We start from the raw sequence: 288,358 nt of genomic DNA on the forward strand, positions 1-288,358 counted from the left end.
TCCAATTGTATTCCTGCTCTCTGAGTTATTATGTGTCTTTAGAAACTGCATGAATTTCAACAGGCAAATTAAAAGTGTCTTGTAACACCTTTAAAATCAGTTGCAAGTCTAGTTTTTTTTGCATAAACACCTGATCACCCTCTAAAATGTACGGTGGCATAAGATTTCGTCTTCAAGGTGCCACAAGACTCTGCTGTTCTATCTGCGGCAGAGTAGGACAGCTATTCCGTCTGAAAATCATACGTCAAGCCTCACCTGTTGCATCCTTAACTGTGTCACGGGGCTTCAGATCGAGGCTCGGAAGAAATAAAGGGCGGAGAGGGGGCAGAGCCCCGTTTAGCGCCCCTCCCCGGCAGCCAGCTCCCCAACTCCATGCCTTGACCATCAAAGCAGCACATGTGTTGTCATTAAAGTCACAGTCACACCCTGTGGATGCCATACATAGTATAACGCTTGGCTCGACCGCAAGGAGTACTGTACTCAAATCTGTCAATAGAGCCCCATTCAAAAGCTTTGGACTATGCCAGTCCGAGTTATTTCGCGGCTTGCGCGCGGCAAGAATGGGCACTGCATTTGCCTTGGCTGCATTCGCCCTCGCCTTTCTCGGGAAATGGTCTTCTTGCCCGCCGCGCGCTAGGCTGGTTTCGCACGGCTTCTCCGCCGGCGCCCGCCCGCCCTCCCTCCCTCTCCTTCTTCCCCGCTGCTTTCTCCAGGCGAGGGAGAATGGGCTTGCCCAGCCGTCGCACCCCGCCCACGCCTCCGATTCTTGACGGTGCGTCGCCTGCCTGCCTCCCGCCCTCGCCGTGACTCTCCCCTCTCGCCAGGCGCTCTTCGGCACTGCAGCAAGAGGCAGCGCGCGCTGCGCCGGGGAGCCCGCGCGCACAGCCACTTTCCCGCCTCCTTCCTCCTCCTCCTCGGGCTCTTGTCACGCCTCGCGCTCCTGCCTCAGGAGAGAGGAGCAGAGGGCGGGCGCGGTGCGTCGGGACTGAGCGGGGGGAAACACCACCATACGCCGCCACCTCCGTGGAGCCGCAGCAGCGCTTACCACGCCGCGCTCGGAGCGGCAGCGTGAGGCGAGGGAGGCGGCTGCGGGCTGCAGTTCCAGCCGGTAAGTGAGCGAAGCTTCCCTTCTTCAGGAACTGCTCGCAGTCCCGAGGAACTTTTTTCACCTCACGGTTGGGGCTGCAGCCGCCTCTGAGGCGTCGAACTTTCCCCTTGTGGCGGGAACGGGGCCGCTTTGGCGGCGGGACAAGATGGCGGGAAGCGGCGACCCCTCCGGGAAGCAGAAGTTCTGCCGAGTTCCGCGGGACCTTTTTGCCTCGGAGGAGCGGGCGGCGGCTTCGCAGCCTCAGCTTAGGCGCGCTTACTCGGAAGGAAGCGTGCGCAGTAGGATCGCAGCCCTTTGGGGGACCACGTCAAGGGGGCCCCGAGGGGGGGAAAGCCCCCCAGCTTGGCGCGCGACCATGCCATGATCACCGTGCAGGACCCTCCCTGCCATCCTGCAGTCGTTGTCTCTCCAGTCTCCCCCCTAGTCAGGCTCCCTTTCCCCTTCTTTTCTGACGGACTTCGCGGGGAGGGGAGGGGAGGCGCGCAAAGGAGGCTCCGAGGTGGGAGAAAGTGTTTGCAGAAGGCAGATGCGGGAGGTAGTGGCGGGGAAGCCTCGAACGCGGGGAAATGCGTGCATGCCGGCTGCAAAAAAAACCACCCCAGCCAGACTTTTTGCAGTGCGATGCGTCGAGAAAAGCCACGAGGCGTTGCAAAGTGCATTAGGGGGGAAACAACAACCTGGGCACTTGCTTCCCGTAGGATGAATCTGCAAGATTCTTTCCCCCTCCCTCCGAAGCTTGCAAAGTTCTTGGGGGGTTGGTTAGGCGCCAGGATCCGAAAAGACTTAAAGGAAAGGGCATTGTTGTTGTTTAAATCGCCGCATACTTGGGCGAAATGGAACGAGCAGCTAGCAGTTGAGGGAATCCCGTCCCGGAACCTTGCTCTGTCTTTTCCCATCTCTTTGCTTACACCCTCCCCAATTCATCCTCCCTTTCCTCTCCGCTGCGGGTCTGCAGCCCCCGGGGCAAAGAAGGACCGTCGTCAGGTGGGGGCCGGCGAAGCTGACTCAGCATACCCGGGGACTTCGAGGGGGCTGGAGGCGCGTGTGTGCTCCAGCTCGGCGCGTGCGTCTCCCCGGAGTCGCTGCTGGGAATCCCCCCCTCGCGCGCGCCTGGGGAGCGCGAAACGAATGGCTGGATGCTGACGGTGGTCGGGGTGGGTGGGCTTACTAGGGGTTCCTCTTGGACATGTGAACAGAAAACGGGGTGTGTAGGGTGGACTGGGGGGGGGGGAGGCATGCAGAATAAAGAGCTCGCCGCCTTGTTTCTGCCAAGCCACGTTGAAATACTTTGGCCTTTGGTGACCAATAGCACCCAGGACTCTTTCCCGCATCAGGGTATGATTCCGGTAATGATGGCTTCCTGTGGCTTCATATTCCTGTGGAATCCAATGTTCTATAGAGTTGTATGGAGCTGTGGGGTGCATTCCCCTTCTCAGCCTGCAAGCCCTCGCTCCCCCCCTCCAAATAAGCTATGAGTGATGGTCCTAGAAGGGGCAGAATGCGGAGAGAAGTCTCCATCTAGCTCCTAGTGCCCTACCTGTATTGGGCTGCATTGTACTGCAGTGCAGGGAGCTGACAACAACTAGATGTGTGCATATGATCCTCTCTCTCTGTGTGTGTTTTGAGAAAGAGAGAGAGATGGTACCCAGATGTGATTTAGAAGCAGTACAGAGCTGTAAATGGAATTTAGAAAAGAATCAACATGCTTCATTATTATTTTTTAAGAAGCTGCTGAAGAAAGCCTGTATTTCTCCACCCTCCAAGAATTATTGAAAATTATTTGAGTATTTGTTGGGAAGCCCTATCTACCAGAAAAAAAGATAATACATATAACAGGTCCACTATTTGTGTGTTTTGATTTTAATTGATTTTGTGTTGGGTGATATGAATGACTGCTTCCATAAAAGAACCACTCAGATTCTACTATAGCAAACGCAACGCCGAAAATAAGAATGCAAGTAAACTTGGAAAATAAGATTTATGACATTTTTTTTTTTTAAAAAGCTTTCATTCTCATTTAAATATGTCATAAAATCTTGCTTATCTCAAAATTTTGGCCCACGAAATTCTGAAGCCTTTCTAAATATTTAAAGTGCTTTTTATTATGTATGATAATATAATAAAGCTACATTTTGTTAAATAACTTTGCAAGTAGTTCTCATGAGTACTGGTGTGTCTGAAATAACATTATGTGGAAAAAGAAGCATAAGGTTGGACGCTCCTACAGTTACTTTTCATGTATATTAATTTAATAAAGCTAATCTATAGCATCAGTAAGCACGTACAAAGCAATTCTATTCTCTAGCATGATGAGTAGCTCTAAGTTAGGTTTACACCAAGTGCTTTCTTTTTATATATTTCAAAACCCATTTTAAAAGACAGCATTCTAGAATGAACATGTGATGCATTCCCCTTGATTTTGAACAAATAGATTAGGAAAGAGAAAGAAAGGACAAAAGCATCTTGGGCAGCCTTTGGCTGCATTATGGACCGGACATTGATTGCAGATGTAATAAATGGCATGTGATAAGAGCGATCGGAAGGTTGATAAATGCGTCATATTTAAAACGTAGGCATGTAGGATATATTAAAATGTTTTTTTAAAATATGAGCTGAAAACCAGCTTATCGTTCAAAATGTAATAAGGGAACCTGCTCATGAAATGTCTACTAGTCGTGAAAAATTGACCTTACTAGAAGCAGGGTGGAGCTTCTGTCCAATATAAATATCAGTAGAATTGTACCACTTTAAAACGAAATAAAAAGATGTGTTAATTTTTTTTATTGAACTTATCAAATCTTAACTGGAAGAAAGCCTGACTGATTCAATAGAGTTTAGTTCCAAGGAAGTGTGAGAACCTTGCAAAACAGCCTGATCCTAACCATTGTTTACTTTAACAGAGAACCTCATTGAATACGCTTAGGATTGCTCCTTTCCTGCCCAGCAAGCCGCTTACACTGACGAAATCTTGCAGGAGAACTCTACGATCATGCCTATAAAAAACCGAATATCAATGCATGCTTAATCGAAAACACATCCATTAGGTTAAATTAATTTGCAAACATGAAAGGGAGCTCGTACCAGCTGCTCTCTTGGTGTTATGTAGCACAAAGTGTTTAATGTACTAGAACAGATCAAGAATAAGTTTAAAATGTCACAGCAGTTGTGTTTGTATTTTAATTTTATTGAGTGTTTATCTGTAACGTGCTAAGTCAAAATACATTTTTATTGTCAAAGTGCATTGGATATTTTGAGCTTATGTGCTGGAGGGCACCAAGAACAATGCAAAATTGTGTGCTAGGATTTCCTTTTAAGATGAAAGATGCATTTTTCTGAAAACAAAATCCTACTTTAGGACTAAAGTTGAAATATGGAGGCAGGATTTCAAATCGTTTTTCATAAAAACTATGCATGGCGAATAATTAATTAAAATTAAGTTTTGCCCATTTCTGCATTTAACTTTACATTTTGTGCACAATCTAGCTTTTTCAAATGTCAAAATATCAAATGCATAGAATCTTGTGGTAGTTAACATTTTGACAGCCTATTTGAAATTACTGTAGTGTAAACTCTTAAAGAAAACATTCAATTTGTTCTTCACCAAAAAATAGCTGCAAATGTATAGGTGAAGCTATATGTAAGAGAACAACATTATATGCAAAGGTGGGGGGGGTCATCAGAGGGTTTTTTTTGTCAGTCTACAGGAATGATTTCATACGCAGCATAAGCAAGAACACTCAATATTAAGGAGGTATATTGTGTACTCTGTGATAAAACGTCATCATCTTGAGATCCTAATAAGCATCTCTAGCAGGTCTAAGATTGTGATCATACAATTCCAGCCTTAGGTTTGCATTCATAGGGCCTAGAAACACATTCTTTAGAATCAGAAAGTGATAGGATATTGGATTTTTATGACTTATAAATGGCTTTTTGGGAAGGGGGATTGAAATTATCGAAAAGCAATGCCATATGGATTTGGAAGGTCCTTTCTGATTTCTGAAGTGGAGTCCACAGAAATAAAAAAAAACTGTTTTACTCTGATACAATTTTTTAAATTTTGTTTAATTTTTTCCTTTCCTACCTTTTTCCATTGAGTATCCAAGATGGCTGGGTGAAAGTATAAAATGCAATAAACCAGACTAAAATATCAAATAAAATTAAGTAGCAGCAAGGAAATGGTAATCAAAGGGCATTTTGATTTTCCATCCCCAAAGGTGACAGACACATTGATTTAATGTTTCATTGGCAGTAAAGTCAGTACTTTGCTCTGGGGAAGCAGTTTCAAAGCCTGGGTGCCACCACTGACAAAGTCATGTCACTGAGCATCAGTTGCCATTCACCTAACCTGGGAGGGTAGGGAACCTGCAGCAAATGGGTAGATGGGAGAAAGCAGCCATAAGATTATTGCATTATTTCTTGCTAGTGGAAAAACAAAAAAACAAAAACAAAAAACAGCTGAAGTGTAAGAACTTCTTGAATCTATTGTGTTGCTTTTTAAGGCCTATTGGAAAACAGTTAATTAAAGGACTTCAGAACTGCTAATCTTGAATCTGAGGGATTTTTTTTTTGCAGGGAGGAGTCTATTCTATCAACAAAACTCCCCCTTTCGTCATCTTTTTACTGAGATACTGTTCATTTATGTAATAGGTACAACAAAAGAGAACCAATAAAATATTTTGATCTTAACATTAAAAAAAAAAGCTTGCAATTGGTTTGGCAAACCATATGAAAAAGCTGTGGTGGTCCTGTGCTCATAATTCAATGTACTGGTGTAGGAAATTATTTCAGGAAGAAAAAGAAACACTTTAATTTATTCAGTAGAAACAATAATAACTATTGATTAATCTAGATACTCAAACTGCTTACAAAGTAAGGTCAGGAAATCAGCTATAATTCGAGAAATATGATTGACCTGGTGGCTGTAAACACCACTTTGTTATGGTTCATGGAAACCTTGCAAATAGGTCCATGAAAGTTACTCCATTGTAGAACTTATCATCTCACTTGTTTGAACTTACACTATAAATTACTAATATAGGTTAGCAGCAGTGCTGTGGAACTTCCGCTCCAACACTGGTGTTGCTGCCACTTTTACTGGATGGACGAGGGGTGAGGCAGGGGACCAACAGTGAGATTGAGGACTGTATGCAAGTACCCAAGTGGCTCTGCCAGTAATTCAATGCAGTCTCAACTTCCTGACTCCCTCCACGCTGTCCAGATAAGCTGCAGTGACCCCAGTGTCAGGAGGGCAGCTGTGCAGCTGGAAGCTACTAGATGTTCCCATTTTGGAAAGTGTATTGTGTGTCCACAACCAAAATAGTATTCTTTCCTCTATGGCTTAATAATAAATATTATTGCTTAATAAATACATTGGTCTAAATGTATCAAATAGTGACACAGGACTCTTTTGTTGTTTTTGCTGCAACATTTTAACATGGCTACCCCTCTGGAAAGTGCTCCTAAATAACAATTCACTGTGCTCTCAATTAGCATTAAAACATGTTAATTGTTTAATACCATTAAAACCCATGCTTTGCGGCTCTGCTTCACTGCTCCCTGGCTGCTGGTCTCATTGTCCTGAAAGGCTACAACCAGTGAGAGAGAGACCACAACCCTGAGTTCAGATGACATGACAAGCCAAGACTTGTAGTTCGTTGCTTCCAGTATAGTGAGGCCGGAAAGGAGTGAATTGGGGACTTTGTCATGAAACCATAGTTGAACATTAACTATGGTTTAATATGAAGTGTGAACCTGACCAACATTCGTTTCAGGTTTCTGTTTTGTTTTGTTTTTAAAAACACCATCTGCTTCTTTTCTAGTTAGCTGATTTTTACATGTTACTTCCTTTCTCGTTGGAACTTTGAGCCTGCTGCCATAGACAGTTTTAAAACGTTTTTCAAGCCCAAACAATCAGCTTTGCTGATGAGTAGTTTAAAGCTGCAACCATAAACATATATTGCAAAAGCAAACACTACAGAAAAATCAATGGGATTTATTTCCAAGTCAGTATTTTTAAGATCAAAGTGTGGACTCAGCTAAACTGGTAAAAAGAGAGAAGTGATTCATATGTGTTGTATATGCAATATAACATTGTGCCACCAGATGGTAACATGGAGTCCCATTTTTCTCTACCTGTTTTCCGTTTAAATTTACAACACTTTAAACTGAAACACTTCTTTGATGTGTCTAGATCTAGCCTGTAATAATATATGATTAATATATTCATAAGGGACGTGGGTGGCACTGTGGTCTAAACTACTGAGCCTAGGGCTTGCCGATCAGAAGGTCGGCGGTTCGAATCTCTGCGACGGGGTGAGCTCCCCATTGCTTGGTCCCAGCTCCTGCCAACCTAGCAGCTCAAAATCATGTCAAAGTGCAAGTTGATCAATAAGTACGGCTCCGGCAGGAAGGTAAACAGCGTTTCCGTGCACTGCTCTGGTTTCGCCAGAAGCGGCTTAGTCATGCTGGCCACATGTCCCGGAAAAACTGTCTGCAGACAAACGCCAGCTCCCTCGGCCAGTAAAGCGAGATGAGCGCCGCAACCCCAGAGTTGTCTGTGACTGGACTTATCTGTCAGGGGTCCTTTACCTTTACTTTAAAAAAAATATATTCATACATCATTAGGTTTCTGGGAACATCAAGGGGTCAGGCCTATGTTTTTAACCCAATTTTATTACATTAGCCCTACCTAGAGAATATTAGTTGTGCCTCAGCTGCAATCTTACCATGTTTACACAAGAGTAAGTCCCCTTGAACTCATTGGTATTAATGGATAGGACTTCCAAAGAAGATAGTTCAGAATTAGAGTTTTGTCTAAAATGATTAATGCTACTTATTTTCTCTTTCTGCAGTAAATTCAGTTTGTCCAGTCTGGCTCATTCACTAGCTAATAAAATGAAGCATATATTCATATACAATGCATTGTTACATAGTGGAAAGGGTGGTTATCACAGCACTCCCTTGAAGTCACTAGTGCCATAGGCATCAGCTCTCAGCTGTGCCCGTAATATAAATATGACCAGAATTATAATACTTTGAAGAGCCTGAAGAAATGTCTTCATGCTCAGAGTTTAGGTACATTATTGAGTATTACAGTTTTGTAGCTTTACCGTAATACATTTTTCAGTAATTTGAAAGCCATATCCTATTTTATTAAAATAACCTGTGACATATTATTTTGCTTCATAGTCCCTGCATTTGTTTTAAGTAGAAATATGAGAAACCTCAATTTCTAACTCATTCTGCAATTATTTTATTTATTGAACCCCTATTCTAAATTGTTAAAATTTCAAAAAGATAGATGCCTTTCATCTCTACATTTACTTTTATGTAAGTGCCTACTCTAAAAGAAATCTAATGGGATTTAAGAAATAACAAAGATGTAATTCAAATGCAAATATTACTTTGCAATGGGCATGTTGGTAAGTGCAGGCTTCTTTTAATAGAGGTAGTATTTCTTAAAAGCATGGTTATTGAAACAATATTTTCCCGTGTAATTGCAAAACATGAGACAAAGGCACAAACTAGATTTAATAACTAAGTGCACTGTGTAATATTTTCAGATTTTAGCTTTGCTGGTCCTAGTCAAAATAACTCAACAAGACTAAGTAATGCTATCAGAAGATGGCACAGGCAGAGTCTTAGTAGATGAACCTCAGTTTCCAGAAGAACTTGTGCATTTGTTCGTTCTTAGGAATAGAAAAAATAAATAAATCTGTTTCTGTTAAGTAGTTGGTGGCCCATCAGGAGAATATGAAAATGATGTTGGAGTGTGACATGTCTTTCCCCCGTTATTGACTATAAGCTCAGTCTCCTGGCTCTAAATGTAGTAGTTCCCACACCAAATTGTGCCAGTTATAGATATGTTAATAGCTTCACTTAGCTTTATATTCTGAACTTTTTCCAGATCTGGCTACTTTGGAATGAGATTCTTCTCTGTAGCTGGAATGAGTGTTCTGATTTCCCATTAGCAAATCTGCTGGGCTACATTCAATGCGTATTTCTAATTACTTCTTAAATCCTGGATCTGATAACAAAATTTTGGAACTCCTCTAACTTGTATGCATTTGTGCAGTTTCTTGACAAGGTGTCTGCTATTAACAGTTTCCATCCCATGAAACAATTTTTCCTATCATGTTGAATCTCCTCAGTCTTATTAGAAGACTAATAATGAAGTAATGTACTTCATTCATTTCCCCCCTTTTACCAAGCATTTATGGGTCTATGAGGAGTCATAAAAAAGGTTGACCACATAACTCTGTTAAAGGTTTCGAAAATATCTTTTTTTAAAAAACCAGTGTGCTTTTGTTTCATTGCTTCATTAAGAGTTATTGGACAGAATGTGGCTGGCATCCATTCTGAGACATGTTGTGGGAGCATTTGTAGTAGCTGTAGGAGCACTTCAAGTAGTGCAACTAGCTGCTTGCATCTTCATGAACCATTGTAGGTTTGTTGACATCACAAATATGCAAAATTGGGACATTGGAGATCACGTTCTTTATCTTTGTGAAGAAAGCTTCCTGATTCCTCCCTGGACCTTAGTAACAGGTTTAGTGGTCATGAGATGTCTTGCAAATACATACATAAATAATTCAGTATTCTCCAAGAGCATCTTAGTTATATAATGTTACTGGGATTCTCTCTAATGGCAGTTACCTTTTCAAAGCATGGCTTTGCCCCATGAATTCCATTTCACTTTGATAACATACACTTTGTTTAGTTTGAGTCCGGATTAAAAGATCCAATTCAAGGCAATGACCAGTGTTTTGTCATGGGCTTCCATTCATGTGTCATGTATTAGGACACCATCAACTAATACAATTACTCCTTTCATGTTTGAGGGGTTCTTTTTATTTCGGAGGAGCGCTTGCGATTCCAAATGGGAAGTGTTAAAAACTGAATCTCCCAAAAGGGGTGATCAGTATAGTCAGTTTAATGCTCTGGTTTGTCAAAGGTATTTGCCAGGCTTTCAAGAAATGTAAGGTGACAGACAAAAAGCCTTCTTTCAAGCTTCTCTTTCCATTTGTCAGCAGTACGGGTCTGTAAAAGATAGCTTATTTTCACTGTTGCCTTGAGATTGAAGTACTGTATATCTTCCTTCTGACTCATCCCCCAGTGCAGTTGGTACTGAAGTTTGTCTGATATAAGGATGCACAAAGAAGTTTGTTTCTATAAACAAAAATTTCATGTGTGGGACAGTTAATAGGCAAAGTAATATGGCAGCAATGACATCAAATGAGAAATTGTATCAAGAGCTTAGTGAATAGTAGACACGTGTGTGTTTTCTGAGCTTGTATAATTAAGGTGTTGATAAGAGTACAATGCACCTTATCTATGGCATGCAGGGGACATTATTGATGAGAAAGTGTTTCTTTGATTTACAGATAATCATGTTGTCTGCAGTTAGATTTTTTTTAAAGCTGCATTTGAGGTGAGCATGAATTATGACTGCACACCATTTGTGTGTGTGTGTGTGTGTCCAAGGGATTGCTAAGGAGCAGAACTGGTTTTATTCCACAGCAATATCTAGAATTTGCCATTGTTCAAATATTAATTTGCCAAAGCAAAGAAATGAAAACTCAAAGGCAGAGCTTTGTGGACTTTTCTATTGTTTTGGAGTGGGTGTTCTCCACTGGTCAACACTGGTCAAAGGCTAGAAGAGGTTTTTGAAGCACAAAGTGACCACCAAATAGTTTCATCTCTAGGTGCTACACAGTTACTGACCATGTGTGTTCATGCACAATGTTATATACAAATATGCACCCTTAAATTTAAAATTCAAAGGACAGGTGTATAAATTCAGTCATCCTTAGAACATCCTTATTTCTTGTAACTTGAAAACATTTATTTACAATTATAAATGGTCAATTAAAAATTTTTTTTTTTTTGCATTGTTTCAAATTTGGTAGGGATTCCAGGGACAGATAAAATTGCTTTGGGAATTGTATCCTGCCTACAGACTATTGGTTGTTCCTGAGATAGAAAGAAGTTTCAAATAGCCAGACAGCCTCATTGTAGCACAATCATCAAATTGTTTCCTAGCAAGTATGTTTAGGATTGCAACTTATGTTTCCCTGGAAATTGCAATAACAACTTATGCATTCAGAATTAGAATACCGCAATTCACCCATGAAATTATATCTGGTACAGACATCCAGACAGATTTCACTTTAGATGTCTCTGAGCACCACAACATTTCTCTTTTGTTTTCATATGCAGCATAGCAGCGTACCCCATTCTGAGGGGACGTTGAATGTTCCATCTAATAAAATTAATGAAAGTAAGAGGGGAAAGTAATTAAATCTGTCTTGGTACTTATCTGTTGGTTTCAGCTTTGATTGCTGAAATGAAAGCTTGGAGACAGCTGTTGGCAGACGTGTCAGCCCTTTTGAGTTTAATAGTAGAGAGCTTTGTACAGGTAATTAATTACTGTACGGTTATAGAATAGTTGCCCAGGAGCCTCATGTCCTTTTGACATGTTTCTTTTTTTGTGTCACTTTGTTTTGTTTTGTTTTTGCATGTATGTGTATGCTTGTTTATATAATACACTTCCCCCCACCACCCTGAGAGAATAAGTTTATCTGATGTTTGGTCAAAGCTATCTATTTTAATTCCCAATTTTATCAGTCAAACAGCATATGCTGTCAGGTAACTCCTTAATTTTCAAAGTAAAAGAAATAAGAGTTCTGTGGCTGATATCTAGTGAATACAGATTCAGATTAAGCATGGCAGACCTTTTGTGTTAAACCTTGATTAATCCTGGTAATTTACCACACCTCAAGTTTACCATCAAGGATGAATCACTTAATTTAAATGTCATAGTTGAACTCCAGCTGCACACCTCTGGATTGTTGTTTGCTTCAACCTAAATATCTGGAGCCGTCACAAGCACCTTGTGTATTGACTATACCTTCTGAATTCCTGGATGTTAATTCCTGCTGACATCCAACTACCCATCATGTTCCCAGAAAGCTTGAGAGGCAGATACTGCATGGCTCAAGGGGATCAGTTACCTTTGGTGCTACTTGTGAAGTAAAAAAAAGCAAAACAGAAAACTGACCCGAGTGATTTAGCAAGGTAGAGGTCACTAAGAAAAGCAGATTCAGTGCAATGGGAGGAACAGAAATTGTGTTGATGGGTATCTAACAACGAATTAGCAAAATAGGAAATACTGAGTAATAACCCAGCATTCAAGAGAAATAGGACAAAAATTATTTTATTATTGATTTATTAAAGGATTCATATAATCACTTTTCATATAATATGCAAATGGGCATACAACGTAATTAACATAATATAATAAGATTCATTAAAACAAACCCAAATTCACAATAAGAAATAAAAAAACAGGCACTGTACAGAGTTAATGGGTCATGAGAAGGTTTCTTCAGTATGGGAGAATCAGGGTTATAGCAAAATATAGGGCAGGTACTAGAAGATAAGAGGTTAAAATATGCAAAAGAAAAGTGAGTACAGTAGTACGATTTTTTAATTGTAGGAGGTTGTGGATTTTGTTTTTATCTTGTTTTTAAAGTGATCCCTCACTTTCTGGCTGAAGTGGTCCAGTTTAAGGAAAAGTTCTTCTTCATGTTTGCCCAAAAGAATAAAATACATGTAATTTTTTGTTTCTTGATAACATAGATAAGTTGTTTGTCTTACTTGCCTTTAGAAGAACAGTTGATCACAAAAAATGTTTGCTTTCATAACATCTAAATGAGAAGAAGAAGAAGAAGAGTTTGGATTTGATATCCCGCCTTTCACTCCCCTTCAGGAGTCTCAAAGCGGCTAACATTCTCCTTTCCCTTCCTCCCCCACAACAAACACTCTGTGAGGTGAGTGGGGCTGAGAGACTTCAAGGAAGTGTGACTGGCCCAAGGTCACCCAGCAGCTGCATGTGGAGGAGCGGAGACACGAACCCGGTTCCCCAGATTACGTGACTACTGCTCTTAACCACTACACCATACTGGCTCTCAATGAGCTAACAGGATGCAAAGTACAGTGGTACCTCAGGTTACATACGCTTCAGGTTACATACACTTCAGGTTACAGACTCCGCTAACCCAGAAATAGTGCTTCAGGTTAAGAACTTTGCTTCAGGATGAGAACAGAAATTGTACTCTGGCGGCGCGGCAGCAGCAGGAGGCCCCATTAGCTAAAGTGGTGCTTCAGGTTAAGAACAGTTTCAGGTTCAGAGCAGACCTCTGGAACAAATTAAGTACTTAACCCGAGATACCACTGTACTGTAGTCTAATTCCCCCCCCCCCCAAGTATTAGGGGGTTGACGTGTAAGCCACTAAGAACATAATACATTAAAATAACTCTTGGTGAAGGAATCGGTGGCGTTTGCTTCCACATGTGAACAAGACTACTAAGCCAAACCAAGGTTACACATGCATGAGCAAGTGTGCTGGTACAGTTAGAAAATTGCAGCTTCTTCGCTTCTCCCCTGTTTGTGCTGCTGTCATGATATTGGTAGCTAAACCTAGGTTTGACTAAGCGTTGCATGAGAACCTGGGCTTCTGATTTGTCTTCCCAAGAAAAAAACACGAGTGATACGCCAAGAACAATACAACTTGTGTTTTGTCCATCCCACCCCTGTGCTGGAGAGGCTGTAATAGTATAGCTACAACATTTCACATGTGGTGGAAGTGTGTGTAAACATATAAAGCCCTTCTGGCAGAGGGTATTTACAGAAAGAAGGTATATTACCACTCAACATGTGGAATGTACCTCAAGTTTTGGATTGTTAACTATTTTTAAAGAAGGCCAATTTGACATCTGTTATTAAGAACAAATTACTTTTATTTTAGCAGCAGTACACCTATTACTGGCACAGAATTGGAAAGCCTTGGAACATATGTATATCTCTCATTGGAAACAGAATGTAGGGTCTATTGCTGTATCAAAAAAAAATAAAAATAGCAAAGAGATTGCATCCATTGAATAATATAGATGATGTAGACGATTTTGTTGAAATATGGTAAAATATAAAATTATAAACGATTTTACTGATAACCTGAAAAATGGCAATCATCAAAATCATATACAGTGGTACCTCGGGTTAAGAACTTAATTTGTTCTGGAGGTCTGTTCTTAACCTGAAACTGTTCTTAACCTGAGGTACTGCTTTAGCTAATGGGGCCTCCTGCTGCTGATGCGCCGCCGGAGCACAATTTCTGTTCTCATCCTGAAGCAAAGTTCTTAATCTGAGGTACTTTTTCTGGATTAGCGGAGTCTGTAACCTGAGGTGCCTGTAACCTGAAGCGTATGTAACCTGAGGTACCACTGTATTGGAATTTGGCAAACTTAACTATGTAGATTGATATGCCCTGGATGGGGGAAGGGGTGGGATTTTGTTTTTGTATCTTTTTATATATTTTTTAAAATAATTGTTAATATATTGGAAATCAATTAAACTATATTAAAATAAAAAAAGAAAACTAATGACAGCAACAGCAACTTGTTGTTTGTTTTGAGTGAGACAATCCATGAGCCCAGCTTTGCACACAATGCTAAACCAAACCATGGCTTAGCTCTGGGTAGTATGCCAGGAGTAGGGAGGAATGAAGCTGTCAGAATTTTCTAAGTCTAAACCAGCATGCTTGCTCATTCACACTAAGCCATAGTTTGGCTTAGCATTAAGTGCGAACCAGACTGGTTTGTGTTGCCCCAAGATGATGAGGTGTTTTTGTGCCATAGTTAGCATTTGACCAAAAATGTATAGGAAGTTATAGAAGTGAGAGCCCCTTTTACAGAGCTGCTGACTGAAAATATGATTTCAAGCTCCTACACTGTAAGAGTTGAATTGGAAAGTATTAGTATACAGATGGGTCATTTAATTATAGTTGAACCAAATTTACACACACTGAATAATTTAGAAAGCTGAACTCCCTGGGCTCAGCAATTAAGAATAGCAGAAGAAAGCCAAGAAGATTAAGAAGCCAAATTAGCTTGTTCACAACAGGGAAAAGGCTATCTTGTTTGTACTTGTTACACAGATGCTGAAGGAGAATATCGTATATTGTTAGATACTAAAATAAAATGAACTCACTTGAGTACTTTCCCATAAGCCCTGCAACTATTATATGCCATTTAACGGGCAAGCTAAATAATCTCATTGGATGAGCTTATGGTGTAAAACATGGGATATGTGTTGCAGCCTGCTTGAGTATGTGGTCTCCACTATTGAATAATTCTTAGTATGCAACATTAGTATTAATAAAATCAGGTACTGTACTCTTCTTTGAACCAAATGCTACTCATCTGAAAAAAGGGCAAATATCTATCAATAAAAGTATATGAGAAAGATCTAGGACCTAGGCTATGTTCATTTACACATAACACTAAGCTGTGGTTTGTTTTTACCATCATTGACATCTGTAGCTAGTGTTACAGGATAGATATCTATAAGTATAGAAGAGAAATGCTGAATGGTGTACCATTTCAGTTAGAATTGCAGCTGCCTTTTGAACCTTATGCTGTCTAAACCTTCAGAAAACATGTAAGATACTTGTTTGCCAGGTTTCTGATGCATCCCCTTATCAAGCTATTTTCATTTTCTATTCCATTGGAAAGATTGCTCCTTTTGCTATATATTTGGCATAGCGTGTTCTTATCTGTGAAATCTCCCCATTCTGCCAGAATCATATTCCACAGGGAAGAATCTGCTGTTATTAACAAGGTTTTTATTTCCACACCATTTCTAATGAATTATGGATATATTATTTGAAAGGTTTCAGTTCTGTAGGTAACTTACCATGATGATATGTCCACAGGTAGACTGTGATAACACAGTTACTATCTTTAGATGTCATGATAAACCATGACAGGAACAAACCCAGGCATATTCAGACAAGTGCTTTTCTCCAACGCAGCCTTGAGAAGTTTGGAAGTGTTCATTTGATTAGTCACATGCTGTCATGTTGTCCGAACCTGGCAAACTTGGGTTAAACTTAACTATGGTTTGTTTGAAACAAGCTCATTTTAAACTATGAGTTATTAAGTCGGCTTTCATTAAAGTGGCCTTGTGACCTTGCTTATTGAGGACATCCCTCTATTTTGAAAGGATGTTAGAAGGTGCCTTCTATTAGGACAATATTAGAAGGATATTATTATTATTCCCTGCCCATTTGGTTCGGTTTCCCCAGCCACTCTGGGCAGCTTCCAGAAAAATATAAAAACATAATGTCAAACTTTAAAAACTTCCCGATCCAAGGCTGCCTTCAGGTATCTTCTAAAAATTGTGTATTTCTTTATCTCCTTGACATATTATGGGAGGGTGTTCCACAGGGAGTGTGTCACTGCCGAGAAGGCCCTCTGCAATCTGGTCCGAGTCTCATTTATAGATAAAGCACCACAAGGAGAGAGAACAGTGATTTTTCAGCTGCCCGTCAAAAGCTCAGAATCGGAGAATGTGCAGGCAAAGAAGCCAGCTGTTTCCAGCTATGATGAGATGTGATGTATTTCTAAGGTGGCTCACCAGGCCTCCCCGGTTGACTTGCAAGCTTGCTGTGGGTGAGCCACGGCCACTTGTCCTATGTATATTATGTCAGGCGTGCAGCTGGTGGGGCTTGACTGAAAGGGGTTTTGCAGGTGTAGCAATTTCCAGTTGGTTGGTTGGTTTTGGGGAAACACTGTGCAGAGAATGTTGCCAGCCTTACATTTGGCTCTTGGGAAGCAATCCACTGCCTGCCAGGCATTTGGGAAGTGCTGTCAATCACCTGATGTCATTACTATATCACATGATTGACAAGTGAGTTGTCCTGGTCATCCAACACCCCCAAACATTCAGGACATGTTTATTTATATCTCCCACTTGGAGTTTGAAGTGGTGTAGTCTACCGTACCACATTAAGATTCTGTTGTCTTCTACTGTATGTGTCCTGCCAAGATATTGGTGAAGAAGACTTTTTCTGGCTTCAGCAGCAGTTGCTCCTAGTGTGGCTACTATTGAAAGTCAACCCAAACATGATTGTGAAGGTAGACATAGCTCCTAAATAGCAGCTTCTCCTTATCCCAGCCAGGGCACAAGTACAGCTGCAACCCTATGCAAATTACAGGGAAATAAGACCCACTGAATCCAATGGGATAAGCTTCTGATGTTTATAGGATCAGGTTGCAAGGCCATGTAAATTTATTAGCCTCTCATTTGTTTTCAAATACAACTGGGATTTTAAAGGCCGAAGTGACGACCGGGGGGTGGGGGGTAGGGTGGGATTTTCGGAAGGCAGCGGTTTGTCCTGGATCTTTGTCAAGTAAACCAAGAACTTTGCAACCCAGCAACTTTGGGGGTGTCTGAACTTTTACTTCTTGAAATATGGCGACCCTAACATTAACCCTGACATGTTTAGGGAAGCTTTTAATATTTGATTAATTATTATATTTTAATATTTCATTGGAAGCCACCCAGAGTGGCTGGGGAAACCCAGCCAGATGAGTGGAGTATAAATAAATTATTATTATTATTATTATTAGTAGTAGTAGTAGTAGTAGTAGTAATACACCCAGAGGCATGAAATCCACTTCCCTGTGTTGTATTCCCCTATGGAGAGACTGTTGTATCAATCATATAGCTCTTTCCTACTCAGCTGTCATCTTCTCAGAATTGTGTGTACCTGTTTTAATTTGCATTTCTAGATGTAAAGGATTAATGTATCAGGTGGCGTTCAGGTCCCCAGCACTTCAAAGCCTCTCCCCTTATGGTGCAACCTCTGCTTAAACATAATTATATAGATGTCCAGGTATAGATATATTTAAAACTAGATGATTTCAGCAAAAACAGTGGATCACTTTTCTAAAACATTTAGATCTGACACATCTACTGTATGTCAGCTTCTATTTTATAAAGGTATGTACGGCATTAGTAATGTAATATTTCCCATTTTAGTACTCTAGTTTCAGCCTATGCATACTTTTGGATGTGATTTCTTAACTTATTTGTTGCTCTTTTCCTAATAAACAGCACAACTTATATGTGCATAGACACCAGGAAAGATAGGTTAAGAATTAAAAATAACAATTGGTATCTGTGAGAAAGTCCTCACTAATAGCATTTCCTCTTTTCTCATATTTACTTTAGCAACTGTTTTAAAATTGCAGTTACAATTCTCTCTATGACTAAGCAAAAAAGAAAGATGATGCTCATTCTTTGCACACTGACGGCATGCAGTTACTGTAAGGAAACCCCTGTTACAGTAGGAATGTAGGAAGGGTGGTTGTACAAATGAGCTCAGTTATCTAACAGCAGCAGACCTAGCTGGACATGATTCTTGCTGCCTTGTGATAACATGCTGCATAATGCAGATCGGAATGGGGAGGCACAAAAACTCAAAGATTGATCTGCAGTTCCTAATAGTCATAGCAAAATGAAAGAAAGAAATCCAATTTCAGCTATAGCAACATGCAGAGCGTATATATTTCACGGGTGATACGGATAACATGAATAGAGCTCAAAGTGAAGACCTATTAATTACAAAGCTGTTCGGGGAGAATGCTCTCTAGTTTGTTCCTTACTCAACAATCAATTAGAAATTAATTTTGACACAATCAGAATAAATCACATTATTTGCGCAGCCAGCAAAATGTTGGAAGCAGCTTTGTCGCATTGGTTGTTATTTTTTAAAGCTACCCATTACTTGGCTCTATGTTTACCCGTTTGTTATGTAACTTCATTGTTAGTACTGATGCCATTCTTTCCTCCAAGCAAAAGGAAGCTCTTCTGTTCTTTTCAAATGTAGCCTTCCTTTCCATGCTCAGACCCACTGATCCATTCTCTGATGTGCTTGCTTTGCTGTTTCTTTCCTAGTTCACTATCATTTGATCCTTCCAGTGAGCATTACGTATTTGCCAGTCACTTCCTTCCTTCGAAATTCTAAGTCACTTAACAGACAGACCCCAGACAAATCTGTCAATTGTTTTTTTTTAAATGATGAAATAATTTTTTAAAGCTTGTTTTAAAAGTGTAGGGCATGGGTAGGCAAACTAAGGCCCAGGGGCCAAATCCGGCCCAATCGCCTTCTAAATCCGGCCTGGGGACAGTCCTGGAATCAGTGTGTTTTTACATGAGTAGAACGTGTAATTTTATTTAAGATTCATCTCTGGGTTATTTGTGAGGCTGCCTGGTGTTTTTACATGAGTAGAATGTGTCCTTTTATTTAAAATGCATCTCTGGGTTATTTGTGGGGCATAGGAACTCGTTCTTTTTTCAAAATATAGTCCGGCCCCCCACAAGTTCTGAGGGACAGTGGACTGGCCCCCTGCTTAAAAAGTTTGCTGACCCCTGGTGTAGGGGAAAGATTACGATGAGGAAACATACCGCTATGAGTTTGTGGGCTGTGTGTTTGTGGGTAGGCTGTATGCCTCCTAATTCTTGGATCCATCATGGATTCAATTCCTGGAATAGCCAGGTGAGCTTCCTGGTGAGGTAATAGCCCTCTAAGTATGGGTCATTAAGGTAGCAAAAGAAGTGGCTCTGTGCCAGACAACAAAATGGGCAGGCCTCTCTCCCTCAACTGTCTGTCAGTTACAGTGACAAAGAGTTTGGAGTTTGAGTTGAGGTGTGAGCTAGAAGTTCGTTTCATTGCTTTAAAGAAGTTGAAAATTAGGGGTTTTTCATCCAAATGAAGGAACATTCATTGGGGAGCACTGCTGTATTCTAACAACCCACATTTCTTGGTGTGAATAGGCAGATGTGTAAACCAGCTGCTCTTTTGCTTCACTACCTCTTCAACATAAATTATGAAATGCGTTTAAAAGTGGGAAGATGAAATGTGGGAAATGTTCAGGAAGAAAATACATATATATTTGGAAATACTGCATCCATGTCAGAAATGCTTAGTGTAATTTCTGTAAAGACAGAAAACTTATCCCAGATAAACAGATTCATGGCAGGTAACATAGCAGAGATGCAGAGACAATAATATAGCACTGAAAAGATTTTTTTCTTCTTCTTCATGCCATCAAAGCATAGAACTTGCCCCATTGCTGTTTTCCAGGCTCGCTCTGTTCAGCTTAGAAATGCTGTGGAATTATTTCACTTTGATGCTGACAACTGATGTTAACAACACACAAATATAGATAAAATGAATCTAAGGAGAAATAGCATGGTGGATAGGCTATGGTTCTGTTTTAGTAGCAGGTAGAAAATAATGGTACTGCAATGTTTAGTCAATTCAACATGCCCTCAGTCAACCAGGAAGGTTGTTGTTGTTTTTTTTTTTAAAAAAAGTTAATTACTTTTTAATACAAGTACATACAAACACAAGGGACGTGGGTAGTGCTGTAGGTTAAACCACAGAGCCTAGGGCTTGCTGATCAGAAAGTCAGTGGTTCGAATCCCTGCGATGGGGTGAGCTCCCGTTGCTTGGTCCCAGCTCCTGCCAACCTAGCAGTTCGAAAGCACGTCAAAGTGCAAGTAGATCAATAGGTACCGCTCCGGTGGGAAGGTAAACCGTGTTTCCATGCGCTGCTCTGGTTCGCCAGAAGTGGCTTAGTCATGCTGGCCACATGACCCAGAAGCTGAATGCCGGCTCCCTTGGTCAATAAAGCCAGATGAGTGCCACAACCCCAGAGTCGGCCACGACTGGACCTAATGGTCAGGGGTCCCTTTACCTTTACATACAAACACTGCTGGTGGGCGCTATCATAGAACAGGTATACAAAAGGTGATAAAGCTGATCTGGGATTTTTGTAAGTACTTGCATTAAAAAATAATGCCTTGTTTGTTGCAGAAATATAATTATTGTAATTGTTTGAATAGTTTTAGTAATTGGTTTAATTATTTTATTATTGTTCTTATCTTTTGTTATATTGCTGTTCTAATATGAATCTTGTAACATGCCCAGTGATCCTGGTACATGAAGGGTAGTTTAGAAATATAATAAACAAGTAATACTAAAAGTAAAAAGTAATGTGCATAATCTCAAAATTGAGTGTTGTTTCCCTTCAGGATGATTGATGTTTTATTAATATGCAAATACGTTACATTATTACCCAGACAGTTATTTGGCTACAGGTTTTTGTGTGTGTGACAACCCTATTTTAGACAGTATACTAACAATAATTTCTAAGAGCAAGAGACTAGACTGCCAGGAAGTTCTTATTAGTTCTTTGTAGAAAACTGGGTATATTAATAAAATATATTAATTTCTCAAAAAGTAATAATTAAGCATAATCTAAATTGAATTATTGCACTGTTCAAAGCCAGATGTTACATTTCTATAAAGGCAGAAGATTTGCTGCTGTCTGTTTTGCCATGCCAAGACACACTGTTCCTCCTTTTCCACCCCTATTACTGCACCTGCTTGATGGGCAAATTTGGGGTCTGAGGCAAAAATAACTTGTTAAAAGATCCAGGTCCCCATGATGGTTGGCCTTGTCCTTACCTCTTAGTGACAGTATTCCTCACTTGTAAAATATGAGGTGTTTGTGCATCTATGCTAGCCACTTCAAGAGTTTTGTGTTAGAATCTCTTATCTATGCAGATGCTGATTGACTTGTTTTGCACCTGGCTCTGATTAGTGGATCTCAGAATTCTAGTGAAAAACAAAGTGGATCCCACAAATCCAAAGACTGCCCATTCTTGATTTAAATGATGTTTTAAATGTGATCAGGGGGAATTAGGCTGGTTCACAGGACACAGTGAGCCAAATTTGAAAGCCAAGAACAAGCCAAGAGCAAATATATCCTGCCCATCTGGCTGGGTTTCCCCACTCTGTGCAGCTTACAACATATATAAAAACACAACAAAACATCAAACATTAAAAAACAAAATACCCTATACAAGCAGCAAACCAACCAATAAATCAATAGAAACCAATAACAATAATAATAACGATAATAATAATAATACAGTGGTACCTCGGGTTACATACGCTTCAGGTTACATACAGACAGGTTACATACGCTTCAGGTTACAAGTACGTACCTCTGGAATGAATTAAATACTTAACCTGAGGTACCACTGTAAACAGTTTACAATTATACCCAAATTAAAGTAATCGCCAGCCCCAACTAAACAATTTAACCAACCCCAACCTGACAAAATGAAGCAGAGGAACCAAAATTAGAACCTTTTAAAACATTTCAACCAGTTGCCCCAACCCAAGAGTTATTCCAGCAATGTCCCTCTGGTCTCCCAGGAGCCTTTTAGCTGTTTAGGGTGAGTGTGGCCAGGTGGAAATGGGCCTTGCAGCCTTCCATCTAGCACTCACGACAGCAGCTCATAGTTTGTGCTGAGAGAGCTTAGCCATGAGTCCTGGATTGGATAGCCTGCTAAGCCAAACCTTGGCTCAGTGTAGTCTGCTATGGCAGTGAAAAAGACCAGGGTGGAGCAAAGTAGCTGCAAACTCTTCTCTGTAAGCAAACATGTTTCTCCTCTCAGTAAGCCACTGTTTGGCTTACGATTGTGTAATGAAAACAGAGTTAAGTTCCTTTTTATTAGAGCATTTTCAAGAAAGACAAAATGACACAAATCTCATAAGCAATAAGCAATAAGAACTCATTCACTCACTCATTCATTCATTCCTTTCATACCTACCAGATGGTTGGACCCACTAAAAGAGATGGCCAGTCTCTTTTAAGAGTCTATGGACAGCATCCTCCTGCAGGTAGGACAGCACACAAAGTTCACCAGGCCTTCCCAAGGCTCAGGTCCCCTTTTGGTTACATTGTCTTGTATTGAAGGTGGTTGATAGCTGTCATCATGCTGGTTCCTCAAATAGATAAGAATAGGTATTAGTTGAAAACAGTCTGGTTTCCGTTATGTTGTCATACTGTCTTTATGAATAGCATGTTTCTTTCAACATGTTTTTTTTTAAGAACAGTCATTTATCTCAATCATCTTCTCACTTTGTCCCCTGATTCACCCAGACATGTTGTCATACTGCTCAACCTGTCTTGCACAGTCCAGTAACTGGTTCACTGTTCATCCATCCTGTTTAGCTGGCTCAATATTCAATAGTTTGATAATGGTTGTTTATCTCAGTCCAGCCAGTGTGGTGTAGTGGTTAAGAGCGGTAGACTCATAATCAGGTGAACCAGTTCGCATCTCCGCTCCTTCACATGCAGCTGCTGGGTGACCTTGGGCTAGTCACACTTCTTTGAAGTCTCTCAGCCCCACTCACCTCACAGAGTGTTTGTTGTGGGGGAGGAAGGGAAAGGAGAATGTTAGCCACTTCGGGCTCGACTCCTTCGGGTAGTGATAAAGCAGGATATCAAGGTCCAGTCGTGGCCGACTCTGGGGTTGCGGTGCTCATCTCGCTTTATTGGCCAAGGGAGTCGGCATACAGCTTCCGGGTCATGTGACCAGCATGACTAAGCCACTTCTGGCGAACCAGAGCAGCACACGGAAATACCGTTTACTTTCCCGCCTGAGCAGTACCTATTTATCTACTTGCATTTTGATGTGCTTTCGAACTGCTAGGTTGGCAGGAGCAGGGACCGAGCAACGGGAGCTCACCCCATCACGGGGATTCGAACCGCCGACCTTCTGATCGGCAAGTCCTAGGCTCTGTGGTTTAACCCACAGCGCCACCCGCATCCCTTTCAATGCAATAGTCCTTTGTAAATTAATTTAAGCAGTTCTTTATCTTTGATTCAATAACTTTATTTATTCATTTATTCTTCAGACCCACTAATCATCCGGTTCTCATTCATACTTCAGACATTCATACCAGCAGACATACTAAATATAACATCAATTCTAAAATGAGATCATCTTTACATCTGGTTCTCAGACTGTTCCTGTGACTTAAAAACATCTTAGTAAATCACATATATTCTGTAAGAGATTCAGCATATACCTGAACATTAATAATGTTACATTAATTACTTGAACATTACTATTGTTACATTAATATTGTCATTTGTTACATATAAGTGCCATCCTTATGAGGATTCCTTCCTATCCATCCATCCTATCAGAATATAAGATAAAGCGTCAAAGGGTCTGTTTTGTAACTGAAGGAACACACAATTAACATAGAGTGTGCATACTGTTGCTTGATACCTTGGGGAACTCAAAACCAACTATATTGAAAGCACACCCTTAATACTAACATAACACCTTTATTCATACACAATTTATGAAAAACACCTTTTCATCCTAAGAACTGTATACTAGGGCAGTGCAATATACGGTTTTCAATATCAATATTCAATATTATACTTTTAGTGGAGGCAGTTCACATATCTGGCCAAGTCATACTAAATTATCAGGTGTGGTACAAGCAGGCAAGACTAACCTATAACTTTGCATCCATGAGTACTGAGGCACTTTGGGCCTAAAGATGACCCTTCCCCTCAGGGAGCCATTAAGTATTCACCACCTGAATTTTGCAAAGATTATCCAAACAAAATGTATTAAGAAATAAGTTCAAGTTCTTGATAAACCAAAGCTGCAGTGTGAAGTCTGGGGGTTATGGGTTAAGCACTGATTGAAAATGAAGCAGTGTGACAAGTTTTGCAGGCACAAGCAAGATTGAAAGAGGGATCATGTGGAATGCCCTGATAATACCATGAGCACAGATAATTATGAATATGCAATAAAAAGGATGTCTGGAAGGGCCCTGAGTTGAGGTCTGTCCATCTCTACTGCATTGCTCCTTCCTCAAAGAGTCCTAGAAATTAAGGCAGCCTGCACATGACAGCTCATTTTTGAGGCACTGTAGAGCAGATTACAGGCTGTTGCCACTCACAGACCCAGAAAAACAGGTCCAAAAAGGGTGTGGGGTGGAGGACAGGAAGCTGCCTCTGTTGCTTCTCTGTTAAGCACTATTTCACCCTCCCCAAACATCTACTTTTCCCAGGACCTGGCTGCCCATAAGGTGGGCTGAGGCAGCTGCCTTTGGCAACAGAAATCCAAGAGGCAGCACCCCCATGGGTGCAGAGAAGCAGCAACAGCAGCAGTGGTGGCTTCTTGAGAAATGTTGCTGAGAACTTGAGAAATTTCTCACAGTGCATGAGATTTCGTGAGAACTAGCTGGAATCCGTTGTTGCTGCTTTGCAGGCGCTGCCATGCAACCCAACTAAAGGAAGCTTCGGTAGGGTGAAAGGCACTTTCCCATTTTGCCTCAGGTGTGGGAAATGAGGTGCACTGTCCCTGCCAGTTCCTGAAAAATTTCAGCCCTCCCTCCCCCCAACAACAGAGAAGAACGGGAAGAAAGAACTGCTTGTAATGAAACGCTGAAGGATCACAAAGTGATTTAGCTTTGTGAGGGAATATGAGGCAAAATTAATAATCAGTATTGTATGTAGGCTTTGGATAGAATCAGTTCTCTTGTTCCCTATCCTGACTTCCAGCATTTTCTTGTCAGGCTAAGCTTTCAGTTACGAATTACACAAAATCACATTACCTTTACATGATATATTGCACAACGCAAACTCTGCATGCTGAGGTCACCTTCTTTACAGTGTCGTTTTCATGAGATGTTTTGGGAAATGTCAGGCAGATTTTAAATCAAAGCTGTTCCAGTCATGAGCTGCTCTCAGAACATAATTCACTATCACTTAATCATTGGAAAATGTTATTGTGTGGCTGCAATTCCTCCCTTTTCCTGTCTTAGCAGAATTCTTAATCATTGTGATAAGAGTGTTTGGGAGGAAGGTCTCAGTCCCTGCAAAGAAGTGTGGCTTTCTTTCTAATTGGATTGCCTTCACTATGTGCTGGCCTTCAAGTGTCATTAATTTCTTATACAGTCGTACCTCACAAGTCGAACGGAATCCATTCTGGAAGTCTATTTGACTTCCAAAACATTCGGAAACCAAGGCGAGGCTTCCGATTGGCTGCAGGAAGCTCCTGCAGCCAATCAGAAGCTGTGTCAGACATTTGGGTTCCAAAGAACGCTCGCAAACCAGAACACTCACTTCTGGGTTTGCGGCGTTCAGGAGTGAAAACATTTGACTCACAATGCATTCGGGATCCAAGGTATGACTGTAGATGAAACATATAATAACACAAGTTGGAATCCTTAAGCATTGTGAAGACTTCACAGCAGGTGTGGGGTAGTTTTTTCAACCTGAGTGCTGCATTCCCTCATGGCTAACTGCTTGGGAGCCATAGGCCAACAGTGTTCATAGCCAAGACAAACTGGAATGTGAACACTTTCCTGCATCTCTCTCTCTCTCTCTCTCTCTCTCTCTCTCACACACACACACACACACACCAGTGGCATAGCGTGGGGGGTGCAGGGGGGGCCGGCCGCATCGGGCGCAACATCTGGGGGTTAGGGTTAAGGGGCGCAAATCCACGGGTTAGGGGGCGCAAATCCACGGGTTAGGGGGCGCAAATTACTTGCCTTGCCCCGGGTGCTGACAAACTACGCTACACCACTGACACACACACACACACACACACAAACACACACACACACACACACACACACACACAGAGAATCCTGCCACACTCACAAATACTGCATACAAACATGCATAAAATTTGGCTTGAAAAAAGCATTTCAACCTTTTTCTAACAGCCAGAATAGGAGTGATCTTCTGGCAGATTGTCCCTGAGGGGCGGGGGGGGGGAAGGGTTCACCTGGCCATCCCCAAATGGACTCTTTGGGAAGATTGGCCCACCTCACTGGAACAATTATGCTTTAAATCCTCCCCTTCCCAGCTGCATACCCCCTTCTGTTAATTCCCTTCTGCTGTTTGAAGCCGGACTTTGATAGGAGCGAATAAATGCTTTTTTGCAAGCCTGATTGTAGCAGGGGAAGGGTAAGCAGGAGAGCCCCAGGGAATGAATCCGACATGCAAGCTTGCAGTTCCCCACTCTTCCTTCACAGAGGGAAAACCAAATCCCCACAGTGTGCCATGTTATTTGAGGAGGATGAACAGTTTTATGCAACAATATTGCTTTAAATGAATGCACAGAAGGGCATTCGGTGAATGCAATCTTCTTGTACCCTAAAATTAAGGATCTGAAAGCTTGAAAAGACACAAAAGGTGCACAATTTTATATCTACGAGTGTTCTACATGTTTGGATGAACACCTGGTCAAGAGCAGTAGGGTCAGCATGTATGCTTTTGCTATCCCTCTGATGTATTCATTGAACATGTGATTATGTTTACATTCCTAAATACACTTTGGAAAATGGACTACTCCCCCAATACTTGGAAAACAGAAGCCCTGGGAACTAGTAAAGGGGAAACTACATTTTCCAGCACCCCTGGTGGCTACCTTGCAGTCATAGCTACATGCTGGGTAGGTGGAAGGAAAGAGAGATCAGGGAGCTGGGGTGGGGGCGTAGAGCTTTCCCCCTCTCAAGAGAGTGGGAGGGTATTTGAAATAAGACAGGAAGGGAAGGAAGAAGAAGCTGACTTCTCCCATTTGGACTGAAATCCAAGCCTAAGAATGAAATGTGGCTGTAATCCTCACCTTGTATTTTGAGGTAAACATTACCAGTTGCTGTTATTAGGTCTTCCAAACGGCGAATTTCAAAATTCAGCAGCGCTCTTCATTATAAACAGCAGGACTGATACGAATAAGGAACAGCAATAGTACTATATATCAAGCTACTGTTTTCTTTTTGGAAATGCTTCAGTTACCTTTCATAATACATATTTGTATCTGCAATGTGTTCGTGACACACAAACCCATGTGTTTTAAGCTGTATGTTGGAAAGTGACGCTATTGCATGTAAATGAGGGAAGCCAGCAAAAATACCTGAACGTTTTTTGCTTTCCCCTTTCGGGTTCCTTCCTTGTGTCATCAGGAGCTATTTACTCTGCAGGAGCCTTTCTGCAGTGCACCAGTTCTCTGCTTTTGGTGCACTCTTGGTTAGCAATAGTGTGGATTAATCCATGGGGAATTGGTGGGTAGATAGTCTTGCCTCTTGAGCAACGGTGACTGTAGGTCCTGTGTTCTTTTTTAGTTTTGTGATTCTATGCAGAACAAACAAAACTTAAAATATTTTCTTGTGTTTGTTTTTCTTCTCCTAGATCTTGTTTTGGAACCGAATGTGTCTTGGGAGTCTCTTGCTGCTGCTCTCCAGCACACAATAGTTCCCTTGCACACGGAATCAGTTCAGTCACACATTGATTAACACAAGATGGATGGAGCTTACAAGATGGAAGATAATACTTCATTAGTGAGGGGGGCTCAGGACATTGCCAAGGTAGTCAAGAAACAGACAGGGAGGAGAGGGAATGCAGTTGTAGAGAAGGCTCAAGACGAATATAGGGAAAGATCTTACAATAGATTCCAAGGCAGAGAAGATGATGAATACTATACCCAAGAAGGAAATTACGGTGGGGAGGCGAATGAAGATGAAGGATCAAGTGACGCGACTGAAGGGCATGATGAAGATGATGAGATTTATGAGGGGGAATATCAGGGAATCCCAAATGCGACTCAGAACAAGGATGGGATTGGAGCCTTAGGTCAGCCTGTACGAGACGACTACAAAGATCGTCTTGAACTGGAAACGGAGAGAAAAGCTGATGAAGAAGAATTGGCACAGCAGTATGAGCTCATCATTCAGGAATGTGGGCATGGACGTTTTCAGTGGGCCCTCTTCTTTGTTCTTGGGATGGCGCTGATGGCTGACGGGGTGGAAGTTTTTGTGGTTGGATTTGTATTGCCCAGTGCTGAGACAGACATGTGTATCCCTAATTCTGGATCAGGATGGCTTGGTGAGTATTATTTACATCCTCGCCTGGCTTGTGTCATAAATTAGACAGATATTGTCTAGTATGTATTTGACAGTGCTCCCTCTGATGAAAACAAATAACTAAATTTGCTTTGTTAGCGCTGCATGTGAGGCTCATAAAATGTATTTTAAGATACCACCATGGCTCTCTTTTGTTTTGTTGTATGTGTAAAAAGAAAAGATTTTCCTCTGCCCTTCGTCATGACCAATAAAAATAAGTAGCTGTTCCTAAATCATAGGACAAAAAAACCGCAGGTTTATGAATCCAGAATAAATATAATATGTTGATAACATGCTGCATAGCTTAGTATCAAGAATACATGTCGATACTGTGTAACAAAGAGATGGAAGAAAGAGCCTCATCATTAGGAGTGTTTGAATAGAACTGGGTGCAAGTGGCCTCTCAAAATTATCTGTTGTAGTTGTAGGCAAAGAAATTGGTGGTGGTGGTGGACCTGGAGGAGGAGAAATTATTGAACACTTTCTCTGGGAGTGGGGCTTTCCATTAGTAGTGGCAGTAGCTCGACTTAGTCACTCTCCCCCTCTGACACTACAAGTGGCAGCTGCAGCCAAGTGTCTTGGCAACCTGGCTGCCATTTTGCATCCTCCTGGCCCCATTGTCATTCTGGAAGAATAATGGTGGCAGTAACAAAAAATATTATTGGAGAATATCATTTGCTTTTTTTCAAGGGGTGGGGTGTGTGAAAAAGAAAAAGGAAATCCTATAAATTTTCTCAGAAAAATCTGTTTTGAGAAATCTCAGCTCGGTTTGTTTCAATGGGACTTGTGCAGGAATAGTTCAGAGATGTGTTACAAAAGTACTTGAAATGGTGTGCAATTACAAAATGACTGTTCATGGGGGGGGGGGGAATTCACTAGTGAGTGAGTGTTTCTAATTCTATCCAGAACAACCAATCCCTAGAATTGTAGAGTTGGAAGGGACCACAAGGCTTATCTAGTCCAACTCCCTGCAATACAGGAATCTTTTTGCCCAATGTGGGGCTCAAACCCATGACCCTGAAATTATACTCTACCAACTGAGCTATCCCTTAGTTGTCTCTTATTCAGGGTCAAACGGAGCACGGTTCTGTAAAATAATAATAGTCCAAAAGATAATTGGCAAGCTGCTGTCCATAGCTGGTTATCACCCGCTATTTCATACAGCAGGAAAACACTCAATAGGCATAGTAGCAATTTTTAAAGATATACTTTAACTGAGTTCAGTTTGCTCTTGTCTTAATTGTTGGCCACCTGGATTCTGTATGAAAAGCTGCTGATATTCCTGATGGTAGACAGTATATTTCCCCAAAACAATTATTCTGCACAGTTTTCAAGACTTTAATGGAGTTTGAATCAGAGAGCATTTGAGTAAGCGCTTTGCTACCAAATATCTTTAGGGCAGGTTCAGCGTTGCATTGAGCCATTCTGTCCAGAAGTTGGGCTGGAGAAACGGAACACATGTTTGTGCTGCTCAGTGCATAAATCACAACCATAGCTACTAAGGCTGGAGATGGTTTTTCTTGAGAGATGCTTTGTTTCTCATAGTGAGTTTGGCCCCAAAGCTAACATTTGTAAAACATGTCTTTAAATCAAGGGCGAGGAACCTGTGGCCCTCAAAATATTGTTGGACTCCAGCTCCCATCAGCCTTAGTCAGCATGGCCAGTGCTCAGGGATAATGGGAGAAGTAGTCCAACAACATATGGGAAGACAAGGTTTCACGTCAGTGTTTTAAATCAATACCAAACTCTGTGAAATAACAGAGAGGTGCATATACACATCATGAGCAGTCCCCCCCCAAAAAACCCCTGCCTTTGCTTTTCTGAAAAAAAGGATAATCTGTCCCTTTCTCACCAGAGTATAACATTTTCATTGGATGTTGTTATATTCCCATTTAGCTGTTTTTATGGAATTATTCTCCTTTTCTCTGGTATTTGATTATACTAATTTTATATTGCAGTTTTTAGACAATGTTATGCCTTTTTCATGAGCAGCTTGGACATTTCCCTTGGGGAGACAAGTGCAGTGCTTTTTTTCTTAAAAAAGCATATAGGGGTACTCTCATTTTCCTACTCATATTGAAAACTGCCCCTCAATGAGGTCAAACTTAGATTCACAAAATGTTTAGGGGTATGTGTACCCTGCATCCCTCCAGAAAAAAGCACTGGACAAGTGGATTATAAGTAAATACAAATCTGTGTAGTAAGGTGTTACCAGGAGAAACACCCCAACTCTGCAATTGAGTAAGAGCGAACTACTTGCTTTCCCACTCCAGTGATATGTAACTTGCTCAAAAATTCATTTGCTCTATGCCAGTATCAAACTTCCATCTTCAAGTACCACTTTAATTATAATACCATTAACCAATGGTCATGTTTCATAGCAATGCAAATATGTTGAAAATAGAAAAAAGCCTTGTTGACTTCACACACTTAATTAGGTCTCTGTCTTCATTTTTGTGTATGTGGGCACCTCAGCAGTCTGGGTTTCTTTGGCTGAAAATACATCACAGTTTAAATCATTAGGTGTCACATCTACTTTTGAAACAAAGCTGAAGATCTTTAACACATCATTGAGCTCTCCACAGGCATCATGTTTCGATAATCTTGCACAATAGATAAATCATGGTTTACAAGACCTCATCTATCAAGATGCTGAACTTGTTTATTTGATTTTTGCAGCTCCTGGGAATTCCAAATTCTGAGACTCAAAGCCCCTTTTGGAAGAAAATGTGTCACACATATAAAAACATTTATTAATAAAATATGCTAGAGGGCAAATGTTCATACTTTCTATACTCTTACGGGACACCTAGTTGCCTCTCACCAAAGAGATATTTCAGGTCCCTGCCCACTTTGCTTCAGCTTCTAGTTGCTTCTAGACTAGGGGTAGCCAATATGGTTCCCTCCAGAAATTGTTGGACTCCAATTCCCATCACCCCTAAGCGTAGGCCATGCTTGCTGTGGCTGATGGGAATTGGAGTCCAACAACATCTATAGCAATTGTTAACGTGTATTCCATTCCTTTTGTCATATTAATTCACTCTCATGCTATATGCATATTACCGTTTGCTCCAGTGCACTCCCACAGCTTTCTTTTTGAAGCTGAGTTGCCCACAATCTACCTGTGTCTTGCATTTTTTCGAGAAATACTCCTTTGATGTGTTTCTCCTCAAATGAGCTTCCATCTAATTTGATAATGCAAGCTGTGAATAAACTGAGGTGTGTACATTTCAGGCAGCCTTTGTGCATGTACCGATAACAACTTTCAGTTCAGGGGTTGCAGGTACAGAAAAACAAATCAGGTAATGTGCATTAGGCCTGGAAGATATCTGATTTTCAACATCACGATATATCACCAGCTAAATATCACAATATCTTGATATATCACGATATATGCATATATCTATGTTGGCAGCAGAGGTCCCACCATACTGCCCCACAGCGGTGGAGCGTGCACTGGGCTTCCCCGCAGCAGAGAGCCTTGCCACACGTCTGCAGTGGCAGAGGGTCCTGCCATGCCTCCCCACAATGGCGGAGGGTGCGCTACACTTCCTCACAGCAGCTGAGGGCCTTAACGAGGCTTCCTGCGGCAGAGGAGGGCCTTAAATGGTAAAGAAGTAGTAGATTTAATACAAATATTAAATAAACTTCCATATATTATATTTAATATATTTCCAACCAATTTAAGAGTAGTTTAAGTGATTTACTAGTCAAGTTGCATCTGCTTCCCCACTCAGAGGTCTAAGTACAACCTGTGCATGCATAAGTCCCACTGAGTTCAACTAAACTTCTACTTTCCTGGGAATAAGCCTCATTGAATTCAGTAGGGCATGCTTGTGAGCAGACACTCATTTGCTTGCACTGCTTACCGAAAAACACCCTCCCCATCATTCTCACAACCTCCCATTTCAGCATTAGGCAGCCAGCTAAATCTTCTCCCCTCCATTCCTCCCCCCTAGAAGGGACCCCCCAAAAGCCCTCATTCCACTTCCCAGTTCTTTGTTTACTTTGCCTCTTTGATTGTCTAGCTGTGGGGGGTCCCTCCTGGATTATTAGCAGGTTCTGCATACTTAGCTGAGCTCTAAGTGGAAAGATACCCAGTGAAGATGCTGGTTTGTGTGAGGGCTTAGGGGTTAGGAGGGAGAGAGCAAACAGAGATGGAGACACTGTGCCTGCAAATTATCTGTAAAGTACCTGTTCAGCTGAGCTACCCCCCCCCCAAGCTGTTATGTGTCCACCTTTTGTTCACAAGTATATTGCCTTGTTGAACTACTTATCACAATGTTATTTCAATACTGGTACTCAAGGGTATAGCGATTTATTGCACAGCCCTAATGTGCATCTGGTGAACCCCAGCCCTCTCTCTGATGTCTACAGCAGCTTGCAAATATGACTTCAAACACAGCTTAGGGAAACAACATTGCCACATTTTAAGTCATTAATGCGTATATATTCCCATTTCAAAATGGAGAGACTGAAATGTTTGAGGCTTCAACCCTCTTTTTCATGGGGAATTGAAAGGCTCACTGAGGACTGGATGATGTTTTTAGCATTGGAAGTTGCCTTATACTAGGTCAATCTGTTTATCCATCTAACTCATCTGCTCTGACAGGCTGTGGTATTCTAAGATCCCAGGTCAGGGTCTTTCCCATGCCTTCTATCTGATGAGAGTGGCAGTAACTTGAATACAGGACCTCTAGCATCTGTTCTTACCACTGAGCTATGGATCTTCCATTTCTCACTGCTCCACAATATAAATAGGCAGTGCTTCAAAATGCCATGCTTGAAATCTTCAGGTAGGCACTTTTTGGTCTAGAACAGATATTTTAAGTGAAAGGAATTGATTAAAAAAAAGAAAGTTCTGTTAAGGGATGAGGTGATTTTTTTTTTCCAGAAAAGGATAAGATGTAAGACAGCAATGTGGCATTATATTCATTTAGATGAGCTACCTCAATATATACATGCTAAGAAACATACTGGGATTCAACTAATGTATCCCAGTAGCACAACGGGACTCCCCCGCCTCTGCCTACACCTTCCCAAAATTGGGGTGGGGTCAGAGGAAATCCTAAAGCAGCAGGGGCAGAGAGGTGAATAATTCCATCTGGCAAGCTGAAAAGCTTGCATTGGCAGGATGATTGCCACAGTGCTACGTTTAATTTCTCCTGCTTTATGTGCTCTGCCCTGAAATGTGAATGATCCCCAGTGCATTTTGCTTCTTTGGATTATACAGCTTGCTTGTCTTACTGAGGCCAAGGATTACGACCTCAGATCCAGTGAATATTTTTTATTTTCCCTAGAGGAGCGCATTTTGATAGCTAAGGAAGTCCCATGTTTGCTTGTGCTGGCATGATTTTTTTTTCTTTGATGAAAATGAATGTGTCAGCGTTTACTAGACCCAACTTCTGTTGGCATAAGAGAACACAAAGATCTCTCCCCCACCCCGCAAAATCAGGCAACATTTTTAAAAGCTCATTTTTTTTGCATCAGAGACAGCCAAGTTGGCTGCTTATGCAAAGATGCTTCTTTATATCACACAGCTAGTCACCTAATAAAAGTTTTCCTATTACTTTTGACACATTTAATACACTGAATATCATGCTATTGCCAGCTTTGGCAGCGCACACACCTACCTCCCCCCTCAAATCTCGGGAACTGTAGTTTATGCTTCACAGAGCTACAACTCCCAGCACCATTAACAAACTACATTTCACAGGATTTTTTGCAGTGGGGGGAGCTTTTAATTATTGGTGTCTATGCTGCCTTTGTTGGGATTCAAGCCACTATTACTTTTCCGCAACTCACAGGTGGGAAAGCATTGTAGGAAGAGACAATTGTCAGCAGAAAGTTGTCGTCATGCCAGCCCCTGAACATGCTGGTCCTTCATCCAAAATTTTCCCTGTTTGCCAAACAGGGGCTTCTGATATGATGTAGAGACATGACTGTAGAGTGATCCTATGGCCAATTACCGGCTGTAGGGTTTTTGTTGGTGAGAAGAATTAATCCCAGAACATTGCATGGGAAACACATTGTGTTGTTCAGTCACATGCACCATTCATAATCACTCTGAGCTTGGAAAAGTGCATTTCAAATTGCAGAGTCACACCAATTTGTTACCATGACAGGGTCGATTGAGAACTATGTGAATGCTGTTGCTGCATTTCGCATCAAAAGTCTGAGAGGGAGAAAACGTATCAGAGGCACCTCAGTTTCAGAGAAAAGTGAAACCAGGCATTAGAGGCATTACAAAGACTTAACAAAGTAGGCTTTATCTCAGGCTTGTCAGTTAGGATTTTCGCTCTAATGCCAGAGGGAACTATCGGATAAGAGAAGATACCTTCAAAATAATACGTTCAGCGCTAGTACTAAAGCAATCCATCAGTGACTTCATATCATTACCTGGGATTAACTAGGTTTTCGATAACCCTGTTCTGTAGTTGCTGCATCATAGTATCTCATTTTTATAGTAGTAGGGGGTGGTTTTTCTTTTACACTCAGGGTGAGAATAGAGACAGCAATACTATTTTTACTGTTCTGCAGTTGTCTTAATTGTAAAAAGTTGGACATAAATCAATATTTGTGTCCATCCAATTAAATGTTATAGTCTCTTAACTACCTGTTAATTTGAGCAGTAGGGAAGAGACTGAAGTGTGGCATTGTGTGTGTTAAAATCAATAAACTGTTCATTCAGATATGGCTTTATCTGTGCCAAATTTATTCACAGTGTGGGATTAGAATAGCTCTCACCCACCTCATTTTAAGGCCACTTTGGATTCTGATTTGTAAGTCATTTTGGAGTGGAACACAATGCATAGAAGGGATCAGGGCAACCCCCTATTAATAATTAGATATATTGGTCTTGTATGCATTGTATTCTGTGTGCCACCATTTCAGTTTCCAAATATCAGGCAATGTGGAGCTGGTGGATAACAAGGCAGGTAAAAATTATTTTAAAATGCCATAAAGAGTATGTGCACACGCATGTATGAACATGCATATTTATCACATAAACACATATGCATATGTGTGTGTTTATATACATATATATACATATACATATACATATATATATATATATATATATATATATATATATATATATAGTTGTGTGTATACCTAGTGACCTCCTGAGCCTTTATATTCCAATTCAGTCTCTGAGATTATGTGGACAAGCACTGTTAGTTCCCATTCTTCTGTGTTTCAGAAGCCCAGCTAGCTTCAACTTGAAGCCAGCCATGTACTTATACCAGTTCCATGCTGTGCAATAGTTTTGCTACTATATGTTTCAGATGCCTCTAGAAGATCTTTTTATGCCAGCAGCCTGTTCAATGTTTTATAGTACTCATCAATTTTCTTGTACACTACCCTGATAATTTATATAAAGGGACAGTCTATAAATATTTTTATAAATAAACAAAATACATTTATATATACACAAACATACTTTTATATGTTTGGTTTGGCTGCATCCTTGGACTTTTGGAGCCCCCCTCTTTAAAGGCATGTTTATTGAAATTAAAATATTCTTGAAGCACAAGCGATAAAGCTGCAGAGTCATTACTATAATGTGCACTGTTATCAGAGAAAACAGCTGTAAGCAAGCATGATCTGTAGTGAGTTTTGTACACTGACCTATCAAGTTTCCCAGCATATAGAAATCTGATCCTCTCTTGTTCATTTCCTGCCTTTTGTTATTAAAGCAATTTAAATAATCCTAGTTTCTGAAACCATTTATAAAGGGTCACATTCTGAGAGCGCACACATGATTTGGAAAATAATCCTGTTGATAACAAAGTTTTCCTGCAACGTAGTTGCATTAGTTAATTGCATGGTATTGATTTATCCACATAACTAATTTTAGCCCACTGTTTATGGAAAAATTCTGGGTAGGAGATGCTATGTAGCAGGGATAGGGAACGTCAGGCTCTGGGACCAAATATGGCCCCCCTGGCCACTCTGTCTGGCTCTTTGGACTTTCCTCAGCTCACATCCCTCACTGGCTCTGCTTCAGCTTACAACCCCCCCCCCCCCCAGCTTAATGTCCCCCTGAACTGTAATAATGTCTCTACCTAGCATGGATGTTGCAGTGGAAAGATGGATAGGGCCAGTGTGGTGGCAAGTGTTGAACTAGGATCTGGGAGACCAGGGTTCACACCTCTGCTCAGCTATGAAGCTCACTGAGTGACAGTGAGCCAGGCACAGTCCCTCAGTCAATTTCACAGGGTTGTGACAAAATGGGTAGGGGGAGGACCATTTACACCATATTGAGCTCCTTGCAAGAAAAGGTAGGATATAAACCTCTCAACCCCCAGATTTGCTTGCCTTTTCTTTTACTTTCTTGCAGCTGTGTGCCTATAACTAAAAAAGTACCAAATTTTCAGTAAGTCAGAAACAAAGGATGCATATGAGAGGAGTGGCTTTTTTCCTTTGCAAATCTGTATTCAAATTACTCACCTACAATAAATGTACATAGTTGTTTTGCAAGTAAATTGTGCCATGTGTGGGAGTTGAGGCGGAACAGTGACTTAGGAGTTGATATTGAGAACTATGCAATCCTTCCTAATGTAACATATTCTCTTTTGTGTGTTGCAGGTAGCATAGTATACCTTGGGATGATGGTGGGGGCATTCTTCTGGGGAGGCTTGGCAGACAAGGTGGGAAGGAGACAGTCTCTTCTCATATGTATGTCTGTCAATGGATTCTTTGCCTTCCTTTCATCATTTGTCCAGGGCTATGGCTTCTTTCTCTTCTGTCGTTTACTTTCTGGATTTGGGTAAGCTCTTCCTTTATTCCTTTCATTTTCTAATTTAACTTTACCTTTCCCTGTTCTGGGGAAAAGCTTGTTCATTGTTGTTACCATCCTGCTGTCAAGAGCCCAAAGAACGACTGAGGGTACAGTCATACCTTGGTTCTCGAACACCTTGGTACTCACATGTTTTGGCTCCCAGACGCTGCAAACCCGGAAGTGTTCTGGTTTGTGAACATTTTTCAGAACCAAACATCTGACATGGTTTCTGCTTGACTGCAGGAAGCTCCCAAAACAGATTAAGTTTGAGAACCAAGGTACCACTATATTGTGGTTGGGCTTTGTGTTTACTCAGACTTTCTCAATCTGCATTTGCTCTTGTGTCTCGCTGTCCAGACTCTAGCCTACTGCGCTGTGAGGGCGCCCTGTATGGATAAAGTCCATGCAAAGAAGGGGTCAGTGGTTAAAAAAAGTGAATATTGTTATCCTTTGATCCACATTGGGGTACTTAAAGTGGCATGGCTTGGCTGAAAATCACACTTGCACATCTGTCACTGTATGCCTGAAAGAAAAATTCACACACTGCATAGCTTAGGATTTAACCACCTTGCATTATTATCAGTGGTGATAGATGCAGAGAGCTGAGTATACTTTTAATATTTTACACTAAATTTAACATATTTTATGACACAATATAAATAAATAAAACAGAAAAGTAGTAAGTTACAGTCCCCAAATAATATATATAATAAGGGAGACAGGTGCACTTCACCAGGGAGGGCATTCCACAAATGGGGAACCACCACTGAAAAGGCCCTGTCAGAGATCATCATCAACTGCATGTCCCCAGTGGCAGCACCACCAATGAAATCTCACTTGCTGAGTGTAAGATCCAAGATGGTTGATGTTGAGGGAGGTGCTCTTTTAAGGACTTGAGTCCCAAAATATTTAGAAGTTGCTGCTTTCTTTCCATCCAGTGTGATACCTCGATTTGTTCAACTGCTTAAAGATTTGTGTGGAATACTGACATATCTGAAAATATTATAACATTGTAAAGTAATTTCTCAAGGGTGGTAACAGCGAGATTTAAGTAGTTGTTAAAATTGCAGCAGGGGAGGACATTTGATTTCAAACATTATAGCTTGCCTCTAGTAATGTACAAATAGAATAGACAGCTGTGCCTTGGAGCAGGATTTTGAATTGGGAAAATATAATTTATGTGAAGAAAATATTCCACTATTATAAGTTTAGACTGCTTAGCAAATCAGTTTCAACTATTAATAAGATATACTTTTGTGTTAGATAAACAGGGGTGACTGGAATATGAAAAAGTATTGGAGAATGTCTTCTTAAATAAGGTAACAGAAACACCATACATTTAAGGCACCCTTATACCACTTTAACTTTCATGGCTTCCCCCAAAAGGTCCTGGGAATTGTAGTTTGCTAAGGGTGCTGACCTCTCAGACCTACAATTCCCAAATTCTCAATGTCTGTTAAAATTGTATAAAGGTGCTTTCAATGTCTGATGTGGATTTGACTGAGTAATGTTATCTGTAACTGCTGTTTTGGCTGCATATTGCTGATGCCTGCAGAAAATGGAAAGGGGATGAATGATAAATCGTGTACATATGCATTGGGTTTTCTGAATAACAAACCAAAGCTGAACCAGGAAGGAAGGAGGGAAATAGAAAAGATAATTTTGGCACTAGGTTGGAGGGAACTGCTGAGAGGTAGTTTGGAGGTTATCAGATTTTGCAAAATGTGACCATCATTGCGTTCACTAATTCTTGGTAGAAATTCTGTGGCACACGAAATCATAGGGGTTCTAGCAGGGATTGCCAAACACACTGATGGAAAAATTTTCATGAAATGTTATGAATGAGAAGAACCTTATTGGATCAGATCAAAGCATTAGTCCAGGGATGGGGAACCTGTAACCCCATCTGGGAAGACTTCAGTCCTGATCGTGGCCATACTAGCTGGGGCTCATGGGAGCTAGAGTCCAACAGCCTCTTGGGACCCTAGTTCCCTTATCCAGTCCAACAATCTGTTACCACACTTGTCAGTCAAATGCCATCTGACAAGCTTACAAGTAAGGCACGAGAGCAGCTTTTCTCTCCCATTTGATTCTCCCCAATATTTTGTATGCAAAGATACATTGTTTATGAACATCAGGGTTCTATCTAATTATCATAGCTTGTCAGATGCTGATGTGGTTGCTCAAGAGCAAACAGGCAAGACTCTGACCTGTCTTTTCCAGGCTTTATTCTTAGTGCAAGCTATTTACAATGAAGAGTGTCATAAGTTGATGTCTGGCTGAATCGCTAGCAGAATCTGGAAGTGGTGGGTTTTTGTACCTCCCCCAGCATAACAGTTGTGTGACCCTCAAACTTCTCCGCCCCTCCCTGCGCCGAAACCTACTGTGCAGAATGGGCGCTGGCAAAGGGGTACTTCCCTCCTCTCCTGTTTGCTCAGGCTCGGTGTTGAAGCTCTCTCTAGCATCCCCTGGTCTCCGCACCTCCTCTCCACTGTAGGTGGGGGTTTCGCAAGATTTTTGGAGGTTCCCTGTAACACAACTGCCCTTCCACCTCTCGTCTCTGAGCTGATGGTAGTCCCCTGACATGGCTGATATAAGTTGCTTCCAAAGTCTTTTCATTATACTAACCTTCACTACAGAGAGTGAGTAGCAGGGATATGGGTTACAACTTAAAGAAGTGTATATGCCTATTTCGTAGTAGTGATTGTTTAAGATGCCTACCCCACAAAGAGCATTGAGAAATGTCCCTTTTTGTCCCTTGTGATCTGTCTTTACAAGCATACACACACCAGGATCCATTCTTTTTCTGGCCATTTTCTTTTCAGGAATTATTCTGTTTCTCTAATGTCAATTTCCAGAGTTTGGAAAGAATGGGGTGCTTTATTTCTGGGAGAAACACACATCGTTTTGGTCTTCGATTATGCAATGCTTTTGCTTAAAACCACAGAGTGATGTGGTATGTGTGTGTGTTTTGTGTTTATGAACTGCAACAGAGTACAAAATCTTGCAAAAAGGGACATCCATGCATACTTTTCCAAGTGCATGAACCAATCTTGTATAAAATAATGCAGGAGTACTTTCTCAAACGTTGGGTCAGCCAGGGTCTCGATAACAGTGCAAAGGAACTTGTCCCTTTTGCACAATACAGGGACCCAACGTTAGTCCCAGAGAGCCAAGACACATTTTGAAGTATTCAGTAATCAGTACCAAATGTACCAAAAGGAATCATTGTGAAAAATAGAAATCCTTAGGTGGGGGTGTAAAAATTTGTCCATTCTCAGGGCGCCATATTGCCAAAGTCCTCCCCTGTCTACTGAAAGCTGCTTGCTTTAACTTGCTAATTGCCCCCAAAAGGTGCTGCAAATGCTTGCTTGGAGAGTTGATTTTCAATAGGAAAACCATGGGAAAACTCCATTACCTAATACTATGCTACTCTACAGATGTTACTGGACTCCAACTCCCCTAAACCCTAGCAAACATTGCCATTTTTTATTATTTATTTATGAATTGCCTTCTACGTGTGTGTCGAGGCAATTTACAAATGTCAGCCACATCCACACCATACATTTAAAGCATGTAGCTGTCCCCCAAAGAATCCTGGGAACTGTGGTTTGTTAAGTGTGCTGAGATTTGTGGCTCAGTAAAGGGTAAAATACAATTCCCATGCTTCTTTGGGGAAGACATGTGCTCTGAATGTATGGTATGGATGTGACCAATTGAAAACCTCAAAAAACAGCAATGTCAGGGATGTCCAGACATAGTAACCCAACATATTACATCAGATACCCCTACATTATCGTTTTTAAAGTGGCTCTGGAGTAATAATTTGATCAACTGAATGGTACATGAAATATACTAAATATTAAAACAGAAAATAGCAAAAGCTCCTCAGATATACAGCGGTAAATGTTTAATGCAGTCCCAGTCCTGATTCTGTTGTCCCACATGTCTTTTTAAGTATTATGGTCACTACTGACATCAGAAATCAGAAGCTTATGGTAATCAAAGGCTTAATTTTAGATGTGAAGAACAGCTTATGTAGAGTGGGAGCTGCTTATCAGTTCCTGTATAGTGATGACAGAAACTCAGAAGTAACATAGTAGTAATGAATAAAAGTGCTTAGGTGCCAACTGCACTGCACTTGCCCACTGAATTTAAAAAATAAACTGGAGGAAATTTCACCCAAACGATGTGAGAAATAGTACAATATATTATAACCTTTCAACATTTCTACAGTTTTGAATGATAGAGTTCATTAAGAGATAATGATTTAACCATTGAGATTGTGTTGCCTTCTGCATTTAAATTCAACATATGAGGTCTAAGAACACCCTGATGCAACAGAGGACCATGCAATAACAACTAAACTGTATAGTTTCTTTCTTAACCAGAGTTTAGTCCAATAATTCTTAGACATTATTTGAATTTTTTTGCCTATATCCTGAGTCATAACTGCACCAAAAGATTTAGTGGCTGTGTTCTCCCAAGCTGCAAAGGCATCATTTGTTTTAAGCCTGTTTCTCGTGCTTCTCTTCTTTGCTAAGTTAATTTCAACAAGCCTCAAATCTTCAAACAGAGGAAAAAGCAAACCATGTCTCATTTCTCCAGCAAGCTGGGTCCCCCACAATGCTCTTACCTCATGTCACTGTAGCTTGGTGAGCGTCTGGGGTGGGATTGTCAAATAAACCATGGTCAAGCAAGGTTATTGCATTCAGTCAAAACGCCAAACTGTAGACAAGTTATTGCATTCAGTCAAAACGCCAAACTAGACAAAACAAACCATGGTTTGTAAGCCAAAACAAACACTTCACCTTATTGTTGGTTGCTAGAAAATAAACAATGGTTAATGTGCTGGGCTGAGTTCGAACACTGAAGCAAACCACACTTTGACTAGACAAACCATAACTTTGTGTTACATACACACAAGGCTGGTGTAGTGAAATAGTTGTTTTGCATGCCACCCATTAAAGACACAAATAAAGACAGTGCTTGTTCATAGTTTCTATTATGGTTGTATTCAATTTATACTCTGTGTCTTCAATTAGGATTGGAGGAGCTGTTCCAGTTGTATTCTCCTATTTTGCTGAAGTTCTTGCTCGAGAAAAACGTGGAGAACACTTAAGTTGGCTTTGCATGTTTTGGATGATTGGGGGCATCTATGCTTCCGCCATGGCCTGGGCAATCATCCCTCACTATGGTAAGAAGCATATTTTTTGTTGCATAAAGCTACTGCTATCAATGTACATAATTGCTAAGCCATAATCAATTACAAGGCATTTCAGAGTTAGAATTGATTGTTTTAAAGAAGCAGAATGTGGGGGCAAACACTTTGCAGAAGGTAGTAGTACTATTGTGATTCGGCTTGTCCACACGTTTTATGTTCCTAACATATGATTAACTTATCTCTAAACAGACATTGGGGTGTGTTTTTGAGGGATATTTTGAAGAGTTCCTTTGTTTTGGCCTCTTATATGTTGATAATTGCTCAGTGAGTTCCAGCTGGAAAAAAGGCCTGGTTGTACCCAATTACTTGCTGTAGAGGACCATGCAAATATAGATTTTCAAATCTGGTTTCTACTAGTGTCATTTGACAGAGAAAGGGGTTTATAAATGCATGAGGTCATATAAATATGCATACTCATAAGTTTAATTTAATTTATTATACATTTTTAATAGTCTAAGGTGTGATGGCAAGTTTTATATATTTTATAATTGCAATAATACTTTTCTTTAGCAAAACTGGGCATAAAAGTAAAATTAAAAGTCATTTTTAAATTGTCAAGAGTGAACAACAGTTGTTAACTTTTACAAAATATGCATTTTTAAAACTTACCTTAAGGCAAGGTATTTATATACATGATTACAATAAATTGCTTTCAAAGGTTACTTTGCTTTATTTTAGTGTAAATAACTTAGCATTTTTATTGCAATGGTGTCCTCTAACTTTTAAATGTCAGTACTTTGTAGCCTTGAAGTATTTAAAATACCTTTCTGCAATGCATTGAACTAATTTTCTCATTGGACGAATCTCAAGCTTATCCTACAGCTCTACGTGAGCCTAATTTAACCTTTCATCGCTGATCTTCAGTATCATATCTAGGAGCCCATCTGTGTTTTTTTGTTTGGTAGTTCCAAATGTTGTGGCAGATTCATTGGTCAAACTGGCCACCCCAGATCATGGATAATAAAGGATGTAGCTTCCTTATCATAAAAAATGCAGGCTGGGATACAGAAAACTTGCCACAAGAGCCAGTGTAGTGTAGTGATTAAGAGCGGTAGTCACGTAATCTGGGGAACCGGGTTCGTGTCTCCGCTCCTCCATGTGCAGCTGCTGGGTGACCTTGGGCTAGTCATACTTCTTTGAAGTCTCTCAGCCCCACTCACCTCACAGAGTGTTTGTTGTGGGGGAGGAAGGGAAAGGAGATTGTTAGCCGCTTTGAGACTCCTGAAGGGGAGTGAAAGGCGGGATATCAAATCCAAACTCCTCTTCTTCTTCTTCTTCTTCTTCTTCTTCTTCTTCTTCTTCTTCTTCTTCTTCACAATAATGATTCATTCAATTGACTCCCTCTTCAGGAGTGAACATACGTAACTGGTATAACATAGACATAGGCTGTTGGACCAACAGACATAGCTTTAAAGACCTTGGTGATGCAGTAAATGATGGGCTGTGTTCGGACAGGAGATACAGGCAATACTGCTTTTGCAGTTTAGGGGAGAATCATATATATTGGAAAGGACAACCCATCCATGAGGCAAGGAATGCATTGCCTGCTGCCGCTACTGCTGTGTGTTCCTTGGAGGCTGGATCTGTCGCCTCTTCATCAGCTGCTTCCATGCTGTCTCCTCCCATCCCTAGGGATTGAAACGGCAGGAGTTGCCCTCTGGGGTCTCCTGGACTCTTCACCTGCCTGGTGTGATTCAAAGCAGGCCCCTTTACCACCCATGATTACCTTTGATTCCCACTTCAAGGAACTGAAGTTGAGAACGTTGATTTGATTTTTCCATTTCCCAATGTAGATCTTCACCCGCCCCCCTTATTCCAGATGTAGACTTTGTTCCCTCCTTGTTCCCGATGTAGATTTTTATTCCCCACTTCTTCCTGATTTAGATTTTCGCTCATCTCTTCTTCTCTGATGGGAGGGGGCACCACTTTAGGGTTTGCCCCAGGTGCCAAGATGTCTGGGGCAGGTCCTGATTGGAAATCATGTTCCACACACGAAAAGAGTTGGGGGAGCAACACAGTATCACAAGATCATATGCCTCTGTCCCTTGGACTATGGCATTCATGCTAATGCCTGGTCTGCTGCACAGCCTCGCAAGAATCACCACTGGAATCTGCACAATTCTCATGTGGCTTTATGGCATCAGGTGTAGTGAATCCATGTGTTTGCCTCTTGAGGAATATTCCACCTGGAAGTTCCCTTGGGGAAAATAAGGCACTCAATTGTTTTCAGCATTAGCTGTATCAGCTAATTATAAGGTCCTTGTTCTAGCTAAATGCCAATGAAAAGATTTACGCAATACATAATAACACAAATGCTTATCTCTCACTTAGCATGAATTAAGGTACATATTGAGATGAAGCCTATTTATACTAGAGTTTGAATTTTTTAATGGAGATATGTTATCATTCCTTGTAGCTCTTTGAGCTAAAGAGATTCCAGTACCAAGTCACACTGGATGCAATGTTGGGCTAGATGGGTGCTAGTAAATTGAAATTGAATCCTTGTCAGATGGAAATCCTGTGGGTGAGTGGCTTCTGAGTGTGGGAATTCGGCACTTTACCTGTTCAGAATGTGGTTGCACTATCTTTGAATGAACATGTGCACAGTCTTGGAGTGTTCCTGGGTTTGTCATTGTTGCTAGAGGCCCAAGTCACCTTAGGATTTATCTTTAAGTACAGAAGAAATGTGTAGCGTATCTTACTGTACCACTTCATTAGGCAGTTGTATATTTATGTCATAAAATTTACACCTCAAAAGTGGTTTACACAATATAAAACAGTAAAATAAATTTTAAAAATTGCAACCTTATTTTAAAACATACAAAACTTAAAAAACTAAAACAGATTAAAGTTACCTCAGTTTTCTAAGCATTTGGGTAGGCTTGTCTAAACAGGAATGTTTTTAACAGACAGTGAAAAGAGTACAGTGAAGGGGCCTGCTTGATCTCAGTAGGCAGTGGGTTCCAAAGAACAGTATTGTGGTATTGTTTTATATTACATTATGTTATGTTTTAAATAAATAATACATTTGTTAGAAGTTTAGAATTTAACACTCCTGGTCTGTTTATCTGTTTGTTCTATACTGAACCCCAGCTACCCTGTGTGTGTTGATATGTGAATAAAGGAAAATTAATGGTAGCGGTGGAAAGTAGGGGGATGGAATTAGCAACTACAATCCTTGTATGTGGTGCAGGTGGTAGGGATTTTACCTGTGATAATATTACGATGGGATAGTCAAACTGAGTGAGCCACCACAGCCTGTGGAAGAGAACTGGCGTTATCCGGGATAGGCTGCAGTTTACTGGTGAAAAATTTGCGTGATTTTTAGCTGGGAACTGTAAGTTAAATTATTTGTACTTTTTCTGTCCTCCTGCTGCAGTCCCTAGAGGGAGATTAGAATCTCTCTGATATGGTAGATCTTGTCGTTCATAAGGCAGGGATGTGCCTACAATGGTCCGTAATAAAAGAATAGGAAATGATTTCACACCCTGCTGTCACAACAGCAGACTGCTCCTGAGAGATAGAAGCCAAAACTACTTCACACCTTGGAGAAGTGTTCCAAAATTATTTACTGCAGTTGTTGCTGCTGCACCAACACCAGATTGGATATCTGTAAAATGAAGAATAGAAAAAAAATAATCAGTCTTGGTTTTGTCTAATACTGAAGGTCTGTGTTCTTACTGGCATTTGACATGTGTTTAGCAGACTGAAACCAGTCATCTTTTGTGTGTCGTAAACACACGGACAAGCGCATATCCAATGTGGGGTGGGCAGTTTTTATTTTATTTTGTTTATTTTATTTTATTTTATTTTATTTTATTTTATTTTATTTATTTTATGATACCTCATCAGCCCTTTACTGTGACGTCCCAGGGCAGGTTACAGTAATTAAACATTCAATGATAGAACAAATTAAAGAGATGCAACCATAGAAGAAGGAAGGTGTAAAAAACAATTGCCGATATAAAAGTAGTGTTTTTTTTAACAGTTCCAATAGAGATGCTGACTGGGATATGGACAACAGAGTTCTGAAACATTATTGCAGAAAATGTGTCCCACGGAATTGCTTAGGCCACAATAGGTTTTTTAAAAAATGAAGTCAGGGAAAAGAGAGTACTTTATTGGAAGATATAAAGGAAAGAATAATAATACCACTAGTTTGTGAGTGTCTAGAAGAGAAGGATGCGGGTGGCGCTGTGGGCTAAACCACAGAGCCTAGCACTTGCCGATCAGAAGGTCGGCGGTTCGAATCCCCGCCACGGGATGAACTCCCATTGCTCATTCCCAGCTCCTGCCAACCTAGCAGTTTGAAAATACGTCAAAGTGCAAGTAGATAAATAGGTACCGCTCCGGCAGGAAGGTAAACACGTTTCCGTGCGCTGCTCTGGTTTGCCAGAAGCGGCTTAGTCATGACCCAGAAGCTGTACGCCAGCTCCCTCGGCCAATAAAGCGAGATGAGCCCTGCAACCCCAGAGTCGGCCACGACTGGACCTGATGGTCAGGGGTCCCTTTACCTTTAGAAGAGAATGAAGGAATAACTACTCCCTCTCTTTCCCCGATGGCCAATTCCAGATATGCTGTCACACACTGTAGAGCAAGGGTGGGCAACTTGAGGCCCTTCGTATATACCGTATATATCAAAAACCCTCTGCAAGCTGTCAGCCCAGACTTCAGCCAGAAGCCTCTACATATGTACCGTAAATTGCATTGGTCATTATTACTTCTAAAGGCTGTTTGCTAGGAATCATGTACACTCTGATGGACAATCTATGGAATTTTCTAGGGAAATAATCTCCAATGCAGATAGAAATGCAGGAAACAGGGGTGGGGGATACAGCACGAGAAGGGATCTACCCCACTCTCTCTAGAACAGGGATCCCAGGACACATTGAGTTCTGCTGGGGAATCCATCATATTTCACATCTTACTGGTGCAGTGGGCATGGACATAGCCAGGATTTTTGTTAGGGGGGGCAGAACATTTTTTGGGGGGGTCAGGGCATTTCTTAGTGCAGGCAGAGCCGATGTGATTGGTCAGTTAGTTATTTCTATTGTTTTACTTGATCTGGGGGGGGGAGCTGCCCCTCCCTGCCCCTCCCCCGGGCTACACCCATGGTAGTGCTGCATCTGCCAAACCTTAGAGCACCTTATCCATTGGATTTTCAGTGCAGGATTACACCATTAGAGCGTATACTTAAAGTACTGAAAGCAACAAGAATGACAAAGTTTTATAGAATTTTGAACAGATGCTTGTGCAAATTAGGATAAGCAAACCAAATTAAATCCCCTGGTTATCTGTTTGTGGTGTTTTCTCTGCCATGATGCAAAAGGGTTTTTTTGTGTGTGCCCCCCACCCCAATCATTTAAATGTTTGCCTTCTCAGTGGTTAGTAGCTTAAGTAGCATTTTAGCACATCTGCTTAATGAACGCTGAAAACATTTCATTTGTAAGTGCAGTAATTACCCTTTCCTGTGTTTCTATAGGCTGGCTAGGAAATAAAAGAGGGGAATTGCTTGCCCAGAGATGGTAAACGAGGAGTGGAAATCCTCCAAAAATAAAAGCCAAAGTATATATGGCAGTGCCAAAGTCAAACTAGAGGGGGCAGTGGAATATCATTGATTACCCCTCTCTCTCTCACACCCGCACACACATTTGAAAGGAGAAATCAGCCACAAGAGCTGTTGATATAAACATGTCCCCACCCCCACCCTAAAAAACCCCTGCTGCTTTCCCTTTGGAGGAGGTTATCCTTATGGTTTTTACGTGCTTTGCCTGTGGGCCAAACAACAACTTGTATGTGTTTTTGCTTGCATGTGTGTGTTGTGACAACAGTGGAAGTCTGTTGTTGCTGCAGCTCTGAGCGGATTCTTCCTCTCAACTCCAGGTTGCACCAGGAAGTTTTGGCCCCTTTTAGAAAGCTGTTCTTTGGCAGCTGCCTGACGATGCCTAGGCTTGTATGACAGGAGTGTTCTTAGCTAGTCATGCATGCCATAAATTCTACATATGTATCCCTTCCAAATACTATTCATCGAGTTTTAAATGTATATGTCAACCAAACAGGTGTTTCGTTCTTGATTTGGAAGTAAGTGATTTATGGGCATCCAAACACAGGATGTCTTGAAGGGCATAAATGTTGAGATCAAGAAAAGAGAAGTGATTAATCAAAGATGTTAACAATGTGTTAAAGGTATCTGTGATAAGGAAAGAATCTGAGGTACGGCTGAGACACATTTCTTATTATTGGGTTGTTGTTGTTTTGCAAAATCAGTGATATTTAAGGTCTTTCCACAGCCTCTTTTCTTTTGTTTTGCAGACATGTTTGAAACTAGGTGCAACACAAAATCCTCCCTTTTGTGTCAGTTCTGCTGTCTAGCTTCTTAAAGTTCTTCACTTCTCCAAAGCTATTAAACATCCCTACAATTTGTATATTCTGCTGGAGGACAGTGCTGAAACTATGTGGGTGAATGAGTAGCAGATGTCCCTCCACCATACTGATGTTCTCTGGTGTGAGTTCCACATGCTCACCTAAGTTTCAGGGAAGACAGTTCATGTGATTCTTTTCTCACCCTTAGTTTCAGGCAGTGTTAGAAACTCAGATATATAAGCTGGGCGCCAAATGGCTCCTTAAACCAGGGTTACATTCACCAAGACAGAATGCCTAGATGCCATTATGGGGCCAGACAACTTGAAAATTGCATTGGTTTCCTTTTGATTGTACTTGCTTTGTCCTAACCATATGAATCTCTTTGCTTGGAGCATGTGAAATCAAGGCAAAGTTACTACTGGAAAAAATTGTTACCTTTGAAATGGTATTTGCTTAAGAGTAAAAGCAAAGCAAGACAACAAAGCAATCATGTCGTGTAATTGTGCAGACGAGAAAGGTATGTTTAATGAGCATGTCTATAAAAATAAATTACATTAACTCCACCCCCCACACCACTCTAAAAGAATAGCCAAACAAAGGAATTAGAAAGTAACCTTTTGAAAACAAAGTGCAGCTTTCCATTCCAGTCGCTGTTTCCTTGTTACAGATTGTTGTTGGTTGTATACCATGTTTCCCCAACAGCCTGTGTTTTCTAGTGGGGTGAGAGGAGCAGGAGAGGGACACTGTCAGATAGTTTCGATTTGCTGCTGATTCCTACATCTCTATTTTTATGCATTTTAAAATGCTGTGGCTGAAGAACAGCACTGAGCCAGACCCAATCACGTACTCTCCATAGATGTTGTGGGTATATAAATCTCGGGGGCTGCTAACTCACTCAGCCATAGAGTCAGCTCAATTACGTGCTGCAATCCTTGTAATGAGATTTTCAATGGTATCAGCTTAGCATTAACCCTCAGTGGCCTGTTCAGCCTTTTTGTTGTATAATTAGAGCATTACCTTTCCAAGTTCATGTTGTCTCTGATCTGCCTTGAACTGTTGTTATCGAAAGTTCAGTGTAAATATTTAATAATGACAGCCCAGTTGCTTCTTTAGAACTAGCCTGTGTGGTGCAGTGTCTAGACTGATACCTAACACAGTGTGATTGAATTTCCACTGATACACCCAGACAAATCTTGTTCACCACTGGGGTTAGGGATCCTACCTTTGTTTGACAAGATTGCTCCATATCTACCTATATAATCCTCACCAATGTGGAGCTTTTTCCCTTGCAAGATTTAGTGTTATGCCTTCTGCCATTCTGCAGGGAAGGTTTTTGAAGGTTCCATGTTCAGAGAGGTATTGTCCTTGTGGTCTTGGACAGTTCAAGACCATTGTACATGCCTTGTTTACTGTCCATTTTATGCAGTAATTTGTACATCTTTCTAAACCCCATCTCAAGAGTGGGACATCGCAGACTTTGTGACTTTAACACTGCCATTTCCCCTGCCCTCCCCCTTCCTGTCCCATTATTTTGGTTAACATCAAACCTAGGTAACAGTTCCAAACCTTGCTCATTATTGTGTAACATTTTGGTTAGCCTCCTAAAAAGTATTGGCCAATTATGGATTTTGCTTCATTAGGATTTTTTTGTGTTGATTATGCTTTTACCACATTCTCTGTACTGTTGAGGCTAAATGAAAACAGGCAGCCCCACAGGGGGGTGATATGAAATTATCTCTTAATTCTTCCATACTAGTTTTCATGAGCAACTCTTATTTGCTTCATCTTTGGAAAAATCTGCATATGAAAGAATTGCTTTGGTTAAAGACTTGCTATAGAGGTGGAAAACTAGAGTGGTGTCTGAGTTGTAGCTCAACTCTCCAATTACATGCGCCCCTGTGTTAATTTTCCTCTAGTAAGGGAAGCAGGACCTTGTGTTTTCTAGTCATTAATAGCCTCCTGATGAACCAACCATTTCACCTTTTACACCTGCCAGAGTGGCACAGATGGCAGCCTTTTTCTCCAGAGGTTCTTGTAGTACACTTGGCTTTCTCTAAGGGATCAGTTTCCCTCTAGTAAATGAACATGTTTACACCAAAACCAACTCACTCCAGTGCTAAAATATAAAAAAGGAAAATGACTCAATCCATCAATTAGATTTCTAGCCAACTTTTAAAGGTAAAAGCCTTCACAAAGCAGATTGCAACTTACTTGTTGTATGTTGTACATCCAACACATGGATAATTAAAATAGCAAACAAGAAAGTAGCAATGAAAAATTCAGTCAAAAGCATGCTGCTCTAAGTTTAACCAAATGTAGAGTAGAATAAATAAGCCTTTAAAATCCTACTAAAAGCCAGCAAAGTGGTGGTCGTGGGAAGAGGGCAATCACACTTCACAGGAAATGACATTCCAAAGCAGGATGGCAACCCATAAGGAGGTTGTTTGGGCAATTTTTTTACCCCCCCCCCCAAATATATTGTTGTGAGTTTGTGCCAGACCCATTCTAACCCATCGACCCAGCCAGAGTTAAAATGTAAGCCAGGCTGGCTAATTGCCTGGGTGAAAGGCCATTAAGAAAACAAAGGAAAAGTGATCTGCTATTAAGAGAGCAGAAGAGTCGGGGCTCTGTGCCAGATGGCAAATATATGGGGCATCTCTTCCAGCTCTTAGGTAGTTAGAAGGACAAAGCTAGAGTCGAGAATTTAGGAGTTGGCTGTGATGTGACTGAGGAGTAAAGCTGCAGGCTAGGAAGCCAGAGAGGGCAGAACATGAAGATTGATTTCTGCTTGAATCCAAGGCTGTGGCTGTGAATGAAACAAGACCCTCTTGGGGTGCTGATGCTGTGAACCCCAGGTTGCATATATATGTGTAAATAAACCATAGATACCCAAAGACACCACAGTCTCTGCAGTATCTCATATCTCCAAAGGAAAAATGAACCCTGGGTAAGCACCTAGACACCCTGGAAACATGTACCGCTTGGAGATTGGGGTGGCGTGCAATACCATTTTGGTTACTGGTGATGATTCCATTTAATGAGAATGAGTCTATAAGCAGGGTTGGGGAACCTTTAGCCCTCCAGGTGTTGTCTGAACACAATTCCCATGACTATTTGTTATGCTTGTTGGGGCTGATGGAAGTTGTGTTTGACAACATCTGTGGAGGGCACAGGTACCCTATCCCTGCTCTAAAGCAAGTTGGGGGGGACGCATTGTGACATTGCTTTCTTGGCTGAAGTTCTAGGATAAAATACATTTTACATATGTGCAGCTACTGAGTGAGCAATTTCTTTTAAATTAAATTCTGTGAGGAGGAACAGATGCCATAATCAAGTGAAGCTACTGAAATGGACTGAAAGTATATCTGCATTGAGCCCTAATAGTGCAATTGACTCCACTTGCACTAATTTGTTTCTTCCATGTTCCGTTCACATTTCTGAGCACAAATGCAAAGACCAGCAGAAAAGCAGTGAGGGATAATTCTGAACAAGTTACGTGTGCTTAGGTGTGTTAACTTGCACATTATTAGTTGTCTAGGTGATTTAGGGGAAGGGCTATAGCTTAGAGGTAAGGCAGGGATGGGGAATTGGATCCAGGCAGTGGATCCTTATATCCACCCCCTGTCAACATTGATGGATGGGCAGGAACACGTATCTGTCAATCACCTGATGTGATAATGATGACAGGTGACTAACACCTGTCAACATTCAAAGGAGGCTGCAGCAACTGCTGGTCAATGGTTACAGCCACCTTCTTTAAAGATGTGCTTTCTGTGCTCATTGGAGCTGGCAGCATGCCTTCAAAAGATGCTTTCTATATCTGCCAGTCAGCTGATTTGTCCTTATGAGGATATCTGCAGAGGAGGAAATGCTTCTAAAAGTGGAGCATCTTCCCGTCTTCAGATAAAGCAATTTGGGTTCAATGCACTTCTCAGTGACAGCAGTAAGACTGCATGGTCATAACCCCTTTTGTTATGGAGTGCAAATCTCAAATATAATGCATCCTCTTGAAGGCATCTTAATGAATGTGAGATGTTTATTAAGTTCAATAAATTTGTACAGTAGTAGTCCTGCGATGACCCGCCTTAGGTCAGGCTGTGACCCACCAGCTGAAGACTAATGTACTACTATGAGTTGAATTGTTGTGGAATTTAACAACAATAACAAATAAACCCCAAAACTACAGCCCTGGGTAGTTGAACTGGGATATGCCTTTTTAGAATTAAGAGAGCAAAAGATACAATTTGAAGAAAAGGTGAGCACAGCAGGGAATAGATGGTGCAGAATTTTGCATGTTGAAGGTGATGAAAAAGAATTGTAACGACAAAGCCAAGTAGTTTCACAAGCTGGTTAGTAAATTGCTGTTCTTTTGCCTCTGTTCCCATATAATCATTTTATACTGTGGGAGTGCTTGCCTGCAGTGATTTCCTGGCATGGAAATCACGCAGTTGTGCTTTATATGCATGTCTGCTCAGCAAACCAGGAACTCAGTCATGGCTCATTATATCCACACCTGACTCAAGCAAAGATACATCAGATCAGCAGCAGTGTTGTAGACAGGGCACTGGAGTTGGATTGAGAGACATGGGTTCATGTTTTGTTCAAGTATTCCCGGCGACTGTAGTCCTGTTGTTCTAGGCCCCAGTTCTCCATGTGTAGATTGTGGAACCCTGAGGCATTGGACACCATCACGGTGGGGATAAATAACATCAAACACACTTTTAAGGGTTAGTCACATAGTTACCCTCATTACCTTTGCGATGAGAGCAGCATGGCCTCTATGGGAGTCCTCATGGGCTTCTCATAGTCCTGAATGCAAAGTACTAAATGAATACCTGATTTAAATCTAAGTGGCTCCAGCTTCTCTCCTGTATATCAACAATAGCTCTGGCACTCAATTTTTAATAATAGCTGAGGCATCCAATTTAGATTTCTGGGGAAATGTTTCCAAAAGTCGTAATTGCTTTTAAATGTCAGCAAACTGATCCTGAAGTAGAAATTCAATATGTTTTTATAAATAATCCCAGATGAGGGCAAACGTTTAAAAGCATCACTGCCTTCTTTTATTGCATTGCCATTGCTTGTTAACGTTAGAAACTAATAGTAACAAGAGAGCCAGACATAACCCTAGTTTTCACAAACATCTGAGGAGGAGGTAAACCTGTTTCTTGACTGTGCCATTGCAGACAGCAGGTGTGTGCTCAAATGAGAAAATGATCCACAATACAATAAAACCTGTACGTATATAGAAAGTTATGTCAGAGAAATAGATTCCAGCCTTGCCTTCTTCCTGCTATGCTAGTTTTGTGTAGCCAAGGAACAAACCTCAATTATACTATAACTGATATGTCAGAATATTAGTATTGTTCCAGTTGTTTATTCAGCTGACAACACTCTTGTTGTAATTCAGTATTATTTAAGATACTGAACGAAACCTCTAATTCCATCAGCAGTGTCTCTCAGCTTCTGTCTATGCCAGAGTATATCAGTCTTAACCAAAAAAAAGTTTAGTTATTTAGTATACTCAGGATGTAGGCTGACTTACTATAATACACCAGTTGTTTTCCCAAAAAGGTATCTTAAGCTGTGTACATATTAATGACTTAAAATGCAGCTTAGATCATTCTTTTTCTCAGTTCTGGTTGAGGTGGTTTGGCAGCAAATGCTTTAAAACGTATTTCATAAGAAATGGCAGGATGGATACGGATTGTGACTGGGTTTGTTTACACAGCTTCCCAAACCAGTGGTGGAAGCACACTGGATGCAGAGTGAACTGGAGTGTGTACACAGCCCTTTCAAAAGAGTCAGAATCAGTACTGATCTGAATGCTTTAAGGGTGCCACCCAGTGGCTGTTCAGCAAACTTACCTGACTATATTTTTTTTAAAAAAAACACACACACATTAATCCTGTAATTCTGCTCTTTCTAATAACTCTCTTCAATCTGTCCCTCATAGTGATAACAATATGAATAAAAATATTTCAGGTCAGTTTTCCTAAATGAAGAGTGGGTGGATGAAGGAATAATTAAAACATGCAGCTCTGTTGAGATTTATTGATTAAATATTTTTTATCTCCTCTTAGCTCCTCTCCTTAGCTTTCAACGCAACTTACAAATTCTACTTCATAAATCATACTGTAAATCATAAATAAGAAACTACTCATAAACAAATTAAACCGCGCAAGTACATAGCAGTAAAAATAGCAGTACTGACAGCTTCGACCAGTTGATGTCGACCAGTTTTCCAAGCCTGGGCACACAGGGTGGATTTAGCCTTGTATCTGAAGTATAGTAAAATCTATGAAGCTAGTGCAAAAAGGTTCAGAAAAGCCTAACCTTCCCAAATCAAGAGAAGTATTGCTATTATTGATTTTCCTATCCCTTTGGTGTTCTTTCACAAAATGTTTTGAGAGCCCACAAAGGTCCTTTCTCAACCCTGAAAATGTTCACAGGAGAACCTCCGGCACAGTCCTAACAGATCATTCAATAGCTTTGTTTGCAGGTCATGTTAAACCATAATTAATGTTTTGTTTTGTTTTTACTGTGAAGGTAGCTCCTTCTTGCTAGCGTACTGGAGGAACATGTCACAATCCCTGGTTTAGCATTATATCTGAACCGGGTATCACTCCAAACAAACCACAATTTGCTGCCACGTTTTGTTATTGGTTTCCAAATCTTGGTTTGTTTGCACAAACATTTAAATTGGATCAGTTATGACATGACAATTTCACATATATTCATCTGCAGAAATCATGTAACAGCAATTTCTTTGTTGCAAAATACTGGTACATTCTGCAGAAATTTCCCTTACTCTGTTTTAACAAATATGTTGAAAATGGGGGGGGGGGGCATATTAAAGAGAAAGCCACTTTCACAGCCTTTGGCTTAATGTTTTAAGTAAGTGATTCTATGTAAATTAGAATCTTCGTACATTTTTCCATTGCCATTGATCTGTCCTACGCTAATACCATTCTGTAATCTGTCACTGCAGGTTAGGTGATTCATTTGGTCATTTCTTGTAATCAGTAGAGTGAGAAGGTGATATTCAATGTGAAGCTGCTGCAGAGGCTGAAAAATGCAGTTACTGTAGGTTTTATTTTACAGCACAGCCTGAGAAAGCTGTTCCCAGGATGCACTTGGGCTATTGTTTTAACAACCCGTCGCCCCTTGGAACTTGCTGCTGTTTTCAAGATTAATGACTTTGGAATTCAGCATTTGCAGAGAGCAAGGGTGAAGTTTAAGTCTGCAGAGCTGCACTGCCTTCTAAATGAATCAGACAAAGAACACATATATCTTCCTGTTGTGTCATAGCGAAAGGGTGGTGGATGCAAACTGGTCAGAAGCCAATAACATATCTACATTTGGCACCAGAGTTTATCTTCAGATAACTACTTTTGGCATACATTTTTAGAATCAGTTCTAAAATGTCTGCCTCAAGAAGGGCAGTCGTGTTAGTCTGTTGCTGCAAGAATTAACAAAGAATCTTATGGCACCTTAATGACTCACACATTTATTGTGACACATTTATTGTTATTACTCTTCATGGACTAGAGTCACAACCCTGTAGAAATGTATGTTTGGTTCTTCTTTGTATTAAAAATACTTTTTAAAGAACACTTTTAAAAAAGGACACTGGCTCGCTACCCTATGGTAATATGGAAACATGAAGGAGGGTGGACTTGTCAGGATTGAATAAGTGGCAAATGTTATTCCCTGTTGGGATTTTGTTTGTTTGTAATTATACTATTTCAAAACTGCAAGTGAAACATTTCAGACTTGGGAGCATAGCAAAAGCTTAATTACTGAGAGAAGGAAACATCTGACACAATCATTAGGAATCCTCTGAATCAAGTCCTTGGAATTATAGGTGTCTAGGTCTGTAAGTATTGAATGGTTGGTTTTTATATTTGTTTGGATCGTGGAGTTATAGAGGAAGTCAGAGGATATTGTTGGTTTCATCTGTAGTCACTTTTTATATCAGTATAACTTGCTTGACATAAAAGAATCAGCTTGCAAAGTGGAATTGCTTTTGGGAATCAGGTTTATCCCAGGTTGCTGCCAACTTCCGTAGTACAAAAATGACACCTCAATTTTTACAGATTAACCACACTCTAGCTTGTAGTCCGGCATCCTGCCCCACCCTTCCACATATTCACGACCATGCTACTTTCTCTTAAATCATACTGTCTAGTAACAGCGAAGCCTTTTTGGAATAGCAGGTATTCTTGAGGAAGTGGTAAAAATATGCAACTGCTTCATGTTCTCTATATCTGTCGTCAGGTGGAATGTTAGCTGCATTTTGTGACTTTGTGTTAGCTTTAGAATGAATTACGATGCTTGCATCAGAATGTATGACCAGCTATACTGAAGCAGCAGGGGGTTCTTTCCTGCAGTTACTCTTAAAAGTAGAAATAGAAATAAGGCTTGATAGAGGAATGTTACCAGTGTGGCAGCCCCATGGAAATTCTCCCATAGTGTTTATTTACAATCCCTGGCTGTGTTCACACGTAATGATAAGCCAAAGCATGATGATGAGTGAATGCTTGAACTCCTAAGGTTTGGCTACAGCTTGTGGTTGAGGAGGGAGCTTAACCATGAGACCAGGTTCAACATGCTAAGCCAAACCGTGGTTTAGCTGCCACATTGTACTGAGCTAAAAAGACCAAGGAGGAGCAAAGCAGGGTTCAAGCTGCTCTTCGGGAGCAAGCAAGTTTGCATGAATCCAGTAAGTCATAGTTTGGCTTACCACGTCACAGAAGCCAGACCATTATGTAACCCAGTAATGTGGCCCAGTTTTCCTATCAGTGGCAGTAAAGGCATAAACAATGATGGTGCTACAACTTTTAGTGAACATATTTAAATGCTACAGAGAACAAAAACTTGCCACAGGGATGCAATGTCTCACAGCAAGTCTATGACAGGTATAATGCCTCCCACTAGAAGCAGTTAGCATGAACAAAGGTAGCAAATTCCTGACAATGAAGATTGGTCTGGAAATCACTCAGATATAATCCTAATTTACCTACTTCAGTGTGGCTAATTCCTGTGATAGTGCCAGTGAATTTGTGGATTCTGTGGGTCTGAAAACCATGGGCCTAGAATAGACATTTTATGCATGTCTTCTGTTTTACTGACTGTATCTTCCCTGTGCAACCAAGATAAGTGCTGTAAATGTGTAGCAGTTTCAGTTTTAGAGTTTTCCCATAGGATTTTGTTTGCAGGACAAACAGCCTTGCTGGCTTGTACATATTGGCTGTGTGATACAGAAGTACATGCAATGTGATTTGTTAAAGCTAAAGAATTGACTGGATTTAGATCTTATCCTTTATTAAATAATTACAAAGAGTTGAGCACAGGAAAGAGATATTGCAGTTCAGAATTTACTTAACCTTTATGTTTATTTCTATGAAGATTAATTTTATTGATAATTAGGGCTAGTGTGTAAACCAGTGTGATTCCCTTTATTTTTAATATGATGTTTGGCACGAGAAAGACAGCTTCAATATCTGTGCTAATTATCACTTTTGAAGATAGCTTGTTAGATCAGACTTTCTGTGAGAATGTGTGCATGGCAAATGTTCAGAGAAATAATGGATTCACTTTTCAAAGACAACTAACCAGCAACTGTATGTCAATTTAATCTTTAGCCTGACTTTGAATTTCTTAAAGGATGATGGTAAAAAACCAGAACATGCAGAGCTCCCAGACAGCTTTCAATCTCCATTTGCAGGAAGACAAAAGGGGGGGGAAAAGTGAAATCAATCTTTTCTATGAGAAAAACCATATGCAGCATGAAACCTGCTGCTTTTAGTTGAGTGATGACATGCTGATGCCAAGAAAAAAATGAATGTGAAGTTGTGAATGAGCTAAACAGCATATATATTACCAAATACAGTGGTACTTTGGGTTAAGTACTTAATTCGTTCCGGAGGTCCGTACTTAACCTGAAACTGTTCTTAACCTGAAGCACCACTTTAGCTAATGGGGCCTCCTGCTGCTGCCGTGCCGCCGGAGCATGATTTCTGTTCTCATCCTGAAGCACTATTTCTGGGTTAGCGGAGTCTGTAACCTGAAGCGTATGTAACCCGAGGTACCACTGTACGATCTTGTAAAAGACTACAAGCCTGGAATGTGGTCTAAGAACACATGATACATCCAATTTGCTGAAGCTAAGCAGGTCCACGTTTGGTCAGTGCCTGGATGAGAGACCCATATGTGCAACCTTGGGTTCCATGATGGAAGGCAGGCAGGCAGGCTTTACATATGCTTGGAAGAGTGCTCTTCCTTCCTTTTTCCTGCTGAAGCTATGAAGGGAACAACGAGAGATGCTGTTGTGGTGTAATGTTTTGCACTCCCTCCACCTAAATTCATGTGTAAATATGTGTCAATAAACCATATTTCTTAAAGACACTACAGTCTCTGCTGTACCTCCTTCCAAAGGAACACAAGCCCTGGTAAAGTGCCAAGACCCCTGTAATCTTACTACCACTCGGCTGAGATTGGGGTGGCCTGTAACAATATGTTGAATTTGTTGAATAATAACTATTGACCCTGTGGATGTTTAACATCCTAACAAAGTAGTTATGAATACAGAGGACTGGAATCAATGAAACAGTTCTGCTAGTGGGAGCCAGTGCAATGAGTCCCACTAGTGCAACAGAATGTTCCCTCCCCTGTCCTCCCCCTGCACCCCGCAAATCTGCCTGGGGTGGATCAGGAGAACCCCCAGAGCAGTGCATGGGGTGGAGGGGGGGATGGAGAGGAGATAAGAGATTATCTGTCTGGCAAGCAGAAATGCTTGCACTGACAGAACAACCATAATAGCGTGACAATGTAGATTGTAGCATTTGCATTTTAAAAGGGCATTCTTAGAAGCATTGGATGATGCTAAACAATGTATTTTGTAAACAAATACTGCATGCCTTTTGCTATATTTGTAATATTTAAAAGCCCACTAGAATAGCATTTCATTTGTTTTAATTCTTTCCTTTTTCGCATTCATACACTTCAGATTTGTCATTCTCCTATGTAGTTCTTAGCTTCCCTTCCTTTTCTTTACACACAGTTTGTCTCAGTCACACACAAACACCCCCATCTTTTAAACAAAACCAGCATCTAGCAAATAATTGTCTGGGTGTGTTTTAATTTCTGATTATTTCTAGCATTGGTATTCAGTGCATTACTAGTATAACACCTACAGGGAAAGTATTTGATAGACTATTATTGTCTTATTTATCTGTTGCTCACTCTCCTTGAAGATTCATTAGCTATTCTGGTGGAAAGTTGTAGGGAAAACATGGAACTTTTGCAGTTGAGGAACACTGCTTACTGTTCATTTCTGGTTCAGGATATTAAATGAGAAATCTCTTGAGAAAATACTGCAATCAATTCAAGAAAAGTGAAACAAAATGGCCATGGTGATCTAGTGTGGCTATTATAAATATATATCCCAATCATTTCAGCTTGCTGTGCTTGTCTTCTTAGTACATGGAAGAAAAAGGGCAAGTGATGGCATAGAGATAACACTAGACAGGAGAAACAAACATAACTCAACATAATGCTTAATGGCAATTATGAACCACAACTAAGCAGCAACTTTCATGGTTGTTTGATGCTTCTAGGGGAACATGCTGATGTTAGGATATTTCCGTTCCACCTTAAAAGGGAGCAGGCTTTGTGAGTCACAGAGTCTGTGTATTTCCTGTTCACAGGATGTTTCTGTTGTGTCTTTGCTTTCGTTTCTCTCTCTGTGCCTGAGACACCGAAGCAGGCAGTCATGTTTTCTTTGTTCTGACCAATGCTGAATAAAATTGTAAATAATGCACTTCTGCGTGCATCTTTCGCTGTGCATTATCTGCTGATAGAGCGTGCAAGAGCTCTGGAATGTGGGAAGCTATTTCTGGGGCTCGTGTCGCTAATTGAATGATACTGCGTGTCTATGGGAGATCGATGGATCGTCCGGAATCGACGTGGGGCCTTGATGGATGATGTCTCCCTGGCAGTATCCCAACAGCTGATATTTTGGGATAAACCACTGTAGCCTTTAATTTTCAATTTTATTTCCTGATATAGTGTAATATTTGATTCAAAAAGTTTCAAAAATGTGGGCTCACTGGAAAAAGCAGGTGCTTTTCTCTTCTCTCAAAAGTGACATCTCATAAGCCATATCAGAGTATCTGTAAATTTCTCATGATCAACAAAGTCAACCATACAAAATATGCCATGTTTCTAAGGCGTTGCCCTTTTATGTGTGCGTGTGCTTTCTCCCTTATCCAGGATGGAGTTTCAGCATGGGATCTGCTTATCAGTTTCACAGCTGGAGAGTGTTTGTTATTATGTGTGCTCTGCCCTGTGTTTCCGCTGTGGTGGCACTTACTTTCATGCCAGAAAGTCCAAGGTTCTTGCTTGAGGTAAAATGCCTATATTATTAAACAACTTGAATTTACCTGTGGCTTCAGGACAGACATGGAGACTCTGCTGTCTAGATGACCATTAAGATAAATCAGACTCATGGGGACTGGGGCAGGGTATTTTCATCAGTGGTGGCCCCACATCTTTGAAACCCCCTCCCTGGAGAACATTTGGTTCCTCCTTGGTGGTTTTCAAAAGAGCTCTAAAGGTCTGATTCCACAAAACTTTATGGATTTTTTAAAACTGTAATTTTATTGGTTCTAAATCTTGTTTTGTAAACTGCCTTCTGAAGGTGTGGCTCTAAAAGATGGGATAAAAATAACTGAAAATGTAAAATAACTTTATGTACACCAGAAAAGTTCTAACCCCTGGATCTGCTGGCTGGAGGGAGTTAGGTGCTTCTTTGCCTTTTAGGAAGTCCTGTATACTGTGAAAGCCCCACCTATGCCCACAGAAAGCTCTGAAGACATAGATATTTTGCTAGCAGTGCTCTCACCTGTGTTAGGCCAGAAGAAGGTAGAGAGACCCCAGCATTGGGGCCACCACCTATGCAAGTTGGAACTAACCCCCCCCCCCCGTGCATTTGAACCAATGGGAGGAATTTTTAAAAAGATCCATCAAAGTCCCCCAAAGTCAAACCAGTAGGACTTTGGAAGTGGCAGCTGATATGCCATTTCACACATGTGACAAGCACTCAATATACCACACCACACAGTTTAAAACCAGCTAAAAAGGGGAGCAGCTGGTGAATTCTGAGACTATAGGAGGTATGGTTATCAGTTTTTCCAAGGGAATAATGATTGTGAGTGAGGCAGGAAAGGTCAATTGCTTAGCTATTATAACTTCTCAGCAATCTCAGTTCCCACACGTTACTCTTCAATTTCTATTTTAATATACATGTGTTCATTTACCAAATGTCTTCATATATGTAGGTTGGGAAACATGATGAAGCTTGGATGATTCTCAAACAAATTCATGATACAAACATGAGAGCTCGTGGTCAGCCTGAAAAAGTTTTCACAGTAAGTTGTTATTTGCACCATTATGCCTCATTAGCCCAACATCACTTAAAATTTAGATGGTTATAGTTACTGGGAAGCATGGGAAGTGTCCCTTTTTTCTTAAGGTAAACAAGACAATTAAGAATATCTATCACAGGTGGAAGTTGTTTGCCTATCCTTATTAGCATAATATCAAATAATGTTTGCTAAGGGGAAAGAACATAAAAATCTTTTTTCCCCCTCACATAGGTTAACAGGATAAAAACTCCCAAGCAAATAGATGAGTTTATAGAAATAGAAAGCGATACAGGAACCTGGTACAAGCGGTGCTATGTCAGAGTGCGTACAGAGCTGGATGGTGTAAGTAATTAATTTGAAAAATACTATTTGCACTGAATATGAAAGCAGAACTATAGAAATGTAACCATTGAAGATTGTTGTTAACCTCAGAAAAATTATTTGAAGACGATGTGCTTTAGTTTTTTAAAAGAATGAATAAATGCTCTCTGCTGCCATGCTCACCAGGGATGTTCTAGATGATGGTGTCTACTTTGATTTAATACATTGCTTTTATCCAATGTTTCTTCCCAATAATTTCAATTTAGCATATATGATGATGATGATGATGATCCTTTTCATAGTACTCTAAATTGAAATTTAAAAATAAATGTTTATTTTCTTCATCTTTCACAGATTTGGTCAACTTTTATGAGGTGTTTCACATATCCCGTCAAGGACAGTACAACCAAACTTGCAGTAGTATGGTTTACTCTTTCTTTTGGGTAAGAGCAACAAGACACACATGAAGTGGTTGTAATACTGATTAAGCAAAACAGAAAAGAAAGAAATAGAGCAATTTTTGTCAAGTATTAAATTTTCACAACTTTCAATAGAAGATCATGTCTTATTAGAATGATAAGTAATGGAAAGATAAATGATAGATGGCTTCACAGCTGCATACTATAAAAAGGTTTTTTTCAGTACTAGTGAAATCTCTGAGTAAAGTAATTACAGTGGTACCCCGGGTTACATACGCTTCAGGTTACAGGCGCTTCAGATTACAGACTCCGCTAACCTAGAAATAGTACCTTGGGTTAAGAACTTTGCTTCAGGATGAGAACAGAAATCCGGCGGCGCGGCAGCAGGAGGAGGCCCCATTAGCTAAAGTGGTGCTTCAGGTTAAGAACAGTTTCAGGTTAAGAACGGACCTCCGGAACGAATTAAGTACTTAACCCGAGGTACCACTGTAATCAAATTATGGAAATGAGGGTCATACAGGAGACCTCAAAAGCTACAGTTATAATTGTTGTTCCCAAAGAGTGGAAGTACTTTGCACGAGTCACTGTGTATTGGCAAAAATATCGGTTAAACTAGGCATGGCCAAACTTGGCCCTCCAGATGTTTTGGGGCTACAGTTCCCATCATCCCTGACCACTGGTCCTGTTAGCTGGGGATGGTGGGAGTTGTAGTCCCAAAACATCTGGAGGGCCAAGTTTGGCCATGCCTGAGTTAAACACAGTCTATAAGATATTTACAGGCATTGGGGGGGGGGTAGTATAATCAGTAAATCTGACCACTTAGGCTTCATTTGGCAAAGAAAGATGAAGAATAATATTTGGTAAATTTTACATGTTACAGATTATACTTCAAACATGATGTAGGAAGTAATATTACAATTTCTCAATGCTAAAAAGGCATTTGATAATGTTGAATGCCCCTTTTTAGTTGAGAATTTTTTCTCCAGTTTTGGATTCAGATTTAACACATGGATTCAAGCAATTTATACAGATTCTCAAGCCAAAGTCTGTGTAAATATGATTGTGGCCAGATGCAACTTAGCAGTTCACAATATATTAAGAATTTACATAAACAATTCTAACTTTATTATAATTTAGCAATTCTTCCAAACAGAATCCAACATTGTGTAAGTGATTCTTAGCAGTAGCTTTTAGAAATGACAGTGACCAATGTTTTTACATATGGAGTCTTCTTGCCTATTCCTCTCTCTGAAACACACTAAGTTTGGTGTTGTATAAAGTAACTACAGAACACAGAAAGAATTTCAGATATCAAAGAGAGCATTTCCTCCAATATAAAACTATGAGGTAAAAAACACATTAACACAAAATGGATTGTTTTGAATGTAGCATTAAACCATGGTTTAGTGTTACAAGAATGATACCTAGGCTGCACTGGGCTCATATGGTTTTTCCTTTGGTGGGGGCACAGATGTGATACAGAATACAGAAGCATTTGCTTTTATTTTTGCTTAGCTGAATTTTGTTGTGTCATCCCTACCAGAAGAAACTGCCATTAATCTTACCTCTGGTTAGTAGAAACAAGGCAACTTCAAAACATATTTGATGAAGTTGGTTTGTTTTCACTAACCAGAGTTAAGATTAACCACAGTTTAAGGTTTGGACAACCTGCTAAATTATGGTTAATGAATGAATGAATCTTTATTTGCATCAGCCACCAGCCATAGCATTAAAACAAAATGCAATATACAGAGGATAAAGGTAAAAAGTTAACTATATAAAATACATTTTGGGAGTTTGGATCAATAGTCAAATAATGGATGTTATTCTTATAGAAATTGAGCTTCAGATTTCCTCGTGACCATGTTTGGGGCAACGTCGAAGCTCAAGGAATAGTTTGGCTTCTCAGCACTAAATGGCAGTTTGTTATTATTTCCAAAGGCAACCAGTTTATTTTAAAACATCACTTGTTTATCAGTGTATATTCAACAAAACACGAGTGTATTGTGTGTTTCAGCGAAGTTTTAAGAAATCTAATTCTTCTGTACCGCTTTGACACTAGATTCATTGAAATTGTATCTATTGCTTTTCACAGATACTATGGATTGTCAGTCTGGTTTCCAGATGTGATTAAGCAGCTACAAGCAGATGAGTATGCTTCTAGAAGGAAGAGTTTTGAAAATGAGATAATAAAAGACTTTGACTTCAACTTTACTTTGGAAAATCAGATTCACTACAATGGAACATTCGTCAATGACAGGTTGAAATAAATAAATTAAATCAGAATTAACTTTATGAAATAAAGAAATAGTGGTGTGCATCGATTTCCAGACTCCTCCCCATCCTCCTACAATCAGTCTTCATCCTTAATAGTTGTTATGGTTCCTTTGACCATGCTGTCTTTGAAGATACTACTTCCATAGTTTGAATTACTAGCATGCAACATTTGAATTGAGTGATGAATTACTGGCATCCATCTGTCTTGAGAGACAATGCAGTACACCTCTGGGGTGAAGCCAAACTGCTGCATCAGTAGCACTGAAGTAAACCCTGGGGTGTGAATCTGAGCAGTGTGTATGAAGGTCCCGGGGTGCCCAGACCACAAGACTTCCATCTCAGCCTCACTGATGTGGTCCAAAGGAAAGCAGAGCAATACATTTGGCACCAGCTTGGCTGCAGGAGTTACTAGAAGGAGGCAGGCAAGGTGCCATCCAACTGTCTTAGGGACTCCACCCCATATTTGAGTAGTATTTATTCCTTAGGGGTGTATGAAGTGTTAGGGGAGGGGTAATACCTCTGGTGAGGGACACATTGTGCTTCTTCTGGGGTAGTTTGTCCACCTTTGGCCCCTACCCTGCACTGAGCTCTCACCTGTGGCTCCTAGAAGCTATCAGCATCCAACAGTGGCCCCATTCCAGGAAATGGCTTCGACTGGCCAGCTGAACCAGGTGAGAATAGCCTCTTGTTGTTCACGATGACCGTAAAAATCTGACTGTAAAAATCTCTTCTGTTGCTCAGGTTCACAATGATGAAATTCAAAGCGGTTACATTTCAAGATACTCTCTTTAACACCTGTTATTTTGAAGATGTTACTACGCTGAATACGTATTTCAGGAACTGCACTTTTGTGAGGAGCATTTTCTTCAACACAGGTATGCTTTGCAGGAAGGAAGCTCATTGTTTGCTGTCCAGATTCATGGGGGTTCCATTTTCTCAAGCATTTCTTTCCAGGAGTAAAGCGGTTATAGATGATTGCAATGAAATACAAAACAAGTTTTTAAAAAAACACTTTCTCTGTGTTCCTACTAACTGTTTTATGTTGAATTGATATCTGGGCTTGTAAACTCTACCATGTCATCTATGTTATGGCCAAGCTTCCATGTCCATTTTAATGAGGAAGCATGGGGAGGTTTAGCTGCACCTGGTGTATAAAATGAAGGAAAGAACCCAGCCAACTAACCCTGAGCCCCTCTGTCATGAAGCAGTTTCTGAGGCTCTCTGCTTATTTAATCATGAGGAAAGGGTAAAACCTTTGCAGCTGAGGTCTCAGGTTGGGTCAGGTCAAACGTCTATGCTTATGGTCAAAGCCCTTTGCAAAAATTCAGACAGGCTCAGAGATATATTAGGCTACAAATCACTGAGGTATTTGAGTCAACAGTGGGAGGGAACATTCATGATTTCAAATGGGCAATGTGTAGCTATCTATCTTCCATGTATGTGGTCATTTATTTGTGTAATGTGTAAATCACTCTGCACATTCTGACATCTGTGCCTTTGAGTTATTGCGGAGCTCCTTCCTTTCAGAAGGTGCATTGCAAGTAATAGGAACTTGGGACTTCTATGAGGTAGAACACCCCCCCCCCCTTCTGGAATCCTACATTGAATAAGGAGATTGCACATCCTCCCCCAAAAAGGCATTGAGTGTGACTTGTGAATGATGGGTGTGAATAATGTTACAGTGCAGTCCTATATAGATCTACTCAGGGAGTAAGTTCCATTGAGTTTAATGGGACTTACTCCCTGAGATGCAGATCACACCAATCTGCCACTAGGTTCTGCATATGACTATCTGAAAAAAAGTCCATTATCCCACATACAAAAGTTTGTTGTTGTTGTTTTCTATCAGTTTTTTAAATGTTTTAAAACAGATGAATTCCTAATTTGAACAGATCGTGAATTCCTGATATTGTTCATTTTCTTCATTTCCATAGATCTTGAACCATATAAATATCCTGGCAGTCAATTTGTAAACTGCACATTCATTCACAACAAGACAGGATGTCAAATATCCTTTGACGATGATTACAGTGCCTATTGGATTTACTTCGTTAATTTCCTGGGGACTTTAGCTGTACTACCAGGGAATATTGTCTCCGCTCTTCTGATGGACAGAATTGGGCGTTTAACAATGTTAGGTATGAACTTTGCATGAAAATGGGTTTTAAAAAATATTATCCTGCACAACCCTACTTTTAAGAATTTCCTGCAAGGGGAGGGATAACTGTTTCCTCAAAAATACTTAATTGGTATATTCGAAATACCCTACAAAAATATTTGAACATAATCTCCTGGAAGTCTCATGTGTGGTGGGAACTGGGGTGGTTGGTAAGATTGGGGCTGTGCCCTTGCACTGACAGAAGCACTGCCACCAATCTGTCGCTCTCACTGGGGCACACAGACTCAAAGACCTGTAGAGTTGGAACATGCATGACGCTGTCCAATCAAGCAGCAATAGCGCAGGTGTTGGGAGTGACTCTTCCCTATCCTCTACTGATGAACTCTGCAGATAAACAGAAAGAAGTCTAGCTAATTATCTTTACAAGTCCAAGGTAAAATTGGACAAGCCAATGGTTTTGTTTGTTTGTAATTGCAGAAGGTTGTGTGCCTGAGCCAGGGAATGGTCCTATGGACAGTGCAAGCCTATATATGTATATTCAGAAGTAAATCCCATTGAGTTCAGTGGGACTCATTTCCAGGTAGCTAGAAATAGTCTTTCTCTTCTTTTTTCCTATTCAATAGCAACCCACAGCCCACACTAGCCGATTCCAAAAAAGCTGCTTTTTCACTTGCATGCTGAAAGATTTGGATATTTGTATTTCATTTTCCTGTGAGTGGGAAAGCAGCTCGGGGTAATTGACTGGGGAAAATGGCGAGAGGAAATGATTCAACAACCTTCTTGCTTTTCCTTTGATCAAACTCACAGGCTCCTCCTCCCTTTCCTTTTTAAATAGCCAGGAGATTATTACAGAGGTGTCTGGCATGTAATATATTATTTTATTTATTTATTCTTATTTATTCTTATACTGCCCTATACCCATAGATCTCAGTGTGGTTTACAGTACAAAGATATAATATAAAGATTGGTTCTAAAATCACTTCTATAGGCGAACTAATCACTCTTTGTCACTAGTACTCAAATCTTTGGCATTCCAGACTGGGCAGAGCATTCTCAAGGAGCAGAACTTGTTCCCTTGGGGTTCCTAGGTCCAACTGGGCCCTTATAACCTCCCTAAATGAACTGCCCCTCCAAGGCAGTTAAGGTAGCCCTCTGGCCTGGAGCCTAGCATTCTGTAACCTCTCTGTTAGTTTCTGCCCGGGAGGGGTGCACCGATGAGCAATGTTTTGGGGGCTGCAAGACCCTTGGTGACAAGAGTGCAGGACCCTTGGGAATCTGGCTCAGGGGTTGCTGTATTTAGGGGTCTTTGCCTTTCAGAGGCTCCTACCTGTTGGGTTCAGACTTGATGTCATGGGCTATTCGCCTAGGTCCAGTAATTCTACAGGTGCTTCTGGCTCTCACAGCCTGCCTCCACACTTTGCATTGATATCCAGGATACTGTTTGTGATTTGGAGTCATGACAGCCATGTGGCATTTCTTTGAAACGCTCATGACAAAATCAATAGTGATTCTTTCCTTTCCCCTTGAATGCAGGTGGTTCTATGATTCTTTCTGGAATTAGCTGCTTCTTCCTGTGGTTTGGTACAAGTGAATCCATGATGATAGGCATGCTGTGTCTGTACAATGGCCTCACCATCTCGGCGTGGAACTCCCTTGATGTTATCACTGTGGAGCTTTATCCTTCAGACAGGAGGTATACTCTTAAATACTTGGCTTTCTAAAGCATTCTGAATCATAATTCAGAAACATGTTAGGCACAGATTAAAAGATCAGAACCTCTTATTAATGGTTTGCTTGTCTTTAAAGGAGACAAATAGGTAGGAATAAACAGGTAGTTTTCATAATGGAGGCAAGTAAGTACTTGGGTCCCCTGGTGGTGTGCATTTGGGACCAGGGCTATTCGACGTATTCATAAATTATCTGGACTTAGAGTGAACAGTGTATTTCCTAAGCCTTTCCTCTGACATTGACCACTGTCAGGCAATGTACTAAGCTGCACAGACAATTTGGATTAACCCCAGTGCAGCTATTGTTACAGTCAGCAGCAGATAAACTTCAACCTTTTTCTTTCAGATTAGTAGTGCTGTGGTTATTTATAAATCAAAAGCACTTTGCTTTTATAGCACTTTGTTTTCATAAAACTTCCTCAAAGTGTCCCACTATCAAGCTTTAATGTAGTATTAAAATAAACCCTCTTTAGAAGGGAGCCTTTTCCCTTTTTAGAATTTATGAACATAATGGCCACAATCAAAGAGTTAGGAGCACTTAAGCCCCTCTCCTCTCCCTATTGCCCTTGCAGTTCTCATTTAAGAAAAATGTTCACACAGTTCAGCATCAAAATAGGAGAAGAAAACCTCAAGGTGCTGAAGGTTGATTCATTTGAAAAACAAACAAACCCTTTGGTAAATGTGGCGCCTAATATGTTTTAAGCAGTTACTCTTCATCAGTGACAATGATATATGCCAATTTTCAACATGAGAAGTCATTTTATTCTCAGCACTCATTTGTTGTTTTACCACAATTGGTGCTGGCTGGTGCCCATTGGGACTAGCAGGGTGGAAGACAGGCCACCAGCATGTGGAGCCAGAACCAATGACAGTCAGAGTCGAACTCATTCTAGGTTTCTCCCCATCTGAGCTCTACAAGGGCAGAGTTGTAGCTAAGGAGGAGGACGCTGGTAGCCATGGATACGTTCTGCACTGGTTGTAAGAAGGTAGGCAGACTGAGGTTGGTGAGGCAGTGACCTGTTTGCCTGCAGACCAGTATCCACTGACCCCTAACTCACCATTGGCAAGGCATGGGGAAGGAAGCTATTACTAGGCAGGTCTGGTAGGCTACTGTAGAGGCATGCCATGCGACTTTTAACTGGTATCTCATTCAACTCTTAACCTTTTTGAAAAACCATAGTCTATTTCTTGGCCCATTGTCTTATATTTCCAAATGTGAGTTGTTTGCAATCCATTCACATCTAAGGCTCACTTGCCATGATCATGAAACAAACAGAATAGAGACTTATCCCTGTTTCTGCATGTCCCATGGCCTGAGATGTTTTCTACTTGTCTCATGCTTCCCAGGCATGGGTCCAAGCGGTTTTCTGCTGGTCCTGCCACTTTCCCCAGGAAAACCCGCTCTTTGGAACAGATGTCAATCTGCAGCAAACCCAATTGATGTTTGCTCTGATTAAGTGGTAACAGTCAGATTTTCATGGGGGAAAGCAGTGGAACAAGCGGAAGTTTGGATCAGCCCTTAATTGAACTATTTTGAGCTGTCTTGCAGATGCAAGTCATAGACCCTTGCAGATATAATCCATGATACATAAATGGTTTTTTACATGATAAACACAAACCGTCCAAGAATGGGAATTGAAGCAAGCAGATGCATTTATTTCATGTTTCTTCTGGCTAGCTCAAGCTCCAGTTGATGGGCGCATGGCATTTATTCTGTCTTGAGAATGAATTGATGGACTTTTGGCACTTAAAAAAATACTGCATTTTGCTTGTGTTTTATTACAACCATTTAATAAGCTAAATAATTGAACACATTTCTCTACTTGCATTGGGTTTTTGCACTTCATTTTGTGTTAGGATACACCAGGGTTTCCCAAACTTGGGTCTCCACCTGTTTTAGACTATAATTTCCATCATCCATAACCATTGGTCCTGGTAGCTAGGGTCCCTAGGGATGGTGGGAAAATTGTAGTCTAAAACCAGCTGGAAACCCTGGGATACACCTTCATTGTTGGTGTAGGCCCAATGACCACCCTTTTTCTGTTTGATTTAGGGAGGGAACAAATGTATTAGCTGTTCAGTGGAGTCTTCTCTTAGTACTGTGGCCTACCAGATGTTGCTGGACTAGAATTCCCATCTTTTCAGACCATTGGCTTTGCTGGTTTGGGGCTGATGAGATCGGTAGATCAACATCTGGTTTCCCCACTCCCACCTTAATACCTTCTTTTTAAAAAACCACCACAAAAATTCTCCTTTCTTGGTTGTAAATTTATTTATGGGCTATGATAAACCCTGTCTTTAAACCTATAATGTCATAATTTTGAACTGTGAGTTTTTACTGCCACCTTGTGGAAATGGAATACAAGAGTGTCCAACTCCGTTTCCAATCATATTATCCACTCCTGGCATATAATGTTATCCAAAGGCAAAACTGATGACACTCCTGTATTCTTCAGCCTAAGGTTACCAGATTTTTTTCCTGATGAATCTGGGGACACTTTTCAACTTCAATGGATTTTGTATGGGGACTGATTTGTAAATCCGGGGACTGTCCCCAGGAAACGGGGACACCTGGTAACCTTACTTTAGCCTCTTTTTATGGCTTAGGCAACGCTCAGATCCTGTTTCTCTGTGAAGCAAGCTGTAATAATGCGTTCCAGAAGCTCTGCCTGGCTGTAGTTTTTCACCAAACACATATAAAACGTCGTCAGTCTTGCTAGTTATCTAATAAAAAAATATTTATTTCCTCCATTTACTCTACATCTCACCTCCTGTAGTCTTGGGAAGTCTTTTGAAATTCTAGGCTGACACATTGCCATATTTTCTTCTGTTCCACATCTGTGGTTTCAGACTAGAAGTACTAAAGAATCATATCACACCCTCACTGTGGGTTTTTTTTCTTTTTCTTTCAAATTTTATTATATTCTCTTTCTGGTCAGACCAGAGTGTGGAATTTTACCCTGCTTATCTGTCCACGGCTCTCCTAATCTTTCTTGGCTGTCTTTATTTGTAAGCTACTGCAGTGTATTTTGCTTCAGATATGATCTCAGGGAAGACTTATATGTAATATAATCCTGATTTTTCTCCCCCCAATCTGCTTCCTTGAACTTGCGCTCTCAGTAGCTGGTGTCAGATAATCTCAGCAGGTATAGCTTTTAAAGGCTTTAAAATACAGGGGAAACCCATTTTATTAACTTGTTCAGTTTTCTGAATGTGGAACCAGAAACTTCTCTCAAACCCCAACCTTGGGATCTAAATAAATACTCACTAGGTGCCTTACAAGGCAGTTTGCCTTCCTTAATGCTAAATTAACTACATTTTTGGATGGTGGAAATCTTGATAAATCCTCACGGCAGTTCATATTAAGTAACTTGGCCAATCCCAAAAACATCAAGTGCTGCACACTATCAAATTTCTGCATCTGAGAAATTCTGAGATTGAAAAAAGAGCCTCTCCTTGAGATCCTGGAGAGCTCCTGCCAGTCAGAGTAGATAAAACTGGGTTAGATAGGCAAAACATTCATTCATTCATTCATTCATTCATTCATTCATTCCCCAGCCACTCTAGGCAGCTTCCAACAAAAGATTAAAAATACATTAAAACATCAGTCATTAAAAGCTTCCCTAAGCAGGGCTGCCTTAGAAATGTCTTCTAAATGTCAGATAGCTGTCTATTTCCTTGACATCTGATGGGAGGGCGTTCCACAGGGCGGGTGCCACTACCGAGAAGGCCCTCTGCCTGGTTTCCTGTAACCTCACTTCTCACAGTGAGGGAACTGCCAGAAGGTGGACCTCAGTGTCCAGGCTGAACGATGGGGGTGGAGACGCTCCTTCAGGGATACTGGGCCAAGGCCGTTTAGGGCTTTAAAGGTCAGCATCAACACTTTGAATTGTGTTCGGAAACGTACTGGAAACGTACTTTCACCTGGTATAGGGCAGATTCCTGTGGTCACATTTGCACCTTGCCATGCTGTCATCCACAACTGGCCAATAGAGACCAAACAGAGTAGTAGTCAGAGGCAATGCTTCCTTGGAGAGTAAAAGCATAGGTGTTGCATATTCAAGCAGGGAGAAGCTTTTTTCAGAGGCGTGCAAATGATTCAAGTAAGCAAGTTCTACTGAAGTATATTTCCCTTTCCTGTTCTTATCTGCATGTATTTATGAATATAAGGTCACCCTCATTCTCTCCCTCTCCCCTTTAAAGCAGTGTTTCGCAGACTTGAACCTCTTCCTTTTAAGTTTATACTACCTTCTTGGGTCTCCAGCCATCTGTTGAGCAGGTGAGCACATGGAGATCCCTTAAAAAGCTATGCTTTTTTTTTTTAAAAAAAGGAAAGAGTCTAGAAGAGAATATTCTGCTTTTACTGCCAAAGAGCATGTATTCCTTGTTATTTCACAAGGGTACAGGATATTCCATCATCTTAGTACTGGTTTTTCAAGCCCCTAATATAAGTACATTTGAACAGATAAAGCTCATGTCGTATCTGGCTGTCGTTTCACCAGGATTTCCACAGGTCCCTTAAGTAGGTGGGTCCCTGAAGACATAAATATTTTCTTGAAAGATTACCATATCCTTGTTCTGTAAACTGGCTCTTTGGCTCTCTGATTTTGACCTAATTGCCAGAGGCTACTTTTATATGGCAGTCTTGCAAAATAAAAATAAAAAATCAGATGTGAAAGAGACTTCAGCATGGAAGGGCATCAGTGCGTTCTGATTTAAGACTGGTTTTTAAAACTATAATTTGAGTTGGAGTGTTTGTTGTGGAGGAGGAAGGGAAAAGGAGATTGTTAGCCACTTTGAGACTCCTGAAGGGGAGTGAAAGGCGGGATATCAAATCCAAACTCTTCTTCTTCGTCGTCTTATATATAATGATTATTATGTATTGGAAGACGCTGAATTGCTTCCAAGGTAGAATGAAGTGTGCTAACAGGTCAGTTAAATAAAGGCTGAGGGAGAAATGGCAGCTTAAATACTTTGAACATTTTTTAAAAAGACTTTTCTGTGTTCTCTCCAACCATCTGAGTGCTGCTTTATGGCAGGGGCTGATGGGAGTTGGAGTCCAGCAACATCTGGAGAGCCACAGGTTCCCCATCCTTATGTTATGTGTTTTTATATAGAAAATGCATGAAAGCTGCATATAAATTATTGTATGTGGCAACTGCACATGCTATAAACTCATTTTTTTGTTTTTTTTTTTTGTTGATAGTTACAAGCTTGGAGAATCAGGGGGATGCTATGGATGTAGTATATCTTGATTCTTCCAGGCTTTTTAATGAATTATTTTTTATTTTAATACGTTTGTCATCTTTTATTTATGTATTATTTTGTATTTGTAAACAATCCTTGGAGCTCAGTTGAAGGGCAGTATAAACTTATTTTAAGATAAATTGCTGAGGAAGTGAATTTTCAGCATGTGCCCCAACTTATTTATAAGGCATGAAGTAAGACGCCTCCAAGTTTGAGGTCTAGGAGCTTCTGGATTGGTCCTGTTCTCTTAATTTAGATCAGTCTCACGGCTGACACAGGGTGTGTTAAGGGGACGTGAAGGTGAGTGAATACCATAGTCCTTTTGCAATCCCAGGATGTCACTGAATTGCAGTGGGAGGGTATGGTGCCTGTTTATCATAAGATCTGTAGTCCTTAGGGGCTGCTCAGTAATTTTCTAGTCGTTGCTGCATCTTCAGCTAACCTTTTTGAGGAAAACCGCCCTCCAGCTTCTGTTATTTTATAAAACTCAAAGCAAATATTCAGGTTCAAAGGATATTTCACCTGTCATTTTAGTGCAAAAAGTATTGGACCTCTGAGTTCTCGCCATTTTCAGGAATAGTATATAAACCAATGCACCATTTTTCTCTCACCTGCTTTCCGCCCCAATAAAACTTTTATTCTTTCCTGTGGTTTTAACTTATTTTCTTTCTTTCTTTCTCTCTCTCTCTCCCCCTTTTAGGGCAACAGGCTTTGGCTTTTTAAATGCACTATGCAAAGCAGCAGCTGTCCTTGGAAACCTTATATTTGGTTCCTTCGTTATCATCACCAAATCAATTCCTATCCTCTTGGCTTCCTCGGTTCTAGTATGTGGAGGCTTGGTAGGACTTCGGCTCCCAGACACCAGAACCCAAGTGCTGATGTAACTTGGGAAGGATTGTGGATCAAAAGCCATTTCCAGTTTGTTTTCCTCCCTTTCCAAGTATCAGATCTCCTGGCTGGATGGGCAAAGGCTTCAGATTCTCAGTGCATGGAAGGTGACTGTATAGCAGAACTCCCACTAACATAATGAAATCACTGTAACAGATTTAAGCCCTTTCCCAAGGTGCTTCTTCATTCATTCAACACACGAAAAGGGGGAGCAGTACCCTCCCTGCTTGCCCCACCCACTTCACCCTCTGACTCTCACACATTCAGCAAAGGTCTGGAGGAGGAAGCCTCCATCGGTAGTCTGCTCTGTGTGATTGAATACCACCCTCTAGTACAGGATTCCCAAGTACCGTATTTTTCGCTCTATAAGAAGCACCAGACCATAAGACGCACCTAGTTTTTGGAGGAGGAAAACAAGAAAAAAAATATTCTGAATCTCAGAAGCCAGAACAACAAGAGGGATCGCTGCGCAGCGAAAGCAGCAATCCCTCTTTCTGTTCTGGCTTCTGGGATAGTTGCGCAGCCTGCATTCACTCCATGAGACGCACACACATTTCCCCTTACTTTTTAGGAGGGAAAAAGTGAGCCTTATAGAGCAAAAAATACGGTACTTTTAACTGTGTGCATAGTGGCTCACCCTTCATAAATTTGCTAAATGTATGAAGGGTGGAGCTGTCATGCACATATTGACATTGGGGGCAGGTCAAGAAGGCATGCCCCCACTTTCTCCTCTGCTTTTGAAGAGGGCTATTGTTCAACCTTTATAAATTCTACATGGCCCCTTGTATTTCAGGCTAAAAGGGCAGTTCAGTGAAGAATTAGTTGCCTTGACCTCAGCTGAACAACACTAGGGTAAGAATTGTGTGAATTGCCCCATTAAGAGTTGCTTGTTTCCAGTCGATCTATTTTAAGTGATTTAAGAGGACAGTTTGCTGAAACAAATCAATAGTTCATATGTGACAGTTTTCCTACAACAAGGTCATCTCTGAATAGGAAAAAAAAAGAAGTGTTTTGGAATGAATGTTTTGTTAGCTCATGAGTACTGGGATGTAGGGAAAATGTCACATCTTTTAAAACTGCAACATGAAACTATCCCTGTAGTTTAACACTAATGCTTTCTGTGCCAAAAAGCCACACAAGTGAATATTACTATTTTTAATTAAGCTGGTAATAAGTACAAGCTTCAAGGCCTTTCTTAGTAGTAAACGTTAATCTAACTTGCACCAGGAGATACAACATAAAATGGAACAGGCTGCATGACTGTACTTCACCACATATTTCCTGCTTTCTTAGAATAAGGGGTTGTGGGGAAAATGGCATTGCCACTTTCATAAGAAACCATTTTTATGCAAATTCAGGCTGGGCACAAACTGCCTGTTGCTGTTCAATCTGTTAACTATCTAATAACTTACTACATTATCGCAGCTGAGCTCCTCACAGGGAAGTAAGGCAAAAGTGTAATAACAGAAAAGTTTTCTGGATGTGCCATGCTCCTCAAATGATGTTAAGAGTTTCTGTAAAATTGCACTACATGGAAACATTGCCCCCTTTCCCATGTTGGAAGCAATCAAACAAATAATTGCAATTTTGTGGGATATATATTGGGTGACTACATTTTTCTTCTTGGTCAGGTGGCTTTACAAATTTCTTGGGAAAGGAAAGGCCACCATTCTCAACTGTCCCATCACCTTGCAGTTGATTCGCTGCAGTAATACTTCCACCCTGCTTGGACAACACAGGAGTGATTGCGACTTGAGATAGGCAGAAGCTACAAAATAAAAGACTCTGTTGCACCAGTGTCCTGATGGTGACCTTGTTCATATGTCACTATAAGCCAGAGTACATCATACTGTAATTGTATTGGCCTCTGAAGAGGACCTTAGATCCCCTCTGCTCTTCCCTGGGCTTGTTAGCTCAGCCTGATGGTGAAGCCTGGGATTATAGTTATGGTCCTTCTTCCTTAACCATGGTTAAGGTTAACCACGGTTAACCACAGTAAACATAGATAAACCTTAGCTACATAGTGCTTAAAGAGAAGCTTTAAACCTTGGTTAAGCTGCTGCACCACACTGAACTAAAAAGTGCAAGAAGGAACGAAGCAACTGCAATCTCCTCCTTGGGAGCCAGCATGTTCACAGTAAGCCATGGTTTGGCTTAGTATAATGTGCAAACACAGCCAAAGCCATAGTCTTCCTGTATGATACGGATTAAACCAATGAAAAAGAGACAAAAGTGAGCAGGTCCTACACTGAAAAAATACTCTACTTTCCCCCTCCACTGCAGAATGCCCTTTGCCCAACTGCCAACCCATCTCTAAACTCATAATCACATATTTCCAAAGAAACACATAAGGCATAATCCAGAAAAAAATGTATGCTTGCCTTAACTATGTGCTTCATTCCAAATGAGTTTGGTGGGATTTACAATAGTTTTACTCTGGATTGGGCCCATCATGTTTACATTTCCATGATTTTCTTCTAAGTAGGTATTACTGTTGTAATATTAATTTAAGCACAGAATTATTGCTTTAGCTGTATATCAGGTTTTTCAAGTGCATCAAAGTTCATGTTGAGTTCTGTGATTTTTTCCACCTTATCACAGCTCTTCATGTTAGTTTAGGTTTTGTTTTTTTTAAAAAAGCCTTTTATCTTTTACAACTTTATTTTCATTTGGAGGGGAGGAACCTTTTAACAATGCTCTCTTAGTCATTAGGGGCCCTCATTAAGACTTCTAAGATTGAAATCTGAAGCCTCTGTACAGATTGGGAGTGATGATCAACTGCCAGCTGTAAATCACGCTTTTGACATGCACTGTCCACTTAAATTGATGTGGTATTTTGTCTGCTGCCTTCATGAATGTAATCACCGAAAAAAATCTAGAGCCATAACTAAAGCTTTGGGGGCGGGGGAAGTAAGCACCAGCTCCAAAGCTGTTATCATTGTGCTACTTTCTCAGAATCTAATAATATTTTGAAAACAGATGACATTCTTATTCAGGATGTAGCTTTGACAGAATGTAGACAGTAAGAGTAAAGACAGCTTTAAGATATGAAGAGGGAAGTTAACAGAAATGACCAAAGGCATATGTATTCATTTTGTATGAATTGTGTGATGCATGATACTGGCAGATCGGTTTCATCTCTGTATCCCTATTTCCCCACTTCCCTACATGAATGGGTAATACAGGACTTGGCCCTACCGTTAGGCAAAGTGAGACAACCACCTCAGGCAGCAGATGATTGGGAGAGGAGAGATCAGGCAGGTGTAATGACATGTTGCAGCTGTGTGTGCCACTGCACCTTCCAACCTGTTTTTCTACCCTACAGTGTAGTGGTGTCCTGTTCCCCGGGTTGAAGGAAGATTCAGCAACCAGTCTCGTCAGTTTTGGTGCATACGTGTGCCATCTCATCCTTTCCCTCAGGCAGCAACATGACTTGGGCCAACCCTGAGGGGAAAATGTCTAAAGTGTAAAAGAGAATGCAGAGCGAGTGTCAGGGACATAATCTGAGTCGGCAGAGGAAGAGTTAGAAAATGCTGGGAGGGGGATAGTGCACCACTGCAGCACATTACATTTGAAACACAAAATGGAGAAGAGAAAACAATCCAACCGGATGCAAGGCTGTGGCTTAGATGCAGATGTTTAGTTGCTAATATTAGCTCTTCAACAGTACAGATGCTATACATGGAATAAGTAAAACCAAATTTGCTTGAGCTGTGCTTCCCACTTTCACATAGTCCTAAAAACCCTGAGCAATCAGAATGGTTTATATCTCGGTGCCACGTGCCAGTTCATAACTCGCATGCACTAACATATTTTTTGCTCTGTAAGACGCACCAGACCACAAGACGCACCTAGTTTTTAGAGGAGGAAAACAAGAAAAAAAATATTCTGAATCTCAGAAGCCAGAACAGCAAGAGGGATCACTGCGCAGTGAAAGCAGCAATCCCTCTTGCTGTTCTGGCTCCTGGTATAGCTGCGCAGCCTGCATTCACTCCATAAGACACACACACATTTCCCCTTACTTTTTAGGAGGGAAAAGGTGAGTCTTATAGAGCAAAAAATACTGTATGTTGTGTAAGTGTAAACAAGTGTGAAGCAAGGATGCACAAATGGCTGTCGTGTCTTTCCACTTTTCCTGTGTAATATACAAAAAGCCTATGAGTCTTGAATCATTCCTGTAGGGAGATGGGTGAGTTACAGATTATATAGATGGTGCATCCGACTGCAAGGAAGATGTGTGATGTGCTATTTTTCACATTAAACCAGAAGTCAGAAAATAAGGACCACATGTCAGTTGTGCTTCAGCTCCTCTAAACTGCAGCATGCAAGAATTCTTTTAGGAAAAAGCAATTCTGTAAATACAGCCTTAAAAGGTTTGCCTTTCTTTATATCGCAACACTCTATTCCAGACACATGTTCAATTTTTCATGAACAGCTTGTCAGTCCTCCTTTGAAGTGCTGCTGCCTAATCGGTCATCCCTCTGTCTTGTGCTAGATATAGCTAAAACACCCCATTTTCACCATGTGTAATTATAGGTATATTTTCTGTTGGGGAACTATTGCTGTGTTTAATGCCAGGAAGAAGTACCAGCAAATCTTAGTCTGTTATATTCACCTGGTTTCCTCTCCACACTCGAATGGAAGGCAGACTACAAAGAATCTCAATATTGTCCTCTTAGTTGGTGCAGAACCACATAAGAACATAGGAACCACTTTTCTAATGGCCTGCTTATTCTGAAACCAATTGGTATGAAATCTGTGTTACAACATTATAAGGCATTTTTGTTTTTTGTTTTAATTATCACTTGGACCCCCCCCCCCCCCGCATTGAGTGCACATTACCACTCTTCAGTAGTTATGCTTTCCAGATACTGCTGTAGAAGACACTGTCCCTTTCTGCCTACTGCAGCTGTAGTAGCTACATGTGTTGTGGGGTGGAGTCACCCTCCTGACACTGCTACTTAGGGCCACTGTCAAGGCCACACCAGTAAGATTGGGTGCATGGTGGCACCAATGGAATGGCAGCAGTGGAGCACCTTGGTGGACCCAACCACACTGCCAAGTCATGTCCAGGCAAGCAACACCTACATGGGGCTTCTGCCTGAATGCTGGCCCATACTGCTGTACAACTGGGCTCAGCAATCTTTCTCATAATTAGTCCAGCCCACAACCATTTCCTTCTCCAGTGAGAAGGATGAAGCTGGAGATCCTTTCTGCCAATGCCTTATCATAAATTCTTTGTTGTTTATATATTTTAAATAATGCAGGGAGGGGCCAGTGGCCCTTTACAGGTTGTTAGACTCCCACTTCCCACCAGTCATTATTTACATCTTGCATTGTGTCACTTGTGTGCAAACAAACCCATGTGCTCTCTCCCAAATTAGTGCATACATAAACCTTGCATGTGCACACATGTCCTCTTGCTTTGTAACGCTTTTTTGGAAGAGGTCTTGGCATGAAGAAAGGAGTCACCAGAATAAGAATACAAAGAATGCAACTTTTCAAAGAAGCTGCATAAGTGAAATGTGTGTGTGTAGGTAGAGTGAAAGAGAACCATTTCGGTCTAGGAGCAAACAAATCACTCATATTCTTTTTCTCCTGAATTTCCTGTCTTTCCCCACTATCAAAGCACAGGCCCTTGCTTCATATTAATAACATCTGTTCCTATCAGGCAGGAAACACAGCAGGAAACGCAGCTATATATTTACTAGCAGCTCTCCTTGAACGTTTCTCCCTGTTCTGTGATTTCTGTTTTCTTGCACACAGTATGAACACAACTAATTTAGTTAATGGGTGACACATTACTAAACCTAGTACACCAATTTGGTGATACCAATCTCTGTACTTCTATTAGTCAGATGTCTCAACTTTTGAGACCAGGTTCTGCAACACGTAGGAGCCACAAATATATTCACCAGCCTGGGATCCAAGGAACCAATCGTGAGAGCTTTGCATGAAGTATAAGGCATACTGAGTTTCAAAAGCATTCTGTGCTGTGCTATGGAGGGGGATCTGTCATTCAAACAGGAGGAAAGTCAAAATTCATACAAGCTGACGTGTGGATTTTTGATGTGTCTTAAGTTGCTCTTGGATCCCACGACATTTATCAATCTAATTCATTTTTAAACACATTAGTAGCCATCACAGCTCCCTTTGGTGCTAAATTCATTAGGTTGGTTGTAAATTGTGCAATGAAATACTTCCTTCTTAAGGAAGTAGATCCACTCCTTGTTTTAGTTTTTCTTTTCAGCCCTCTTTGAAATTTTTCTGAACTGGGGTGTCCAGAATTACTTACAATAGTCTGATCTTGCATTTTCCTATCCCTTTCCTAATAATCCCTGGCACAGCATTTGTGGTTTTTTGCTGAGCTAACTCTTTGCATTAGTATGGTTGCCCATTAATTGCATTTTAATCAAGATTTGGTGCTGAAGCAGAAGGAAACTTCCCCCTTCACCTTCACCCCATCCCAACAAGATCCATCATGAGACTCACTCTGGTATGGCTCCCTCTATATCAGACCAATTCTGAATGTCAATTCAGAGCCTACACCAGACTGAGAACCACAGCTCCCTCATCAATCACCTCTGGGGAGGGTTGCATGCCAGTGTCTGCAGGGGCAGGTGGAAGTGGGCAGGACAATACCTGTGCCTCTTGCCTTTGTATGTGCAATAGGGTACGTTCAAGCCATGCAAAGGTTTGGTGTTTCAACACACCTCCACCCATCCACATCTCTTAATCCTCCAGCCAAGCAAAAGCACTCAAGGAGAGCACAGGGCTGCTGAGGGGTGGGACCTTGGAAAAGGAACTATGGCCAGGGGAGAGTCTTGAGGGCCAAATAGACATTTGGAGGGCCACATTTGGCCCTGCGCCTGAGGTGTCCCAGCCTGTGCTCCTGCTTCTGTGTTCTGCCAAAATCTAGCCTTTACCTGTTGTTGTACCTACAACTCTTCTCAATCCCTGGCATCTCCAGGTGTAGGTGATTGGAGATATTCCTCTGCCTAAGACCTTGGAGAGCTATGTCAGTCATAGCAGGCAGTGCTAAGATAGGTGGACGAATGGATTGATCTGGCAGGAAGGAGCTTCCTGTGTTCCTACAGTACCTTTTTAAAAGCGAGAAATAGTCTTCTTTGTCATGAACTTATTTTTTCTCCGCTGTCCAGCCTCCTATTATTTAGTCACAGCCCCCATACAATAAAACATTGTATATTGTAAAGAACATGTGATGTATAGGTATGTATGTTGATTTTATATATTTTTTATATATGTACATACATGCATTCAAGTTTGTGTGCATATGTTTGACTTTGACAAGCAAAATAATTTTATAGACTGACACCTGCCTTGGCAGTGTATATATCAGGGGCATGAACTGGCCAAAGATAAGCTCTTGTAAGTCCCATTGATTTCAGTTAGCCACATGTTTGAATCAATGAAACTTACAAGTGCTTTTACTTTGGCTGGCTGGTTCTTGGTATTGTTTGATCCATATTACCATTTAATTTTTGCAGTCTTGGAATGCAAATTTGCCCTTGAAACTCTGGTGGTGCAACAAAGACATTAGTGGCATTTTGCCATTATTGTTTTAGCTGCAAAAAAGAAAGCTCCTCATAGATAAGCAGCATCTTTTGACATGAACACATCATTCTCCATACATTTTGGTAAACAATGAAGAAACAGGCCATTAAAAAGTATCAGTTGTGTTCCAGCCAAGTAAGAAAAACATATGACTTTAGAATGTTATATCCCCCCCCCTTATTTGATGCAACATGTACATTCTAATTAATGTTTTGTATAGCTCAGAAAGTAGCTTCTGTGTAGTATATGGGAAAATATCTGTCTCTTACGTCCTTTATTTAAGTTGTTTCTTCCCAGGTAGTTCTGGTAATGTTCTTACAGCTAGCAATTGCTTATTAGTGCTTTTCTCAGTGGTCTTTGACCAGACAGGAACAGAGCCATTGCCAAGTTGCCTTTCAGTTAACTGTTACCTTTCCTAAAACCCCGTCCAGTATATCAGTGTTGCATGTTGGCAGTCCTACTGTTGCTTAATGGAAACACACCCAGACAGAACAGGGGTTAAAGTGAGTTTATTATTTCAAACTCTGACATTCATTGCACACGTCCTTTCCCTTATGCAAGTGACTTTAGGCTGTCTGTGTACCGAGGACCGAGTGGGTGTGCTTAACTGCTGAAGTAAGGGAGTCAGCAGCAGTTTTTTCTTCTTCCTCCCACATGAATAAACAAGGCCCTATGGACTAAAGTTCAAATGAAGAATCTACCCTTTTGCATAATGCATGTAGGGGGTGATTCTGATTGGTGGGTGAGGGGAGTTTCTGCATTCTCTATGCAATATGAAGGGTAGAACATGATTTTCCAAGGACTTAGCACTTTGAACCAAGGCTGTGTGATTGGTTACGCTCCAGAGCTGAGTTTTGTTGCATCTTGATGTGTCCTGAACAACTTCAGGGCTGATAGCAAATAGTTCAAAAAACTGGTTCTTTGAAAGCAGAGACTTTTATTGATAGGTGTTTTCTGTGATACTTGCACCCAGAGCAGGCCTTCCCAAATTATGGACTGGAACCCTTCCGTCCAGACCAGTAAGTTCTGATACCCATGTTCCTGGCAGGCCTCCTGTTTATGCTTTTGCAACATGGTCATTAGCAGAAATCGTAGTTCAGAGTGCTGCTGTTCAAGCAGCTGACGGTTATGTGGGTTGGCTCAGAGACAGAAAAGTCACCTGCTAACTGGAAAGCTGCTAACGTGGCACAAGAAGTTTAGAGGAAGCTCCCTGGCTCATTCATGCAGTGGGTATAGAATATGATTATCAAATGCAAACATGCTGCTTTCACACAAGAGGAAGGTTTTAACCACAGCAACGGATATTTCACAACGGGTTCAGACCTCCAATTTCAGTGCTACGAAATGTTTTAAAAATGCTTTTAAAGTTTGCAATCCATTTTATTTTCAAGTCCACTGCAGTCAACATTATGGCACAATTGTTCTGGTTTATTTTTGTCCCACTTTTGTTGCCCTATAGTCCCTCTGGGCAGCGGTCATGTGGTGGTGTTGGGAAAGCATTCAACTGCAGAACAAATCCACAACAAATCCACTATTACTGTGTCAAGGACAAGTTGCAGAATACACCTGCAATAAAGAACCAATCTGAGGGGTGCTTTGTTTTAAATTTGATACCAATGCCCACGTAAAACCAACATTGGCTTGGATGCATACTCTCCCCCCCTTCCAAATTTTATCCCATATTAACACATTAAAGAAACAGCACTAGCAAGCTTTGTCTCACCCAGAAGTAGTGCCAAATAAAGAAGCAGCTAGTGACACACAGCCCTGGCAAATTTACTTCCCATGGACTTGTAGGCATCTAGGTCATATATCAGGTCTAGCCAAAGGTCTACCCAAGGATCCAATAAATGTTAAAAGTGTAGCTTTAAGGTGATGTCTGACACTTCTGGGTCTTGTGCATGTATGGTTTTAGCATTGGACCACAAGCTAGAATTGAGCTGTGCCTGCAACTGGTGTTATCCCACTAGAGGAATGGGTTCCTGGAGGATGCCTCAAGTTTTAGTAGTGCCATAACAGGATCAGATCCTCACTGATTCATATTCTGCCAAGATTCCATGGCTGTAAGTGCCAATGCTCATGTCGGCACTGTGTTTACATGACTTGCAAGTACCAGTTCTAGCCATGATGGTATTAACCCCGTGTCTTTGTTACCTCTTCCCATGTCGGAAGATGTCAGTTGCTCTGTGGTGAACAGATATGCCTCTCACATTTTCCATGGAGCCTGTATTATTTCCTTGGACAAAAGGCCAGTGATTTCGCTGCAAGTGCAGGAACTAACTAGGCATGAAAGCAAAACATTGCCACTGGCTGTTATGTGCATAAAGATTTGCACTCCCCCAAAGGAAAAGCCATGCTAATATGTACATATTCCTATATATAACTTTACTAGCAGCTCAAGTCTTACAACATCAGCAAATGCTAGGAATTAGGGGAGGCAGTAGGTTGATTATTAAATTTGTACACCCTACATCAAGCTATTTCAAAGCCATGATTATAGATAAACACTGGAGTGTTAAATGGGTGCTTTGAAATACTTTTCTAGGGTTAATTACAAGGCTAGTTTCCTGTATGGTACTGATAACTCTAAATTGTCTACAGGGATAGGTGGAGGCAAGTATCTGACAGAACAGCACCACGCACATAGCAAAGGTTGTGTACATGGTTCTCCCTCTCCCTGTTTTATCCTCATAACAACTCTGTGAAGTAGGCTACTCTGAGGAGGCTGACTGACCCAAGGTCACCCAGGGAGCTTCATGGATGAGTGAGGATCTGAACCCTTGTCTCCCAGGTCCTAGTCCAACTGCTACAGCACACTGCAGCACTCCACTAATTTGTGTGTGTACGTCTAAAAACAGGAATAAGCACTGGTCAAAGTACTGTGGAATTGGAGCTTGGCAATAGTTCCTTCCACCTTAGAATTCTGCTTTGCAAGATCGCCTCCCTGTATTTCTGGTTTTATGACTTGTGTATATATGTGTGTGTATGTGTGCTTACATGTCTGTACATTAATCAAACCTCACTTTCAGATTTCTGGATTTTTCATTCCAAATGCAGCTGGTACAATTGTGAACTCATCTTTCTGGTATGCTCCTCTGTGTCAGATTGCCTACTGCCAAAAAAATGTTAAGCCAAGTGTGTTTTTATAAAGTCCCCTGGGGAAAGCTGTTTGTATACTTGTGAAAGGGCATGTTTTGTGTAGGATGATGATGTACAGTGTAAATCTATAAAATGTGGAAGTGTGTATACATTTATTATCTGCCAGATATCTATTAGTCATGTAATAAAAGCAAAGATATTTAACGTACATCAGATCGAAAAAAGGAGCTCCATTATATTCAAATAAAGAAGCTTTCTCTGAAATGAGATTCTACTGGGTGTGTTACTAATTAAATGTTTGCTTTTTCATTGTTGCAAAAAAAAAAAGGATAATAAATATCATTTTGTTTGGACATTTACACATTTACAAAAGTACATTTTAAATGCCTGATTGAGGACACAAAGCTTCGTTGGAATACTTTACAGGACTGCGGCCATTTTGAAAGTAATTAACCTCCCATACACAAATCACTTTAATGCCCTGAGGTGATCTTCCCTGCCTCTCTCTCTCTCTCTTCTGGAATCCTTCCCATGGAGCAGTTGATAGCAGATCACTCTGAGGTTTTTTGCAAGAAGCATAGCAGATGCTGACATTCCCAAATCTCACTCCCAGTGAAGAAAAATCAAACTTGGATGAAGGTGAGGTGGAAGAAGATCAACCAAGTGAGTTCTGTGGGTGGCTGTTTTTAGGCATCAAGATTGGACCATCTTCTCTACTAATATTTCTGGTTCTGCTCTCCAGGAGGGTCTGACAATGTGAGCTGTGAATCCTGTGGTCCAAAATATACCTGGGTTCTGAAATTATTCCCTCAACTGCGTATCTCCCTACTATTTTGAAATGCATTTAACCCATATCTCTTTCATATATCCCATCTGCAAAATGCCCCACAAGAGACATAACTAGACAATGTGGGAAGTTTATGGTGTGCCTTTTATTTATACCATAGGGATTACATACTAAAATGTAAATTGCTTCAAGCTGTCCTTGGAATAAACAGAGCACACTTCAGATGTCACTGCTTTACATATGTATTTATTTATCAGCGCAATCACTTTCTATAATTTTTAGCATGCTAAACGACCCCTGTGAAAAGCCTCTTAGCAAACATTGTTTATTTTACTTGCAGAGGCCACATCATTCATCTACAAAAGGATCCAAAAGTTACGAATTCAAATGCAGTTTTCAGTTTTAATTAACTGTGTGGGCAAACAATTGCTCAAGAAACTCCAGGCTTGTGAAGTGCCAGGCTCTAATAGCTATCTATTATGTAGGGCTGCATAATCACTTTTCATTTTTCCTGTTAATAGGATAGCCAGCAATCTAGGAAGGGTATGCGTTCAACTGTTGAAAAGCTACTGAACAAATGTTAAAGTTATTTATTTATATTTATAAAGTTGTAATCTGTGTCATTTTTTAAAAAAAACTATATAAAAGCTGTTTACTGCAGCAGAACATAAAACCTTACCAAAAAAAAAAAACTTTAAAGGTTTACAACAGACATAAATTAACCATTGTGGAAGGATGTAGACAACTGCCTGGTTAGGCCTGGTGGAAAAGAAAAGTTTTCAGTGGGCATTTAAAAGTTGGCATAGAAGGTGCCTGCAGAATCTCTATTGGCAGGGTGTTCCACAGGACTGGGCCAATGACACTAAAAGCTGTTCCTATTCTGAAACCCACCCTACTGTTCTGATTGCAGGTGGTTTAACAGACTTTAATCTTGTATTTTTATACTGTTGGAATCCATATTGGGACCTGAGAGCCGACCCTCCCATTAGGCATGGTGAAGCAGCTTCCTCAGCTTTCCCCCCTGCCTTTGCCACGGGCAGAGAAGCAGCACCAGCACTGACACCAAATCTCACCCAAATTGACACCAAATCTCACCCAGTGCATGAGATCTCTGATGCAGCCAACCCAAGTCAGGGATGCTTCAGCAGGGGTGATGGAGCAGCAATGGCAGTATGGGGTGGCACTTCCTGTTTCACTTCAAGCTAGGAAACGGAACGCGCTGCCCCTGCAGGACTTTTATAGTGAAGGGCAGATAAGAAATCCAATTCATCATCATCATCATTTTCACTGCAGCCACGAGGAACTTCATGGCAGTCCCTTCGTTGCAAAACCAGGAGACTTAACTGTGCAACTGGTGTTGTTTCCCCAGGTGCATGGGTCACTGAAGTACCATCATTCAGATGGGAAAATGGTGACATATATATATATATATATATATATATTTGCACAGGTACTTTGACGTACTTACTGCACGTGCAAAAATGTTTCCCCTCACTCTTTACTTTGGAAACCAGGGAGAGAAAGGTGTATGTGTGGTTGTATACTTCTTTCTGTATCTTTTTTCCATAGACAAATGATCTAAATTAAAACAAAAATAAATTCTTCTAGCTAGCCACTTCCACTTTCTGTACACCTGCAGTGCAGGATTTAGTACATGGCAGAATAGGCTCCAATGTTGTCTTATAGAAACTAATTTAGTGTACCTGCTTAAAAAGATAGTTGCACACGGATGGAGGTTCTGAGGCTGCTTCCTGAGACCTTGCGAGATCTCGAAACCAGGTTTACTGATTGGACAGCTCTCTGGCTTAAATTGCTTTAAGAGCACAGGTGCTGAGCAGTTCCTGATTCCTGATTCTCAGCAGCAGTAGATCCTGATAATGTTGCTTAACCCCTGGAAATGTTTAGTCACTATTTCCCCATATCTTTCTAATCTGCATGTACAGGAAATAACTAGTTGCCTCTGGCAAAGTCCATTCTACATCCCTCTTGGTTTCTTTAATGATTTGGAAGCAATCTAGTTTGGCACTTGTGAAAATAGGTCATTCCCCCATGCATGCCAGCAGTAACTTCCAGAAAGTTGGGGGTGGTCTTCTGCAGCAAAAGCAACAAACAGTCTTGTGGTTCTTCCTTTTAACGACAGCAGTAACCCCCTTGGGTGTATGCCTCCACCAGACAGAGCTTGAGAATGTGGGGCCTGGGAGGGGGCGTGGCTGTGCGAAGTTATTTGGGAGGTGAGTGGGAATGCTCCCACTTTGTGGAAGCGCAAGCCACTGGTCATTTTATAACTGCAGTTTCTTTCGTATAATTCCTGATTTTGAAAGAAGCTGCTCCAGAGTGCAGTCTGCAGTCTGATCACCAGGTGGAGCTGGAAAGAAGGCATACCTGATGGTTTTGTAGGAAATAACCACCAAGGCTGAAGGGAAGACAATCACTTAAAAGAGTAATGTTTGTGATGACCACTAGTACGCATTGCCACGCATTGTCTGCCAATTGTTGCATGAAGGCAGTCTGTGTGATATCGAACTATTATTTCAACAAGCTATCATGCATGGCAACAGGTAAGAATTTCTGCAGATTTAATTTCCCAAACAAATTTCTACCACTAAGGATATTTTGTTTGTTTCTTATTAAATTTGTATACTGCCCTTCATCTGGAAATCACGGGCAGTTCACAACATAAGCAAACAAAATGATAACCTTCCAAAACAGCTTTTTAGGTGGTGCAGATATCGGCCAGGGGTGGGGAGCAAAAACTTTCCTTCTGTGAACTTCCTTAAGTGATCTTAGCTTTCAAAGCTAGATTTTAACTTCTTTCTTAAAGGGACAATTGCTATTTAGGAGAAACTAATGCAGTACATATTACAGTTATTAAAAAGTAGAATATTACTGACATGTTGCTGCTAGCTAGCAAATTCTTCCTCCAATCTGTCTAAATTGTAGTACTTAAAAAAGGGGGGGCAAGAGAAGTATTAAGATAATCAAAATTCACTTATGTATCCAAAAGCACAGAGACTCTTTAAGGTGCTTCACTGTCTGTGTCTTGTAATGACTCAACAGCCTTGCATCCTATGCTCATTTGCTTGCAGCTTAGGCTACTTGCACCCACACTTCCCCTTGATCTTTCAGTCCTGTCCTATTCTGGTAAACACACTTTGGGAGCAAGACTGAAGTGGCCAGTCATTACTGGCATACAGGCCCTGGAAAGCTGTCTAGAAGGTGTCCCCCGGCCTGAAAATGACAAACACACACCCCTGTTCTACAACATGTGGAGGTTGGTTGTCAGAATAAAAAAAGCTAAGGGTGGGATTCAGCTATGTTGTGACATGTATGGAATGAATTCTGCTCCTCCCCATCCTCCCCTGCACCTCCAACACTAAGTGGCCCTCATTTCCCTACTAGGTGCTACATTGCATTCCACCCATAGAATTCAAAAGTATATATTTCAAAAGATTGACAAACCAGTGAGCCAGTGAGGTATAGTGGTTAAGAGCAGTAGTCTCGTAATCTGGTGAACTGGGTTCGCGTCTCCGCTCCTCCACATGCAGCTGCTGGGTGACCTTGGGCTAGTCACACTTCTTTGAAGCCTCTCAGCCTCACTCACCTCACAGAGCGTTTGTTGTGGGGGAGGAAGGGAAAAGGAGATTGTTAGCCGCTTTGAGACTCCTTAGGGTAGTGATAAAGCGGGATATCAAATCCAAACTCCTCCTCCTCTTCTTCTTCTTCTTCTTCTTCTTCTTCTTCTTCTTCTTCTGTATTTTTCCCAAGATGCAGAGGTGAAGGATTGGGGTTGAAAGATCAAGGAAAAGTTACTTACATTGAAATAATTTGTGTGTGTGTGCGCGCGCGCATGAGTGACTATATAAGCATCTTTATAATGAGCAGAATTTTCAGACTGCATAATGTTATAAGGTTAGAGAAGCCAGACACCTTAACTATAGAGCTACTCTTATGGTTCTGTAATATTGTTTCTTTGATCTGTTTCTCAGGTCAGTTGGATGCAACGACATGGACTTCTGCTGCCCAGAAGGAATCGTGGTGCAATCCTGCAGCATGCATAGTGTTACAGCCTTTATTGATATGCTGATGGGCACAGAAGGTGTCAGGGAATCTTTTGTTGGTTTTGGAGAAGATGGGACAGTTTAATCAAAGAGGAATTATACAAATGGATGTATCGGCTAGAGATAGGCCTAATGTAATATGAGCAAGCAACTGAGTGAAGGCTATTATGGGGATACAAACCTAGAAAAAAAGTTATATGAAATATATGTAATTTTATCCCTACTCTCTTTTTGTAAATTTATTTCCTTAAAAAAAGTTATGCGATGTTGGGTTGCACTAAGATTCCTTTGTTCATAGGTAGCGTGGAAGACAAGGCACAATATACAGCAGCTTTTGAATCATACAATGCCTGGAAACCTGTCAATAATATATTGGTTTTGTCAGGGAACTGCCATCGGCAGGACAGGAGGTGCCAAGGCTCTCTGAGGTAGAGAGAGACTTGACACCTGAAGAGGGAACCAGTAGGGGCCAACAGGAACGTCAAAGGAAGGAGAGTCGGAGGAATGGCTCAGAGATGCTTCCAGTGAAAACAGTGGGGAAGTCTCAGGACCTCCTATAGGAACACCCGTTCCTCGGCGGAAACTGTCACGCAGAGAGTCCAGAAGACGTGTTTCCGTTAAGGAGCTTTTATGTTGGAAACGTTTCCGAAAGCAGCCACTTTCGGATTCTGCTAGCGACTGACGCAGCCATGCTGGAGGGGCTCCGTCACAGGCAGAGGTTTGAGAAGCTGTTCAAACTCTGAGGGATTGCAATTTACACACAAGCAGCTCTTCATCCCATCACAGCAATCCGAAAGACATCGACAGCTAGCTTGTGCCAGGGAGAGGCATCATGAGCGAACCAGCAGGAACCGGAGGGGCAGCTGGAGGAGGTCCAAGCCTGGAGGAAAGGTATAGGACGTTGGAAATCCAGCTTGCCTTGCAGACGGCGAGGCTGGAAGAAAGGAGGGCTCAGGATGCAGAGAGGGGGAGGGAGAAAGCCACCCCACTCAACAGAAAGATGCCAGGATTGGTGCAGAAATTTGGGGGGGACCCCAGGAACTACCATGCCTTTAGGACAGAGATGCAATATGCTCTCAATCTGCAATTCGATGACTTCCCTGATGAGGAATCGCGAGTGGCTTTTGTAATTAGCCACCTCGAATCAGGGGCGAAGGACTGGGTTAGACCCTTGATGGCAGCAAATAATGAGATCCTAAAGGACGCGATGAAGTTTTTTCGTGCCATGGACCTGATGTTTTCCAGTGACATTGAGCAGGGAGGGGTGCGAAGGCAGTTAATGGCTTGCAAACAGGGAAACCGGACTGTCCGTGAGTACTGGACTGAGTTCACTATGTTGATTCATCGATTGGGGTGGGACTTGGCTTCTGAGCCCATTCAAATGCTTTTCGAAGAGGGTCTGTCTTCGTCCTTGAAAGATGAACTTTCCCGGAACCCCAGAGCAGAGTCTATGGACCAGCTGACTAAAGCCGCGCTAGCCATTGGAGCGCGCCAGGAAGCGAGGGCTTTGGAGAAGCGGGAGGGGAAAGGAGAACGTTGGAGGGAGCTCCGCATTCCAGACATTCCAGAGCAGCCTTTCCCGCCGGCAGAGCCGATGGAAGTGGGAACAGCGCGTGCGCGCACAGTTTCAAACATCGGTGAAGGGCGGAAGAAAGAGGGAAAGGGCGGGGAAAAATGCTATCTCTGCCAACAGCCAGGACACTTTGCCAGAGTCTGTCCACGGAGAAAGGAATGGCAAGGCATGGCAGGAGCTGTTGGGGGAGAGGAGGAGGAAAGCACAGAGCAAGTAAAAGCCAACGCCTGGCTGCCGTCGGGGCACAGCAGCCAGGCTCAAAAGCAGTGAGAGTGCCCGCACCAGAACCTCCCAGGCCTGCTCTAGTGATAGAGGTGTTGCTAGAGCTGCCAAATGGACACCCCCTACAGATCAAGGCCCTGCTGGATTCAGGCAGCTCCTGTAATTTCATGAGTAAGGAGTTCGCAGCTGAGCACCAGATACAAACCCTCCCCTTAAGTAAACCCCTGCAGGTAACCACGATTGACGGCAGAGAGCTGTTGGGAGGAGAAGTGAACCAACAGACAGTTCCCATGATAATGAGGGTGGCAAGACACACCGAGAGGATAGCGTTTAATGTGGCCACATTGGGAGGAGCTCCCATTATTTTGGGGATGAGCTGGCTGGCACTTCACGATCCTCTAGTGGGATGGCACCAGAGGGTGGTCTCCTTTGGGTCGGCGCATTGCCTGGAACACTGCAAGCAGGGGAAGGATCCAGGGGGAGCCAAGATCACCTTAGCTGGGATGGAGGTAATGAAGCAAGGGGAGGTGCCTCCGCAATATGCAGATCTGAGCAACGTATTCAGCGAAAGAGAAGCGGACAAACTGCCGCCGCATAGACCCTTTGACTGTCAAATCAACCTACTCCCGGGGGCTCAACTCCCAGTGGGCAAGCTGTACGCCATGTCAGACAGGGAGATGCAGGAGCTGAGGGAGTTCATTGACAAAAACCTGAAGAGGGGTTTCATCAGAGAGTCCCGAGCGGTGGGGGGCAGCCCAGTGTTTTTTGTGGACAAAAAAAACACAGATAAGCCGAGACTTGTAGTGGATTTCAGGGCCCTAAACGCCGTGTCGGAACCCCTGGCCTTTCCTATGCCCCGAATTGATGACATTCTGACCAGGGTGAGGAAGGGGAAGATTTTTACAAAACTGGACCTGCGGGGGGCGTATAATCTGATACGAATAAGGAAGGGGGATGAATGGAAGACCACCATGTTCACCCCTTTGGGAGCATTTGAATACCTCGTAATGCCCTTCGGTCTCCAAGCCGGCTCCGCATGTTTTCAAGCTTTCATCAACCACGTCCTGGGGCCGTTGCTCTACAAGAATTGTGTGGCCTTTTTGGATGACGTGTTGGTGTATTCGGAAAATGAAGAGCAGCATGTGAGGGACGTGAGAGAAGTGTTGGGCCGGCTGCAAGCCAATCAGCTGTGGGTGAAACTGGAGAAGTGCCAGTTTCATGCCAAGGAGGTGGAATTCCTGGGGTACCGCCTGTCAGACCAAGGATTGGCCATGGATCCAGGCAAGGTCCAGGCGGTGCTGGAATGGAAGACACCGAAAACCAAGAAGGATGTGCAAAGATTCCTGGGGTTTGGGAACTTTTATCGGAAGTTCATCAAGAATTTTGCACACTTGACGGCGCCCATCACCGACTGCCTCAGTAGCAAGAAGAAATTTGTTTGGACGGCGGAGGCGGAGAGAGCTTTTGAAGAACTGAAAAGGGCTTTCGCTTCGGAAGAACAACTTCTGCATGTGGACCTACAGAAGCCCATGAGGGTGGAGACAGACGCGTCAGACAGAGCGGTGGGGGCTGTGCTTCTTCAGCCGGGAAGAAATACGTCGGAGTGGAGACCGTGTGCCTTTTTCTCGAGGAAGCTGAATAAGTCCGAGCGGAACTACACGGTGTATGACAGGGAACTACTTGCCATTCACGAAGCGTTCCGGAGGTGGAGACATTTATTGATTGGGGCACAACACAAGGTGCAAGTGTGCACCGACCACAAGAATTTGGAGTATTGGAGAACAGCTCGAGTACTCAACCAACGGCAAGTGAGATGGGCACAGGAATTTTCCAAATTCCACTTTGAGATTTGTTATGTACCAGGCCCAGAGAACGTCAGGGCGGACGCTCTCTCACGCAAACCAGAGTACTTGGAAGGGGAGGGGGCAAGCGAAGAAAGACATGTCATTCCTGAGGACCGCTGGGTGTGTGGGGCGGCGCTGGTGGGGAGACGAGAGCTGGTAGAAGAAACGGAAACTGACGAATATGCCCAAAATAAGCTCAGAGGCCTCAGGGGAGAGGGTGAGAGCCCGGAGGGTTTTGAAGAAAGAAATGGGGCATTGTATTACAAAGGGGCACTGTATATACCAGAAGGTGAATTGAGAGGGAGGGTGCTCAAGCAGTTGCATGATAGTCCCACGGCGGGACATTTTGGACAACACAAGACCATGTGGATGGTCACCAGGGAGTTTTGGTGGCCCAAGGTGAGGGAAGATGTAAAGGAGTATGTAAGAGGGTGTGACCAATGCCAGAGGGCCAAGGGGGAAAGAAGGGCGCCGGCAGGGTTATTGGAACCACTACCCACGCCAGAACGGCCTTGGGAGGCGGTATCAATAGATTTTATGACGGATCTGCCCAAATCCAAAGGGAAGACGGCCATCATGGTAGTAGTGGACCTGTTAACTAAGATGTGCCACTTTGTAGCATGTTCACATGCAGTCACAGCGGAAGAAACAGCGAAGTTGTTTGTAGAACACGTCTTCCGGCTGCATGGCGCCCCCTTGAGGGTTGTCTCGGACCGCGGGAAACAATTTACTTCCAGGTTCTGGAGGAAGCTCATGAGCTTGCTGCACGTGGAAGTCAATTTTTCGACGGCCCGGCATCCTGAAACCAACGGGCAGGCGGAAAGAGCAAATGGCATCCTCCAACAATATCTGAGGTGCTATGTCAATGACAGAGGGAATGATTGGGTCGAAAAGCTGGCGCTGGCAGAATTTGCCTACAACAATGCGGAGCATGTGTCCACAGGGATGAGCCCCTTTTTGGCCAATTACGGGTGTCACCCCAGGGCATTCCCGGGGGAGGGGGGCGAGAGATGGAGCGTCCCAGCGGCCGAACATTTTGTAGAAGAGATGGAAGCGATCCATCGTCAGCTTCAGCTCAACTTAGAAAGGGCCAAGGCTCAATATAAGAAGCAGGCAGACAAGAACAGGAGGGAAGGTGAAACCATAAGGGTGGGGGATCAGGTGTGGTTGTCCACCCAAGGGTTGCCGTTCAAAGGGGGTTGTAAGAAATTAAGACCCAAGAGATTGGGACCCTTTGAGGTCATTCAGCAGGTCAACCCAGTGGCTTTCAAACTCCGGTTACCCAACCACATGAAATTGCATCCAGTGTTCCACAGGTCATTACTGTCACCGTACAAGGGGGGAGGTGAAGAGGAGCACACCAGGGGACCGGTCTTGGAAGAGAGGGAAAGCAGTAACCATGTAGCGGAAATCCTCGATTCCAGGTGGAAGGGCAATCAGGTGGAGTATTTAGTGGCGTGGGAAGGGGAACCGGAGTCAGAAAACACCTGGGTGACTGCAGAGGAGGTCAATGACGAGGTTTTAACAGAAACGTTCCACCAAAGATTCCCGCGGAAACCACAGCCGGTAGCAAGGTTTAGAAGGGAGTATTTCGGCACCACAGACGAGGAAGAGGAACTGGAAGGATTCGCGGAGTCGGAGTTGGAAGAAGGAACGGACTCAGATGACGAGGAGTACCGAGAGACTAGGAACCACAACGAGTGGAGAAAGGTGTTCGAAACTTCAGACGATGAGGAAGGTTCTTTCCGGGGTTTTACCTCCTCACAACCCGTAGGGGAGGAGACGGGAGGGGGTGAAGGGGGCCCTGGAGGGGAGGTGGATGTCAGGGAACTGCCATCGGCAGGACAGGAGGTGCCAAGGCTCTCTGAGGTAGAGAGAGACTTGACACCTGAAGAGGGAACCAGTAGGGGGCGAACAGGAACGTCAAGGGAAGGAGAGTCGGAGGAATGGCTCAGAGATGCTTCCAGTGAAAACAGTGGGGAAGTCTCAGGACCTCCTATAGGAACACCCGTTCCTCGGCGGAAACTGTCACGCAGAGAGTCCAGAAGACGTGTTTCCGTTAAGGAGCTTTTATGTTGGAAACGTTTCCGAAAGCAGCCACTTTCGGATTCTGCTAGCGACTGACGCAGCCATGCTGGAGGGGCTCCGTCACAGGCAGAGGTTTGAGAAGCTGTTCAAACTCTGAGGGATTGCAATTTACACACAAGCAGCTCTTCATCCCATCACAGGTTTGTAATTTTGTGAACAAGTCTAAGTGGGCTTGTATTTCACACACTCCTCCAGGGTGGCTGTGAAAAGATCAAAAGCTATCCATGATTTGTCCAGGTTTGAATGTAACACTAAACCACAGCTAACAAAAATCAGAAATCAAAGCTTATTTCAATAAACCATAGCTTCAAATCAGCACAGTTTAGGGTTCAGACATAAGGGAATCCTTTAATCAATATATAGTGTTGGCTATTGCAATGTAAATAAAGTAGATATTTGTATTGGATATCTGCGTGTGATACAAGCAGGTTTCTATACTTCTGCAATAGCTACAGAGTATTGTGAATTATTTCTGAGCAAAATGTTAAGGTGAGTCATAGAAGGGAAAATGTGCCGCTTTTTAATGCTCTTGTCCACTTCATTGTACTTTTTTCAGCTATTCTATTGAAGGTGCATAAAGGAAATAAATGGCAACACTGAAGAGCGAACCATCAAAAATCTGCACCTTGATCTCCCCAACTGAGAGAAGCTACTAAAAAAATCATTTATAACACTGCTGGCTGTGATTTTAAATGAGGGTTTAGGCTTATTCTTGAGGGCTCAGGGAATAAAATGAAATTATAATTTTGACTGTCAGGAATCAACTCCAAAGCCAACCTTAGACAGGGAAGAAAGGAAGAAAGAATCTGACCAATAATCTATGCAGGATTTTGATGTTAAGGATCAGCACTCAGGAGGGGCAACTAAACAGAATTATGATCCTCAGAACAGATGGTAGAAGGGAGGAAGGAAATAAAGAAATAAAAATCTGACTAATGATCTCTGCAGGACTTTGATCACGGCCATCAGGTTAGTGATTCAGAGCTCATAAGAGGCAAACAACAACCAAACAGACTCATGATTGGGACAAGAACCTTAGAGCAGATGATATGCAATCAGACAAAATCAAAACTAGACCCAAAGCAGCACCAAGATGGTAGAACTATAATCAGGAACCTAAGCACAGCACCAAGGCAGAGTAAGGATGGGCTAGGCTGCCAAGATTCAGATGTTAACTTTTGTGCCCAGGGCCAGTCCTAGACATTTTGCTGCCTGGTGTGAATAAGAAGATAGTGCCCACCACTCATTCTATATGCAGAAGCTGACCAGGTTGGCGACTGAATCTTCACCTCTGGTGATGGAACCATGTCTTCCACCATTCCTGAGGGCAGCTGGTGATCTTAGAGTGCAAATTTTAAAATAGGTTGTTGTTGTTGTTTAGTCATTTAGTTGTGTCCGACTCTTCGTGACCCCATGGACCAGAGCACGCCAGGCACTCCTGTCTTCCACTGCCTCCCGCAGTTTGGTCAAACTCATGCTGGTAGCTTCGAGAACACCGTCCAACCGTCTCGTCCTCTGTCGCCTCCCTCTCCTTGTGCCCTCCATCTTTCCCAACATCAGGGTCTTTTCCAGGGAGTCTCATTAAAATAGGTAGTAGTCAACTAAGTTATACTTGGAGAAAACCCATTGAAAAGAATGGAGATGACTAAGGCCCATTAAAAAGCTAATATTAGGGAAAGTATAATTAAATTAAATATTAACTGGTGCAGAGTACTCCTCCACTGGATGAAGTAACTATGATGCTGACCAGAGAAGCTATAACATAATTGCTTTTGCTTCCTGTGAGTAATACTTAGCTCTAATAAGGCTAGTAAGTCACTTTTTGAAGGATTGCTGGGTCAAAGCTACTACCACTGAAAATTTTACATTGCCTTGCTTTTTATTGTTGTTTTATTATAGGAATGCAATGTGATTGTAAGTACATGTGCTCGGGAGTACATTCTAGTCACTGCAGTGGTGTTTCCTATCTAGTGTGCGCGCATAGTAATGGCAAAGTTTTTCTGTTAGAAAACACACAATGATTAGCCTACACAAATATTTGCGTAGCAAAAACAAGCCAGTCCCACCCTTCTGACTCTCAGATTTAATTATCTGTTTGCTGAAAACAAGCTGGAAGTTCTCTTCTGATTTCCGAAGGCCTTCATTAAGCTAATCCCCTTTTCACAGCAACACAGTAAGAAAAGAGCCACACCCAAAAAGTAACTGCCTGGCCCTTTTGCAAATGAATGTCCTTTCAGTTATTGAATCAGTTTCTGTCTCCTTCCTGCAGAAATTAAAGCAAAGCATTCCAATTTGCATCAATTTGAGCACAACAATTTTAAAAAGACAAGTGGGATTTTCTTTTCCTTGGGTCAAAAAGCATCTAATTTTAGCATATGATTTACCAATGAAATAAGTGTATTGTAAGAGCAAAAGTAACATTAACACAGTTGTTTTCAACAAGACCAGCCTTTCTAATCAGCTACATGCATTTGCGTCATCGCTGCTTAAGCTACTCAAGAATTTTAAACAGCAATAGCCATCTACATGCAAAATCGCTTTGTGTTTCAGGGAAGAAACATAAGGTGGAGGAGAGTGCTTGGATTTTAGAGTTGTGTCTAAGTGTGGTGTGGTTTGGCTTGTTTATATGTATATTCAGTTCCTCTTTCTGTATTTCATAATATTTCTGAAAATGAAAGGAAGCGTGATAATTCTAATTTTGAAACATCCCTTCAGTAATAGCACCCACAAACGGTTTGTAGGGTTTTCACTTCTTACAGGTGGCAGGAGGGGCAGCCACTGCTCACATCTAGACTTTTACATAAATTAAAATGCATTTGAGTTTGGAATCCCTTGTACGTGCCTGAGCTTTGCAGTAGGAAGACAGCCTTCTGCAATTAAAACAATACCCAAAGCACAAGCTAATTGTAATATCTGTCTGTATTGAAACTCTCTCAATTCTATAAAATCCGCAGGCTATTGTTTCAGGTTTGCCAAATTGATATTGACTCAAGATCGGAATGACAAACAGACTTGGGCCACATTTAAGGCGCCATCATGCCACTTTAAACAGTTATGTATTTCCCCAAAGAATTGTGGGAGCTGTAGTTTCTTAAAGGTGCTGATAGTGGTTTGGTGACCCCTATTCCCCCAAGAACTACAATTCCTAGAAGAGGGATTTATTATTAAGCCATTCTGATAATCGTAGCTCTGTGAGGGGCCTCCTAACAACTTTGGGCAGCCATGACTCTTTAAAGTGGTATCATAGTGCTTTAAGTGTATGGCATGAATGTTCCATGGACTGATGTGAACTTCTTTTTAGAGGTATTTGTGAAAACTCAGCCAAAAGGGAATAGGAACACCCCCCCCCAATAATGTCAGATCATAGCAGACACATTCAACAGTCCTCGTCCTTTGCTGATTTCCACCATGGGCTGAAATGGTCCATTGCTGAGCTCATCAAAGTTGGTCATCCACAGTACAGGTGGAGAAGCCAAATACTGATTCCTGACTGCCGAAGGTATGTGTGAATTGGCCTCAGCGGGAATCGTATAATCGTATTGTGTTCTATGCTCTTGTAGCAAAGGGTCTAATTTGATCTTTTGCTGAAATCTGTCAGCTGCAAGGTGGCAACAAATGAATAGCAGTATATTATTCCCCAAAACGTATGCTTCATTCATAGGATTTGTGCTGAACGATTTGGGAAGGATATACCAAGGGTGGAGTGCTGGCAGGACAGGAGGGACATCTCCTGCACAACATTGTGCAATCTGTTTTGTTTTGTAAACCACAAGATTTGTCTTGTTTTTCAGATTTATCTTTGCTGTCCTTCTATTCCTGGACTGATGATTCAGCTCTTCCCAAATGAGCTCTTCTTAAGCATTATTTTGCAGAAGTCATTAAACGAATCACATTTAGGGAATGGCCTTTGTCCATATTTTTTTATAAATTCTGACAAAATATTCCATATGTTGGTTCTTCTTTTTTTCACTTTTCAGTTTTGCTCAGTCCAATTTCTGAGTCAGCACAGGATCCTTTTACATATGTGATTGAAGCTCCTCAGATTAAGACTGTAGCTTGATAAAGTGGAAAGGAAGGCAGTGGTGTAATGGTAAAATTATGTGTGCAGGAGCTCATAATGACACATGCACACCTTTGCTAAGATCAGCATGACTGCAATGCTATGAACAGTCACCTGAGGATAGGTCCCACTTAACACAGTTTTGCTTAACTTCTGATTGCATAGTTTCAACATAGAATGCATTGAGGTTTCACAAAAGATCTGCAGGCAGCTGAAATGCAACCTTTAGCTTATAACTGGAATTGCAAAGAAACTTGTGGAAAACTGTCACTCGTTACACAGCCAGTGTGAAGAAGGAACCTCGTTAAATAAAAAGGAAATAATTGTACAGCCTCTGCTTGATTGTGATCACATTGTCTTCTCATTCCCTTGCCAGAGCAAGGAGAGTTAATTAATTCACCTGGTGCTTGGGACAGAGGACATCACTTCTGTTATGAAAAGAGTCTCAAAGCTGCATTTCTCCACATTCACCCCTTAACTGCATTACTGAACACAGGGCAGTGTGTACTGGGGCTGCTGCTGTGTTGGAAACACAACAACCTATGTGTGGTTTGTTAAGGATCCTGGGAATTGTAGCTCTGTGAGGGGTAAATTACATTTCTCAGGATTTTGGGGGGAAGGGTGCTTTAAATTTATGGTGCTTACACAGCTGTAGTGTAGTCTTTACTTGGGACATACCTAACAGTTTTGTTCCCTGCCTGGGATCAACTTTAGGTGTACACTTACCATGCTGGAAGTAGTTTTAATTTGCCTGTCCCTGCTAGGCAGAATGGTGCTGCAACTGTATTTTACCACACATTGAACTGCAGCAGGCTAGCAATGAGATTGTGCGGACACTCTAGTCCATACATAGCGAATGAACAAAAAGATGACAATTATAGATGAAAATGCTAGAGTGGAAGGAGTATTTCCTGTTCTGCATCCAAGATACATTGCCAGGAGCCCAGAGCCCCATCAACAAAATTTATATACTGATGAATCTATCATTTGTGTTCCTATGGGGAGGGCACTAGCTTGAACTCCCCCTGGTAATTAAAAGGTGTGTTGATTACTTTAAGACCATCTTTTTTTGCTTGCTTTTATGTTTTCTTTAACTAGGCTCTAACTCAGTAGTTACTTAAGCTGTAGTTCTCTGAAGTGAACACAGTAGCTTGTTTATTTTCATTTTCAACTCTAACAGAGTGAAGCTTTTTTGTGGTTGTTTGTTTAGAAGGGTCAAAGCCTGGAGATAAATACGAAAGCCTTTCTTTTTCCTATTACTTTTTGAAACATTGACTCAGTGAGTCATGGAACCCAACCACAAGCAAGACATAGATAATAGGGAGACACTTTTATATTCTTTGTAGCTCTCCAGGTTCATGCTCACAGGTTATGTTGAAAAGGTGGGTCTTTTAGAAGCTGTTAATATGACCTGACCATTCTAAACAGCGAATGGCTACATGCACTGAGCAGCTGCTTCAGACACAAGACTGTGTGAATTCATATTTTCTAAAAGGTTGAAGCAGGTGGTACCCAGGCCACAGCTTCACTCCTAAAAAGAGACACATGGGGTTATATGGAAATCATCCTTCCAGATTTCTTGAACAGTCCACAATCTGACATATCAGATAATATGTTAAGATTTATTTTTGGGGGGTAAAGTTATTTGGTTTCCTACTGAAGCCAGTCTTAGTTACAATAGAACCCTATGTCATGCCTATTCATGAAGAAATCTCCCATTAAATGTGTTTGGCCTATTTGCAGCTGAGCAGAGCAACTCTAATATGGCAGGTAAACACCCTGTGTAAGGTTGCAAACCTAGGCATGTCTACTCAGAGTTCAGTGGGGCTTACTCCCAGGAAAGTGGGTTTAAGATCACAGATTTAGCAAAACTGCAGTCCAACTATTCTTTGTAATGGACTTGGGCAGGTTCATTTTCTGCTGTTACATTGTGTTTTATGGAGTGAATTTAGTTACATCTACATTTGGAGAGATGTAATACAGTGGTACCTCAGGTTACAGATGCTTCAGGTTACAGACTCCGCTAACCCAGAAATAGTACCTCAGGTTAAGAACTTTGCTTCAGGATGAGAACAGAAATCGTGCGGCAGCAGCAGGAGGCCCCATTAGCTAAAGTGGTACCTCAGGTTAAGAACAGTTTCAGGTTAAGAACGGACCTCCAGAACGAATTAAATTCTTAACCCGAGGTACCACTGTACGTTGAATTCCATGGGTGGGCATTAGGATGCAGTATATCTTTATTTATCTTTATTTCTCTCTGCTGCCAACACACCCGATTCCCCATGCATAACTTCTTTCAGCTTATCTTAAACCAGCAGGACTTCTCCTCAGCCACCATCGTTTAGTTACTCTGGTTTAACACCAGCTGGGGTGGGTTGAGAAACCACAACCTCTCACGGTTAAGATTGCACTATCAGTCGCTGATGCGTGAGGATTTACCCTCGTCCTTGAGTAAGGAAAGAAACCCTTTCCATGCTTGTTCAAGAACACTTTCATTTCACTACCTAGGGGAGCCAGAGGAGTGTAATGCTTAGAGAGTTGGGACTGTGACCTGGGAGATCAGGTTTTGATCTCCTCTCCATTAAGCTCACTTGGTGTCCCTCAACCTAACCTACCTCACAGGGTTGTTGTGAGGATAAAGTGGGGAAGGGAGAACCATGTACTGTTGAACCTGGGTCGACCTGGAGGACAAAAGTGGCATATAAATGTCATCAGTAAAGAAGAATAAAATATGTTCCAAACCTGAGCACTGAAAGGAGCGAAACTCCAGCCTGTAACGGTGAAGCCTAAGCGCCGCGAACAAGGTGCTCCTCACAACGCAGGCAAGACTTTCTATTTCTGGAAGGAGGTGCTTATTGGTCAAGTATCTTTGGGGGGGAGAAGAGCGTTTCTCTGTAACCCAGCAACTGCCTGGGACAGAAATAGGATGAAAACAGGCGAATTCTTTTGTTTCCTGACGTGCGTGCGTTTTCAGTTTTTATTTTAAACTTCTGTGGTGCAAAGCGCACAAGCCACACACCGGGTCAAGACGGGGGAGGCCGGTGAAGTGGAAAGCGGAGAGCCCCCCGGCTGGAGGCATCTCGCCTGGCCTCCCCTCGGCGCAGGCTGCGAGCTGAGGAGAGGAGGGGGCTCGGCCCACCCGGCTGCGTCGACGGCCGCTGGCAGGAGGCGGGAGGGGTCGCTGTGGAGCAGGCTCTGTTCCTCCCCCCCCCCTAAATAACGGGGCCGGGGAAAGCGAGGAAGAGAGGAAGCGCGCTGGGGGTGGAGAAAGGAGTTCACTTTGGCGGCTTCCCTCAGGGAAGAGCTGAGCGCGCCAGCGAACAACGAGCTAATCTGTCGCCGCCGCCGCCGCCTGGCCCGAGAGGGCGTCGAGCGCTCAAAGAGGCGAGCCAGGTAAAAGGGACGAGTCCTGGTCGCGAAGGAGCGAATCAGAGAGGGGGAGGGAAAGCAGGAGGCGAGAGCCGCCCTTCAGCCTGCGCCCAACTTCATTCGCGCGCGGCGGCGGCGGCGGCTGCAGGAGAAGGAGGAGACGGAAGGCGCGCCTTCCCGCCCGCTCGCCTCAGGTTTGGTGTCCGCCGACTGCCAGAGACTGGGTCCCCGTCGTCGGCTTCTGAAGCTTCAGGCAGCGGCTGCGAGGACGACCGAGGCTGCCTGGAGGGCTGTTGCGGAAGAGGCGAGGAGTGCGCGGCAGGAACAGGCGGCTCCCCCTACTGTGCGTGTGTGTTTGTGGAGCAGCGGCGGCGGCGGCGGCTGCAGGACGGTGAAAGAGCGGATTATTCCTGGCTTCGAGAAGTTTGTGAGCCGGGAGAATGCATTATGAGGAGCCCTCTTCGCCGGCTTTGCAGAGACCGCGCTATGGCTGTAAGTACCCCGGCGCTGACTTGCCTCGCTCGCTGCCAACTCACTTTATTGATTACATTTGGGTTTGCGCCAAAATGGAGCACCGAGCCGGGACGGCGGCGTTGCACACGCACGCGCGTACAGACGTGTTTCTCTCCCCCCCCCCTTTTCTGTTTCGCGGGGTTCTGGGGAGAGACTCCCGAAGCGCTCAGGTGTCGAGGCCGCCCTTGCCCTACAGAGGGACACGTGTGCGGGAAGGAGAGGTGTCCTTGGGGGCGCTGTTTGCGGTAGAGGCGACGGGAAACACCTGTCGCTGGCTCGTTACCTGAGCGCTTTGCAGGATGGTTTCTCTCCCTCCCTGCGCGGCTCCAGCAGGAAGGATTTCATAGGTCAAGGTGTCACAAGCTGACGGCGCGGTGTCCGTGTGGCTCCTGTAATCTCTCGACAAGCCAGCAGGCTGAGACAGAACTTGCTTGCTTGCTTTTTGAAGACTCTTCTGCTGGCGGAGTTCTTAGATAGAAAGGAATCTGATGTCAAGTGCTCTTTTAAGTTGTGGGGGTTTTACTATAGTTCTGCTATAGAGTGTACGTGCAATGTGTTAAGGCAAGGATTCCAAACACAAGCGAATCACCTACTGTATTTGCTTGGAAATAAGCTCCTTGAGATCTCTAGGACTTACTCCCAAGCAAGCGTGCATAGAGGTGCTTAACACTGTAATCCTATACATGTCCACTCAGAGCTAATAAGCTCCATTTAGATAAATGGGACTTACTCTTAGGAATGTGAATATGTGGTTGTGATCTCAGACTACAATCCCTATACAGTGGTACCTCAGGTTACATACGCTTCAGGTTACTGACTCCGCTAACCCAGAAATAGAACCTCGGGTTAAGAACTTTGCTTCAGGATGACAACAGAAATTGTGCTCCGGTGGCGCGGTGGCAGCAGGAGGCCCCATTAGCTAAAGTGGTGCTTCAAGTTAAGAACAGTTTCAGGTTAAGAATGGACCCCCAGAACGAATTATGTAACCAGAGGTACCACTGTAGATATGCCATGTAGGGAGTAATGACCAATTGATTCCCCCAACAGAGGCTTCTGTGCAACATCTCAATTTGCACATGCATTTGCAAAATATGCATCAGCCCTTCTTTAGCATTAAGAAAATAGATGTGTGGTTAGAAATTATGTACGAAGCAGTAGTAATTTGCGTGTGCCCGCTTCCCTAATTCCTCCTAGAAGTGAAGGAATTTCTGGATTTGTTTTATCTTTAGGAGCTGGAAGTCTGCACCATTAATCAAAAGATCTTTGGTATTACATCTGAAGGGGATGCAAAGTTAAATTAGAGTAGAATGTGCTTGTATCGTGTTTTATGCCTGAAGAGTTTATGTTGGGAGGGTGCTGAGAACACAGAGTGCCTTGACATTGTCTCCCAGCTATAATTTCCACTGCACCTTGGCAGGGAGGAGTCATGACAGTTAACTGCTGCTCTGGCTGGGCAGCAAAGGTGTGCCTGTTGTTGCAACTGTTTACCACCCCCACCCCCAGCTGAATGTGCTATTAAACTTGCAATATTGCAACAGGCAACTGCCATGTTCTCTGACTGTTCCCATTCCTTGAAATGTCCCACATTTGCCTGGCAGAGTTTGAAAGGGCTCTTAAAATTCTAAGAAGCCTGTATCAAAATTTTAGGTACAAGCCCTGCACGACCCCTGGGTGTCAGCCTCAAATGATAAAGCATATAGAATGCCCATAACCTTGACTCCAGGTGCCCCACTCTGATGAAACCGCCAAGGTTTCAGAACAGCACTGTGCAGTTTCATAATAAAGGCACCTTACTTTAGAGGTCCTTTGCTTACTGGTGTTGTGTTGATGAGCTCACAGTCCTGAAAAGTCAGCTTTCCTTAAAGCTTTTGAACTGGTAAGCTATATATTTTGTTCCCTGGTTGTGGCAAGCTAGCTATCCTAATTCACAAGGCTTCTATGACCTTGATGACTGCTGACACTAACTCGCTTGGGTAGCATATAGGAAAAGCACATAATGATATATTGTTCTTCTTCCTGCTGCTGCCCTGTCCCAACCTGCATTAATACCACCTGCTGCTGCTGAGATCCTCAAGAGGCCATGATATCGGCTGAAGTGCGTGCTCTTTTTTCTGGCAATAATTGCCTACAAAGCACACCACGAGGCTCCATGGCAGAAGTTCAGAGTTCTCCTTCAGACTGAGCCAGGAAGTGGTTTGAGAAAAGATGTACCTTTCTGAGAGTGATAGCAACATAAAGCTGCAAACAGAGGAAATAGTTGTTCTTCTTTGGCAGAACTGAGCTAAGGGAACAGTTTCCAAGAACAGTTTTTAAGCCTCTGCTAGTTTCAGTACTATGCATTGTATTACTCATGGTAGCAAAGTGACAAGCAAAACCAGAATCTCCCAGTCATAGAGTAACTAATAAGTAGCTTACAGAAAAGGTGATCTTGAAAGAAGCTAAGCTCAAAGTGCCATCTTGCCATGGCCAAGTCTTCCAGACTTGCACCTCATTTTCCTGTAACCTGATTTTCCCTTCTCTAATGGTGGTGGGAAATATGTGCTGACATACAGGGCAGAGCAAATAAACTGGTCCTGACAGTTTGTAATGCTTGGGTGTTCCCATAATGGTTTTTTTTTTTTTTTAAGTTATTCATACTTACTCAAATGTTATGTTGTGTTGCATGGCTGTTAACTCTTCCAGTTACCAAAATCACGTCTTATTGTGATAAATAACCTGATGGGGTTTTTATTCACAGTCAAGTGGGGTATACCTGAAAAGTTATACCACAACTCTTCTGAAGCAAGCTAGTTGTACTTTATGAGTTTTGCTTTTCATTGACAAGGTACCTTGATGGTAAGAGCCAGTGTGGTGCAATGGTTAGAGTGTTGGACTAGGACCTGGGACATATAGGTTCGAATCCCCACTCACCTGTGAAGCTCACTAGGTGACCTTGGAGGAACAGATGCGATACAAATGTAAGAAATAAATAAGAAATAATATATTCATTCTCACAAAAAGTAGAGGATACTCATCAGATAGGGAACTGAGGCGGGAGGCAGCTTCTGGATTTAACATGGAGCCAAGCACAGTGAGCAGCTGTGGCCAATGCCAACTCACTAACAAGTGCATCTGCCTTATGTTGCATGCACATCTTCTAACGTGTACATGCTAAAAACATTGCAGGAAGTAGCCTTCTGACCTGCCCATAGTTGCTCACTGAAATGATCTGAGATTTAAGCCCAAGTCTGCTGAGCTCTTAAACCCTACACTTTGTCACTGGAATAATACCAATACAGTTATTTCTGACATTCAGTTCTGTTTCTGACACATGCTTTACATTATTTGCTAATAAGTTTTTGCTGTCAGCTGCCAATCAAACTTGAGTCAGTCTAGCTAACTTGTTCTATATTTGGAGATCAGTGTTTTGCAAAGAAAATAAGAAAGGCTCTAGGGCTTTTAGGTTCTCCCCCACCCACTCCCGAGTCTTCTTTACTTCATGTGATATTTTATTTTTAAAACCACTGCTGTGATTATAATGTAGATAAATTAAAATTCCACACAGACTTGTGTGTTGTAGTTTACTATGTTTTAAATATGAACATACTGATATTTTAAGAATTGTTGTGGCAACTGAGAGCTTTTGTAACTCCAGAGGGGTAGCCATGTTAGTTTGTTGCATCAAAAACAACAAGGAATCTTGTAAGTACTTTGAAGGTTAAAACATTTTATTATAAACTTTTGTGGACTGGGAAAAACTTCATCAGATACATGAAGCGTCTTCCTCAGTTGCAGGTTTACAGGCATGTTTTATTTCCCTCTGATCTTTTTGCTTAATTTGGTGTTCATCTTTAAGTTGGCTGGGGTAGAATGTGTCCTTTTTGTGTTACTGCACTTTAGTTAATAATTGTCTGATATATTGTCTGATGTTTCATAAGAGCCTGTTTTATCACATGTTCTTTACTTTTGAAGTGCATTTTTTCTATGTGAGCGTACGCCATAAATTAGTTTCTCAAGCTTTACAATATGTTAAGTGGCCATTGTAATGTACTTGATTGCTTGAGATCAGTTGAGTGACTGATGATTCGAGACACAACAGCTAGTATGGAAGCAACTGATGATTTCTCAGTGATCAATAATTTCTGGAAGATTCTTTTCAGGGGCCTGTCAAGACTCCTATCACTGCTTGCTGGGGCTGGACTGAGATTAGTGTTCTGAAGAGGAAGTGTGTGTGTCAGAGAGAACCCGCAGATGTAGCTAGCAAGAAGTCAGGGAGGAAGATGCCCCTGTGTTTTGTTTGTCTGTTGTGACTAGCTAGAAAAATGAATGGGAAAAGGTTGCTTTTTCAGGATAATGTTGTTGCAGTGTTGTCTGGTTTTCCATGCTTAACATGTTTGCAAATTCACTGATTATGGGAAGGGGCGGACACTTGCTATTGCAAGTGAATGTGCAAATATTGTAAGCATGGGGAGCTTGACAACACTGCATTGATGCTAGTATGCAACAGTGCTAGCAAATTCATTTGCTAATACTATGGTAAGTGCCCTCATCCCCTCACCTCTTGGCTCCAGTGGTTGGTGAGGCCCAGACTCATCCTTCTTCCTGATCTTGTAAGAAGCTGTCCCAATGTCAGTGGTAGTGGGCTAGGGAAGGTATAGTTGGAATGTAATAGCTGATCACCATCGGGGGCAGAGAGCCCTAGATGTTTGGTCTCTGTCTGCTGCCCAACTCCTCCCACTCCTATAGAACATCTGGTAATTTATCCATTGAGCCTTCTGGTTTGTTGGTGTTGCTAGTGAATGTTAGGTCAATTCATGAAACCATGCTCATCTGTGACTTGATTTTGGATGAAAGGACTGACCTGGTGTGTACTACCAGTACTACCTAACTGAGTTTTGTGCATCTGGATACTTGATACAGCTCCAGACCAGACTCAGTGTGTGTGTGTGTGTGTGTGTGTGTGTGTGTGTGTGTGTGTGTTGTTGCTGTTAATAGAAGCACCATCTCCTTTACCAGAAAACCTATTGATCATGGGATGACCTTAGAAGAAGAAGAAGAGTTTGGATTTGATATCCTACTTTATCACTAGCCGAAGGAGTCTCAAAGCGGCTAACATTCTCCTTTCCCTTCCTCCCCCACAACTAACACTCTGTGAGGTGAGTGGGGCTGAGAGACTTCAAAGAAGTGTGACTGGCCCAAGGTCACCCAGCAGCTGCATGTGGAGGAGCGGAGACACGAACCCAGTTCCCTAGATTACGAGTCTATCGCTCTAAACCACTACACCACACTGGCTCTCCCTTAGAGGGTCTGCTCCTAGTGTTGGGCCAGAAAAATGGCCAGGGGATGCTGCTGGCCTATTGAAAAACCAGTGACATCCTGACTAAGCGAGCTGAGGTACAGGTGTAGTGTTGTGGGACTTAGTCCTAGGTGACTTCATTTCCAAATGGAGCTCAAGACTTCATGACAGCTATGGGGCTGCCTCAAAATAGTCATTGATGCAACACATTGGGCAGGGCACGCCCTTGACTTGGTCTTTACTGTGAGTGATATGTGGGATGGACCAAAGATGGTGGTGAAATGCACTCCTTGTAATGGTTGCACTCCCTGTTCAGATAGCCCACCTTTGGAGACTGATGGAACCTGAAGTGTTCTTGAATGCTCTGGGGGATCTTTCAGAGGAGAAAGACAACAATCCTTATGTAATAGCAAGATGAAATGGGCAGCTCCAGGACAGCCTCCTCAGTGTTGTAGAGACTGAGAAGTTCCTTGGTATTCTGGGGAGTTCTGATGCATGAAGCAAGCCAGACAAAGGCTTGTGCACATGGTGCAAATCTCACTCCAAAGCTGACTGAACTCTGGCTAATGCACATAATTGTGCCTACCAAGTGGCAGCGCGGACAGCAAAGAAAACTCACTTCACAGCTTGCATTGCATCCTTTGATAACCAGCCAGTAGAGTTAATTTGTCCAGTCCAGTGGTTACTGACTCCCACTGTGGGGGAGGAATCGCTGGAGGATTTGAGGATTCAGTGTGACCAACAGGCTACACAAGTTGCTTGACTTCATGGAGGACAATGTTGTCAATTGCTATTGGCCACAATGGCTGTGTTACACTGTCAGAGGCAGTATGCTTCTGAAGACCAGGTGCTGAGAATTGCAGGTAGGCACAATGCTGTTGCGCTCATGTCCTGCTTGCAGGCTTTCCACGGGTATCTTGTTGGCCACTGTGGGAACAAGATGTTGGACTAGATGGGCCTGATCCAACAAGGCTCTTCTTATATACTTACTGCAGTACTTCAGAGTGACCTTGACCCTGCAGTTGCTGCAGTTTCAGATGCAGTATCTAATGCCATAGTCTAAAATACTCTAGTATTTTCTCATTTCTTTTCCCTCTGCATCCATAGATCTGCCGAACGGATAGCAACATTCTTGTTTTGTTCTTCTAAAGAACTTCACACACTTTTATGTGTAGAAGTATATTAGGGAGCCGCCATGATATGTAGAAAGCACAACCTTGTTTTGAGGCAGCCCAGTTTCACCTCCAAACTCATAGGTGCTTGACCTCCTGAGATCAGTGTTAGGAGGTGAATGAAGTGAAATGCAAGATGATGGCCACAATTTCAGTAGCAATGCAACTACATCATCTGTGACCACCTTTCTTTTAAATAGTACTCATGCTTGACTGCATGCTAAGAACCGGATAGGCTGAAGTTATTGAGCCACAACTCTTTAAAAAAATCAGCGGCTGCACATTTTGGAGTAGATTTGAATTCTTAGCAATGCAAAGATGTATCGCTTGCTCTTAAGGAGCTACAGCCATTAACCATAACACTTTATTTCAAGCATTGTTCAGCCAAGTGAAGCACTTAATGAAAGTTCCTTTGATTTCACATTGGGATAATTTAAGCACATGCTTGGCTTTCCCTTTGAGAGCCATGGAACTTGTCTTTAACTTGTATTTTAGTTGTGTCCTTGTGTGCTTGAAAATGTATCGCTATTTAAATACATGGTTCCCAAAGTGGATAAGCGGGTAACTTTCATATAGTAATGGATTTATCAGGTGAGGAGAAACCTGAATGGAATAGCTTTTCTTCTTTAAAATAAAAGAGTGAGCTGTATGTGTACTTTCTAGGTGTACCCAGTGTTTTCCAGTTACTGCGGGTTTCTTCAAACAGTTCTTGGCTAGGTACAAGTATTGATGACTGTAATTTGGCAGCCAGACATGTTTATCTTCACCTTTTTTTATTCATAGTTAATGAGTAACTGCTAAATGAGGGTGGCCACATAATTTTACTGAAGGAAAAGACCTTAAAAGCATTCACAATTAGTATCATGCTCCAGTTTTAGGATCCCTGTCCCGAATGGCTAAATGTCATGGTCTCAAAATCACACAAAAAGTAAAGGAAGTTGTGCTGATTCATCAGAAAAATCCACAGTTAGTAATTAATGCCTTTGTTAGGCCAACCATAATATTACAAAATCACAAGGAAGCTCCAGAGCTCTTCAATGGCCTGGATCAGGCATAGGCAAACTTGGCCTTCCAGATGTTTTGGGACCACAACTCCCATCATCCCTAGCTGGATCAGTGGTCAGGAATGATGGGAGTTGTAGTCTCAAAACATCTGGAGGGCCAAGGTTGCCTATGCCTGGCCTGGATGGTACATTTCATCATCCTAATGCAAGTTTCGGAGTATTCAAAAGCTTACTTAAGATTTTGGGATTTTTCTTGCAGGCCAAAATGACCTTTACTATTTTTGTGTTGTGGTGGATATTAAATATATCTGCCAAGCAATAGAATCCTAAGACTGGAAGAAATGGACTACCTACCCGGTGAAGATGGAAGTTTACTTTTTGAGAGCTGCATGCCCTTCAGCAACTAGGCAATGCTACTGTTTGGCTTCTGTTGTCTCTTTTGCATAATGCACCACCTAAAATTAATTTCCATCTTTGCTAATATAAGAACTGCAAGCTTTATTCTGATGGTGGTCTGTGGCACGTCTTTGAAGAACAGTGGGAGCAGTGTTTGTGAACCCAGTGGTCCTGTCTGCCCATAAGGTAAACCAGACAGACTTGAAGTGATGTTCTTTCTTTTTGGGAGGGGAGGGGGGAAGGAAGCACTTGGAATACAATAAAATCAAATATAAGAAATAAAAAGGCATAAAAATACAATTAAAAATCATACCTCATCCAGCACAGCACATTACAATTGCTACAATAGGCAGAAAGGGCATGAAGTGGTTTTCCAAGGCCCTCGGCAGTTTTCAAGAGGTTGGCTGGTGGTAGCTCAAAACCACTGGAGTAGAACAGGCTATGAAGGGAGTATTGTTGTCGCTTCCTGATATGAACTGTGATTGCTTCATAATTAGCACTTGCACATGTGGGAACCAGAAGATAAGAACAAAGACCTGATAACATTGCATAGTTCTGATATCCATATGTGATAATACGTCAGCTCTGCTTTTAATGCTTCTGTCCTATATTGACTAGGCACTTGCATTATTTTGTGACGTTCTTCCCTGGGTGATAACTTTTACCATGTCATTTTCATGAGGTGAGATGTGCTTGTGAAGGCGTCACCATAGGGCTGCCACCTTTTTGGTTCCGAGGTATCATACGGCTATGATCCAGGTCTGCCACCTTCTTCTTCACAGAGGAGTTGTTTAAATGTGAGCCACAAATGTGGTGCTGACCTTTAAAGCCCTAAATGGCCTTGGCCCAGTATACCTGATGGAGCGTCTCCACCCCCATCGCTCAGCCCGGACACTCAGGTCCAGCATCGAGGGCCTTCTGGCAGTTCCCTCACTGCAAGAAGTGAGGTTACAGGGAACCAAGTACAGGGCCTTCTCGGTAGTGGCACCCACACTGTGGAAAGCCCTCCCATCAGATGTCAAGGAAATAAACAACTATCTGACTTTTAGAAGACATCTGAAGGCAGCCCTGTTTAGGGAAGTTTTTAATATTTGATGAATTATTGTATTTTAATCTTTTGTTGGAAGCCTCCCAGAGTAGCTGGGGAAACCCAGCCAGATGGGCAGGATATAAATAAATTATTATTATAATTTATTATAGCTGTGGGTTGTGTGATCTGCCTTTAGCTATTTCCTCTCTTCTAACTTCCTGGCCTTTCATGTGTGGTCATTGTGTATTTCCTTCTAGATGGGGAAGGCAAAACTTAGATCGGGTTTCCATTTATTTAATCCACCCATCATTTTTAATTACAGAATTAGTAGCCAGTTTGCACAACCACCTCACATGGTATTCTGCAAAACATAATGAATTTACATTTTGGTTTGTTAACCTGCCAAGTGCCTTTAATTTTGTGGTTTATATAGTAATTGAACTGAAATTGAAGCAAGAAACATGTCAAACTTGTTAATTTGAATTGGTGTCTTTACTACATCAACATGCATTTGTTCAAATATTGGCCATTGTGGAAAATTGCCATTTAGGAGTGGCTGGTACTGTGCGATCAAGGCATTACAGTTTAGTTTTATTCACTCTGAATACTTATCCTGTGCTGATTCCTCTTTCACTTTCTGACCAGAGACATGGGGAGCAGAGAGTGGGGAACAGAAGCTGACCAATGTGCCATTTTGACAAGTGGGCAAGGTTGTCCCACATGTCAGTCACCTGGCCTGGTGTCAGTAAAATGGTTTCTTTGTAAGTGTGACTTGATTCCTTCAGAGGAAGATCCTTTGCACCGCTGGCTTCATTTCAAGATGGGATATTTAGGCTTACAGCAAGACATTGACTGTATGAGGCCCTCTCTCTCTCTCTCTCTCTCTCTCTCTCTGTGTGTGTGTGTGTGTGTGTGTGTGTAGGTGGAAAGAGAGGAAAGCACTTCCATAATCAATCCTCCCCCGGCTTTTTGAGCAAAATCTAATGTTATGACTATGAGGCTCAACAGAAGTGAATCCAATGACGCAAGGGCAGGTTTTTGTGGGTAGGGGGAAATATTGTCTTAACCAATGCACAGCCATTCTTGGATTTTATGTGCCTGGATCAAAAACTGCTGCTGGCACTGTAAATAGAGCTGTCTGGGTAAAAAAACGAGTGAAAAAATCTGCAGTCAAAGCTGTTGTGTGAAAGGGAAAGCTTGGCAACAGGAGACTTATGTGGATTTTTTTGGGATTTCCCAGATTTTGGAGTGGGGAGTCCTTTGCAAAACCAATTTAGATTACAACCTCACTACAAACTGACAGCTGGCATCGAGCCATCCCTTTCTCATGACTGCTTTAATCTGAGATGGTTAGTGATCCACATGTAGTGATGTTGCTGAATTTTGGGATGGAATTCAGGTTGGAACTAAGGGGTGTTCTTGCTATCTTAGCTTAAAATCCATTTGAACTTTGGTTTTAGGCTTGCCTTGCAAATAAATTTGGGGTACGCATTCCAAGCTGCTCCTGTTCACATTCCCCAAAGCTTAGCTTTCTAGCAGCAGCATTCAGGAAGTGGGCATGAACGGGAGGGCTGTTCCTTTAACCTTCATTAGGCCTGAAAGCTTTTTTGCAAGAATTGGTAGCTTGCAAAGGATTACAGAGCGTTAAAGACATTAGTGTCTTTATATCTGGGTTCATGTTAATAGACTTTAAATTAGAAACAATAAATGTCAGGGAAGCATGGAAATATAAGAGAGTAGCAGTTTATGTTGTGAACCACCCTTTGATCTTTGGATGAAAGACAGTATACAAATGTAATTAAATGATAGATAAATAAATAAATAAATTGGAGCAAAGCAGTGCAGAATGTCGAAATCTGCTGCCAAGACACAGGACAGAGTATGGAATAACTGGTGCTGGGCTGTTGTGAGAGACTTGTGTGCTGGGGATAGATGGCAAGAAATTGCTGTCAATTTCTTGGTGAAAACTTTGGGAGTTTCCTTGGAAGTTGGTCCTTCCTAACCTATTTTGATGCCTTTTTATTGGCCTTCTTGTTACCTTGTATTGGGAGAATTTTCCAAGTTACTATTTGAGAACTTTGAGCCAGAATATTAAGAGTCTTGGAATTAGGTGTTCTAAGTAAAGCCAGAATGTTGCATCTGATTATTTGTTGGACCAATTAAAAAAAGTGAGTGACATGTTTTTGTTCAGTGTGGTTCATTGTTCCATGTGGTCTGGCCCCATGCCTTATAGAAAAATGCATGTAATCGGGTTTGGGGAATGACAGTCATTCAGGTGAGCCTCTAAACAGCTTCAGGATTGGTGTAGACTATTCTGAAGAAGTTTATTCTATGTGGTTCCCCACTTCAAGTGTTAATGGTGAGAGATGTGAGACAGAACCATTCATAGGTGGCAGCTGCAGCGCTTGGGTAATACCTAAATTGGCCTTCAGTCAACTGTACAAATTCATTGGGAGCCTTAGAATCTCAAAATGATTTAAGTTTCTAATTCTGATATTCCTGTTTGTGGGGGAAATGAGTTTTTATATCAATGGATACTTTGTTGGACATTATTGTAACAATTTATTTGTCTAGAAAATGAAATGCAATTTAAACTGGTTTTACTTTTAATATAAGTAGTTCAAAAGTGCAGGCTTTGGAAGCCAAAGTATTCCCTCTAAACTTAAAATCAGATCAAAAGTAATCATGGAGAAAGCTGTTAGGAATTTCCAAGGTGAATTAAATGCTTATATTGAATTGGGAAGACTAAAAACCAATATTCTAGATGGGCAGCAAGTGACCTCTTGTGCTTTAAAAGGATTTGTTCCAGCTGTGTGAGCTGGAAAATCTAAAGCTTTCCCACCAATTAACCTAACTCTGAAACTCAGCAATTTGAAGTAATTCAGATGTATTGCGTCTGTAGAATGGTGCAGAGAACCACACTACTAAACTTTCCCTGGTATGCTTTAGGAATGAGGGTCTTCTCAATGATGAAGGGTTGTGACTCTCTGGTAGAGCACATGCTTTGCAGTGCAAGAGATCCCAGGTACAGTTCCCAGTTTTCCCAGGTAGGGCTGGAAAAGACCTCTGTCTGAAACCCTGAAGAGCCACCATCAGTCAGTTTAGACAATGCTAAGCAAGGTGGACCAATAGTCTGACTCTGTTTAATGCAGCTGCTTAGCTTCCTATTTATATACCAGTATTCCCAGGATAAAGTATAACAAAACAATCCAAACATGTCACTTCAAAAGGTCTATGTGCAGTAATCCAAGCAGAAGAAACCTGGAATAGCTGTCATGACAAAGGAAGGAAAAGTATATTTGTTTCAAACCCACATATAAGAACATAGGCAGCTGTGCTTGCAGAGTGAATTTGGAGCTGATTTTGTTTTGCATATTTTTATACAGTATATGGTATACAATAGTATAGTTCCTGGATACAGTAATGATGTTCATTTAATGATTGCACAGAAATATAATAGCCAAACAAATACTGAGTTCTATTCAGATGAGATCAGTTTCACCCATGTCACAAGACTAGAATAATGTTTAAAGTTTTGGGGAAATACTTGTTAAAAAAAAACAAGTTGAAGTTATTCTGGACACAGATTGCATGTAACTGTGTTGATAATTTAACTGGGGTGGGAACCCAAAGTAATAGTAGAGTGGTTTTATTTTTTTCCTTGTTGATCTTCTTCCCCTCCACCCCCCACCCCTTATTAAGACAAACTGAAGTCCCAAACAAGAGGGGTTTTCATGTTCTCTCAAAACACTTCATTAGGCTGGATGCTAAGCAAAATCAAAAGAAAACAAAAAAGCAGGTTGGAGGGAATTGGAGAAGGAAATGTTGTTGGGCAAGATGGGAAAAAGCCTGAATCTGCATTTTGTAATATTCTTAAAATGGAATGGGGGAGTTTGCACAACTTGATTAGGCACAACTTGGTAGGAGGCGGGAGGAAATAATTTTAAAAATCTGAGTTTGCAGTAAAGACAAGGAATAGAGAAGCATGATTGTTTCCCTATTCAAAATATAAATACCAGCAGTTTTTCAGCTCTGTCTTTATCACTAATCTGGTGTGATACTGTCGGAGGCAAAGTAAAGAAAATGTGAGAGTACTTATTGGCAAATATGGAAATCATTTTAATAATCACTTTATTATTTATGCCCCACCCATATGACTGGGTAGCCCCAACCACTCTGGGCGGCTTCCAACATTTCAGATAGTGCACAGCAAATTTAGTCAATGGAAGTCATTGTTTTGCATAGCTACCCTAATATGAGTGACCTGTAAGTATTCTATATCTGTAGGAAAAAGCAGTTGAATGTTAGTACAGGGTATTATAGGGAGAATTGGCTTTGTGTGCCCAGAGTGGCTGGGGAAACCCAGCCAGATGGACGGGGTATAAATAAAACAACAACACCACAACATCCCTCCAAGGATATTGACTGATCCCTGGAATAACTTTAGGGACATGTGAAAGGGGGAATATGACTATTGCTGCTTTTATACTCCATTGGCACTTTAAGACAGAAGTTAAGCAGGGCATAATTTAGAGACGAGTGTATAAAAAATGGATAACCAATATTGTGCCCTCTAGATCAGGGGTCGGCAACCTAAGGCCCATGGGCCACAAGCAGCCCATGGGGATCGTTTAACAGGCCCATGTGCTGTCTGCTTGGCGAGTCCCCTCACACTGCACTAAACTGGCACAGCGCGGCACGGGGACTTGATCCCACGGCACCGGAAAAAATGTCTATGCAGACGCCAGAAATCGCAGGCGTGCATGCTCACACACGCTCACAATCCAGCCCACAGATGATCTCCGCAGGAGTGAACCAGCTCAGGTGAGGTAAACCTTGCCGACCTCTGCTCTAGATTGTGAACTACAACTCCCATCAGCCCTGGCCACCATTGTCAGGGATGTTGACTGTTGTATTTGAAAACATCTGGAGGCTACCTCTGGTACAAAGAAAAAGGAAGTAATAGTGGAAAAGGCGTTCTGAGGGACAGATCCCTGAGATCAGCCTCCAGTTGTTGCGTTAAGATTTTATAACCTTTGGGTTTTGAAGCTGAGAATATCTGCAGAGTGAAGGAATACAAGCATTCATCAACAAAGAGAGGAAACTTTAAATGGATATGGCATAGAAAGGAAAACCTAGTTGACAGTAGTGGAGAGATGAGTGAAGAAAGGATCAGGAAAAAAGAGTGGCAGAATACAAAATAAAAAGTGGGGAATGATGAGGGATTGGTATACTAAAAAGTAAAGCAGTACCACAGTCAAGATGAAACAATGCGAAGAAGTCAGAGTTCTCAAAGCCATGGTAGAAAGAAGTGAACAAAGTTTTGGGGTGTTAAACTTTTAATGACAAGAGCAAAATGTAAATAATAAACACCCAGACTACTTAGGAGAATAAGTGATTATTTATACAGCCTTTATTTTTCTTAGTATATTGTAGCTCCCTGCACTGCATTGTTAATCACTTATGAAATTTTTGAGTTTCACATGCAACTTGTCGAAAAGTTCACTCACCTTCTCGGTGTGGCGGCATTGCAGGACAGTGGAGGCTCCTCTAAGACTCCGACGAGAGAACTCAGGATTGGCATCCTGTCTGGAGCTGGATCCTAGCCTGCACCCAGGATTGGCAAATGGGGCTGCAGGCTTGGAAACGGGCTGGGCCAGGGGGCAGAGTTGATGGTGCAGAAAGGCTTCCCTCTGGTCTGTGCCCTGGCCATTTAAACAGCCCGCATCTTGGAGCCCTTACCTGTTTCCCCTCACCGGATTGTCAGGATCATCATTGGAGCTGGTTTTCTTCTTGGATTTGGCACTTTGTTTCTTCATTTGCCCCAGCTGAGCTGTCGCCACACTGCAATCGCTGCTGCCTTTCGCTACCTGAGTGAAATCACTCAGCACTGGCCATTGCTTGTCAAAAACTGAAGGGTTTTCAGATATTTCACAAAGTTCAGTTATACCTATTTAGATCTAGATTTCTCTGGATCAAAGTTACAGTCTTGCAACTAACTGTGGCCATTATCTATCTTTCCTTCCTTCCTTCTTTCTTTCTTTCTTTCTTTCTTTCTTTCTTTCTTTCTTTCTTTCTTTCTTTCTTTCCTGTTGTGGTATTTTTTCTCTTTCCAAGTACAAGGCTGGGTTGTATAGAAAACATGTCAGTTGCCTGTGGCTTCCCTTCAACACCATAAGCAAGGAACATTTCCTCCTCTAACATGCCAAGGATGTTGTGTTCTGTGGCTATTCTGCAAAATGATGATCTGTGTCCAAACTGTGTGGTGGTACAAATATCTTCTGGTTTCCAAACTATAGTCTGTTTCCCCCTGTTTTAATAAATGTATGCATGGAGTTGCACTTTTGCACCACTGAAATGTATAATTATAGTGGCTAATGGAAATAGACAATAGAATATTCATTGATTAATTTATGTATTAACTGACATTCTCCAATCCATTGTTCTAAACTTTAATATGGGTCAATACTTCTAATTCTGTAATAGATATATAACAATGGGGGATATTTTGGGTATCAGGGCGTAATACTGGGGCCTACCATAGCTTCCCTGTTGTTGCACCAGACCTGTGTTCCTCTGCTTGCCTCTTGTCTCACATGACCAGATTGCCTTTCAAAAGTTCTTGATTCATAAGCAGGGGAAATAACTTTCTTTAAAATTGTTCAAACAATGCCATTCTGTTCTGTGAATCAGGTTTAGGATAATTTTTATCATGTTGCTTTTCTGCTAGTGATGACAACAATCTTGAGCTGCAAAGTTTTGTAAACTATTCCTATAAAATTGAGATGCATTTTAACCTGTCTACTTAGCCTTGTCTCTCGACATTTCAGCATCAGCCAACTGTTTTATAAAACTACTATTTGGTTTTTAATAGCTGACTGGCCTCCGTCCAGTAGCGAATTACCCTGGAACTGCATAGGCTCTTAATTCATGTGATCACCAGCTAAATACAAATTGGCTCAAGACAAGAGGTGAAAGTTCATTGGCTTATTTTACCAGTAACATGCTGGTATGGCTTTTGTGTGCAGAACCACATTGAACAACAGCTACTTTAACTCTGTTAGGATAGCTCAATCAGTAGAGCATTCGACTCTTAATCTCAGGATCGTGGGTTTGAGCCCCATGTTGGACAAAAGATTCTTGCATTGCAGGGGATTGGTCTAGATGACAGTCATGATCCCTTCCAACTCTACAATTCTATGATTCTAACAGAGAAGAAAGCAACAGAACACAGCAAATTGGTTTCAGAGTGTATATATGTTCCTCAGCTACAAACTGGAAAGTAGTTTTGTTCAAATAAATGTGGGAAGCCACCTACACTCACACTTCCTACTTCCTCTTAAATCTACCAAACACATTTGCAATACCTGGTGAATTTACATTTTCCCAGTGCTAAGAGAGAGCATATGGTATTGCTTATTGCACTTCAAAAGCATCGGCGTGAAATCTCTGGGTGTTTGCTTAAGTACTCTGAAAGTTTTAAATTTTAAGGCCTAGTTCTCAATGAGGTAGTATTGAATCACAGAATTGTAGAGTTGGAAGGGACCTCAAGGGCCATCTAGTCCAGCCTCCTGCAATGCAGGAATCTCAACTAAAGCATCCATGACAGATGGTCATCCCAACCACTGTTTAAAAACCTTCAGGGAAGGAGAGCCTACCACCTCCCAAGAGAGTCTGTTCCACTGTCTATCAGCTCTTAGTTTCAGAAAGTTCTTCCTGATGTTAAGTCAGAATCTCCTTTCTTGTAACTTGAACCCATCGGTATGGGTCCTACTCTCCAGAGCAGGAGAAAACAAGCTTGTTCCCTCCCATACGACAGCCCTTTAGATATTTGAAGATAGCTGCCATATCTCTTCTCAGTTTCCTCTTTACCGGGCTAAATATGCCAGCTCCCTCAACCGTTCCTCATAAGGCTTGGTTTCCATATTCTTGATCATCAAAGTAAAGCAAACTGTGTCTTATTCTATTTCAGATAGCAGGTGGGGGTCCAGGTGAAAATGCTTCTTGGTACGAAGAGATTCCCTTGATGCAGAAAATTAATATGGCAGTGTCATGGGTTATAGCTCTGCCCAGCCAAGTTGCCACTACTCCTTTCAACAACATGCTAGTTTTTTATGTTCACTGAATTTCTTTGCTGTCAGAAGTGGTACAGCACAGATACAGTACAGATTTATGGCTTAGATATCCAGTTGCACTAAGATCTCTGTGCTGAAAATTGGTAATAGTGTGTAAGGCATTTGCTTATTTGTTTGCTTTATTGCCCACCCTTCACAATAAGTGGGTCATAACAATTTAAAAGGCAACATTAAATGCAGTTTAAAACTGCTACAGTATGACAATTTGCCAGCAGTATTGCAACAATATGGTTTTGGTATTGCACTTGTGGCTTATGAATGTGCGGGTGACTTTTAATTCATTCTCCCTGGTGTGAGTGGAAGCAACAAACCACTGACTTAGTGCTGCGTCCAGAATGAGGAGTCGTGGTTTGTTTTACTCCCTGGCTTCTTGACCATGATTTGTTTAAGCAAAGCTAATCACATACCTTGGTTTGGCATAACTAGTCAGGCATCGTAAGTTGCTAGTTCGATGGGAGGAGCAAAGCAAATATGATCTACTGTGGCGTAGCATGGGTTGTCAGCACCTGGGGCAAGGCAAGTAATCTGCGCCCCCTAACCCGTGGATTTGCGCCCCCTAACCCTAACCCCCAGATGTTGCGCCCGGTGCGGCCTGCCCCCCCTGCACCCCCCACGCTACGCCACTGATGATCTATGCATGCAAGGTGAGCTGCTAACTAAGGTTTACTGTGCTATGTGAAGGCAGCCTCTGTGCTTGTTTGCTTGGATAAGAAACTGGAGGGTGGCACACAGTGTGGCTTAATAGGATATGTGTTAGTCTGTACCATGTCTTCAGATGGTGTGCTAAATGGTGCCTAGACTAACATGCATCTGGTTCAATGCAGAGATGTGTTTGTAGGCTTATCTTTTGCTGCAGATGGCTATGTAGTGATTCTTCTAAACAAAGCTATCAGCACTGTATGCTTCTTCCTCACTCCCCCCTCCGCAGATTCTGATTGCATATCAACATTTATCAGTCCAACATCCATCAATAATTCATTAATGCCTTCAGTCTTATGTAATATAAAGATATATCTATTTTGCATAGGTTAAATTTAGCAGAGTAGAATGTATCACATTTTTGGCAAGCTGCCTGTTTCATGAAACTGATTTTTTTGCTTTCTTACTTCCTCTCTTCCATTCTTCCCTTATCCCTCCCTCATAAGATGCCTAGATACTGGGGGTGGGCAAATTATGACTTTGCCACATTGATATTTTGAATATATATTTATTTATTTTAAAAAAAACATCCATTGCTCACAAAGCTCAACTTTTATGTTCAGTCTACATGCCTGCTGTGCACCCTGGTTGCCATAGCAAAGTGGAAAAGCTCTAGTTTTCCATGTAATCTGCTTCCTCAAAGAGGCCGAGCTTTTCTTAAATTCTAAAGTAGCTTTTAAAAAATGGCATTGATAAGAGTTGGTAAAACAGTAATACAAAACATTTCTCCTCCAGTGAAACATACTGGAATGTTTTGTGTGTGTGTAAATCCTGCAATTGCTAGGGGCCTGTTTCAGTCATCGATTTAAGATTGCTGCTTAATAGTTCTATTATTGCACTTAAAAAGGAAATTTCTTCAACTGGACTGTAGACTAATGCTATATTTTCAAAATATCTGGCACATGAGTTATATATAGAGAAGTTAATGAAGACTGAATGTCAATGGCAACCTTATGGCATAGTGGCAAAGTTGTAATCTTGAAGTAGTACAGTATACCTCACAGAGGCCTAGCATGTGCTGGGCTGGGGGCCCCTCTCCCCAGGTGCATTTTTTTTGAGAGGGCATAACCAGGTGCCCCCATGACAGGCTCCCTTGTTGAGGCCGGAACCGTGGGGAGGGAAGCCGCACCTGGGCTGGGCCTGATGCCACTCATCTGACTGGGTTGCTCTAGCTAGTCTGGGAGGCTTCCAACAAATCAAACACATTGGTTTGTATGCAGGAGAAAGTGGCAATTCAGTCCTTGGCATCTCCATTTAAAAGCTTTTGAGGCAGGAAAGACATTTGCCTACGACTTTGGAAAACTGTTACCATTTAACAGTAGACAAGATTGGACTGGATGGACTAGTAGCCTGGCTATAAAGCAGTTTTATATGGGCAGGGAAGGGCTGTAGCTCAGGGCAGAGCATGCAGAAGGTCCCAGGTTCAGTCCCCAGCGTCTCCAGATAAAGCTTGCGGACTTTGTCTCAAACCCCAGAGAGCTGCTGCTAGTTAGTGTAGTGTAGAGGCAGGACTGAGGGATGCGGGTGGCGCTGTGGGTTAAACCACAGAGCCTAGGACTTGCTGATCAGAAGGTCGCTGGTTCGAATCCCCATGACGGGGTGAGCTCCCGTTGCTCGGTCCCTGCTCCTGCCAACCTAGCAGTTCGAAAGCATGTCAAAGTGCAAGTAGATAAAAAGGTACCGCTCCTGCGTTTCCGTGTGCTGCTCTGGTTCGCCAAAAGCGGCTTAGTCATGCTGGCCACATGACCCGGAAGCTGTATGCCGGCTCCCTCGGCCAATAAAGCGAGATGAGCGCCGCAACCCCAGAGTCAGTCACGACTGGACCTAATGGTCAGGGGTCCCTATACCTTTACTAGAGGCAGTACTTAACTAGGAGGGCCAGTGGCCTGATTTTTGTATAAGGCAGCTTTCTACATTCCAGCTGGGTGAACAGTGACTTTGAGATTTATTAACATGGACCAGAGCCCAAAGGGCCACTTTAGGTGTGCTCAGATGGTTTGGATATATGCCCAGTGGGGTTCTTCCGAATGGCAAACCCAAATGCTATTTTGCAGAGACAAAGTAGTGTACAGGATAGAGTGACTTGGAGGAGCACCAAGATTGCAGTTTCAAAATTTGGCGTAATGAAAGAGTGGCTTTTCTCGGAATATTGAATCCTCAGACCTCCCTGAATATGCAGAGCTAGTTGCGCTATTCTTTGGATCCAGATCATCATATATTTGGATCCTGGGAGGAAATGTACTATTTGGGTAAATTGTTTTTGTGGATGATATTTAAGCATTGTTGTTTCTCTCTCTTTCCAATGCCTGCTGCTTGCCCTCATTCCTGTTACTTGTAGATTTCTAGATGCAGAGCCCTTTGTCTAAACATCACAATGGAGAGTATTATATGACTATCATCTCTAGTCTTGTTTATCTTATCTTGCCTGACAACAGGATTTGCCCTTCCCTTCTTCTTGACTCCTTATGCTGCATACAGCTTTCATGATTATATAATTGAAAAGCTAGTTAAGAAATGAAAGGTACCTTGCCTAACCCACCACTAATCAGTACAGAGAAAGAATATTGCATACAGTATAAGCTAGCACAAACTAATTTATTTTGAAAGTTGTTTTGGTTGTGCACCACTAACAAAGAGATGAGGAATGAAGCCCAGATAAAACAAGCAAATGCTCTAGCAACTAATAATTTGCTACAGTGGAATAAACTCTACTTTTATTAACTTGAGTTATTCCCTGTTGACTTAAATTATAAGCTGATTGCAGCTAAAGTGTTTTGTTTTTATCAGAGGTTGTTAATTCAGATGCCAAAATATCACAAACTGTGTGAACATTGAACCCAAATTCTCCATGTGGAACTAATAAGCTTTATATTGCTTATTTTTATTTTTTGTTCTGATTTTGCATTGTTTTTGTTTATAATTTTTGCTACGTGCCATGGGTACTTAAGGGCAGTATTCCAATAAATAAATTGGCAAATAGATCAACAGCAGTTCTGTCCATTTTGCCATTATTATCTGATGACTTCTTGTGCATGCACATTTCTATTTGCACTTGATGCCAGAATTGCCAGCTTTGTTTTTTAATTGACTTTCTTAAATTTGAGGGTTTGTGTAGTTCTACCTATACACACAAACTTGATACAGTGAGCTGGTTCAGCCAATTATATATTTTTCTTGTCTTGGCTTATTAAATCAAGTATTTCACACAGTTTTGAGTAAACTGCAATTTTAACCTGGAAGTCTCTAATTAACCACAATCTTCCCTTTCCATTCAAATTTGGGGATTATTTTATACTTTGAAATATTGTTTTTGTATTTTGACTTGTTAGCCACCTTGAGTCCTCAAAAAGTAGACTGGTTATATGATTTTAAAATAAATATGTAAATAAGTATGGTTTCCATCTTCAGAAAAAGCCAGGATATTGAAACCACAATTTGAACTTGGTTTAAGAGCCCCCTTCGGATCTTGAAATATGGGTCACCCCAACAAAATTTAAAATTCGGCTTTGTAATTCGGAATTTATGTGATGTGATTTAATTTGATTTGATTGGCCAGTTAATAAAAATTATTTTTTAAAAAATGAACTTGGTTTAATATCCTGGGCTTCTTGTGAATCTGGTTGAGATTCAAGTTTCCTGGTTGAGACAAAACAGGAAACTGGTTAATTGAATACTTCCTGGTTACGCTATGAAGAGATAAGATAAGGGTTTGCATGCATGGACAAAATACTCATTTATATCTTAGCTTCTTAAGCCAACATTTCATTGTCCTTATAGGAGGGGCAAGGTAGTATGAAAAATATAAGATCATGGAAGCACCCCAGCTATGGGGTTAAGAAGCAGCTTGGTGTTTATAGCCACAAGAAACCAGTGGAAGGAAAAGCTTTCGTTGGAAGAACTGGACGTGGAGGAACAGATTAATCTCTTTCCTGAGCGCTAATCATCCCATGTATGAGATAAGCCAACAGGTGCAACATCTGCCAAACCAGTTGCTATGGCAACAGCCCAGTGCCATCTATATAAATGATTAAGGCATGTCAATCAGTGAGTCTGTCCATGAGTCAGAGTCTGTGTTGCATCTTAGAATTGCTAGAGCAACAGAAGTGCTTTCTACTTGTATATATCAGTATCTGTAGCTGCAAAGCCTACAAGCTATTTGTATATATCAACATCTGGAACAGTATTCCTGCAGCAGTATTCTCTTCTGCAGCAGTTCATGTGAAACTGCCAGTCTGAACACATTCCTACCTTCCATAGTGCTTCTCAGTGGCTTATGGTTATTTCAGGAACAATGCTGACATATTTAGGGTTGAATAGAGGGTTTCATCATATCTAAACACTGAGCTTCATGGCATAACAGGTGGCCTTGGTGGTGCAGAGTGCCTTCTATCCACATTGGCAGGTGGCCCCCTGCACCCCTATCTGGACCCCTTTCTGTTATCTTTGCTCTGGTAAGCTCTAGGTTAGATTACTGCAACATGTTATATGTGAAAATTGCTTAGGATCTTGGTGGATCCCTTAATAATTTTTCTGCCTGTTGTAGCAACCGTATTGTTGCATTATTTTTGCATTAAAATGTGAATTCCAAGAATTCAGATTGTTATAGAATAGAATTCTGTGTCTTTCTGACTCCTAATCCTCTCTCTACCCCTTTCTAGTCACTTCCTCCCTCCCATCACTTCTGGTCCATCTCTGAGCAGCCGCTGCTGCCGTTCACGGTTGCTCTGTGCCTATTCTTCACTGACAGGCTGTGGGCCACCAGAATGAAATTTGCTGACCAATTTCAGAGAAACTGGGGGCAAGGTTGAGGTGGTGGCTACTGATGGCTGCAGAAGTCAACAAGTGGGTGGTTCCTTCTTCCTCTCATTCTCCTCTTCCAAACCAGGAGCCCACTTTGTGAGAAAGGACATTGCACAGTGTTGCTGCTTTGATCACCTGATACCAAACACTGCTCCTGGGTTTGGGGGGCAGTGTTCTTTACCTGGAGGTCATATTGTAATGTTTGAGGGTTTATTGTGTTTTAAGGAGGAGGAGGAGGAGGAGATGGTTTGGGAATATGGTCTTGCCAGTTATTGATTATGATGATGCTTTTGTTTTAATTGTAAGCTGATCTGATTGTGATTTTGTTTTATAACATTTCAAAGGTGTTGGACCCTAGAATAAGCCTGTGGAATTTGGGGTTGGGAACTGCTAACACTGAGAGTGGGACCCAGGCTCCTGTGACATGCTGCTTTAACCTTGGCCTTGATTGTGAATGGGAGGAAAGAATAGCAGGAAAGTAGGGTTGGGGCTGAAACTTTCATTCCCTACCCTGCCCAGCAAACTTAATGGACATTTTGTTTGTATGTTATAAATAGAAGAACCATTGTTTACACTCCTCCAATTCAATCTAACTTTCATATTGAGGCAACCCTACAGTAGTATTAAAAGTGCTTTTAAATTATAGAGGCAAAGCTCGTGAAGCCTCTTTGTCTATGTATAATCTATAATCTGACAGTGTGGAGTCACAAAGATGTTATTTCAGGCAGAGACGAATGGATAACTGCTCAAAACATTCACGTAGCTTCCTCTCCTCTGCAATCATAAATTAGAAAGCCATATTGTTGTGTGTACTTGTGAAAGATTTTATCAAGTCCCACAAAAGTGAGTATATAATTTTACTTCCCAATTGCTGAATAGAAAAAAAGGGATTAAAATAGTTTGAAACCTGTTTTAGAGACATTCAGTGTGTATAGGTATATTGATAGCCATCATGACTAAAGATAGTTGGATGATAGATAGATGATTGAGCTATCTATGATTTCCAGTATGCCTCTGAATGCCATTTCCTGGGAACGCAAGCAAGAGAGTTAAGTTGCACTCATGCCCTGCTTTGGGATTTCCAGAAGCATCTGGTTAGCCACCGTGGGAAAAGGATTCTGGATTAGGTGGCCTTTGGTCTGATCCAGCAGGGCTTTAAAAGAAATAATTCTTAGGGCAGAAGTGACTGCTTCTGGATGTGGAGGTTCCATTTAGCAATGTGGCCCCAAACCAAATTCATTGGTAAAAATGCTTCCAAAGTTAGTAGCTTCAGATGGGTCCAGGAAATTAGAAGAACCGCATTATGCAGCTGAAAGTCAGAAGGCTACAGGGAATGGCAATGCTTTATACTCCTGTTATGTGGATGATCATTAGGTTTTGATGAGATCCTTCTATTTTTCTCTTAAGAGAAGCAAATTGGAATATGACTGAAAGTTGCGTTGTTTTACTACACTTGCTTTGAATCTCCAAATCTATCATTTCATGCTGCCCTTAAATACCATTGCCCTTAAATATTTTATATTCTACTGTTTTGTAACTGAAGTTCATAATGTCCTCTAATTGTTAGCCTTTGTTTACCATTCTACTTTTGAAATGCTGGTGGGGAAATAATATCTCACAGTTGTTCTTAGTCAAGATTACTGCCTTTAAAAAGTGAATAAACAATATCTTTAATGGGATGAGCATTCTTGAAATGATTAAGTATGTATCAACTATCTGTAGAATGTTGAAGATACGCTTTGCAAGTTTGTAAGCTTGTTTTGAAGCAACTGTTCATTTTGGGTGCAAAGTATTCACATTTTCAGGATCCTCTCTTCCTTCTTTTCATACTATATTTCTTTTAAAAATATATATATATTAAAATATACATTTGTTTAACAAACGGTAATTAAATGTATGCATTAAGCTAAAACTAATAATGTCCAATTTATAAAAAGCAATTGCACATATTTAACAAATCATTCCCTCCCCCAAGCTGTAATTGTTACTCTTCATTATGTGTAATTAGACATGATTTTGTATCTACAGCTATTGTGGATGATGCACGGCTTTCAGCGGAGGAAATGGATGAAAGGCGACGTCAGAATATCGCTTATGAGTACTTATGCCACCTAGAGGAAGCAAAAAGGTAATAATGACATTCCTTAAGTATATTAAAATCAACCTGTTGAGGCTTCTGTCTCAAAAATATAGCATGAATGACATGTTGGTGTGGTTTACTTATAGCACTAAACCAGCATTTTACTGTCCTGGTCCCAAGCCCCAGATGTGGTTTTGGGCAGCAAGCCCCTTCAGTCCCTGCCAGCACTGCCATGCATAGCATTAGGCTCACGTGCTCTGCCTTCCTGCTCCTCTGCCCACATGATACAACCTGAGTTTTATAAACCTCTATATAATGGGTGTGATTCATCTAAGGAATCCACCCTGTCAGTGGAAGTCCTGTGCAAAGGTTTCCTGCTTCTCCTCTCTCTGTGCCCCTGAAATTGGCCCTGTGGGGGTTGAGAGAACCCACAGAACAACATGCAGTGGGCAGGTGGGGGATCATTCCATCTGGCAAGCATATCTGCTTGCACAGATGGAATGTTCAATGTAGTGCCATGTTGAATTCCACCCAGAGTCTCCAAATGAGTCCCTAAGACAGTCCTCATTTCCTATTTCCTTCTTGTATGGGGCTGATCCATTTCCATTGCATTATTAGTAGCTGAAACTTCTACATGATAACACTAGCTGGTATGGTTGGAACTTAATATGGCTGTATCATTTTTTATTATTGGCATTATAACTCTGCCATACTTACAGTGCATTTTCCCATGCTAATATTTTATTGGGGTTTTCATGGTAGCCGTATGCAGAAACCGACATTTCTTTCCACTACAATTGCAAAATGTTTGTGGTAATGGCCCACTTAGACATCAACATGTGTGTAAAGTTAGTACTGTATCATGTTTGCTTCAGTGTGCATAGTTCCCTACTCAAAATTTAATTTATTTACTTTCCATTCTGTTTTTAAGTTGAAGAGAACCTCTTTCTCTACCCACTTTAAGTAGGGTTGCCGTATTTCAAAGAGTAAAATTCTGGTCAGAGGTGTTGTTTTTTGGCAGAGTTGTTGAGCTTTTTTGGGGGGGCGGCAAAGTTATTGAGCTACTGCCGACATGAGCTGCCATATGTATGGATTTTCCTGAACATTTTACCCATTTCTGCCTGGATACAGCTGATGACTGCAGTGCTTTCTTTTGAATATGAATAAAGGAACTTTGTATACATTTGTATAAGTTTATCTAGCTCTTAGACCACTTCTGTTCAATAAAACTTATGAACGTGTTAAGTTCATTTTTCAGAAAAAAATCCTTCTAAAAGTGTAAACATCGAGATTCCTTTGCTTCTGAAATGTCATAAACTGCTATTTGCATGCTTGGGAAGAATTGTTAAACAAGACTGACAGTTGTGGTTCGAGGGCCCGACCCCCGCGATGTGAAATGAACACACAAGGACACGTGATATAAGGTTAATGGGCAAGAAAAGGCCACAACTTTATTGATTACAGCAGTGAGAAGGTATTGGCTTAGGCATTGGATGTCTAAAACGAGGGAGTTTATTCACCAGTAGGTGGAGCCTGTTGATGCTAATCCAACTATAGGCTCTCCCCTGATGTCACCGAGGGTCGTGCCATGGCCACCCGCCAAGCAGGCATCGGACAGAGTACACAACCGCCAGATTCCTTTAATGGAATACCCAAAAATTGAAGGCATAGGCGATGGCCACACCTAGCTCTTCAACACACCACAATACATAATTCCCTTGCCTAACCTACCCACCAATACCACAAAAGTTGTGACGATTGCTACGAGGTAGGCGAAAAAACCAAAAAGCCTAATGCCAAATGGAAAAATTCCTACCAGGCCCCCTGGACAACCAGGGCGACCAACCTAAGGTCCATAGCAAGGCCAATGAACTAAGACCCTGAACTAAAAGGGAGTGGAGGGTGGGTGACTCGAGACGAGACGACGAAGGTGAATGAGGCCGAGGAGAGGCTGGCGCCGCAGCAAAAGGCTGCTGTAAACGCCCCCTCAGAGGCACCTGATTGGGTGCCTGCCGAGGGGTGTGGGCGCCAGCCAGGTGGGAGGAGGAGGCAGGAGGCTAATGCCCCCTGCAAGAGGCGGAGCTCGGGCTCCCGCCCACAACCACTCCCCTCTCTTCCAGGGAGGAGAGTCTTTACTGTCTGCAATAGCCCTATAGCTGCCAATTACCGTACATTGCCTTAAGATGTAATAAAGACTTACATTATATTTGAAGCTCCTCTTACTTTTTTGGTCTGCTTCCTATTCCTAGTACGGACTCAATAAGCTGCATTTCTTCAAAAACTCAGTTCTGGTATTAGGACCACAGCATGGAGTAATTAGGAGAGTGTTATTTTGGACACTATCCAGTAAATGTCCACGAAACTCTTGCAGCAGCATCTCAATAGGCTAAAGCAGAGCTTCCCAAATTTGGGTCTCCAGCTGTTTTTGGACTACAGTTCTTATTGTCCTTGACCACTGGTCCTGTTAGCTAGGGATTGCTGGGTGATAACGTCAAGGCCTGGTGCCTCCCCCGCCAACGCAGCATCGCCCGGGATTCATCACTCTGGTCTCCTGTCATGCTGATGTGGCCCATATCCAGGGACATGACCACACGATTAGCAGAGTTCAAAACAGAAGCTCAGCCTTGAGGAGTAACATCTAAGCCTAATTTATTGCAAAATAAATCAAACGTAACAGAACAAAGAAAACATGGCTTCTCTCTCTGTCTTTCTTCCTCGGAGAGAGAACTACAAAAGCAAAATCTAAACAGAGCGGAAACAGCGTATCTCAGTTTCCTCTCAAAAGACTCCAGTGCTGGAATGTAAACAGACATGTGACATGTAACAATCCCACACATCTGCAGCTTGGGAGGAATGGAATTCTCAACAGGGATGATGGGAGTTGAGTGGGACTTTGAATCCAGGACTGTTCTCTTATAAACAAGGTAAAAGGTAAAGGACCCCTGGATGGTTAAGTCCAGTCAAAGGCGACCATGGGGTGCGGAGCTCATCTTTCTTTTCAGGCTGCGTTTCAGTCAGCGTTTGTCCACAGACAGCTTTCTGGGTCATGTGACCAGCAAGACTAAACTGCTACTTGAGCACAGAAGACTGTGACAAGTGCCAGTGCGCACGGAAATGCCACTGACTTTCCTGCTGCAGTGGTATGCTTTTGAACTGCTAGGTTGGCAGAAGCTGGGACAAAGCAACAGGAGCTCACCCCGTAATAGAATCTTAATTGGCAGTGGGTGTCCAGACCTTTGTCCTAAGACAAGATATTCTGTACCTAAAAGATTGCTTCATAAAAGCGTCTCCAACTTTCTTCTTAAACTAGTAAGAATATTCCAAAACATCACTAGATGGTTCATTCTAGCACTGAGCTGTTTTTAAATTGGGGAAAATTCTTCCTATTTTCACCTTCTGTGACAGACAATTCTTCTAGGTCTCCTATCAGTTCTTTCCAGTGTTTTGACATCCTCCTTGAATTGTGGCTGCTAAACTGAATGCAGTATTCTACCTTTTCAGCAGGGAAGTACTGCTATTGATCGCCATGCTTTGCATCCAGAAATTTGACTGTGCATTTCAAAGTGCCTCAGTTAATTAATAAGCCAACGTGGGTGTGTGTTTGTACTTTCAGCTGCTTTGTAAATTCCTGTTAACATTCTTCTTGTATCGTGGGTTTAATGAGAGAATTTTTCTGGGCTGAATTTGAAAGGGGAACTGTGGTGTTAATGATGGTGCTCCTGTAAACAGTGCTGTCTGTTACATTTTTACATTTACTAAAGAATAGGAAAGCAGTCTTTAAACATAGCAAGCCGACTGTAACCTTGTGGGGATAAAATTTGATCTTAAAATACAATTTATTCCATTTCATAGAGGCTGGAGCGAAACATCTGCTGAAAGTGTAATTCAAATCAGAAATGGCTCGGTGCTATACTGTTTCCTCATAATTTACTGGTTTTAAAGTCAGTTCTCAAAAAGGTCACTTGAATAATGTAAAGAAACCTTTAAAATTGCAGGGCAGAAAGTAATATTCTCAGGTGTTTTATAAAATGTCAGAAAAACCAACCACAAAACTGCAAAAGTACTATTGGCAGGCAAAAAATAATAATGAAATAAAGTAAAAGTCCAGGTGCTTGAAATGTGATTTATTCTATGCCGAAAGTGTTTCAGAACACATCCATCCTCAGGGGCATATTTTTAGCAACCATCCTATCCATGTGCATGTGCCACTGTTGAGACATAAGTAGCTTTATCTTATTTCAAGCACCTAGAGTTTCCTTGTCTTTTCTTGTTTATCAAGTGGCTTTTTAGCAAGCAGTTTTTAAAGTTGCCAGGGTAGTTTTGCTTCTTTCCTCTCACTCTTTTTATTAATAGAAGTATGGAATAGAAGGGTATAGCTTCGAGATATAGTGTTTTAAGTTTTAAATGTTCTTATTCTAAGGATCAATGCTACAGCATATCCCCCCCCCCCCACACACAACTGCTTCCCTGAATGCTGTTTATTGTGGGTTGGCATAACCGCACTGTATTTAAATCAACAACCATCTGCTCGCGTATTAAAATCTTTCTGCCTGAAGGTCTTCCTATCTGTACCATTGGCCTTGTTTACACGTCACAGGTTTAAACCATAGGAAAGTTGAACACACAGCAGGCTGATGTATGCTGCTGAAATTGAGGGCACTTTGCTCCGCCTCCACTTCTGTTCCTGCCATGCTGCTGGGAGCTAAGTCAGGGCCTAGTTTAGTGTTATGTCTTATTTCCTCCAAACAAACTTTGAGCAATAGGCCAAGAAGAAAACTTGGTTGCAGTTCAAGGTTTGATGGAGAGAAATAAAATGTGAGGCCGGATTTGGACATAACGCTAAACAAAACCATGGTTTAGTTTAGCTTAAGCAGTGCTTTTTTCGGGGGGAGGGCATGGGGGATGCATACCCCTAAACATTTTGTGATCTCAATTTGGCCTCATTGAGGGGCAGTATTTCAATATGAGCAGGAAAATTAGAGTACCCCTAAACATTTTTTTAAGAAAAAAAGCACTGGCTTTAACTATGGTTTAAAGTGATGTGTGAACTAGCTAAGCCAATGTCTTGTGCTCACTTGCCTGATAACCAAAGAGTTGAGTGGTCTTGGTTGTAGTGCCAATGAAATCTCATGGACTTGGTGCCCCCTTTGTTGTCAGACCTGAAATTTTTTTTTTTATTTCAACGGCTTTTAATACTTTAGTTTTTCTGTTTGTTGCTTTTAATGAACTGCTTTACATTTATTGTGGGACACGGATGGCACTGTGGGTTAAAGCCTCAGCGCCTAGGACTTGCCAATCGAAAGGTCGGCGGTTCGAATCCCTGTGGCAGGGTGCGCTCCCATCGCTCAGTCCCAGCGCCTGCCAACCTAGCAGTTCAAAAGCACCTTTGGGTGCAAGTAGATAAATAGGGACCACTTACTAGCGGGAAGGTAAATGGCGTTCCGTGTGCTGCGCTGGCTCGCCAGATGCAGCTTGTCACGCTGGCCACGTGACCCGGAAGTGGCTGCGGACAGCGCTGGCTCCCGGCCTCTAGAGTGAGATGAGCGCACAACCCTAGAGTCTGGCAAGACTGGCCCGAACGGGCAGGGGTACCTTTACCTTTACCTTACATTTATTAATAGTTTGTTTCATAGCTTTTTATTATAGTGTATGTGCTTTCTGTAAGTTGCTATGCCTGCTCTGTGAGAAGAAGAATAGGGTACAGATATTAAGCAACATCCTGTGCAGATCTTAGCAGAAATAATATTTTTGGAATAAGTGTGGCCTTTGTCTTCTCGTGTGTTTGGGTGTTTGTTCAGAGTTGAGTTCCATCTGCATGAAACATTAGATTTTGTTCCTCCTGGGGCTGTAGCTCAGTGGTACAGCTTCTGCTTTGCATGCTGAACGTCTCAGATTCAATCCCCTACATCTCTAGCAAGGACTGGGAGAGACTCCTTGTCTGTAATTCTGTAGTGCCACTCCCAGGCAGTGTAGACAATACTGAACTAGATGGACTCAGGGTCTGACTCAGTATAAGGCAGCTTCCTGAGTTCCTACTAAGGATTTGAAAGACAGTGCTTCTAAGCAGAATGCATGCTGTTAGCTGTATTTGGATGCAGGGGCAAACGAAGGCTTTGTGACACCCAGGGCGGGGCGTCGTTACATAGTGCGCATGTGTGATGTCGCTACATATGATGCATGTGCCGTACATAGCGCCACTGCACATGCGCTGTACATAGCGGTTTGCTGCCAGCGCAGCTCCAGCGCCATACAGATGGTGCTGGGATCCTCTGCTCATGGCTGCAGCTGCGAACGAAGGATCCTCTACATGCGGCTGCAGCGGCGATGGAGGGATCCCACCGCCGTCTGTACGGCAAACTGCTATGTGCAGCGTCATTATATAGAGTGCATGAGTGTGATGCCTCACATGCGCTGTACATAGTGGTTTGCCGCCAGCGCTGGGATCCTCCACATGCGGCTCCTGTGGCATGATGGCTGCTTGCGCCGCCATGGCGGGGCGCCTTCTTGTCACCCCCGTTGACATGGAACTGGGACCGCCCGCCCCCCGCCCCCCCATTGCGACGGCACTGTTTGGATGATGAGAGCATTTGCAATGTAAATAAATGTGTGATGTTTGTCTTTCTACAGTGCTCTTCACTGTGTGTGTGTGTGTGTGTGTAAAAAACCTCTTCAAAACTCATTCTTGAGTGGTTATTATTGAACAACTTGCAACAGCAAGTGTTACAACTGATTTTTCTCTCTCCTCACCAATCATTAAAACATGTGAAACATTCTTAAGTACAATCTTATCAGGAGTAAGATTTGACTGTGCCCACTTAAAACTAGTTGAAACTAGGAATGCTGATAAGGTAATTGTAATGTAGCCATGCAGTTCAACATCTCAAGTTTTATTGCAGTCCTAGCATTGCAAATGCAAACAATTGAAAACATAAGAGGAACTCTGTTGAATCAGACCAAAGGTTCATCTACTCTAGCATCCTGTTTCTCACAGTGCCCAACCAAATGATTCCAGGAAGCCCACAAGCGGGGCTTGAAAGCAACTACAGTACTGTACCTTCTTCCACTGCTGCTCCCCCCCTAACTGTTGGGTTTCTGAGATTTCTGTCTCCAGAACCACCACGAAAAATAACCATTGATTGATCTATTCATCATACTGGACCAAGTGTGGCATATAAAGTGCATTTATATCCCGGCTTTTCTCCAAAGGGCTCAAGGTGGAGTGCAAACTTCTCCCTCTCTTCATTTTATCCTCATGACAACCGTGTGAAATAATAGGACTGCAAATTGTATGGACAGGGAAGGTTGCTCTGGTTGCTGTAGAGTGAGGCTATTTTGAGGCTTCTTAGGCCTACTAGTTCACACAAACAGCAGATGAGGTTGCATAACGGTTCCTTGGTCTTAATACTTTCACACTGCAGGTGGTGAAATTGCATGGTTGGATACTTCCCCAGGAGGAAAATTTGCTGCCCAGACAAAAATTATAGAGCAGTGAGGAGAAGACTAGGTGAGCTTAGGGTTGTGCAGAGGTGATTTACAGTACAGCAGCAAGAATTCTGACTACCAATTGTTTAGCAATAATGTCAGAAAGGGGCCTTCCAAATTACGTTGGCCAGCTCCTGCCAACCTAGCAGACATAACTGTGAGATCCATTCTGAAACTGAAAACAAAATTTTGAGCTAGCCATAGAATTCCGTAATCCCAGCCCTGCCATTATTTTGCACCTGGCTCTCGATTACTAAGGTTCTAGTAAAGACAGTAGCAACAAAGGAGATCCTGCAAGCCTGAAATACATGCAACTCCTGGTCATTGCGCGCTTGCGTAAAATCACATATAATTAGAACACCTGTTGAAAAAGACTGTGAACACCCTGTTCTCACCCTTTTTATGATGTTGTTGGGTCTGCTTTCCTTGCAATGCGTGGCTACGCACATACCGGACACATCTCAAATGGTTGCTGCCTGTATGCAAGTGTCTGGTCTAATCACAGTTCCAATTTTGCATGCATGAGAGGCAGCAGTCAGCCTTTTTTCTAAAGCACACTGTGGTAGGTAAAGGTAAAGGGACCCTTGACCATTAGGTCCAGTCGTGGCCAACTCTGGGGTTGCAGCACTCATCTCGCTTTATTGGCCGAGGGAGCCGGCGTACAGCTTCCGGGTCATGTGGCCAGCATGACTAAGCCGCTTCTGGCGAACCAGAGCAGCGCACGGAAATGCCATTTACCTTCCCGCCGGAGCGGTACCTATTTATCTACTTGCACCTTGACGTGCTTTCGAACTGCTAGGTGGGCAGGAGCAGCGACCGAGCAATGGGAGCTCACCCCGTCGCAGAGATTTGAACCACTGACCTTCTGATCAGCAAGTCCTAGGCTCTGTGGTTTAACCCACAGTGACACCCGCATCCCTAAAGCACACTGTGTTACATGACTGTATATTTGGGGACACGAGAAGTGCTGTGGTCTAAACCACTGAGCCTCTTGGGCTTGCCGATCAGAAGGTCGGTGGTTTGAATCCCCATGATGGAGTGAGCTCTTGTTGCTCTGTCCCAGCTCCTGCCAACCTGGCTGTTCGAAAGCACGCCAGTGCAAGTAGATGAATAGGTACCACTGTAGCAGGAAGGTAAAGGGCGTTTCCGTGCACTCTGGTTTCCATCATGGTGTTCCGTTGTGCCAGAACAATGCTGGAATGCTGTTTGTGGACAAATGCTGGCTCCCTCGGCCTGAAAAGCAAGATGAAAGCCGCAACCCCATAGTTGCCTTTGACTGGACTTACCTTTACCTTTTTATAGTTGAAGCTACATGAGGGGGAAATCACAGCTTTGACTAGATTGACAAGGGATTGGACTAGATGACTCTTGGGATCCCTTCCAATTCTATGATTCTATGATTCTATGAGTAGTTTTTGAAATGAAAAGTAACATCCAAAGGCTGTGCAGAGGAGCAATAGGGTACTTGGGAATATGAGAATGGTAAGAGCAGGTGTTTTTCCACCAGTCGTATTTTCCACTTGAAATCACTGCTCCCAATATCTCCCTGGAACAGGGTTCTAGATTCATATTTGCAAGAGTTCTAAAGTATATAGATTTTTACAAGCGGATAAAACAACCTTTGGAGAAGTGACTTTGAGCCTTCACGTGGTGCTGCAGATAGCCCTTATACCTTTGTAAAGGGAGAATTTCTAAAATTCTAAGGTGTGTTATGCTCTTTGGTGGTTCTTATGGTCAACACCAACCTAGAGCTATTACTGGAGAACAAAACGGTGAACCTGAGCACTGCTGCTCTTCCTTCCACTGTGCAAGAAACATGCTATGTTGCTGCTGGCTCCACATTGAACTATGGTGTATGTTGAGCTGCGGGGGAGGGAAAACACTTTTTATTTTATGTGTTTGTAAAGAGTCTTGGCTGTACAGAATAAGCTGCTTCATTTTTAGCACTTCTTCGCTATACTTCCTCCACGCCATTCTGCTCTGTGTCCTTAGGCAGCAGACTTTGATCTGCTGCCGCTAAATAAATACATTTCTGTGTGTGATCTTTCGGTGACAGAGTCCTAATTTCAACATTTACTCCTGGTTCCTCAAGGTCAAAGTGCCATCACATGATTTATTAGTTACCAAAGGAATTCAGTGGGTAAGAGGTACAAATGGAGGGAAGAAACCACAGAAAGCTTAATGTGTAAAGTTGAATACTGTACTCGTTTTACTTTGAATACAAATAAACAGATGAACATGACTTAATTTCGAAATGCTTTCAAAATTGTACGTTGGAAATATTGCCATGTAGCTTTTTGGATTTGGATTCAGAATGTGGATTAACTTCTAGTGGTCAGCAGGGAGCAATTTACTCAATTGTATGAACATCTTTCAATTCATTGAGTAGCTCACTTGTGAGCCTTTTGAACATTTTAATCTCCTTGCAAATTGTCCTGCCATGTTTTCCACAGTTCTTGGCTTGTTGTTGGATGTGCTATGAATCAACAAATATTTGTATTTTAAACAAGAATCTTGGGTCTGTGCATTTGCTGACATTCTTGCAAAATTTGTAAGCTTCTGGGGGAGAAAATTGCTTCTGCCTTGTGAGTTGATTGTTATGACCCAGAATTCACATCCAGGCAGAACTTGAAGCACTAGGTGTGGGGAGTTGGTGGTACTCCAGAGATGTTCTTGAACAAGATTCGAAGCCCACAAGTTCCCCATCCCTGACTTAGTTAGAAACATACTGTCCTAATCAGAGTGGCATCAGTTTTGAAGTTCTCGCCTACTACTACAGTGCCCTGTTCTGTCTTCTTTCAAAGAGCCATTTCCTTCTTTCTCTCAACCCAAACACCTTTTCTCTCTACCTCCTCACTGCCACCCCCACACCACATGAGCAATGCACAGATGTGTAGTCTTAAGAATTCAGAGAATCCCAGAATTCAGAGAATCCCTGCATTGTTAACGTAGGAGACTGGCCCTCTGGGAGAGCTGAAATTTAATGGCAAAAAATGCTAAAAGACTGGAAATGGGAGGCTAGTGCAAATGATCCAGAAATTCATTGTTCTTGAACTGTTGTCTCCAAGTTGACACAAAACTTAACAAGGGCTGATTCAAGGTTTTCTCTTGTTTTTTTTCATCTAAGGTTAACAATTTAAGAATAAGTATATTGTGGAGTAATTACAGCATGTCCACCAACTTGAGCCTGGCATCCGTAGTGTTCTTGAAATGATACGGGAAGCCTGTTGATTTATGCAGTTTATAATTGTCCAAAGTATGTTAATTGCTGGCGGCTAAAAGAAGCAAACTAGGTCATGAAATTACCAATGTGGGCATCGGTACTCGCCAAGCTGCCTGCCCTTGTTCTGCCACTTTCAGACCATGCAAGAAAATTAAACTCATTGCTAGTATAATAAATCTTGCACAGTTTTTGGACAGTTTCTCTGTGAGTTGATTACCAGAGGAACGCTTTTTCTTTATTGATCTCTACTAGAGGTCATGAAGAAACTATGATAAAGAGTAGGCAGAGTTAAAAGTACATGCCTCTAATGAAGCAAAGCATATTCCTGCGAATATCATGACAATTGAAGAACTTGGCAAGCTTTCCTCAGTTATAAAGCTATGATTCCTAGAGTTAGCCTGTTGTTGGTTTTTTTAAAAAATGGTCCAGTCTATGGTGCACTTCCAGTTCCATGTATTGAATTTCCCCTAACATGTTTTTCAGTTGTTGTGGCCTGAAGAAATGGACAGGACACCTGGAGCAGTGAGGCTAACCACATGTCTGCTCAATCTGTCCATCAATGCTTGGGAAATCTAGTAGGAGAGGATTGACTGAGTGGGTCCCTGACATGGTTCAAACATGGTTCACTGCCTTGAAAGGGGTGGTGGAGAGCCCCCTCAGGAAGTGGACCTCCCTGGATCTAGAGCTTTTTAGATAACTGGCACCCACTCTCAATATTTCATTCCTGGGCAAGATGTTCGAGTGGGTGGTGAGCAGCCAACTGCATGTGTTCCTGGAGGATATAGATTATCTTTACCCATTTCAGTCTGGCTTCAAGGCTGCTCTAAGCACTAAAACAGCTTTGGTTGCCCTGACTGATGAACTTTATCCGTAGAGAGGCTGTTGCGCAACCCTGTTGGTTCCTCTTGATCTCTCAGCACTTTTCGACACTGTTGACCATGATGTCATGGAGAGAATAAAGGTTGGGAGTTGGAAGCACTGTATTACAGTAGATTTGCTCCTGTCTTGCAAGGTTGCTACCAAAAATTAGCATTAAGAGACTATTGCTCCAACCCCATGGTTTTGGGGCTGTGGGATTCTGCAGATGTCTATTCTGTCTGCTATGCTATTCTGTATCCACATGAAACTATTTGGAGCTGTCATCTGGGGATTTGGAGAATAGTTTTATCACCATTCTGATGACAGGAGGCCTATCTCTCCATTCCATCTGAATTGGGATACACAGTAAAGGGGTTGCTCTGATGCCTAGTGGCAGAGATGGGCTGGATGGGTGGCCAAAACTGAGGTGAATCCTTGTGAGGTAGAAGTGGCCTCTGTGGTCATAGTTGCCTATATGCAGATTAGGCTGGTCCACCAGTTGCAGTTGTTTCTAGGTTGGCCTTAGTCGGTAATTCTCTAGTTCCCTTCCATCTGGACTACTACAGTACTCTTTGCGGGGCTACACTTGAAGCTGGTTTCTGGATGCTGCAGTTAGTGCAGAACACAGCTGCTCGGTTGGTAAATGAGCATTCCAATAGGGACTATGTTTCACCAGTACTGAGTGTGCTGCACTGGCTCTCAGTGAGCTACCTGGCCTAATGCAAGAAAATAGTGCTGGTGTGCGAAGCCCAGAATAACTTGGATCGAAGTACTTAGAGGATTGCCTACACCAAATAAACTATTTCAGACCTTGTAATTGGCAGGGGAAGTCCTGTTGGTAGTATCACTGATGTGTTACCTGACTGCGTAGTCTAGTGCAGCCCTGATGTAGTTATCTGCCTAAACCATATTTTGTGTGTCTTGCCAGACTATTGACAAAAGTTTAGCCCCTTGGTTCTCAGTGGCAGTGAATGTGGAATAAATCTTCATAGGTCTCATGCAGCAGAAGCAGTACATGGCTTGAGTTTGAACCCAGTGATTTTTTGCTTTTAGGTTGTCTTCAAAGGTTCAAAGCTCAGCATACTTGAAATGATTATGGTATGGTATCATATGTCAACACCAATACAGAACGCTCATTTACTCTATGCATCAAAGGCCGCTCCCTGTTGGGAAAGCTAATCTTGCAGAATTCCTTATTTGCACAAGTATTTATCTGCAATAGTTCTTGGTCAATACCTATATCCAGTCAGATGACAGACACAGAAGCCTTTCTCACTTTCTCATTATACTAGAACTTGGATGCTGGAATATGCAGGTTAGATGAAAGGAGGCACGTCTGGAATTTGCTTCCACAAGATGTTGTAATGCCACCATCTTGGATGGTTTTAAAACGATGTTAGACAAATTTGTGGAAGGTTGGAAGATAAAATTACAAAACACTACTAGCCATGATTGCTGCATGATGTAGCATTGATACTGTTGATAAGGAATCAGATGACTAAATGCTCCTCTGTACAAATAATAATAAGCTTCATCTAGAAACCAGTGTGTTGGTCAGAAGGGGGTCTAGTTTTCTTCCTGACAAGTTTATTTTCTGTGGAAATGTTTTTATGCATGGAGGAGCAATCAACCTATGGCTTTACTACCTCAGTGAGAAGTAGGCCTAATTAAGCTTGTTTAGCGCAGTGACATTTTATGAGATAGGGAAGTTCCTGGAGCAAATTTCACATTGGCCATGAACTTACTTGGCTGCTTTATGCCAGTCAAAGTTGTCATACTTCTTCATAAGCAATATGGAAATAATTGGGATAAGGGATATTTGTGAAGACCTGTTGTTGAATGCTCAGAATGCATTACATATATGCTAAGAAGTATTACATATTAATCTAAACTCTTGATGTTTCTGTAGATCAAGGGTGGGGAATCACTTTTGACCAGGGCTGCATTCTCTTCTAAGCCAGTGGCGGGTGAGGCCAGAAGGAAAAGTAGAGAAAGAAACAAATTTAATTTTACCTCTTGGAAGGTATGCTTATTTCAATGCACACTCACACATCCATTGCCATTCAAGCAAGCAAGAATCATTAGTTGTTGTTAATCTCCTTCTATAGTTATATCTCAAGGAGATGTACAAAATATAATACAGTCATACCTCATGTTATGGACGCTTCAGGTTACGTGTTTTTGGGTTGTGGACCGCGGGAAATCCAGAAGTACCGGAACAGGTTACTTCTGGGTTTCGCCGCTTGTGCATGCGCAGAAGCGCCAAACCGCACAGGCGCCTGCGCAGAAGAGGCACTTCAGGATGCGACCACTGAGGGTTGCGGGCATGCCTCCGTCACGGATTACATCCGCAACCCGAGGTTCCACTGTAAAAGCAAATAAAACAGTTAAAACACAACACAAAAATTACAAGTTTTTTTTTAAAAAAACAAAATAGACACCAATGGCAGAGACCTATTCATACAACAGGAACAAAAATGTCTTTATTTGGTTCTGGAAAGTTCAGATAGTGGGCACCTTCTAAATCTCAAGGGGAATGTTGTTCCACAGAACTGGGGCAACTGAAAGCCCTGCTCCAAATGACTGTGGAACTGGCTTTTGATATCTTTGGAACTTTCAGGATAAGCTCTAGGCAGTGACCTACTGGGTACATAAGGGACAAGGTGGGTCAAGGAGACATTCTAGCCAAGCCAAACCCACTCAAGGAGGGTGCAAAGCGGAGCTGGTGAGGGTTGTGGCTGGGCAGGAGGGAATGTCCCAAGGGCCAAATGGAAAGGCCCTCTTGACTGGAGGACTGCATTTGGTTCTGTATATACAAATATCATGTGCTGATTACTTTGTAGGTTAACTATATTTATATAGGTGACTAGAGTGTCTCCTGAAGAAAAGTAAAACTGGAGGAAGCACGGAAGGTTCATGCTGTCCCCTTCTCCTTGACTGTGTACGGAGATGGGAGGTGGATGTGCTTCAGTTTTGAGAAAAGAATGTTATATCTTGCCAGGGGATGTCTTTCCTTCTACTGCACCCTCAAGTATGACTAGAAAGAGTGAGAGCACACCTGGCACTTTTGCTTCCTCATTTGCTGCTTCTTCTAAATGTCCAGGCAGGACTTTAATGGCTTTGTGAATGTGGTGGTGAGCAAAATGGTCATAAATCTTCTGACAGTGTATTTGGTGATTAGGTAAGAGAAAATTTAATGTAGAAGAACCAGACAAGGTATAAGTTTTGCCAGAATACCTAAATACAGTTTCTAGAAGATGTTGATGGATTTGCTGGAGGATAGTGTTGTCTGTCTCTCCCTGTTTCCACTTTGATTGTAAATTCCATCTCTCCTTCATTCAATGGTACTGTCTGTGCTTGGAGTAGAAGCTTATTAGGTATAGTTAACTGAGAAGTGCCATACTCTACTCTCTTTCCTAGTGAAATTGGAAGTTATGTAAGAGAAGCAAATATAAAGACCTTGCTTGTGGAGTTGCATGAAATAATATTGTTGAATAATCTAACTTGGTATAGTTTTGTTTTGTTAACTAAACCCAAGACAATTTAGCGTGGTTCAAGTGATACGTCAGAGGAATTCATTATCACTTCTGGAATCAGAATTACATGTACAACTTACATGTTTACAGTGGAGCCACCATTAGAAATTTGTTATTTATTTTCTTCCTGCAAAATGTATCATAGTAATATGTGCCTATAAAACACACATAAAAGTTTGTCTAGTCTGTCATTCTCTCTCCAGAGTCTATTTTAATCTACAAAACCTCCCATTAGTCTTTGAAATATTGAAAAAGAAAACATCTATTTTGGCTTCCTGAACACAGGTTGAATGTTTGCCTGGCAACTGGAAGAGAAATACCTAATTATAAGCTTGCAGAATTGATGGGGAAATCAAGTGTTCAAATATAGGGTTCATAATACTCTGTTTGCTTTAATTTCATAGTAAGACAGCAATTGAAACATTTATCACTTGCTACAGTTCCTGAAGAATGTGTGTCCTAACACCTACTAATGTAAACATTCAGGCCTGTAAATTGCTCCTACGCTTACAGAAAAATGTAGGAGTTGGAAGTTGAGAACTGAGATTTATTAAGTGGCTAGTATAGAAAGCTAATCAGAAGAGGTTTCAGAGTGTCAGCAAAGTACTGAGGACATTTTAAAGGTTTAGTTACCGTAATTTGATTGTGCATGCTATATAGACTGTGATTGTGAAATGGACACAGCTTTCTTTGATTTTCTCCTAAGGGAACATCTTTTAATTTCACCCACCCCCAGCCATTTTATCCTTTGTATTTGAATGTACAAACTTATTTTAACAGGCAGTAGCTTAAGAATGCATTTCTGCTTACCACCATCTTGAGATGCTGGTTTCCCTTTTCATTAGCCTTGTTCGCGTTAGAGGGGAAATTACACTGGATGTTCAACTACAGCTTTTTGCTTTCAGAAGATCAGGTCAGAAGTGTTGGGGCAATGGTAGAAGGTGAGAGAGGAATCTTGAATTGTCCACATTGGGTTTTGAACTTCGGTCCATGACATGTTTGTTTGTCATAAGCAATAGGAAAAATCCCTAGGGTGCCTCCCCCAGTTCCACAGAAAGAAAATGGATTAAAAGAGGGAAATTGAAAAAGTGGTTTCTGTGGCCCAGAGCTCCCCCTAAAAGCACAGGCGCGTCCTGACACACACCATGAGAACAAGAAAAAGTCTGAGCAATGTACCTGCAGATGCAGCCACTACTCAGTCTTTTCAGAGTGTTGTCCATTTTTCTCTCCTGTCCTCGCCCTGTCTAGAATGGAAGGGAGGGGTGCATTTTGAAAGAGACTCAGCCTACATTTATCCCAATATTGGGATCTGGTTTTTCTAGTTGTCCAGTGCAGAAACACTTGAGGAAAAGGTGTTTTCTTGTTTTGAAAAATGTATGGTGAGAAAAGTGTCTGAGTTCAGTGTGTTTAGTGACATCACTTAGGCGCAAGAATGCTATATTTTAAAAAGTGGTTAAACGGTAGAAAGGGACTCAAGAACTTCTGCTCCCTATGGAAAGTAACCCTCCACCCACCGGCTTTATTCTCTTTTGCCTCATTGTGTACCCTTGAAAAAACAATTGTAGGAAACCTGTGTTTCTGGATTTGTTATGAGACACAGCACACCATTAGGCAGGCACAATATTTAGATGGATACAATTGCTATTGTCAGTAAATGCAAATGTTTACTATTTTCTAAACCAACATTTATCCCATTTCCCCAAGCTTCCATCACAGTGTCTTTGAAACACCACGCATCTCTGAGCTTAGATAGTGGGCATTGTACTTTGTGATCTTTTTTGCTAAGTAAAGTAAGCAATAGATACTTACTTCAGAGTATAAAGGGATTACTTGTTCTGATCACTTCAAAAGATCATTCCATAGATGCTTGTATCACTTCTTTTTTCCTCATTGGAAAGCAATGGGGGGGTGTAGATCACTCCATGTTTTGTTCTTTAAGAGGAGCCTTTGTAAATGACGCAAATCCTTCTGCTAATCAGCCCACCTGGGGACTGAAATTGGCAAAAGCAACAACTTGCAAATGTGGAATGCAAGCTACAGATGTGAGTTCCTTCAGTTAGGGACCCACATTTGTGCCCTGTTATACCTGCAAGTCTCTGTTGAACACCATCAATTTGGGACTAAATAGAGACTAGGATGATTACTGTATTATTATTTATTAAATTTCTATTCTGCTCTTCATCTAGAGATCTCAGGGTGGTTCGCAACATAAAATTGCAATATAAAAAACACAAAGTACATAAAAAAGAAGAACAAAAATAACCAATAATCCCCCCTCCTACAACACATTTAAAAGGGCATCAGGCAAAGGCCTGGTTGGAGAGGAATGTCTGGTGCCTAAAGGTGTATAATGAAGGCGCTAGCCAAACCTCCCTGGGGAGAGCATTCCACAAATGGGCGAAAAGGCCCGGCCAGATGGGTGGGGTATAAATAATAAATTATGATGATGTTGATGGAGGAGACCAATGAAGAAGGGCCTCAGATGATGATCTCAGGGTTATGGGTATGTTCATTTGGAGAGAGGTAGTGCAGTCCTGATTGGCCCCCACACTTAGAATGTAGGTTATCATGTTTGAAACCCGCTTTTCCATGTTCTGAGAAGAAAACCCTTTGTGGCATTATGACTAGTTTTGGGGGAATCTTTCCAGCTGTCCCACCCATGTGGTGGGATGAAGCAGCCACCTTGGGCAGTGGAAACTGAAGTGGCAGTGCCCCATCTGCCCTGGGTAACCGGGTTCGCGTCTCCGCTCCTCCACATGCAGCTGCTGGGTGACCTTGGGCCAGTCACAGTCTCTCAGCCCCACTCACCTCACAGAGTGTTTGTTGTGGGGGAGGAAGGGAAAGGAGAATGTTAGCCGCTTTGAGACTCCTTAAAGGGAGTGAAAGGCGGGATATCAAATCCAAACTCTTCTTCTTCTTCCTGCTGCCCCTCTGCTGCTGACGTAAAAGCGATGCTGGCAGTGGTGCTGGCTTCTGGTGTGATCTTACTGGAAACCTTTGTTGTTGCTGTTGCTTTGCAGCTGTTGCCCCCCAGCACAGATCAGGGAGGCTTCGGCAGCAGCACGTTTCTGTTCCTGTTGTTAGAGCAAGCTTCTGGCAGTGTGGTAGAACTTGCCTGTTAGCCAATACATCCTATGATATTCAGTAAGTAGCACACCATGGGCAATGTAAGAAACTTTGATCTAGGTAGCAGAGCGAGTTACAGATTACATAAAGCAACATAAAGGTCAAGGTGAATAATTGAAGACTGCTGCAGAGGGGAGGAGGAAGGAGATATGAGAGAGAGAGGTGATTGGATTGGGTTTTTCTTTCTTATAGCCAGTCTTTGTCTTCTTAGAAGCACATCAGGAGGAGGCAGCACACCAGGAAGAGGCAAACATCTGTATGCCAGGGTAAATCCAGGTCACATCATGTATTTTACTGGGCTGTGTCACCAGTGTGAGAGTACAAAAGCAGTGGGTTTCTTCTATACCTGTGTTTCCTACTAAATAGCAGCACTTGCTAGCAAAGCTGTGGCTCCTTCCTGATCAGAACAGTCTCTTACCAAATACCTCTGCATTGTTTTAGTCATACATTTTGATTACATGTGATGAGACCAATAATCCTTGATAGCAGTTTTATTTCCATAATGACACCAGAGAACGATTGCTTGTGCACGCCAGAGGTGAAAGTCAAAATGGACTAGTTTTGTTCAACCAAATTTGGGGTCTATATGCAATTTCATATGCAATTGAATATACAGTGGTGCCTCGCAAGACGAAATTAATGCGTTCTGCGAGTTTTTTCGTTCTACGAGTTTTTTCGTCTTGCGAAGCACCAATGTGTATTGACGGTTTCCCATAGGAATGCATTGGCGGTTTGGGAAAAAAAGGCGCAAGACGTTTCGTCTTGCGAAGCAAGCCCATAGGGAAATCCGTCTTGCAAAGCAGCTCAGAAAACGGAAAACTCTTTTGTCTTGCAAGTTTTTCGTCTTCCGAGGCATTCGTCTTGCGGGGCACCACTGTACTGTGACTACTTTGCCAGAGCAGTGATATTTCCAATACTGGGCAGAAAGACCTAAAATCCATCATTTGTATCTCACTTGATTTCTAACTTGCCTGATCCATAATAGTTAACCTCCACCTCTTAAACTCAATCATTTGTGGGTGTGTTTCATTAAAATAGTGAATGAACATTAATGTTGGCGCTTTTAATCAAAATCTCAATGTGTGCTGTAATTTGGTGTTTCACAAGTATGGAAATTACTGTAAACATTTCCCCCTTTTTCAGAAGTATGGTCTGTTATGCTCACAAGAAGGAGAACCATCTTACCACAACCCAAAACTTTTGAATTACCATATCTTGCAAAATTAATTGGTCAGCATGGTCAGCACTACATCACAACGACAGTCAAATAAGATTGAGAATGTTAGCTCTTGAAATGAAGGGGATAATTTTGCTTTTTTACAGCTGTTGCTAGAATTGTGTGGAGCATGTTGCTATGGCACTGAGTTGCTATAAGCAAGAAAATATTGAAGTAAACAGCTACAATTCCTGCATATTTTCTTTGCAGTAGACAGATATGTTCTTACTATATGGCACACCAGCCCTAAATGTGTGTTATTGGCACATCTTACTTTAGCTCAGGGACAGGGAACCTTCAGCCTGCCCACCAAATTTGGCACTGTGAGAGTCCCAGTTTAGCCCATGAGGTTGTTTTCTCCAGCCACCTGCCCCACACCTGATGTCATATGTGCAGCCAGGTAGAGATGTGGCTGAATCTAGCACAACATCTCTGAAATGGCTGGGGGATCATTGGCTACCTTTATTTTTGTTGGTCAACAAGCTTTTCAATAAAAAAGTGAAGTGTGTGTGTGTGTGCATGTGTGCGTAATATAACAACAGCTTTTGATAGGAAGGGAATATTTTCACTTGTTCTTGACACACAACAGGATGCAAATCTGAATCTTGTGCGAACAGAGTTCTGCTTATAGCATAGAACTTCCCCTCCCCCTCCTGTCCCCATGGGCTCCAAAAATTTGTTCGAACCCTCTGGAGCAGATTTTGAGGGTGTGCAGGGGAATGAAAAGGGAGGTTTCGTTGCACAAGCAGAAATTGGTTGAAGGAATGCAATGGCAGTGCTGGATATAAACCCTTGTGTCCCTCCCTTCTCATGTTTTCAATCTCTTAATAGGATGAGAGTTTAACAACCTGGCAGTTCCTAATCGCAAAATGTGTCAAAATGAGAGGACTTTATAAGGGGTTCCCCTGAGTGTGCTGGAACAAAATAGTCACTGACCCACATGGCTGGCACTTTAGGGGTAGTGGAGTTAATAGTCACTAGCCCCCCTCCTTTTGTCTAAAAGTCCCACCTATACCAGAGCTGCTTGCAGAAAAACTTGACACCCCCCCCCCCCAATCCAGTGTATTTCACATCTTGGTTTTCTGGAATGTGTGAAAGAGCTGACCTAAAATGGCTGGTCCTTCTCCAAGAAATGACCTTGGAATGTCTGAGCCATAGGCATTTCCCCCCACTTTCTCTTTACCAGATTCTTCTCAATAGTTAAAGGTTTAAAACCAACATTACAGTATTCATAATGGGCTAGTATTTCAAGATCAACATCAATGATTGTTACCTTTATGAAATGAATTGCTGAGAGTGGACTTCAGATTACTGGAGAAATGAGGCATACTGAGATCAGTGCTTATTTTAATGCTTAGCTGTGATTTCTTACATGGTAACTTGGTAGCAGCCAAATGTGGGATGATCATTAATGATGAACAACATTTTCCAAGCCTTGAAACAATGAGTGTCTTTTTTTATTCACAAATTTGGATGCTGTTGCAATCTGCTTGGCATTCCTGCTTTGCAGTCGAAGCAAGAGCAGTGACTAATGCAGCCAAATTTTCTGTATTAAAATAAGTGTGTTTTTATGTTTTAATGTTTCAGACATTTTAAAGTGCATCCTGAAACCTTAAAATATTATGTCATTAGTCATGCCACCATGTGATCGTGTTTCCTTGACTAAAGTTGCTATTATATTGCTGGAGATAAGGGAATTGCATTTCACCTCACATATTAATTGGTGGTAAGAAATAGCAGCACTGGCTATATAGTATCTCCAGTATTAATGAATATGTGTCCATGATTACACCCTGTCCAGGAACTATGATTATAATTCTCTCACTGTGAAACACTTGTTGATAATTTTTTTTTTAAAGCCGTTCTGTTCATTTATTGCAGATGTGGGGAACCTTTGACCCTGCAGCTGTTTCTGAGCTACAACTTCTATAATCCCTGGCACTAGCCAGGCTTTCTGGGGCAAATGGGAGTTGTAGTTCAGCAACAGGCAAATGGGACTTGTCCTAGGGGAATGCGCTAAAATTAAGTCAGGATTGCCAATCCACATGTTGATTTTAGAGTGAGTGAAGTGGGTACCAGACCTTCTGGCCACTTATCTCACCCAATCCTTGGATCACCCACCCACCCAAGGCACAGAAAAAGCACATGCACACATACTTCACTTTTCTAAGGGATCTGGGTAAAAGCTGGATAGAGTAGAATTGATCTGAGCCTTGAAAAACACATAGAGCTGAAAGACAAAGTGGGAAATGGTGTCCCTCTTCTAACTTTCTCCTTCAGCTTGATGGTGCTTTCCAAGGGAGGGGAAAAGTAACCACCCTCAGCACCTCATAACCAAGAGGGCAGTAGTGGGGGGGGGGCTCAGAGTCTTCATGGGCACCAAAGGAAAACTTCAGGAGCACCCATGGGTGCCACACTGACAACCTCTGTAGTTAAATGCATAGGTTTTTGTCACTGTTACTGCCTTGATACTCTTAGAAACTGATGTCTTTATTCCTATAACCATCTTTACCACAGGGTGTTTAACACAGTTACCACAGATCTTGTGCTGGCAGTAAATCAAATAATCAGTTTGGAAGTGTGTGTGAATTAAGAATAATTTCTAAACTAATGTTTAATATAAAGCATTGCACTCCTTCCCAGCACTACCTCACTTTTAAACAGGTGAAATGGAACTGTAGCAACATGTAAGTAGTAAAAGCACAGATTCATGCAGCTAAAGAACCAGAGTAAAAGTTGTAAGGACAGCTGGTGTTGGAACAGTAAATAGTGGTAAACGCCTTCAGTGGAAGATGTGAAATGCCTTTATAATGTGTTCATGAGATTCATGCACAAACTCATTGGAGAAAACTTTCCAGGACTTGTACAATGGTTTGATCTTTTTGCTATGCCAAACTGTTTTCCTTGCTCAGGCCTCAGAATTTGTTCAGCACATAGCCTTAGTCTTGGAAAAGTACAGAGAAGTACCTTGGAGTAGTAGCATGGAAATAAAACCCCGATTATAAGAGCCATCTTGTGGAGGAACTTATTTTGTGACTAATTGTCAACATGTTAGTCATAAATATTTCTCTGGGCCACAAGGGGATCTTCACCCTCTGGTCGATCTTGCCAAATTGCTAGACTCCACGTCCTGCCGAAATGAACCTGCTGTCGTTCTGCTCTTTAGTGTCTAGTCCATTGTCAAGTGTCCTGTGTTTGTGTGTCCTTATGGAACTGGGAGGTCAGTGGTGGCCATATGCTGTTGTGGGCTCTTGCATGAAGTACATTTTGGGAGCCGTTTCATTAAATATGAAGTACATATATTCAGAGTTTATATAACTTGTTAACATGGCAAATTAGAATATATTAGCAGAAAGTTGGATGGCATAAGGTGTGCACACTGACATCACTATGTCAGTGCCTAGCTCAGCTAGTAACAACAATATATTAATTTATTATTTATATGCCACCCTTCTGGGTTGCCCCAGCCACTCTAGGCAGCTTCCAACATATTATAAAACCACAGTAGAACATTAAACATTGAAAATTGCCCTATATGGGGCTGCCTTCAGATGCCTTCTAAAAAGTCAGATCCTTGTTTATTTCCTCGACATCTAACCGGAGGGTTTTCTACAGGGTGGTCACAACTACCGAGAAGGCCTTCTGCCTGGTTCCCTGTAATCTCACTACTCTCAATGAGGGAACCACTAGAAAGCCCGTTTAGCTGGATCTCAGTGTCTGGGATGAATGATGGGGGTGGAGATGCTCCTTCAGGTAGACAGGGTCGAGGCTATTTAGGGCTTTGAAGATTAAACTTTGAATTGTGCTTGGAAATGTACTGGGAAGCAAAGCAGATCTTTTAGGACCAGTGTTATATGGTCCCGGAGGCTGCTCCCAGTCACCAGTCTGGCAGCCACATTCTGGATTAGTTGTAGTTTCTGAGTCTTCTTCAAAGGTATCTCCATGTAAAGCACATTACTGTGGTCCAAGTGGGAGATAACCAGAGCATGTACCACTTAGGCAAGACAGGGCATAGGCAGGTAGGGTCTTGGTAAAATCCCACAACAGGTCACTCCGGTAGCAGTGGGCAAGCTTCAGACCTCATGCATTGCTGTCAAGAGAAAAAATAAAAAATGAACAAAAATGATTATACTGTATGATGAAATCATATGCAGTTTCTGAGTTTGACTGACCTCGTGAAGCATGTGGGCACTCATGCACCAGAGTGCCGATTTGGCCGCCACTGTGTGGTAGGTATACTTCTTTTCAGGTTTTAATTACAGTGGAACCTCAGGTTACATACGTTTCAGGTTACATACGCTTCAGCTTACAGACTCCGCTAACCCAGAAATAGTGCTTCAGGTTAAGAACTTTGCTTCAGGATTAGAACAGAAATCATGCTCCGGTGGCACGGCGGCAGCAGAAGGCCCCATTAGCTAAAGTGGTGCTTCAGGTTAAGAACAGCTTCAGGTTAAGAACGGACCTCCGGAACGAATTAAGTACTTAACCTGAGGTACCACTGTATTGTGGTAGATGCATGGGGGGGCGGTGTGAGGAGACACGCCGTGGTTACATTCCTTTTGTGCTTTCCTCCTTTACCTTTATTACATCAGAGTTGTTCATTAATGGCTTTGAAAGCAAGTGTTGGTTCAGCGTGGTTCATCTGTACATCTGATCTCCCAGTCTAGAAAGTGTCACACATCTGTGCAACACATCTGTTCTCCCCCCACCCCCCCACCCCCGTTGGTAATCTGGCCTTTCTCCAAGGAGTTCAGGACAGCATACCTGTGAGGTAAGGTAGGTGGAAAAAGTGACTTGCCTAAAGTAATGGTTAACTTCATTGCTGAGAAGGGATTTGAGTTCAGGTTTTTCTGGTCCATGTCCAACTGCCTGTCCATTACACTACTTGAACACTTCCTTGCAGTTTCCCTTGCCCAGCAGTAATTTTAGATTTAAGGGTGGTAGATCATTTAATGGTCATTGAAAGGCAGAGTTTCAGGAGTGACTGCTATAGTAGTGAAGACAATATATGACATGTGTAGCAGCAGTTAAGAATGTTCCTAGCAGTAATTCCATGTAGGTAAATAGTTCTGTAATTTTTACATATGCTTACTGCTTGAAGAAGGTGAAGTACTAAAACAGATCACTCACCTTTGAACTATTCTGCTTTGATCACTGTACCGTAACTTATTCTCAACCCAAAATAAGCCTTTTATTTGGCTTGTGAAATGTGTTTTAAAATTGAATTTAATATGTGAACCTTTCTTGTTCTGAGGCTATGCTCTTTTGGATGAGTAAATCTTGTATTAATTCGTGGCGTCCCCAGAGTAGGATATAGCTATTGCCCCACATGCACAAATCAGAGGACAATTGTTAGCTATGCTTTAGGTCAAGGAATGGTCTGAAGACATGTGGTACTGTTCTGTTGCTGAAGCTAAGCAAATCTGGCACTGAACGCTGCTTTGATGAAAGACTGTCTGGGAACCACATGCAAGTCTCACTGAGGCTAAAAGGAAATAGGAGTGTAAATAACAATCTGCTGCTGCTACTAGTGTGAATTAAAAAGAAAAGCTTGATTTTTCCTCATGCTTCATAGCACATGCAAATCTCACATCTTTGATGTGCATGGTATTTTTTTTTTTTACACAAGGCAGACTGGTATGAAAATAGTTTTCTTTACCCTGAGAGGTGTTCAGTCTTAAGTAGTAGTTTTTTTAAAATGCTGTCTTTAGCAAAAGGCTGCCACTGTCCTGTCAGAAGGAATAGTCTATAAGCACATCGGAGAAGAGCAGTGTAGTTAATGTAAGTTAATTCCCCTGCATGAGAGCTGCCAATAGTGCAATGAATCTGGGCATAGAAGAATCTCCCTTCTTGTAAAATGCATACCTGAGAGCTGTAAATCTCCAAACCCAGGAGCAGTTGCTGCTTCTGTTGTTGTGGCTGTGCTCTGGTGTGATTATTTCCCAGCAGTGCTTAGCCCTCCAGATTGCAAGTGCCCTTTTGGCTGTTCTGAATTAAGTCTGAGGTGGACTGGACAGTTGTCAAGTTGGAAAGGAGCTTTAAAGCCTGCTTTGTTCCTTTCCAGTCCTGCTTTCAGTGAAATTCAATTGGTTTGGGGAATCTGGCCCCTGCATTTTAGGACAGATTAATTCTAACCTGATACCATGTGTGCTTGGGAGACTTTCTCTTTGGAAGGAGTCCAGATGTTGTGTGGCAGGAGGCCAAAGCACTTTAACATGCTGTGCAGTGTCCTGAAATTGAAAGGCCAGAGGAGAGCACTTTTGCCTTGTTTCTGCCAAATGACAGAAAGATATAGTGGCATGTAAGCAACATAACATATGAAATCATCGAAAATCCTTAATATGCAACATCTCTTAAATAAACTAGTTGTGTTCAGAACTTGGATTTATTTGTGATGAAATTGCCAAAGCTTAATTTGGAAAGAATTACACGGTATATGGGCAGGCATGGGGAATATTGAAGAAGAACTGGTTCTACTGCTTTGATAACACATTGGAGCATTGGTGGTGATGACATGCCTTCAGTGCGAAGCTGGGTAGTACTTATGCTAACAGATCAGAAGCCGGCTTGGTTTTATCAAGAAGTGGGTAATGCTCTTCTTTCTGCAGTGATTTGCTTTTCTGTGAAGCACAGAGTCTTTCAGGCAAGGGGGTGTTTTCATGTCACCTAACTTCTCAGTAGCTGTTGGAGGAAGATTATTATGCAGACTTTGTTCCTGCCATGGGACAAACTTACCACATGAAAACATGCTATGCTGCATTAACGCTTATCGCTTAACCTGATTGTGAGGTTTGTTGCTGTTGTTGTCTATACAGAACTTGGAGATTTTTACTTGTTGCAGTAAATAATGGCAGAACTAGAAATTGTGGCAGAGTTGTAATAGATTATGGTAATGCTGGTGTTTATGATAAATTAATGATGGTGATAAATGTTGAAATAGAATGGATTTGAAATACAACTTTTATGCAACATAACTTTGCAAGACTGTGATTGTAAAAATACAGCATTGGATAGAATATTAACAGATTTCCTTGACTGTATGCCAAAGTTTTCAGTTGTCACCTGAACATAGTAGACGGATAACTGAATCGCCATAGGAAAGGCGTTCCACAACTGAGTTGCTACCATTGAGGAAGTGGTGCCATATTTAGCAGCCCCATGAAGAATCTCCCATTCTGATCTCAAAACGTGGGCTGGCTGATCTCAGAACGCAGGCTGGTATATGGAGAAGCTCCTTTAAATACTTGGATCCTGAACAGTTCAGAATTTTGCTTGTTAATACTAACACCTTGAGTTAAGCCTAGTAGCTCACCAGAGGCCACTTCAGTGCTCTCAGGGTCCAACCTTGCTTCCCCAGATAACAGCTGAGTTGCAGCATGCTGCATCAGACAACCTTCAAGAGAAGCCCCATGTAGAGTGCATCACAGTTGGCAGATCCAGGAGGTTATGGGAGCCTGGCTCACTGTAGCTAGTTATTATCCCTGTCCCGAAATAGCCATAGCTGGCTTTGGTCACTCCTCGCAACTGAGACCACTTGCCACTGAGATCTTATCATTGAGACCTTGAGTGACAGCTTTGAATCTAGGAGGACTCCATGACTCCATAACCTTTTCAGGGAGAATGCCACCCCATCCAAAAAAGGCTGTCTACCTAATTCTCGGACCTGGCAACCACCCATCCATAGGACCTCTGTCTTACTGGGATTCAACTTCAGCTTGTTGCTCCCACATCATTGTCTCCTTACACTCATCCAGCTCTTACACATTATCTCTTGGTTCAGCATAGGGAGAATGGGAAGGAGTAGGAAACCTGTGGTCCTCCGAATGTTGTTGGACTCCAGCTACCTTCATTTCCAGCCAGTATGGCCAGTGGCTAAGGATGATGGGAGTTGTAGTCCAGTAACATCTGGAGGACCACAGCTTCCCCATCTCTGCTTTTACAGGATGGGTGGTAAATCAAGCAGCATCTGGCTGAAACAGCCTCTGTACCTGTTCTCTCTTCCCCCATCCCAAATATTCTGAACCATTAGGCTTTTAGCTTGCTGTGGACAGGGATGGTCTTTCTGTGACTGAACCATTAGCACCTTTGTAACTTGTGGTCTTCTGTACAGAGAGCATAAAACTTGAGCTAAAATGGCACACTTTCTCTTGGAACAATAAAAATATTTGAATCACACATTCCTCAGCGTGATTTTCTCCTTGGTTTTGGGAAATGACGGCCATCGCTGGTTGCCAGAACACTATGTAGCTTGCACCACTGTGATATTTAAAAGCTCACAGCAAAATTGAGGATATTTATTTATGTATTTTAAAATGTCCTGCTTTTCTATATCTTCTTTTGGGGGTGGGGAGGGAGGAGAAAACATCTAAGGCAGCTAATATCACAATTCTTTTTTTAGGGGGAAAAGTCTAATATTAAAACAGCTAAACAAAACATTAAAAAAACCTTTTTAAAAAATGAATACAACTCACAAGCCTGCTGGAACTAATACTTTTTCAGTCATCCTTAATGCATTTAGATGTAAAGGATGGGACCAGAAAATCTCCAGGACAGAGATGTTCCAAAGCCTGGGCACTATGACAGTATGTCTTCCATGTTCCCACCAGCCAGTGGTGGCTGGTGCCAGTTGGCATGGTTAGGGCAGAAGAGAGGGAAACTCAACAGTTGGTGGATCCAGAGTGAATGACGGGAAGAATGGTTGTAAGAATGCAGGCAGGTAAAGGTCTGGCAGAGGGCAGACTGAGATTGGTGGGGCAGTCTCCCATTCGCCCCAGAAGACCAGCCTCCACTGCCACCAGCCATACCTCTATGGTGATGAGGCATGAAGCCAATATTTTTCTGACAATTTAAGTGAATGGGTAGATTCACATGGGAAGATACTGCCCAGAAAGTATCATACTCCCTCACAACCCCCATATCTGAGGAATAGAGTGTTATGAGTTTGTGGGGGGGACAGGGATCCCCCAGATCCCTGGGTGCCAGGTTTCCCCCTCTGGATTCTTGGTTGCTGTGATTTAATCAGAGCTGACAGGCTGAGCTTGTTTTTCTGCCAAACAGAGGGACAGGGGGAGATGATGGCCCTGCTATTAAGCCTTCTACAAGGCAAAATACCCTACAGTAGGTTGCCAGGGCAACGTGGGCATGGTGTCACACAGGAATTTTTCACCTATTAAAGGGGTTGAGGGGAGGAGTTGCTTGGCAAGGGTTTTTCTGGGAAGGAGTAGCAAGCAATTGGGGTGGTGCACAACCTTCGTAACCATAGGAATCTGCCTTATACAGAGTCAGACCATTGGTTTATCTAGCTCAGCATTTTCCTGCACTGACAAGCAGTGGCAGTCTGGATTTTGGGGCTTGTGTCTTTCTCAGCTCTACTTGGGAGGTGCTGTGAATTGAATTTGGGACCTTCTGCATACAGAGCTTGTGCTAAACCATTTAGGACTTTAATAATCAGCACTTTGAGTTGAGCCTGAAGACAGTGAAGCTGGTGATGTTTTTTAAATGTTGCTATAAAAAAAGGTTGAAACTTACGACTTACGTTGCTCTAACTGAAATTTCCAAACATTTTTCAAAGGCAGCCCCAGGAAATCAATCTTTAATAGGCCAACCATGATGTAACCAAGGCATGTGTGACCTCAGCCAGGTCCATCTTCTCCAGGAACTAACTGTTGCTGCTGGCTTGCCACCTTAAACTGTGTGAAAGCACTGCTGTGCCACAGTTGCATTTGGGCGGCGGGGGGGGGGGGCAGACCTAGAAATGGATAATTTCAGCCCTATTGTTCCCTTGAGAGAGCATACCTGTGTAAAGTTGTCATTTGTGCAAATAAGTCATGGTTTCTCTCCTTTTTGATAGTGCTGAAAGAAATAGGCTGAAGCTTGTTGAAGATATGTGAATGGAGAATAAAAGCTTAGCAGACTGAAATGCCATTAAACACCAACATCTGCCTTGCTCGAGATAGACAAGTTCATGCATATCAAACTACAGCAAAAACTTAGAAACATGGATGAAAACAAAACAAAAGCACTTCTGACTATGAAATGGGAGCCTCAGACATGCATTTACTGGGTCACAGAGGAACTAAAGTGAAAGCTGGCTCTGACTATCCCATTGGAGAGTGTGCATTTTTTCCTTGAGAAATAGACATTGGAGAATAGGTGTGGTCTGCATTTGTCTCTTACATCTTGGATTAATTGTAGCTTGGATAAACTGGCAATTCACATTCCCCATCAAATTTAGGGCAAACATCCAGTTAAGTTTAGACTAAACTAAAATAAGTAAATGGCTTTAGAATTAAAATACCAAGGAGCTACAGGCTTATTTTGCTGTTGTGTCATGAGTTTGGATTCTTTTGATTACCATGAATGGGTCTATCATTAGTTTTTCCTAAAGTTTTGCCTGATTAGGGGTCAGGGTTGGGTTATAGTTTTGTGATATCCTGGGGTGTGACTCCAGCTTTCAGAAGGCAATACTCTTTAACTTACCGGTACTTGGGAAGCCGAAAGGAAGTCTTTTTGCTCAGTAACAGAGCACATGTTTTGCTCATAAAAGGTTGTAGACTGTTCTTTATTTATTTCATAAGATTTATATACCTCTTGGTTGTAGAGCCAAACCTCAAAGCAGACTATTCTTTTGTCCCAACAGATGTCAAGATTGCAGAGTGAGAGGTTATTGATTTGTTTCTGATTTTTGATTATGTATTTTGTGTTCTTGTTTTGTATTTTATGTTGTGAACCACACTGTGATCTTCAGATAAGGGGCGGTGTACAAATTTAATAAATAAAATAAGATTTAAAAATATGTCTGTTAAGTTGTGGGTAGACATAGCAGACGACACAGCGATTTCTCCAAAGCAGCTCTTTAATTGTAAGCTGGAACAGAACTGAACTGAAGGGCTCAGTCAGCCTGCTTATATAGAGCTCCAGTACCTTGTTACTGTAACAACTTTCTAAAACTATCCAATCACTGAACGTCACTTTCGATCCTTCATTTGCATAACTATCTACAGTATCCCCCTGCTGGCCCAGGGTGAGAACTTCAGTACATAACAATGTCAGTTCCTCCAGCTCCAATAAATAGGAGTCAAAGTTGGGTACCTTGTAGCCTGGCTGATCATGAGATGGAACATGGCAGCAGTATACCACAGTCAGAGGCAGTACAGTATAGCAGTTGCTGGAGGGGAGGGGGGGAGCGCTGTTATGCTTGGGTCCTGCTTATAGATTTCCCACAGGCATCTGGGTGGGCCTCTATGAGAACAGGGTCCTGGACTAGATAGGCTTGATCCAGAAGGCCCTTCTTATGTTTAAGGGGAAGAATCCTGTCTGGAACCCTGGGCAGCTGCAGCCAGTCAGTATAAACAACATGAGCAGGATATACTGGCCAGTTTCACAGAACTATGGCTTGCTGAGACTAAGCAAACACTCTAGGCCCTGGAGAGGATCTTGCACAGGCCTTGCACCTCTGTGATTATTTCACCTCAGCACCTATGCCAAGGATTGGATTATCATGTTGTCTGGACTGAGGTTCTCAGTTAAGGTCTCTCCTCCTTAACTATGATCTGGAGACTATGATTCAAGAGGAGAGACCTGCTAAAAGGACTGAGGAGGGGCAAAGCAACTGTGAGCTTCTCTTGGGAAGCCAGAAAGTTTGTACAGTCCTTGGTTGGCTTACCGGGGCATGCAAACCAGGCCACTTGTCTAAAGCAGCTCCTGATGTTCCAACTTTCAATTTGGACTTACTAAGGCAGAAAGTAAACAGTTGAAACAGGTGTTAGCTGAAACTTGGAGCAAACAAGCAGCAGCTGCCACTGTGACTGTCAGGGATTTTGATTCGCAATCAGAGGTTGTGCTAACTGCTATAAGAATGTCTTTTGTTTCCACCGGACTATGCTTCTGTATTTGTAAATAGGTCACATAGTGCAAACATGAGTCTTCAGTGTGCACTACCATCCAAAGAAAACTCAGTCCTGCAGCACTACCTTTTTAGAACAGCCTTTGCCAACATACTGCATGGGGCTGATGGACTGGATGGGGCTGATGGGAGTTGTAGCCCAAAACATCTGGACACGAGCTTGGGGAAGGCTGCCCTGGAAGTGAGGAGCATATAACAATAGGCTTTCAAAAAATAAATGCTACTTTGTTCAATGTGACATGTGCTTGTACGTGGTCCTGGTTTGTACCTAATACACTGGTTCCCAGAGAGAAGGCTACAACTGTAGCACTGCTCTCCCAGTTCTTCTGTTTCCACATTATGCAGACCAAGTCATGGATTGGCTTAGTATTCCAGGAGGGGAGTACTGTAGCCACGATCTTCACTCTGGAACTCACGTACTAGGCTATGGTTGAGCTTAGTGTTATGTGCAAACCAGGGCATTGTCTGAGATCCCCTGAAATAAGTAGATGGGTATCACTTTCTATGTGTGAAATAATTGGTCATCATAGGTCTCTCCTTGACTCTTAAAGAAGAGTGCATTTCAGAATGTGCCCTCTCTGCAGTATATGGCCTTCTGGCTCACTGCAAAAAAGTGGGGTTACAGGGAACCAGGCAGAGGGCCTTCTCAGTGGTGGCGCCCGCCCTGTGGAACACCCTCTCATCAGATGTCAAGGAAATAAACAACTGTCTGACTTTTAGAAGACATCTGTTTAGGGAAGTTTTTAATGTTTGATGTTTTATTGGATTTTTAATACTTGGTCGGAAGCCACCCAGAGTGGCTGGGGAAACCCAGCCAGATGGGTGGAGTATAAATAAATTATTATTATTATTATTATTATTATTATTATTATTAACTTCGTTATTTCAAAAAACTTGATATTTCAGCCAGGGTTCAAAATTAGCAGGGTGCCAGACGCATTTTGTGCTTAAAGATTCTCCATTTGCAAGCACCTCAAAAAGTCTGGATACAATTTTTTTGCTCCTGGATGACACTCAAGGATTACTGAAATGTATGTGCTTTGAAGCCTCAAAGTATATGTTAAGGATACACAATATGTTAAGGAGCTTAACAATAAAGAGCAGAGTGTTTTGAAAACTGAAGTATGGTACCAATGTTTTTTATTGTAAACACCAAATTAAACATGCATTGACAATTTCAGCTAAAAATGTGATATTAACAATATATCACTTATGTGAATTGCGAATTAGTTCATGCTTATCAAAATAATAAATAGAAAGTGTTAGCGACCCCCCCCCCAAATGGTGACTAGGCATTCTGTTTTGGCGTCCACAACCGAGGTCCCAGAAGCCACCCGGCTCCTAATTTTTCTATCCTAGTTTCTAACACTGATTTCAGTGAAGTTTGTTATTGTGTTACATGGAAAGGAGAAAAGATTTGTGAAGTTGTGTATTAAATGTTGTTTGTAATCTGCAGTAGTGTGAAAATTTGATTGTTCTTTAAAATTATTTTAACTTGTAAGGCTTTGTTGCTGTGGGACTAGGGAGAGCATGCCATTCTCTTCAAGAATAGGATGCGGGTAGCACAGAGCCTAGGACTTGCCAGTCAGAAGGTTGGCGGGTTGAATCCCCGCGACGGGGTGAGCTCCCGTTGCTCAGTCCCTGCTCCTGCCAACCTAGCAGTTCAAAAGCACGCCAAAGTGCAAGTAGATAAATAGGTACTGCTCCGGCGGGAAGGTAAACTGTGTTTCCGTGCGCTGCTCTGGTTTGCCAGAAGCGGCTTAGTCATGGTGGCCACATGACCCGGAAGCTGTACGCCGGCTCCCTCGGTCAATAAAGCGAGATGAGCACCGCAACCCCAGAGTCGGTCATGACTGGACCTGATGGTCAGGGGTCCCTTTACCTTTACCTTCAAGAAGAAGATTTTACCCCTTAAAGCCCCTGCCTGCGGACACAACAATCTCCATAGCTCTTGCCTTACTGATGTCAAAGGGGAGCTCTAGTGCCAGCAGAGGTAAAGAGCAGCATGCTCTCAGGGATAGATCAGGGGAAGCGGCCTGGAAAGGATGAAAAAAAAAATAGGAAGATGTTCGGAAAATGCCTGGCAGAACATTAGAAAAGGCATCTCATCATCCTTCTGTTCTCCTATGCCCAACATGGTATAAGACAGCTTTGTGAAAAGATTAAAAATAATAATATTTGGGAGAAGAGCCCCCTGCTAGAGTATTATAGGTCAAAATAAGGGTGTATAATGTTGATTTTCTAAAGTGATTCTTCAGACTAGTAGTTTTGGATTTGGGGATTGGAGCAATAGTAAAGTGACCATGGTTAACTTGCTAAGCACAGCCTACAACTGCAAATGTTAATATTTCTTCATTGCTTCTCTATTTAAACTTGATTTAAAGTAAATGTAAAATACTTTGGTGATTCTTGAGTTCTTAGTATTTAATCTGAGAATAAAGTACTTTCTTACTTCTCAGTGAGAACCTAAAGAGCATGATCTAAACAGAGCTGTTACAGAATAAGGAAGCAACCCATTTTGATTGTCTGTTACATCCTGCTCATGAAAGTCTTTTAGTAAGAGATGCTGGATTTGGCTGCATGACAAAGAAGAAATAGGCAATTGTGCTGCTTCAAAAGTGTACAGTCATTTTTAACCTTTTGGAGTAAGGTAAATATTTGAACAACGCAAGTGATTTGCTAAAACTCGTGAGTAACATTTCTGGCTTGAAATAATTGTGTTGATAGCTCACAGAACACGTTTTTAACAGGCAGAGGGGTTAAATATGCTAGGTGAAGGCTCATTTGATTAGGTTTGGCAAATATCCTGTGTCTGCGAAATATTGGATATGCATATGAATATCTGGTTTTGGCTGCTCCATAGGCTATTTAGAACAGTTGTAAATGGGCATTCAGATGCAGGGCTTGCCGTTCAATATCACACTTTAGGGTACAGGTGGAGCACTTTCTGCATGAATTATTTTCTGAATGAAAATTCCCTAGTGAACTAATGTGGAGAGCACCAACAGTCCACTCTGTGTGAACAGTTATCAGTTATGCTACATTCCACTCTCCTTATGGAATACTTGTTGCTCCACTTTGCAAAACCCCACCCCCATTCTTTGTAGCTGGGGTCCCTTCAGCAGGTTTTGAGCCTTCCCTCTCTAAAGCTACAACTGTCTGCTTATATAGTTTCAGTAAACTTTCTGTCTAGGAGAATAATGGTGGCAGCAATTTCTCCAACATGCCTCCATATGCTTCCTTACAGAGTTCAGCATCCTGTTTTGGAAGAGCTGGTCTGAACTTTACCTTAGAGTTTGGCAGCAGTCCAGTTCCTCTCTTGGTGAAAGTTCTCTTAATGTATCTAGATGTTTAATTGCTGGTTGTTAATAAATAATTCCAAAGATTGTATATAAAGGCATTGGTGTGTGTTTTTTAATAAACATATTCCAGGGGTGATGATTTAATCATTTTTATTTTGTTTTCTAAAACTAAACACATTCTGTGGATATTTTTGCTTGGATATATTTCCTCCCACAATGCATGTTCATAAACAAAGCATCTGCTAAAACAGACAATTGGACTTGCCTGAAATGGTGAAATTGTGTCCCAGGCAGAACTCTATTTGCAAAGTACAATTGAAGAAAGCAGTATTTAAGTTTAAAATATCCATACCCTGCCTTTCTTTCATATGAGAGACCTGCCCTCCACCACAACAGCTAATATTTAGTTAATTAAGAACATGTCAATAAATTAAAGAACAAATGCAGAACAGCAGATGAAACAGCAGGAGGCAGAGCCTAGCAAGGAAAGAGTATTCTAGGCAGAAATGTCAATGTTTTCCAGTTTGCATTTGAATACCAGTTAAGGGGGGATTTAATAACCTTTGTGGCACCACCACAGATAAGAACCTCTTATATGCCCACCTGCCATGCCACTTATGGTGCTGGAACATAGAACTTGCCCTCCATTGAGGACCTGAGTGACTAGGTTCAATCGTGTGAGAGGTGACAAATTTTTAGATAATCTGGCTCCAATTTTAGTTAGTTTGGTTACTAAACTAAAGCCTAAGGCTGCAATCCTAACCCCACTTATCTGAGAGTTGGCCCCATTGAATTCAATAGTACGTACTTGTGAGCAGACATGGTTCTGATTGCACTGTAAATTGGATTGTGTGAACTATATGACAGGATCATAATATTCACATTATGAGAACGATGTGGTTGCACTTCAGTGGTATTCAGGGCTAGGTTTCCGCATTTTTGCTCGAAGTTGCGAACACGCAGATACTATTTGGCGTGCCTGACTAATTGCAGCCTTGGAGCTGCAGAAGGGGGTGCGGATTTTCTTGACAGTTGTGCAGTGAGCCCCTGCTCCTGGGGACCAATATTGGAAGAAAGGGTGTAAAAGTGATCTCTGATTATTAAGACTGAGCTGAAAGGGAGTATGTTGGTTATCTTGAATACAATTTGCATATGTGGAATAGCATTAAAGTGTGTGCCAATTCAAAATACATTGCCCTCACTCTGATTAGGCTTCATTTGCCCTAAATATAGCCCAGGCATAGGCAAACTCGGCCCTCCAGATGTTTTGGGACTACAACTCCCATCATCCCTGACCACTGGTCCTGTTAGCTAGGGATGATGGGAGTTGTAGTCCCAAAATATCTGGAGGGCCGAGTTTGCCTATGCCTGGTATAGTCAAATCCAGCTAAATTGCTTTCTGGAAAATCCCATATCTGACTTGAAATCACTCTACAAAACAATGGCAGCAGACAGGTTTTTTTTTGGGGGGGGGGGAGTGTGGAATAATGTTTCCCCTGCAAACACTTCTTCCTAACAGAAAATTGAAATGGGCAAACATTTCATAATTTTTATCTCACTATTTCCCCCCTCCTGTCTGCTCCCTGCAATAAATTAGGTTGTAATTGGCAGTTTATACTGCAATTTATGCCAATTGTAATTGCTCTTGGGGATTAATTTTGGCTTCCTGGTTCCAGAGCGCCACCTTCTACTTTGAGGCTTTAGACAGCTCTAGAGATAATTGGTTCATCTTGGATTCTCATGTGGCTAACTGCTAAATCTCTTCCAAAGCCGATTTCTTGTTTTGGGGTTTAGCTAGATATCGGTGGTTTCAGATTTCCTGCTTCATGACTGTTGCATTTCCTTTGGCACTCAGACTAACTTTCTTGTTTTGCATTGGTGTGGTCACTGGAGAATTTGAATGAGCCAGAGAATTTGGGGCTGACATTTTTAATAGGACTTCTCTTACTTCCCCTTTAGGATCTGAAGCACAGAGTATTGTGGGTGAAGTGACCCTGAATAACTTGCAAGCTTCAGTTAAATGCTTAATCACATTAGCTTTCCTTCTGAAAAGGTGTGTACAGCCTTGATGGATGCAGAGTTTAGTTTGGGACAAGGGTGTGAAATGTGGTCTTATACCTCCCAATTCATGATTAAGATAATTATAACAAAGAGTCATTCGGTACTTTAAAGACTAACAAATTTATTATGGCATAAAGCCCCATGTGGGACACGGATGGCGCTGTGGGTTAAACCACAGAGCCTAGGACTTGCCGATCAGAAGTTCGGTGGTTCAAACCCCATGCGATGGGGTGAGCTCCCGTTGCTCAGTCCCTGCTCCTGCCAACCAAGCAGTTTGAAAGCCCGTCAAAGTATAAGTAGATAAATAGGTACCGCTCTGGTGGGAAGGTAAATGGCATTTCCATGCGCTGCTCTGGTTCGCCAGAAGCGGCTTAGTCATGCTGGCCACATGACCTGGAAGCTGTACGCTGGCTCCCTCGGCCAATAAAGTGAGATGAGCGCTGCAACCCCAGAGTTGGCCACGACTAGACCTAATGGTCAGGGGTCCCTTTACCTTTACCTTTAAGGCCCCATGTAGTACAGTATTCCATGAAAGGTTACGCCATAATCAATTTATTAATCTTTAGGTTACCACAGGATTTTTAGTCAGTTGCAGCAAAACCAACAAATGTGGCTGCGACTCTGGAAAAATAAATTTATGCTCTAACATGTTGAAAATAATGTCTCAAGAATATTAAAATCTCATATATCAGTTATCACAGCTACAAATATGTCTCATGTTCTCTAAAGTAAAGGTGTCTGTGCAAACATTTTGCTGGGAATAATGGCTTACTTGATTGTTTTCAAGTAGGATCTGGGGCTCCCAACTTCATCTAAATGAATTTATTTATTATACATATTTAAGGTAGATTGTGGTCTCTGTGTACATGAAGATAATGCTTATTAGGAATTTGAGGACTCCAAAGTTGATCAAGCAGCCACTTGGAAACAGGTCATGTGAAGTACAGGAAAACAACACTTGTCATCTGAACCTACTTTTGTAATGGGATTAGCTGCAAAGCTATTACAGACAAATAGAGATAAGGGATCTGTTTAGCATTCTGCAGATATTATGTATATGCTCATGTTGCAGATGCAGTAGTTGTAGAAATGTTGGCATTTGTAACTTGACTTAGAGGAAAAATATAGAACCAGGCAACTGACAAGAGTGTATTTCTATCACTTGGTAATAAATGTGCAATGCATCCATTTTAAACAAATGAGCCATAGTGCCCGCTGAAAAAATTCTGACAATGCTGACTATTAGAGCAATCTATTCACATGATAGTAGATGCTTTCTGAATACAACTGATGCACATCTTTACTTTAATAACTGCATTTAGCTCTTGTCGAGAGTGCTGCAACCAATTGAACCTAATAAAAACTAGTGAATAAATTTGCACAACCCCTTAACAAGGTTGTATGAGAAGCTCCCATCTTTAACATGGGAAGGGTTCAAGCATTGGGGACAGACTTTCAGGTAACCTCAATTTTACAGTGGTTTGCTAGACTTGTCATTTTTAAATTTTGCATCTGTTTATCATTACTTCTTTACTATTACTGAAGAGGGCTAAGTAGCTTGATGCCAGCTAAGGTACTAGTCTAGAATGTGGTGGTGGAGTGACAGGCACTAGTTTCCCCTACTAAAATTGAAAAAGTAGTGTTCAGTTTCATTTTGTCCTTGTTTGCGTGTGTGCACATAACCCCATTTTATTTGGCCTAAATGTGTGTTTGGCTTTTGATAGGGACTAGAATCATTTAATATACTTGAGCCATGCAGTAAATGTGAAACAGAAGTGCTGGACAGTTTTGCATCACCTGCAGTCCACCCTACAGCAGTGTGAACCTTATAGGTAAAACTGATGTTTCTAAAGCAACCATTTGTTCTGATAGAGGAACCCATCTCTTTTTTTGCAGGCAAGCAGTGAAAACAATTCTATCTTCCAAAATGGTCTGACTCCACCCCACCCCCCTTCTCAGTCCTTCCTAATGCTCTAGTGTGTGGCACTAGGCTAAATGTTGAATTAAGAGACGCTGAAGTGTCAGAATAATTAAAAGATACGGTGTTTAGAGTGTTTATTGGAAGGGTGATCAACCAGCATCCTCCATTATAAGTTCTGCCAAATTATGGGTATGATGTCATAAATGAAGAGCTGTTTTGCTGATATTTATAGTAGATCTAATTCTAAGAGCTGGTGACAGTCATGTTTGAATGGCTATGATTAGGTTTGCAGCACACAAAGTCCTGCTCCATCTGCCTTCTTTACAGCTGTGTATAAAAAAAGTAAAACTGTTCTGCAGAAAGAAAATTTCATTTTCACAGGTGTCGGGACATATTTAATCCCTCCGTGTTCCTCTTCTGCAAGATAAATTGTCATGTCTATTGTGTGTGTATTTTTCCATATTAATGAAATGTTATGACTTAAACACTCTGGAATATATCCATTCATTAAGCATAAACATTGTGGGCTGAACTGGCAAAGAGTAACCATTGCAATAGCTTTTGTGCTAGCATAATAGACTTTTATATTTGTAGGTGTTGATACATCTCATCCAGCGCTGTTTCTGGCGGAAATTGTCTAAGATGATTAATTGTTTTGTAGCTTCCTGAGGAGTTTTCTGGAGAGTATGTGCCTCCATGAAACAATTTTCATGTACTATGCAGTGTCCAGGAGTAAGTTTAAATGTTTTCCTGCTCCACCATACTCTGCTTTGCAGGAGTTCAGAAGAACTTGAAAATTTGCCAAATGTTGCAACTTTTTGGATGGTTCCTTATTGACCAGCTGTGGAATTTGGAGTTTTTTTCTTATAGACCTACATGGCTACGCTAGTGGGGTGTTTTTTTTAATAGAATAAGTTTACTTGGTATACATGAGATGCTGATATGATAAACATTTATTTCCTCCTTCTAAGGAATGAACTGTAACTAAAAAGATGCTGCTTACAAAGGATTAAAATAAAATAAATAAAACTCACCCTCAGTTGGTTGCATCTTGGCTAAACATTGGGTTACGATACTTGTGGTTTAGTGTTGTGTTGAGTTGCATCGTGAATATAACATATTTACCATATTAAAGAAGCTGGTTAAAACTGAAATGTTTAATATTGCACATTTGCAGATGGATGGAAGTCTGTCTTAATGAAGAGCTGCCACCGACTACTGAACTGGAAGAAGGATTAAGGAATGGTGTTTACCTTGCCAAATTGGCAAAGTTTTTTGCACCTAAGCTGGTTTCTGACAAGAAGATCTATGATGTGGAACAAGCACGTTATAAGGTAAAGGGCATACTTACAATATGCTTACTTCTTGTAGTAATTCAGCAGTTGCTTTGTCTGTCACTGTTTCCTTAGAATTATAGTACAGTGGTACCTCTGGTTAAGAACTTAATTCGCTCCGGAGGTCCGTTCTTAACCTGAAACTGTTCTTAACCTGAGGTACCACTTTAGCTAATGGGGCCTCCCACTGCCACCGCGCTGCTGCCACACGATTTCTGTTCTCATCCTGAAGTAAAGTTCTTAACCCGAGGTACTACTTCCAGGTTAGCGGAGTCTATAACCTGAAGCGTTTGTAACCTGAAGCGTTTGTAACCCGAGGTACCACTGTATAACAGCATGATCCCTCAGAACAGCATCAGATCTGAGGGGGCCCTAAGGAAGGTGTCCTCCACCAACACTCTGGTTCCTCCCCCCACCCCCGATGTAGAGGGGGTGAGCTTACCACGTGGAGGGGGTGAGCAGCTGCCATCTTCATTTCCCCAGAAACAACCCAGCATTCTGAACTATTAAATATATTTGTAGAATGTTAGGCTTTTACCTTGTGTACAAATATTGAAAAAGAGAAAAATAGGGGCATGCCAGCCAGAAATAAGCTTTCCATTCTATACTGCTCTTTCAACAAATAATACAGAGTCAGAAATTCTGTTTTGATTAATGCTACAACCCTCAAACAATTTTGAACAATGCTCTTGACTTCGTGTTCAACAGCATTACTCTAGAGTAAGTAGATTAAAAATTTGTAGCTCACGCTGTCCTATAACAACTGTCTATAGATTGACTTTTCACTGATTTTGACAGTGTTTCAAATTTCAGGGAAGACTTGGACTAGAGTAATAGAAATAACAGATTAATCCTTTCTCTTCTCTTTCTCTTCTCATTAGAAATCAGGTCTTCATTTCCGACACACAGATAATACTGTGCAATGGTTAAGGGCAATGGAGTCCATCGGCCTGCCTAAAGTAAGCATTTGAACCTTGACTGTATGTTATGCCCAAATTTTAAGGTGTTTGCTAAAATAAAGACATATTCCAGGAGCATATCAATTAAAGTAGAGTGAAACTAAAGTTGGCACTTTGGGAATTATTAACTTGTAGAAAAACTGGGAGGGGGGGTGGGACATCTAAGTGAAGGAGGTGGAATTCTTGTGCTCCCCCTCTTTTGCCAAGGCAGCTGGTATCATGCAGAACATGAACAGGCTCGCTTACATTCCAGCTGGCTTCAGTAGGTGCTGTTGGGTCAAACAGCTCATATGAGCTTAGGAGACCTGGCATTAGGGATGGGAACAAAAGCCAGAGTCTCTAAAGAGGGAATTAACAGCACTTCACAGTTCAAGTTTATCAACACAAGCTTAGCAAGCAAGCTCTGAGGACTTGTGATTTCATAATTTGTGTTTATAGCACATCTACAAAGATTCTCCACTTCCTTTCAAATCCATTGTCTCTCCCCCCCCTCACACACACATTTTTGGGACTCCGTAAAGTATTTTTTCAGATCTCAGGGGCTCCTGACTTAGGCAACTGAATGTACAGTACTGTCAACAGTTCGCATTATTGCTTCATATCTCTGCCCCACCCCTGTGTGGCCCACGCAGGATACTTTGTTTGATGCATTAAGAAACATACTGATATAAGGTGTGCTTTTTCTTCTGATGTTTCTGCAAGGTTTTGGAACAGCAGTAGAAAACAGCAGTAGAGTAGTGCTAATTTAGCCTTGCATCTGGGGGCAAATTGAGAGCCTGTGATGAAATGAATGTTACACAAGTCTTGCACAAGTCTTAGAATATCAGAACTGGTAGGTCATATAGCAAAGCACCCAGTGTGCTTTTCATTCAGGCTGCTTTTTCATAATTTCAAATAAATAATCCTTAAGGAGCCTGACCCATTTCTGCACTACTTATTTTTGAATTTTTATTATTGATGCTGACCTGGACCTTAGTAGATTCAGGCTTGTCAGAGCTAGAGTTAGATGCAAGAACCAGAGTCGAGGAAGTTAACTCTTTATTCAAGGCATACAAGTCAGAAACAATTCCCAGTAGGTCTTGCCCCTATAGAGCAGTTGCGAGGACTGAAGATCCCTGCCATCCACACCTTCTAAGGCTCCTTTTCCTGATGTTTTCCAAGCAGTCTCAAACTGTGTCTGTCCATCTCTGTTCTGCTGTCCTTGTTTACCCTGTGCATTCTTAGAGACCGGGGGAAGGGGAACCTGTCACAGCAGGAGAGGGAGATTCCCTGGATTCTTCAGCAGCTTTTTGACCTCCCTGCTCTGCTTCAGCCTCAGAGTCTGAACAGCTCCCTGTCACAGGTTCCTCCTGCTCACTAAACCCTGTTGTCCCTTCAGTATTCAGCACCTCCTCCCAATCTTCCCCCTCTGACCTCTCCTCAGTGTCCTACCACCAATCCCTGGACTCTGAGCCTTCAACATCTGGGATTTCCTATGGGGGTTCCCCGGCTAGGGCTTCCCACTACTCCTCATCATTCATCTGTGTCAGGGACTGGCTGGATGTAAAATATGTTGTTATTGAAATAACTCTTAATGTTTTGGGGTGGGTGGGTCTTTTTTCTATTTAGATCTTCTATCCAGAAACCACAGATGTCTATGATAGGAAGAACATACCTCGAATGATATATTGCATCCATGCACTAAGGTAAGCCAGATTTATGCTAACAATTTGTCTTAAGTTCTACATTTTTAAAATGCTTGCTATCTTTTTAGAAGTTTGCAGCGAAACCTTTCTGGGTTTACAATGTTGAGAGTTTTACAGGTTTTGAAGGCAACATAGACATGGAAAAGTGATGGCATATTCCATAAGAGAAGTAAAACTTGTAAGAATCTCTGAAATGTATGTACACAACCTTCTGTGAATACGCTTTCATTAAAGAATGTGTGAAAAACAATTTTGAATTAGAAAAATAGAAATAGCATTTGAAAAGATAAAAGGATTACTACTCTGAGCTATTTCTAACCTTTTTCTATTTAAAAAAAATAAGAGAGACTCTTTACCTTGGACACTGTTTGCAGTCTTTTCTACTTATTCTTCATTGTCCTGTTTTAATGTTTACTGTCATTTCAATAATGTTCACTGCAGCATTAATGTTTGAGTAACAAGCTCTGGGTGACAAACTTATTTAACTGTTCTACATCACATTGTGTTTTCTGAATGTGGAAATAGATTGGTAGGTCTGTTCTGCCAATGCATGCATCATTCCTTTTCTTACCTGCGCACAACAGCATCCTGTGCAGATTTCCTTGTATGCATGGCAGAGCAATGGATCCTGTAATGCATCCGTGGGGAAACTCCTGCCCACAGGCCTAACTAGCTGCCCCATTTGGCCTGCAAGGCTGTCTTGGCCAAGTCACTCCCACCTATCTCATAGGATGTCAAGTGTAGGAAAGGTAAAGACACAGCAGAGCTAAAAAGCTTTATGCCTCTGCAAGCTCATCTGATTATCTGTGCTTCCAAACCACTATGTCTTTGCCCATGTGGTTTGATTTCAAAGGCAAATTGGTCACCTGACATCACTGTCATGTCGGGTGACAGGTGAGGAGCCCCACCCACCTACCTGCCTATGGGGGGACGGAGAAGTTAAGATTCTAGCCTGCTAACCAGATCCACTTCTCCATCCCTGATCTGAGAGGCTATATTGTCTTTAGGCATAATACCTAATCTGTGCGGTTAACATTCCGCAGAATAGGGTTGTCTCAGTCAGGGTGTCTCAACAGAAAATCACGTTGCTGCTTTTATAAGGCTATTAATGGCTATGAGCCATGACGGCTATGGTCTGTCTCCATGGTCAGAGGCAGTAATGCTTCTGAATACCAGTTGCTGGAAACTGCAAGAAGGATGAGTGTACTCCTGTCCTGCTTTCAGCTTTCCCACAGGCCACTGGGAGGGCACTGTGAGAACAGAATGCTTGACTAGATGGCCCATTGGCCTGCTCCTTCATTGCTCTTATGTTCGTGTGTTAGGAAGTATCTCTGTGTAATAATTATTTACAGGCCACAAATATTGGAAAGCAAGTGGTGTCCAGCCTTTAGAAACTCAAAAACCTAATTGTAACTTTTTCTAATTTTCTCCAGTAATGCCTCTAGCGTCCCATTTTCAAGCAGAATGTTAATCTTCATATTTTCACTCTTGGCTTGCTATTATGGAAGCCTTCCCATTTTTTTTACAATTTCAGAATTATAAAGGTGGCTTGGGGGTACATTATTTTAATGGCCTGATTTAAAAGAGAAAAGTAAATAGTGAACCTATTTTCCTGAAAAGCACTGGAAATTCAATTTTGGATGAACTCTAAATGTTTTCTAGTTTTTGTTCATTGTCTTGCTTACTCATGTAAGCCATGGTGCTCCACACAATAAATAAATAAGAAGCATTTTTAAATGTTTCTTAAATGAAGAACCTTTTTACAATGCCAAACGAGTATTATATATATATATACAAGCTGTGAGGGTGATACTATTCTAAAGTGATGTTGTTAGTGTGTTTAGATTCGAGTTTGAAACTGTTTCCTGAAGTGGTCACACATGGGACTCTTAATGTTAAGTAGCTTATGAAGGAATGGTTTGCTGAGTTCCATTCCAATGATGTCACAATTGTTCAGATGTTCTGCTGAATACTGAACAGAGCAAAGCTTTCAGATGTTTATATCTGCTGGAGTACTGAAGATGGCTTAATCAATGGTTTGACTGCCATAATAAACATCTGCACAGAGCCTTTCGCATTCAGCAGTGCATATCCCATATATTATATATATATTAACTCTGTTGTGCAGTATTATGGCCTTTCGGGTTTTTACCTCGCTTAATTAGCTGTGCCTTGTTTAGGATGCAATCTGAGCCATCAAGTGCAGCAGAAAATGTGATTTAGCTTTATGATACTACCCTAATACTTGAAAGAAAGAAGTTTAAATATCAAAGGCACCCAGTCCCAGGTACATGTGCTTAGGTTCAGTTTGTTTAACGTGCAGTTTATGCAGTTGTGTAGGTAGCTGAATGTCAGTTGAATGAATGGACTTTCTCCTCAGGAAGATGATTGCATTTTGAAATCATGTGAAAACTCTTCAGTGTTGTCTGTTGTTGCTTGTTGCACATGTGAGGCGTCATTTGCTGTTACACTTACATGGAGATGAATACGCAAGGCCCCAGTTTCTTCCAGATCTGGTTTCCTTGCCAACAGCAGAAATACTGGGCAATATCTTAATGCTATTCAAGCAGACTTCCACTTGTACAACAGGACTTCTCACTGCAGTTGTCTGCATTCCCCTCCCCCAACCTCTGGAACAGATGGGGAGGGTATATGGTGAATTGCAGGCCCATTCCACTTGTGAGAAGTCCATCCCACTCACAGACACGCAGCACTGGATATTCCCCATTGTATTATTGCTAATAATAATAATAACTTTTGTTTATATCCCGCCCTCCCCGGCTGAAGTCGGGCTCAGGGCGGCTAACATCAGATATGAAAACATTAGTATAAAATCAAACAATAATTACATTACCTCCTAAAGACAGGTCAAAATCAAATTAAAGTCTAATTAGATGGCTTTCCGCAGGGTTAGAACAGTAGCTCATCGCTTCATATGTGAATTCCTGTAGCATTATGCTACTGTCCCACAGTGAATAAGAGAGCGACTTGCATTCAGATTTGAACATCTGATGCTACTATTTAATTATAATGTCATATAATGTGGAACTTAACAGGAAGCTCCTATCTTGACTGCCATAATGCTCTGGTCTCAGAGTCTGATTTGGGGCTTTAAAATTTCAGCGGCATTTTGTGCGACGCCAAGATTTGTCCCTCCACCTCTCACCTTCCGTTGTTTGGCGTTGTTGCAGTGGCCCCTGTGGCTCCCTCTCAGCTCAGTAACCAGTCCAGGCGAACTGGCTGCACTTCTCTAAATCTGCCTCTTGCTGGTCAATGAAAACCTTTAGAAGAAGATGTCATATTTAACTTTTCTGGCTTCTGTTGATAGCTTGTTTGTCTGTGGATTTTAAGTACTTCTTCTTCTTCGTCATATATAATGTAGAACACCTTTCATAATCAGAATTGAGTTGTTTGCTGAAAGCATACCGTATTTACTAGAATCTAATATGCACCTTTTTTGCCAAATTATCCTGCAAATAAATGGATGTGCATTACATTCGATGGCACATTAGACTCAAGTAAATACGATATTTTAGTCTTCCTTTCACATGTATACCCTGTGCACTGTATACTGACATATATTTTCCCTTAAAATCCAAATGCCTTCTAATAGTTCTTTGTTCCATGTTCTTGGCTTGTAATTAGATTTAATTTAATTCTTATTTCTATGGCTTCACAGTTATTATTTGTTTTTTAAGCAGTTTGATTTTGCCCATACCAATTTTGGGTGTGTTCTTAAAATTCTCAGCTCAGGTACAGGTGTTTTAAAATGTTTGTTAGCACAACATCAAATACAGCAATCCATGTTAATAACGCCTCATATTATACACTGAGGAAAGGAGCATGTTAAATAAAGTTTCTTGGTGTAGTCATTATAACCTCAAAGCATGTGTAGTAATATTAAGATGAACATGTTCCTTGTAAACTTAAAAACAAAATTCTATTGCCATCTAGTGGTAAACAGTATTCTCACAAATGATATCTGGGCAGTGGGGAATATGCTACTAAAGGGAAATTTTAGTTGTCATGTCAAGGTATCATTGGTGTATTAGTGACCAGTTGTGTCAATGAAACATTGCATTAGTGCCAACCTGGAAACAGTTTGTAGGCTTCTTCTTAATCCTAGGAAGTTTAAATGGAGTTTTTACAGAAATCTTGGAACAGCATCTAATAAAGGGAAATAGTTATTGAAGGCCTAATGCTGCTTTTTAAAAAATCTAAACCAAGTAGGGTAAGATGGGGATTTGTTGTCAGAAGAAGGCAGGGAAACTTAGGAAACTTGCCTATACAGTAGTACCTCTGGTTAAGAACTTAATTCGTTCCAGAGGTCTGTTCTTAACCTGAAACTATTCTTAACCTGTGGTACTACTTTAGCTAATGGGGCCTCCCGCTGCCGCTGCACCGCCACTGTGCGATTTCTGTTCTCATCCTGAAGCAAAGTTCTTAACCCAAGGTACTATTCTGGGTTAGCAGAGTCTGTAACCTGAAGCGTCTGTAACCTGAAGCCTCTGTAACCCAAGGTACCACTGTACCTCTAGCTAGTAATTCTTTTGGTCTGATATCAGTTCTGGGAACTCTCACCCTTGGAAAAAACTTTTTTATTATAACATATTTTCAAGCCATTTGTTAAAATGTCAGCTTTTACAAACTTCTAGCATTTTCCCCTGTTGCCTTTCTGACATCTAGCACCTAAAGTCTAAACCAAGTTCAGTGTGTGAGACTATATTAGCTTACAGTCTTTTAATTCTTGCCTTTTCTTTGCTGATTCATGCTAGCCCAAGTTTTGAAATGTTAAGCTTCCCCAAGTGGGATCTCACCATTCTTTTTAGATCTAAAAAGTGCCCAGACCACTGATTATGCTGTCTAAATAGGTTTGAGCTGCTTTGACTATGACTTCTAATAACAACTTTGATTAGTCCCTTGTGTAATCTTAATAAATTCCCCAAATCCTTAACAGTTGTTAATTTCACATGGCAGGAAGACATGAATAAAGATGTGAATTTGTTCAGCTGTTGTCCAGATGGTTTCACTATACACATTTTGGAATGGTATTAATACAGACATTTCAAATAACGCTGAAACAAAAATAGGGGTTCTAGGATTGTCTTTGTGTATTTTTTTTTTTACTTCCTTTCAGATATTTAAGAACATTTGAGTATTTAATGATAAGTAAGTTGATTTTAAAGATATATTTAAGTTGATTTTAAACATATATTTAAGTGCTTGGGGAAAACCAAAATGTGTTTCTTTGGTTACTAACCTAGTGTTTTATTCAGTATTTGCTTGAGGATGGGAATCCCAAAGTTGGCAAAAGTGTTACTTAAAATACTGTTTTCAAAGGAAAACAGGTTACATTTATTAAAAAGGAGAATAGTCATGCCTTTCGTAACAGGCACGAACTTTTGTAGGCTGAATATACTTCATCAGCTCCTAATAGTAGTAATAATGCTCATAATAAAATTGAACCGCTTTGAGTTCTTTTCTTACAACCAATCAGTATATAAATTTTATGAAATAAATTAGGGTTGCCATATTTCAAGAAGTAAAAATCCAGAGCTTTGTTGTTGAGTTTTTTTTTTTTGGGGGGGGAATCATCCTCAAAGTTGTGATACTCAAACACACACTTTCTGGTTCTGTTGTCAAAAACCTGGACATTTTGCCGACTTTTTTCAACATTCTGTCCCGGATCCTAATTTAGCCGTTTGAATCCCGGACTTGTCCAGGAAATTGCAGACAAACAAACAAACAAACAAACAAATAAATAAATGTCCTGTGATATAACACATAATTTCCCTTTTTCATTTTCAGCCTTTACCTCTTTAAACTAGGAGTTGCTCCACAGATCCAAGATTTGCTGGGAAAAGTAGACTTTACAGGTACTTTAATCTTTGAAAATATTTTATTGTATTCAAACCCCATGCTCTACTCCCCCAGCATTCTCCATGTTTTTTATGCTGAAGTGGGTGTAGAGTAGCTATGTGAAAAATGTGCTTCTACTTTATTAAAAGATGCTTGTTAACAAAATCCTTGTATTTATTTTCTCCCAGCCTGTGATTTTTCTCAGGCAGGAGGAAAAGCCTAAGCAGAATTGGAAGTATAATGATGTGAAAAGCCACAGCCCCCACCCTACCCCAAGCATTATTATTGTGTATGTTTTATCATCTAAGAAAGCCTAATTAGGTTTGTTGATGCCTTCTCCCATTTTTCTCCTTTCGTAATTAGAGGAAGAAATCAATAACATGCGGAAGGAATTGGAGAAATATGGTATACAGATGCCGTCATTTAGTAAAATTGGAGGCATCCTGGCCAGTGAGCTTTCGGTGGATGAAGCTGCGTGTAAGTGAGCCCTAATCAAAGTGTTATGTAAGAACACGCTGACATATAATCTCAGATATGGTAACATGTTTTAAAGTTGCTTTAACTTCAGATATCATTTGGAAACTAATTAGTACAGAAATCTTTTTTTAAAAAAATCTGTGGTGTAAGGTATTTTAAAATCAATTCCTCTTGCCTTGAACTTTAAAGAAAAAAATACAGTATTGAGTACACAGACATCTTTCATGTAGTGAAGGTGTTGTCTAGTTTGTTCCTGTTGTTAGCAGGGGATGGAAAGGTTTTTAACCTTGACCTCCTGTGTCCTGATCCAAATCAAGGTGGGGTGGTGAATGTTCCCCCCCCCTACACAAATTAAGGCTCTCTGATTTGGATCAAGAGAATTGCAGGTAAGGGGTTAAAACAGAGAGAGGGAGAGAGAGAGAGAGAGAGAGAGAGAGAGAGAGAGAGAGAGAGAGAGAGAGAATGGTTAGGAGCATAATCCAGTTCACTGGGCCCCACACTGTGATTAAAAACAAACTATCCATGTAAGAGTGTAGATACATAGCAAATGCATATGCCCCCTTCTGCAAGTCCAAGGGCCAGCTAAAAACCCTTCTAGGAATCAATATTCGTAAATACAAAGCATTTATGGACAGCTCGTCTAAATTGGTGATTGGCCTGCTACAGCTTCAAATGGCCAACTTGACTTCATAATGGTTTTATAATGCTGAAAATAACTTTTATGCCCTTTAAAATAAGTTAGCACTACATTTTTATTTTACAAGTGTGTTGTCCTTATATTTTATTTTTAAAATCTATGTTAGTCTCTAAGTGTGGGGTGGGGAACCAGTAGCCCACTAAATGTTGGACCTACCTTCCATCAGCCCAAACCAGCATGGCCCAGTGACCAAAGGTCATGGCAGTTGTAGGTCAACTTCATCTGAAGGGCTACAAGTTTCCATCCATGCACTAGACAGACATGTATGAATCTGTTCTGGTGTTGGATTGGTGTGTATTTCCACTAACATAATCTTTAGATCTCCAGCTGCAGTTAGGTGGCTAACTGTGGCTACAGATGTTGCTGGGATGCAGCTCTCATCATCCCTGACCAGTTGCCTATGCTGCCTAAACCTTATGGAAGCTGAAAAACAACATCTGGAGAACTGTATCTTTGCTTTGACTATTCAGTAGATTCTTGTACACTGAGACAGCAGTCCTATATATAATTAGATATATTCCTGAGTAGATAAGTGTAGGATTGTATTTTGGCCAGAATCCAAAGTAGACTTAATCTATGTGTACATGTTATCATTCAGTGCGGTGTTTGAAGCTGTGTGCAGATGACGTTAGCCATAACCCATATCTGTCCTGGACTATCTTGAGAAATACTGCTGTTTTATTTGTTTTCCCTCAAACCAGCTTCCAGCTGTTTTGAAAACTTCACATTTAAAGTGAGGTGTGTACATTGTGCCAGCCTTTGTGTGTGCATTTGCAGATGACAGCTTCATGAATAGGAGTTGGGGAGGCGGTTTCAGGTATGGGGAAACCAAACAGGTAATGTGCAGGGGTGAAAAGATCACCCTGCACTCTTTCTAGTGTGAGCAGCAACATGCAAATACAAGTTCACAACTTCACTGTGTTTTAAGCCACTAATGTGTACCTAGCCTTAGTTGAAGGTATGATAAATTGAAATTAAGGATGTTGCCAATAAAAGAGCACTGGTTTTTACAGTGCTTTACTTTCTGCTCAGTGGCTCTCTTGTAGAAAGCTATACCATGTATATTTGTAATTGTATGTAGGTGTGTAAAAAAAGTGATAATGATAATGCTTTTAAAAAAACATTTAATTATGACTCATTCTAATTGCCTGGGGTCACCAATGTGACTCCCTTGGAGCTACATAGAGCTACAGTGCTCTATGGCTCCATGCCCCTAATAATATTTGTTTGTTTGTTTGTAAGTGAGGTTATTTGGCAGAAGCTATCTGGTTTCCTAGCTCTTTTGGGGGGTGGGTGGGTGTTGCACCTATAGGTCTTTTGCCTGCAAGGGGTCTTCTTAGTATCACCAGTTTTCCTCTGATGAAATGGATATTTTGTGATGCCATGTCAATTTCTTAGATTTCCAGATGTGCCCTTGGCTTAAAAGCATTGGGGATTCCTGAAGATTAGGCAAACTCAGATTTAATTTCAATTCTGGCAATCATTTCCTATTTTTAAATGCTGGACTCTTATTCTTTTCAGTGCATGCTGCAGTAATTGCAATTAATGAAGCTATTGAGAAAGGAGTAGCAGATCAAACTATCAAAACACTGAAAAATCCCAATGCTATGTTAGTTAACGTGGACGATAATCTTGCCCATGCGTATCAGAAGGAACTATCAGAAGCTAAAAAGAGAAAAGAAGAGAATGCAAGACTGAAGGTACTCTAATGGAATATTCTAATACTCTTTTAAAACTGGATATGAATTCAATTTCAGTTAGTTTTATTTACATAAAATAGCATGGTGCATGATTAAGCACCAATACTCCATAAATCAAACCAAATAGCACACAATGGCAGATACCTTGAAGTTACTCATGGCCATGTAATAATGAGTTGTGTATGTTCCATCTGCTCATGACAATCTAGGAAATACAATATTTATTTGGACCCTCCGTGATTGACAGAACATCATTTCAGAATATGTGTCAAAATGTTCTGGTTCTAAAAACCAATATATAAGCCACTTAGAATGCAGAGTTTTATTATACTTGCTTCAATGGAATGTGAGTTACTACGGAACAGTTAAAGTACCCTTATGCATTTATATGACAGTACTAAAACTCCAGGCTTGTAAAACCTTGCAGTGGCAAATTGGCTTGTTACTAGCAAAGCATTTGTTCATGCAGTGCTCCTCTTCAATTCATGTCATCTTGTGACAATAATGCCATTGAAATTCCTAACAAATGAAGGTTAATAAACATTGAGAATGCAAGAGGGGGAATGGTTGAGTGACCTTTTGAGGTCATATCCAGGTCATTAGGAAGTAATTAGACATGGATGACTTTGGAATAGAATTCCTGGTTCTGGCAAGGGAGCTGGACTGTGACTCATGTTTCTCCTTCTCCTTCAGTTTATTTAAGCATCTAGAGCCTGGAATTTAAAAAAGAAACAGTTGTGCCAGGTTTGGGGTGTTGCATTCTTCCTCCTTAGGTCTTTGTTCAACCCACGTACAATTCCTACTTGCATTCTGAGTGACTACTGTTTATAAACAATTGGTGGGTAAGCATACTAAAGCTTGTAAATTGTTAGAAAGTAAAGGCATACAGCGCTCATTTTTCTCATGTTGGTGATATTGCTATATTTTAAAGAGGGATTTCTAATTTAGCTGCTTTTGCACAGTTTCATTTTGTATCAATAATGGCCCTTACAAGTCCCCCAACCCACACTGAAATTTACTTTCCATAGTGAAATTTCTCTGTGTTTACACAAACACCACCCACCTTGAAATCAGGAGTGGACATTGTCCTTTGTTCAGTAACGGTATTGTTGCTTTCAGAATGGCTCAATTTTGGAGGAAGAAAGAGATGTGTATGAAGAGTTGCTAACACAAGCTGAGATACAGGGAAACATCAATAAGGTCAACAGTGAGTAATCTTCCCAGAGTCCCAAAACTTTAAGAGTTGTGTATTTGGCTTTTATTCCAGTGGGAAATATCAGAATATTTAATTTTATTTCACAGTTCCTTTCATTTTTAAACCTTACATATATTAGTGCATCTGCAGTAATATGCTATTCTCTGGAACGCGGCTTGCTATTGTATTACAAACTTGAGTGAGGATACTCTTCCTTGGCCTTTGCATTCTTAATAACAGCGGACTTGATAATTGATGCATAACTACTTTTATCTGCTTCTCTCTCTCTCTTCTGCTAGCTGCAAAATACTGTAAATTTTGACCCCCTCTTACAAGCTGCATTTTAGCCCCGGGTCCTTAGAATTAAGAAAGTTTTAGTTCTGAAGCATCCGGCACACTTTGATGTATGTTTCATTGGGAAATGGTGTGAGAGAGGGCTTTGAGAATGAAACTTGTTCAAAATATTCTGCTGTCTGTAAGCATTGTTTTCCTTTCAGTTCACGTGGCTTTAACCCAAGTGAACAAGGCTATTGACAGGCAAGATGAAGGGGCACTGATGGCAGGCTTGACGAACTCTGCACTGAGCCTGCTTGAAGTTCTGCCGCAAAATTCCTCATTGTATCTAGCACAGTTAATTGACTCTAAAGAGCAGAGGATGCAGGTAACTGAATGTAACACCTAAGTGTGACACCTGAGTTTGCCTTAACCTCTTTAATTTTAAAATACTGCCTTGGTCCAGTATACCTGAAGGAGTGTCTCCACCTCCATCATTCTGCCCGGACACTGAGGTCCAGTGCCGAGGGCCTTCTGGCGGTTCCCTCGCTGTGAGAAGCCAAGTTACAGGGAACCGGGCAGAGGGCCTTCTCAGTAGTGGCACCTGCCCTGTGGAACGCCCTCCCACCAGATGTCAAAGAGAAAAATAACTACCAAACTTTTAGAAGACATCTGAAGGCAGCCCTGTTTAGGGAAGCTTTTAATGTTTAATAGGTTATTGTATTTTAGTGTTTTGTTGGAAGCCGCCCAGAGTGGCTGGGGAAACCCAAACAGATGGGCGGGGTATAAATAAATTATTATTATTATTATTATTATTATTATTATTATTATTATTATTATTATTTATTATTATTATTATTATACAACTTCAACATTACCTGTGGCTCTCTTATGATAAGCAGAGAGAAGCTTTCAAATAAACACGCACTCACACAAACACACAATGGCAATGCACCATGTGCTTTTTCAGCTATAACAGAAAAAAAATATTCAATCCTAATTTGAAAAAAACAACGTCCTTGGAAGCCTACAGAGCTGACTTTTCGAAGAAATACTTGTAAACTGTTGCTTAATGAAAGCACTTGGAGCAGATAAAACTTCCCATTCCATAGAAAACTAACACACCAGTTCAAAATGAGTCATTGTACAGATTACTCATTTTTCTTTTGATTTAGAAATATATAATGAAAATCTTTTTTCCCCATATACGTTAGATAGCGGGGGTTCCAATTATGTTCGACAAAAGTGAGATACAGAACGAAGTTAGTGTTGCCAATGAGGAAGCAGACTTTCGTAAATTTAGTGAGTAAATTGTTCTTAATTTTCTCTTGTATCTTCATCACATGGTTAACCTTAAGGCTGGACAACTATGGCAATTACTAGAATCATGGTTTCTTCAAGGTTTATTTTGTCACTTTTTTGGAGGTGTCAGCATTACAGAGTCATTAATACTCTCTTCTAAGATGGCATTCTTACTCTTGTCACAGTTATTCAGTCAATGTATTAAGTACACTGTCTGGTCTTTCGAAAGGAGTTTGCTTATGCCCGGCTCACATATTTTGTATGCACAAATGAGAATTTTAAAACCTCACACACTCACAATTGGTTCTTAAGTTAAGGGGTTCTAAATTTGCAGGTGCATTTCTATCTGTTGCTTTTCTTGTATTCCTGAAGTTTTAGAATTCTCCTTCATCTTTGGGAGTATTAAGCTTGAAATTCACTTTCATCTCATGCTTTCTGTGGCTTAAGTCTTCTTTTCGCTCTGTATCATTTCATTTTAATTCAGCAGACTAATCGTCCTTTGCTTGCTATGCATTCACAGAAAATGGGACAGTGCATTTTTTATTTCAGTTGGGATATGTATAGGGATCTCTGTTTGGGGTTTCTTCCAACTTGGCCAATTTTTAAAAGTGTATTGCTGCACTATGTGGAGTACTTGCATTCTTCACAAAGTGTTTATTTAAAAGGTAATTATTCTATTAATTTAATACAGGGGATAATTCCATATAATGTAGCTGGGCACATGATGTCTTCTAGTGTCTTGTTGTCCATTTTGACAAGGGAGTAAACTCATAAACTCTTGACTTCTGTCATCCACCAATGTTAACTATTGGACCTGGTCTGAGCCTTGTAAAATCAAAAAGATATTTTGTAAGTGAGCAGAGTCTTTATACCACTTCAGGTTAGTTATCACTATACCCCCTTCTTTCTTGAGGTAGCCAATGCCTCTTGTTTGCATGTATACAGTTTAGTAGATTATTAACATGAAAGAGATGGGTATGCTTTGCATAAGTAAAACTCTGAATAAGTAAAGAAGGCACAGTAATATCACCATACTTGTTATAGAAACTCTACCCAACTTTAAGAATGTTAGTTTTGACCAATTCTTGAGCTTACTTGTTAAATCTTTTATCAAGGTAGTAAAGTTCAATTATTCTAGTTTAGATAGATTCTTGGGTATATTCACTTCCAGGTATTTACAACAGGCATTACAGAGTTCCAGTCCACCCATTTTGTGCCAGTGCAGCTGCAGGTTTGGCAAGGCATACATACACAAGAGCTCGGATTCGGTGACATTAACAGCGAACCCAGATATCTTGCCAATAGATAATTCTTGCCCCAAATAATTCAAAACCTTTTACACAACCCTTGTAAAATGCGTGAGAAAATAAAAATGCTGTAACCTGGTGCTGAAAAGCATGTCCTGTTGGCATCAATTGTGCCTTCTTGGGAAGATATTCAAGAGTTGGGAACGCACCACTGAAAAGGCCCTGAAAAGTTATGCATATGTCATGTACTTCATTGCAATATTAGACTTACTGCTGTCCATTAGACTTAAGGGCAGGAGCCCTGTTCCAGCCCATCCTTGTGTGCCTGGGAAAGCCTGTACACAGGTAGAACCTCAGCCTCTAAATTGCTTTCCATTTTCTTTCAACAACAGGCATGTGTACATAGGTGCATCTGAACAGTTTTGTAGTATCAGGGATTTCTAGACTAGGCTTAATACCTGGCAAAATCATAATAAGATTTTCTTTTCTTTCATTTGAAAGAAAGGTGGAAAGAAATATGTCTGGGTTCAGTGTGGGCACTTCTCCCCTTGCTTTGTAATCATATCTGCCCATTCACTCAAAGTGCTGTGCTTTTACCAGTCACTGTAATCTTTTTTAAATTAAAAGCCCCCCCCCCCCAAAAAAGTAATTCAAACAAGGCATGTAAATTAAATATCAAGCATAAATTAAACATTTGCACTATTCTGAGCACACTTTCTTTGCAGGTTTTTTCTCCTCAGTAACTTGACATTTCTACTCGTGGTCTGGAGTGATGTTCCCCTTGAGTTGCAAAAGTGGTCTGAGTTGCTTTCTTGGGCAGTGGTATCACTAGGAATATAAGGTACACAGTATTAAACAAAGCAGATGTGTGGGGACTTCTGATGTCGTTTTTCCTCTTGCCCCTAGAACTTATAGCAGTCGACAGTATCAACGCTGCAATTCGTAACTGTGACCCCAGTAAGACAATTGCTGCTCTAATGAAACCCGAGGCTCAGTTGTGTGATGTTTACCCATCTGCTGCTAATGTCTATCAGACTGAACTCTTCAATCTTCAGCAACAGAATGCTGCGGTAAGACGGAATCAGTTGATTGCGTACTTTAATATCTTAATAGGAAAAGGGAAGTAGAAGAGGGGGAAGAACGGAAGGAGAAAATGACAAAAGCAAAGAAGAAAAAGAAAGCAGTAGTGCGTGGAATATGGCTGGCAAAGCATTGGGTTTCCTTAGTGTCTTATTGATGTAGATCAATAAAATTCTCCCATGACTTAATGTGACTGAGTTGCAATGAGGTCATGTGCTAGTTAATAATCCTTCCCTCAACAGTTACTTAAGAGTAGACTTTTCTAACCTTTCGAAAATCTAAAAAAACTGAATTTAAGCTATAGGTCCTTTTTAACTTGTTGCTAGCTGCTTTATTTGTTTGCTGATCAGAATATATTCTTTTCAGAAATACTTGGCTCATGATGAACTTTCTATTGCTGTTGAAATGCTATCAGCGGTGGTGCTGCTAAACCAGGCTTTGGAAAGCAAGGACGTAGTGGCAGCAAAGACTCATCTCAGCAACCCATGTGTTGGCTTTAATAACCTGGAAGAAGAGAACTTGCAGCGGTAAAAGCTTCCATTCTAGATAGGGCTGCTTTCATATTACTGAATGCTTACTGGGTAGGAAATTACAAGAATGCTAGCTGATTGCAAACTGCTGCATGTATGTGTGAGGAGAGGTGCATGTTCTGTGTGCTTCCACCTGTTGATAGGTATGTAAAACTATGTAGTCAGCTAGAGTAGTCTTTTAACTATAGTAAAGTATATACAGTGGTACCTCGGGTTACATACGCTTCAGGTTACATACGCTTCAGGTTACAGACTCCGCTAACCCAGAAATTGTGCTTCAGGTTAAGAACTTTTCTTCAGGATGAGAACAGAAATCGTGCTCTGGCGGCGCGGCAGCAGCAGGAGGCCCCATTAGCTAAAGTGGTACTCAGGTTAAGAACAGTTTCAGGTTAAGTACGGACCTCCAGAACGAATTAAGTACTTAACTCGAGGTACCACTCTATATAGCATTAGGCCCAAAACAACTCTTACAATGCATAAGATTTTAATTGCATATTGTGATAAGATTCTAATTCTCTTCCTACAGTTATGCTGATACCTTGATGTCTATTAAATTAGAAGCGTCATCTCAAGGACAAGAATATTTAAGCTGGAATGATATTCAGAATGCTATTGATATGGTTAATTCACAAATTCAAGAAGAAAATGACAGTAAGTGTTTTGTTGTTCCCTCTAGGTTTGGCCTACAAATTTAATCCAGTGCAGTTTAGTAGTAGTTATCTATAAATAATCTCTTTCTTGAATGACATTCATTCATTCATTCATTCCACCATTTCAAAACAATTCTGGGTTGCTGAGAGATGCCTAACTTTCAGCACGGTTGATCAACAAAGAGTTGCCCATTAGAGATTTTTCGGTTTAAGGCTTTTGGAGTAACCCACATTAACCACTGAAATCAGAAACATCCATCTTCATCCCTCCTCCCAAGCCTCTTTGGATAACTGCATTCTGAAAGGAACAGACAGATTGCATGAGATTAGAGAGCAAGCATGACTTCCATATACCCAAAAAGAAATCGTACCAGACTAGGAGCACTTCCAATGGGATTTAATAGGTCTCTTTCTCTTAATCAACAACAGTCTATACTATGCCTTTACAAAGGCCTTGAACATCTATGCTAACCATTGGCTATATGAACTACAGTGGTATCCAATGCCTCTGTGCGGCTTCAGTGTGCCTTGTCTGTTACCAAGGCCATTAGCAAGTTGCAGAAGTCAGACGGTTAATAGAATGCTCTGTGAACATATGGCGAAGCAGGGGGCTCTAACTGGCCTTCCTCGATGTAGGCTATCTACCTCTACTCCTATATTACTACTCAGTAGCATAGGAAAAGCTGCTTCAGCATGCTCAGCTCATTGCCAGTTGCTTTTTTCAACAGGTTGTTCTGAAACATAAGGGTTTTCAGAAAATCATGTTAAAAGCCAAATCCTTTTGATCTTAGTTGTTGCACATTCTGTACACTTTTCATTTGTTCTTGTGTAGGGATTGTAGCAATTGGACACATTAATGAAGCCATTGATCAGGGAGATCCTACAAAAACAGTAGAAGCACTGCTACTCCCTACAGCAAAACTTCATGGTGTGAAAGAAGCAAATGCACAGCATTACCAGGATGTTCTGAAGAATGCAAAAACCCTCAAATGCCAGGTAGTTTTTACTCCAAAGTCTTTCATATTTTGCAAATGTCAAAGCTTCCTGTAATTCCTGGCAGAGAGAGCTCAAGGAGTACCCAAACTGTCAATATGTTCATTCAGAGGGTGTGGAACCCTGTTCAAAATAAGGCACCAACTAATGACACATCCATTTTGGATGCATTGAGCCTCAGTTTGTTGGTCTTCATCCACTTATTTTGCATTACCTGAATAAGAAATTAAGTTTTGGGCCTCAGTAACTAAAACTCATCCATCAATGCTGAATCAGTTGGGTCTGTGGGCCACCTTCATAAACTGCCCTCCAATTGTTGCAACCATAACAGTGAATTTTAGACGCTTTTGAGTGCCTTCAGATCTCCCTTCACATCCCCAGGCAGGCTAGCTTGTGACAGGCAAGCCCTAAACAACTTGCCAGGCACTACTGCGAGATACAATGAAGGTGGGAAATAGTTCATTCTTCATGGTCCTCGCTTGCAGAGATTAGCTTAATAGCATGGTCTTATTCATGTTCTGTCTGGCTGACAGTGAGTTTCCTGCTACTTGCATGCTGGCCACCGCCCTTCTTGCTTCATTGTCCACAGCTCACCAGTCAGTCATAGGGAGAGGGCCTTTGGAAGTGATTGTGTCACAAGCACAAGTCATCTCCATATTTCACAGCAAACCAGACTAATCTAACACAATTCACCCTTCATTGTAAGACTGAAGTACAGGATAACTGCATATAGTTTTTTCAGAATTGTATAACACTCTCCTACACACACACAATGTCTTTGGTTGCCATGTAGCAGAATACCTAGAATGATATTAAGTATGTGTAGACTTAATTTAAACAGAGTTTTGTTCTGTTTACGAAGGTTATTATTTAGCCAGAAGTTGAATTTCCTAAAGAAACTGTCTCTGCAGTGTTGAGCAAGAAACAGTGTTGCTAGTTGCATAATGTTCTGAAGCCACTTTCCAATGCAGGAAAAAGAGGGCAGATCTGTTATCTGTTGTCATGTTTACAAGCTTTTAAAAGTTGTTTTAAAAATAATAATAATAATATTGGTATTACAAAAAAAGATGCATTTGTGAGTTGTTAGCCTTAAAAAACTAACGGAACCAATATCAAATGCCAATGAATAAAAACTAAACATTTATTCAAAATTTAAGTTGTACCGAGTGCAGTGGGACTTGCTTTATATAAACATACTATTCTAGGCAATAAATTTAATGTTCAGGTTTAGCAATGCAGTGCGGGAAATGACCACAGGGGTGTAGCAACGACACAACTAAAATGTAGCATGTAAAGTAAGACATATTTTGAGATTAAGGAAAAGTAATGCGTTTGTGTTCCGTTACTAGCCTTTTCTGTTTTAGAAAGAGAAACACTGGGATGATCAACAAGTTGAATAATTTTGTTTGATTAATCTGTGCACCAGCAGATTAATGTTTAATTAGCTAAACTGGAATAAGATGACATAATACCAGAACCTCCATATAGGTGTCTCTTTGAGATGGTGAATGAACTATAAAGTAATTTACATTTAAATTAGTGCTCATTGCTAGAGGAAAAGCCCATAGATATCTTTTTCACTTCCAATTATGGTAATGTAATAGAATCAAAATAGGTTTAAAAAGTAAACAGATGTATGTCTTTAATGTATATCCCCAACAGTTAAATTTTGTCCTCAGCGATATCAGTTAAACCTTGCAACCCTAAAATAGTTTGAATTTATTCAGCTTTGCCATTATAAAAATAGATAAATAGTAAATTTATGAACAAATGATGTATATACAACTTCATCAAGTATCACAGCAGAAGTGTGTCACGTCTTTTCATCCCGGGGTATTTTAACCATGGTGAGAGAAACGCTGGTGTTATCTTTGGTTTTGGACATCATGAAGTAAAGGAATGGATCGAGGCAACTGTTCAGGCTGCTTAGACATAGAGCAATAAGGTAAAAGAAATACAAATTGTCTGTAGAATTGCGATGGTAATTCACATGATGAACGATCAGTATGACATTGCTGGGTGTGTAGCAGACAGCGAAAATGCTCAGGATGAGAAGACTGATTTTGATGTACCACAGCCACTTTTGATCATAAGATTTGAGTGTTCGGATAATTGAAACATAACAAAAAATAACAATACAGAACGGAATCACAAATCCAAATACTGCCAGCGAGATGAAGTAATAGTATTGGAAGGATGATGGAGTTTCGCAGGCATTGCTGACATCATGGCAGGTAAAGATGTTTAGTTGATCCAGATTATAGCTTTGCTTCGCTATGATCAGAGGCAGCATGTATAAGAAAACAACTGTCCATACTGCTCCACATGCTACTGTTGCTAAGGGCTGCTTGGGCAGACTCCTGTAAGTAAATGGATGAACAATGGCCACATAACGGCTGATACTGATGCAGGTGAGGAGGAGTGTGGAACAATACATATTGCCATAGAATATGGCAGTCATGATTCGACACATTGGTTCTCCAAATATCCAGTCGTTGCCTCTGAGGTGATAGGAAATTTTGAACGGCAGCATGATACAGAAGAGAAAATCCGAAATGGCTAAGTTTGTGTAGAATATAGCAATCCGGGCCGACCTGATTCTGAAAAACAGTGTCCATAGTACAAAGGCATTTGCGGGCACCCCTATTAAAACAACAGCTATGTATAGAGCTGGAATCAGCTTTACACTCAGAGGGCTGGTAAGGTACTCCAACGTGGTGTTGCGTACTTTCAGTACTGAAATGTGGGACCTCTTCACAGAGCAGTTGTTTTCTTGGTTGTGATTGGTCCTTGTTGCGCCTTCCATGGCAGAATGAGGTATCTTTTCATAAGCACCTTGTGGAGCCCCATGGAAAGTCCTGATGGGGTGCAGTTTGTTACCTTGACATTCCAGGCTGCTGCTGTTGTTACATTCTCTGTCTAAAAGTTAAAAAGAAAAAGGGGTAGTTGCAGTAATTTATACTCAAATAGAGTGTGTGTGTGTGTAATGAACAGTGTTTCCCTGAATATGATATACCGTATTTTTCGCTCTCTAAGACGCACCAGACCACAAGACACACCTAGTTTTTGGAGGAGGAAAACAAGGAAATAAAATATTCTGAATCTCAGAAGCCAGAACAGCAAGAGGGATCACTGCGCAATGAAAGCAGCAATCCCTCTTGCTGTTCTGGCTTCTGTGAAAGCTGCGCAGCCTGCATTTGCTCCATAAGACGCATACACATTTCCCCTTACTTTTTAGGAGGGAAAAAGTGAGTCTTACAGAGCAAAAAATACGGTATACAATGGGTGTCAGACTAGGACCTGGGAGTCCAGGGCTCAAATTGCCAGTTAGCCAACAAGCATGTACTTGGGCCAGTCATTGTCTCTCAGCCCTAACCTACCTCACAGAGTTGTTGTGGGGATTAAATGAAGGGGGGAACCATTTGCATCATCTTAAGCTCCCCAGAGAAAAAAATGGTATATAAATGCAATACATGATACAAATATGTTGCTAATTTTAGGGAAAGAAAAGGGCTCTCAGAAGTCAGCTTGGGAAGCAAAAAACTTTTTCTTTGCCATCCAAGGATTGGTATCACACACACACACACACAAAAACTTCACCTACAAAATTAGCTTTCATGGTCTGCTTGTTACTTTAACTTCTGTGCTTGGGGGGTGAGCTCTGTATCCCACAGTTAAATTACTATCCCACGTAAGTTATTCCCCCTTGTAAATAAAATTTGGGATTGCAACCTTAAACTGTTTGAGTGCCAATTAATGTGAGGCCTGCAAGTTTCACTATCTTTCCTGCAGTAACTGTGAAACCACGTCACATCTTTCTTTGTATTAGGTGAGTAGGAACCTTTGTATCAGGTGAGAAGAACTTTGCCTGTCAAGGCTGGAAAAGCCCAACACTGCAGTGTATGTTTAAAGTTGGGGAAATTACAATAAAGCAGGTCTTTAAAGACTTAGACAACACTGGAAATACTGCAGGGCTGTTTTCTGGATTCTCATAACTGAGTAAACAAATGATTCTAGTTCCTAATAAAACATTTACTGTGCAAGCAGCCTTCATTTATCATCCTGTCAATAGAGAAATTATTCAGATATGAAGGCAGGACTGAAAAGAGACTTGAAACAGACAAAATAAAGTAGTAATCAAGTATTTTGCTTGTTCTTAATCCCCGTTACGTTATGCTAAACTTGTTTTCCACTGTATATATACAGAACTTCATTGTGTATAGAAGTTACGTTAATACTCAGACAACTTTGGGATGATGTTATTTTTATTAGCAATGTGTTTTAGGAATGCTATTAGATTAGTACTCTGTAAAGTCCTCAAAAGGGGTAGGGGTTTGTTTGTTTGTTTGTTTGTGTATTAATGCATTAATATATTTTCAAATAACCAAAGAGCATATAATGAAAAGTTAAGCTTCCACAATGGATTGCCATTGCCTATGTATAATAGGGAACATTACCAAAGGCAGTGACACATTACAACCAAGTACTACTAATGAAAATTAAGCATTAAATATATTGTTTTCTCCCATCAAGATACTTGAGCATTAATACTTCTTTTTACCCATGAAGATACCATCACTGAAATAGAAATCTGCCTCATTTGAGATTTTAATACTCCATTAAAAGATAGACACAGATATGACTTTGACTTGGTCAATTTCTGTCAAAAGAACTAAGACACAACACAAATGTGAACTTCTTACCTTTCTGGGATAAGCAGGAGGATATGAAGAGCAGTCCACTTATTAATAAGAGTATAGATGTCATTGTAGCTGTAGTCAAAACTCAGTTTTTAAAAATATGCATTTTAGCTTCTCCGTTGCTGCTTAATCCTCCTTATAGGGAAAGAAATGCTTAGAGCGTCAGATCTGTGAACTGAACTCATCCTGTATGTACTAGCGATTTTGAGGAAACGCTGTTTTGTTCTTTGGAGAAGGGTGTGACACACCAGAATGTGGAAACAGGCGAAGCTGCTTAAGCTTTGAGCTGACACAGAGATTAGCTTCATTTAACAAGAGTGAAGTTAACTCTTGAACTACCATAAGTAGAGAGAAGAATGGGTGTTCGGTCTCTAGGACTTCCAAAACAATTATTTAAGAGGAGGAAAACTTGGTGTTAACTTGCTGGCCTAATCTGGGCTTGAATTTGCATTCTAGCAACCCAGTATGCCTGGGAATAAAGCATAACCAGTGATAAAAGACCACAGACTCAAGACTTTAGCTGAAACAAATAATTTTGTTTATTGATAAACTATGGCCTGGTTTACATATCAGATTAAGCCATAATAATAATAATTAAAATCACCATGAGTACTACCAGTTCAGTTGTGCATAAGTCTCTGAAGACCCAACTAGACTTGATGGTGACAGACCTGTATGTCAGTTGTGAGTTTTTACCAAATTCCTGAAGCCGAATTTTGGTGAAATGAGCTTTGTTTTATGTAAATGCAAAAAGTTATCTAGCTTTAAAAAATGTGTCAACCTCATTTTCCAAATGCAATAGGAATCTAATTGTATTTTAAACCCTAAGCTGAAATGTGTGTGTGTGTGTGTGTGTTATAAAGTTCATAGTGGTATAGTTGGGTGATGTGGCTTTTTACTTGTTTGCACGCACACATCCTTCATATTGCAAAGATCTTGAGATTGCAAGCCAGCTTTCTTTCATGGGCACTGAGTCATCTTCCTGTGCAAGTCTAATACATTCATTGTTTTTCTCTGGGAATAAACTTTAAACCCACATGTCTGTTAATGAACATTATTAACATACCAAACAACCCAGAGTTTGTGAAGTTTCCAGTCTAGCAATAGAATTAGAAAATGCGGAGCTGATCTTCCATTCCCAGTTTCAAGAACCAAGTATTTAACACTGCAAACTCCCCTATACCACCTGATATTATCCTGACTACAATGCATCACAAGCAAAGAGCACACATACTGTGCTGCTGTCTCTGCAAAGTAAATGGGATGATGATGTTCAAAATAAGATATATTAAGTGTGTGTACACCCAGGAAAACAAAACAAAACTCTTCATTTTTCATGGCCTTTCATCCCATCTGGTATCGTAGCTTTCAGAACTCGCAAACTCATACCTTGTCGCAATATTTCAGAAAGGTTGAGTAAACATGATTTTTTCATTGGACAAATTAAGATCCAAGAAACTGTATTAATTTAAGTGCCCTTTTCTCCCTTCTCCAGGAATCTCATGATGATTCTTCAGTCCTTTGGCTGGATGAGATACAGAAGGGAATTGATGATGCCAACACAAACATAGAAGATGCATCAAAATGTAAGCACCCACCTGAATCCATTCTATGAACTGTTAATCGTTATTTTGCAATAGCAGTAAAAGGCTCACTCTCTATTTCAACAAGGCCATTTAAATTCCATTTCACACGACCAATTTACCTTGGGAATTCATACTTGCATGATTGTGTGCAATGGCTTTCAAGGATAGAACTTCGTTAGTATAGAGATGCAACTGATAGCGGAGATGTAAGCTTACCAAAAAATTTCACAACTTCCCTTGAATAATCTTGTGAATTTCAACTAAGTGACCAAGATATTGACTCATTTCCTACCTTGGTAATATAGAATTATAAATCTCACTATCTCATCTATTGATAGGCCTTTGTTCAGTGGTAGAGTATCTGCTTTGCATCCAGAAGTTCCCAGGTTCAAACCTTGGCATTGCCAAGTAGTCTAGGAGAGACCCCTGTCTGAAATCCTAAAGAGCTGCTGTCAGTCATTGCAAACAACAATGGGACAGATGGACCAATGGTCTGACTCATTATAACGCAATTTCCTATTTTTTCTACCTCTGTCATAGCTTTACTCCTAGACCCACAATTTCCCATCCATTAAATCACATATGATTGTTGTGAAGGTGAATGCAGTAAAGCTGCTGCTGGTATGGAATAACCAACTAGAATAAAGCCATGTTGACTTGTGGATGGTAGACGTTGTTAAAGCTTAGTACTTCAGTATGTTGAACACTACTTTTGTTGTCAAAAGTACTTGCTGTTCCCTTCCTGAAAAGGTAGACATGAACTTTGAAACCAAGTATTGACACCTGTTTACCTGGAACTTTGTCCCCCTCCCCAAGTCAAATATACACCTAGCAAGTCACATTCTGAAATATACAATCTATATGGACCCAAGTCTGTTTACTTTGACTCTCAACTATTTTATGTAAAGAAAATGACATCATTTAACTTAAGTTTGCTTTTGCTTGAATTGTTTGCTGATTGCCCAAGGATGAAACTCCCCCTCCCTCAAAAAGGACCAAAGATTTAGTAAACACTAAAAATGACAAGCTGTTGAATTTTGGATATTGTTGCTGATTTACTAGATTCATTGGTTTGCCTTCTCTGCTTTGTAGTGTGTGATATAATCCTTCTAGCGACTGTATTGGGTATTATATGTTTGCTACCCAAATTAGGAATAAACCTGCATTCCTTTGCTTAGAAAACCAGCAAATATCGGAGAAAGTTAGCCTAAAGTAGAACCCTCCTCCCTGGCTAACTAGACTTACATATTAGAACCCTCCCCCCGTTTTAATGCTAGAGGAGAAAGAGTAATTATGCCATTTTCCACCTGAGTGATAAAGTTCTTTGTAAAGCAGACAAGTATAGGAGAGAAGATGTGACCCAAAATGAGCTGCAAGCTTGTTTGGGTTTTTCTTCATTTTAAACATTGGTACATCGCTTCATCCCACACTCAAGGTGGCTAATACAATCTAAAACCCACATAAAATTCATTTAAAACTACTCCTTATTTACAATATGAATGAATCCCTATGACGGGGTGAGCTCCCGTTGCTCGGTCCCTGCTCCTGCCAACCAAGGAGTTCGAAAGCACACAGTGAAGTAGATAAATAGGTACCGCTCCGGCGGGAAGGTAAACGGTGTTTCCGTGCGCTGCTCTGGTTTGCCAGAAGCGGCTTAGTCATGCTGGCCACATGACCCAGAAGTTGTATGCCGGCTCCCTCGGCCAGTAAAGCGAGATGAGCACCGCAACCACAGAGTCATCCGCAACTGGACCTAACAGTCAGGGGTCCCTTTACCTTTTACATCGCTTCATCCCATACTCAAGGCGGCTAATACAATCTAAAACCCACATAAAATTCATTAAAAACTACTCCTTATTTCCTTGTTTACAATATGAATGTTTTCATGCTGTTTATGTGCTCTGAACCTTATAAGCAAGTTTTATAGGGTTAATATCTTTACTAAAATTTGCTAAACCTATTTGACCAGAGGGGAAGAATGTAACAAAAGAAAAGTGAGACCATTGTGGGAAGCAGTGTTCAATTCTTTCTTTCTTTCTTTCTTTCTTTCTTTCTTTCTTTCTTTCTTTCTTTCTGTTGTTGTTTTATTTTAAAATTTATATCCCACCCTTCCTCCCAACTAAACCCAGGGCAGCAAATGCACAAAAAAATAAAACACTTAAAACATCTGAAAATAATACCAATGCAGATGCAGACTTGGAAAGATCACTACTTAAAAGGGCTTTCCTTCTCTGAGCTCAAGATGGCATATGTGGGTCTTTATTTCTCCAGCTGAGTGAGGATTTGTTCCCATGTCTTCCCAGTCCTAGTCTGGAACTCTAGCTGCTATGCCACTTTTGCTTAAAACTTGCCGTGCCCAGCCTTGAGCAGTTCTGCATCTGCACTGGAACTAAGTTCTTCTGTGAATTAAGAGACTCTGAAGTTCAAGCTTAACTGTTAAAGGCAGTATGGAAGAGGAGGGGCAGTTGGGGGGGATTAAAAGAATAAAAAGCATACATATGATACTTTCAGAAGTGTTATTCATTTATAAGAACATTAAATATATATCTTAAGGCTTGTATGATGTTGTGTCCCTGCTCTGATCACATTCCAGGCTGGTTATGGGAAAAAGCACTCTGGATGTTTTCAGATACTTAGTTATTTGTAACATATTCCGAGGCTTAGACATGACACCAAGCACAGCTTCTGGGGGATAAGTCTCCAAACTCAGTGAAGCCTCTGAACCCAAAGCAAGTTTACCACTGATATCTATATCTGTTTCTATATCTATACGCTGATGGAGTTCAAATAAGCCACTTTTCGGAACATGGTAGCTTAACTCTGCTTAGTTTCTTGAAGGCTTTCCTCCCCCAGTGGCAGTGTAACACATAAGCCCATCTCCCACTTAACAAAAAAATCATTCCTAATTACTCTCTCAAAAATTAAGCAATATATGACTAGCATAACCATTTGCATTCTTTGGATTTCCCAGCCACTCTGAAATATGTCAAAATCAGATATCTCTTTTAAGGACATTTCATTATAGCATGCAACTTCCTCTCTAAGCATTCGCATTGCATTAAATTTCAGCAAACTTTAATTAACCATTGAATGGCTGTGCAAATATTTAATAAAGTCAGAGTCATCAATAACTCCCACATTCAGATTATTGTTGGATTAGTCAGATTATTTTCCCCACGATAATCTGATGTAAAGCATATGTCCTGTGTATGAGATGAATCCCCAATCCATGAGTTCCCTTTGTGTGGGCAGGTAATCCCTCCCCTACCTGGCCTGATCTCCTTGGCAACGCTTCCCCCAGGTGGGATTGGACAGCTGACTGGGGTAGGCGGAGACCTCCAGGTATCCCACCTGAGGGAAGGCGAAGCCAAGCCTATGCTGATGGAGCCGCTCCAGATCCAGGGGCTGCGCGCGTCCACACAAAGGTTGCCCCCCGTTTTATGCGTGGAGCGGTCATTGTCAGTTACCATGAACTGGACTAGAAAACGGTGGTTTCACCCTATGCCACAAATCTGCTTAAGGGCCCTTATGCTGGAAATGCATAATTGATAACCTTTAAAATTTTTCTGTCTTTTAGTGGCCATTGGGACAACAATGATAAACCAGTGTTTAGAAAATGGTGATTCTGCACAGATAGTCACCATTCTGCAGCCTCCTAACTTCAATTTAAGAGCTGTCCCAGAGTGTGCGGAAACATACTACAACAGTCTGTTGGAAACCAAGAATCTAAAAACCAAAGGTAATACCCTAACCCGTCACAACCAGCACAAGAAATTGGACCTGGCTAAATATGAAGTTTTTATAAATGTTTTGCATGCTTGTCTACTCCTATTGTTAAAAGCATTGCTAGTCTTAACATATGCCAGTTAAGAACCATTTTAGATATGTCTTGTTCTTGCTTGCCCTTGAAAGAAATGATTTTAGTTTGATTAGCAGTACTTGAAATACTCTGACAAAGGTCTTCTGAGATGTTTTAGTTGGGGGAATGTCAATTGCTAATTAAACACAGAAGGAGCTGAGCTGGAAGCAGTTGTGGTTTCACAATTCTGATCTCTGTTGCAAACGAGAGCAGCCCTCCACAGAACTTCCTGCTGCCTCAGAAGTTGCTGCTGAGTTTCTTCTGACAAGCTGCCTCTGGAGAAGGCTTGGCATTCCAGAATTCCTGCATTTTGTAGTTCTATAACTGTGTGTTCCCGCCCAGATTCAACCGAATAGCATTGCTTATGACTGTGGCTTTGTGCATGTGCACCATATGAAGACTATAAAAACATGATGACCCTCCACAACAGAGGCATAGATCTGATTGTTTAAAAGCATAGGAACTATATTATTGGGTCAAACCAATGACTCACTCACTGCAGCATCCTGTTTCTCTCAATGACTAGCTAGTTTGCTTCCTATGACAAACATCTGGTACAAGGCTCCTGCCACTAATTAACTTCTGTTTTCTACCAGCCTTTACTTTCAATCTTTTTCTCTCAAAGTGTGCATGAGGTGTGACATCTGATAAAGATGTAAGCAGCAGCTGTGAGACATAAATTTCATTTTGTTTTGCACCAGGGTAGAGAGACCTGCCTCTTCTTTCCTCATTATTCAAAGGACATAGTGTTGGCTACTTCATGCCTATTTCCTTCTTGTACTGAATGATTAAAGCTTAATAAAAAAATAATCCTACATATTGCAGTGTTATTATCCCTCCCCCCCCCCCAACCACAAAGAAAATGTTTTGTAGGCCTCTGTTGGTACTGTGGGTAAATATGGTCCTGCTAGCTACCTCTTCTAATGATGCACCTCACAAGATTCTGGACAGTTCTCTAAAGCAGACTTAGGAGGTTGTGAATCAAAGCTTCAGAACTCTTGAAGTGGTTCTGTTGCCTCTGTTAAGTCTACTAGTTCCCTAGTGAATGTATAGTCTCAAACAGTTGTCGCTGCATCATTGCTGAAGCTGAGCTGGTATTGGTCTGGTATCTGGGTGGAGTAATCTGAGTGGGAAGCTACTGAGAGTCCTCAACATGATATATTGTTGTTTGTAGTAGTAGTAGTAGTAGTAGTAGTAGAAATCTTAATTTGTCACCTACCATTCACCCTAAAGTCCCAGGGCAGGTACAACACTTTAAAATACAGTTTAAAACAGTTCAAAAACTTACAATTTAAAAAATGCAGTAACGAAAAGTAAGGTTGGTCCTGAAGAAATACATCTCCATTATCAAAGGCCAGGCTAAAGAGGTGAATCTTTGGCATTCACCAAAAACTGTATACAGTAATGAAGTTGCCAGGTGTATCTCTGCGCAGAGGGAGTTTCACAACTTAGAGTGGCTGCCATAAAGAATGACCTCTCCTTGGCCACCAGCACCAGGCTGGATCTTAGCACTTGAGAGGGTCTGTAGGGAAGGAGGTGGTCTTTCAGGTATTTCGGGCATGAGTCGTTTTGAGTTCAATGCCCTAAGTGGCTTTGGAGCCTTTGTGAATGCAATGTAAATTTATGGTAGCTGCAAAGGCAGAAGTCTCTTCTACTTGGCCAATCAATGTGGTTGCAGAGCTTGCATTGTGGAGGCTGCAGTAGTGATGGTTTTAAGCAGCCTTCACATTGTGTTTGTTCATGTGCAATTTAACCCTAAACTGTTGTAGAGTAAGCTGGCCTAATTAAGGTCTAGGGAGGAGGTGCCAGGGAAGGAACTAGTCATCTAGTTGAACCCCCTGCAATGCAGCAATCTCAACTAAAGCATCCATGACAGATGACCATCCAAACTCTGCTTAAAAGCCTCAAATGAAGGAGAGTCCACCACCTTCTGAGGACGTCAGTTTCCCTAGACCAGTGATTCCCAATTAGCTAAGTACTGCAGGCCCCCCGTTTTTCAAAAGCAAAACCATGGACCCCCTACTTTTGAAAATTTTGGTATCTCTGTGGTAGTTTTTGTTATGTGAATGGTCCAGTGGACCCCCTGAGGTCTGCGAACTAGGAACCACTGCTCTAGATCATTCAAATATTTATAATTGAAGTGAGGTTGTGGTGTTCTAAAACCCCCAGAGTAGAGTGAAGGTTACATGAAGGTTGAATCCTTGTCTCAGCACCATGTCCTTTTTCTCCTTGCAACCACAAGTCTGCATTTGTATTGGTGCTGAAGGATTAGAAATGGGAGGGTGGAAGCACATTTATGTTATTTTGGCAATGTCTAAACAATAAAGTTATTGTCTTTAAATTCTTTCAGATCCTGATGAAGGCCCATGGATCAAATTCTTAATGCAAGGCATCTATGATTATTACTATAATGTGGAAACTGGAAAGGGAACTTGTGTACCACCTGAAGGAATTGTACCCAAAACATCTTGGCTGACTGGTGAAGAGATTCAGGTAGAACAAAATAATTGCTGTGGTTCGTTTCTGTGTTAGTTTTGGATTTTTTTGAGGAGAGTGTAAAATGAAGCTGCTTTGAGCATGGCTTTAACTATCAATAGGCAGCGTGCACATAAAATGATAAAGAGTGATGAGGAAGACACTGCTGGGCATCAAGAATATAGTTAAGATGGCAATGAAACTCAGTGGCAAAGAAGATAGCCTTTCATTTTAAATGGAACGGCTGTAGTGCTATTTCTCAGACCTGAACCACTCTGGAATATCTGTTTCTTTATATTTAGCCTTAATTATGCATGTTAAGAGTTGCAAATATTTTTCAAGGTAGTAATGTCTTCTGCATATTTAGCATTCCACATTTAATTTTCTTAAATATTTATTTTAAAACCTATTACAGATGGGGAGTTCATAGATGCACTATAAATTCATTTTGTCATGGTTCAGATGACAAAACCAATGCATCAAATATTTCCAAGGCTCATCGTTTAGGGCTTATCTCTTCTCCCCCTGCCCCCAGCAGCCCAAATTTGACAGGTGGGCAGGACCACCCACCTGTAAATTGCATGATGTCATAATGATGTCAGGTGGTTGACACCTGTCAAAGTCATTTGATAACAGCCGATTGGTTACAGAAAGCTTCTTTGAAGTCTCTGCAGGGGGAAAGATTCATCTAAAAATGAAGCATTCTTTTTTCTGCAGAGGAAGCAGTTTGTATTCTTAGTGCTTCCTCTGGTGCTTCGAATGAAAATTGCTTCCTTTTGAAAGAAAAGATATAAAAGACGCTGTGTCTGAAAATGAGCACTTTTCTCTTTCCTTAGAAAGCTGTTTGTTCTTAAAGTGCTCAGATATGAGCCACTTCTTGCAGCAGCCCATGGCAGCATTAGGAAGTTCCGGAAGCATAATTGATTTCAGTAGAATGCTGATGCCAGCGGATTGTCTGGGCTTCAGCTTTGCAAGATTCTCTTTCCGCACAAACAAACAAGCTGATCCTTGCTGCTTGCAGAAAATTCTGCACTGCACTTTAAAGCCCCAACAACCAGCTGTTAGACAGGGCTGTAAAGCACCTTGCAAAAGCTTTTTAAAGGCGCCATCAATCAGCTGACCCCCTTTTTGCCCTAGCTGTGACTTTATCTACCACACACCTGATGTCACATATGGGCTTTTTTCCTGCAACATATATTATTATGGTATGTTTCATTATGCCCCAAAAGGATTAATATCTTCTGAACTAAGCAAAGATTGCCATGAGAACCATAGACTGTAAGTCTGGTCTCAGCTAGGCATTTTTTTTAATGTTATCCCGGCCAAATGTTCTCAACTACAAAGAAGAAAATTATGAAAGAGACATTTTGCACACTGGAGATGCAGGGAGTTGCACAGTGAATTGCTAATCAATCTGGCAGCATTTTAAAGATAAGAACATCCTAGCATAATAACCCTTGTGGAATTCACTTGATGGATGCAGTTTTTATGAAGCCCTTGTACCAGTTCACAGTGTAGCAACATGAATTATAGAACAAATATTAAAACTCAATGGGAGGAAAACAGTGTAAGGGTGGTCATTAGGCTCAAATGGAAACTGGAATGCAATTAGCTGCACAAACTGTTTTGCTTGGCTACTTAAGTTACGCCTGATATCTGGCATCATCTTTTTCTTTTCTTAGAATATTGTTGCCCAAATTACATCTGATTACAACAGAGAACAGCTGTGGTTTGCAAATGAGGACTTGATCATTCAGCTACAAGCTAAAGCAAGGGGATTCCTTGTCAGGAAAAAATATAAGGAAAGAAAGGCGTATCTCCAAAATCAGGAGCCATCAGTGATAAAGTTACAGGTATGATCATCCAGTGAAGCTCCATGGCTGCTTCTGGCTGTTAACTGAACAACCCAATACAGTGGTACCTCGGGTTACATACGCTTCAGGTTACACACTCCGCTAACCCAGAAATAGTGCTTCAGGATAAGAACAGAAATTGGGCTCCGGCGGCACGGCAGCAGCAGGAGTCCGCATTAGCTAAAGTGGTGCTTCAGGTTAAAAACAGTTTCAGGTTAAGTACGGACCTCCGGAACGAATTAAGTGCTTAACCCGAGGTACCACTGTAGTGAGACAAATCTTGCACTAGTATAGCCTAGGATGTTGATATAGTTCTCTGTTTATGGCTGGCTAGCTGCTGATTGTAGTGTCCCTATCCCAATCAGCCTAACAGTCATCTGCCTGGACCCAGATAGACCTCTGTGTGTCAACCTGACTTTTTTTATCCTGCGTCTTGTGCAACAGATTAATAATGGTTATTACTGTACAGATGATATATAGTGCTGTCTTTTGCAAACATGTTCAACAGACCACTTTCAAATGATGGGATTGAGAACCACAAGTAAAATTAGTTATGTCATAGCTGCAGTTTGCATAAACAGATCACTGTTTGTTGAAAAAGGCAATTTCCACTCATCTACTCTATGTTTTCATTTCAAAACCTTGAAGTTACAGTAGAATAGTTTTTGTCTATTCTGAATTTGAGCGTGAGCCACAGAATAGGAAGCCTTAAACAAGGGCTGAGATGTGTATTGAGAAGTTTGTTGACTAATCAAAGAGGAATGAACTAAAAAAAATGGTGGTGTTTCTTTAAAAATGTCATCGTTCTTTTCCTCTAGAAAATGCTCCAAATGGTTTTCAAGATAAAATAATATCTAGAATTGTTCTTAGTCCTAATAATCTGTTCCTTTGTTGTTGTTTTTAATCCAAATAAATAGGCATCCTGGAAAGGTTATAAGCAAAGGAAAACCTACTCTGAAAGACTTCAAATGTTGCAAAGAAATGTTGCTTCTGTTATCAAGGTAAGTATTCCTATATTAATTGATATTGTTATAATTGGGTTGTTATTGGGTAAAATTGTTGTTATTGGGTAAAATTGGAAAACTAATAAAAATTATTCCAAAAAAAATGTATTCCTTTATTTGGAGAGCACCGGTGCTAACTTCATATATTATGTGTCTTGATTGTTATTATCTTCCTGGTTCTTCTCTGGAAGGGGCTGTTATTGTGGACCAGTACCTATTTTATGGTGTTTGGTCATTGACCTGATTCCCACATAATGATAAGCTAAACCATGGCTTAGCATGAACAAATATATGTGTGGATTCCTAGAGCAAAAATTGAGACTGGAGCACTCCTTCCCCAGTCCTGTTACACAGCACAAAACTATAGTTAATACTTTACATTATATCCAGATCGAGGTTTGTAGTTTGCCTTGCTCCAGATAAACTATCAGGAGTTGTCAAGGTTTGCTGTTGATTGATCACTTATGATTTGTCTGGGGGAGACAAACCACAAACCCAGGTTTTGACAGAAAGTCAAACCACATCTTAGCCCCAGGCAGAACCAGGAGAGCTGCATTATCAGTATAATGTTCACACACATTTGCTCGCTCACACTAAGCCATAGTTTAGCTTAGTGTTATATGCAAACTATGTCTGTTTCTGAAAGCTGGTGCTCAGCATGTGCACCTTAATCAAGCATGTGAACCTTGAGTAGCTTGGTGAAATGACAAAGGTTAGGTGTAACAGAAAAATCCATGATTTATGGTGTCTGTAGATCTAGTTCTTGAGAGCTAAGTAATAGCAGTTATCTGATTGCTTCTTGTTGTAGAGATATTTAGGAATGTGCATAATTGTATAGTCAAGAAGAACCCTGAAATTATCACTTGAAAGAGGCAGTGTCTGTCCATGTCACTCTGGGATTGTAGGCTGATGAACTGAAACAGAGGAATTTGCTCCATCTTTATATGGAGAACTTTCAGTGGATAAGTGTTATGTTTAGTTTTTTAACTTCATGTGTGATATGTACTGTATGTGCTCCTATGCATTATACAAAAGACCAGACATGTCATCGTGTAGTTTGTGAATAAATTGTTTTTAAACATAGAAGTTTTCAAAAACAGAATTTTTAAAAAGTTGTTCATTGTTTTATTGCAACTGCAATTGATTTTAAAAAAATGTTTTTAATGGATGGTTACTGCTTTCTTAATGTTTTTCTTAAAATCAGTTTTATTATTGCTATGTTTGCTGCCATGTGCTCCTTCAGGAGGAAGGGTGGAATATGAATTGAATAAATAAAAACTAAATAAATATTTTACCTATTGGTTCATTCTTCTTTGACTTCCAGATTCAATCGTGGGTCAAAATGTGGTTAGCAAGAAGAACATACAAGAAACGGATGCAATATTTCAAAGATCATGTAAGGTTCCCCACCTTCCCTCCTATTCTGTACTGGGTAGATCTTCTGGGTCCTACTGCCTTCAGTTTGACTGGACAAAAACAAATTTATAATAGATCAGACATTTGCCCCCTACCATGGGATGGCATAGCTTCGGTGACAGAGGAAAAGAGATTAAAAGCATGCTTGAGTTTGCATTATGTACAGGTAGATAATTATTACAGCCTATTACAGACTGTTTCCTGTGTGATGATGTCCATAAATGCACAATCTGTGTCTCTTTCAGAATGAAGAAATTGTGAAAATCCAAGCCTTCCTTAAAGCAAACAAAGCTAGGGAAGACTACAGGACACTGAGTAAGTGCTGGATAATATTTTTTGGCCATAAATTAAGTGGGCAGATAAATGCCTAACAAACACCAGCACACATGTTGCAACTGGTTTGAGGAATTTTGATTAGAATGAAATGTCTAAAGTTCCTGAGCTTAAATTACGATTTGTTTACTTAACTTGCAGCTGGTTCTGAAAATCCTCCTTTGAATGTCCTTCGCAAATTTGCTTATCTCATGGATCAGAGTGATTTAGACTTCCAAGAAGAGCTAGAAGTAACAAGGTTAAGAGAGGAGGTGGTCACAAATATCCGATCTAGTCAACAGCTGGAGAAAGATCTGAACCTGATGGATATCAAGATAGGATTGCTGGTTAAAAACAGAATAACTCTGCAGGTTGGTTAAACGGGTGACGGTGGTTGTGAGATCCCAGCCAAGGGGTCTTTTGGAGAGTCCTATCCCATTTCCTTACTTTGGTAGCTCAGCTGCTTGATAACTGAAAGAGTACCAAAATAAATTTATCTAAGATCCTTGTGTTTTCTTAAATGAATAATTTCCTATACACACACACTTGTTGGGAGGCAATGTTCACACAACATTAGTCACAATCCATATCTACCCTGTCTGATGAAATACTGCATTTCCCCTTGAACCAGCTTCAATCTGAACTGAGAAAAAGAATGACCCTAGGTGCATTTTAATCCAGTAAGGTTTACATAGCCTAAAGTTTTTATCTTCTAAATCATGCCAAACTTTTTAATCTAGCCCCTTAAAGTACCTTCCATTACAATTACAATTACAATTACAATAGCCTAAGGGATTATTGCCCCCAGTCAAGCAGTGTTGTCTCCTGCTACATGGAACTAATAAGTGGTTGAATCTGTGTGACAACTGTCTAGCTGGGCTTCATCCATTGACCCTCTGCCTGTTGCTTAGATGTCATTTTTTGACATTCAGAACTATGGTATGCAGCTTTTTCTTGCTAACTTAATATTTAGCCTTCTTACATCTGTTTTATTTGGTTGTAACAGACTGCAGTTGCCCACGTTCTACTTCTAATGTTGGTATTCTTTCTAGGTTACTTACAGAACTGCAGCTTTACTTTGCCTTAACAATTGAGTTCTGCATTTGTTTGTTTTTCCAGGATGTTGTATCGCACAGCAAGAAGCTGAACAAAAAAAGCAAAAATCAGGCAGAAGAGATGGTGTCTGGAGATAAGCAGGGCATCAAAGGCTTGAGCAAAGAGAGGCGGAAAAAGCTGGAGGCCTATCAACACTTGTTTTACCTTCTACAGGTGAGCTGTGTGGTGGTTGAGGATTCATGTTAAGTAGTTTCATAATACATGTCTGCTTGAATATGAATTTCATCATGGGGGACGGGGGAGAACCTTTGGTAAATATCACATTCTGACTTCAAGCATATACACGTAGGTCCCACTATCTACCCACTCATTATGCAAAAATTCATTTATCCAAACCTTTCTATGCACACCACAGATTTTGATATCCATACATCCAGAGTTTGCCCACTTCCTTACTTTCTTGCTTGTTTGTGCTTTGATGGTCAGCAGCAGCCATTTTAGGGCAGAGACCATGCAGAGGAGAGAAGGGAGGAGAGATCAGACAAATCAGAAAGCAGGAGAGATTGAACAAATTTCCTGCATTCCTGTTCACTTGCAACATATATTGTTGCAATGTAGATTATTCAGAAGCTGTTAGTTATGGGCTCTTCGGTAGAAACACAAAAGTAGGGTGGCAAATAGGATTCCTAAACGAGTTTATCCATACAGTTATATTGCTTAGCTTTAATAAAGTGTTTCACTTTATATAGAGGCCTGCGTCAACAACCTTATCTCTTCCTTCCTGCTGTCCTGAAGGTTATTCACTCATTCACTTCACAGCCATTGTTGAAACCGCAATGAGAAACTTTATTTATAGTCATGCTCTCTTTTAAAAAGGCTGTCAGATGGCTGGCCTGTGTAGATAACCAGAGGGTTTGAGCTGTACCATAGTTTTCAAGAGTAATAAACTTGATACCAGGAAGTGGTGTAGCACTTAGCGTTTTCTACCATGGCGCTTTCAGTCATTGGCAAGCTTGGATTAGTGTTGATACAAATGAAAGTGCACTGAGGACTCAGTGCTAATAAAGCAGGCAGTGGAAAACTTCACCATTTTGATTAATATGTTTTTTCAGTCATTCTAATATTTCTTCCATAGACTAATCCAACTTACCTGGCAAAGCTGATCTTCCAGATGCCCCAGAATAAATCCACCAAGTTTATGGATACAGTTATCTTTACTTTGTACAACTATGCTTCTAATCAGCGAGAAGAATACTTGCTTCTGAAGCTGTTTAAAACTGCTCTAGAAGAAGAAATAAAGTGCGTATATTAAAGGACACAGTGGCCCTACATTTTATCTCCATTTTTTAATCATAAGACATCTATGTCTTGCCTGTTTAAACAAAATTGTAAACTGTCAAATTCCCTTCTGTTGTCTCTTGTGCATATAAGTGGGTTTTTCATCGCAGGCAGATTTGCCAAACAGAGGGTGTTTGCATCATATTAACTGAAGCAGAATTTAAGGGATCAAACCGTAAATCATATAAGTAATGGTTTATATGCAAGCCATATTCTCTACTTCTGTATCAAAACCACCCTTCATTTTAGTTATCTTTACATTGAACAGAATTGTTTGTTGCCAAATTTTTCATGTTTGTTCTTGAACAGTTACTAGTGAATGGACAAAATGGAATGAGCCATTGTGCTTCACTGTGCCCATTCAAAAATCACAGACATAGGTTTTAAATCTTAAACTGTAATGTGAGTGCTGGTTATTTTTACTGCAGTTCCAAAGTAGACCAGATTCAAGACATTGTCACGGGAAATCCTACAGTCATCAAAATGGTTGTTAGCTTTAATCGAGGTGCTCGAGGGCAGAATACTCTACGTCAGTTGTTGGCACCAGTGGTGAAAGACATCATGGATGATAAATCTCTAGTCATCAACACAAGTCCCGTGGAGGTCTACAAGGCATGGGTCAACCAATTAGAAATGCAAACTGGAGAGGCCAGGTAAGTGTGCAACATGAATCAATTGTATTTATTTATGAAGAATGTCCATAGAACTCCTTTAGGACAATGAAATGATTAATCAGTAGACATTAAAATGAATATGAAGTGTTAAAACAAATCGTATGATCTTCAAATGAAAGATGTAAGTAAACTTGTATAAGTAACTCAAATACTTATTCAATAGCAATCATGTAACATATTGATTTACTGTTTCCCAGTCTTAGCTATTTGTGCTGTGTTAATGTTGCTCTAGGGATTTTTTTCACTTTGGAGCCTAATTCAGAAATTACTTTGATCACATGGAAGATGTTCTCCCTGTGTGTGAGAGACAGAGAGAGAGGGGGGAACATGAGTGGGGCCAATAATAATAAAAATAATAATAATAAATTTATTATTTCTACCATGCCCATCTGGCTGGGCTTCCCCATCCACTCTGGGTGACTTTCAACAGAACATTAAAAACAGAATAAAACATCAAACATTAAAAACTTCCCTAAACAGGGCTGCCTTCAGATGTCTTCTAAAAGTCAGGTAGTTGTTTATTTCCTTGATGGGAGCGTGTTCCACAGGGCAGGCGCCACTACCGAGAAGGCCCTAATAATATGATTTCCTTCCCACCTTGAATTATTTGTTACGGGTTTATAATTCACTGCTTGACCAAAGTTCTCAACTGAGCAAGTAATTAAAACTATTTGAACAAATTCAATAATTAGACATATAAAATTATTTTATTGTAACTTTTTTTGGGGGGGTGTACTATTCAAAACACGAAAACACGATTCTCTTGCTGTGTATAGCATCTCCTCTCTATTTCCCCAGCAAATTACCTTATGATGTAACAACAGAACAAGCATTGGCGCATCCGGAAGTAGTGAATCGACTGGAGTCCTCAATTCAGAGCCTCAGAGCAGTGACTGATAACGTCCTTGCTTCCATATTCTCCTCTCTGAACTTAATGCCGTAAGTGAAAGGCCATAAGCAAGTTGTTTTTAAAAGCCATCTCTCATTTTTGCAAAATACTAGTTTAAATATATGCTTTGATTCATAAGGACACTTCACCAGCAGAGAGGAGTATTCTCTCTCCATCATCAATAAGCTATCAATATCTAATAAGTACTCATGATGTAAATTTTCTTTTGTGTCACCTTGTTCAGTTGGTTCTAAAGCAAAATGTATTGTTTTGTTTTGTTTTTTTGTTAACTTGAATTAGTTATTTTTCATCCTAAGTATCTTTCCATTATTTTCATTTTTCATCTGTTTTTTTGCATGTAGTTATGGAATGAGATATATAGCCAAAGTTCTGAAGAACTCGCTCCATGAGAAATTTCCAGAGGCCACAGAAGATGAGCTATTGAAGGTAGATTTGTGAGGGTGATTTGTCAGCATCTTTGTGCTTTCTGATTATGCCGACAGGCAAATTTCTTTGCACTTGGGGAAGCAGCATAACTCAGAGGGGTAGGGAGAAGGAGTCTAAAAGATTCTCATCAGTGCTGTTGGACTTTACTGCTTATATATACTCTTTCTCAGAGATGGCTCTACACAAGCTGTTGAATCTCTAAGGCTGCAAGGTTTTCTATTTTAATTGTCACTTCCTAGCTTTTCACATTTTTGCTTTTGTGCATCCATCTCCCATATCTCCAAAGAGGCACATCTCTGCCCTGCTCAATATCAAATGGCTCCTGAGTAGCAGGTTGTATGGGATCATTAACAGCTGTTTTCATACTAGTGGTAGTGTGTGGAAAGCAGCAGTGACATTGATAAGCAATTGTTTTAACTGTTTTATATATATGTATCTGTTTTTGTATCTGTTTTCATTATGCTAAATAGTTTCAGGCTGCCTCTTGGGAAGCAATTCATAATTAACTAATTATTGTTATTCTAGGACACTAATGCTTAATTCTATAAACTGCTGGCTTAGCATAGCAGCTTTTAAATCTGGATTATTCATAAATGCTTTGGGGTGAGCCTATTTCCCCTAAAATAATGAATACTTACAAAAAAAACAAAAACAAAAACTTCAGTTGTCATAACATTAGGACAAATAAATTTTCCTGCAACCTTAGAGTAAAGGGTTGGTAAGACATAGTAACAATTTTCCACTGTACATGTTCTGAAGAAGTTTGTAGAACATGTTGGAGTGTGGCATTTATCCAAGCTGAAGCTTTTGACTGACAAAATACTCTTAGGATACCTGGCAGAAAGTGTACTTCCATAAACTGGGCATAGCTGCTCTTCTTTAGGTGTAGTCACAAATATTGAATGATCCAAGGATGGTTAAACCTGACTTAACTCAAAAATTAGGGTAAAGATGGCCTGTATTGATCTTTTTAATACAGTGAATATAATTTTTTAAAGTATTAATTAAGACCTATTTTCTAAAACTTCAAGACAACAGTGGCCTCAATCCAATCCAGAAACGTCTCTACAATTATAGTAGGAATATCCTTGTCACATCCAACAAATGGCTAGAAGTATTGACTTGACTCATAATTCAGTTTGGAGAGGAGTGAAGTAGGCAGGAACACCTTGTTCCCCTTCCTCAGAGTAGGTGATGAGCTGCTTCACAGCCAACCATCTTGCTTAGTGTGCTGGTGCAGAAAAGCTTGAAGCTTGCACCCCCAGAGTGCTGAAATCTACATTGTGCAGCAGCCATTTCTGTGACTGATAGGAAGATCTAGACTGGTAAGGGGAGGTCTAAATAGATCCCCATTTCAGGATTTGGGGGAGAGATTGCACTAGGTGAAGGTAGGTGAAACTGTTTCCATAAATTGCAGTAAGCAAAACATCTATTATCTTGGGTATACTTACAAAAAAAAGTATGTTATAGTACTTCATCATAGTGTATCATAATTTTCCCCATAATCATCTCATAAATTGAACTTTGCCTCTCAGGATGACAGCCCTTACTTGGCCAGCTTGCAGTGGGGAGAAGACCATAGCTCAGTGGTAAAGCAGTTACCTAGCATACAGAAGGGGACAGGCTCAATTCTTGGTGTCTCCTGGTAGGGCAGACAATTCCTGTAACTTTTTATAGGCTGAATTCCAATAACTCTTTATACCTCAAATGTTCCAGTTTACTTTTGCCCCACATTTGTTATGCTATTGCCCATTTGGACAGCAGGGACGCGGGTGGCGCTGTGGGTTAAACCACAGAGCCTAGGGCTTGCGATCAGAAGATTGGCGGTTCGAATACCCATGACGGGACGAGCTCCCGTTGCTCAGTCCCTGCTCCTGCCAACCTAGCAGTTCAAAAGCACAAAGTGCAAGTAGATAAATAGGTACCGCTCCGGCGGGAAGGTAAACAGTGTTGCACTGCTCTGGTTTGCAAGAAGCGGTTTAGTCATGCTGGCCACATGACCCGGAAGCTGTACGCCGGCTCTCTCAGTCAATAAAGCAAGATGAGCGCCGCAACCCCAGAGTCGGTCATGACTGGACCTAATGGTCAGGGGTCCCTTTACCTTTAATGTAACATTGGGGAAGCATCTCGGACCAAACTAAAGCAGAATAAAACCCACCTCTCATGCATGCAGTATTATTGTGTCATATACATGTTGCAAAATACAACCACAGTAAAAGAAACAGTCTGGAGATTCCCTCAAACAATGTTAAAATGTGTAGGATAAAACAAACATCATTTGCAACAATGAGCCAGAAGAAGAACAAAGTTAATTGTACAGATTGTTCACTATACCATTACATTTTCTGGATGAATGGAAGGAGCTGGGGAGAGTTTAGCATTCCTCAATACATATCACTAAAGAAGTCCCTCCAGAAGGACTTTTGAGTGTATGATGGACCAATATCTCCTGCTGTTGAAGGATATGAAGGAAACCAAGTTACTCCAACCTCTTAACCTGTCTTGGCTTGATCTTTCAAAACCCTGGTATTATGAGTTAACCTTTCAGGAAGGGCAATCTGTCAGATCCAATTGTACCAGGAAGCAAGAGAAAAGTACGATGACGTTTTCCGACTACTAACCACTGTCATTCTAGCAGTGGCTAAGAGAGAAGCTAAAAGGTATTTGAGCAACAGTCTGCTTTTGCCACAGCAACTCTTGCTGTTCTTAAAGCTTAAAGCAAAAACCAAACCCATACATACACTAAAACCAGCATTTTTTAAAAATCTAAAAGAAAATTCTATTTTTCAAATCATTCCACCCCACACAACAAGGTCGTAGATAATTAAAAGCACAAAAGCCTGATGAAAAAGAAATGTTTTTGCCTGGTGCCTAAGGATAGGTAATGATGGTGCCAGCAATGCCAGTAAAGAAGTTTTGAGATGGTGTTTAAAAGCTCCCATCAGCAGCCAGGGAAAACAGATTCCGAAACCTGGACTGCTGGAGCCAGCTGTATAACTTTTGGAATGGAATTCCAGAGGGAAGGAGCCACCACTGGGAAGTATCCTAACAGCCTAACAGATCTTAAATGTGGCCACATGAGTAGGAGCTCAAAAGCTGATCTGAAAATGTGGGCAAGTTCATATGGGTGAATAAGACCCTAAAGTATAAATACTGCTTTCAAACAAGATATGAAGCAAAAAGACCCAGTAGGGTTTTTACTGTGTCAAACATTTTCCCCAACCCCCCCCACCCACCCAAACCTTTGACTTGTGTTCATAACAAATAAAAAAAAATTATGAAATTTTGTTTTAAGAAATAAACATATTATATTATATATATTATATATTATATGTATAAACATGCTAAGGAGAAGACCTATCTGAAAATGCTTTCCTCCCATAGATCATTGGAAATCTCCTGTACTATCGATTTATGAATCCAGCCATTGTTGCACCTGATGGTTTTGACATCATAGACATGACAGCTGGAGGCCAGATCCATTCTGATCAGAGGAGAAATTTGGGTTGTGTGGCCAAAGTCCTTCAACATGCTGCCTCAAACAACCTCTTTGAAGGGGAAAATGCACATCTCTCATCGATGAACAGTTACCTCTCTCAGACATATGAGAAATTCAGGTCTGTGCAAAGTAGGGGTGTGAACAGTAAACTTTGTTGTGAGATTTACCTCTTTTAGATGTCAGTAGCCAGTTGTTTTAGGCTTCTCGTAGACTTTGGTATTCTGTAGATAACCTAAATACTTTTCTTGGTGTTTTGAAAATAGACTTCTTACTATTTCAGCTTGTCATGCGAATTCATGCACACTGACGTTTTAATGCAAACTTTCCAGCTTAATTGGTAATTGTCATTACATTGCACAAGTTATACTTTCCTTGGAAAATAATTACCACACCATATTTTATTAAGGGAAATAATTTTCCAGCCAAGAAGAGAAGTGTGTTTGTTATTTTGTAAGACAATGGTAGGAAATATTGCTTGGATTTCATGCTAAAACGTTGGGAAAGCTGTGCTCTTTGGTCCAAGTAACGCTAGTGCCTATGTGGTGCCATCATTGCATGGGAATTATTTTGAGTTTAAATAAACTGTACAGAAATAACTTTTTAGCTGGAATATTAAAATAGTTGTCAGCCGCACTGTTTATCGTTTTTATATTTACAAAGGCCTCCTTTTTAGATGGCTTAAAAGAAGATTCTATGATTCTATGAAGATTAGACAGAGTCATGGAGGACAAGGCTATCCATGACTACTAACCACAGTTGTGTTCTACCTCCAGTGTCAGAGGCATTGCAGTGGCATAGCGTGGGTTGTCAGCACCCGGGGCAAGGGAAGTAATTTGCGCCCCCTAACCCGTGGATTTTAGTAGGGGCAGAGAGCTGCGAGCACGCCCCCCCCCCAGATGTTGCGCCCGGTGCGGCCGGCCCCCCCTGCACCCCCCACGCTACGCCACTGGGCATTGGGCCTCGTGAGTACCAGATGCTGGGAATCACAAGTGGGCAGAGTGGTTTTGTGCCCATGTCCAGCTTGCAGGCTTGCCACAGGCATCTGGTTGGCCACTGTGGGAACAGGATGCTGGCCCTAGATGGGACATTGGCCTGATCCAATAGGTTTTTTCTTTGATTGTTATTTCAGTGCATGTGGCAATCTTGCTTGAAACCTTAAGTCAGGCTACCTCAAATTCGGCCCTCCAGATGTTTTTGGCCTACAGCTCCCATGATCCCTAGCTAGCAGGACTCAGTGGTCAGGGATGATGGGAATTGTAGTCTCAACACTGACTTTGAGGAAGCCTGCCTTAAGTAGTGAGGGATTTTGTTTAAATTTAAAACAAATTCTGTCTTTTGGCTGTATGGCCTCAATGTGGCTTTAGTATTGATCAGGGGTAGGCAGAATGTACTGATTTATCTGTGGGTGACTTGAAGTGGATCAGCAAGGGTTTCCGGTTGCCAATTGTTTAGCAATGACAAAAACAACAATTTTTCCTGCCCTAAATTCTCCTGTTAAAATGAATAAAGCTTGGGACCAGGGGCAAGAGTAGATTTGTGTGTGGAAAGACTTAACTCCCATCTTGTTTAGTGAACTTACAATTTCCTTTCCTCCTCAGGAATTTTTTTCAAGCAGCATGTGGTGTTCCTGAACCTGAAGAAAAATTCAATATTGATGAATACTCTGATATGGTGACACTAAGCAAGCCAGTTATTTACATTTCTATTGAAGAAATTATCAACACACATTCAGTAAGTGTGTGCCAAGGAGAATTAGAAAGCACTGAAATAGTACCTATTAAATTTGGGTTGTGCAGTTTTTGGAATATGGGAATAAAATTTGCAAAATGAGATAATTTGAGTATAGTTTTGCAAACAGATTGATAATAGCACATGTAAGTGGAAGTAAACACCTCCTAAAACTTATGGGGTTTGCATAAATATGTGTTAGTGTTGGTGAAGTTTTGTTATTATTATTACTTATTAAATTTGTAGCTTCTAATCTGCTACCTGTTTTTAGGAGTACTGAATAGCCCAACCAAAAAAATGGACAAAATAGATATATGAGTTAATAATAGCATACAGTAACATGTCAGGATTTAACTTCTTTCCGCAGGGCCTGTAAGACAGAGCTATTCCGCCTGGCTTTCAATTTGAACTTAGACTGATCTTTTATTCCCCTTCCTTCCTCCCCTCCCCCTTTTTATGAAGATTACCCACTCTGGAATCCCACAGCTAATTCTTCCCTGGGTCTCCTCGCTGGCCGAAATAGGACTAAGCTAGCCCTGGTGATGATCTAATGTTTATTGGATGGATTTTCCCCCTAAACTGATTTTTGATTTCTGAATTTATTGTTATTCACGTTTTATGCTGTTTTTTGTTTTAAAATTGTTGTTAGCCGCCCTGAGCCCGGTTTTCTGAACCAGGAAGGGCGGGGTATAAAAAAATTGTTGTTGTTGTTCTTTTGCAAAAGTTTCAACAAGGGCAATTTTCTTTACAGCTTTTGCTAGAGCATCAGGATGCCATTGCTCCTGACAAAAACGATGTCTTAAATGAGCTCCTGGAAGGGCTGGGGGAAGTTCCTGATGTGGAGACATTCCTTGGTAAGCTAAGAAAACAAATATGTACTTGAAAGATAGGCCTAACTTGTCTATGGATGTAAAATAAAAGTCGGCCTTGAACTAGATGATGGTTTGGTTTCTGCACATCTTCCAGAAGTACCTGTTCTATTTCTAGAAATTAGCTATCAAATAACTATAAGGGTAATCATTTTTTTATTTATAGCTTTTACATGCTGATAAATAATGTAGTGCTGTTATAATAGCATATCTATGTGGGAAGTATCAGACAGCCTTGCTCTTCCCAATAAGGGATGGAAGGATCTGTCAACTTTGAATACATATTCTTAACTGTACATAAAAGATTCTAAATATTGCTTGCTTTGGTGTAGAATTATTATTATTATTATTATTATTATTATTTAGGGTACACAAACCCATGGCTATTATATTATATATCTTACTCTGTTTTTAGTTTGTTCCAACTTTAATCTCTCTTTACAATCCTAAATTATACTTTTTTCCTCCCCTCTACAGGGGAAGGTGCTGTAGATCCCAATGACCCAAACAAGGAAAACACATTAGGTCAGCTTGTGAAGACAGAAATCTCTCTTTCACTGACCAGGAAGTATGACTTACGGGAAGGTGAAGAACAAGATATTAAGGGCCTGATGATGAAGTATGTTTCTTAAATAATGCTTTTGCCCAATTTTACTACTGTAATTTGCTACTAATTGTACAATTTATTGCCTTGTGCCAAAGAAGACCTTCCATTCTATGTGAGCCTTAAATAGATGAGCAGACATTTAAGGACAACATATATAATTTATGCTAAGGAAGATTTAGTATTTGAAGCCATGCAAGCAGTTGTATGATAAAGTGTCATTCTTTAAATTATTTTTAAATCATTGGTTCAAGCCCTAATCACAGTGGCACACATTGAAATCAGCAGAGCTCCCATGAAAGTGTGCTCACCAAAAGGGATTCAATAGACAGATGGCAAACCAATAAGCAAATAATTGAGCATTGTCCCAATCCCTATTACATATTCCGAAGCAAAGTCTGCACCTTTTAATCAAACAGAACCACACTGTATATGGACACCTCAAAATGTAAATGTTGGGTTTGTATGTTGGTATTCAGAGGCAACTTTACAATGGGATACTCTTGGAAAACCTATAGAAAGAACACACAGGAACTGTTCCCTAATAAGGTTTTGTAAAAAGAGGATGCTTGAAGAACAGGATACAGATAAGACTTCACAGAGAACCAAAGGAAACAGCTGTCTTGAATTTGTCACTGTTAGAAGGAAAGATACACTGGAAGAACTTCTTTAAATAAAAAGGCACATATATTCAGAGTACAAATGTGGTCAAAATTAACTTGTACTTTTACCCTCTGCTGCCATTTTACCTGCTAATGTTGATGCAGAGAGAGTAAAATGGCACAGCTTTTCCCCACTTTCAGACATCTAGAGCCCTCCCCTCCACCCCACCCCACCGGGTTTATATTTTTAACTATTTATGCAAGCGTTTTCCTGTGACATTCAGCAAAAACATTGATATAAAATCAGAATTAAACAAACTGATCAAAAACATACATCCAGTTCAAAAATACAGCCAAGTGGGTAAAACCACAACTAAAACCAGTTCATGCTGTGACTGAATGTCTGAGTGAATAAAAATATTCTTGCCTGGTTTTAGAATTTTAATATTTCTGACACTTCCGTCCTTAAAATATTCCATTTACGGTGAATATTGCCAAGAAGAAGAATGTTTAAGTTTTAGTATTTGTATTAAACTGTTAGATAATGTCCAGTGTTTTCCTTCCACTGCCGTCTTCTCTGAGGGGTTGAGGGAACCTTGGGATTCATGGCGATGCAGGAAGTTAGAGGGTGAGAAAAAGACTCTGCTTGCAAGTGGAAATCAGTTGTGCAGTTGGGTGGACGTCATTGGATGATGTTGTTTGATACTGAAATGCCTTTCTGTAAAAATCGTAATAATTCAGAATTTTCCAACTTTTCCCCTCATTAAGGACAAAAAGGCTTATTATTGATGTGATACGAACTCAGCCAGGAGAGACACTTGTAAAAATCCTGGAAACACCAGCAACTGAAATTCAGGTAACTAATCCTTCTTTTCCACCTCCTTCTTTTTTTCAACTGCATCAGACCAACATGGCTACCTACCTGAATCTAATCCTCCTTCTATCTGAGTAGAATAACATCGGTTTTACTGTTGGTAACCAGGCCTTAAAACAAAATGTACTCTTCTGTTTTGGCATCTTTGCAAAATGTTTGGAATCTGAAGACATATAGGGTAGATTCAACTAGTGAAAGAGGGCTCCCCACCCCTCTTCTCCCCCTGAACACCCTCTCCCCAATTGACTGTGGGAGGTCTGGAGAAACCCCAGAACAGCATATGGTGGAAAGAAGAGAAGAGATCATTTCATCAGATATGATGACTGAGGCACTGTTAGTGGGTGGTTCCCGAGACCAGATGGATGGAAGGTTGCCTGCTCTTGATGGGATTACACTTGGGATGGGATTACACTTGGGAGCTTTGGAGTACTTCTAGATCACTTGAGGCTCATGTGGCATCAGTGGTGCAGTGCTTTCCATCAGCCTCGGCCAGTGCCCCTATCTGGACAGGGATCGCCTAACTTCTGTTGTTTATGCTCAGGTCACCTCTGTTATATTACTGCAATGTGTTATATTGAGGGTTGCCTCTGAAGACAGTTCAGAAACTTCAGCCGGTGCAGAATTCAGCAGCCAGGTTGCTCACCATAAAAAGACGGTTTGAGCATATTACACCCATCCTGGCCTGACTGCACTGACTGCCGATTAGCCTCCACGCCCAATTCAAAGTGCTGGTTTTGCCCTATAAAGTCTTAAAAGGCTCAGGACCTCAATATCTCAAGGACCACCTCTCCCGGTATGAATCAGCCTTCAACATGCAATTATCATTCAAGGCCCTCATTTGTGTGCCGCCTCCATGAGAGGTCCAGAAGGTGACAACATGAGAACAGGCCTTTTCTGTGGTGGTTCCCCATTTGTGGAATGCTCTCCCCAGGGAGGCTTGCCTGGCGCCTTCATTACATATCTTTAGGCACCAGTCAAAAATGTTTTCTCAAGTAGGCGTTTGGTTGATCAACATTCTATTGCTTTTCAAATGTGTTTGTAGAAGGGGGGTTATGCATTTGTTTTTGTTTGATTATCTATTTTGTATTCTCATTTTGTATTTTTCTGCTGTGAACTACCCTGGGATCGTTGGATGAAGGGTGGTATACAAATTAAACAAACAAACAAATACAGTTGTACCTCGGGTTAAGTACTTAATTCGTTCCGGAGGTCCGTTCTTAACCTGAAACTGTTCTTAACCTGAGGTACCACTTTAGCTAATGGGGCCTCCCACTGCCGCCGGGCCGCCAGAGCACGATTTCTGTTCTCATCCTGAAGCAAAGTTCTTAACCTGAGGTACTATTTCTGGGTTAGTGGAGTCTGTAACCTGAAGTGTATGAAACCTGAAGCGTATGTAACCTGAGGTACCACTGTAATATTTTCCCCATGTCTCATCTCTAAGAGACTTTTGGCAGTGTATATGTCACTTATCCCCTGCTCCCCTGCTGTTTTATCCTCTCAACAACCCACTAAGGTAACTTATGCCTGGGTGGAACAGTGAACCTGGGTTTTTGTGATCCAGATCTTACTATCTAGCCATTGCATGATGGCTCTTGATTAAAGTTTTGATACATTATTTCTACATACGTCAGTAATAATTGCATATAGCATTTTAAAATAAATTGATATCCCAGCATTTTCTCATTGTACAATACTCTTGTATTATGGTGATTTCTGTAGGAATTCCTTCCAAATGCACATTTGAGTTTACAGCTCAAACTTAGCATCAGACTTTATGGGCTCTACAGCACAGTTACCTGCAGGTCTTTGTTTTAACTTGCTTAAAATTTTCTGTTGATGTTTCACTAGTTTTCCAGGAAGAAGAAAAATATGGGCTTTGTATATGAAATGAAGTAGTTTGAACTTGAGTTTATTTGGCTTGCCACATGAACATAAACTTTATGGGGAAGCCAGGAAATTTCATGGGAACACTTGTGTTTAAAACCTCTACACACTTTATGTAATGTTATTCTTCAGAATCTTCAGATATCACTGTAAGAAACTAAATATTACAGCCATTACAGGAAAGGTTGAAGGAACTGGGTGTCCAATTCTGTCTGGAAAGCTGGACTAATCCAAAAGCTAATTAATCCACGTGGGAAAGTTATAAACACCCATGAGGTTAATGCATGCATAGTTAATAGGCTTCATTGTTTGTATAAAGGTGTAAACTGCTCTTTCTCTTAGGAAGCTGAGCACTTAAAAATAATTGAAAAACGTGCAATCTTGGATTCTAAAACTCCAGAAAAAATGAAACACAGTCAATCTATTCTTGAAGAAGGGCAGCTACCACTAGAGCAAAAGAAAAGGAAAATCCAGAGGAACCTCCGGACACTGGAACAGGCTGGACTGGTTTCATCCGAAAATAAGTACCAGGAAATAATCAATGAAATAGCAAAGGTACTTTGAATATTGATAAATTTCTCCAACTATGTTTCCCCATTGATACTAAAAAGAAAATAATTCAACCGTACTGCAACACACACACACACAAAATCAGTTTCCTTGTAAGCATGGTGCTAGTTCTCCACTAAATTTTGGGTAATTCCATCATTTCACAGCAGCCTGTAATGTTTAGTAGCCACTCTCACTGTCTGTAAAGGGTTATTGGGGAGGGGGAGGAAGGGAAGAGTAGACACGGTTTCACAAGCTGCTTTCCACTTTCACAACATTGGATACAAATCTGTATGACTCCTATAGCCATCAGATTCTCCATAGCAGTTTAGCTGGAATCATTCATTGCTCAATGGAAGTATTCAAGAACAGGTAGTTTGCTTACAAAAGCATTCCCCATCAATTAAATGAGAAGCCTGACACCTCTGTAGAAGTAAAAAAATAATAATGCATCTTTGCCATGTAAAAGAAATCAACTAATTATGTGAAAACTTTCTTTAGGATATCAGAAATCAACGAAGATACAGACAGCATCGAAAAGCAGAACTAGTGAAACTCCAGCAGACACTAAATGCACTCAATTCCAAGAAAGCTTTTTATGAAGATCAAATAAATTATTACAACACTTATATCAAAACCTGTTTAGATAACTTGACAAGAAAGTAAGTGAAATACTTTTTTAAAAAAAGAAAATTCAGCACTTTAGCATCATAGGTAGAAAGCTTCAATATTATCAAGTTACAGGATGGAATTAAATGTAGCACTAAAGATGTTGTTCCATCAACAGAAGCATTTCTGCTTGCTCCACATAATGATCTTTATTCTGTTCTCCCTGCATCCGTTTTGGGAGTTCACCAGCCCTCCAGAACAGATCAGGGGAGGGAGGAGAGGGTGGCGGAAGCCTTGTTATGCTAGCACAGGCATCCCCAACCTTTGGCCCTCCAGATGTTTTGGACTACAATTCCCATCATCCCTGACCACTGGTCCTGTAAGCTAGGGATCATGGGAGTTGTAGGCCAAAACTTCTGGAGGGCCGCAGGTTGGGGATGCTTGTGCTAGCAGGAGTCCTTGCTCTGGCTTCTGCTGACGGGCCTGGATAGTTGAATCACTAGAAATCCCTTGAAATTTACTAAAACAAAAACTGACCCATGCTTTAATGTAAGACTTGGGGTCAGTGTTTGAAACTGCCATTGTTCTAGATGCATTTTGTGACAGGAAATTTCATTAGGGTGAGCTGTTTGCGAGCTCTCGGTGCTGTATTGCGCCTAAGAGTTCTGATTAAAAGTGCAGAGAGCCAGTGTGGTGTAGTGGTTAAGAGCGGTAGTCTCGTAATCTGGGGAACCGGGTTCGATTCCCTGCTCCTCCACATACAGCTGCTGGGTGACCTTGGGCCAGTCACACTTCTTTGAAGTCTCTCAGCCCCACTCACCTCACAGAGTGTTGTGGGGGAGGAAGGGAAAGGAGAATGTTAGCCGCTTTGAGACTCCTGAAGGGGAGTGAAAGGCGGGATATCAAATCCAAACCCTTCTTCTTCTTCAGAGTGGAAGGAAAGGAGGACCCTTTTTTTTGCATCTCCACTTCCAGCTACTCTCTGAAGACTCAAGAAGACTTAAGAATATTAGGGGGATGGGCAGGGGAAGGACTAGACCATGTGAAAAATTGAACATAATATTTTAGCTGCAGTTCATTCATTTTCAGCTTTGTATTCTTGTTATGAAAAAGTGTGCCTGGACATACTCTTCTTCTTCTTTTTTAACTCACACATGTGTGTGTCTGTGGAGGGATAAAATATAATTGATAAATTCCCTCACCATCAGGTTGGCTCTTCCATCCATCTCACCAACCAAAACAGAATTAAGTTTTGGCAGTGCTAACTTATCTGCATAGTGGTACAGCCATGGTTACTTGATCCCTCCTGAGTAATGTTCTGAGGTGCCAGTGGTGAGTGGGAACAGAGGCAAAAGAGGGTGGGACAATGTGTGAATGTTCTGAGAGCCAATTAGAGAGGTATGGATGGCCACATTCCCTACCTCTTACCTAAGTGGTGGCAGCTGGACATTCTGTATCACATGACTCTTCCCAGCAGCAGAGGTGAGTGATGAAAAGTTATGGGGTGGAAACAATTGATTCCTCAGTCCTAAAATATTACTGCTTTTACTCATGAACATACTGTTCCAAAACGTGTTCCAACAAACCCTTATCATGTGGCAAGTTATGGTTGCCTTTGTTCTAAAAACAGATAGCATGTAGGAAGAATATTAACTTGATTAATTGTTCTAAAAACATCTGCCTTTATCAGGGAAGGGGGTAATGTTGTATGGGGGCTAACACCTGCTTACATCTTTCACACTTTACAGAAATTCGCGGAGATCAATCAAATTAAATGGGAAACAAGAGGAGAAAGGAAACAAACTCAAGAACATTTCGCTGAAGTATACAGCAGCTCGCCTGCATGAAAAGGGGGTTATACTAGGCATTGATGAACTTCAACCTAACCAGTAGGTTTTGCACCCAGTATTTTCAGAACATTTGCTCTGCTCTTTGACTATGAAACATTTAATTGACTATCTTATAACTTTCTTTACATTTTTGAATTATTTTTTCTCTTCTAAGGTTTAAGAATGTGATGTTTGAAATTACACCTGGTGAAGAAGTGGGTGACTTTGATATCAAAGCTAAATTCTTGGGTGTGGAGATGGAAAAGGTACAGCTCCATTTTCAGGTAAATCTTGCTTTTAATTATCTGAATGCACGTGTCTCTCTCTCTCTCTCTCTCTCCTGCTCTCCCTATTAAAGTGGCATGCTCCCCACTTTACATGATTGCAATTATGCGCATGGGGGCCTGGAACATAACCCCCACGTAAGGATCAGTGTACATGCACAAGATGAAATGGCCTTGAATTTATGGTTGATGTGAGGTTTTAAATGGGGACTTCAGCTCAAACTCTCACTGCTATGCAGCATCACTTATTGCTTAATTTCGAGTCATTTTAGTAGATTATGCCTGTTGTCATATTTATGTTTTAAAGTGTTTGTTTGCTTGTTTTACTTTTGAGACAGACCTGAAACAGTCCATCTGATACTCTTGGACTACTAAAAAGTGTCCTCTTCCCAATATATATATATGCAAAAGTCTGTATTGTTATCAGACACAAACTGGTGGAGTTAGCTCCATCATTGTATCACTGCCCTTACCAGACAGAGGCCTGAAAAAATGCTTGCCTATGCATTCCTTAATTAAGCACTTGTCTGTCTGCTCTTGCTGTACAAAGATTTATGGTATTAAGGCTTTTTTGTTCGCTAGATGGCAAATTATGAGATGCTTGAGAAGAGGGTTGCTAGAGATTTTGTCTGTGCATTTTTATTTTTAGTATGTGATATGCATTTGAATGCAACATTGAAATAAAATTTATGGTTTTAAAATCAGTTTTTATTTATTGCAGGATTTGCTTCAAATGCAGTATGAAGGTGTCTCTGTAATGAAAATGTTCGATAAAGCTAAAGTAAATGTAAACCTCCTCATATTCCTGCTGAACAAGAAATTCTATGGAAAATGAAGCCTAATCTTATTGGACTCTGCTTCAAATAATCTGCAGCTATGGGTCTTTGTGTTTTAACTATTTGCTATTATACAGCAGGTGTTTCTTCAAGAAAGTCCAGAAGAATGTACTTATGTGCCTTTTTCATCCTTTGATAAAACAGTAGTAGCATACAAAAATATGAATCAACTGAAACACTTCCAGATTTCTGTGGTGTAGGTACTCAGTTAAAATGGATATGATTTAGTGGCATTGAAACACTGTGTCTCTGATCTCTTTAAATATGCAGGACATATATTTGGACAGCATATATAGAATTACTTTCCCACTAAAAATTATATACCCCAATTACCAAATACAATTCTATTTTAGACAATTATTCATAGGGAAAATAAATCCTAATTTGTGTCTCTACAGAATACTTTTGGCAAATGTTTCTTTAAAGCCTATGGCTCTTTTCCAGAGATCTGTCAATTGTAAAGTGAATTATTGTGCAATTCAAAGTTTTTATAGGTAATTATAAATTTAACATTTACTGTATAAAATATATATTTTGCAATTCATTCCTACTAAAATGCACTACTGCCTCATTGAAATCTTATATACACATCCTTTTAATTTATGTGTAAAGGGGCAATTTGAATAGTGATCAATTTTTTGCAATGTACTTGAGGTATTTTAAAGAAATAAATTGTGCCTGTCTTTTTTGTAAGAAAAGGAAAAAAATCCACAAATAAAATGCAATAAATCAGCACGTAGTTGGTCTTATAAATGCTCTCTTTCAGTATTGTTGTATTGTTTTTATAACTTGTGTGTATGTTTGTGTGTGGTTAGTAACTGTTGTAGTACTACTGTGTCTGCCTTTGCAAGTGTGGAAACCTCAGAAGTTGTCTAAAGAAACGATTCCATTTCTAAAGATGAGTGACGTTCTCTAAATTTGAAATGGTTCGGAAGGGAAAGGGTTTGACTACAAAACCAAGGCAGTGTCCTTATCCTCTACCTCTCTTGTGTTCTACTTCCATTCCACTAGCTCAGTACAGCCTGAGCTTGGTTTAAGTTAGCCAGTGTGGTGTAGTGGTTAAGAGCGGTAGACTCATAATCTGGTGAACCGGGTTCACGTCTCCGCTCCTCCACATGCAGCTGCTGGGTGACCTTGGGCCGGTCACACTTCTCTGAAGTCTCTCAGCCCCACTCACCTCACAGAGTGTTTGTTGTGGGGGAGGAAGGGAAAGGAGAATGTTAGCCACTTTGAGACTCCTTCGGGTAGTGATGAAGTGGAATATAAAATCCAAACTCTTCTTCAACCTGCTCCCCTTTAAATAATCAGGGATTCCCACAAAAGTGCTTTTCTTGCTTCTTTAGGGAACAGTTGCGCAGAGTTTTTCTAAGACATGCCCAAGCCCAGCTTCCCATATGAAGGATAATATTCCTCAGCAGTAAGAAATGCAAATATAACTTTTCTTACAGTGAATCATTGTCCCTAGAGGTGAATAATGCCTCCTTATGAGAGGAGACAGTGGTAAAACCACTCCTTTAAAAAACCCTCCCTGGATTCAGAAAATCTAAGTAATTACCAGTCAGTTGCCAGTCTCCCCTTCTTGGACAAGGTTCTTGAGCAGGTGGTTGTGGACCAGATCCAGGTGCTCTTGGAAACTTGACTTTCTATCTAGATCCATTTCAGTTGGGTTTTAGGCCCAATTTTGGCACAGAAACTGCTTTGGTTGCCCTGTTGAGAGAAGTGTGTCCCTGTTAATTCTCCTCAACCTCTCCGCAGCTTTAGATACTATTGACCATGGTATCCTTCTGGAGCAGCTGTCTGAGTTAGCAGTGTGTGGCACTTCTTTGCAATAGTTCTGGTCCTATTTGGATGGTTGTTTCCAGGATGTGATGCTTGAGGAGTGCTCTTTGGGATCCATGGAGCCTTCAATGTAGGGTTTTTCAGGGTCTGACTTTATCCTCCATGCTGTTTAACATTTACATGAAACCACTGAATGGGGTTATCTGGAGTTTTGGAGTATGTACCTTCCATCAGCTTTGGCTTGTGGTCCAGCTCTGCCCCTATCTAGAAAGGGATAGTGTAACTTCTGTCATGTATGCTCTGGTAAAGTGTCAGCTCATTTCAAAGTGCTGGTTTTGACCTATAAAGCCTTAAATTGCTCAGAACTGCAATACCTCAAGGTCCGCCTCTCTCCATATGAACTGACCTGGACACTGGAGTCATCATCATCTTTGTGTGGCTCCTCCACAAGCAGTTCAGAGGGTGGCAACATGAAAGCAGGCCTTTTCTGTGGTGACTCCACATTTGCCGAGTGCTCTCCCCTGGGATGCTTGCCTGGCGCCTTTCCTTTTATGCTCTACTTGGGGACTTTCTAGAAGAATCTGTTTGGCCACTATGAGAAGCAGGATGCTGAATTACTGATACAGCAGGAACCTTCCTATCTCACATGCCCATCAAGAATACTGTGCTACAGGGATAGTAGCATAGTAACAGTCATTGTGCAAGGGATTGTGGAGAATGCATGAATAACTAAGTCCTTTGTATTAATATAGCATTCATGTAGCGGTAGTATATCTAATCCCAAAGATCCTCCAAGTAGCTACCACTAGAACAAAAGAAAAGGAAAATACTGAGGAACCTCCGGACACTGGAACAGGCTGGATTGGTTTCATCCAAAAATAAGTACCAAGAAATAATGAAATAGCAAACTTTGAATATTGTTAAATTCTCCAACTATGTTTCCCCATTAATGCAAAAAACAACAACAACCCAAACCCAATTCAATGGCAGTGTAGTACACACACACACACACACACACACACAATTTTAATATTTCTGAGACTTCCATCCTTAAAGTACAGTGGTACCTTGGGTTAAGTACTTAATTCGTTCTGGAGTCTGAAACTGTTCTTAACCTGAGGTACTATTTCTGGGTTAGCGGAGTCTGTAACCTGAAGCATCTGTAACCAGAGGTACCACTGTATTCCATTTTATACAGAGTGGATTTTGCAAGGAATAAAAATGCTTGGGCTTTTGTATTTGTATTAAACTGTTAGATAATGTCCAATGTTGTACAAGCAGATTTTTCCTTCCCCTGCTGTCTAAGGGACTTCAGATAGCCTATATGTATGTTTTTCCTGCCACCCCCCTGCTATTTTATCCTCACGTTAACCCTGTAAGGTACCTTAGGCTCAAAGTTTACTGGCCCAAGACCACTCTGCAGACTTTTATGGGTAGGTGAAGAGAACCTGGGTTTCTGTGATCCAAATCTTCCTATCTAGCCATTGCAGCCTGTTTCTTGAGAAAAGCTTTGATATATATATTTTCTAAATAGGTCAGTAATTATTGCAAATAGCATTTCAAAATACATTTTGGCCCACAACATTTTCCTATTATAGAATGGCAGCTCTTATATTTTGTTGAATTTTGTAGGGATTTCTTCCAAATACACATTTAAATCACAGCTATAAGATCAATTGGAGACAAAACATAAAGGATCTACAGCACACTTACCTGCAAATGCTTGGTTTAGCATGGTTAAAATCCCCTGTTGATGTTTTTTCTAATGTTTCAGGGAAACATTTTGATGGTCTTTGTACGTGAAATAGTTTGAACTTGAGTTCATTTGATTCCGTCGCATAAACATGTGAAAATGGGGAATGCATGGGAATATTTGTGTTTAAAATCTTTCACATGCTTTTTGTTGAGCTCGTCTTCGAAATCTTCAGAGATCACTGTAAGAAACTAAATATACAACGTGAATTGCTTGTGATATGTTTTTGAAATGTTGTGCAAGATGAAAACAGTTTACAGTGGGAGGAAAATATAAATATAGAAGACCAATCATCACAGGGAGGTTTGAAGGAAATGGGGAGCCAATTTTGTCTATAAAGCTGAGTAAAAGCACTTTAAAAATGAGGTGAACATTTTAACTCCCCCCCGCCCCCCGTGCACTGTTCTGGCGGTTCTTCTTAACCTCCAGAGCAGATTGAGGATCCCAGAGGAGAGAGAAGCGGGTGATCCTTGCACTGGCTTCTGGTAGTGGGTCTGGAAAGTTGAATCCAAACCAACTAAAATCAAAACTGACCCATTCTGATCAGGATATGTACTGGACATCACACATCAGAAAATTACTGAATGTTTGAATAATCCAACAAAAAATCCTTCCATGGAAGACTTTTGATACTGTTTTTCCATTTTTTAAAAAAACAACAACCCTCAAACATAAAACAATGAATCTGTTTTGACAGTGCTAATCTATTAGAACAGGATGCCTGGAGGGGAATATGGTCACCTCACAATCAAGAAGACTGCACAACTCAGAGCTCCTGCGTTCAGGTACATAATTTCTCTTCAAAACAACTCATTAACTGGGAATATTTGAAAGCTTTTACCCCCACTCGGAAGGGGAATGTCAGCAGATACGCTGAGATCAAAATAAGGTAGTATAACAGACTTTCTCAAGCCGCCGCAACATTGGGGAGAAGCCAGGGCAATGAGCCAGCACAGAGATAAGATGGCATCTAGTCCAATTAAGACTGCAGAAGTTACAGCGGAAATAGATACAAATGCAGTGCTCAATGTATTCTCATTAAAGAAAGGATAACAGAAACATGGAAGGGAATGATGACTCTAATAAATAAAGTGAATGCAATGCCAGAAAAATTAGTTGGAACCATATTTGGTATTTCAGTCCTGTCCTTGTAACCAATCAAATGGTAAATGAAAAATTTAAGACATCACGGGTGGGGGGAAATAAAGAAAAATAATATACAGTAGTTCCTCGGGTTAAATACTTAGGTCATTTGTTTCGTTCTTAACCTGAAACTGTTCTTAACCTGAAGCACCACTTTAGATAATGGGGCCTCCTGCTGCCGCCGCGCCACCGGAGCACGATTTCTGCTCTCATCCTGAAGCAAAGTTCTTAACCTGAAGCACTATTTCTGGGTTAGCGGAGTCTGTAACCTGAAGCACCTGTAACCTGAAGCGTATGTAACCCGAGGTACCACTGTAGAAGGAATAAATTCAGGATTGCTGTGGGAAACAATGAAGGCAGTGTTTAGACGCATATGTATTTAAAAAAAGATTAATACCACACACGACAACAAGTTCAAAACAAATTTGCAAACAGCAGCAAATTAAGCAAAAAGAACTAGAAGCAATAGAAATAGATAAAATGATGAATAGAAATAGAGGAAACAACGGAACAATTACTATATTTAAAACAAAAATATTCTTAATATGGGCATAAGGGATCCAAACTATTAGCTGCCAGGTTGCAAAAAAAGAGTAACAAAGCAACAATTACAGGTATAAAAATGAAGACAAGAGAAAGGCTTTCTAGTAGAAAATTAATATGTGGTGGGAAGTCTCAGAGGCATGCTCAGAGTTCAAGGATAAATTCCATGCAGGGAAAAACACTGGGTTGTGAAGCAAGGGAGTGACCATGGGGAGGGTTCTGAGAGCCAGATAGAGAGGGAAGAAGAGGAGGATTGAGCTGTAAGTTTCCCCTCCTCTGTCCTAAGGGGTGGAATATCTCACCCAGGCAGCTGGAGATTCAGCTTCCTGCCAGCAGTGGTGACTGATGAAAAGTTATTGCATGGAGGGGGGAGGGAAGGGAAAAGTTGATTCCTCAATCCTAAAATATTACTGCTTTTGCTCATGAATATAACGTTCCAAAATGTGATCGAACAAAGCCTTATCATGTGGCATGTTATGGCTGCCTTTGTTCTAAAAACAGATAGAATGTAGGAGGTCTATTAGCTTGGTTAATTGTTCTAAAAACATCTGCCTTTATTCAGCAAAGGGGAAAATGTGTGTGGGTTAATGTCCACTTACATATTTTACATTTTACATAAATTCACAGAGATTAATAAAGTTAAATGGAAAACAAAGGGGAAGGAAAACAAACTTAAGAGCATTTCACTGAAGTATATGGCAGTGAAAAGGGTGTAATACTAGGAATTGATGGAGTTTAGCCAAACCAATAGGTTTTGCACCCAGTATTATCAGAGCATTGGCTCTGCTCTTTACCTATTAAATATTTAACCTAACTATTTTATAACACCTTATTTAGATTTTGTCTCTTATTAAACATTTGTCAGCTTTTGGGGTTTCATTTGTGTTTGTAGTTTTCAATTCAATAATTCTTTACCAAAATACGTACTCTCATATACGTGTTTTTCTCTTGTAAGTTTTAAGAATGTGATGTTTGAAATTACACCTGATAAAGAGGTAGGTGACTTTGATATCAAAGCTAAATTCTTAGGTGTGGATATGGAAAAGTCACAGCTCCATTTTCAGGTAAAATACCTTGTAAGAAATAAATCTTTGTACAGATTGGATTTTGAGATGAGAGTAGAAAAATAGACAGGAATTCAAAGAACCTTGCAACTTTTGTTTGTTGCTTTGGTATTGAGACAAAACTGAAACAGTCCAACTGATGCTCTTGAACAAACGAAAACAAATGCAAAAGAAGTCTGCATCATTATCAAACACAAACTCGTGGAGTTACTTCCATCATTGCATCATTTACCCTACTAGACAGAGGCCTGTAAAAGACATGTCAGGTCTCCAATGAAAAAAATGCTTGAACTCTATGCATTCCTTAATTAATTACTTAGCTGTTTGTTCTTGCTGTACAAAGATGCATGGTTTTGAGGCTCTTCTGTTCTCTAGAGGGCTGGTACTATTGTCTGTGCTGTGGATGACAAATGAATTAGGCTTGAGAAGAGGGCAGCTAGATACTTTGTCTACGTATGTGTTTTACTTTTTAGTATTTGATCATATGCAAATCCATAGATCTTCCTAACAGGAAGAGAGACCATTCATGTTCCACTGTGAAATCTAGGAAATAAGTGAGCATCTGCCGGGTTGTTACTGGCATTTATATTTCAGGAACGGATATACTTTCAGTTGGGGAAAGTGTACTGGAGTAAGTACAGTAATCCCACAACTTACACATATTTAACTTGTGTGCATTCAGCTTTATATGTGTGGCCAATAATAGTAATTTAAAAGGGTTCTGTAAAAATGGTGTTGGCAATCCCTCCCACCATCGAGCCCAATGAGTTTTGACCATGCACGATTTTTGCTTTAGGCATGATCCCCACGTAAGTTGCAGGCTTCCTCTGTGTTTTTCCTGTGTTTCTGTGAAAATGAGGTGAATATATCTTATTTATTTCAGATCAGTACTGAACAGGGGTACAAATGGATCTGATGTGATCTTTAAAGAATGATACAGTAAGGTTTTGGCCTTCATGACTTAGGACCAGGGTAGCTTGTCTCTATATAGGCACATTAAGATGTTGAGTGACTCCTGTAGTACTCTATTGGCCTGAATATAAACCTCACTTTTTTCCAAATTCCGTGAAAAGGTAAAGTGCGGGTTAAATTCACAACCTTACAAAAATTGGCTTTTACTATATCGCTGCTGAAACAGACATATAGTAAAATGGAACGGATGTGCCTGCGGAATTTAAATGGAGTGGAATATATTCGGAGATTGTGTTTTTTTTTGTTTTTTCCCCTTGAATTTTAAAGGTGTGGCTTATATTCAGATACAGCTTATATTCGGGCCAATACGGTACCTCTGTCTTTTGAGATGCTAGTACAGTGGTACCTCGGGTTAAGTACTTAATTCATTCCAGAGGTCCGTTCTTAACCTGAAGCACGACTTTAGCTAATGCGGCCTCCTGCTGCCACCGTGCCGCGGGAGCATGATTTCTGTTCTCATCCTGAAGCAAAGCTCTTAACCTGAAGCACTATTTCTGGGTTAGCAGAGTCTGTAACCTGAAGCATATGTAACCTGAAGCATATGTAACCCAAGGTACCACTGTAATGGCCACAGAGGACATTTTCAGCGGTGGCACTCCAGTTATGAAAATTCTACCCAGAGATGCTCTTTCGGTACATATCTTATTGTTTTTAAGATACTGGACAAAGAACTTTTTTTATTTTGCAGAGCTGCTTTGATAAAACGTTGAACCATTTCCAGAGGAGTAGCCCTGATTGTCTTTTGCAGCAAAAACAAGCCTTGTGTGAGACCTTCAAGGACCAATATGGTACATAAATTATGACAGTGGTTCCCAATTAGCTAAGGACTGTGGACCCCCTGTTTTTTCAAGCCATGGACCCCCTACTTTTGAAAATGATATTTTTGTCGTGTGAATGGTGCCACAGAACACAGACCCCCTGGGGTTCCTGGACCATCAAATGGGAACCACTGAATTATGACAAAAGCTTTTGAGGACTTCCGTGCACTTTCTTAGATGCATGAAGTGTTATTCTGAGTTACAGATGTATATTATACACGTGGTGGGGAGGAACTGTAAAATATCGGCTTAGTAGAAAAGTACAGTGACACAACTATGTATTCTAATGATAATTCACAAAACAGCTCTTGGTGAGACACAAATATTAGCTCTGGGTTAGTAGTGGCTTCTATTATTTTTGTGGCTTTTTAGCTTATTGTGGCTTTTGCATTTTAATTATCTCCTAGAGCCCTTAAAAACCATCAGTAGTAAAGGCGGTGAACTGGCGCTCGACACTGGAGGGCGGATTCCCGTCAGAGCTTCCCGCCCACTCCTCCGCCTTTGGGGCGGCGACTCTTCCCTCAGGCCGCCTCCGCCACACTCAGCGCGCTTCCTCGCCTGTCCGCCTGCGGTGCCTGCGGTCCCTCAAAGCAGCCCGGGGAGACTTCGGAGGCGGCGGCGGGAGCTGACCCTTTGCGCCCGCGAGCTCGGTGCTTTTGCCCCCTGAGGCGGCCATGGGGCAGCCGCCGGTCTCGCTGTTGCTGCTGGGCTGCAGCGCAGCGCTGGTGTGTCCCCTGCTCTGCCTTCCCTCGTTGGGAAATGGTAGGTGGCGACGACGGGGCTCTCTCCCGCCAGAGGGGAGCCAGGTTTTGGGTGGTCGCTCGCTGGGAGGAGGAGGAGGGAGGCGGGGAGGCAGCTCAGCCATGTTTCGGAGGACACCATCCCGGGGCTGCTGAGGGGGCGAGAGGGACGCTTCCAGGAAGTCGCGTCGGATTGAATTACAAGTAATCCATACTCGAGTTCCATTGGTGTGAATGGCACACAGCCAATGAAAAGTGGGGGGGGGGGGTAAACACTCGGGAAGGGGATGCTGGACTAGGTGGGCCATTGGCCTGATCCTGCGGGGCTCTTCTTAGGGGTCCTTTTCCCGGGGAGCCAAAGAGGAAAGCAGCTCTGCTGGCGGAGGCGCGCGTGCAATATGTAAAAGTAAATCCTTCTGACAGAACAAAGCTGGCTGCAGGAATGCCTTTGATACTTCGATTCGCCTTATTCTTTCCTGGCTCATGTTACAGGATGCCAGGGTTGTTGACGCCACTGCCGCCAAGTTGCCGGAGATGCGACCCTTTTGATGTGGGTGGGGAGGGGGCTCTTCCTCAAAAGAAGGGGGTGGGATCTTTACCGTCGCCTTTTCTCTCTCTCTCTCTCTCTCTCTCTCTCTCTCTCTCTCTCTCTCTCTCTTCCTCCTATTTATGGCGTTTATTCAGCGCAATCCTGTAGATGCCGTTAAGTTCTTTTACAGGCAAGAATGCGTAGGGTTTGAACACTTGACTGAGTAATAAATGGGGATATGCAACTCTCACAGAACATAAAGTTTTGTTGGTTGTTGGGGAGCACCTCCATAGTTGCATGGATACAAAGGAAGGCTTTTAAGTTTTTAGGGTTTCTCTTAGATTCCTTAAATATCGTTAATGTCAAAGGGAGATGAGCAACCAATTTTCAGTACATCAGTCCATTGCACCTGTACAGTAAAAATATATATGAAACAACCTGGACCCTGCACAGTCCTTTCTTCACGTGCTTCCTCCATGAGAGGTCTGGTGGGCGGAAACAGGAGAACTGGCCTTTTAAACTACAGGGGGGAATTATTATTTTTGTTTGTTACTATGCTATGTATTTTTGTGTTTTTATATTGTAAACCACCCTGTGATGTCATACATGAAGGGCGGTATGGAAATTTAATGAATAAAATAAATAAAAAGATATGGAATGTGAAAGTTACAGAACCTGAGAGTCATTGTTTGCTTTCTTTCTATGAGTAACTTCTTTCTGAATTGATATGGCTTATAAACCATGCATGATGTATTTTAATCAGTAAAAAAGATAATTCTTGGCTTAGGAAGTGGTTTTTGATATTTCTGCACATAAACAAATGGTTGCCTTAACAGATCAAATGTTTGCCATTTGTCTTATGTTTTGACAACTTGAAAAAGTTGTGAGTTCATGGGGGAGTTTTTACTGCCTGGATTTATTGCAAAGGAACTCTGTGATCCATTCTCTTTCTTTGTTCTCATAAAGTACGGCAGTGTAGGGAAGAGGGAATCTCGCTGGTTGTTTATTTTCCTCCATTGTTGCTATATTTTTCACATTGCTGACAGATAGTATGTTGACCTAAAACGCTGAGTGAGTCATTTGCTTATCACCATGAACAGAACAGGGGAAAAGTGGATCAAATTGAACATTACCATCAACGTTTTATTATCTATCTAGATGGTTGTTATTTTTTACTTCAAGGTTAGTTTTTTGTTAAACTTATGAGAAAGACAAACTTCATGTGTTAAATTTAAAGTTGCTCCTTTTGGATATCAACTGTGGTTAGTACAAGAAGAAAAAGAGTACAGTGGTACCTTGGTTTAAAAACAGCTTAGTTTATGAACCATTTGGTTTAAGAACGCTGCAAATCCGGAAGTATGTGTTTCGGTTTGTAAACTTTGCCTTGGAATAAGAACATATTTCGCTTCCTGTTGAGTGTGTTCCATTTGTAAATTGAGTCCCCTGATGCTATGGGAAAGCACGCCTTGGTTTAAGAATGCTTTGGTTTAAGAATGGACTTCCGGAATGGATTAAGTTTGTAAACCGAGGTATCACTGTAACTTGTTTCCCCACCACTTGGTGATCAATCTGCCTTTGCTTCCCATGACAAAAAAATACGTGTTGGGTGAATACTTTAAAACTATAGACGCCAGTCTGCGGCTCTTGTTAACAAGACATTAGTAAGTTTGGGTGTATGCGCAGAAGGGCACAGAGTTAAATTAACAGAAGGACTTGATGGGTAAATAATTGTAATTCAATAAAGATCAGTTGCCTGAAAATAGACTTTGCAGCTTGAGGATTACGATTCCAACCACTAGGGAACACAACACTATTTGACTTATACTGGCTCTCTTACCTCGTGCCTTGGTCATCTGCTGGTGAGTGGGACCCACCACCAGGTAAGGGCCTAAATCAAGTTGTGTTGAAGAAGCAACACTACCACCATACAAATGCAGTAGGGGGGGGTTAAGAAACTGGTGCCTAAATGCAGGTTTGAGTTAAAGGTGGGTTCCAGGTCTGATCTAGTGTGTTTTCCAAGTTAACTCTGGCTTTGATTTCACATTTGACTTAATTTCAATTGCCCAGTTTGAATACTGTGTTCATGCCTTGGACTGGATCATGTTTGGCATAATCATGTCTAGAGCAGACCAATTGAAATCAGTGGGAATTAATATGTGGACCGATTTGTGTGCATGTGTGTGTGTGTGTTTTTCTGTTATATATATTCACAAACAATAGAGAGAGAGAGAGCACCAGTGTGGTGTAGTGGTTGAGAGCGGTAGTCTTGTAATCTGGGGAACCGGGTTCGCGTCTCCGCTCCTCCACATGCAGCTGCTGGGTGACCTTGGGCTAGTCACACTTCCTTGAAGTCTCTCAGCCCCACTCACCCCACAGAGTGTTTGTTGTGGGGGAGGAAGGGAAAGGAGAATGTTAGCCGCTTTGAGACTCCTTAAAGGGAGTGAAAGGCAGGATATCAAATCCAAACTCTTCTTCATATATATATATATATATATATATATATATATATATTCAGTAAGTAATAACATTAAATAATAAATTACTCCCACACAAATGCAACGGTAATTTTAAAAGCAGTACAAAAGGGGTAGTAAATCTTACAGATGTGTCTTTGAAACACAAACAGCTGGAGCAACTGAGAGAGGCACTTTGTCATCAAGGTGTTGTGTTTTGTGTGTGTGTGTGTGAGAGAGAGAGAGAGAGAGAGAGAGAGAGAGAGAGAGAGAGAGACTGGATGGCACTTCCAACCAAGTAGGTGAAAATTAACCTTTGGTTAAGAACTTAATTCGTTCTGGAGGTCTGTTCTTAACCTGAAACTGTTCTTAACCTGAGGTACCACTTTAGCTAATGGGGCCTCGCGCTGCCGCCACGCAGTTTCTGTTCTCATCCTGAACCAAAGTTCTTAACCCAAGGTTAAGAGGGTTAGTGGAGTCTGTAACCTGAAGCGTCTGTAACCCGAGGTACCACTGTACTTAATTTGTTTTATAGAAGATGTCCCTCAGTGGCTGGATGTGGTGGATGACTCAATCTTTCTTCTCTTATGCCTCAACCACAAAAGCTTTGTACTATAAGCACCACAACTCCGTTCACCTGACCAGCATCTGCAGACTTTGACATTTTATGAAAGATGCTTCTGCACCAAATGCAGTCATGAATAGCAGTCATGGCCTTGGGTCTATCTTCTAACAGCTGTATTTTTGTTAAAGCTGTTGGAACTGTTTACTCACGAGAAGTATTCAGTGACTGTTGGTGTTCTTTAAAGATACCTTTCTTGCGAGATACATCTGGAAGGTTTAATATTGGGAGTAATTGAAAGCAAATGCATTTTAAGTTACAAAATTTGCTTAGGAATGTGTCAGTTTCTAATCTTCATTTGGCTCTCCATACTAGGCAGAGACTGTTGTTTATGTTGAGCACAAATAATTAATCATGGTTTTGGAGTAACTTAGTCTGGACTGGGATTGTGTGTCGAATTTCGGCATAAAGTGAACGGGTGTGTCAGGGAACTGCCATCAGTGCCGGAGGGAGAGAGCAAAAGCCAGAGGGATTCCAGAGAGCATCCAGGGATTGGGAGAAGCAGCCCATCTTCTGGGAAAGAGAATCAGCGTAGCACCAGTGGAGAAGGGGGGCAGATGACTCCTTGCCTGGGACCAGCAGGGAGAGTAGGGGTCCTCCGTTGCCCACGCCCTCCTTGCGCAGAAGGCTTTCATGCAGAGAGAGTAGGAGGAGACTAGGCGTCAAAGAGCTTCTTTGCTGGAAGAAGTTTAAGAAACACCCACTGACGGATTCTGCCAGCGATTGAGTCAGCCACGGGTGAGTGGCTGTCCGGACAGAAAAGGTTCAATTAGGCAACCCAGCCAGGTGTTTGCACCCAGCCGGGGAGATAAGCACCGGCTTATGCACGAGCAACCCCAAGAACCATTACAGGATGTGTCAAAATAAGTCACAATAGTGCTTTATTTAAAATCAATTTAAGAGATATCTGTGTTGAGGATTAAACTTCAGTAGCAACATTTTTTTTAAGAACTAGATCATGAAAGGTCAGTGTGACATCATGCTTGTTGCACAAACAATAGATATGTGCCACTCTCTATTACATATTTTTATCCTAACAACACTCACTCTATTAAGCCTCATAAAATCAGTAAGTTTAGGAGCATTTGGAACAACTAATGTTTTAGGATATGAAAGCCCTATATGGAGGAAAACCCCACTGAAGCTGATGTTTCCAGCTCTTCTGTTCTTCCTTATTTGTGAATAATGCTGAATGACCAAAGTACAGTCTACAGAATACTGAGTTTGTTTAGCAGTGCAAAAACACTTTGAGGCTGATGAGAAGTCACATGATCTTTGATCCATTCTTTTGTACTGTGAATGCCATTCCAGTAGTCTAAATGATCTTTCCTGTCATGCCTTTTCAGTAGCTTGACAGGCACTGGGTTAGTAGACAGCCTAAAGTATACAACCCCTGGGGAACAAACTTCAGCATCAGTTACTTTCCATGTGCTATGGACATTTTATAGTTTTTCACAAATGACATCTTGGATCATCTATCACAGTAGTTCTTTTCTGAAGTCATAAATGATTGAATCCATATTAGTGATGGAGCTGTGGTCACAGTGGAGGAAAGGAATGAGGTGATGTCTCCTTCCCCTGTAGCTCCAGGTCCCCTGAATACTGCTCTAGGGGACCCCCCCCCCCAGACAGTGTGCAGATGAGGGCTGTGTCCTGCGAAGGCTGTGAGGTTGGGGTTAGAATATATCTGAAATGATTTTTAAAGGACTAATTTCCTGTATAATATACACTTTGTTGTTATTCTTGTTATTACTAATTATTTCTTTATGCATGAAACTGGACACCAAAAACTTTAAGAGAGTTGTTTTGTCTAAGATATAGGTAGGAATTAAAAGATAAGTCGTTGTGGGTGACACAATTAGTACCGGGTTTTCTCCAACCTGTCTGAAGAAAACCTACAGGCTCAAAGTGCTGTATACCGGAACAACGATGGCCAATTTTAATGGGGAATATAGAAACAAAATCATTCTGAGTTCTCTTATCATAGCACTCCAATTCTTTGATGTGATATTCAAGCAGCGAAATATGAGCAAGCCTTTCAGAACAAAGCACAATACAACATGGGCTATCAGGTAGATGTTAACCCAGAACAAACATTCCATGTACTGTAATAAGAATTGTGTCCTATCTAAAGAATTGTGTCCTATCCAATACGCTATCTTTAGCTTACTGAGGCAAGGGAAAGTCCATGATTTTCGGCAAAGTTTCACTTGATAATCAAGATAAATACTTTTGGAATTTGAATGTTTCTTGCATTGAAACATATATTTAAATAGTCTGGGAAAGTATCTGATGAATATTCAGTGAATAATAAGCAGTTTGTAACTGCTGTTGTTAAAATTTCAGAGGTGATGAATAGGAACCTGTTTTATACGTTAATGTCATCTTAATAGGTGCAGACAAGATATTGTAAATAACAGAATGTAAATTACTTAAAAGCAGCTATCATAAACACGGGGGGGGGGAATGAAAAGGTAGAATAAAGGAAGTAACATGCTAATTGTACAAGATATTTGAAAAATGGAAAAGGCAGTGAATATGCCTTTTTCTAGTCCACAAAAGAATTTTACTTCAGAAAAGTATTTTCTGCTAAATGTCTGAGTTACCTAATATGTTTAATAACCTTATATAAACTTCATTTTCTAGAATCTTTCGCTCAGATTGGACCAAAAACCTTTCCCTATTCAACAGAAGAAGAATATGAAAAAATCCCATTGGGAGACGATGACATTGAAAACGATTCAGAAATTGGATCGGGTTCTATCAATGAAAGTATTTTCCTTCGAGAAACACGAATGCTGCTACCTAAACGGATCTCTGGAGATGTCAAGGAGTACCTGACTAGTGGATGGCTGACCATTTTTGTTCCATCAGTTTATACCCTAGTTGTTGCGCTGAGTCTTCCTCTGAACATCATGGCGATTCTTGTGTTCCTGATAAAAATGAAGGTGAAAAAGCCAGCTGCAGTGTACATGCTCAGCCTGGCTTCTGCTGATGTTCTCTTTGTGAGTGTTCTTCCTTTTAAGATTGTCTACCATTTTTCTGGGAACAATTGGGCATTTGGACCTGAAATGTGTCGTTTTGTCACTGCTACCTTCTACTGCAACATGTACTGCTCTATCCTGCTGATGATGGTGATAAGCATGGACCGTTTCCTGGCCGTGGTGTACCCAATGCAGTCCCTGTCATGGCGCACACGAAGACGTGCCTTTGTGGTCTGTCTTGCCATCTGGCTTGTAGCAATAGCTGGAGTGATACCTCTGCTAATCAATGAGCAAACCCAAAGAATCCCTCAGTTAAACATTACAACGTGTCATGATGTGTCGAACAAAGATGATCTTAAAGGCTATTACCTTATTTTTTTCACCATTTTCTCTTCTCTCTTCTTTTTTGTGCCATTAATTGTTTCTGCTGTTTGCTATGTGTGTATCATCCGGACTCTTAGCTCTTCAAATGTTGCCGCAAAGCAGAGCAAGAAAACACGGGCTTTATTATTGTCTGTAGCTGTTTTCTCCATTTTTATTATGTGCTTTGGTCCAACCAATGTCCTTTTGTTAATTCACTACATCAGTTTTTCTTACAAAAACTACTTGGGGAATATCTACTTTGCCTATCTCATCTGTGTCTGTACCAGCAGTGTAAGTTGCTGCATTGATCCTTTGATCTATTATTACACCTCTTCTGAATGCCAGCGACACCTTATCAATCTTTTTTGCTGTAAAAAGACCTCTGAATCTTGCAGTACCAGTACCAGTGGCCAGTTAATGACTAGGACCAGTAGAAGGGGTACTTGCACCAGTACACTTGGTAACAGTGTCTACAGGAAGCTATTAACATAGGATTGCAATCAGCTAGCGGTAAGGTTTGTTCAAAGTAGACTTACTGAAATTAATGGACCCAAATAGTTACATCCATGAATTTCAGTGAGTCTGTTCTTACTATGAGAAACATTTGCTACAACTCATATTGTTTTGTGGACAAAAGTACATTTTGTGCACTTATTATTTATATAGCTATATATTTAAGCTGTTATACTGAAGAATAGCCATATCACATTTTTCACATGATTAACATGTTTGTTAACAGATAACCTGTCATTAAAAAGGATATAGGGTATGGGGAGGGAAGATAAAGACTCAAGGAGGTGTTGAAACAGTGTTTTCCTGTGAAAACTTTACCCAGATATGTACTGCATCCCTATTTTTTTTTTTTGTGTGTGTGTGTGTGTGTGTGTGTGAGAGAGAGAGAGAGAGAGAGAGAGAGAGAGAGAGAGAGAGAGAGAAGTATTAATCTGATTCTGCTGACAATGTTATAAATAGGTCACTTATGGCTGAAAACCTCCAACAACTAAAATCTACAAACTGTTAAACAGACTTCAAATTTTTATACATTGTTTGCCACATTACAGTAGCCCTCTGAACGAAATCACTGTTTCCATTTACAAATTGGCGAAGAGACACAGATTTCATTCAAAGCTGCCTAATGGCCTTATGACTAAAGAGATATTTGAGTTTATATATCCCTTTTCTTATTGGTACTCTAATTTTAAGTATTATTTGTATTACAACATTTGATGATTCCTGAAATTAAATGAATCAGTGGTCTTTTTTTAACACTGCTTTTCTAATTTGTAGTATATGATTGAGCCTTCTGAAATGCATTCTGCATATTTCATGATTTTGCTCTACATATTTTGGCTGCCTTAGAAGCTAAAAACTGAAAGATTTCCTTAAAAGACAAATGAGTCAATATTTGCAATTTGGTGTTGTCACACAAAGTTCAAGTCATGATAAGCCTTTTTATTGTTCTGTTGAATATAAACAATGGACTTTTGACTCATGTTTGAGACCTGGATATTGATTTTACAGAACAGATTGGCTTGCATCCTGACCTTTTGCTCCTTTATAAAGAGACACAGCACTTTATAAAATGGCTGTTTCCATGAGCAGAGTTATCCTTCCATGAATAGAAGCAAAAAGTTATAACTAGCCAGAACTGGTTGCTAGTTGGTGTTACTGTGTACCCATCACAACTATGCACTGAATAGCCTAGTTACATTCTATTAATGTGGTTTAACACGGACAAGATCACACTGTCAACCAAGTTGTTTGGAGTTGTCCAAATATTTGAAGAATCAGAGAAAAGGTATGCTGGCATATTTATTTCAAACTGGTTCTGCTTTAAGTCTTATGCTGAACATGTGTTTCTACTTTTAAAATAGAGTGAAACTCCAATGTATCCTGTTCAGAATATATTTTCTACAGTTATTTGCTTTGAGTGGGCACCTCCCCACACATGATTTAGTTATTCTGTAGCTTAGTTTTTTCCTAAAATGTGTCATACCTTGATCATGTGTGTGAAATGCATTTAAAAAACAGACTGAGGCACTGCAACATTATAAAAATCTAATTAAGTCGCACTCAGTAATGGAAAATTACAAGTGAGCCCTGGGACATAAAAATAAATTAAATATTACTTGTCTTTATGTAAAGTATTTTTACTTTCATTAGCAGTTGAATTTAGGTTTTTAGCTGATGCATTTCTTTAGCACAGAAACTGTAGGTTTCTACTCTAGAATCCCATAGGGTTTCTAATGTAACAAAAATGTAAAGTGTTGCATCTAGTGAGTGCAAAAGCATTTGATCCAACAGAGGCATCCATTAATGCAAGAGGCAAGGAGACACTTTTTGCCCATTCTCCCTCCCTTCTGTTTTCATAATTATGAAAAACCTACTCTGGATGCTCTCCCAAACCTTCAGAACAGATTTTTGGGTGGTGCCGGAGGCTGTGAAAATCAGCAAAATTTGCATCCCTTCCTCTTCCATCAACAGTTGCCTCTGCCGGAGCAACATCTAAACATACATTTTGTTTAAGTGTAGATAATATAATTACCAAATGGGAGAAGTAAAACTACTACTTATCTACTCAAAAGTAAGTCCTGTTGATTTCAATTGCCGTTGCTCTTAAACAAGCAGATATAGGCTTGTATCCTGAAACTCAGACTCTGAAGCAGCATTTTAAAACTGAGAAGAAGTGTCTGCTAATCTGTCAGCAGGTATTTTCAGCATTCTAACAATTTTATTTGGGATGTATTGCATTACTATATTGTTTTCCATTTTTGTGTGTGAAAAGATATAAAAGGGTATCTAGTTGGGTTTGATACAGAGGAAATACCTGTTATAGGAAGAATATTAACGGTTGTGACCAACTAGGTTGTACTCCGAGTGTACACATTGAAAATAGTGGACCTAAGTTCTTTATGTCCATTATTTTCAATGGGTCTACTCTGAGCTGGACTGACATTGGATATGACCCAGTATTGACTTTATTTTCTTCCTGGGTCAAATCCCTATCAAAATACATTTAATGTAAAGTAATTTAACCATACATTTTTAATTTTATTGATGTACAAACATAAGTAAAATGTGTAAATATTTCATAATTTTTGGAAGTTATATTATTATATATTCATATTAACCAAATAAATTATGGTATTTGCTTTCTTAAAACTATAATGTTGATAGACAGATGTTTATTATTATGTTTGAAAATTGAGTTAACCTGCAGCAATAATAAACTTTTTATCTGCTTCATTTGTTGTGTGTTCATACCTATGCCATGATACAAGTTTGTCATACATGATATCCAGTCTGATATATTTTCACTTAAAAATTGCTGGTCTGAAACATATAAACCTTGAATATTCCAAAAGCTTCAGTCAGGTTGCCTAAAACTAATCTTCTATCCGTATCCCACAGCAACAAAGATAATATTTTAAAATGTTAGAAACAAGTAACTGTGGCAGTTCGTAGGAATCAGCCATTTTGGTCTTGCATTATTGTTCAGTGACAATGAGGCTAAACTACAATGAAGGGGCAATCTATAGTCTTTGTGGTGCCTATGGTACAGGAACTGAAAAAGTAGTTTGGCAGCATGTCGGGCCAGTCAAGGTTCTTCAGGCCCACAGGCAAAAGCTGCACTGGCCTAAGGCATGAAATGGTTCATCCCTTTAAATTGGAGGTGAATTGCCCTGGCCTGCCCTAGCTGACACGGTTTACAAAATAGTGGTAACACCACCATGAATCTCCCCCTGTGGTAGGATTGCTCTGCTCCAAAATGCTGAATCCATAGACAACAGAAAGGTTATCCAATACTGCTACTATATTTGTGCTTTTTAAAAATCTCACTTCCATTGCACGCCTACTTCATAGGCTAGACAATCTGCTTTGTATGTAGAAGCTCCCAGGTGGTCCAGTCCCTGGCATCTCCAGGTAAGGCTGGAAATCTCCCCCGACTGAAACCCAGAAGAGCCATTCAGTTTAGGATCACAAACCAAGGCAGTTTCACATAGCTAGCGAGTGATAAGCCAAGCCTTTAACCATGATGAACGGTGCTGCATTGCTGTGGGGAAGAAGCCCCTCTTGAGATGACTATGCTGTAAGATCTGGGCTCCTTCCATCTCAATTCAGGTGTAAATATGCAAATAGGTCATATTTCTTAAAGGTATGACAGCCTCCGCCACATCTTGAACTCAGACCATGAGTGAGCGCCAGGGTCTTCCCAGAATCTTTCTACAGCTGAGCAGAGATGGCACCCAACCTCTGTAACACTATGTTTCTCTGCATGTGTTTGTGTCTAGTACCTATTTTATTATTCCATTGTGCCTCCATGAGTTGGGCAAGATAGTGGGTCAGGATCATGAACTGACCTTTGAGCTTCTTTATAACCATCCCAGATAAAACGTTCTTGTAATCTTTCAAGGGTTTTACTTAATTGCAGCCTTTGTTGAATCCTGTAAGTATTTGCAGTTCTTTTATACCTGGACTGCAAAAAGTTCCAGAATGTGTATGTGTGGCAGCGTTGGGACATATAAGCATCTCATTTTATGAGTATCAATGTGGACCAAGAGAACTGCTTTATGAAACAGCCCTAACTTTTCCAAGTTGATATATCCCATTTGACTCATAATCTGTGTCCAAATCAGCTTTGTTAAAAAGGAAGCTCTGTTTCCCATGATTCATTGTTATAGAGATGTGAAAATGGCTAAACCCCGCCCTCATTTTTACTGATGTGGATGAAATTTACGGGAAGGGGAGTTTCTCCAGAGTGGATTAAGCCTGCCAAATTGCAGGCAGATATCTCCCAAAGCAGGAACCCTTAAGTTGTACAAATATTGTTTCAGTTACAGGAAGTCATAGTTTTCTCTTTCCCATTATTGTTTGTACAGTGTTTATAAAGAAGTCTGTTTGCCTCAGTAAATTTTTTCTTTTTTACTGTGAATTTTGACTGCGTTTTGACTTAGCTGTATGACATATCTATCATCTATCTATCTATCATCTATATCTATTTATCTATCATCTATCTATCTATCTATCTATCATCTATATCTATTTATCTCTTTCACTGCCATGAGATGAAACCTGCTAGATTTAAAACTGATAGTCATAGTGATTCTTCCACAAGGGCAAAAGTGAACATTTCTGGGTGAATAAAATGTTTGTTAATCCTTCCCGTCTATTGTTTTTTATACAGTTGGTCTGAAAATTTGTAGACATCTGAGAAGAGGAAAAGGGGATAACTGCAAAAATACACAATATCAAATGGAAATAAAGGATACTAACAGGAATGAAAAGGAACTCTCACTCACCAGCCATTCAACTAAAGGGGGAAGGCAGAAGGGGGATAACTCTTGAACACAAAAATGTGGCACAAACAAACTCAAAACATAAAAATACAATAAATAAAAGTGACAAGGTGTATTGTCTATAAAGTTACAACAGAAAGTGATTGGAAAGGGTGCAAATTAGTAGGCAATGCACTGCCTAAAAACAACAAAATCCACCTATTTCAAAGCAGGCTTGCCATAGATCAGGAAAATTGGTGTTGGGGGAATTTTGCTGAATCTGCAAAATGACAAGAGGAAACCCAGATGTATGGCAACCAGGTGGGAAAAGCAGTCGTTCGGTTTTCCCCAAAAAGCTTAACAATTTTGGTGGGTTTCTTTGAAAAAAGCTCAGGAATTATACTTTTTGAAATACGGCAACCCTATTTCAGATTAATCCCACAGGACAGTATTATGAGGCTGGTTACCCTACAGAATCCTTCCCAAAGTGGACTGTTGATGGTAGATGACCAAGGCAGTTGGGTTGGCATTACTATGGCAAAATCATGTCCTAACATGGTCACATTATTTTGACTTGCACCTTTTACCATTTTCATAAACACCTGAAAGCATGGGGAGGGGTGCCAGTGTCCTTCAAGCAAGAAGCACCACCAGCCAAGTGGAAAAACAAGCATCAATTCCATTATTCTATCTATCCCCCTGGAGGTGCCACTTTCACAATGGCCAAACCTTATCAGAAGTTGTCTTAAATAGGGAAAAGCAATAGTACTGTTCAAACATTTATCTGAGCACATGGACAGGATAACAACTCCATCACTATAGAATCAGTACTGAAGGACTCTGCATGTACAGACTTGTGTAAAGGTAAAGGTACCCCTGCCCGTACGGGCCAGTCTTGACAGACTCTGGGGTTGTGCGCCCATCTCACTTAAGAGGCCGGGGGCCAGCGCTGTCCGGAGACACTTCCGGGTCACGTGGCCAGTGTGACATCACTGCTCTGGCGAGCCAGAGCCGCACACGGAAACGCCGTTTACCTTCCCACTAGTAAGCGGTCCCTATTTATCTACTTGCACCTGGGAGTGCTTTCGAACTGCTAGGTTGGCAGGCACTGGGACCGAACAATGGGAGCGCACCCCGCCGCAGGGATTCGAACCACCGACCTTTTGATCGGCAAGCCCTAGGCGCTGAGGCTTTTACCCACAGCGCCACCCACGTCCCTTACAGACTTCTGTACAGAGACCAAAATGAATTGGAGGTTTCCCAAACAATTTGGACAGAGCCAACACGTGAAGATACCAGTGGCTCCAAGCAGACACACTCCTGCTGCCTTTCTGCATCTTGCTACCGCCAATATTAGCAAGAGTGCTGTATTTGTAGATCCATGGAGACCTCAACCCTGGCCAGGCACCTAGCTTTGACTGCAATTGTGCTCTTTGACCACCAGAGGCTCCCCTAGCTTCAGTACATCTGAGCTCTGCTCTCTGAATGGCAACTGTTGTGGAACAACAGTAGGGGAGGACTTGTCCTCAATGATGTGCTGCTTCTAAGCTTCTCAGGCACTAGCTGACCAAATGGGGAACAAGAGTCTAGACTAGATGTGCTTTTCTCCAGATCCAGCTGGGTAATGTTGTAATGCCCAACTTCAGCAAGGTACTTGTAGCATGTGTTCTCAGCTCAAATCATGGGACAATCTCCTAACACTTCTAAACACATCTGGCCTTACCTTTTGCTTGTTCTCACAGTGACAATGGACTCTGGAATGGTGTAATAGCATCAAAAGTGAAATGGAGTGGATAATTTGTCGCATAGCTTCGAACGGATGCTCAGCCATGAAATATCCTGGAAGTCACAATCCCATCACAAGAGTTATTGTGATGAGAAAAGAGACTAATAGTAAAGCACTTCATGCACTTACAGGTACTCAAGATAGGGAAAAGGGATACATTCTGTTCATTAATGAGTTTTAATTGTCCGTCCCACCCTGAAAATGGAAATGTTCAAAACCAACCAAATGCATCAGTATCCATTACATGGGTCATAATGTGATTTTCAGAAATATTTTGTTTTTCAGAAAGCATCTTTTGAGAACAAACATGAAAGATGCCAAACCATGTAGATAATTCCTCCTATTAATATGATGACTCTCGTTACTCTCATGAAAGCAGTCTTTTATGAAGCTTTGAAAAGTAGCTAGGAGGAAGAAATAAAAAACTCATTCCTCCCTCTTCCTTAGTCCTGTCTCTTTGAAGGTTGCTTTTCTGACAGTAGGGGGTTGGCTCTGGGTCTCCAATTGCTTTAAGCTAATATTCAAGCCCAAATTGGATGAAAAGATGAAGAGTGGAATTTGATCTCAGAGAACTTAATGGGTCAGGAGAACATGCCTTTCAGATAAATCCTTGCAGCCCTTTTTTAGAAACCTGGCAGCAAAAGCTGAGGTCTGGAGGAATAATGGGCCGAACTCTGAAGATACTTTCTCTGCTTAATATACTCTGCACCTTACACAGCACAGTAAGAGCAAACAGTAAGTACCCTTACCGTGGTTTGTGAATGATTTAACATGCTTTAATTTGCACAAGGCAAGCAGAAGGGTGGGAGGGCGGTCTACTTATTTATGACGCTTTTCTCTACTTGGCTGGCATTCCATCTTGCCTTAAGCATTGTGTGATGCCCAATTTTGTGTGACAGGAAGACTATAAGTCCCCTTCCATGAGTGGAAGTCCATTCTGCCGGCATGCAGACACCATTACCGTTGAAAAGGACAATCAAAATGATCCAGGGAATGGAGCAAATCCCCTATGAAGAAAGACCGGAGCATTTTCGGACCATTCAGTTTGAAAAGGCACATGAGAGGTGACATGATAGAATATTATTAAAAAATTATGCCCGGCACGGAAAAAGTGAATAGAGAAAAGTCTTTCACCATCTTTACTCTAGAACTCATGGGCATCCAATGAAGTTGCACGCTGGAAGATTCAGGACAGTCTAAAGAAAATACTTCTTTCCACAGTGCATGGTTAAACTAGGGAACTCAGTTCCACAGGAGGCAGTAATGGCCACCAACCTAGGGGGCTTTAAAAGAAGATTGGACAAATTCATGGAGGACAGCGGTAGTCTAAACCACTGAGCCTCTTGGGCTTGCCAATCAGAAGGTCGGCAGTTCGAATCTGCGTGATGGGGTGAGCTCCCATTGCTCTGTCCCAGCTTCTGCCAACCTAGCAGTCCTAAAGCATACCAGTGCAAGTAGATAAATAGGTACCACTCCGGCAGGAAGGTAAATGGTGTTTCCGTGCGCTCTGGCTTCCATCAAGGTTTTCCATTGCGCCAGAAGTGGTTTAGTCATGCTGGCCACATGAGCCAGAAAGATGTCTGTGGACAAACGCCGGCTCCCTCAGCCTGAAAGCAAGATGAGCACCACAACCCCATAGTCACCTTTGACTGGACTTAACTGTCCAGGGGTCCTTTACCTTTACTATTTTTTAATTAGTCATGTATCACTCAAAGGTGTTCCAGCAGCTTACATTAAAGCAAAACGTGCACATCCACACTACCATAGGATGAGGAAAGAGGGGGCAATCATATAATACAGTAATCTTTCATATAATTTACAAGTGATAGAATAACAACACACTAGCCCCATAAACAGCAGCAAACAACATTAGCAGTACTCAAACAATAAGCAAAGCAATACTCCCATCCACTAATGAGCAGATAAATCAAACCTCAACCCCCTCCCTAGTCCAAAAATCATTCACATCAAACCAGCAGTTCCCCCCTTAATCTCCCCACCACACCTAGAAGTCTCTCATCAGGCCAGCAGCTGCAAATCTACAGCGGGTGGGTCCAACATCCTCCGGGGGGGGGGGGGTCCATCATTTCTCCCTTCTCTTCAGGGTGGGGTGGGGAGTAGCAGCAAAGGGAGATGATGGCAAAAGTTTTACCTGCTTTGCCATTGCCCCAGCTTCTACTGCTCCTCTCTTGCTGCTGTTAGTGCTGTTTCCAGCCATGATGGCTATGCGCTGCCTCCACAGCTGGAGACAGAAATGCTTCTAAACCCAGTTGCTGGAACAATAGGAGGGGAGAATGCTTTGTTCTTGAATCTTGCTTATGAGTTTCCCACACGCTTCTAGGAGGCCACTGTGAGATCAGGGTGCTAGGCTAGATGGCCATTCCTGGTCTAGCAGACCCTTCTTATATTCTTATTGGATGGTAGTGCTATTTTTCTAGAAAAAGAGGTGTCGGGACTCCCCACGAACACCCCCTTGTTCTCTTATAATGGCAATGGCATCCACCTGAGAGGTGTCGGAACTGATGTCCGGTGAGTTCCAGCCGGGGAAAGAAAGCTCTGAATAGCACCAATTGTGCTTAAAGAGAATATTCTTCTATTAGGAAGACAAGCTTTGGGAATTTTTTTTTTTTCAAATATATGTGCATTACATTAGATATTTAGGTTTTGATTTAAAAGGAATTCCATCCCCAAATCAGTTAGAGTGCATCTAAATCATTTTTAGGTTTTGCATGTCCTATCTCTGAAATTTGTGTGATTTCTGTTGTGCAGTGAAATTTGTATTGTTTTATCGTTTTTATGCTCATTTGACATTCTTTAAGCCACTAATGCAAAATGTACCTCCTTAAAGAGGCATAAGCTTTCTAGCAACTCCTTGGGAGCGCTTTCGACTGACCTGTGCTCTGTGGACTCTTGATAGCTTTTAACATATGGGACACAGTATTTGCAGCACACTCTCTACTCTCTACTCCTATAGAATAGGAGCAGAAAAGGGGACATATTGAGAAGGAAATAACTGATTTGTAGTAGAGAGACCTCCAAAGTAATAAAGTGTTTCAGCATAAAATAAAAAAGGAAGGAAGGGGTTTCAACATTATTTGTATTAGCACAGACCCCTCTGGCAAACTTACAGTGAGAGGGAAGGGATCACAAATCAAAATTAACAACAACAATCCTAATAATCCAGATTGGACAATACAAATCTGTAATTTAGTAGTCTGAATTTATATTCTGATGAAGAGAGTAATACTGAATGTTATGCTGGTGTTGACATACCGTATTTTTCGCTCTATAAGACGCACCAGACGACAAGACGCACCTAGTTTTTGGAGGAGGAAAACAAGAAAAAAAATATTCTGAATCTCAGAAGCCAGAACAGCAAGAGGGATCGCTATGCAGTGAAAGCAGCAATCCCTCTTGCTGTTCTGGCTTCTGGGATAGCTGCACAGCCTGCATTCGCTCCATAAGACGCACACACATTTCCCCTTGCTTTTTAGGAGGGAAAAAGTGAGTCTTATAGAGCAAAAAATACGGTAATTGATTTTATATTGCTTCTCCTTTCAGATTCATCCTTAGAGACGGCTAGGAGCCTCTTGCCAGTTTTAGTCAGCCCTTCTACACATGAGAACAAGTTGGACATCCACAGTCAAAACACAGAGTCCATTCACCTCTCAGAGGACATTGAAATAATCATAACTAGTCCATGGGTAACTTGGTTTGTTCCTTCAGTCCACATTATTGTTGTTATGTTCAGTCTTCCTTTAAACATTATGGCAATCCTTGTGTTTGTGGTCAAAATAAGGCTTAAGAAGCCAGCTACAGTGTACATGCTCAACCTGGCTTTTGCCGACGTCCTCTTTGTGTCCGTGCTTCCTTTTAAGATCATCTACCACTTTTCTGGAAACAATTGGACATTTGGACCGGAAATGTGTCGTTTCATCACGTCTGCCTTTCACTGCAACATGTACTGCTCCATTCTGCTGATGGTGACGATAAGCGTTGACCGTTTCATGGCAGTGGTGTACCCAATGCAGTCTCTGTCATGGCGCACACCAAGGCGGGCCGCTTTGATCTGCTTTGCCATCTGGATTATAGCCATAGCTGGAGTGATTCCTCTGCTTCTCAGGGAGCAAACAGAAAGATTCCCTCGCTTAAACATTACCACCTGTCTTGACTCACTAGCTGTCTCTACAGTTAAGACATTTTATCGTTACTTTTCTGTAGCGTCTATTTTGTTCTTTTATATACCATTACTAATTTCTGGTACCTGTTATGTGTGCATTATAAAGAAACTTTCTTCATCCAATGTTGCTACAAAGCCAGGTAAAAAGAGACGTGCCATTCTCCTGTCTGTAGCTGTCTTGACCTCTTTTATTATTTGTTTTGGTCCAACAAATGTCACGTTTATGCTGCAAATCTTCAGCCTTTTGCCTGAACAGCAGGTTGCGAATCTCTTATTTGCATGCACGCTTTCCACTTGTATCACTTCCATAAGCAGTTGCATTGACCCCTTGATTTATTATTATGCCTCTTCAGAGTGTCAAAGGCAGGTCTGGCGTCTCCTTTGCTATAGAAAGCATTCTGATCTGGAAAGGAGCATTCAGTTTTCAAGCAGTAATATGGAAACCTCATGAATATAGCTTTTAATCATTTGCCCAGAGCAAGGGTCAGCAAACTACGGCCCGGGAGCCAGATGCTGCCTCCCAGGCTCACAAATCCAGCCTGCGGACCCTGCCACCACTCAGTCAGTCCCTGCACACTGCGGATGCCTCACCGTACAAGGACTGACTTCCGTGGTGCTGGCACGGCTTCTGGGTGGGCGACGATGCCGGTGCGGCTTCAGATTGGCCGCAGGAAGCTCCTGCAGACAATCCGAAGCTGTGACGTTTGGATTTGTGTGCACGGGAGGCGACGGCACGGAGCAGAGCAGAGGCGGTGCTGCTGCCCTGGGCACCTGAGCGGGGCTTTCCCCATGGCGACGGTGCACACTTGGCAAGGGCCCCTGGCTTCCTGTCGGCCTCCTCCGACACCTCTTCCTCCTCCTCTGCCATTGCCGCTCCTGCTGCTGCTTCCCCTCCTCCCCGACACTGCTGCATGGCCCCTTTCCGGGTGTGAGGGATACAGTGGTACCTTAGGTTAAGTACCTAATTCGTTCCAGAGGTCCGTTCTTAACCTGAAACTGTTCTTAACCTGAAGCACCACTTTAGCTAATGGGGCCTCCTGCTGCTGCCGTGCCGCTGGAGCACGATTTCTGTTCTCATCCTGAAGCAAAGTTCTTAACCCAAGGTTCTATTTCTGGGTTAGTGGAGTCTGTAACCTGATGCGTACTTAACCTGAAGCGTATGTAACCTGAAGTACCACTGTATGAGAAGAAAGAGGCGCCGCTGCCGTTGCAGGTAACCAGGCTTGGGCTATTCTCCACCTCCCTGCGACGAAGCAGAGCATGCAAAGCAGAGGGGATGATCGTTGCAAGAAGATTTGTGCACGCACACAGAGACTTGCCACAATATTGTTGTGACCGTTGCATGGTGCGTACTTACCCAGGAGTTGTTACGCTCTGGTGGGATGTGATGTCAACTTAACTTTTACACAGAGGGCAGGCCCGCTGGATGAATGGACCCGGGTTGGGCATGGCCAGTCATGTCAGTGGGTCTACCCTTGGGTAAAAAATAGAGGAGACTGCCGCGTAAATATCCTTTTTTTAAAAGCTGTAGTCCAGCCCCCAACAGCGTTTGAGGGACAGTGAACCGGCTTCCTGTTTAAAAAGTTTGAGGACCCTGGTCCAGAGCATAGCATTTTATCTTATTCGTTTATTAATTGCCTTTTGTATAAATCTCAAGGTGGTTTGCAACCACACAGTTATATCTGATGTAATGTACTCATTCATAAAATTGGGTTTTGCATGTCACAGAGGTGGATACTGATTCACAGCCTTTGATGTCTATGTATTTATTTCTATAGGATAGTCTCTAGAGCATTTAAACATGTCTGAATCGGATGCCAGAGACTAGTCTGACTCTGAGGGTGAAGGAATTCAGGCACAGACAGAGCAGCCTCTGACAAAGGAGCAAGGGGGAGGATTTGCACCCCCCCCCCTTAACACATTCCCAGAATCAGAGAGACCAGCAGTTCAGAAGCTGCTCAGTCGGGGAAAGAGCTGCACAGTTTTGAGATAGTAGCTAGGCAACCAGGAGGGAGGGAGCCTTTAGGACATTCTTCAATAGAGAGTGGAGGAAAAGTCCCTCCCTCCCCTAGAACTCGGAGGACTGAAAGGGTCCAGGAACAACGGAAGCACAAGGGAGGGACAGGTGGCCCGTGGCGTGCTTCTTGTTGCAGAAGGGGAGGGGACTTAGAGTGAGCAACTGCCATCCATGAAGGGGAACAGCTTGGTGCTGCTCTCAGTATGTTGTTGTAAATAAAATGGACTATAAACCTTCCAAAGGCTCGTTATTTCTTATCAGAAGCTACCGGAGAGAACGGGAAGCTCCCTTGCTTGCCAGCATACCTGACAAAATACTTTGCACTGCTATGGCATTGAATATCTGCTCTTATGAAATGGGGGCAAGACATTATGCCTCTCTGAAAGTGACATATTGAGATGGGAGTATTATTAGTAAGGCACCTGGTTTAAACAGTAGAAGACCCAATGGCAAGTTTACCAAGGTTATTGGAGAAGATTTATGAATTTGGTCAAGTAGCAGACTTTAAGCTGAATAAGAGTAAAATGAAAATGCTGGTGAAAAATATGACAGAGCATCATCCAAAAAGGTCTACAAAATATTACAGAGTTGACAATAGATAAAAAGTTAAATATTTAGGAGTTTGGTTGATAGCAAATAATATTAATGTTTATAAGGATAATTATTTATCTACTTGAAAAGAAGTAAAGAGAAATCTGGAGGTTTGGGAAGGATGAATTTATCATTTTGGGTGAGGATATCTGTGGTAAAAATGAATGTATTGCCAAGAATGTTGTTTTCGTTTCAATCAGGACCCGTGATCAGCAGGGCAGGACACTTCAAGGAATGGCAAAGAGATATTTCAAAATTTATCTGGCAGGGGAAGAAGCCAAGAATAAAGCATAAATTATTAATAGATTCTAAAGATAGAGACAGCTTTTCCCTGCCAGATTAAAGGTTATATTATGAGGTGTCCTGTCTTTGCTGGCTCCGAGAATGGATAACATTACAAAATACAGATATTTTAGATTTGGAGGGTCATGATGACAGATTTCGTTGGCATGCGTATCTATGGTATGAAAAAGTTAAAGTACACAGAGGATTCCCGAACCATCTAGCGAAAAAGTCACTATATGTGGTATGGGAGAAATACAAAAAATTGTTAGAGCAGAAAACACCATGGTGGTTCTCCCCATTAAAAGCTATTTTTTGTGGGGCAAAATTGAATATAAGAAAGGGCTGGGCAACATATAAAGAAATAATAATAATAATAATAATAATAATAATAATAATAATAATTTATTTATACCCCACCCATGTGGGTGGCTTCCAACAAAATATTAAAATATTAAAATACAATAATTCATCAGATATTAAAAGCTTCCCTAAACAGGGCTGCCTTCAGATGTCTTCTAAAAGTCAGATAGTTTTTTATTTCTTTGACATCTGACGGGAGGGCATTCCACAGGGTGGGTGCCACTACCGGAATGCCCTCTGCCTGGTTCCCTGTAACTTGACTTCTCACAGTGAGGGAACCTCCAGAAGGCCCTCGGCACTGGACCTCAGTGTCCAGGTAGAACAATGGGGGTAGAATAGCTCCTTCAGGTATACTGGACTGAGGCTGCTCCGATGGGAAGGGAGGCATTGCGCTCTCGGCCCTCCTTCTCTACCTTCCATGCCTGACCCACCATGCACCGCTTCTCTACCACTACCACTACCACTACCACTACCGAAGAACCAACAACTCAGGGGCTGCCCAGGCTCATGCTGCAGCATCAACGTCCCGAATGTTATTTATTTATTTATTTATTTATTTATTTATTTATTGCGTCCCTGGATTCATTGAAAAAAATCTGGTAACCTTATTTTAAATATCCCATTTAGTCCGCAAACATTGCTTTCCCATTTCTACTCTTCTCTCAGTGAATAGACCACACCATTTAGTAAGTTTAAATGCTTTACTTACAAAACTCCAAAGGTCAGATTCATGTGTTATTCCATGCAACAGCAAGAAAAACACAGGTAGAAATCTTGGAATACAAGATATAGTGAAATAGCTCTAATGTCAGGAGCTGGCCGGCTGCCGGCTAGAGAAACAGCACGCAAGAAGTAATTTAACAAAAAAATTATTGCTTACAAGCAGTTAGCCTCTGACCGCTCTCTCCGAGCAACCATACATCACAATCAAATTGACCCTTATGAAGAATCCTTCCGGCTCTTGCAGAATATCCTGAACCTCTGACCCTTACATTTCAGGGGTCGTCTTCTGTCTTGGACTTTCCCCATTCGTCTACCCCTGGGACTGATGGCGTCAGCTACCTCCCCTTGCAGTGAGGAACTGATCTCCCTCCCTTGTGCCCTGAGTGACTGTGATTCCTGAGAAAGCTAGCTTCCCTTCAGCCCGCCTCCCCTGAGCTGATAAGCTGCATTCCTGCCAGCTTCAGAGGGGGAAGTTGTCAGCCCACTGGTTCCAGCTGTCTGAGAAGTCTGCAAGTCTCTCTGTTCTTCTTCTTCTGCCTGTCTGCCTGCCTTCTATCTCAGACTGTACTTCTTGGCTTTGGGCTGGTGTGTTCCTGACATCTAAGCATATGGTCTGAGTTCGTAGCAAGCGAGTTCAAGCACGCCCTCTTGCAGTGAGTTCACATGGTGAAAGAGAACAAATAAGGAGGAATTTTAACTTCCTCCCAGGTGAGGGGCATAACCTGAGTCTAGGAATGCATTTCTCTGTAGTCTTAATCATCACCTACTGGAGCCCATTTTGTAGCCTCTGGCCCCATCCACAACTACACCAGGGAAAAAAAGAGTGTGTGACCTGTGGCTTGAAAAGGGTCCCCTATCCCTGATTTCAGCTAACATCATGGGCATAGCCAGAGGGGGGACAGCTCAAGTAAATAAATAAAGATACTTAACTAACTGACCCATCATGTCACAGATAGCATGGTTCTAACAAACATCCTTTTCCCCCCACCAGCAAAAATCCTGGCTACGCCCACGGCTAACATTCATTCAGGTCTAAAGTGGATTAATAGTCAAGCACTTTTTCCACTGAGATAATATATAAGAAAATGAAAAATTATCTGTTAATGTTATTTAGGAGTCCTAAATCTTTTTTTTTGCTGAAAATGGATAAATGGAAAACCACAACAATTGCTTCTATATCAATTACTTGCCTCATAATGCGATTCCCAGAAATTATTTGCTTTTAGGAAGCATCTTTTAGAAAAGTAAAGAGAACAGAAGAGTTGCCTGAGAGTTTTCATATAGTGCTTTGGGAATTGGGCAGAAGAGAGAGATTTAAAAACCCCTCTGCTGCTTCTAGGATGAAGCAATGTGATGACAGTTGGGGTTGACTCTGCCCCTTCTGTTGATGTATGGCAACATTCAAGCCCAAACTGGACAAAGAGATGACAGCTGGATTTAGATCTCAGTGAGGGGTCTGTATTCTGAGGCAAAATAAGCTGATTTTCAGGGAAATCCTTGCAATTTCTTCTAGGCAGAACCGAAGATGAGGTGCACCTCTGAGGCAGAAACAGGCGCTTCCCTCAAGATCCTCTTTTCTCTCCTCGGCGTAGTCTCCACCATATTTAGCACGGCAAGTGCAAACAGTAAGTACAACCCAACATCCTTTCTCCACAATTTAATATTTAAAGCAATGTGTTTATATTGTGCAATTGTTTCAGGGAACATTCACTTTCTCTTACTTTTCCAAATGATTGTGATATGGAGGAAGAACCAAGTTGAAGGGTTTTAAAAGAGGAGGGAGAATATCATTGAAATATGGGGAGAAATCTGCTTTGCAGTGGTTATATCCAAATATTTTTAATATTCAGTTTATCAGACACATAAAAAGTCTCCAAGTGACTTAAAAACAAAACAAAAATAATAGAATATAATGATTGGTTTCACTGACCTGAATTCCAGTTCATACCTCAGCTTAATCGGGGCTTCTGTTTTCAATTTGAATGGAATCTAGTTTGAGGGAATGCACATTGAATGAAAGTATTTCTCATGAAGCAATGGGATACAGATGGATTGTAGCTTTGTAGCTAACATCCTGTGTACCTGGCTTCAAACACTGATGGTGAAAGTACACTGGAGCAGGAATAAACAGTAATGTGTAAACAGCCTAAAAGCAGGAAAAGCCTAGTCAGAAGTCTAAGACAGGGAATGCATGGTCCTCCATATGCTGTTGGGCTGTAAAGCATTAAAGGGTGATCCCCTATCCTCCAGATTACAGCAAAAGATTCATCGGCCTTTGTTTAAAGGTTATTATCTCACATTTTCATGTAAAACCATACACTGAAGTTTCTCATTTGGAACAGGGAAAGTCAGGGAGAAGAGATAGCAATGTAAATCTTGTCCACACCAGTAATTTTAAAAATACAGTGGTATCTCTGGTTACGAACTTAATTTCTTCCAGGGGTCCTTCTTAACCTGAAACCATTCTTAACCTGAGGTACCACTTTAGCTAATGGGGCCTTCCGCTGCCACCGCACAATTTCTGTTCTCATCCTGGGGCAAAGTTTCTAACCCAAGGTACTACTTCTGGGTTAGCGGAGTCTGTAACCCAAAGTGTTTGTAACCTGAGATACCACTGTACCCTATTAAGTTTAGCCAAATCTATAACTTCATTTGAATTAATATTGTCATAAGTAAACCAGAGTTGTATTGACTTGTGTAACATTGTTAATATGGCCATTTCTATATCTGATTTACATATTGCAGATTCCACATCTCCCGTTCTTAGTTTTGCTTTCCCTGCATATAATCCTGATGTAAACAACTCCAATCAATCTATCACAAAACAAGCTGAAAAATACTTGACTGGTCCATGGATGACTCGCTTTGTTCCTTCACTCCACACTGCTGTGGTTATTTTCAGCCTTCCTTTAAACATTATGGCAGTTCTCATGTTTGTGGTCAAATTAAGGTTTAAGAAGCCAGCTGTGGTGTACATGCTCAACCTGGCTTCTGCCGATGTCCTCTTCGTGAGTGTGCTTCCTTTTAAAATCGCCTACAACTTTTCTGGAAACAACTGGATCTTTGGGCCTGTGATGTGTCGATTCGTCACTGCCGCCTTCTACTGCAACATGTACTGCTCCATCCTGCTGATGATGGTGATAAGCGTGGACCGTTTCCTGGCCGTGGTGTACCCAATGCAGTCCCTGTCCTGGCGCACAGCAAGACGGGCCTCGCTGGTCTGCTTTCTCATCTGGCTTCTGGCTATAGCTGCGGTGATACCTGTGCTTGTCAATGAGCAAACACAGAGATTATCCTGGTTAAATATTACAACCTGTCACGATATATTAGATATCTCTGTTATTATGGATATATTTCGGCATTACTTTTCTGCTTTATCTATTTTGTTCTTTTTTATACCATTATTAATCTCTGTCACCTGTTATGTGTGCATTATAAGGAAACTGTCTTCATCCAGTGTTGCTACAAAGACTGCTAAAAAGAGACGTGCCATTCTCCTGTCTGTAGCAGTCTTGTCTTCTTTTATTATTTGTTTTGGTCCTCCAAATGTTCTAATACTAGTTCACAGCCTGCACATCTTACCTGATCAACCCCTTGAAAGTCTGTATTTTGCCTACATCTTAGCAGTCTGCACTGGTACCATAAACTGCTGCATTGATCCCTTAATTTATTATTATGCTTCTGCAAAGTGTCAAAAGCAGGTGTGGGATCTCCTGTGCTATAAGAAGCATTCTGCTCTTGCACAAAGCAGTCAGACAACAAGCAGCAATGCCACTAACCTTTTAAGCGGCCCGAATAATTTGTCTCAAGCATAGCATCTTACATTAAATATGTTTGCTGTACAGTAATACTCATTCGGAAACCTAGTTGTTGCATGCCACCTATTTTACAGCATCTGTCTTTAACGTACATCATTATTTCCCTAGAATGCTTATGCTTTTTCTTATATTCCCAGAATAAGGTATCAGACCATGGTTTTTCTGCGGTTGCTGTTAAAATAGTGTCTGTCTAGACGTGATTTGCCCCAATGGTGACTGTATAGAAATAAATATTATATATTGTTGTCTTGTTATTTTCTCATTATAATTTCCATAACATTAACAAATAATAATTGAACTGTTGAAATTTTACATCTATATGAAGTAATTATGAGTTTGCGGGCAAGGGGGCATCAATATGCTGATGACACTAAGGTCTCTTTTTCCATAACATCTGTGTTGGGGGAGGCTGGGCAGTCTCTGGATCCGTGCTTGGATGTAGTGGCGAGATGGATAAGGAAAAACCAGCCTGAGTTGGATAGAATTAGGCTACAGTTTTACTGATTACAGAGCAACAGGTTTGATGAAGGCATCAGGCATGAATCCATGTGATCACATAGCCCATTTGCTGTTTGATAAGCTTATCTTTTGACCATGGGTAGGCAAACTAAGGCCCAGGGGCCAGATCCGGCCCAATTGCCTTCTAAATCCGGCCTGCGGACCTTCTGGGAATCAGCGTGTTTTTACATGCATCTCTGGGTTATTTGTGGGCCCTGCCTGGTGTTTTTACATGAGTAGAATGTGTGCTTTTGTTTAAAATGCATCTCTTGGTTATTTGTGGGGCATAGGAATTCGTTCATATATATTTTTCAAAATATAGTCCGGCCCCCCACAAGGTCTGAGGGACAGTGGACCGGCCCCCTGCTGAAAAAGTTAGCTGACCCCTGCTTTTGACCATCACGGTTACTCACCCTGGCATGAACTGCTATCCAATGAACTTCCCCTGGCCACCGGCAGGGAGTGCCATGGCCTGTCAGTCCACAAGCTGGACTTCTGGACAGAAATTGCTGCCTTCAAGATCCCTCAAGGGGATCCAGTGTGGTGTAGTGGTTAAGAGCGGTAGTCTCATAGTCCGGTGAACCGGGTTCGCGTCTCCGCTCCTCCACATGCAGCTGCTGGGTGACCTTGGGCCAGTCATACTTCTTTGAAGTCTCTCAGCCCCACTCACCTCACAGAATGTTTGTTGTGGGGGAGGAAGGGAAAGGAGAATGCTAGCCGCTTTGAGACTCCTTCGGGTAGTGATAAGGCGGGATATCAAATCCAAACTCTTCTTATTCATCATCCCCTATGAGCTGCCCCCTCCTCTACACCTCCCTTTTAAGGAACTAGCTCAATGCCTCTTACCCAGGGCATTTTCTTTTAGCAGGAATTCACTGGAACTCAGTTCTGGCACCTCTCAGGTAGGCACCATTGTGTTCATGGTGAGTTCTGGCACCTCTCGGAGCAACCATACATCACAATCAAATTGACTCTCCTGAAAAATCTTTCCGGCTCCTGCAGAATATCCTGAACTGTAGCACCCTGCTTGTGGTTAATGCTTAGCTGGAATGAAATATTCAACGCAGCAATAGAAAAATTAAAATAATAATTTATTTGTCAGACAAATAAATGATTGGCACAGTGGTATATGGTTACCAAAGCGCTGCACACTCCAGCCCTGGTGACCAGCACTTATATTTCCTCAGCCCAGCCTCCTTACTCCTCCTTTGGCTGCCTCTGTCCAATCAGCCTGGTTGAAATTCCTATTGGCTGTTTGCTAGAACCAATCATAAAAGATACACCCATTTCCTATTACCTTTTATGGGAGACAAAGAGCTATATTTCCTTCTATCATATATCTTACATTTGCCTCGACAAGGCACCTTAATTACCAGATCACCCTTTGCCCTTTTGCTCTTTTGGCCTTCTGCTCTTTTGCCCTTTTGCTCTTCTGCCCCTGGCAACAGGAGCAGATGGCTAAAACAGATGGCTCATGGTTTTAAATTTTGTCATAAACAGAGATCTTCAGTTCACCTTCTCACACACCATCAATGAAATAAGAATCTAATATAAGAATCTAACATTTCTTACTTTCTAAATCCTTTGTATACTTACATTAAAGTCAATATATTTAGATAGATTTTTAGCAGAAAAGAACTTAGTAAAAACAGTTTCAAAAGTAATTCCTAAGAGCAACTTTTTAGAGCAGCCCCTTAGGTTTTCCCTGCCAGCTGCTATTTTTAGCTCTTTGCCCTTTAACCTTAGGAAAATATGGCTGATGGGAAGCCCATAGATAAACTATTTACAACTCTTAACCTGTGCCCCTGCAGCCCGACTGCACTCTACAATCTGCATGACCTTTGCTCCCAGCCTGTAATTTCCTTTCTATAACTTTTGAGGTACATAAGTCAATGAGGGGCCCTGTTCAGGAAAATAAAACAATTGCCAAAGTACTGAGCCAGCTGCTTTTCTGTCTGGCATGAAGCAAGCATCTGCAAATATATATTTTTAAGCTCAATTTAAAATATAAATCTTGATCAGATGCCTCAGAACCTCTGACCCTAACGTTTCAGGGGTCGTCTTCTGTCTTGGACTTTCCCCGTTCATCTATCCCTGGGACTGATGGGGTCAGCTACCTCCCCTTCCGGGGACGAACTGCTCTCCCTCCCTTGTGCCGTGAGTGACTGTGATTCCTGAGAAAGCTGGCTTCCCTCCAGCTCACCTCCCCGAGTGATAAGCTGCATTCCTGCCAGCTTCAGAGGGGGGAGTTGTCAGCCCACTGGTTCCAGATGTCTGAGAATAATAATAATAATAATAATAATAATAATAATAATAATAATTTATTATTTATACCCCATCCATCTGGCTGGGCCTCCCCAGACACTCTGGGCAGTTTCCAACAAAATATTAAAATATAATAATTCATCAAATATTAAAAGTTTCCCTAAACAGGGCTGCCTTCAGATGTCTTCTAAAAGTCTGGTAGTTGTTTTTCTCTTTGACATCTGGTGGGAGGGCGTTCCACAGGGCGGGCGCCACTACTGAGAAGGCCCTCTGCCTGGTTCCCTGTAACTTGGCTTCTCGCACTGAGGGAACTGCCAGAAGGCCCTCAGCACTGGACCTCAGCATCCAGGCAGAACGAAGTCTGCAAGTCTCTCTGTTCTTCTTCTGCCTGTCTGCCTGCCTTCTCAAGCTGTACTTCCTGGCTTTGGGCTGGTGTGTTCAAGACATCTAAGCATATGGTCTGAGCTTGTAGCAAGCGAGTTCAAGCACGCCCGATTGCAGTGAGTTCACATGATGAAAGAGAACAAATAAGGAGGAATTTTAAGTTCCTCCCAGGTGAGGGGCATAACCTGAGTCTAGGAATGCATTTCTGTAGTCTTAACCCCTTCATGCATTAATGAACTCCATGCTTGCTAGTTATATTTGACTGCAATTCAACACAAATGTCACCTCCAAATGTCACTTCCCCACAAATGTGAAGGAGCGGACTATGTCTACTTTTCTCTTTCTGAATGAATATCACCTACTGGAGCCCATTCTGTAGCCTCTTGCCCCATCCACAACTACACCAGGGAAAAAAAGAGTGTGTGACCTGCAGCTTGAAAAGGGTCCCCTATCCCTGATTTCAGCTAACATCATGAGCATAGGCAGAGGGGGAACAGCTCAAATAAATAAATAAAGATACTTAACTAACTGACCCATCATGTCACAGATAGCATGGTTCTAACAAATGTCCTTTCCCCCCACCAGCAAAAATCCTGGCTACGCCCACGGCTAACATTCATTCAGGTCTAAAGTGGATTAATAGTCAAGCACTTTATCCACTGAGAAAATATATAATAAAATGAAAAATTATCTGTTAATGTTATTTAGGAGTCCTAAAACTTCTTTTTTTTTGCTGAAAATGGATAAATGGAAAACCACAACAATTGCTTCTATATCAATTACTTGCCTCATAATGCAATTCCCAGAAATTATTTGCTTTTAGGAAGCATCTTTTAGAAAAGTAAAGAGAGCAGAAGAGTTGCCTGAGAGTTTTCATATAGCGCTTTGGGAATTGAGCAGAAGAGAGAGATTTAAAAACCCCTCTGCTGCTTCTAGGATGAAGCAATGTGATGACAGTTGGGGTTGACTCTGCAACATTCAAGCCCAAACTAGACAAGGAGATGACAGCTGGATTTAGATCTCAGTGAGGGGTCTGTATTCTGAGGCAAAATAAGCTGATTTTCAGGGAAATCCTTGCAATTTCTTCTAGGCAGAACTGAAGATGAGGTGCACCTCTGAGGCAGAACCAGGCGCTTCCCTCAAGATCCTCTTTTCTCTCCTCAGTGTAGTCTCCACCATATTTAGCACGGCAAGTGCAAACAGTAAGTACAACCCAACATCCTTTCTCCACAATTTAATATTTAAAGCAATGTGTTTATATTGTGCAATTGTTTCAGGGAACATTCACTTTCTCTTACTTTTCCAAATGATTGTTATATGAAGGAAGAACCAAGTTGAAGGGTTTTAAAAGAGGAGGGAGAATATCATTGAAATATGGGGAGAAATCTGCTTTGCAGTGGTTATATCCAAATATTTTTAATATTCAGTTTATCAGACACATAAAAAGTCTCCAAGTGACTTGCATCATTTAAAAACAAAACAAAAATAATAGAATATAATGATTGGTTTCACTGAGCTGAATTGCAGTTCGTACCTCAGCTTAATCGGGGCTTCTGTTTTCAATTTGAATGGAATCTAGTTTGAGGGAATGCACATTGAATGAGAGTATTTCTCATGAAGCAATGGGATACAGATGGATTGTAGCTTGTCCACACCAGTAATTTTAAAAATACAGTGGCATCTCTGGTTACGAACTTAATTTGTTCCAGGGGTCCTTCTTAACCTGAAACCATTCTTAACCTGAGGTACCACTTTAGCTAATGGGGCCTCCCGCTGCCGCCGCACAATTTCTGTTCTCATCCTGGGGCAAAGTTTTTAATCCAAGGTACTACTTCTGGGTTAGCGGAGTCTGTAACCCAAAGTGTTTGTAACCTGAGATACCACTGTACCCTATTAAGTTTAGCCAAATCTATAACTTCATTTGAATTAATATTCTCATAAGTAAACCAGAGTTGTATTGACTTGTGTATCATTGTTAATATGGCCATTTCTATATCTGATTTACATATTGCAGATTCCACATCTCCCGTTCTTCGTTTTGCTTTCCCTGCATATTGTAATCATGATGTAAACAACTCCAATCAATCTACCACAAAACAAGCTGAAAAATACTTGACTGGTCCATGGATGACTCGCTTTGTTCCTTCACTCCACACTGCTGTGGTTATTTTCAGCCTTCCTTTAAACATTATGGCAGTTCTCATGTTTGTGGTCAAATTAGGGCTTAAGAAGCCAGCTGTGGTGTACATGCTCAACCTGGCTTCTGCCGATGTCCTCTTCGTGAGTGTGCTTCCTTTTAAAATCGCCTACAACTTTTCTGGAAACAACTGGATCTTTGGGCCTGTGATGTGTCGATTCGTCACTGCTGCCTTCTACTGCAACATGTACTGCTCCATCCTGCTGATGATGGTGATAAGCGTGGACCGTTTCCTGGCCGTGGTGTACCCAATGCAGTCCCTGTCCTGGCGCACAGCAAGACGGGCCTCGCTGGTCTGCTTTCTCATCTGGCTTCTGGCTATAGCTGCGGTGATACCTGTGCTTGTCAATGAGCAAACACAGAGATTATCCCGGTTACATATTACAACCTGTCACGATATATTAGATATCTCTGTTATTATGGATATATTTCGGCATTACTTTTCTGCTTTATCTATTTTGTTCTTTTTTATACCATTATTAATCTCTGTCACCTGTTATGTGTGCATTATAAGGAAACTTTCTTCATCCAGTGTTGCTACAAAGACTGCTAAAAAGAGACGTGCCATTCTCCTGTCTGTAGCAGTCTTGTCTTCTTTTATTATTTGTTTTGGTCCTCCAAATGTTCTAATACTAGTGCACAGCCTGCACATCTTACCTGATCAACCCCTTGAAAGTCTGTATTTTGCCTACATCTTAGCAGTCTACACTGGTACCATAAACTGCTGCATTGATCCCTTAATTTATTATTATGCTTCTGCAAAGTGTCAAAAGCAGGTGTGGGATCTCCTGTGCTATAAGAAGCATTCTGCTCTTGCACAAAGCAGTCAGACAACAAGCAGCAATGCCACTAACCTTTTAAGCGCCCGAATAATTTGTCTCAAGCATAGCATCTTACATTAAATATGTTTGCAGTACAGTAATACTCATTCGGAAACCTAGTTGTTGCATGCCACCTATTTTACAGCATCTCTCTTTAATGTCCACACATTCTTTCTCTAGAATGCTTATGCTTTTTCTTATATTCCCAGAATAAGGTATCAGACCATGGTTTTTCTGCGGCTGCTGTTAAAATAGTGTCTGTCTAGACGTGATTTGCCCCAATGGTGACTGTATAGAAATAAATATTATATATTGTTGTCTTGTTATTTTCTCATTATAATTTCCATAACATTAACAAATAATAATTGAACTGTTGAAATTTTACATCTATATGAAGTAATTATGAGTTTGCGGGCAAGGGGGCATCAATATGCTGATGACACTAAGGTCTCTTTTTCCATAACATCTGTGTTGGGGGAGGCTGGGCAGTCTCTGGATCCGTGCTTGGATGTAGTGGCGAGATGGATAAGGAAAAACCAGCCTGAGTTGGGTAGAATTAGGCTACAGTTTTACTGATTACAGAGCAACAGGTTTGATGAAGGCATCAGGCATGAATCCATGTGATCACATAGCCCATTTGCTGTTTGATAAGCTTATTTTTTGACCATGGGTAGGCAAACTAAGGCCCAGGGGCCGGATCCAGCCCAATTGCCTTCTAAATCCAGCCTGCGGACCTTCTGGGAATCAGCGTGTTTTTACATGCATCTCTGGGTTATTTGTGGGCCCTGCCTGGTGTTTTTACATGAGTAGAATGTGTGCTTTTGTTTAAAATGCATCTCTGGGTTATTTGTGGGGCATAGGAATGCGTTCATATATATTTTTCAAAATATAATCCGGCCCCCCACAAGGTCTGAGGGACAGTGGACTGGCCCCCTGCTGAAAAAGTTAGCTGACCCCTGCTTTTGACCATCATGGTTACTCACCCTGGCATGAACTGCTATCCAATGAACTTCCCCTGGCCACCGGCAGGGAGTGTCATGGCCTGTCAGTCCACAAGCTGGACTTCTGGACAGAAATTGCTGCCTTCAAGATCCCTCAAGGGGATCCAGTGTGGTGTAGTGGTTAAGAGCGGTAGTCTCGTAATCTGGGGAACCGGGTTCACGTCTCCGCTCCTCCACATGCAGCTGCTGGGTGACCTTGGGCCAGTCACACTTCTTTGAAGTCTCTCAGCCCCACTCACCTCACAGAGTGTTTGTTGTGGGGGAGGAAGGGAAAGGAGAATGCTAGCCGCTTTGAGGCTCCTTAAAGGGAGTGAAAGGCGGGATATCAAATCCAAACTCTTCTTATTCATCATCCCCTATGAGCTGCCCCCTCCTCTACACCTCCCTTTTAAGGAACTAGCTCAATGCATCTTACCCAGGGCATTTTCTTTTAGCAGGAATTCACTGAAACTCAGTTCTGGCACCTCTCAGGTAGGCACCATTACTATTATAAGAGAACAAGGGAGGTCTTCATGGTGAGTTCTGGCACATCTTTTTCTAGAAAAAGAAGCAGTGCTGTTACACGACAACAGTTACGACAATTTAAAAGTGTATTGGAAACAAATCAACAGAAATTATTAAAAGTGTGCCTGGGTGGGGAGATCAGCTCTGAACTGGAGTGAGGGGCAGCAGCGGGGGAGGGGGTCCCTTTAAATACTTCCAGAGTGGACCAGACTCCCAGAACCTTCCATCTAGTCTGCTCTGGAAGTTCCTCCCCTCACCCACAGCTCCCAGCCCCTCACCGCAGCTCCAAGTCTCACCCAGCTCTGAAGAGCCTGACCCGACACAGAATCTTCCTGGTGCTTCCACTTCCTCCTTGCAACGGCCCCAGGCTGCAACAACTGAACCCAATAAGCCAGGAATGGGAGGATTCTGGCAAGAACCTTCTGAAACAGGAATATGATTTCATTCTGTTTGCAAATAACGTGTTGGTACATTCAGAGCAGGAGTCAGCAACCTTTTTCAGCCGTGGGTCGGTCCACTGTCCCTCAGACCATGTGGTGGGCCAGACTATATTGGGGGGTGGGGTGGGGGTGAATGAATTCCTATGCCCCACAAATAACCCACAGATGCATTTTAAATAAAAGGACACATTCTACTCATGTAAAAACACATTGATTCCTGGGCTGTCCGTGGGCCGGATTGAGAAGGTGTTTGGGCCGCATCCGGCCCCCGGGTCTTATGTCCCCTACCCCTGATTCAGAGGGACGCAACTAGATGAGATGGCAGTGATGGTAGCTTTTCCAATAGAGAAGACAGAGCTTTGGTGTATTGCATAGCTTTTTGTCAGTCTCCATGATTAAATGTAGCCAAAGAACTTAGCAGTAATAAACATTCAGAGTTGCCTAATGTATGCAGACCACTGAATCCAGTTTATGTTGTCTAAGAATCTGAATTACGCTTGCCTACATGTTTGTGTGTGTGTGTGCGTGTGCAAGTGCAGACTATAGGTTTTAGCCAACAAAATTCTACTCAGCACAGATCCACTGAAATTAATGGACCCAAGTTAGACTTGTCCATTAATTTCAATGGGTCTACTCTGCGTAGGATGAACATTGGGGGAGCAGATCTACAGAGGACTAAGCAGGGAGGAGATGCTTTGCACTATCTTGGCCCGGTCTGTTCCCCCAGCCATCAAGAGTATGTGTGTTTTTGTCAGCCTGCATCAGTTCATTGGGAGACGCCATATCATACACCTGCACAATTGCAATAATAGTAGTTGTTCAAAGTTATCATGCTTCCAAAATGCTCATAAATGCATGATGACATCACATAGTCACAACACACACATATAGTTGTAGTTATTGATTTGGGGTTTTCTTTTCCCCACAGGCCTCCCTAAACGTAATACATAAATTCAAAGATTTCTGTGCTTAAAATACTGCAGATTTGCGTGTTTCTTTTCATAAATTTTGTACTGCACCAGTAGGAAATGCTCAAGCAGTGATACTGATGTGGTGTCAGGGACTGGACATCGGAGGAGGAGTGGTGAACCTTCCCAAAAAGAGGAGGACAGTATAGATTTACAAGAGTAGTTTGCAGAGGGTCACAGGTCAGAGTTAGATGAGGGGGGAAGCTGGAAAATAATGGGAGAAGCAGAGCAGGAACTGCGGGCTGACACATTATCACTAGAGAGCATTCCAGACCCCCCTTCTCCAAAGGCCCAGCGAGCAATTGAAGTAGGAGAGCAGAGAGCTAAGAGGCGATTGGCCCTAAGCAGCCACCGTAAGGAGGGGGGTGCTGTTGACGAGAAAGCAAGGGGGAGGAGATTACTCAGATCAATACCATTAACCCAAGAGGCAACGGTTCTGAGTCTCTCTGTTGAACATTGACTAAAATACATCAGTAAGAACTTATTGTCTATCTATTGCTGGCAGTCTGCCTTGAGAGGGAGGGATCAGATTCCCTGACATGTGGAATAGAACGTCCCTATATTCATCTGAGGAATGGTGGAGGGTATGCTAAAGGTGTGCTACATACAAGGCACTCTTAAGATTTTCCCCCGAGCAGGGCAATATTTGCCACAGAGGAATGTGTGAGTGTGTGTTGAAAATAGCCTACAGCACAAAGTTAACATTTACCATTGTTGATCCACCCACTTTTTAACCTCTCCCCGTCTGGCCATGTGGCCCTCCGAAAAAGGGAGGAAAGCCCTTGGGTGGAAAAAGGGTTCCCCAACCCGGATTTCATATAACATTCATTCAAGCCTAATGTTGATTAATGGTAAAGCACTTTATCCACTGAGAACGTATTTAGGATGGTGAAAAAATACAAATTTTGCTTTTTAATATATTGTGGCGAAAACCACAAAAAATGCTTTTTCATCTATTAATGCGACATAATGGGCTTTCCAGGAATGCTTTTAGGAAGAGTCTTTTAGAAAAGTAAAGAAAACAGAAGACTTGTCTGAGGGCTTCCATTTGGTGCTTTGGGGAATAGCCAGAAAGAAGAAATCAAGAACCCTCTGGTCCACATAGGATGAAGTGGTGTTATGACGGAGTGGGTTGGCTCAGCTTCTTCTACAGATAAACTAACATTAAAGCCCAAAATAGGCAAGGAGATGACAAGTGGATTTAGATCTCAGGAAGGAAATAAAGGAAGCTTCTTTTCAGGCAGATCCCTTCAGTTTCTTCTTAGAGACCTAGTGGAACCAAAAGATGAGGTTCGCCGCTGGAGGAGAAATGGACCCCTCTCTGAAGATCCTGTTTCCTCTGTTTAGTATGGTCTTCACCTTATTCAGCACAGCAAGAGCAAAAAGTAAGTACAACCCAACACACTTTCTCCATGGTTCAATATTCATAGTTAAAGCAAGGCATATGCAATGTGCAATTGTTTCAGGGAAATTTCACTGTCTCTGATCTTTCTGAATGATTGTGCTAAGGAAGAAAAACCATGCAGAAGCAGCAAGAGTAAAGGAGGAGAGAGAATATCCTTGTACTAGGAAAAAATGTACTTCTCAGTGGTAATATTCAGTTTATCCGTCACTTGCACTTAAAAAAAATCTCTAAGTGACCGCAACATTTTAAGAGCATAAGTCATAACATAAGATCGGAAGAACAATGAATAAAGCATTTGGGGGGGGGGGGTTGCTCTAAAATTCCTACCCTAAAGAATTTAGAGTGTCTCTTCTTGCACAATCTGCCTCTGATATTTGAGCAAGGAGGTGATGTACTTCACAGAAAATCAAGGATTTCTTTACTGCATAAGACCTTTTATTTCGCTAAAAATAAACCTGTCTCTATTAGACTGGGCAAAAAAAGCTGGCCATAGTTCTCCCCTCAAAGAGATAGAGATCCAAGCACCCTTAACATGCTACAGTTCCTAGGATTCTTTGATGAAACCTTTTGCTTTAAATGTATGGTGTGTACACAGGCAATGTCAGAATATGACTATGTATACATTAGCAGCATGAAACACAGCAACTTGTCCCTGTCTCCCTTAGTTTCAAGTCACATTCTTAGAGGGCTGCACACACCAGGGAAGGGGCAGGGATGTCTTCACCTGGTGTCTATTACCAGATTTGTTTCACCGCACTGAGCTCCAGTTTCCATTTTCGAGCTGATGGAAGCTGGCTTGAGGGAAAGCACATCAAACAGGAATACTTCTTGAGAAGCTGCAAGATGAAGATGCATTGTGGCTAATGTCATGTGTATTTGGTTTCAAAAACCAGCAAGTATTGCTGGTAGACCCCATAGTCTAAAGGTTACTTTGCACATTTTCAGGATCGGCGGAATAGCTGAAGTTTCTCAGTAGCAATAGGAAATATGTAAATTTCGGCTACACCAATAATTTTTTAAGCTCCAAATGTGTAATTCAATAATTTAATCTGAATTCATAGTCACATGAGTAAACTAGCGTGGTTGCATTGATGTTTGTAACATTAGCTATACATGTATTCATAGATTTGATTTACATATTGCTTCATCTTTCAGATTCATCCTTCGACATCCAGGGTCTTTCTTTTGCTAGTTTCCCTGCTATGGAAATAAATGCTAATGATAAAGAAATAATTACTATTGATACATTGAACAACTACAATCAATCCATAAACCAAGTGGCTATCACAAAACAAGCTGAGAAATACTTGACTGGTCCATGGATGACTCGCTTTGTTCCTTCACTCCACACTGCTGTGGTTATTCTGAGCCTTCCTTTAAACATTATGGCAATCCTTATGTTTGTGGTCAAAATAGGGCTTAAGAAGCCAGCAGTGGTGTACATGCTCAACCTGGCTTCTGCCGATGTCCTCTTTGGGAGTGTGCTTCCTTTTAAAATCGCCTACAACTTTTCTGGAAACAACTGGATCTTTGGGCCTGTGATGTGTCATTTTGTCACTGCTGCCTTCTACTGCAACATGTATTGCTCCGTCCTGCTGATGATGGTGATAAGCGTGGACCGTTTCCTGGCCGTGGTGTATCCAATGCAGTCCCTGTCCTGGCGCACAGCAAGACGGGCCTCGCTGGTCTGCTTTCTCATCTGGCTTCTGGCTATAGCTGGGGTGATACCTCTGCTTGTCAATGAGCAAACACAGAGATTATCCCAGTTAAATATTACGACCTGTCACGATACATTAGATATCTCTGTTATTATGGATATATTTCGGTATAACTTTTCTGTATTATCCATTTTGTTCTTTTTTATACCGTTATTAATCTCTGTCACCTGTTATGTGTGCATTATAAGGAAACTTTCTTCATCCAGTGTTGCTACAAAGACTGCTAAAAAGAGACGTGCCATTCTCCTGTCTGTAGCAGTCTTGTCATCTTTTATTATTTGTTTTGGCCCTACAAATGTCCTATTATTAGTGCACAACTTGCGCATCTCACCTGATCAACCCCTTGAAATTCTGTATTTTGCCTATAGCTTAGCGGTCTGCATTGGTACCATAAACTGCTGCGTTGATCCCTTAATTTATTATTATGCCTCTTCAGAGTGTCAAAAGCAGGTGTGGGATCTCCTGTGCTATAAGAAGCAGTCTGATCTTGAACAAAGCAGTCAGACAACAAGCAGTAATGCTACCAATCTTTTTAGTGGCCTGAAAAATTTGTCTCAAGCATAGAATTTTACAGTGTGTGGTACAGTATTAATAAATATAGGTGTTGCATGACAAAGATGTGAATATTTGTTTACAGTTCACGTCTTTAATGTCCATGCCATTCTTTCTCTAAAATATTTATGCTGTTTCTTATATTAAAGGCTATATAAAATCAAAGAATCAGAGAATTTTAGAGTTCCCTTGATCAGGACACTATACTTCTGTTGATGCAGCCTAGAACAGCACTTTGCTGCTGCATCATGCAAAATATTTCAAACTGGATTTATTTTTTGGTTTTTTTGGCCGCTGTTAACATTAAAACTAATGTTTATCCAGAGATCTGGTTTGTTCCAGTGAGGACTGTATATATATGTAAATGTTACATATTGTTGTCCCAATTATTTTATTAGTATATAATAATGTTAATAATATTTCTTGAGGCAGATATTAACTTATTTGTCGTCATTAATTTGGGGTTTTTGTCTGACAAGAGCCTTCTGAAACAGGAATGTGATTTAACCCTTTTCGAAAAGAATGCATTGGTACATTCACTCAAACCAGATGAGATTGTAGCTTTTCCAATAGAGAAGACACAGGAGGCAGAGCTTAGATGTACTTTATAAGCGGTCAGACTCCATGATTCAGTGTAACCAAACAAATTAGAAGTGATAAACATTCAGAGTTGCCTAATGTAAACAGCTATGATTTTCCCAGTAGTGATGTATGGAAGTGAGAGCTGGACCATAAAGAAGGCTGATCGCCAAAGAATTGATGCTTTTGAATTATGGTGCTGGAGGAGACTCTTGAGAGTCCCATGGACTGCAAGAAGAACAAACCCATCCATTCTTAAGGAAATCAGCCCTGAGTGCTCACTGGAAGGACAGATTCTGAAGCTGAGGCTCCAATACTTTGGCCACCTCATGAGAAGAGAAGGCTCACTGGAAAATACCCTGGTGTTGGGAAAGATGGAGGGCACAAGGAGAAGGGGACGACAGAGGACGAGATGGTTGGACAGTGTTCTTGAAGCTACCAGCATGAGTTTGACCAAACTACGGGAGGCAGTGGAAGACAGGAGTGCCTGGCGTGCTCTGGTCTATGGGGTCACAAAGAGTCGGACATGACTAAACAACTAAACAACAACAATGTAAATAGACTATTGAGTCCAATAGGTTTTTTTTGTGGGGGTGGGGGAGTTGGCTCAGACTTTTAATTATGCTTGGCTGCAGATCGTGTATGTGTGTGCATGCAGACTATGGGTTACAGCCTTTGCTTTTTTCTGGGGGGACACAGGGGTACGCATACCCCCTAAACATTTTGTGAATCTAAGTTTGGCCTCATTGAGGGGCAGCATTTCAATAAGAATAGGAAAATGAGAGTGCCCCAAAACATTTTTTTTTTAAGCATTGGTTACAGCCAACCAAATTCTACTCAGAGTAGACTCATTGAAATTAATGAAGCTAAGGTAAACAGAGTCCACTCTGAGTAGGACTAACACTGGATGCAGCCTTAGACATGCGAACATCATACTAGACAAGGGAGTTGTGCAGACTGTGTCAGGGCTGGGCGTGTGCTAAGTACAAAGTGCAGTATTGGAGGTTTGATGAAAACAAGATGTGGCAAGTGTTATGTACTGAAGTTCTCACCCTGGGCCAGCAGGGGGATACTGTAGATAGTTTTCACTCAGGTCCACATATGCAAATAAGGAATCAAAAGTGACATTCAGTGATTGGATAGTTACAGAAAATGGTTACTGTTGCGTTTTAGTGGAGCTCTATATAAGCAGGCTGGCTGAACCCTTCAGTTCTGTTCTGGCCTGTGAATAAACAAGAGCTGTTTGAAGAATCGCTGTGTCGTCTGATAAGTTCACCCCCAACTTAACAGCAAGGGTGCTCATCCTGATGCACACGCAGACCTCTTCCTGCTGCCCTCTCTCCAAAAAAACCTTTCTGATAGCTCCGTGCGGCTGGGCTTCCTCCAACTGCAGGAGCCTCCTGGAGTAGTTTGAAAAAACAGTAGGAAAATGCTGAGGGACTGACTTGTTCCTCCTCTCCCCTTTCAGCAACATGATCAGATCTCCAGGTGCTTAATGTTGAAGCTGAATGTCAGTGGGAGAAGGCTGGGAGGGAGGGGAATCATGTATGCCATCACCTTGAGCAACTTGGAAGAAAGGGGGAAAAGAAATAAAATAATAAACAATAATGGATAAACAAAGTTCCTGTTCATTCATTCATGGATGATGTCTTTCCTATGGATCTGAAGAACACTCCAAAGAGGACATTATTACCATCATGATGGGCTGCAGTTCCGTGGCAGAGCACATGTGTTTTGTTGCAGGAGTCCTCGGGTTCAGTTTCCAGCATCTCCAGGTTTTGTTGGGAAAGGCTGTGTCCTGAAACCTGGACAGCCACTGCTAGTCAACGTACACATCACTAATCTAGATGGATCACTGGTCTGATCCATCAGAGTTTTTCTTATGCTTTTGTTTTCATGAGCCTGCTACTTGCCTAAGCTCCTTTTCCACCCCACTAATCTATTATGATAGTGCAATAGAGTCATTGCTGCTGGTCATTTCAGTCTTATCAGGATTTTCAATTTCTCTAAAACTGGAATTACAGCCACAAGCCCAAAAGGAAGGTGTATAGGTCTGAAGTTCTCAGACTGAGGCCAAACAAACTTCCCTAAAGAAGATCAGCTGGCAGCAATCATTCATCACTGGAAGGACATAAGAAGCTGCCTTATACCAAGTCAGGCTAGTTCACCATAATGGCTAGCAAGATACCTCCAGGAAACCCAGGAAATTGGTATCAAGACCTTCTCCTGTTGTTGGTCCCCACCAACTGGTATTCAGCTGCATATCTTCTCTGAACATGAATGGTCTGGAAAGCCATTGTGGCTAGTAGCCATTGGCAGAGGTCCCATGTGGGTTTTAGGCAGATGAATGGGGATGAGACAGAATCTGTGTTTCTTGGGGTTTTTTCATCCAGTGCTCCTATGTGATATGCTGGAGCTCTTTTTCATGGGAAAATACTTATTATATATTATTTATTTCTTACATTTTTATACTGCCCTTCATCCAAAGATCACAGGGCAGTTTACAACATAAAAGCATGAAATACATAATAGCAAAATAATAAATAAATACACGCCTCTAACACATTTAAAAGTCCAAAATTGTTTAATCAACTAAAGAGCTGGCTGAAGAGCATTTTTACCTGATGCCTGAAGTCCCTGGAGAAAACATTCCACAAATGGGGAGCCACCACAGAAAAGGCCCGTTCTCATGTTGCCCACCCTGCTTGCACATTTAGAATTCAGCTTGTTTCACACAGCTGTAGAAGCATTTCACATACAACTCTTAAATATGAGCTAATTTCTCTTATCCTTCATTTAATGTGAGAACTTTTGTCTTCCCGACAAAGCATAAAAAGAACTCCCCCCCTAAAAAACAAGTTTGAGAGATGCAAAGAAGGTGGCGATCATAGAAAGAATTATTCACTCTGAATGGGGTTGCAAAGTAAGAGTGGCTATTATAGTACAGATTATAAATCATGAATTGGGATATGGATGCAATACTGTCTAACTAAGCTGAATTAATTTATACCTGTCAAAAGACCAAAAGGTGTGTTTCCCATTCTCAGGAAAATGAATGGTGCGGTCTGTGGCCAAGCCTCGTGCCCAAAGCACATGAACCAAATAAATGGTCTTCCATATGAAGTTAAGTCTGGAGTTCATTCATTGCACTACCAATTCAAGTTTAAAGTGCAGCCAAGGAGTGAAAATGTTTTATGTATAATAAGGATACCTTAAAAATCAGACAGAGTACTAAGTGTGAAAGAAGCACTACTTTTAAATATCCAGGTGTTGTCTCAAAAATAATTCATTTGGAACACAAAATTGCTGGTGTGATTCACCTGAAGGGACAATTTATTTCTGGGTGTATTTCAGCTCCTGGATCCATTAAGGTTCTACTTGATTTAATTGCTAAACTGCTGACATACCATGGGTGTTAACTCCTGCAAACATTCTTTATATGACTACTAAACATCAGAGTAGCTATTTGTAGAAGTAATAAAAGTGTTGATATATTCAAGATTGTTTTTCGTGGCTAAAGTTGATTTTGTTACATTTATATCTTGCCCTTCCTCCAGGTTCGTTAAAATCGGCAACAACCCTATGAGGTAGCTCCTCCAGATGACCTGCTTATTGAGCATACATCCTGGTTTTCTTGCACAAAGCTTATGCAGTGATCAGATTATATCCAGTTTCATTCTGATATGTTTGCAGAGTGGTTCTATGACAACGAGCATTTTCCCTGCATTCATTCTGATTTGCTTGTGGGGTGTTTGCCAACCTTCCACCTTTAATGCATTCCGCCATCACTTTCCAAACTGTGAAATGTCTTTTTTTTAAAAAGTGGTTTTGTTGTGCTAAAGTGACAGAGCACTTTAATCCACGTCAGCTGTGAAAGCCCGAAGTTCCAGTTTGCGCTTGAAATCACATAGCTCTGGGTGATTTGTAGTAAATCAGCAATATTTTTTTTTACTTTCAACTGTTTTAACAAAAGTAGCAACAAAACTAATTTCAGCCCCCTCTGAGCCCTAATTTATACTACTAATATGAAGAGAGATTGCGGTAATCAGGAATGGATTGTTTCATGAAAAGCTTATGAGCTCCATTCAGTTCTGATATGCACAACAAATTCCTAGGCTCTGAATTCTTCAATTCTATACACATGTCCTTTGCACCAATCACCAGTTTGTAGGTCTCAGGGCTGTAGTTAAAAAGCAACAACTGCATCATTCAAATCTGTCCACCTCTGAAATAAGCTATATAATATTTTTATGCTTTTACATCATTCTCCCAAATTCCATGTGATGCCAGGAAATTGTTGACTAATACATCTGTATCTGGAGAGGGAATTTCTGCAAGAGAAATCACTCCAAGCTGATATCACTCCTTAGATCTGGTTCTTGTTGACAGCCATTGTATGTTCTCTTTGCATCCATCAAGGCCACCATCCTAGAAATAAACAAAGAATTCTGGTAAAGTTTCCTTCTGGCAATGTTTTCTCTTACTCAGTGCTTGGACACATACCAGTTACAAGACAGAACATTCTTTCACATCTTTAAGATAATATGACATTCGCTGAGTTTAAAAGAATGCTCTTGGTGGGTGGATTCCAGATAGACTGGTTAGTTTAGCTGAGACAAAATGGGGAAAGTGTGGTCTTTCCCCACATGTAGCCATTTGCAAAATATACACTGCAGTTGCGTCTGGAAGCTTTTTTCCATTATCATACAACAGCCATTATCATTATTTCTTGGGGAGAAGGGGTTAATAAACATACAAATCTGATTTTAACACCAAGGAAGTAGCGTGGGGCTTCAAAGAATTAGCTGTAAATTCATAACTGTTCCTCTCCACAGCCATATTCAGTAAAAGGCGAAAGATTTATACGATCTGAAGAGAAACCAGACTGTAGCCATTATCGTTAGTTCAGTTTTGTCTGAAGTTATTCCATACTTTCCCCATGGGTCCTTCAGCCTTGTTACAATCTAGTTTTCGTTGGCAGTCTCCTACCATTTCACCCTAGTTACCAGCTAACTGGAACTGTTGTTGTTAAGTTGTGGGTGAACATATCAGACGACACAGCGATTCTTCAAACAGCTCTTGTTTATTCTCAGGCCAGGACAGAACTGAACTGAAGGGTTCAGTCAGCCTGCTTATATAGAGCTCCAGTACAATGTAACTGTAACAATTTTCTAAAACTATCCAATCACTGAATGTCACTTTTGGTCCCTTATTTGCATAACTATCTACAGTATCCCCCTGATGGCCCAGTGTGAGAACTTCAGTACATAACAGTTGTCTTTTCATCTCATATGTCTGGTTCATAGTTTGTGAAAAACTCTTATTTATTTTATGGCTGTAAACTGCTTAGAAGCCATTTTGACAAACAAGCAGCATACAAATTAATAAACAACAGCAATGTGTGATCTATTTGAGATTTCTGCACTGCAAGGGGCTGGACTAGATGACCCTCTTAGCCCCTTCCAACTCTACAATTCTATGATCCTAACAATAATATGAAGCTGAATTATGCTGCTATATATGAGAAGCTAAATATCTTCTGTAAGCCACCTCTGGAGGACTTTAGCACTGAAAGGTGCTGTAGAAATAGATAAAACAAACAATAAACCTGCTACAGACCTTTTGCAGGAATGAGGGGAAGGGGAAAAAATCTATTTAAATAGATTATATTGCATAGGTTCTAGAGCTACTATATTCTGTTCTTCACCTGTCCTTCATTTCAGGGAAGAATGCAGGCCCTAATGAATGTTTTGCCTTGAAAAGTCTCCCCAGGAGGGTGAAGTTTGGTAGGAGACAAGTGTGAAGAAGGGGAACCCTTCTCCTGCCATTTGTTTACCTCCTGGATCATCACACCTATGTGTTCCTTTTATCCTCTGTGGCACTACTCCGCCTTGGTGAGTAAGCATGGAGTATTGCCAGAGACAAAACCCAGTTGGGGAATGGCAGGAAGTTTCAGGGGAGGTATTGAGTTCTCCTTTCCCTCCCATCCCTCTTAATGTTTCCTGAGGGCACTTTGCAGTTGAAAAGGAGCCTGAAGTATAAAGGAGGCTGAAGTATAAAGTACAGCTTGCTCCTAGGAAAGCCCATCTAAGTGAATATACTTAGATGAGTTAATAAGCCAGGAATGCAGTTTTATTGCCAAGGGTAATCATTTACCCTTTAGTGTAAACAACAGGCTTTAATTGTGCAAAAAAGAAAAAAAGAAAGGATCGGGTGGGAAAGTGGTCAAACCTGAGCAGTTTAAGAAAGCTCTTTTATGTTTTCAGCACAATAGAGTAGCTTAAGGAATAAAATATAGAAAATGGGAAAGTATATTATTGTGTAACTTTTAGATTATGACCATTCAAGCAAAGCAAGGAATGTTGTGCTAATTCATTGTAAACAGACAAGATGAATCATCCAGACAGTTTTTGCCTATTAAGGATTTGAATAGATAGGATGTTGATATTAGTCATTCTGAACCTTGATTAAGGAGATAAGTTGTAATTAAATACAGATGTGAACTTCAGAGGAAATTATGACCCTGAATTTATGGCCTGTCTTTTCTGCTAAGTATCTAAACAGCAGTTAAAAAGTCAGATCTTGTATCTGTGTTTGGTTATTTGAGTTAGCAGGAGGTCACCAGCTTCAGACTGTCTAAATTAGAAATGATATATGTTAAATCCATGATGAGAGACTCCCATGTAGTTGAGCAATCCTAAGAAGGGGAAGAGTGATTGAAGTGGGGACAATCTGCTACTTCGAAAGTCAGGGGAGATAACAGCTTCCCCTTCTTTTCCCCAGCATTTGTTGCAAAAAAAGTATTGTTGTATGACATGCTCCTGTTCAGATTTCCCACAATGCCCTTATTCCAGGATATTCCATTCCCCCAGTTTCTTATTCCATTCAAAAGTCAGTATTCTATGCCCACAGAGCACGCTCAGAATGCATATACAGCAGACATTTAAAGCACTTTCTCCTTCAAGAAGCCTGGAAACTGTAGTTTACTACTTACAGAACTACAGTTTGCAGTGCCCTTAACAAGCTACAGTTCCCAGCATTAGAGAGGCTATGCTTTAATGTAAGGTGTGTTTGCAACCTCAATCTTTATTGATTTTAGGAACAGACCCTGAACAAGACATTTTCCCCTGAAGAGTTATGCGTGCATGCTTCCACAATCCTTGCTGTTTCCTCAAGCCTGCTGATAAATCTGTTTCATACATACATTGTGCCATTTTGGCCACATAAGGATCCGTACCTGAAAAATGAGTTCTGGACAATAATGTCTTTTTTCAGCATACTCCATTCCATTCCCCACCAATCCTGGTGGTTGTTTTCCATTTCCCACCTTTTGACCAGTCAGTCAGCATTCAATGACCCCTAAGCATCCTCAGTAATCAATGAATTGCAAGGGCTCTTCTTCATGTAAGGGTTGGGATTTCTTTGGTACCTCTGCAAACTTTGGAGTCACTCTGAGCTGCCTGGTAGTTCTCTCTTGCAGATGGATTGTGTTATTTTGATTACATAAGTCTCCAGTCAGAGAATGAGGTCAGTATTTACATAGGGGGAATTATACATTAGAGTTCTGCTCCATAAAACAAAGAAGAAAAGCAAACATGGGTGTGGTTGTGATGAATGCAGGCTTGCTGTCTAGCTGAATTAGATCTATTGGATCTTCAGAGCTCCTTAACTCCACATTTTTCATGGCATATCTATGATACCACTGAATCCCTTTGGGGATCAGTTAACTCTGGGTCAGAATCATTTTATGTGCCAATACCCAAAACATGGAATAAGAGTACCTGGTTTGGTGTTTCGTTTCTCTCTTTTGGAATCAGTTTCTTTCAGAATGCCTGTGTTTTTCTTCGGGCTAAATTAATCATCACATTGCTAGTGTGAGTCTATTCTTTTGAAGTGTTGATATGTTACAAAACTTCCATTCTTATAAAACACTGGTAACATTTGACAACGCTTGCACTGAGTCTAGGGTAAGATCCTGAAATGGGTGGCTCTCAAGATGCAGCTGGCAGAGCTGCAGCTATGGGGGGACTAGCCATGTTTTTTGCCCCGGGTGAAGCCTCCAGAGGGGTGTCGTTGAAGTTGCCAGTCTCTGTGTGTATATGTGTGTGTGTATGCAAAAGAGTGGGGGGGGGGGTGTATGCCAAACCTTTCTTCAACCATTACTAGGACATTTTAAGTATCTGGGACCGGGGGGGGGGGGGGGAGAGAGAAAGGTAAGTGGATGGATGAGCAGGACATGCAGCACACAAAGCTTTGGTGATGAAGAATAGGGGCTTTCCTAGCTTGAAAGCGTAGAGGGGAGTTCAGCGTGCAGCTTCCTGTTCTCACCTCCGGCAAATCTAGCTACTGGCCAAGAGAAGAAAAGGCTCAAAGGAAAGGATGATTCAGTTACTATGAGACAGCACCAAAATCCACCCCCCTTCCGTCCTGGAAATAGAGCTGAGAATTTCTGGGATTGTTCTTTTCCCCATCTCTCGAAAAAGGAAGGCCTCTTTGCATAATAGTCTCCAAACATTCTCCACCATTAGGTCAGGGCATTGTGGAGGGTGTAAAATGGTGGCCAGTCTGACAATACAATTCCTGCTGCTAACACTTATAGTGTTATAGACAAAGGTCCGTATAGTTAAAGCTATGGTTTCCCAGTAGTGATGTATGGAAGTGAGAGCTGGACCATAAAGAAGGCTGATCGCCGAAGAATTGACGCTTTTGAATTATGGTGCTGGAGGGGAGACTCTTGAGAGTCCCATGGACTGCAAGAAGATCAAACCTATCCATTCTGAATGAAATCAGCCTTGAGTGCTCACTGGAAGGACAGATCCTGAAGCTGAGGCTCCAATACTTTGGCCACCTCATGAGAAGAGAAGACTCCCTGGAAAAGACCCTGATGTTGGGAAAGAAGGCACAAGGAGAAGGGGACGACAGAGGACGAGATGTTTGGACAGTGTTCTCAAAGCTACCAGCATGAGTCTGACCAAACTGTGGGAGGCAGTGGAAGACAGAAGTGCCTGGCGTGCTCTGGTCCATGGGGTCACAAAGAGTCGGACACGACTAAACGACTAAACAACAACAACAACACTTATAGTGATGGCAACAACAAAACCTCAGGGGGAAACATAAAAATAAATGTGCTAATGGTGAGCCCTACCCCCCCCCCCCAAGAAACTGCTGGAGGATTTATCCTCTGCACTGAGAAGCTTGGTGACATTTTTCTGCTTACAAGAAAATTACCTGAAATCCTTAGAAAAAGAAATACAAGCCAGGCAGCAGCAGATGTAACCGTTATTGCTTTTAGCAGTTCACCTGAAGCCCAGGCAGCTGCTGCTGCTTCCTGTCTGTCCTTGATTATTTGCAGTCTTGAGGTGAAGGGAGCCTATGCTACCCAAGAGCTATGCCATATGCTGGAAGTGAGTAGAAGTAATCCCAATTTTGTTGCAGTGTGTTATTATATTTATTATTATGCATTACATTATTATGCTTAGAGCACCTTGGGGGTCCTTATGGATTGAAAGGAAGGTTAGAAATTGCATGCAATAATGTGAACACCAGTTTAATGCACAGTGTTGACACTAGCAGTCATATGGCATAAAGGGAATGAGTCTCTACTCAGATAAAGGAACTTCTAATGCTCCATCAATACTGAGAATTGTAGTTAAAACTTCCAGGATTTAAAATGCCAAGCAGCATTTGAGTAGGTGAGAGTTATTTTACACACCATACATTTAAAGCACGTCCCTTCCCCTCCCTGGAATTGTAGTTAATTTTGTATTTTGATTTATTTTAATCCACATTGGGGGGGATCTTTACCCCACCCTAAAAAAGTGTGTTTGAAATCCATTAAAAGAAATCATAATAATAGTAAATAGCACCAGGGGCAGACTTTGATAATATGGCATCCTGAGGACAAATTTTTATGCTCCCCGCCCCCAGCTTTGTGTAGGTACCCATATAAATATAGGTATTATTATTATTATTATTATTATTATTATTATTATTATTATTTGCCCCCTAGGCTCAGCACTCGGGGGGGGGGGGACACCACCCATACCACCCTAAATCCGATGCTAATAGCACAGTGGTGCTGTTTTAGGAAGACCCTCTAACTGAGACCAGATAAAGATTTCCACATGCTGTCTAGTTAAGATGTTTGTTTGTGTGTGTTTGTTTGTTTGTTTCTTTGTGTTTGTTTCAAAGCAATTGTGCCTAATGACTTACTTATTCAATGGCAAAGGTGATGCATTTATAATTGTTCCACTAACCTGTGAATGCTCTAAACCGGTTCTACAAATTCTTTAATAGTTCAGTGGCAACATGCTTGAACCACATCAGTCAGTGACATGCAGTTAATCAGGAGCACTTAGTACAGACTAGCAGCTATTTAAGACAGCTTGCCATATTTAAAAACAGGGATGGGAAACCTAGTCTTGCAGATGTTGGGTGGGTGGAGGTTTTGAAAAGGAATGCCAGAGCTGTACCATTGAAATCATGATCTCCCAAGACGGCTCTTGGGTTCACTAACTGGTTAAGGATGCAATCCTAATCCCATTTACCTGGGAGTATGCCCCCCTAACCTCAGTGGGACTTCCTTCTGAGTCAGGGGTGCCAACTTCAATAAAACAAAGGAGGCAGGTAAGCCCTCGCATAATGGATCACAAAACATGGTGAATGCACACCATTTGAATGGCATTGGCAAGGCCGATCAACCCGAAGGGACCTCAGCCCCTAGGAGTTGGCTTCCATATGTAGACATGGATTGTGATGGACTAGTTTACTGAATCCATTACTTTTACTGAAGTATCCTTTACTGAATTCCTTAGGACTTGCTGGCAGCTAAGTAGGATTAGAAGCGTAGCCTTAGGCTGCCTACATTTAAATCCCATTAACGAACACCCCAAGCATCCTGGGAACTGTAGTTTGTTAAGGGTGCCGGGCCTTGTCCGGGTGAGGGTAAACTACAATTCCCAGGATTCCTGCGGGGGCGGGGGCGTGCTTTAAATGTGTGCCGTGTAAAGCCTTTTGGCGCCTGCGATTCCTGGGAACAGGGCCAGATTTAGATTTGATGAGGCCTTAAGCTACTGAAGGTAATGGGGCCCTTTATATGTCCGGCTGTCCTTTCTCAACAACAAATTGTCACTATTTTTTGCCGATCTGAAGACTGGTGGTTGGAATCCCTGCGATGGGGCGAGCTCCCGTTGCTCGGTTCCTGCTCCTGCCAACCTAGCAGTTCGAAAGCATGTCAAAGTGCAAGTAGATAAATAGGTACTGCTCCGGCGGGGAGGTAAATGGCGTTTCCGTGTGCTGCTCTGGTTCTCCAGAAGCGGCTTAGTCATGCTGGCCACATGACCCAGAAGCTGTACGCCGGCTCCCTCGGCCAATAAAGCAAGATGAGCGCCGCAACCCCAGAGTCGGTCATGACTTGACCTTACGGTCAGGGGTACCTTTACCTTTATATGGTAATTTATGGACCTAACAGGTATCTAAAGCCATTTTCACATAACAAAATATGTATGTTATCAAAGTAATTGTTGAACTGAAATACAATTAAGAAGTATATTAATAGTGAAATACAATTAAGAAGTATATTAATAGTGTTTTTTATCTTATATTTTGGAAATGTACATCCAGTGGTTTTTTTCCCTTTAAATTTTTTGGGGGGCCCTAAGCTACAGCTTCTTTAGCTTATACGTAAATCCGGCACTACCTGGGAACGTGTCTGGCTCTGCTCGCAGGCGCTCCGCGAGCTCGATGGCGGCGCGCAAAGCGCCTCCGCCTCCGCGCCACGTTCCAGAGCTCTGAGCTCACCTCGCCCTTCTCCCGACGGCAGCCAAGAGCGCCTACCTACAGCCAGGCGCGGGGGGAGGGGAGGGGAGGACTGGAGCGGTGACGTCACGGAGGTGCTGCTGAGGCGCCGCCCCCTCCCGAGCCCTCCACCTCTCCCTTTTTAGGTATCAGTGAAACTGCCCAGTCGCCGTCGACGCTCGAGGAGGAAGTTGGTGGTGGCGCCTTTGCAGCGAGGCGCGTGCCGCGGAAATGGGGCGCCTCGGCCGGGCTTGGCTGGGATTCGTGGTGCTGCTTGGAGCTCTGATGCTCGCTTCTGCCACAGGTAAGGCACGCGGAGCCCTGTGCTCCCGAGGGGAAGAAGGTGGCGGGGTCCTTTTCTCTGCCTGCCCTCCACCCTTTCTCCTCCTGGAGATTTCGCTGGCCTTTGGCTCAGGTAGACTTGGTTTGCCTCTTCTTAGTCCGAGCAGCAGGATCGGATCCTTGTTTAGGCAAAGTGGAACTAAGTGCAGTGGGGCTCCCAAACAAACGTGCAGAGAGACTTGCACCTTTGGGGATGTTAACCCCCCCACACACACTTTCCATTATTATTTCTCCGTGTAAGGTAAACAAGGCTTAACTTAATGTCCTGCTTTGAGTGCATGGCTGCAAATCGTATAAGCTGTCCCAAGCATATACTGAATGCTTCCCCACCCCTCTTTTTTAACTTCTGGGTCGCCATAAGTCGTGTGTACCTGGAGTAAAGCTCTTCAGCAGTGGCTTTCAGACTGCTCAACTTTATGGAGTCTTCTCCACACTGATTTATTTGCCTTTAGAAAGTGCGAACACCTCTGACTTACACTTCCTCCTTGCACCTTTTGGCTTTCACTTCAAAGCTACCAAGTGACTAATTTCAGTGCCTAAAACATATTTTTTTTGGCGCGGGGCTGGGGGGACGACTTAGAACATTTTGTTAATATCTTATTTACTTTGAAGTCTACAAGAATTATCTGTGTTCTTGTGAATGGGTACTAGGTGTTATACTTCACTTTGATCTCTTCAGTAAGGCATCCAGTAAATCTTGTAAATAGCAACAATAAAAAATTGCCTCTAAGACAGAAGGTTCTTACATAAACCTGATATCTTGACAATGCTTTCCTTTGAACCATGGTTTATATTTAAAATATGTATGTAAAATAGCTTGACACAGACTGATTTTTTTTACCACATTAAAAAACCTAGTCTGAAAAAGAAAACTTAATGAATCTTTAATTAAGCTCTCAGACATTAGTGCTAAGGATCTGATCTCCTGAAAAAATCAAAGTATAATCTTCCTGACTGTAGCAAAACAGTTCTATCATGCATTAAGATGGGATTTTTGGGAGCAATGGATAACACTTTAGGCCAGGGGTTAGCAAACTTTTTCAGCAGGGGGCTGGTCCACTGTCCCTCAGACCTTGTGGGGGGCCAGACTATATTTGGATATTAAGAAGAAGAACAAATTCCTATGCCCCACAAATAACCCAGAGATGCATTTTAAATAAAAGGACACATTCTACTCATGTAAAAACATGCTGATTCCCAGACTGTCCGCAGGCCGGTTTTAGAAGGCCATTGGGCCGGATCTGGCCCCCGGGCCTTAGTTTGCCTACCCATTCTTTAGGCTGTGAGGTTCAATATAATTTTATTAGGCTTTGGTATTAGCTTGTAGTAAGGGATGCAGGTGGCGCTGTGGGTAAAACCTCAGTGCCTAGGGCTTGCCGATCGCATGGTCGGCGGTTCGAATCCCCGCGGCGGGTGAGCTCCCGTCTTTCAGTCCCAGCTCCTGCCCACCTAGCAGTTCGAAAGCACCCTTAAGTGCAAGTAGATAAATAGGTACCGCTTTATAGCGGGAAGGTAAACAGCGTTTCTGTGTGCTGCGCTGGTGCCGGCTCGCCAGAGCAGCTTCGTCATGCTGGCCACGTGACCTGGAAGAGTCTCCGGACAGCGCTGGCCCCCGGCCTCTTAAGTGAGATGGGCGCACAACCCTAGAGTCGGACACGACTGGCCCGTATGGGCAGGGGTACCTTTACCTTTTATTAGCTTGTAGTAAATGAATAGAATGCATAATCTTAAAAGGTTAGGAAAGTGTTGGTAACTTGGGGCTCTTTTCATGCCTCCTGGGTATGCCTTGCAGTGCAAACATTCTCAGGACTTCATTTTGCATAAATGCAACTTGTACAATTGTAAAATGGCCTTATACCAGTTCATTGAAGGCTCTTCTTAGATCACTAAATGGACATCCTCTTTTGCTTACTACTTTTTGTAAGAATTGACTGGGCAGTCCAAGATACTAAGACTGGATAAACAAAGTACCGGTATTCACTTTGTGTCTAAACTGCTCGATGTCAAGGAGTATTTATTTATTTATTTAAGAAGAGATAATGCAAGTTTTCTGCTTTGCAGTGGCTTCTCTGCAGCTTTTAATTTTGTGATGGTGTTAATGGTTGTTTCCGCATCTGTTAAGCTTCTGTTTGAATCTAAATGCCTTTTATGGTTCCTGCAACTTCTACCTGGGGAGCACAGTTGATTAAGAACAATCCAATACTTCTTTTCTATGGCATCTGTGCATTTAGACTCTGGTTTTGTTGCTATGTTATATCAGCTTGAGTAATTTTCTAGAAAAACCACTCTCGTTTTAAAAAATGGTTCAATATCTACAAAAGATTTTGTAATATATTTGCAGGAGTATGGCACCCACCCCTAACATCTCTTTCAGCAGAAGCCAATGAAGTGGACTAAAAAGTCTGGCAAACTAGCTACACACACAATTACTCATTTATACCACGCCATTGATGCACATGAAGCATTCTGGCGTAAAACCAAAAAGGCAGTTCCTGTCATTCAAAGAACCTGTATTCTGAAGTTGGAGGGGGGGGGCAGAAGTAGGTCAGAGACAAGTACATATACCGTATTTTTCGGTCTATAAGACGCACGAGACCTCAAGGCGCACCTAGTTTTTGGAGGAGGAAAACAAAAAAAATATTCTGAATCTCAGAAGCCAGAACAGCAAGAGGGATCGCTGCGCAGTGAAAGCAGCAATCCCTCCTTCTGTTCTGGCTTCTGGGATAGCTGCACAGCCTGCATTCGCTCCATAAGACACACACACATTTCCCCTTACTTTTTAGGAGGGAAAAAGTGAGTCTTATAGAGCAAAAAATACGGTACTTTGTTGTGGTTGGAGATAAGCTGTACTTCCTGGAGTGATAATCATACAGAAGGTCCCAGGTTCAAACCCCAGCATTTCCACGTAGGGCTAGTAAACACTGGAGAGCTGCTGCCAGTCAGTGTAAGACAGTATTGAGCTAGATGGACTAGTGGTCTGACTCAGGAACGTACCAAGAGAGTGGGTGGTTTTCCTAGCCAGGTCTGCCTTGTTCCTTGGGAGTGTGTTCTGCCTTCTCATACTGATCTGTACTGAAAGGGTAGCTACCACTTGCACACTGCCTGTTCACACATAATGTCACTGTATCTAAACTATCCACTGCAATGTGCCTTGGCGCCCTTTTCAAATTTGACACTGGAGATTGTGGTTTACATCTTCCTACTGCAGGAGGAATGGTGGAGCAACATTCCTAGGGCTAAGGGACTATATTTGACTCTGTGCGAAATCAATGGGTGTAGTTGTGTTGCAAGACCTAGCTGCAGACGCCAACCTTGCTCCTGAGGATTTCACAATATGTTGTAAAAAAGAGAGAGAGAGAAGAGAAAGCATTTTGTAAAATTCTAGATGGCTGGCCCTACCATTGGGTAGACAGAGTTGGCTGCCATAGTCTGCAGATGCTGTAAGGTGTGGAGCGATGACAAGATGTTGGGTGATGGAGCTCTGGGCTGCATGGCCTCTCCTGCACCCCCTAAGCTAGCCACCACCTCCAGGGCACAAATGAGGTTGCTATCCTATAATGGCTATTTGATTAAGATCCAACCGTCAAATTGGTTGGTTCCTGTACATAGACCAATGGGGTATGATCTTTTCCTTTAAGCCGGGCTGCAAAATATATTGGGTTGGCTCTGCAGAGTGAGTTTAAAAGTGAAATTAGTGTAGACTTCACATTGTGACCTTTCTGTGGTAGGACATGGGTAATATTTCCAGGGGCTAAGAGAACACTGGAGGTAGGAGTAGGAGGCGTGTTTCTTGCTATCTCTTCTTTCCCATACCTCCTGCTCATTATTTGTGTACACTAAAAACACTTGCTAACAAAGTGAAAACAAAAAAGTTTCAATACTGGTTTTTCAGGTACATTTGAGTGTGTGCTATACAAAGCACAATCTATTCCAGTTTTCTCCTGCTCATAGCGCTAATGAATGAGTGAGCCTTTTAGTCAGTGGCTCCAGTTAGCATCCAGTGTTAATATCTAACTACATAATGGCATGAGTTGCAGCTGTGTAACAACTTTGCTATTAGTCAGGGCCAAACCCTCTTGCAACCAAGTGTGCTGACCATGTTAGGTAGTTGGGAGCAGGCGCTGAAGAGCACTTTGGCTTAATGCTCCACCTACTATTGCATTAGTTAGGCAGAACTATGTGCTATGAATGAAACATATTGTTCCCAGTCCTGTGCTTACTTTATATCACTGATGTAGAAGAAAGGTAAAGGGACTCCTGACCATTAGGTCCAGTTGTGACCGACTCTGGGGTTGCAGTGCTCATCTCACTTTATTGGCCGAGGGAGCTGGTGTACAGCTTCCAGGTCATGTGGCCAGCATGACT

General features: G+C 41.4%; 9 protein-coding genes across 15 annotated transcripts in view; 8 read left to right on the forward strand and 1 right to left on the reverse strand.

Moving 5' to 3' along the window:
• The first annotated feature begins 373 nt into the window (after nucleotides 1–373).
• SV2C (synaptic vesicle glycoprotein 2C) lies at nucleotides 374–97,151 on the forward strand. Of its 3 annotated transcripts, none has more exons than XM_083403953.1 (14): nucleotides 374–1,108; nucleotides 28,049–28,741; nucleotides 37,351–37,531; nucleotides 42,589–42,740; nucleotides 61,407–61,540; nucleotides 62,474–62,563; nucleotides 62,792–62,902; nucleotides 63,236–63,324; nucleotides 65,396–65,560; nucleotides 66,319–66,452; nucleotides 67,512–67,715; nucleotides 69,230–69,389; nucleotides 91,006–91,452; nucleotides 96,945–97,151. In XM_083403953.1, exons 2-13 carry the CDS (start codon nucleotides 28,159–28,161, stop codon nucleotides 91,160–91,162), a joined length of 2,160 nt encoding a protein of 719 aa, XP_083260079.1. In that variant the 5' UTR covers nucleotides 374–1,108; nucleotides 28,049–28,158; the 3' UTR covers nucleotides 91,163–91,452; nucleotides 96,945–97,151. The 3 variants fall into 3 exon arrangements, with proteins under 3 accessions (XP_083260079.1, XP_083260078.1, XP_083260077.1); XM_083403952.1 differs by lacking the exons at nucleotides 91,006–91,452; nucleotides 96,945–97,151 and adding exons at nucleotides 75,371–79,697; nucleotides 79,768–86,499 and having other exon boundaries at nucleotides 376–1,108; XM_083403951.1 differs by lacking the exons at nucleotides 91,006–91,452; nucleotides 96,945–97,151 and adding an exon at nucleotides 75,371–86,499 and having other exon boundaries at nucleotides 376–1,108.
• Nucleotides 97,152–103,734: 6,583 nt separating this feature from the next.
• On the forward strand, nucleotides 103,735–224,459 carry IQGAP2 (IQ motif containing GTPase activating protein 2). Of its 4 annotated transcripts, XM_083403626.1 has the most exons (38): nucleotides 104,088–104,725; nucleotides 129,286–129,385; nucleotides 169,145–169,301; nucleotides 170,183–170,260; nucleotides 171,869–171,945; nucleotides 177,754–177,821; nucleotides 178,168–178,281; nucleotides 180,500–180,678; nucleotides 181,798–181,885; nucleotides 182,371–182,534; nucleotides 183,361–183,448; nucleotides 185,602–185,765; nucleotides 186,142–186,302; nucleotides 186,832–186,956; nucleotides 187,788–187,951; nucleotides 194,144–194,234; nucleotides 197,812–197,973; nucleotides 200,444–200,586; nucleotides 202,251–202,421; nucleotides 203,339–203,422; nucleotides 204,750–204,821; nucleotides 205,087–205,156; nucleotides 205,316–205,524; nucleotides 206,273–206,422; nucleotides 207,345–207,508; nucleotides 207,976–208,200; nucleotides 209,020–209,160; nucleotides 209,473–209,557; nucleotides 212,942–213,174; nucleotides 214,655–214,787; nucleotides 215,536–215,638; nucleotides 216,131–216,272; nucleotides 217,628–217,715; nucleotides 219,960–220,172; nucleotides 220,668–220,828; nucleotides 222,524–222,664; nucleotides 222,780–222,888; nucleotides 223,610–224,459. In XM_083403626.1, the coding sequence occupies exons 1-38, from the start codon at nucleotides 104,674–104,676 to the stop codon at nucleotides 223,721–223,723; spliced, it is 4,983 nt and encodes a 1,660-aa protein (XP_083259752.1). In that variant the 5' UTR covers nucleotides 104,088–104,673; the 3' UTR covers nucleotides 223,724–224,459. The 4 variants fall into 4 exon arrangements, with proteins under 4 accessions (XP_083259753.1, XP_083259752.1, XP_083259755.1 ...); XM_083403627.1 differs by lacking the exons at nucleotides 182,371–182,534; nucleotides 183,361–183,448 and having other exon boundaries at nucleotides 103,735–104,725; XM_083403628.1 differs by lacking the exons at nucleotides 104,088–104,725; nucleotides 129,286–129,385; nucleotides 169,145–169,301; nucleotides 170,183–170,260; nucleotides 171,869–171,945 and adding an exon at nucleotides 173,920–174,232.
• On the reverse strand, nucleotides 189,061–194,146 carry F2RL2 (coagulation factor II thrombin receptor like 2). Its single transcript, XM_083404248.1, has 2 exons — nucleotides 192,652–194,146; nucleotides 189,061–190,867 (listed from the first exon to the last, which is right to left on the reverse strand). The coding sequence occupies exons 1-2, from the start codon at nucleotides 192,713–192,715 to the stop codon at nucleotides 189,762–189,764; spliced, it is 1,170 nt and encodes a 389-aa protein (XP_083260374.1). The 5' UTR covers nucleotides 192,716–194,146; the 3' UTR covers nucleotides 189,061–189,761.
• A 7,839-nt stretch (nucleotides 224,460–232,298) lies between the features above and the next one.
• LOC310659952 (proteinase-activated receptor 1-like) lies at nucleotides 232,299–242,733 on the forward strand. Of its 2 annotated transcripts, XR_014503082.1 has the most exons (3): nucleotides 232,323–232,558; nucleotides 238,787–240,352; nucleotides 240,392–242,733. XR_014503082.1 is itself a non-coding variant. In XM_083404193.1 (2 exons), exons 1-2 carry the CDS (start codon nucleotides 232,471–232,473, stop codon nucleotides 239,977–239,979), a joined length of 1,281 nt encoding a protein of 426 aa, XP_083260319.1. In that variant the 5' UTR covers nucleotides 232,299–232,470; the 3' UTR covers nucleotides 239,980–242,733. The 2 variants fall into 2 exon arrangements, 1 of the variants encoding a protein (XP_083260319.1); XM_083404193.1 differs by having other exon boundaries at nucleotides 232,299–232,558; nucleotides 238,787–242,733.
• Nucleotides 242,734–250,086: 7,353 nt separating this feature from the next.
• Nucleotides 250,087–251,621, forward strand: LOC310660046 (proteinase-activated receptor 1-like). Its single transcript, XM_083404452.1, has one exon. The coding sequence runs from the start codon at nucleotides 250,293–250,295 to the stop codon at nucleotides 251,178–251,180; it is 888 nt and encodes a 295-aa protein (XP_083260578.1). The 5' UTR covers nucleotides 250,087–250,292; the 3' UTR covers nucleotides 251,181–251,621.
• A 5,913-nt stretch (nucleotides 251,622–257,534) lies between these two features.
• Nucleotides 257,535–258,607, forward strand: LOC310659992 (proteinase-activated receptor 1-like). Its single transcript, XM_083404318.1, has one exon. It carries the CDS (start codon nucleotides 257,561–257,563, stop codon nucleotides 258,518–258,520), a length of 960 nt encoding a protein of 319 aa, XP_083260444.1. The 5' UTR covers nucleotides 257,535–257,560; the 3' UTR covers nucleotides 258,521–258,607.
• A 4,084-nt stretch (nucleotides 258,608–262,691) lies between these two features.
• On the forward strand, nucleotides 262,692–264,832 carry LOC310659970 (proteinase-activated receptor 1-like). Its single transcript, XM_083404247.1, has 2 exons — nucleotides 262,692–262,872; nucleotides 263,685–264,832. Exons 1-2 carry the CDS (start codon nucleotides 262,773–262,775, stop codon nucleotides 264,767–264,769), a joined length of 1,185 nt encoding a protein of 394 aa, XP_083260373.1. The 5' UTR covers nucleotides 262,692–262,772; the 3' UTR covers nucleotides 264,770–264,832.
• A 3,834-nt stretch (nucleotides 264,833–268,666) lies between these two features.
• Nucleotides 268,667–271,431, forward strand: LOC310660251 (proteinase-activated receptor 1-like). Its single transcript, XM_083404570.1, has 2 exons — nucleotides 268,667–268,986; nucleotides 270,162–271,431. Exons 1-2 carry the CDS (start codon nucleotides 268,887–268,889, stop codon nucleotides 271,286–271,288), a joined length of 1,227 nt encoding a protein of 408 aa, XP_083260696.1. The 5' UTR covers nucleotides 268,667–268,886; the 3' UTR covers nucleotides 271,289–271,431.
• Nucleotides 271,432–283,795: 12,364 nt separating this feature from the next.
• Nucleotides 283,796–288,358, forward strand: part of F2RL1 (F2R like trypsin receptor 1) — a 7,551-nt gene continuing 2,988 nt past the window's right edge. The window contains exon 1 of the mRNA XM_083404571.1: nucleotides 283,796–283,955. Within this exon, the coding sequence (XP_083260697.1) occupies nucleotides 283,883–283,955 (73 nt within the window). The 5' untranslated portion in view covers nucleotides 283,796–283,882. The remainder of the gene's footprint in view (nucleotides 283,956–288,358) is intronic.

The sequence above is a fragment of the Podarcis tiliguerta genome (assembly GCF_965153285.1).
Source record: "Podarcis tiliguerta genome assembly, chromosome: 11".
In the NCBI taxonomy this organism is placed as follows: Eukaryota; Metazoa; Chordata; class Lepidosauria; order Squamata; family Lacertidae; genus Podarcis; species Podarcis tiliguerta.

Coding starts and splice junctions, on each gene's coding strand:
- SV2C (XM_083403951.1), top strand. CDS start 28,159: ATGGATGGAGCTTACAAGATGGAAGATAATACTTCATTAGTGAGGGGG. Junction 67,716..69,229: donor TGGGCGTTTAACAATGTTAG/GTATGAACTTTG, acceptor CCTTGAATGCAG/GTGGTTCTATGATTCTTTCT. Junction 69,390..75,370: donor CTTTATCCTTCAGACAGGAG/GTATACTCTTAA, acceptor TCCCCCTTTTAG/GGCAACAGGCTTTGGCTTTT.
- IQGAP2 (XM_083403626.1), top strand. CDS start 104,674: ATGCATTATGAGGAGCCCTCTTCGCCGGCTTTGCAGAGACCGCGCTAT. Junction 180,679..181,797: donor AAGAGAATGCAAGACTGAAG/GTACTCTAATGG, acceptor TGTTGCTTTCAG/AATGGCTCAATTTTGGAGGA. Junction 186,957..187,787: donor AATTCAAGAAGAAAATGACA/GTAAGTGTTTTG, acceptor GTTCTTGTGTAG/GGATTGTAGCAATTGGACAC.
- F2RL2 (XM_083404248.1), bottom strand. CDS start 192,715: ATGACATCTATACTCTTATTAATAAGTGGACTGCTCTTCATATCCTCC. Junction 190,868..192,651: donor CTCCTGCTTATCCCAGAAAG/GTAAGAAGTTCA, acceptor TTTAACTTTTAG/ACAGAGAATGTAACAACAGC.
- LOC310659952 (XM_083404193.1), top strand. CDS start 232,471: ATGGGGCAGCCGCCGGTCTCGCTGTTGCTGCTGGGCTGCAGCGCAGCG. Junction 232,559..238,786: donor CCTTCCCTCGTTGGGAAATG/GTAGGTGGCGAC, acceptor TTCATTTTCTAG/AATCTTTCGCTCAGATTGGA.
- LOC310660046 (XM_083404452.1), top strand. CDS start 250,293: ATGTTCAGTCTTCCTTTAAACATTATGGCAATCCTTGTGTTTGTGGTC.
- LOC310659992 (XM_083404318.1), top strand. CDS start 257,561: ATGACTCGCTTTGTTCCTTCACTCCACACTGCTGTGGTTATTTTCAGC.
- LOC310659970 (XM_083404247.1), top strand. CDS start 262,773: ATGAGGTGCACCTCTGAGGCAGAACCAGGCGCTTCCCTCAAGATCCTC. Junction 262,873..263,684: donor TAGCACGGCAAGTGCAAACA/GTAAGTACAACC, acceptor TACATATTGCAG/ATTCCACATCTCCCGTTCTT.
- LOC310660251 (XM_083404570.1), top strand. CDS start 268,887: ATGAGGTTCGCCGCTGGAGGAGAAATGGACCCCTCTCTGAAGATCCTG. Junction 268,987..270,161: donor CAGCACAGCAAGAGCAAAAA/GTAAGTACAACC, acceptor TTCATCTTTCAG/ATTCATCCTTCGACATCCAG.